Source organism: Pseudorca crassidens, chromosome 10 (assembly GCF_039906515.1).
Source record: "Pseudorca crassidens isolate mPseCra1 chromosome 10, mPseCra1.hap1, whole genome shotgun sequence".
NCBI lineage: Eukaryota > Metazoa > Chordata > Mammalia > Artiodactyla > Delphinidae > Pseudorca > Pseudorca crassidens.
In genome coordinates this window covers 1,943,768-2,224,003 of record NC_090305.1, presented here as the reverse complement: position 1 = coordinate 2,224,003, position 280,236 = coordinate 1,943,768, and the positions used below count along the sequence as shown (strand labels likewise).

Genomic DNA, 280,236 nt, shown 5'->3' with positions numbered 1-280,236 from the left:
GGTGGGTGAAGCTGGGCCAGGTGATACCGGTTCAGATTTACGTCCATGTCCAGAGAGAGACAGTTCTGTGTCGTGGCGAGAACTTGGATTCTGAAGCCAGAGGACGTGTTGCCAGTGACCAGTGTGTGACCCAGGGCGGCTCTCAGCATTTTTGTGGTCCGCTTCCTCACTGTGAAGATGGAGATAATAAAGGCGCCTCCCCCTGGGGTTGCTGAGGATGGACTGAGTTAACATGGGAAGTAGTCATGGCAGGTCCCAGTAAGTGCAACCTCTTGTCACCTCTGTCATCACCGTCACCGTCGCCATCTCCTACCCGAAGGACAGAAATCACGAGGTCACCTCTCCCAGAGAAGCGTGCAAGGGGTGCTTGGTCAATGGAGCAGAACACAGATACTCTGTACCTGGCTTCTCACGACCTTTGCTTCAGGGCCGGCACAGGCAGCGGCGTCCGTCCAGCACCTGGTACGGCGCTCTTCCAGAAGGATGGTGTTTTGAAATGAATCAGCTGCGGGTGGCTGTGCCGGAACCCCCAGCCCACCCCCGGGACTGAGGATTTACAGAACTCAGCATCTCAGCTTCTAGTTTGGCTGTGATTTACTGCAGGGAAGGATACAGAGCAAATTCAGCACGGGGCAAAGTCCAGAAGAGGCCAGGCCCGAGCTCCAGCATCCGCTTCCAGTGGAGTCAACACAGTCGCTACTTCACTCCCCAGCTATGGGCTGTGACGACACGTGCGAGATGATGTCACCAGGAGCTCATCAGAGACCCAGCACCCAGGGATTTGATTGGAGCTGCTCACACGGCCTCCTCTGCCTGGCACGGACCAGCCTCAAGGCTCTTGGAAGGAAGCAGGTGCTCAGTGTGAACCACCCTGAATGCACAGTGTAGGTCCCAAGGGCCATGCTTGTCGGTCAGGAAACCAAGGGACGGTCCTGCAGTCCCAGGTCCTGGACATTATGTCACATCCTCTTAGCCTTGCGCCCACCCTCCCCTGAACGGGGCAGGATTCCCAGTGCAGCCGTCAGGGTGAAATCAAACTGTGATGACCCTTCAGTGGAAAACCCGGGTCAAACAGCAGAGGGCAGCCAGTGAGAGTTGGTAAGAGTTATCTGGGGGCAGAGGGTCCTGCAGCCGAGATGCTGGTGTCCCTTGCCATTTCCATTCTACATCTGAGGCTCCCGTTTCCTGTTACTTCCTGCTGCAGTCACGCATTGAAGCACCAGAGGGACACCAGTGGCTGGCCCGTGTGTCCTCTCTGACCGAGGACAAGGTTCGTCTGTGCCCGACTCCTGGACCTTGCCGTTTCCTACTCAAAGTTCCAGCTGTTTCAGCTTCTGCTGGGCATTCGTGCCCAAGAGGCAGAGCTCAGACTCTGGACTGGGCTGCCCGTGTTCAGTCGCAGCTGTTTGAGCACAGGCTAGGACCTCTCCTCAGTTTCCTCTCCTGTAAAACGGGGATAGGAGTACCTGCCTGCGAGGATGGCTGTGGGCTTAAAGGAGATACCACATTTCATTGGTTCTAAAATGCAGTCGTCCCCCGCAACACCACCACTACACACACATTTTAGCATTTGTGAAATCAAGATGCATCTTACAGTCGATGCTGCGTCAGAGGTTAACTGGCAGCTTTTTCTGTCTCGGTGGTCCATTCAGTAATGGTGCGTCTTAAAATCGATGGCCTCGTAGATTAGATAAAATACTATAAAAAGCACACAGCACTTAACACCGTGCTGGCAGGAAGCTTAACCGTTATTGCTGTGATCAACAAGGCTACCTCTCCAGGAAGGAGATCACCTGGCATTCGTCTAGTGCTTTCTACGTTTAGGTATCTTAATTGTTAGAACCCACGAGGCAAGGCTCGCGACATCCAGGCAACTCACCTTCCCTTACAGAGCAAGGCAGGGGCAGAGCCAGGAGTCTGCAAGCCACGGCCACTGGCCACGCTCGGCAAGCTGTCCATTGTATATGGTTGGTGAGCTGTGAGTGGTTTTTCTATTTTTTAGAAGTCGCAAAACATCAGAAGAAGATGCATGTTGGGGGGGCGTGTGAAAACTGTAAGAAATCGAAGTTCCTGTGTCCATCAGAAGAGTTCTGTTGGACCCGGCCCTGCCCACACGGTTCTGTGCAGGCTGGTGGCTTTTGCACCGTGGTACCAGCATTGGGTGGTCCTGACAGATACCCTGCGGCCCGCGGCACCTACAGCGCTCGCCGTCTGGCTGTTGGCGGGGCATGCTGCCGACGCCTGCTCTGGTTCTCGGCCCGCCCACCTGGGTCTGTTGGAGGAGAATCTCGTTCATCTTTGTCTTCCACGCTGGGCAGCCCCTCAGCCGGCAGCGGCTAAGTCGAATTCCTGTAATCGCTCGTGAGTCTGGAGCGTAGCTCTTCAGTCGCGCTGGTAACCAAGGCACCAGATAAACCTCAGAATAAAATGCTCATCGGCTCAAGGAGAGAAAACCAGTTATGGAAACTCTCCAAGACACTTTTCCAAATAAGTTCATTTTTGTGTTGCAGCATCTCTTAGAGGGTAAATGAAATAAAGCGATTTCCCTTCTAACAAGGCCACGTTCCTGGGAGCCGCGGAATGGGTAAAAAAGCCCCAGGGAGGAGCTCTTTTCAGGAAATCGAACACTTGGTTCCGTGCTGTCAGCCCTTGAAAGGCCTGCCATGTGGCTGTAGGACTGAGTGCAGGTGGTGGGGCGTCAGTGGTCAGGAGACCCTTCGGCAGGTGGGCGGAGAAGTGAGTCCACGATGTCCTGCTTTGAAGGCCCTGCTGGTTTCAAGAGGTCAATGGAGTTACTGACACTCAGGCAGGATCGATGTTGCCTCCCCATTAGATGTGTACGAGGCCGGCAAGAGGAGACGCCGTCAAGGTCATTGGGGAACTTGCTCAACCTGGAGTTTGAGCCCGAGGTCGGGCAGGTGGGCCCACGGCCCAATGAGCGAGGAGCTCCACGGCCTTGACCCCAGGAAGGAGCCTCCTGTGGCTTCAGGGGCCGCAGGTCTGGACCGGCACGGCTGGCCGACTCCCTGGGCAGCGTGCCCACCCCGATGTGGCTTTCTCTCGAGTCAGGGTTCCGTGGAGAGAGCCCACTCTTCATGCCGTGCAGAGCAGGCTTCATGGAATCAGAACTAAGAGCGGGGCCCCCTGCCCTCGGGCGTCCGCACCCACCCCCCTCTGCCCCTTGTAAGACTCGGGGTTCCTCAGGGACCAACTCGGGATTCTTCAAAATGTGTTTAAGCATTTAAATTGTCTTACTAACTGATGCCCATTCAAGTCCCTTCCCAGAAGAGCTTAATTTTAAAAAGACTTGTTGCATTCCTAGATGTGGTTATAACACCCTTTAGTTTCGTAAAGAAAGTCAGTGGAGAAGTTTAGGGGAAATCATTCCCAGCCAAGGCATCCTTAAAAATGGAAGCATAGATCCCGTAAAATGAAGTTCAGAGGCGTACAGTCCATTGCCCTGATAATCACCCTAATCAAATTGGAGCTGTTTTCTTATAATTTGCCTCTTCCTCCCGAAACAAAAGTGTGGTGTTAACAAATATTAATTGTTAATATGATTTGTATTAATATTAATACAAATATTAATTGTGTACCATAGACTGAATTTTGCTTTTTTTCTCTTGAATTTGGAGGTGTACCTGTATGTGATGGAAATTTTCACGAGAAAAAATGTTGTGTTTAAAATATAATATCTTAAAAACCATTTCTAATATCGAAGCAATAGTGTTTCAACACACAGATATTTTAAGTATGAAGCATTTCAGCAGTCTTTGGGTTAAAATGCTTGTGTAGACTGGTCCAAGGCCCCTAAAAAATGTGGCTTCAAATTGAGGACCTAAACATATGTTTACACCATTATTTCTTTAAAAAAAAAATTTTTTTTAATTGGGGTATAGTTGTTTTACAATGTTGTGTTAGTTTCTACTGTACAGCAAAGTGGAGTTCCCTGTGCTATACAGCAGGTTCTTATTATGTTATCTATTTTATACATATTAGTGTATATATGTCAATCATTATTTCTTTTTTTAACTGAAGTACAGTTGATTTACAATGTTGCGTTAATTTCTGCTATACAGCAAAGTGATTCAGTTATACACACATATATATTCTTTTTTATATTTTTTTCCATTACGGTTTATCACAGGGTATTGAATATAGTTCCCTGTGCTATACAGTAGGACCTTATTGTTTATCCATTCTATATGTAATAGTTTGCATCTGCTAATCCCAAACTCCCCCTCCACCCCTCTCCCACCCTCCTCCCCCCTGGGCAGCCACAAGTCTGTTCTCCATGTCTGGGAGTCTGTTTCTGTTTTATAGATAGGTTCGTTTGTTTACACCATTATTCCCAATAAGCAAGTTACACATAGAACTTTTGGGAAACATTCATGAGGTGGACCTATCACTTTGAAGACAGAGTTGCAAGAAGATTACAGGGAGATGATAGTGATTTTCAAAGTGCTCGGGCTACAGTCCTTTTCATCTTTTTGTTATTGTGGTTCTTTTATTTTTAATTAGGGTCCCTGCAGGGTGCGAAGCAGGGATTCACATGTTTTTTCAGTTCTCTTCTGCCTGGAATGTCCCCATCTGTCTTCAGGAGAAATGCTTGAAGGAGACTGGAGGAATTATCAGCTAGGCTAAATTATTCATGGGAATATTAAGAAGGAAAAGGTATTTTCCTACCAAAAAAAAAAATGTAAACCTCCCACTCTAAGTGACAGTCAGAATTAGGTTAAAAATAGAGCATCTCTGGGAAAGACCACAGAATTTTAATTAGCTCATCTCTCTGAGCAGTTCTGACGTGTCAGCAGGTTGGTCCCAGGGGGAGGCCAGGACTTCTGTGCTGCACACGTGGTTTTCCAGTAGGTTTAAGTAAAAATAGGAACCGGTGTGCAGGCTAATAAGCCAACTGGCTGCGGAGCCCACCTCGGGAGCAGCGCACGGGGGGATGGAAGGGCCCTCGTCCACTCCGCGTTTCCGACAGCTCTTGTTCTCCCTCCCGACTCACCCCTTCCACGACCAGTAACCCGCCATTCTATTGCAGTCCTTTCGCATAAGGTATTCCGTTGGAGGATGTTTTAATTTCCCTGAAATCTTACAGATGAAATTGCCCATCCTTGCCTTTTTTCCACTTCTAATCGCTCTGACCCACTTTACGTTGAAATGTGGCCAATTTGACAGAAATGAAAGCTCCTTTTAAAGCGGTGCTTCTGAGTCATCCGAATCTTTTTTGGGTCAGAGACCCCTTCGAGAATCTGATGAAAACTGTGGGTTCTTCCCCTGGAAAAATGCATATTTTACACCCACATGCCCATACAGTCTTACAAAACTACAGAACGTTCACAGCTACCCCCAGACACATCTGTGCCTCCCGGGCCGAAGATGACACAGCTCTGGTTGGGCGTGAGGGGCAGGGTCCCTGGGGGGAGCCTGACTTGCGTCGCCAGCGCTGGGATTGTATGGCAGATGCATCACAGGAAGGGCCAGGGCAGAAAGCATGTTCCCACGGTGTGGGTCTAGCAAGCACTTTGTCATAGAGAACCAAGGATTCAATTTTTGGTCAAAACCGCCTGTTTCCAGAAAATACCTTGTGTCCAAACGGGAGGGGCGTTAAGTAGTTGCGACTTTCAACCCCAGGAGGCCTCGCGCCTCTGCCCTTCACCCTCGGTCACCTTGACCTTGCTGGAACCCCGGGAGGGCCGTCCGCCTGTTCTGAGTGATGGGCCTCTCGGGGTGTCCGTGACAACGCAGAGAGCTAGAAGCATCTGGATGAGGCCAAGACAGCATCATAGGACTTGGCGTCGGAACAAACGTGAACAGCCCAGGGAGAGAGGTGCAGGGGGCTGCCCCGTCCTCAGCAGGAGGAAAGGGGGTCTCTTGTTGGAGCCCCACTCGAGGTCACTGGGACACGGGGCGGGCGAGGGTTTCTGATCTCCTTCACATCACATGACTAATCTTTCACAGTTAACGAACAGTCAGGAGTCGCCCAACGCTAGCAGACGTCCGCCTGGGCTCACTCTCGGCCCATCTGCCCCCGCAGCCTGTGACTTTGGGTGACCTGGTTCGCCTCCTGGGCCCCGGCCTCCTCTCCTGGGAGGTGCTGACGCGCAGGTTTCCTCTCGGAGCTGCTGTGAGCCAGGTGGTAAAGCCGTGCGGTGCGCGCCGGGCCCCTCTCTCCGCTCTCACGGAGCCATCGGCAGGCGCTGCAGAGACCTGCCCCCCCGCCCCGCCAGCCCCGACGACAGCCCCGCAGGTGCCGTTGGGCCTGGCTCACTGATGCCAGAGATGATGGTGGGCGGAGACAGCCGCTTTCAGAGACGACCCGCGAACCACCTGCCCGACCCTCGCCTCTCATCTCAGGACGGTTTAGGGCATTTCCTCTGAGCGCGGCGTGCGCTTTCTCTGAAGCTGTGCTCTCATCAGGAGTTCACGGGGTGGGTGAACGGCGGCCGCGCTCGCCTGTGCGTGGGGTCCACACGCCTCTCCTGCCTGAGACTCGGGAGCAGCCCCTGCCCCTTCCTTGTAGGACGACGGCTGCATCGTTGGAAAGTCTCGGCCAAGTTTTATTTTTGCACAGAGGATGGGGTGGGAGACAGAGGCCACTGGACTCTCCTAGATTTCCCCTCCCATCGCTAGGACCCCTCAGCCGGAGGTCCACGGTGGCTTCTGCTGGGAGGAGCCCTGTAACTTAGTGATAAAACTGATAGTCGGGCCGGCTGTTTCGCTTGTGAAAGGTTGGAGTGAGTTCTGTGGACTTCAGCAGTTGTATAGAGCCTGTGGAAGGCTTCTTCCACGTGAGATATCCTGAGAACCAAACGACTCAGGAAAAGTTACTCTTTATGTGTTACTGGTGGTAGTAATAACAAAATAATAAGTTATTTGCTGAGGCAGGAACTACACTAGACAGTTAACACACATCAACCCTTCCCCCCATGATACTGTGAGTTAAACATTTACAACCATTTAGCAGAAGTTCCCAGAACAACTGGGATGGAAGACCCAAACACCAGAGTTTTGGAAATGGAACCAGTGACAGGCAGGGTCACCACCCCCTCTCGGGACCTTGGCCTGTGTGACCTCTCAACCGCTGACCTTGAGACACCTGCATCACTGTGATGTGCGGGTCCTCACCTGGCCATTAGGATGCTGGTTGGGGTGACCCAAGGGGTGTGAGCTTAGGAGAGAGGACAGGATTCGGGATGAAGTAGCCGTTGGCACAGACTTGACTCATCCAGCCTTTTTTTTTTTTTTTTTTTTTTTTTTTGCGTTACACGGGGCCTCTCACTGCTGTGGCCTCTCCCATTGCGGAGCACAGCCTCCGGACGCGCAGGCTCAGCGGCCATGGCTCACAGGCCCAGACGCTCCGCGGCATGTGGGATCTTCCCGGACCGGGCCACGAACCTGTGTCCCCTGCATCGGCAGGCGGACTCTCAACCACTGCGCCACCAGGGAAGCCCCCATCCAGCCTTTTAAAAAGATAAAAGATGACATAGGAACCTTCAAGCTCTCTACAAAGGGAGAGCTTGGGGGACCCCACACCCCTCCCTCAGAGCACCAGCTGGCACCTTGCTTTGGTAGAAGATGTGTTTGGTCAGGGGGGGTGTTTTCCGAGATGTAGTCACCAGGCTTCTTCGGGAGGAAGCCCTGATCTAGATCACAGCTGGTTCAGCCTGAAGTCGCTTGAGCAGTTTAACTTGGGGTAAGTATGAGATGCATAGAAGTAGGAAGTCCACGAACTACGGAAGTGTGGGACGTGGGATGCCGTCCGTGGCCTGGAGGGAGGGCCCAGCCTCGTGCTCCTCTGCTGCCCACCTGCACTCACTCTTACTGACCCGCTGCTTCTGCCCACACCCGGCTCGCGACGCCCCCTCCCTCCATCCCAGGGAAGCCTGTGGTCTCCGCTAGAGGATGCACTCGTAGGGGTCCCTGCTCCTCTGTCCTGTGTCGTCATGGAGGGCTCAGCTCATTTCCTTAGGAACTGAGGTAGTGTCTGGGCTTAGGTGGCAGTGGACACAGGGCTAAGTGGAGACGTGGAGGTGGGTGTGCGGAATGAGGTGGTCAGGGTTGACCTCGGGTGGTGAAAAGGCCCTGAGGTGACCTCTGTCTGCTGCTGAGCAGGTGCCTGACACCTGACCATCAGGGTGCAGTTCTCTATTTTAAGCCACACAGGATCCTTGCCCTGAGGATGGTCATGCAACAAGCTCCCAGAGTCACTTCCACCTCGTGGTGACGGACTTCATGTGATCCCCCTGAAGGGAAAGGGGACGGTGGGGACCCTGGTGGGTGGGGCAGCTGGGCACAGACTGGGCACAGAGCTCCAAAGGCAAATATGCCTACTTTCCTTTTTTTTTGTTTGTTTGGAAGGGGATTTTTTATTGTGGTAAAAGACAGTAATGTAAAATTTACCATTTTAACTGCTTTTAAGTGTACAATTCATTAGCAGTAAGTTCGTTCATGTTGTTGTACTACTGTCCACCTCCAGAAGCTTTTCATCTTGCAGAACTGAAACTCTGTCCCATTAAATACCAAATCCCCCATCCCCTTCCTCCCAGCCCCTGGCAGCTGCCCCTCTGCTTTCTGTCTCTGTGGATTTGATGGCTCCAGGGACCTCGTTTGAGTGGAATCAGACAGGATTTGTCCTTCTGTGACTCTGGCATAATGTCCTCAGGGCTCCTCCACGTGGGAACATGTGTCAGAATCTCCTCTCCTGACGATGGAGTAATATCCCGTTGCATGTGTAGACCGCATTTTGTTTACCCATCCACCCGTCCGTGGGAACTTGGATCGCCTCCGCCTTCTGGCTGTGTGGATAACGCGGCCGTGAGCATGAGGACACAGGTAGCTTTCTGAGTCTCAGCTTTCGGTTATTTTGGGTCTATGTCCAGAAGTGGAGCTTCTGGGCCATATGGTAATTCTATGTTTAACTTTCTGAGGAACCTCCCTGCTGTTTTCCACACGGCTGCACCGTTTTACGTCCCCACACGCAGTGCACAGGGTTCCTGTTTCTCCACATTCTTGCCATCCTGGTGAGTGTGATGTGGTATCTCACGGTCGTTTGTATCAACGTTTCCCTAACGGTTGGTGCCGTTACACATCTTCAACCTGCCTATTGGCTACCTGTACGTCGTCTTTGGTTTTCATTTTGTTTTAAACTTGCACTCAGGATCCTTATTCAGACGGACGTTATGTGTGTGGCCTGAGAAGAACCGTTTGGTGATGAGGGATGAATGTGTCTGCCTGGTGGTGGCGGGTCCTCCGCAGGTGTGCCTTCCGGCTTGTCCCCAGGTCAGGTGGGTCTCAGTTGGCGCGTTCCTCACCTCCCGTTCTCGGCGCCCAGCCTTTTCTCAGTTGAGACAGTCAGTGATTCTGGAGGCAGCCTGTCCAGTCTCTGCCCCGTCTCTGCGGCACTGAATGAGTAGAGTTTCCCCCTTGGCAGCCGTGTGATCTGCACTCCCTGCCCTCCCGCGGGCGCACGAGGGGGGGCGTGGGGAGGAGGGGCAGCAAACCCACTGTGGAGACGGGACAGGGGGTAGAGACCTGGCCAGGGGGACAGAGAGCAGAGGCCGTCTGGCACGCGTGGCCGAAGGGCAGCCAGGGCCTCCGGTGACACGGCGCCGTCCCCCAGACAGACGCCTGCCTGTCTCCCGGGGCTCCTCCCTGCAGCAGCTTCCGCGCAGAGCTGTGGCTCCTTCCGGTGGTGGTGCAACAGACCCTCCTGGGGACTTTGGATCCTGATGTCCAAGCTGGCCCTCGGCCTCTCCTGCGCACGCCCTGTTTCCGGGGGGAGCTGCCTCCGCTGGACCCTCAGCCCCTCCTCCCTGTCACCCACAAGGCGGGACACTCCTCCTTACTCTCTGCTTTGTACTAGGTTCTCCCCAGGGCTCCCACCCCCCCCCCCACCCCGCGTACACCCAGTTGCCTGATCTCATAGTCCCGTGCCTCCTTCGTCAGTCAGCCTGTCGGCCCCCTAAGGCCGGCTTACCCATCCCGCATCTCCCCTGGCAGAGCGCTTCTGCGTGGTCTCTACTGAACAAGCAGACGGGGTGCGTTTATTGTGCACTGCCAGCCTTCTGTGTTCCGTGATCCACCGTTATTCAGGGTTTTCTCCAGGTCAGAAGCCGGACATGGGACTTTGAATAAGAACACAGTCCCTGATCTCAAGGAGCTTTTAATGTGGTAACCGGAAAAGTTGATTCTGAATTTTTATTTATGATTCACGTTGGGGTTTTTTTTGCGGTACGCGGACCTCTCACTGTTGTGGCCTCTCCCGTTGCGGAGCACAGGCTCCGGACGTGCAGGCTCAGCGGCCATGGCTCACGGGCCCAGCTGCTCCGCGGCATGTGGGATCTTCCCGGACCGGGGCACGAACCCGCATCCCCTGCATCGGCAGGCGAACTCTCAACCACTGCGCCACCAGGGAAGCCCCTGATTCACGTGTTTTGATATCTAGAAAGAGGTAAACAGCACAGCATATGGAGTTCAGTTTTTGAAGTGGTGAAGGTCCGTGACTGATGCCGAGAATAGGGGGCTAGGAACACACACCCACTCTGGGGGGGTCACCTCCTCACGCTGCTCGACCAGGGGCGTGGTCCCCGTGCTGTCACTGGGCCGCCTGCCTGCTTGACCTAAGAAAGCCGTCTGGATAATCATTAGCCCAGACTTTCTGAGGAGGCCGAGGAGAGCCCTCCAGCTGTTGTTTGCACTGGGGGTTTTGCCGTGCTTTTGACCTTTGCTTAAGGTAAGGAAGGGTTTGTTTGGCAAAAGCAATGATAAATATTCCCCTGGACTTTTGCCACATAAATGCCACTGGACTTTTGAGACTCAGGGAATGTGGTGTGGGCTCTGCACGAGGTGTGGGCGTTCCGTGCAGTGCCTGCCTCGCTTCTTGGTTTTTGTCCCGTTTTGGTTGTCTCCTCCAGGCTGTGTTGCTGGGCCGTCTGCTTGCAGACTGTGTGTGGTCCAGGCTGCGGTAGTCTCTGGGCTGGCCACGGTGGTGGGAATCTAGAAGCCTGTACTTCTGGTCCATCCCTCTGTCGATGAACCCACCTTTGAAGATGCCATTTCCCGTCTCAGAAATGGGTGGAATACCCAACATCCTTATTTATAGGATTTACTGAGGGCTTATGAGGTCGCTCCTCTAAAAATGCTCTGAAGGGCCCAGGGGTAACCGTGCACCTTACTGCGGGTGGCTGTTGATATCACGAGCCCAGTTTCAACACCCAGCGGACCAAGCCACCTGGTCCTCCCTGCTGAGCAGAGGAGGACAGAGATAACACGGTTACAGCGCAGCTCCAGACCAGGGGAGAAATGTCCTACGCGGATGGGGTCCCTGCCAGCGGGTTTGGTTCTCAAATAAACACTCTGCCTCTTGCGCTAAAGTGTGCCCAGTGGAATGGAGACGCTGACGGAGGGCAGAGCGTGGTGGCTGTATTTAGGGTAGGCTGTATTTTCAGCAGCAGGTGAGGGAGTGAGAGGCTGCCAGGATCCCTCTTCCAAGGTTTCCCTTTCTGGGAAGCTGCTGGTGTCTCCAAGACAGGGCCATGACCCTTGACCTTCCTGCGGGTCGGCGAAAGCTGTGCTTTAGGACCCAGCTCCATCAGCCGCTGCGTTGCTCACCATTTCCCTCCGAACGTTCGAGGAGCCCGAGGGCCAGCTCCCCAGGGCTGGCACGCGTGGGAGAGGCACTCAGAGGAGGGTGTGTGCTTCAGTTTCTTTTATCCATGGTCACTGGGAAATATTCCTGACGTCACACAGGTACGCACCCCCTTCCCAGACTCAGCAACAAAGCGTCGTCGTGCAAACTAGTACGTGTAGGATGGGTGAGCAGCGGGGTCCTGCTGTCGCGCACAGGGCGCTCTACGCAATGTCCTGGGATAAACCCTAGTGGAAAAGAATGTGAGAAAGAATGTACGTGTGTAACTGAGTCACTTTGCTCCACGGCAGAGATTAACACAACACTGTGAATCAACTACACTTCAACTTTTTAAAAATAAGTAAATAAATTTTAAATATAGATGACCAGCAAGGCCCTACTGTCGAGCACAGGGCACTCTATGCAATGTCCTGGGATAAGCCATAATGGAAACGCCAAAAAAAAAAAAAACCAACACTTTAAATAAGTGGAATCCTATGTATTTGTTCTTCTGAACTTCCTTTTTTCCTCTTTTACAACTCAGCGCTGTGTCTGGGAGGCCCCCCCGCATTGACTGACATCGCTGTGTCTGGGAGGCCCCCCCGCATTGACAGCGCTGTGTCTGGGAGGCCCCCCCGCACTGACAGCGCTGTGTCTGGGAGGCCCCCCCGCATTGACTGACAGCGCTGTGTCTGGGAGGCCCCCCCGCATTGACAGCGCTGTGTCTGGGAGGCCCCCCCGCATTGACAGCGCTGTGTTTGGGAGGCCCCCCCGCATTGACGGGGCTGTGTCTGGGAGGCCCCCCCGCACTGACAGCGCTGTGTCTGGGAGGCCCCCCCGCACTGACAGGTGGAGGGAACGAGCGGAGCCGTGTCGCCTTGGTGGCCGGGCCGCTGAGGACTGAACTTGGGCCTTGACTTAAGACATAGCAGCTGGCTGCAGTGGGGGAGCCACAAGATCCCGTGCTTCTGTTTCTTACGCGTTGAAACGAAATTCGGGAAGGCACGGGAGGGCTGGACGGGGCAGCTAGCGACCGCGCCTGCAGCCTGGGAGCAGGGCTGATGGCGGGAGTGGGGTGCGAGGGCCCAGATCAGACCCCATGCGTAATGTCACCGACGTGACCTCGCTCGGGCCTCTGCCTTCCCTCGGCCTGCGGCCCCTGCCCCCTTTCTTTCTGTTGTACAAATGGTGAGAAGGAAAGATGGCCGTGTTGCCAAGAATAAGTCATGAAGAATCTGTGAACAGGAAACTTGGCTTCCCCTTATTTTTAAGTTCAAAGGCATCTTACCAGGCACAGGAAGTTCATCTCTTTCCTCTGAAACTCTTATTTCTGATTTTCAGTTTGAAGGTGAGGACATTGATGGTATTAGGGCCTCTATTCATCTTGTTTTATTTCCACAACGTAAAGGTGAAGAGATGCGAGTCAGGATTTGCGGGGGAGAGCCCTTTTTTTTTTTTTTTTGTGGTTTTTTTTTTTTGCTGTACACGGGCCTCTCACTGTTTTGGCCTCTCCCGTTGCGGAGCACAGGCTCCGGATGCGCAGGCTCAGCGGCCATGGCTCACGGGCCCAGCCGCTCCGTGGCATGTGGGATCTTCCCAGACCGGGTCACGAACCCGCGTCCCCTGCATCGGCAGGTGGATTCTCAACCACTGCACCCCCAGGGAAGCCCAGAGATCCCTTTTCTGATGGGTGAGGGCAGTAACGACGCAGAGGGGGTGGAGGACGGGCACCACAGACAAGGATGTGGACACTCCCATGTCCTGCAGGCGGAGGCGTTATTTTTTTTCTTGTTTTAAACTCAATAATAGAAGAAGCCTCAGTATTTTTCCTGTTTCCTATTTAAAGGAAAGGGTGCAGCACAAAGGCATCCGAATGCATCATGCTTTTAGGGACAGCATCAGTGCTGTGACCTGTGACCCTCAGCTCATTGCTCTTCTATGATACCATCTTACCTGTGGAGGCCATGACATTGAATTATGAGATTCCGACCACGGTGACTTGGCCCAGGGTGGCTCCTTCCCACTATAGATGTGGACTAGTGACTCGAGTGCTTGGTGGCACGTGCGACAGAAAGCTGGGCAACCCCTCCGACTCCTTCTTTCCCCCCAACACTCATAATGGGGCATCTACTGAAAAACACAGCCCGAGTTTCCGTTCCTCCACCAACGAACGGTCCATCCATCACTTACTGAGTGCTTGCGGGATGCGGGGCTCTAAAGATGAGGGGACGGTGTATGGCCATCGAGGCTCGGGGTCTCGGAACGACCGTGGCGTCTGGCCACACGCGGGACTCGCATGATGGAGACACAGAGCAAATACACTGGGGGTGCAGGACAGGCAAGCTCCCAGCCTCTCCGGAATTTTATTCCCTCCCCCGACCCGCCCTCCTGTGAAGGCAGGAGGAGAAGGGGGTCTCTGAGGGCCTCACTTGCCAGCTTCCAGGCAGATGTGCGTCTCTCATTGCATTGACCAGGCAGGGTCTTGGGGGCAGCATCTTTGCCATCTGGTGCCGTGACTGCCGCCCGGGGAGGGTCCGGTCCATCGGCAGGCTGAGTGGTCTGTATGTCTCTGGCCTGGAATTCTCCCTGAGCCTTTCACGCAGCTCTTCTGGGCCGCGCCAACTCTAAGGGAAAACTACCTGTGATCGTCATTGAAATCCCCACGAGCCAACCAAGGGTGCCAGGGAGGTTTACCTTGGCATTGGAAGGTGGCTTTGCTCCCTGTCACCCCAGACAACAGAGCAGTGCCTCCAGTGAGCCTGCCGCAGGAATGGTGTGTTCCCCAGCGTCGCCCTCGAAAAAGCAAAGCAGCCAACCCGCAGGAGGTCGGGAAAAATCCATGGCTGGGCTCTGCGTGTGTCACGTTCAGGGCTGAGCTGGGGTCCCAGGGAACGTCCGCCAGTGGAGGAGAGCGTCTGCTCTGCTGAGCAGGGCCTGGGGCTCCCTGAGCCAGGGCCCTTGGGAACCTTCACATTTGGGTGGCTGCAGGAGGGACAGAGAACCGTGTCAGAGCTTCAGTAAAGGGTAAAGAGGCACAGCCTTTCCCCCTGAATCCCGGGAAAGCAGCGCTTGACCAATTTGGTGATGTAGCGACAAAAATCCCAGTCGCTCTAGTCTTGTGTTTCCAGTTGAACCTCTTTCCTGTTGTTTAACTCCACGTGACCTTACAGAGGGTGTAAACCCCTAGGCAGAGCGGCCTGGTGTTTTCAAGCCCAGCACAGAGGGTCTCTTTCGGGTGTGATCCAGGCCCTGAGGCCGGACGACGAGAGATCTCAGGAGACGCCGGAGGTGGTTTAAACTGGTCCGCTACGGGGGAGGGTGGAATTGGGAACTGGGAGAAGTGGAGGCAGAGGCACCTGCTAATCGGGGTTCTGGGTGCGCTGGCAGCCGGCGCCTCTCTTGCGCGTTCAGGCGCTGGAGGCCGGGTGAGGACCCCAGTTCTGTGCCTTGTGTAGCCTCTGTCGTCGAGTCTCCAGGAAGATGAAAGCGTGTTCTTTTCAACAGTAGCAGTTTCTCTGTGTAGATTAAGCAGAGCGGTGGCGAGACCTCACGTCACCTGACGTCTTCTGGGACCAGTCAGTATTTGTACAGTGAGGATATTTACTTTCCGCCTTCATTTTTAAGTAAAACGTTCCTCCCTGCCCCTCGGCCGCTGAGTTCCGTTGGAACAAAGCTAATCACCACCGCTGGCTCTGTTGGCAGGAAGGTGGGGCGTCTCCCCGACGTCTGCCGCCCTCAGCCTGTCACGGGCCAGGCCCGAGTGCCCCCAGTGCTGGTCAAGCTCAGGCTCAGCAGGCCACCCCCTCAGAGTCTAGTTTCTGTAAGTACTCGTTAGCAACACTAATCGTTCTCAGAGCGTAAACTTGCTGCGTAGACCTCTGCGGTTCACGCGATGTGAGAATATGATGGAAGCACCCAGGGGATTCCCTTTTCCATGATTCAGGGGGGTCCCCGTAGCGGTTTCTTATGTAAAGGTGGAGAAATGAGAATGAGATGGAGGCAAAGATCAGAGCCTCTGGGAGTTAACCCCTCAGAGCAGCTTTTCTTTCCCTTTTGTTGTCAACCATCGTTACAGCTGAAGCATGGCGCGCTCTCACGCTGTGTGAGTGTGTGGTGTGAGTGGTGTGTGTGGGGTATGTGTATGGTGTGTGTATATGTACATGCGTGTGGTCTGTGACTGTGGTGTGTGTTTGTATTTTTGTGTGTGGTGTGCTGTGTGTATGTGTGTGTGTGTAGTATGCCAGTGCGTGTAGTGTGTGTGAGCGTGGGCTGTGCGTGGTGTGTGTGGCGTGTCGCGTGTGTGAGTGTGGGCTGTGTGTGTGGTGTGTCGTGTGTGTGAGTGTGGGCTGTGTGTGGTGTGTGTGGTGAGTCGTGTGTGCGAGCGTGGGCTGTGTGTGGTGTGTGTGTGGTGTGTCGTGTGTGTGAGCGTGGGCTGTGTGTGCTGTGTGTGTGGTGAGTCGCGTGTGTGAGTGTGGGCTGTGTGTGCTGTGCGCAAGTGAGGCTCCCACCTTCCCGTCCCCACCTGCCCTCTCCGTGGTCCCCCAGGACCGGCCGTGCCCTCTGCTCGGTCGCCCACCTGCCAGCAGCCCTGCCCGGCGCGGGGGAGGCCTGGGATGCCTTTGTTGTGGCTCAGTTTCAGAGCTGGGTGCTGCCAGCCCGGCCTGGGGCGCCACAGTCCTGAGCGCCCCTCCCTGCGCTCTCGCGGGCCACGGCCACAGGGAGCCCCCACCGTGCTCAGGTGCCCTCCGGCCTCGGCACCTTGGACCCGCCCGGCGGCACGCGTGGCTGAGGAGCAGCCCTTCGAGCCTGGGCCTCCGGCTCACTTTGCGCGGAAGCACCGAGTCCCCTTGGCCACCGGTTTGGTTCCAAATGGCAGCAGCGTGGCCTCCCCAAGGCCAGCTGCTGTGGGCGGCGGCAGGGGGACGAGAGGGGCTGCCGAGCCTTCAGAGTGGCCAATGGCACGTTCCTAGGCCAAGGCCAGGAGGGCACAGGGGAGAGGCTTCTGGGGCTTCTGGGGTGCGGGGATGGGGGCAGGAGTGGGAGCCACAAAGGGACCCTTTGTTCGGCTGAAGTGACTCCCCGCCGCCTCTGACTGTGCAGACGTGGCCGAGTGCCCCTCACGGCCACATCCTCAGACAAAGCCCAGGGTCGTAGCTCAGCAGCCCCCCAAGCCCTCCCCGCCCCACGCCGTCAGCCAGGATCAGTCCCCTCTTCCTCTTACTTTTCCTTTTCCCTCCTTTGTGCACCCCGAGCGGCTAAATCCCCAGGCGTGTCCACGTCCTCGGACGATGCTGGACAAAGGCCTGCAGGCTGCAGGGCTGGCGGGAGCTTTCTTCCCTCTCCAGTGTGGGCCTCGCAGAAGCTGGGCGCCCCCCCCCCGCACTCACTCTTTCCTGCGATTCTATGCACGTGGTGTCAGCCTTGGCCACGTCTTTGTTGGCTGCCATTCCAAGGGAACTTTCTATCCACAGTGGGTTCTTGAATGTTAAGAGAAATTTGTTCTCATCAGCCTGGTGTTTCCTCTTGTGGAGGAAATGCAGGCTCGTGATTGAAGTTCCAAAAGGGATGGTTTTTAAAACCATCCTTCTCTCCCACCACACATTAAACACGTCAGTAAGAGAAGAGCATTAAAAATTAAAATGCGCCTGGACGACTAGCTCAGTGCCTTCGGAGTACGTGGTGAAGGGCCCTCCTCCGACACCCAGAGAAACTCCACTGCTGCCTCTCCGAGGTGACGGCAGCTCAGCCTTCTTAAGGACTCTGTTCTCGTAGTAAAAATCGCTGCGCTCTTCAAGCGCTGTTACTGGCCATTCTGCTACAAACGGAAGTAAAGGCAAACTGTCCTGCGACCCTGGCAACACACTTGGCACCTCGATCTCATGGCCCGGTCTGCACCTATCAGAGCTTCAGAGCACGAGCCAGCAGACTTCTTCTGTAGAGGGTCAGAAACCCAGTCCTCGGGGTCCTGCGGGCCATCAGTCTGTGCGCTAGTGTGAGAGCAGCCGGGCAGGCTGGGAGTGAGCAAACGTGGCTGTGTTCCAGCCCAGCGTCGTTGGCAGACTCTCAGATTCAGTTCACATACATTCCACGCGAGACATATCCTTCTTCCTTTGGTTGTTTTGAACCCTTTGAAAATGTAAAAACCGTTTGTAGTTCACAGGCTAAATGCAAACAGGTGGCAGGTTGTACAAAACCAGGCAGCGGGCAGGATGCGGCCCGGGGTCACAGTTCTCGGAGGCCCTTGTGCACTTGTTTGTAAAGCGATCTGAACCCTACCCTAAAGCAGCGTTTGGAAGACTGCGGTTCATGAGGCGTTAGGGGGGTCACCAAGTCCATTGGGCGGATCCTTCCCAGCATTTTAAAAGGAAAAGAGTAGGATTTAGTGCAACAGACATAATAAGGCTTAAGTACTGTGTCGTAAACCTTCTGGGGTGTGTGTGTGTGTGTACGTGTACACGGGGTCACGATGCTGCCGAGTACTTGGACAGAATTTTATATCAACCGTGGCCCTCCCCATTCCCCGGACCTTTGCGTACCCCAAGGGACACAAAACCTTGGAACCAGTGGAGTGCTGATGTCGGGGGACGGAGGGGAGTGTGGTCCCCCTCCTTCCTGTACCCCAGGAATCAGGATGCTCAGCGTACGTCTCTCTCCTAGGTCTGTAGCCTAAGAGACAGAAGCAACAAGCGATATCCATCCTTAAGGTAATGGGTTGTTGGGGCGCCGACCGCTGAACGTGAACTTCCTGCTTTCGTGTTCTGCGTATTTCAGTAATCCGGCTTCACCTCTCCGCTCTTCGACCTCCCCAGACTGAGTGGTATTGAAAGCATGGGTCGGGTATTCAGTATCCTTCGCCAAACAGAAACACGATCCTGCGTGGGAAGAGGGGTGATACATCTTAATCTGATAAAAACAAGTCACGCCAACCATGGCTGTTTGCCAGGCCGTGAGGCGGCGGAGGTGGAGAAAGGAGGGAATACTGGGTGCTCTAATAATTCGGGGCCCACAGGGGATGCCCTGTGGGTGATCAACAGCCTGGAGAAGGTTCTAGAAACTCCAGGGCCGCGGGGCTGCCCTGGGCCCTTGGCTTTGCCTGTTGGTGGTCAGTTGGGCTGAAAAGTCTTCGGGAGGTGTTGATAGTGATGGGGCGGGGGGAGAGACAGACCCTTAGGTTCCTGCCCTGGACCAGTTCTAGAAACTGGGGTGGGGAGGGGAAGGTGGGGATGGAAAGACGCTGGGGTTCCCATGGAACAGCCCCGTGCTTCCTTGTGGTTGAAGGCCGGCTCCCTGGAGGGCCGGGGATCTCCCAGCTCTGCGGCCGTAGGGTGCCCCTGGCCCCGTGAGTGGGCTGCTCCCACGCTGAGCTGTCAGAGGAAAGGCTCACCGTCACGTTCCCTTGTTCTCCTGCTCAGATGGTGCTTTGTGGCTTCCTTGTTTACCCAGAGGGAGAAACGTTTACTCTTCTGAAGAGATAACGAAAGATTAGCTTCTCTTTCCAGGGTGGTGATGAGGGCTGAGGTGACGAGGCGATGAGGGCTGAGGGCACTCGGTCCCTTCCTGCCTGGAACAGAGGGTCTGAATTTCGCAAGCACCCTCTGTCTGGCCTCAAGGGGCAGCTCCAGGAGGTCGGCCAGGGGTTGTTCCCTCACGGCTGTGATGTCCAGTGAGTCTGTGCAGGCGGAAGGTCTGAACCGTTTTCTCCCTGGATAGTCTCCCAGTGGGTCTGAGGGGGTGACCATGGCCGTGCTGAGGGGATGACCTCAGGTGTGGGGAGCAGGACAGGGCACCACACCCAGCTCGGTGTCCAGAAAGGGTGGACGCCCAGTGGCGATGGCTGAGTTGCTCTGGGCAGGACGGCAGGACGCGTCATGCCGTCACCAGGGCCTGCGTCCCACGTGCACACGCGGAGACGCACAGGCAGGGCCAAGAACCAGGCAGTGGCCTCGCTGGATCAAGAACCCAGAGAGAGGAAGGTGTGAACGTGCCGGCTGCAGCGGTCACTTCAGGCAGGGGCCGCAGGCCAGCCGAAGCGCGTCCCCGCCTGTGGGAGAAGATGGGGAATGAACCTCTGCCCCGGGGAGGGTGGCAGGTGGGCTTTGGTTCGGGGCCAGGGCCCTGCAAGCTGGGGAGGTTGTACTAGGCAGTGGTCAGAAGCCAGCTCATGCCCTGCCCTGCCCACTTCCCTGCTCCCATGGCACAGAGAACCTGTCACGTGCAGGCCCTGAGGAGGGGACACGGTATTAAAGACGACAGAGGCATGGGCTCCTTCCCCCTGGAGCCTCAGGTCCAGGCGCATATCGTACAGACGATCAGATCTGTGTGTCCCCACTTGAGACAGTGCTGTGAAGGGGGCATCAGGTGACATGAGAGAGCCGGGAGCCTTGACGTACACGGGGGAGCAGAGAGAGCGTGGCCTGAGGACACGTCACGCATGCGGGACCGGGAGGCTTAGCCAGGGAAGGACAGGAGAGCGGCCAGGCAGAGGCACCGGGCTGGGGAGGGCTGGCCTGTCGGGCGGACAGAAGGGCTGGTGGCCGCGGCCTGAGCGGGGCAGGACAGGCCCCGCAGGCCCTCCTGGGCCATCTCCTGGGTAAAGCAGGAGCCCCAGGTGGAGATGAGAAGAAGAATGAGATCATCCCAGACTTGGTCCTAAAGAGGCGACTTTGGCTGAAGTGCAGCTGGGAAACTGGGAGGTGGGGAGGTCCCGAGGAGGCCCCTGTGGCTGCCCAGGCGGAGAGGGGGAAGGGACAGACTGGGGGTAGGGAGCGGTGGAGAGACAGTGGCCAGGCTGGGAGAGTGAGGATGGTGTCGAGAAGAATCACCAGGTTCCCATCCTGAGCCTGAGTGAGAGCAGATTCCGCTGGTGAGAGGAGATGCTGGGAGAGACGCAGCTTAGGAGATGCAGAGGCCGGAGACCCGAGGCGCGTAGGGGTTCCTGCAGGGCTGGGCCCTGCCTCTATGGGAGGGGAGCCCGGGGCAGCTCAGCCCTTAGGGGGACAGCACCCAGATCCGTCAGTCCACCGGGGTCATCCGGGGCTGCTCTGGGTCAGGGACACGAGGAGTGTGAGAAGGGACCGGGCCCTCGAGACCATTCATGTCCCTTTGGGGGGGCAGTGTAACTGCACAAAGTGGGGAAGCGACTAGAGAGTGGACAGGTACGTGAATTAATAGGGTCAGACCTCATGCAGCCTCAAAACCTCTCGTTTGGGGGACTATCTAACGACTTGAGGTAATGTTTACAGTGTCCTACAAAATAAGGAAAGCAAGCAGATAGCCAATTCTGTTGTTTAAATTAATTCTTTAGAAGATTGGGAGGAAATACATGGGAATCTGAACGCCGGCCATTTGGGTTATCAGTGATTCACTTAATGTACACTTTCCTGTGTCTTCAGAATTTCCCCCAGTGTCTGTGTCTTTAAGGTTGAAGGTTAAGATGTGCTAGTTGCCCCCCAGGTCCCGGGACTCCAGGCTGGATTGCGGAAGCTGGGCTACGTTCGTCCTGGGCGTCAGCAAGGGCAGAATATTTCCAGAGGGAGGGTTGGGGGAAGCGGGGGATGCTCTTGTGAGCCGTGTGGTGGGAGATTTGGAGAGCGTGATGGAGGGGGCCCTGCCTGAGCCTGAGCAGGAGGGATGGAAGAGGGTAGGACAGGACAGTCGGATCTCAGAGGGTCTGCAGGAAGGAAGCTTCCCGGACCCACAGACTGAGTCCAGGTAGGGGGACCCGCAGCCGGGGGCTGGGTCGAGGGATGCGTAATTAACAGATGTAAGAAGTCAGGGGCACAGCTGACTCTGGGGTGGGGAGGCCCGTGATGAGTTTAGCCCCAGATGAACCGTAGTGGGTTTTAGATGTGGCAGAAACTGGCCGGCAGGGAAGCAGAGGTGGGACTTAGCTCGGAGGGCAGTGCTGGCGGGTCAGGTGGCATCCTTCACGCACAGGAGGGGAGCTGTGTCCTGTGACGCAGGGGAGCCCGTCTCTGGCTCTGAGCAGCTAGAGCAGGAGAAAGTTTCAGTGGTTCCAGGCTGAACAGCCTGTGAATTGTAAGTGGAACATTTTCAATGCTGAAGGAGAAGCCAGCTTCATTACCCAACTCCTGGGGGCAGAACGGTTTGTACACAACTGTAGAAACGTACTCTGCGTTCAGCTGCTCTGACCTGGGAGCTCGCACCTCACCCCGGGATACTCACAAGTCCCCGTCTTGTCCTGCAAAAGGCACCGTGTTTGTAGGACGGTAGGCTACGTGTACTTCCCTTATAACTTAAAAGTGGGTCCTTCCCCTCTGAGAACTCTTTTCTTTGGCTGAATGAAGGTGGGCTGTACGAAGAAACACACGTCTTGGCATTCGAAACTCCCTAGCCACTGAACACCTCTGTGTGTTAATTCCCCCAGTGTCGGAGCCCGGAGTCCACTGGACTCGAGGATATAACCGAAGTGATGCTAAGTGAAAGTGTGTACGGCATCCTGGTGCAGCCAGATGTCCTTCGCGTTGGGACACGTGCACATGTATTTATTACAGGCTGAGCAGTGGACCTTTTGTCAAACACTGGATGATAAACAGCTGTTTTCTTGCTCGCTGTGGGGTTTGCTCATTTCCTAATATTAAGGTTTATCGAATGACTCACCCAGGGCGGTGGCTGCTTCTTTCTGCCTAGCTCCCGAACTGCCAAGAGCACAGCGTTTCTGTGCGTTTACGTCTCGGTTTCAAGGTGTCAGCAGGGGAGAGCTGTAAGAAGCTTGTCTCTGCAGTTACAGGGGCAGAAAGGGTTGCGTTGGAGGCATTTGTGCTTAAGGATCACGAATTTTAACATGCTTGAAGTTTGAAATTGGTTCTTTCAAGACATGCTCTCCACTTCTGCCTCCAGGAAAAGGATCTTTATGCATCTGTCTGTACATTCAAATCAGTTCCCTTTAGCCTTCAGCAGATCTCCAGACATCCTGGAGTTGCTCTCAGCTGTCCCGGAAGCTTAGAACCCGTGCTGCCTGGTCCAGAGCGTAGGGTCCTCACCGCGTGGTTGCCGGACACCGACGTGGGGCTCCTTTGTAACTTTCAGTAGAGGATTCACTGGGCTCGTTGAAGGGGCCCGCCGGGGCTTCCACTGTGTCTGTTGTGTTTTCTTATCTTCACTCAAAAAGAAGTGGGGAAGTACGGTAAAGTAAAGATTTGACCAGGCCAGGTGTTTGGGCACACAAGTGTTTTCTAGTATTTCTTATACTTTTCCAATATACTTGAAATATTTCACAATTTAAAAATGATCTTTGAAGTTCAGTTGCCCCCTCCTTCCTCCTTACATATTCTTGAGAAAGTTGGCAAAGTGTCTTTATTTCGACACTTTGACATCAGATTCTAGATCTGTGCTGTCCAGTAGAACACGTGAAATGTGGCTAGCCTAACTCAACAACCGAATTTTTTATTTTATTTAACTTTAATTAAGTTTAAATTTAAGAAGCCTTAGGTGGTTACCGCTTTGGTCAGGTACAATTCTGGAAGAAAAAGCTGTAGAAACCAGAATATTCCTCGAATGCTGTCAGAGACTGGGCTGAACACGCCACTTTGTGTTCCCATTCCTTAGCAGAAATCTTCTTTAAAGTTAACGAATCCAGCATTAAATTTAGTGAAGGAAATAATACCCTGAATATTTACAGAATGTAGTTTTCTTCTTCTGCCATCTCGTCCCCTCCACCTGTCCTTTTCCAAATAAGATGTTTTTCTTCCTTCTTGCGTGGGAGAGCTGCCCCCTGGTCGGCACGAGTGTTTGACGATGATGAGCTCTTTGCTGGGCCTGACTCCACGCGGGTCCCCGGGTCATCCATCAGTGTCGTGATGTTTGGAAGCAGATGGACGATTCAGGAGCAAGCTATGGGCCCTTAGACGTTTGGCTGGTTGCTGAGTGTTTCATTATGTCTCAGCAGACACGGGAGTGGGCCCTCGTCGATAAGCTTAGCCGGTCTGGTTAGCAGTCGTGGTGATAAATTGAGCAAGTCTTACTGAAAAGAGGTGAACAATAGGAAGACAGCGTCTCAGTGTGTGCGTGTGTGGAGGGCAGGGCTGTCTGCTTTGTTCTTAAAGGACACACCTGATGTTTAGAACCCAGAAAGTCTGGATTCAAGGTCCAGGTACTGTAAACCACGTGACCCGAGACCTGTTTGGTCACCAGCCTCTTGGGGCCACCCTGTAAAATGGGAACAGGGCAAGAATGTGGTGAGGAATAAAGGCCATGACGCAGGTGACTGTTTCCTAGGGAAAGGGTCCAGAACGTGCCACGTGGCATAAGGAGCCCTTTGGGCTGAAGACGTTTGAGAGTTGACAGAAGCAGGAAGAGGCTTTCTCTGCACTCCTCTTACTGCCTAAAAGCAGATCTTCTGAAAGAATTCATCTCCCATGCATCCCCTTTTATGGAAAGCTTCCTATCCGGGGGCGGGGGCGGGGTGCGGGTAGTGACTCCTGTCACCAGAGATGAGAAATTGCATAAACAGACTTTCTTAAACCTTACTTTCCAATAGTTTCTTTCATCTACGTTGGCATTCATTTCTCACTATTTATTGCCCCTTGAAGTCCTAACTCCTTCCTCATGCTGAGGTGGTGTATAAGCCCCAAATTCTAACTGCTTCTCTTCTCTGAGCCGCTTTCTTTGTGAGCCCCCCGCGTCCATACTTCCACAGTCAGCAGTGAACTTTGTCTTTTCTCTTGCCAATCTGCCTGTTGTCAGTTTAATTCACGGGCCCCCAGGAAGCGCACCCAAAAGGGTAGGGAAAGGTCTCCCCACCCTTGCAGCACTAACAGGTGCAGGTGTTATGTGTCTGATGGTGGTTTGAGGCGATGAAGAACCGCATCAGTTCTGCTGGAGCTTGATGACAGGTGCAGCAGCATCTCCTGGACGCCCTGCTAAACTCTGGCTCCTACCAAGGAAGCGTCTGGTTCTGTAGGTTTGGACAGGGGATCCCAGGGGAGGGTGAGGCAGAGGGTTAAGGGAACCGCACTCTGCGGAGCACTGCTTTTGGGGACCTCCGCGTTTAGAAGGACCACAGGCGTGGGGATGACCCAGCATGCCTCGTTCATAGTTTCTGGGGCTCTGCTTCATTCTGCATTTCAGTTTTAGTCGTTGGTTGCCTAAATGAATTGAGACGCTCTTTTCAGTTTTGCTTTATCTCGATGCGTGAGCTATACAGCGACTTTCTGGAGGAGTTGAGCTATGTTAAGGAGATTCATATCCTTAAAACATCACGCTGTGATGGGTTTAATTTGAAATTCAGGGCCCATCTTAAAATGCTGATTGAACGTAAGTTTTCACACAGACATACCCGACATTTAAGCCCATATTATTTACCTGGAGGAGTAAACTGCTCGGTCAGCTGTTAAAAAACTTGGGTTTTACCTTCTTAACTCTCTTGGGCAGGTTGCTTCCTCTGTCCATGAATCAAAATACATTTAATCACTTGGACCCTAGAATTTGTTCAGGAAATGAGAGAAGTACGTGGAGATTTAAGTTATGTAATTTTTTTAATCTATTAACTTTTCTTTGAAGGAACTTACATTATTTATTCTGTGTAAAGCCCGTCACTCGAATTTTGGGTTTTCCCAAACCAGGAGTGGAGTCAGTCCTCACTAGTAATTAATTCCAAGCACAGCCCCACCCTGGCAGGAAAGCTTTGGTCGTGATAGATGATAAGTGAATAGTTCATTTGTTTTCTGCCCCTTTGCCTCTGTATCTTCTGTCAGCTTTGTCAAAGGTGGTGGCCCAGCGTGACTCAGAGGTGCTGGCTAAACATGTACCCCGGACTCTGGGGTTGTTTTGTGTGACAGCATTTACATTTGATTGTCACCTGATACCACAGCAGTGACTGCCAGTGACTGCGGCTTCACATCCAAAGTGGGGTGACTTCTGTGCTTTTATGTTCTGGACCAAAGAAAGGGGGAGAGGGAGAGAGCAAACAAAACAAACCCCCCTTGGAAGTTTCCTGGAGGTCTGACAGTCATTATACTAACAGTGAGCTAGCTTCAGGTGTGTTCTCAAAGCTTGGCCTTGAAACAGACTCTTACACCACATAAAAAGCAGGCTTTTGGAATCAAACCTTTTAAACAAACAAAAATTATAATTCAGTGGCAGAACTTTTGCAGACTTTAAATCCCTTGCAGCTGACAAGCCCCCTCTCAGCTTGAGAGGAGGGATGCTTTCTGGGAAACTCTTCCCACTGCAGCTCACAAGGGCCCCCGGGACAGGTCGGGCTCCAGAGAGCCTCAGCCTGAGGGTCCTGCTCGTTATAAAGCGCTGTCTGTCCTGAACTCGCCTCCTTCAGAACCAAGAACTAGAGGGAGCTGTACAGTCCCTGACTTCACAGCAGGCCGTTTTGAACGGTATGAAACGGTTGGAGGTGTGGGTGTGATGCAAACATCTGCGTTCACGGGGGGCATGAAAGGTGGGGCTCCCGGCCGTTCACCATTACCCTTAAAGAAGGAACGTAGTGTGAAGACACTGCTCTTTTTTTTTTTTTTTTTTTGTGGACTTTCAACCACTGCGCCACCAGGGAAGCCCAACACTGCTCTTTTAAATAGAATTACTTAGAAACTATGGTGCCTCCAGGGCCGCTTTTCCAAATGCTAAGTGTGTCCCTTCCAAATGGAGCCCATCAAAACCCACAGACAAATCTCTTAGGACCTCTCCCATCCTTGCATTCCAGGGCTGTCCTTTCCCCGTGGACCATCCATTTCCACGAGGCCTGTGCTCTGTTGCTTGCACATTTGCTGTGACAATTGTCTTCTCCCTTTTCACGTGGGGCCTGGAAAATCCTTGCTCGCCTTTACACAACGGATCATGTAGAAAGGCCCTTCCTCTGTTTACTGTGGTTAGCGTTCCCGGCACTTTGGAGGTTGCCATTCTCATGCAAAAAGTCCCCAGCTTTCACAAGAGTTATAAACTTCTACAAAAGTTCATTTGTTTCGTGGTTACCTGGAACTCAAGGGGCGTTTTGCGAGAGCCTCTGCTGTGGCCATGAGAGTCTCCCGCAGCCCCGGGGCCGTTGGACCGAGTCCCTGAGCTGTTACTCGGATGTGCTGTGTCAGGCGCTGGGGCAAACGAGCCCGGCAGCTCACCTCCTGTCACCCGTCCTTCCGGCGGGGACCTGTCACCCTCTTCCGTGACAGCATGAGTGTGTTAAGTACTCAGCTCAAGACCATGAGGCAGGTACTTGGAAAATGGAAAAGTCCAGCCCATTTCAGCGCTTCTGCTCTTCCCGTTGCCGCCTCTGGGCTACCTATCTTGAATGATGCTGTTTCCGTGGGAAAGGAGCGGCCGGCAGGTGGATTCTTGCGGATACAGTCCTTTTTAATTTCGTACAACTGCAGAGGGAGGCTGGCCTCGGGGTAGATATTCCTCAAGGTCATGAGCTGGAAAGCCGAGACTTCGCCCCAGGAGGGACGGGGCCAGGGCTTGGGAACCCGGTTGCACCTGGCGAGTGATGGTCAGTGTCTGTCCCTACCAAAGCCTGTGAGCATGGTGCCAGGTTATCACATTGAGGGGGAGGCAGGGGGAGGGGAGGGCTGGGGAAGGAATGCCGGTTTCATTTTTATCAAAATTGGGGCAATTTTTTTTTTTTTTTTTTTTTTTTTTGCGGTATGCGGGCCTCTCACTGTTGTGGCCTCTCCCATTGCGGAGCACAGGCTCCGGATGCGCAGACTCAGCGGCCATGGCTCACGGGCCCAGCCGCTCCGCGGCATGTGGGATCCTCCCGGACCGGGACACGAACCTGTGTCCCCTGCATTGGCAGGCAGACTCTCAACCACTACGCCACCAGGGAAGCCCCTTAGTGCAGCAAATTTTGAGCATCTGCTGGGTGCTGGACGCAGTGCTGGACGTCGAAGAGATGGGTAGGAGCAGGCTTGGTCGCTGCCAGTGGCCTCTGTGACCTTACTCTCCCCGTGAACGAAGCCAGCAGGCCGGCAGCGCGTGGCGGACCCTGGCCCCCGCCGGGTTCCGTGCGACCCAGACTGAGGTTTTCTTCTAATTGAATTTGAAGGGCTTTAAACAGAGCCAGCAAGCCGTGATTCGCTGCAGGTCCACCCCTCATCCCAGGCCGGTTTGGCACGTTTCTTACCTGCCTGGCATTGGACTCTGCCAGCCCCGGTGGGTGTTCTCTGAGTTTCCTCTTATCTGAATTAGGCTGAGAGTCGAACTTCTTTGCAACTCCAGGTCTTTTAAGCCTCTGCCTGCCTTGCCCTGGGGGCACTGGAAGAGCTGTTTTCCTCAGTGGGAAAGAAAGTCACACATGGTGATGGGGAAAAAAGCAAGCACGTAGTCTCCCCAAGGCCTGCAGGCCAACAGGTGTTCTAAGCTGCAGTGTAGCCTTGAGCTGTGTTAGTTTTAATATGCTAATGCTGCAAAGGGGACCTTAATATGGGATCTCAGGGCTAAGACGTGTAGAACTCTCCCCGTGGTGTTCCCAGCGCTGGGCTTCGGAGCGTGGGCCCTGAACAAGCAGCACCTGCGTCACCTGGGAACTCGTTAGCAGCACAGATTCTGGAACACTGACCCAGACCCCCCGAATCAGCATTGAGGCCGGGGCCCAGGAATCTGTGTTCTGTTATCTTTAAAATTTAATGATGAAATAGTGCTACCTCCTAGGGTTATTAGAAGGATTGAATGACGTGATATTTGTCAGGTCCTCCGTAGGGCTTGTTAACACGGGGTGCTGGATGCAGCCCCAGGTACGGATTCAGCAGGTCTGGAGCAGGGCCCTAGAATTTGTGTTTCCAGCACGGTCCCAGGTGCCACTGCTGCTGGTTTGGGACCACACTTGAGAAACTTGAGAACCACAGTCCAGAGACCCTGTCCGCTGTGTGGTGAGTCATCGGGAAGAACCTGGGGAGATGAGACAGGGTAGGGATGGCTGTTACGTGTGGCGTGGTCGGACAGAGCTTCCCTGATCCGGTGACACGCGGGCGGAGGGAGCGTGGGACACTCTGGGGAGGGTGTTCCAGGCACAGGGACAGACAGCAGGTGCAGCAAGGAGGCCGGTGGGTGACGGGCAGGGGAAGTGGCAGATGAGGTCCGAGGGGGAGGGGGCTGGAGAACACGTCAGGCCTCAAGTCACTGTGAAGGCCTGCGTTTGCTCTGAGCACAGTGGGAGCTCTCAGAGGTGACGTGACCTGTGAAATTACCCATTGCCTGGTGTGACTGTGGTTCCGTAGTGCTGCCTCTTCTGAATGGCCCTCCCTGGTGAATAAGAGTTCTTCTGTACAAGTATAACTCAAGGCGAAAAACAACGCGCAATGAACGACGGAATTAGAAAATCTTGCACCCCTGATGAAATCACTGATGTGGGCCTTGCCCGTCGGGGGATGTTGAAGCCAGGAGGAAGGTGTTGGTGAGCGGTCCGGATGGGAGGCTGAGACGCCACCACGTGAGTCTGTTGGTCAAGCTCAGCATCTTCCAAAGTAGGTGCCCCTCCTGGGGGGCTGCAGCAGGAAGCACGGGCCCACCGCGAGCCATTCTTACGGAAAATGTTGCACCTGAGTCCAGCTGGACCTTCAGGTCTAACTTACTGTTCAGAGATTAAAAAAGCGAATGAAGGAACAAGTCAGCACCCCCCGGGAAGTAGGTGTCCAGACAAAACCAGAGCCCTCTGGCCTCTTCAGCAAGACGGCGCCCTGGGAAAGGGGATGGGGGGTGCTTTTCTACATTGAAGGAGACTTAGAGCCGAGCGTATGAATTTCGTTTGGACCTGGTGTTTTAAACATACACCCATAAAGAGATTTGGGGGGTAATTGAATAATCAGAGCATAGACTGGAGAATAAATAACATTTAAGAATTATCATAGATTTTGTCAGATGTGATGATGGTATTGGTCTTTACGTAAGAAAATATCCTTTTTATAGAGAGACGTCTGTGGGCTTAGAAGTGAAATGACATGATTTCAAGAATTTGATTTAGGGCTTCCCTGGTGGCGCAGTGGTTGAGAGTCCGCCTGCCGATGCAGGGGACATGGGTTCGTGCCCTGGTCCTGGAGGATCCCACAGGCCGCGGAGCAGCTGGGCCCGTGAGCCATGGCCGCTGAGCCTGTGCGTCCGGAGCCTGTGCTCCGCAACGGGAGAGGCCACGACAGTGAGAGGCCCGCGTACCGCAAAAAAAAAAAAGAGAATTTGATTTTAAATATTACAGGAAACAGTGAAAGAAAAGTGGCAGAAGAACCAAGAGAAGCAAAATATTGATCATCGCTGACCCCACACGTGGTCTCTGGGGATTCATTACACGATTCTGTCTTCTTGGTGAATGTATGAACTTTCAAAAGCTTTTAGAAATGCAGACATAAGAGAGACAGGAAGGTACGCAGAAGAAGCAAATGAGAAAAAAGGAAGACCTTGTTTAGAAAGACTAATTTCCAAGAATTCCTGCCTGTTTAGGACGAGTATGCTAAAGAGTGAAGTGCATTTACCATTACCAGGTATTATACAGTAAGGATACTGTGACCTCATGTTGAGATATATTCTATTTACCATAAACCCAACCCCTGCTTTCCTGACTGCTCGTCAAGCTCATAAAACAACAACAACGTCGACAGTTGAAGACAAATAGAAGTTGGGTGGTCCTCCCTGCCCGCCGACACCTGGGGAGCGTGTGCTGCTAACGTGAGGCAGAGTTGGCAGTAGCTTAGGACTGTGCTCCTGGGCCACCTTCCTCTGAGGGTTCAGATCTGCCGTCTCCGAGGACTCTGTTGGGTGCATCATCTAACGATGCAGACATGATGGGTCAGTAAGTGCAATTTTGACCCACAGGATGGCTGGTACCAAAGAAAGTGAGGATTGAGGAGTGTCACTTGGAACTGACGGCTGGAAACCTGTGTTCTGGACCCGAAAATCCCCCTCTCTCTGTACCTGCTCCTTCGCTCAGCCTGAATGAAGGTGCCCAGCAGATGCAGAATGCAGGGATTTCAGCGGGCTTGAGGCTGTTCTGATGCTTCAGGTCCCTTCTCTCGCTGGATTTTTCCTCTCTCGCTAAATGCTGGGAGACTGAAAGTGGAATTAATGTAAATTCTTAAGTGTGTACTGCTGAACGTTAGTCACTGTTCTTAAACAGAAGCGCTTGCTAAGCGGAAACATCAGTGAGCGTTTAAATCCTTTTTCCTCATTTTGAGTAATTATAATACTCGTTTAAAAGAAACATGAGGTGATAGAAAGAATTCGTTATCTGGAGAGGACACCGGGCTCAGGGGCTCCTTCTGCGGAGCTGGGCTTTGTGGGCAGTGGTCTCCCCAATAGCGCTCAGCGTGTGAATCTGTGAACCACAGTGGGCTCCCGTGTCAGACCAGCTTCTGCAGATTTACTCACCAGTCTCAGCTACCGTGACGCTCATTGATTCCATCGTAGACATCTAAGGAAAGAGGAGCATAGGTAAAGCCACTGAACCAGACGGGAAGAGTCCATCACGAGCTTCTTCAGGTGACAGATACCTGAGTCCCCGCTGTGTGCCAGGCACCATCCCAGACTCTGAGGAAGGGCAGTGAGCAAAGCCGAGGAGGCCTGACCTCCAGGACCTTAGATTCCAGTGGGTGCAGCCGAGAGGCCAGACCCACCAGGGACTCCCGTTGGAGACCTGCCTGCAGCCAGGCGGGTGGAGGCACCGGGGGACGGGGGCCCTAGCTTCAGTTCCTGCTCGGTTCCCTCCTTAGCTGTGTGACCTTGGACAAGTCACGTAATCACTCCGAGCTTTGGGGTCCTCTTGTGTGAAACGAGCATTAAAAACAGTACCTCCGGGCTTCCCTGGTGGCGCAGTGGTTGAGAGTCCGCCTGCCGATGCAGGGGACGCGGGTTCGTGCCCCAGTCTGGGAAGATCCCACGTGCCGCGGGGCGGCTGGGCCCGTGAGCCATGGCCGCTGAGCCTGCGCGTCCGGAGCCTGTGCTCTGCAATGGGCGAGGCCACAGCAGTGAGAGGCATGTGTACCGCAAATTAAAAAAAAAAAACAAAACAGTACCTCCATCGGAGAGTTGTGCAGATTGAGTGAGTTTAATGGATGAAAAATGCCCACCGGCGCGTTTAGCCACAGTGAGGGGGGCCGTGCCTTAGCCCAGCGCTGCAGACCTGATGGGCAACCCGGCAGGCAGGTGATGTGGTTCTTCTGCGTTTGAGCATTAGATGTTTGAGTCTGTATGTCTGGCAGGCACTGGAATGTGAATTGTAGGAGATCTTTACGTTTCCATATTTTTTTATCTTCTTTTCTCTAAATGGAGGTGGTTTTAACCGTTCCGCTGGGTTGGCAGGTCCTAAATTGAGAGGAAAAGGAAGTTTTCCACAGGGAAGGTAAGACATGGAAGCTGTTGTGATAACAGCAGCCTTTTACAGTCACGCCCTCAGATGCTATTTGAGTCTCCATGACTGGCGATTTCAGGCCACTTTTTGCTATAATAAGGAATTGCAGAATCACATGTCACAGGTCTATTTTCTGGGGTTCTGGGGGCCCCGTGTCCTCAGCCGTAATTAGAGGGTGGTGTGTCCCCTTCCGGGCCAGCTCGGTGAGGGCAGGGAGCAGGGAAGAGGAGAGAGGCCGGCGGGTGTCGGGGCAGCGGCCAGTGAGCGCACCCCCCTTGCTGGGGAGGAGCCCGGGCCCGGGGGGGCGTCAGCAGCCCGGAGGCTGGGCCGGGCCAGGCTGGAGGGAGCCGGTGCCCGAGGTGGGGGGCTGCGATGCCCCCCCCTTCCATTGGGCGGGGCCCCTTCCTCCTGCTTCGGGCAGTTTCTCCCCAGCGGCCCCTCAGCTCCTCGGCTGATGACAGAGGTTCTCGGGCGGATAGGGAGGGGCTCCGCGTGGAAGGATGTGAGCCTGGTCCAGTGGCCCCTGAGTGGCCTGTGCTGCGGCCGCGGGGCTGCGAGGGGCCCGGCGGCCCGTGGTGGGCTTACCCCTTCGTGGGGTGGCCGAGCCGCTCGGCGGAGCCCCGGGCTTTGATGGATTTCTCACTCCCCGGCGGATCCAGAAGCATGTTTCGTTCTGGTGCTTGAACACAGTTTGGGGGAGACTGTCCTTTCCTGAGCCCGTCTCCCTCCTCCAGCGAGTTGAGTCCCGCCAGCCCCTGTCCCAGGTGGGGTGACGTCTGGGTCCAGCCACAGTGAGCCGGGCGGCGCCCCAGGGAAACCGCAGGGGCCGGTGCTTCTCGAGAAGCCGTGGGGGCAGGAGCGGGGCTTGACATCCTGCTGGGCTCGCTGGGAGCGCGTGCTGACGCCTGCGTGCAGGCTGGTTTCTTGCCAGTCCAGACTCCCTGTTTCTTTCCTGGGGACCTGGTGCAGGAGTTCGTGAGGGTGGGGGGAGGTGGGTGTGGGCCTCACAGCCCAAAGGGGAGGCGGAGGCAGCGAGAGAGGGACCGTCACCCAGAGGAGACTGTTCTTTCCACGCAGCCTCGTCAGCCTCCCCTGGAGAGCAGAGGCTACTGACGTCCAAGAATCCTGTCACAGGGGCTTGTACGCATATCGTTTTGTCGGTTCCGACCGAGTTTTGCCTAAAACCCAGGATCGTTCAGGTCCCGCATGGGAGCACTTACTTTAGTGGCGTTAGTCTCTGGGGGATGTGAGCCCACCCGGAGCCGGACCCAGACGGCCTGAGCCTGAGGTCTGTAGGGACGACAGCCTTGAACGGCGGTTGGATGTGTGTCACCTCGTGGCCGAGGAATGTTATCTGCTTTGTAGGCCAGGAAGGAGCAGCACAGAGAGGCTGAGCGACTTCACCCGACGGGAAGGGGCGGGGAAGGGGTCCCACGCCTGCCGTGCACCCACACTGGCGCCCCAGCCTCTCCCCTGCAGGGCCCACTTCCTCCTCGTTCTATGCGGATGCTGTCAGCCAGCTGCATGTGTTCCCTCCTTACGGCCGACTGCCATCCAGAAAAACCCTGGAGACTCATTTCAGAGCAGCTGGGAGCACTTCGAGATCCCAAGAAAACGTAGGCTCCCGGAGCCGCGGCAAGCACGCACAGCTTTTTAGAAATGCATTTAAGAAAGGATAAGGGTTGAGCGCTCCTGTGCGCAGAGCTGGGATCAGACCTTCCTCGGGTAGAACCATCTACCTGCAGTCCCCACCCCCTCCCAGATGCGGGGACTTAGGACGTTCACCCTCTGATGTATTCCTTCCTCTCCTCACTTCAGAAAAGCTGACTTCTCATCATCCAAAAGGAGCATGTGATTAAAGGCAAACCCAAAGTGCCTGAGGTTCTTTGATAATTGCTTTTTCTTTTTGAAACATCTTTACAGCCACCTTCAGAACGTAGTTGATTTCAGGCAGTTGGGAACGGATTCCTGGTGAGTCAAGGCAGAAGGGTCATTGTAAGTGTCATACCCGTGTCCTTACATCGAATGGCTGTGTTTTTCCATTGCCTCAGCAGGAATACTGAAATGCTGTAGATCTGCTGGAATGCTCTGCGTTCTTCTGCCCGATGAGATAAAGCAAGATCTCTGCTAGGATTCCTAGCAGAGCAGAAGCCCTGGAGAGGTCGGGAAACGATTTTACTTATTCCGCTCTCACAGACGTGTGCCTGGGAGACAAAAGCATTTCTCCTGCTGTGGGTGATGCCCACGGTTTGGGAGAAGCACGGTGAGCCAGTGCTTGTCAGGGGGGCTTCTGGGGCTCTTGTTAAAACGCAGGTGTGATCCTGGGGGCCTAGGCGGGGCCTGAGGCTCTGTGTGCCTAACAAGCTCCCAGGTGACGCTGATGCTTCCCGTCCAGGTAGCTGGGAGTGAGAGGATCGCTCGGGCCACTTACGGGCGAGCAAGGAGAGACCCTGTGGAAGGAGAACCACGACAAGGTCATCGTCGTCTGAGCAGTGGTCACGGGGAGGGTCGAGGGAGGAGGAGCCAGACTGTGGAACCCTCTGCCTGTCGAGGGGCGATGCTGCTTTGTCGCCCACAAACCTCGCCCCGGGTTTGGGAAGTGGCCTGTGATCCTCGGTGCGACAGCACGTGGTGTAGACTGACGTGTGGGATTAGACGTCCCGAAGGGGGCCTGGGGGAGCAGAACAATAGCTGCAGATATTTTCATACTTAAGAGCCAGGCGGAGAAGAGGAGAACCGCCAGCCCCGCGCAGGGCCTGTCCAAACAGCGAACCCGAGGACGTGAAGCCGTTATGCTGCCTTGACGCTCCCTCTCTGAGGGGCCAAGCGCTGAATTTTCTCATCTGATCTTAACCTGTGCCGACCCTCAGAGCGTCACACTCGCCCTGGCGGATGCCGAGTTCTGGTTTCCATGGCAGCGCATCCACTGCTTGTGCTTATTTAATACGTGAAAACTAGAGCCTGCAACTGTTAGTCTTTTCTAAAAGACCCTGATCTCTTTATTATTTTTAAGAGGGGAAATGCCAGGTGGGCGGGGGGAAGGGATAGTTAGGGAGTTTGGGATCGACTATATATATTTTTTATTTTATTTTATTTTTTTTTTTTTTTGCGGTACGCGGGCCTCTCACTGTTGTGGCCTCTCCCCTTGCGGAGCGCAGGCTCCGGACGCGCAGGCTCAGCGGCCATGGCTCACAGGCCCAGCCGCTCCGCAGCACGTGGGATCTTCCCGGACCGGGGCACGAACCCGTGTCCCCTGCATCGGCAGGCGGACTCTCAACCGCTGCGCCACCAGGGAAGCCCGGGATCGACTATATTTAAAACGGATAACCAACAGGGGCCTACTGCATAGCACAGGGAGCTCTGCTCAGTGTTATGTGGCAGCCTGGATGGGAGAGGAGTTTGGGGGAGAATGGATACACGTATATGTATGGCTGAGTCCCTTTGCTGTCCACCTGAAACTATCACAACATTGTTAATCGGCTATACTCCAATATAAATTAAAAGTTAAAAAAAAAAAGAAAGGAACGCCAGATGTGGGGTAAATACCTGAGCCCCGCTAGGAAGTGATCCTTTACGTGAACCTGGCCTGGGCGCTGAAAGGAACAGCAGCACAGTAAATGGCCGGGAGAGAACTGTTTGATCCTGTTTTCTTAATTAAATAGCAGAAGTTCTTTATGAGCGAGGCCAGGCTTCTCTGTCGCGCACGGGTAGCTGGTAGCAAGGCCAGGCTTCTCTGTCGCGCACGGGTAGCTGGGACGCTGACCTGCTTGTCTGCGGCAGGGCAGGGGTGGAGACGCGGGCGGCTGTTATTTCTTCCTTACAGATGAGCTGGTGTAGCTATTAGCTGGCGTAGTGCATGGTCCTTGTTAATGCCGACTCCCTCCTGTGACCAGATGTAATCTGCCTGTTCCGCCCCCTCTCATCTGCTTCCCTTCTTACTGCCTTTTGACCTCTGACCTCTGCTCTGGCCTCTGGACAACCAGCAGATGGGCTGTAGCCACTGATCTACGAACAGTCTCTGGATACAGAGACGTGAGAAGTATTCTCTCCTGAGGGTCTCATTCTTTTTTAAAAAATCATTTTAACTACGCTTTTTTTTTAAAAAAAATGAAAAAAAAAGCAAGCTTTAGGGAATCCTGCAAATTGTTGAGGAAGAATAGCAGACAAATTACAGGCTCTATAGGGGGAAAATATATAAAACCCAGATGCACTTTCTAGCATTGGGGACTCTTATTACAGGAACTCATGTAGTGGGTGTGCACTGGTTGTCACTTGGGTGCTACAAGTTAAGGTTTTGTGACCATCTTTTTTTGCGCAAGGTCAAATTAAGAGCATAGATTCTTGCAAACAGGAGGGACTGTGTCCTTGACATTTATTGAAGGCAGACACCGGTGTTTTTGCAGCTATGAAGGTGAATCAGACCTGCCCCTACTGGCAGAGCCGTCATCTGACGGGGGTGCGTGGGATGCCCAGGTCACGGGGGCAGCAGAATTCTGAGAGGGGGGGGGGGCTTGGGTGAGATCCGCCCTACGTGATCCAGTCTGCTTCATGGTTTGGCTTCTGTCTTGTTCAGAAGATGGATTGGGTGCGACTGACCTGTCTTGGTCTCACGTGTGAGTGGGTTGCCTGGAACTCAGAGCTCGGGGAGCAGTGGGACGGAAGGAGGGGTGGTGAGGCGGGGGGAGCTGGGCTGGGCTTCCTGTGCCCTGTGCAGAGGTTGGGAGGGCCGCGTGGTCCAGCAGCAGAGACGGAAGGAAGGGCGGCAGAGGGAGCTCAGAGGCGCCGAGAGAGCAGAAGGTATGGGGGCCGCGTGTGACGCACGCGCTCTGTCTCCCCGCGAGGCAGCGTCTCCTAGTTCCTGAGCCGGCCGCTCTCCATCACAGCGTTCTTCGGCCGCGACTTGCTCTGTGACCCTGAGCAACGATCTCGCTCCCTTTGCAGGGGGAGCCTCAGCTCGTCCAGCTGCACAAACGAGCATCTCAGCCTTGACGCACCACCTTGCAGCCCTTGGCCAGATGGGAAGCGTGCTGGCCCGGCGCTCACGGCTCTCTTGTCCCTTCTGTGTTCCAGGCATAGAGCTCTGCCCCCCGGGAAAGCGGTTCCTGATCACAATGGTGGCGAGCTTCGTGGCCACGGCGGGGCAGCTCCTCATGCCCGGGCTGGCCGCCCTGTGCCGGGACTGGCAGGTGCTGCAGGCCCTCATCATCTGCCCCTTCCTGCCCATGCTGCTCTACTGGTCGTGAGTATCCTCCGTGCCACCCCCCGGGCCACCTGCGTTGCGTCCCAGGGCCGCGCCCGGGCTTGGGCCCCGCGGTCCCCAGACATCCCGCCAGTTTCAGCTTGTGGCATTTTTAATGAGGGAATTTTCCTCTCTTTTTAAAAAAATTTCCTCTTCTAAATGTTTCATCTTGGCAAACGTTCTGACATACACAGAAGTAGACGGAGGAGTGGGGCGAAGCCTAGGCGCCCCTGCCCGGCTCCAGCCACCTACCCTCCAGGGTCTGGCTGAACACACGCTTGCTGGGTGTTCGACGTGACTTTTCATGACTGGGTTTGCAAAGGGCGGGGTCTCGTGTTGGGAGGGGAAATGTGTTTGGAGGTGTTCAGGAGAGATTTAGCCGAGCCACTGTCCCCTGTCTCCTCTGGGCTAGGGATGGGCAAACGCCGGCCCGCAGGCCAACTCTGGTCCGCTGTCTGTTGCTGTAAATAAAGTTTTGTTGGAACACAGCTGTGCTCACGTGTTTCCACGTGTATCATCCGTGAGCACTCTCATGCCACGATGGCAGAGCTGAGCAGATACTACCAAGACGCTGTGGCCCTACAAAGCCGAGAACGTTTAGTCTCTGGTCCTTTGCAGAAGTTTGTCCACCCCTGCTCTGGACGAGCCCACTAGGCCTTTTAGAACCGTGTGTAACTTTTAGTGTTTGGCTTGCTGACTTTAGAGAAAAAACAACTGAACACACTGGCCTGGCCTGGGGCTGTGACCTGGGCAACCAGATGCTTTTAGACTCCTCAGGGGATTAATGTTTAGCCAAGGTTGAAAAACACCGCTCTCGGATAGAGAGATGTTTACCCGAAAAATGAGCACTGTACCCTTTCTGTGAAAACCTCTTTTCTTTCTTTCCTTCCCTCCCGTCCCCTTTCTGTGCCAGACTCCCCGCCGGCCCGCACTGGGTACAAGGTGCTGGAGAGGAGGTTTTACCCGCTGCACTGTGTTTCTGTTATTTAGTCACTAATGAAAAGCCGATTTGGGGCCAGAAGTCAGTTGTGTCTTAGCTTTAAGTGCTCGCCCTAGCGGACACGGCTGTTAACGGGGCTTCCTTTCCTAAGGTGCGGGGGAGGGGAAGAAAGCGAGACCTTGCAGCTTAACAGGCTGGCCCCGCCCTCACCCTGGCAGCAGACCCTCCAGCAGAGAAATCACATGAGCCAGACTCACGTGTCTTTTCCTCAAGAGCCGGGTTCTCGCTCACAGTGTCCTCAGAGCCTCGGCAGTGGTGGGGAGGCTACAAGGACAGATGAGAAAAAGGCCACCTGCCAGGAAAAGCGTCCCCCACCCGAGGCTGGACGGCACCCATTCCGCAGGAGCCCACGTGTTTGGGGACATCCTGTTCTTTCCTGCAGGGTCTTAAGAGGCAAAGAACGAAGTCGTTCCCCAAAGCAGGATGGAGTGGGCAGCCTGTCCTCATATCCCTAAGGATATGCTGCATCCAGAGCTGGGCTTTGCTTGGTTTGGAATTTCAGGACATTTCCTTATTTAACACTTGTTTGTATCGTGTTTGTGTCAGAGGCATATGGCAAGCACTGTATTAATAGTGGATCATTCGGTCTGGGCATTTCATGGCCCCATTGTACAGATGGCAAAGCTGAGGACACCCAGCTGACCCTTGAGCCCGGAGTTGTGCTGTCTCTAGCTCTGCAGTCAGGAATCCCCCGACCCCACTCCTCTGGCTTCCTGGGCTCCACTGCGCCCAAGGGCAGTGGTGCTGTCTGCTGGCCCCTGGAGACACAGCCTCTTGGAGACTCACACACCTGTAAGGATAGGCAGCGTTGTCTCCATCACCTCCAGGCTTTGAGGCTCAGCCCAGGCTCTGCTCCCACCTGTCCCAGGTAGGAGGAAACCTGTCCGAGAGAAAAGGCAGAGGATGGTTTCCTGGAGCAGGTCTGGGGGCCTGGCCCCTGTGGGAAAGCTTTAGGGGTTTTGTTTATCTTATTTTTTTATTTTAAATTTTAAAAATATATCAAGGTTTAGTGTTAGGCAAGGTAAAAATGTTCATTTATTTAAATCCATTGTAAAGCATAAAAAATAATTCTTTGAAACACACAAATGTAAAAATATGACTCTATGGTGAAAAGGGCACCCAGGGTACTCTGATAAGTGAGAAGTGTGTGTGGACAGACAGATGGATAGCGTCTGCAGGCACCAGGCACCCCAGTATGGGGTAGACCCACTCCACCCACCCGTGTACTTGTCCCTTGTGTTATTACGTAAGGCCCCTGACGTACGTCCGGCCTGCAGTAGCGCTTGCAGAGATCAGCTACTGCTCTTACTGTTACTATATCCCCGCCTTCCCAGTGTGGAAGCCTGGGTGTATCTGGGGCCGGTCGAGGGAATCGCGGTAAGAGGTGTGTCCCACTTCTGCCTGTAGTCGTGAGTGGCTCCAGGGGCGTCACTGGCTTTTAAAGGCCATTGAGGTGCCCCTTCTTTCGCGCCCCCTAATGGCCACCTTCCTCCCCTCTGCTACGGTAGAAGATTTCTTGCAGAAGGCTCTGTGGTTTGACAGGATGAACTGGCCTCTGGGGAGGGCAGTGAGCTGCAGTGGCCAGCACGACCGGCTGTTGGTGACAAAATGTTGAAAGTCACTCTTTCCTTTAAGAGCAAGTATTTATCGCATGTGCCCTGGGTGCCCGGCAGCCTGCTCGGTGCTTTGGAGCAGGCCTGAGGAACAGGTGTGTTAACAGGGCCATAAAGCAGAGCACACGACATGAAGTCCCCGGGACACAGGGTCAGGTCAGGAGCACAAAGGAGAGGGTGCAGGTGAAGGATCTTCTGGTCCACACGGAAGCTGGGAGCATCCAGACACACCAGGTAAGAGGTGACATTATCCAAATACGGACACAGCGCTGACCTCCAGCACAGGAAAGGGGGTGCTGGGCAGAGACCCAGGACAGATTCACGCTGGAGTGACACAGGGCACCACAGGGCAGCTGAACCAGAAAGGGGCCCAGGGGCCTGGGTTCCCTACACGGGGCCCGGGGCTGAGATCTCAGGCCTCTTCTGCACTTAGAACTGAGCCCCCGGGACGAAGCCGGGCCTCAGAGCATCAGTGATAACAGATCTCTGCGCAGCACAGGGCCTCAGCTCCAAAGCTGGACAACTGCCCTGGGCCGTGGGCGGGAAGGACATCAGCGCCTTGGAGTCTGCACCACACGTGGCTACATGTTCCTTTCCAAATGCCAGCTGCTCTCCAGGGCTGACAGAAGAACCAGGGGAGCTCGCTGGAACCTCAGGGTCAGAAATGAAACCTCCGTGGGGCATCACCGGAGCCGAGACTCACGTGGAAGAGAATTCTCACCAAGGATGAGCTCACCGAGCCCAGGGGACCCATTACCACGGGCAAAAACTATACTTCAGGGAGTTTGCATCTCAGGAATTCTGCAAAACAGACCAGTCTGAAAGAGAAGTGAATTCACCTCATTTATTATGCATAGTTACCACTTAGGCACACCGCGTGCCGTTCTAGACACGACGGATTCTGGATACTGCCGTGCACGTCACCAAACCTCTGCCCGCTGAGACGTACTTGATGGGCTGATGGGGGGCCCACAGCCCATAAATCATAAGTCAGCCAATAACATGCTTTCAGATAACCGGCACTAGGAAGAAATGGAATAAAGCAGCGGGATGCAGAGGGACAAGTGCAGTCGGCGTCTCTGAGGAAGTGACTTCTGGGCTGAGACTACGTGCCCGGCGCACGGCGGCAGCCAGGGTAAAGGCTGGCTCCGCTTGGCTTTTTGTGGAAGAGGAAGGCGGTGGCCAGTGTGGCCAGAGCCCGAGTGGCCAGTTGGGGCGGAAGATGATCTTGGACACAGAGGTGGGTCAGACGTGGGGGGCCTTGGGCACCGAGCTTCCTCTGCCACCTGAAAACACGCCAGCGGCCGAAGCGGGGCAGGGCTGTGCCCTGGGAGCCTCGCTCTGTCTGCTGTGGGAGTGGCCGCAGGGCAGGGCGGGTGCTGATGCAGCGCTGGCTGCGGGTCACCTGACGGGGTCTGGTTCCAGGTCTGTTCTGCAGGTAGCCCTGGGAGGTCTCGTTTGTGGATCTGCTGGGGCACAGGTGGGTAAGAGGGCGAACGGCCCGGGCTTGGGAGGCATTTCCGGGACGTGATGGAGATGTTCCGGCCACCCTCCCGAAACGCCGGTGCGTGCCGTCACCTGCCTTAGAGCATCACTGTTGGTGCCGAGTACCTGTGATAGTTTGTGAGGACGAGCACGTGCACGTCTGCTTTGGGCCTGGCATGTGCTGGGCATGGTCGCGACACCAAGGCCTCTCCCCAGGCAGCGTCTGCCAGGTGTCGGGTGCCATGTGCCCACGCCCCTGCCTGGTGGAGCAGCTCACCAAGGAGGGCGACCTCACGTGCCTCCTTCGAGGCAGGTGCACCGTCAGGTGTGGCGGTTTGAACACGTCTTGAAGTTTTCAGGACACGCTTTTCCCGAGATCAGTTGCAGGTTTCTATGTGCGAGGCTGTATCAACCTGATATTTTCGGATTAGGTACAAGCTGGTGGTTGGTGGGATTATTCCTGTTTTTAGCTGGGGGAACCAGGCCATCAAAAGGCTGCACCAGAGACACAGGTGTGGCAAGTCATTAAAAACTGGTTTCTGAATGTCAGTGGTTCTCAGAGTGTGGCCACCGGGCCAGCGTCACCACCACCACCACCTGGGAACCTGTTAGCAACGCCCGGGCTCAGACCCCACCCCAGGCTGACTGAGTCACAGTGTCTGCGGGTAGTTTAAGAAGCCTTCCAGGGGTGCTGGTGGTGGCTCAGGTCCCAGAGGGCTGCTGTGCACCAGGCTGCCCAGTGAGAAGGAAAAGCCAGATATCTGCTTATGGGATACGGGACCTGGTCCACTTCCAAAAAAGTGAAAGATGCTGTCAAGAGTGAAAGGAGATGTGGGTTGGCTGGGGTAACACACCCTTCTTAAAAGAAGCGGTTCTTGGTTCTGCAAGGACGTGACACGGTTGCCGTCCTTGAGGGTCTGTGAGGTGCCACACGGGACATAGCTGCCCAGTCCAGCCCCACCGTGAGTCATCTCAGACGGCAGACGGCAGAAGTCATAGGCATTCCTGGAACTGACAGACGAAGACAAAAAACCCTCAGTACTGAGTCCAGTGATTTTTATCTGCACTGTGAGAACATAAACCCACATGCATGTATGTCTGGGAGTCTTCAGCTGTGGCCCGTGATGGAAGTTGCTGGGAGGGAAAGGTCCCACCTTGCTTACCTGTGAGTCCCTCACCCCTGCAGGGAGCCTGGGTGCGGTTTTCCTTCACATTCCCCAGACTCCCAGCCAGGTCCCTGGGTAGGACAGGGTCTCACCTGAGACTTACCTGATGTGTGTGTTGCGTGAACTGCCTCGAAGTTTCAAAACGTGTGAAGATGCTGAATTATTAACCGAGTGCTGTTGGCAGTCAGCGTGATCATGGGAAACGTTTAGGAGAACGAGAAGAAGAAAATGAACGTGGGAATAATAAGGAAGTTAGAGAAAGATCAAGTTGCGCTGGTAACATTGGAGAATAAGCAACGGTATCCATTCCTCAAATGGGAGATAAACCTTGAAACCCAGGACGTTCGACTGGGCTGACCTCGGGACTCACCGGTAGAGGAGAGACAATTAAAACCCTCGGGAAAATGCTATGTGCTAAAAGCGATCTTAATTTTAAAAATTTCGAGAAACAAGCCATTGTATTGGGTTGGCCAGAAAGTTCGTTCGGTTTTTTTTCTGTTACGATGTTATGGAAAAACCCACACGAACTTTTTGGCCAAGCCAATAAAACATTGAAGGGGCCTCATGTTAGATAAATATCCAGAAAAAAAAAATTACTAACAATTCCAATAGATAAGCGCTCCCATATGTTACTTGGCTCTTTTAAATAGCATCGGAAATATTCTGGCCAAAATAAGACTAATTTTTAACGTTTCTTGAGGGTTTCCTCTGAGTCAGACCCTCTGAAGGAGGTTCCACGGCGCATGGAGAAATCGAGGCACAGAGATTGGTACCAGCACTGGTCCGAGGTCAAAGCCGGTAGAGGCCACTCCAGAGCCAGCGTGAGGACGAGTATATACGTGCATCCCCGCGGCCGCCCCAGAGCCAGCGTGAGGACGAGTATATACGTGCATCCCCGCGGCTGCCGGCCTTTGTCTCTCGCCTATACACTTGAGGGACAAAACACCTTCCTCCATCAAAAAGTTTTATTTCAGTACGGGGTCAAAATAACACTATGCAAACAGGCAAAACAAGGGCCGCAGGGCGCCCCGCACACCAGGAGGGAGACTGGAATCAGTTACACCATCACCAAAGGTTAAGCCTCACAGGACGATGTTTTCCTTCCAGGAAGCGGAAGAAGTGAGAAGTGAGTCATAAAAGGCATGTAGCCTCTGGGAGCTTGAATGAATCTGCAGTAATTATTTGTACAGGTTATCAGATAGTTCATTTGGGGAGAGTTTCGGGAAACTTAGAGCAAAAAAAATTTTTTTAGCCAAATCCTGTTTGTCTACAAATTATCTAGATGGGGGAAGACTAGGTAGTACTGACGAAGGCAAACATAGACATAAAAATGATAGCCCGTATGTCAGTCATAAGCATAGGATATGAGCAATTAAAAGTGAGATCAAAATATTCTCTAAATGGGTGGCCAGAGGCAACCCCATTTTTGCCTTCTGAGTGGGCAGAGATTATGTAAAGTACTAGGAACCCCTGCAGTCAACTGAAATGTTTCCAAGTAGATGTGGAGAGAGGCGCTCCCACAGGGTCTGGCCTCCGCTCTGAAGGCCAGCGTCACTGACCCCAGAGCCACACCGTGGTCCACGCGGACCCCGTGCCTGACACGTGCTCCAATGTTCCACCCCACTCCCCTGCCCACCCCTGGGAGGCTGGGGGTCGCTTAGGCCAGCTGGAGGAGCTCTCAGCCTCGAGACCAGGCAGGGTTCAGGCAGCGTGCGTGGCGAGCCTGTGTGTTCAAGTGTGCACACGCGTGTGCGTGTGGTGGGAGCAGTGAGGTCGAGCTGTTGGCCGCTGGCAGAAATTGGGGAAATGCCCGTCTGGTGACAGGTGTCTAGTGAGAGCTGCCAAGTGTTTGCCCGGCTGGCAGCTGGCAGAAGTCCATGTGGATGGACAGAGAGAGAGGGGCCAGGTTCCGGAGCCGGGTGTGAGGTCAGGGCAGGACCAGCAGGGGCCCCCCGATGGTGAGTGGCGTCTGTGGCCTCAGTTATCATCCTGTCGGGGCGAGACTGCAGCCGCAGGTAGGGGGAGGCTGGGCCCCTGGGGAGGGTCTGTGGAGCCCCCTGTAACCAGTTGCTGATTCAGAGGTGCCGACAAAATTCCAGTTAGAAGCAGGACCACACAAAGCCTTCTGCCCACTTATCTCCTCGAATTGCTTTTCAGCATCTCATTTTATTTTTATCATTTGCAAAAATGCCAAGTTAATTCCCCTACTGTGTCACCTTTTAAATGCCCTGTGTGCCCTACGCTGTCTTCAGCCTGATCATTGTGCACGTGGATAAGTTAGTAAAAGAAGCAGAAGGAAGAGAGTCGAAGGAGAGAGAAAGTGGAAAAAACCAACCCAGATGAATTCCAAATGTTCCCGTTTCTAGTGGGAACTGAGGAACATTTTAAATTGATCGCAGCCATTATACACTGTTGTCCATTCCGAGTTGCTTAGCCTTTAAAAGGCCAGCTCCGAAGGCATTTTAGGAGCCAGCTCCGTTCGTCCTGGCAACACCGAGAGCAGCAGTAGGATATTGGTTCAAGTGCACTGCGTGAGCAGCATGTTTTTTAACTTTCAGAAGGGGCCACGGTTACCATCAGCCCCTTGAAATAAACTAGGGGGAGAATGTTGGAGCTGGGGGGAGCCCTTGGTGTGACTCCACACACCCCACGCCCACCCCATTCTACAGATGGGGAAACAGAGGCCCGGAGGTTTAGGTGACTTGCCCAAGGTCACAAAACTGGTCTATAAACCGGCCTCCTGATATAGTCCCTCCACAGTTTTCCTGTAGTGGAAGAACTCTAGAGCTCAGGCGTGTATATCATTTTGAAAAACGAGAGATGCAGTGTTCCGAATTTATGTGACAGATAAGCTAGTGTGGTGGCCATCTAATTACAAAAGAATTCCTTGGGCTTCCCTGGTGGCGCAGTAGTTGAGAATCTGCCTGCCAATGCAGGGGACACGGGTTCGAGCCCTGGTCTGGGAAGATCCCACATGCCGTGGAGCAACTGGGCCCTTGAGCCACAATACTGAGCCTGCGCGTCTGGAGCCTGTGCTCCGCAACAAGAGAGGCCGCGATAGTGAGAAGCCCGCGCACTGCGATGAAGAGTGGCCCCCGCTTGCCACAACTAGAGAAAAGCCCTCGCACAGAAACAAAGACCCAACACAGCCAAAATAAATAAATAAATTTAAAAATTAAAAAAAAAAAAGAATTCCTTGTTCTACAAAGATTTACAAGAAGAGTTGATTTGCCTTAGGAAGACTTTATGGTTTAACCATCCTAAGAGCCAAATTTTCTTTAATTTCATACTTGTCCCTTCTCCCTAATTTACTAAGTCTAACTCAAGTCATGAACTTGACTTTTTTTAAAGAGCTAATTCATATCCATTTGCTCTGCCCTGAACTGAAACTACTTACCTTTTTTTTTTTTTAACACCAAACAGAACTAAAGTTAAAAAAAAAATGCAACTGAAAGCTTATCTACTGGAACCAAGTATGTATTTTTGTAAGAGCTTTGAATCAGAAACTTAGGATATTCCCCCAACTGGTGTTTAATTCAATTCTAGTCTCTGAATTTTTTCATTTTGAAAATCTTTACAGAATGTCGTAAGTTTGATACTTGGTAATACCCCAAAGCATTAACAGCTAGAATCACCTCTTTAAATCAAAGCACCCTTAGAACAACTGTCTAAGACTCTTTTCACACACAAGTTCAGGGAAACTTCATCTCTGCAAAGCCCTTCATGGCTGTGCTCCTCCAACTTCACTTATGTCCTTCCCTCTCTGTTTTCTAACCTGTTTGTTGGAAGACGCTCCCTGTAAGGCATTTATTAATTTACATGTTTTTCCCCCCTGCAGGCTGGTCATGTTCAGTACACGTTTATCCCATGAGTGCAGTGATGTCACATCACTAGTACGAGAGCATACCTGTCGACAGGTGTGTCACCCAAAACTAACTACATCAGAAACACAGACAAAACAACTTGAGGGTAAAATTAATTTCAAAGAGCGTTAGCAGTTAGCCTTATTTCCTGTCCGTATTTACTTTGTGAGTAAATGTTCCAGTTCGGTGATTTGAAGAGAGAGACATACTTTGACTGTAGAGCACTGCCAAGCGCAGGTGTTACATGGGTTTGCTGGAAGGCAGCCTGCGTGGAATCGTCGTCTGTGTCAGGTCCTCCAGTGGGGTAGAAGGAATACTTGCTTTTATTGTTAAATGTTAAGGAAAAAATATCAACTTCACAGTATTGTGAAAGGATCGCAGTGTCGCATTTTAATTTCTGATTCTTCTGAGAGACCATACAACGCGAGTAGAACAGATCCAGGAATGCAGGTCAGACGCACTTGAGACGGAGCCAGATAACAGAAAGGCAGGAAGTAAGACAAAGCTGGGAAAGCAGACCAGAAGCAACACGTTACTATTAAATCATAAAGCGTCGAGGTCTGAAACGCACGTGGTGAGTCAGAGGCCTAAAGAGGGGAAGCGGGCAGGGTCCTCCTGCTGGAATGGCTTCTGATGCTCAGCTTGGAGGAGCAACCCAAGGGCATCGATCGGAAAACAGGGAAAGGACTTCCCTGGTGGCACAGTGGTTAGGAATCCGCCTGCCAATGCAGGGGACACGAGTTCGAGCCCTGGTCCGGGAAGATCCCACATGCCGCGGAGCAACTGAGCCCGTGCGCCACAACTACTGAGCCTGTGCTCTAGAGCCCACGAGCCACAACTACTGAGCCCGTGCGCCTAGAGTCCATGCTCCGCAAGAAGAGGAGCCACCACAATGAGAAGCCCGTGCACTGCAACAAAGAATAGCCCCCGCTCGCTGCAACTAGAGAAAGCCTGCGCACAGCCAAGACCCAACGCAGCCAAAAATAAATTATTTTAAAGAAAGGTTCTTCCTTTAAAGAAAAAGAGAGAAAGGAAGTGGAAAGCTTTCTCTCTTGATACAGTAACATCATTTACATTGGTACCATTGAAAAAGTAGTTCCACATAAATAAACTTCCCATGTAATTCTTTAAGAATTGATACTTCATTGTAGCTATTTAGGGTGGGCATCTTTCTTTCTTTCTTTTTTTTTTTTTTTGCGGTACGTGGGCCTCTCACTGTTGTGGCCTCTCCTGTTGCTGAGCACAGGCTCCAGATGCGCAGGCTCAGCGGCCATGGCTCACGGGCCCAGCCGCTCCGCGGCACGTGGGATCTTCCCAGACCGGGGCACGAACCCGCGTCCCCTGCATCGGCAGGCGGACTCCCAACCACTACGCCACCAGGGAAGCCCCCTTTCTTTTTTTTTTTTTTTTTTTTTTTGCTGTACGCGGGCCTCTCACTGCTGTGGCCTCTCCCGTTGCGGAGCACAGGCTCCAGACGCACAGGCTCAGCGGCCATGGCTCACGGGCCCAGCCGCTCCGCGGCACGTGGGATCTTCCCAGACCGGGGCACGAACCCGCGTCCCCTGCATCGGCAGGCAGACTCTCAACCACTGCGCCACCAGAGAAGCCCCCAGGGTGGGCATCTTTCTAAAATATATTTTCCTGCTTTTTAAGTAGTACTGTAAGCCTGAAGTGGGAAAAGTGATGCTGCCCTAGGGATTCAAAGACCACAGGTCCCAGACCTTTGAATCAGTGCCGCCGGGGAAAGGCTAAGTGCAAATCAGAGACCCCCGCGGGCTTCAAGTTCAGATGTGTGACTCTGCCTTCTTCTGTGAGTGATTCAAGGGTTTTCATCATGTCAACAGACACGCGTGTGCTGCAGAAGTGTGATCCTGCAGCAGGGTCTGTGGTGTGGGGTGCAGTCTGGTGCCCCCGGGCAAGGTCGGGAAGCCCGTGCCTTCCCAGTTGGGCGTTTCCTGCTGCCCCTGCCCAGCCTCTCTGCCCCTCACTGCCTCCCCGACCCCCATCGCCGCCTGGGACTTCCTGACCCAGGACTCGGTTGTCTGACTGAGGCCTGGGGGTTCTCCTCTGAAGAAAGCCTGGGTTTGCAGTGCGTCCTCTGTAACCTCCCTGGCGTTCAGTCAAAGCCTCTTCCTTAAATTTCTGGTTCTTGGCTTTCGTGGAATAACTGAGGCCACGGGGTTCATGGCCTGTAGATCCAGGCGGAGTTTGGATGTTCTCGGGACGCACTGGGAAACGAGGTGGCCCGGGTAGGACTGACCTGCCTTGGTGCCCCCAGTGCACAGGTAGGATGTGAGCGTGGCTTCCTCCCAGGATCTCGGGGTGGACACCGCCGTGCACACCCCCGGGGTGACGGTCTCCGGACCACCACGGGGGCAGTCGTGTGCCCATCTGGGAGGAAGGGGATTTCGGAGAGCGCAACAGGCATTTTCCACTGAAGGTAGGGGCAGTGTGACAGCAGAGGGAGCACCTTGAGATAAACGGGGCTCCAGTGGTTGGAAGGATGCGCACCCACAGGGCAGGGGTCAGCTCGGGGCGGGGAGGGCAGTGCAGGGGCGCCAGGACTGGGGCAGGAGGTCGGCGGAGTTCTCTGGAATCTTTCAGTTTTTAAGTAGAGAATGGGTTTATCTGTGATTTGCTTATAACTTCGTGGCTGAAGTCTTTAAGCACAGCTTCCTCACCTGTGACTCGTGCCTGCTGCCGGGAAGGGGTGGCGCCGTCCACCTGCAGCCCCGCCACCGCCCGTGGGGATGCTGACGTGTCCACCGGACGCTCACACTTCTGCAGGGAAGTGTCTGCATCTCAGGAGAGCGATGCCCGAGGCTGACGCTTGTACCCAGTAGGTCCCGTTCTGCCTCAGGGAGTTCAGGTCTTTTCCCAAGTGAGTTAAATGAAGAGGTTTTAGGTTTCAGAATCTTCTGGATTCTGGAATTGTGAATGAGGGATCCTGGACCTTCTGACCATCCTGAATGTATTTCGGAGGCCTCGGGACCATGTGCCTTGGGGCGAGAGGTCCATCAACCTGTGACCATCCTCAGGGAGGGGGTGGGACTTCTGCCCAGGGCTCTGCGTTTGCCCTTCCTGTGCCCCTCGCTTCCCGCCAGGGGCTCAGGACTTGAACTGGACGAGAGGAGACTTTTAGTTTTGCCCACACCCTCCCGCAGAAGCCCTGGAGCCATTGAACCCCTGGCTTGGAGGGATCACAGCCTGAAAGTCTCCCGAGTTCAAATCCAGCTCTGCCCCTTTAATAGCTACATAATCCGGGCAACGTCATTGAACCTGCTCTGCCTCAGTTTTCCCGTCTGTGGAAGAGGGGTGATAATAGTTCTGCCCCACAGTGCGCTTGAGAGGACCAGATACTTCCAGCTTTCAAACACTCGTGTCTCTCCACCCACTCTGGGGACCACTGCCTGTCCCCGTAGCCATCGCCCCTTCTGGCAGCAATGGCAAAGCTCCCTCCTGGAGGTGCCGCTGTGGCCTTTATGCACATTACTGTGTTCGCAGAGGTCATCCTCGAGGTCGCTCTTTCTTAGTATCCACGTGAGGGTCCGCCAGCAGACGTGGGCTCCAGCTGCCTGCTGTGCTCTTTCATTTTCGTTGAAAATGTTGGGCGTTTCTGAGGCTCAGCTACACTCCTGCCAGATCTGGGCCACTGGCCAGTTTTTTCATTTTCATGGTGTTACTACATTATGTGCCTGTCAGCAGACATTTCGTTAAATTCCCATAATGTGGCCACGCTGCACAGTATCCAAGCTAGAACCGCCATCTCTGGGCTTTCTCATAGGCTGACAATTCAGCGAGTTCTTTATGAATTTGCAGCAGGTTTAAATACCCAGAGGGCACCGTGGCATCTGGAAGGGCTGAGGAGGTGGCGCTGGAACAGTATCTCCCACACCCCAGTCATGGGAGCGCCGTCTCCGCACGCGGGGTTGGTTTCTTTGCTGCATCCCCCGGGGTTAAGGATGTGGGGTCCTGAGTCAGACTGCCTGGGGTCAAATCCCGCTCTGCATTCCACTGCCCAGGAACCTGGAACACATCCTTGAGTGCCTTGCTTGAGTTTCCCCATCTGTGAAGTGGGGATAATGTTACTACAGCATAATGAGCTGGAAAGACGTAAATTCATGGGAAACGTGCAGAAGGGTGAGTGTAGGCCAGGCAGGCGTGGAGGAAGCGGCCTGCAGTGCTGGCCACCAGCAGAGACGGGACGTGTGGCTAACAGAGCCCTGGTCGCTGTGCCCAGGTCTCCTGGGAGAGCCCTGTTTCTTTACTTGGGTTCATTCCGGTCCGAGGGCTGCTGCCCCTGATAACCTCAGGCCCTCCCCTCCCTGGGCCCTGCCTCTCTCCTCTCCTCCTCTTTCCTCCTCTTGGATCCAGGATTCTGGTTGTACCAGTTTGCAGTAACACAGGCTGTGTTTTCTCAAAATGACTAAATAAAATTAAAAGTCAATGAAACAAGATTGCAACCCCGCCACTGCCCCCCTCTCGAAACTGGTATGTTTGGAAATGTTATGTATATATATGAGATATGTCTGTCTGTCTGTCTGTCTAACTGGCTATATCATAGGTAAGGAAAAATCCTGATAGAAATCACAAAATATTTATAATCAAATCACAGCAAGAACTACTTATCAGAACTTGTGAAGTGTTGCTAAAGTGATACTGAGGTGAAATTTTGAAGTCTGAGATGCACATGTTAGGAAAGAAGAATTAATGGCCTATGTGTCTATCTTAAGAAATGAGCAAGTGACACTAAACCCAAATAAATCAGAAAGATGGGTGGAGACAACGCAGGTGAGAGCTATAGGGGTGGGCATTTGTGTTAGGTTATTTCATTATAAAGAAAAGATCTGATAAAGCATGGTGAGATGTTAATATCTATATAATATTGATGTCTGTTATGTTATATTGTGAGTGTTTCTGTTTGCTTGAATTATGTTCAAAATTATAAACACTAGAGGCTAGTAAAGCAAACATTAACTTTTATTATTTAAAAAAAAAAACAGTGCTTACAGTTTGAAACCTGTGTTTTATCAGCTTTCCAATATGGGCTCCTGGGCGAAAAGACATGAGACTTTCTGAGCCCGTCTTAATGCTCCGGCCGTACCTCACCAGGGTGGGCCCCCAGCTCGCCTGCACCTTTGTGCAGCCACGTGGGACGGTGGCTTTTTGACTCTTGGTGACAACCCAGGTCTCCCAGCGTAGATTGACACTCTGATCAGACCATCCCAGTGTACCACTGAAGTCAGCTGTTTCTGCAGAATACATCACGAACATTTAGAAACTTGATTTTTGTTCAGACAGGTGAGGGAGTGACAGCTGTGACATCATTAGATGTGACTCTGAAATAAAAGCTTAGCACTGAGAGCTTTTGCAGCTTCTGCTTTACTTTGATTAGAGGCTCCCCAGAGCTGGTGGGGCAGGTGTTGGGTGGTAGCAAAGATAACTTCTTATCATCATCAGTCATGATTCCCTGACACTCTGTAACTGACATGAAACACAGGGACGCCTGGAGCGCTGCGCCCGCAGAGGCTGTGCTGTCATCCCCAACCTTGACTTCCAGCTTTTGCTTCTCCCACACAGGGGTGCCACCTGCTTCAAAATCAGGTCCCAAGGGAACACAGCCTCCATCCCTGGGCACGTGGCAGTGGCTGGTTTCTCAAGAGACCTTGTGACCTGCAAAGTCTAAAATATTCGCTGTTTGGACTTTTACAGAAAAAGCAAGCTGACGCACTGCTCCAGACAGGCACATGGTTCTCCTTGACGGACTTGCAAATCTCGTTATAAATGTAAAATTACAAAACGCATTGATAAGACACTAGTTTGGTTTGGGGTTTTTTCCCGATGGGACTCCTCACCGTATTTCATCCTAAACACGAACAAACCAGCAAGGAGTCTGTCGCTCATTACACTTGAAAACCATCACCCGCCTCCGGGAGGCGCTCTGGGCAGTTAGCAGCAAGATGAAACTAATTCTACAGTTGAGCCCTGGGCAGGTCAGGCTCCAGATGCTCAGAACGGAAGGTGCCCGTCAGGTCGCTAGGATGGGGGCGTTGTTTTTAAACTTAAAGTCATTCTATGAACATTTGTTTTTTGAGACAGAATATCACAAAAGCAGCCCTTCCATGAATTGCTGGAACGTGTTTTAGCAATCCAGCGTCTGGTGAAAAGTATACACAGATTTCTTGACACAGCTGGGAGGATACTGCTCCTTTCTGCCTCATTTTAAACATTGCAACTTCCACACTTTCTAAGAGAAAGCCAGAAACACCCAGGGCCACGGTCTTCTCTCGTCCGCTTGGGCCAAGAGAGAGTCCTGAGTACCCGCCAGCCTCCGCCGCTCGCAGATGGGTACCCAGTCCGACCCGGCTGGACGCTCCCAGCCCCCGACAGCTGTGTCTTGACGCCTCACCCGATGGGAAGAGCCTCACCCGCTCCCTGTCTCTTTGCAGGATCTTCCCAGAGTCCCTGCGGTGGCTCATGGCCACCCACCAGTTTGCGTCGGCAAAGAAGCTAATCCTGCGCTTCACACAGAAGAACCGCATGAACCCCGAGAGTGACATCAAAGGCGTGATGCCTGGTGAGCACGCGTCCCCTTCAAACCCTCAGCCCCGCCAGACTCGGGGGCCCGCCACCCGTCCCGCCGGGACCGGGAGTCACGCCACATCACCCCTGGTGCCTTCGTTGCCCAGCCAGCTGTCCAGCTTCCTGGGGCAGTCGGTCCTCAGCTAGACCAGGAACATGGCCAAGGCCAAACCCAGAGGACGGCGTGACCTTGCGTGCCCCTGCCCCTCGGGGGAACCTTGAGGGCTGAACCGCATGGGGCACACAGCCTTGCCTGCCTGCGGTTTGGTGCCGGCGGTCCTGGCCAGGGGGCGCTGGCCTTCGCTCCCTGTCTCGCCCGAACAGGACCTGCAGAGAGCTGCTGTGTTGTCTGTGTCTGTCAGGACCTGTTGGTTGGGCCTCTGAGGACGCGGAACACTTCAGGTCCATAGAATCTGTTTGTCAGGAACGTCAGCACGAAAGCTAGATCAGATCCATGAGGCACCTGGAGGGCGTTAAAATCCAGACTCCTGGGCCCCTCCCGGCACCCAGAGATTCTCATCCAGTAGATCTTGGAAGGAACCCTGAACATTGTCTGTTTAATAAGCACTAGAAGTGATTTATTGTGACCTGCAAAGTCTAAAATATTGACTATTTGGACTTTTACAGGAAAAGCAAGCACCTGATATCAATATTAGAGGTGTGTTGATATTACCTTAAATCTTTCCACAGCAGTTCTGTGCAAGGTACTGTAATTATCCCCATTTGCAGACGAGGAAACTGAGGCACAGAGAGGTTGAGTATCTTGCCAGAGGTCACACAGCTAGTGAGTAGTAGTGCTGGGACTTGAGCCCAGGAAGCCCAGCAGAAGCAGCTTCCCTGTGCTGCTTCCGAGAGGGAGATGGACGTGCTGGCGTGGCGGGCGGGGGGGTGAGGGGTGCGTGGACCTCGCTCCTTTCAGGCCACGTTTGCCCCTTTTGGACTGTCTGGCTCTTGTCCCCAAACTTGTCCCGGCCCATCCATTAGCAGGTCAGTGCTCTTAAGTCAAAGTGCCTTGTTTCTGGCATTTCCCTAATTAAATCACCACACTCCACTTCTTTCAGGTTAAAATAGTGTCTGGGAGAAGCTTGTTTTCTCCATCCTAATTATGCTGATTCGTTCCCTCCTGTTTTTAGAAAGTGGTATCCTCGCTCAGGAGCTGGGCTGGTGCTGGTGTCTGTGCTGGGGGGCAGGCAGCAGCACGCATGACCCCCCCGACTGGGGGCTGGGGTGGCATGCGCTCACGCCCCGGGGCACGCGGCTCTCGCCCGCCTCTGGGTCTCTGCTCCCTCCCAGCTGTCAGGCGCAGGGTGACGGTGACGGTGACGTCATGGCACCAGGGCAAAGCTGGAGGCAGGCGGGTATCCGTTTCCTCGCAGGTGGCCCCTTGCACCTCCCTAGGCTGGACTGGTTTGCCTGCTTGAATGCTGTGTCCCAGCATCTTATCTAGGCCACTGGACCAGCATCCCGTCCCCAACCCAGGCTCTCACCCGCCCTGACTCTATCCTCCCTGCTGCCCTGCCCTCAGCCCTGCCTTGGGGGCTGAGACGCCATACAGGCGTTTGACCCTCATCAGAGCCTTTCCGATGGATCAGATCGCCCGCCCCTGCTGCATGTACGGGAAAGGGGCCCAGGAGGCTGAGAGCTGGAGGCACGGCTTCCCTGCTCCCGGCATTCCCTCCGCATGGAAGGAGCCCCCGAGGAAGAGTGAACCGGCTTCCCTTTTCCTCCTTGGACGTGAGCCAGGTGCGGAGAGGGGGTCCCCGGCATTAGGCCCTCTCCGGGCAGCCTGACCGCAGGGAAGCAGCCAAGTCCGGCGTCACCAGGTCAGGCAGCGAGTCTGGGGGCTACGAGGCCCCCATCAGGCCCACAGGGGCTTTACCCGAGCCCTTCTCGGTAACCGAGCGGGGATCCCACCCCACGTGCCTCACTCTGTCTTGTCCGTCTGTCCTGAACCCAAGGTGAGAAGCGGGTCCCTGTATCGGGCCACCTCACGGTCCCCAGCGTCAGGTGACTTGCACCAGTCACACCCAAGCCAAGGCGGCCCCAGGCAGCCGAGCCCGGCGCCCTGCCTCTGACCCTCCGCACCTACTTCTGCTCCTGCAAGAGGCCTCGGGCCGGCTGGAGCCTCGCGCGTTGAGAGGGAATTTCTGGGGTCAGCAGGTGTCCCCGCAGGCCCAGGAAGGAGTCTCTGCAGTGGGTGGGGAGAGGCCAGGACGGTCTGGGTCGGCCGGAGCGCGGGGCCAGGAAGGCCTCATGGCTTCTTGCGTGTCTGTGGTGGTGTCGAGAGGCTGGGGATGCAGGTAACAGAGAGAACATACCAAGAGCCCCGGAGAGGTTAGTGTAATTCCACTTAGAATAATGCAGTTACCTCTGTAGACTACAGTCAGCTTGGGCTCCAGAGTTTAAAGCTTTAAAAAAAGAAAGAAAAAAGGTCATAATTACAGTTACTACAGCTTCTTAACACCTATTTCATACACTAGAAAGTATCAGGAATTAAGTTTTAGCTGCATTACAAAAGAAAAAAAAATTTAAACCTATACAGCCATGCGAATGGGCATTTAGTTTTTCTTCCTGGAAGACTTCCATGGTGGGCAAGCGTGGCTGTGATAAATAGGTTCCTGACCAGTTTCACAACAGTGAAGATACTCAGATCGTTGGATCAACGCTATGTGTTTGTTAACCATGTTTCCGTGCTCTTTAAAAGTTTTCTAGCGTTCTGACCATGGCGAAAGTATGTCTGTAAATCAAATGAGCCTGTTTTCGCAGAGGGGATGATAAAGGCCAGGAGGATGTCAGGAGCTGAGCGTCCGTGGAGGGACGTTCTGGCTGGTGCACAGGCCTGCAGCTCTGTGCCTGAAGATTGACACGGAAGAAAGTTCTGGAAACTGAGGGAGCATGGTATCCCTCGGACGTAGGACAGGTGTCGCCTTCTCCCTTGTGTGCCCCAGCTGGTGACACTGATCCAGACATTTTTTTTTTAAATAAAAAACTCCTAAACCGTTATGGTTAAGCAACCCGTTGCTCCTTCCAGCTGTAACTAGTGAGGTTGGTGACCCTCTCGCCATTGGATGGCAGGAAAGAGGTAGGACGTCCAGGGGTGAGAGTACCCCTAAGCAGTACAGGCAGGGGGACACACCTCGGAGCCCCCCCCAGGGGGCTGCAGCTCCTGGGCCCCTCTTGAGGCAACCCCACTCCCTCCGGGCCTTCCCACCCCACTGCGTGCTTTATTTTTAGTCAACTTGTTTTGAATTCCTCTTAGGTTTATAGTAAAGTTACAAAGAGGGCACAGAATTTTGAAAAAGCCCCAGTCAGTCTCCCTGTTGTAACATCGCACATCCCCTGCACCTGTTACGACTGGGAAACTGCCGTCGCTGCACTGCAGTCAGCCCAGCTGCAGCCTGGACCGGACGTCACCCCCAGTGACCCTGCTGTAGGATCCCACCCAGGGCTGCCTGCTCTCACCTCCCGGCCGCCTGTGGTCGGTGCGCTGTCAGTCTTTCCCTGCATCCCCTGACCTCGGCAGTCTTGATTGGTTAAGTCTCCTTTTTCTTCTCTGGCCCCTGAGAAGGGGTCCCCTCCCCCGAGGGCACGGCCGGCCAGGGGAGCAGGGACAGACCCGGAGGCAGAATGTGCGGCATTTCTGCTCACAGATGCCGGGAGACGGGGAGGCTGGGGCGTCTCCTCGTTGGATCTTCCCTGTTGAACCGGCAGCCCCGGACGGCGGCAAACGCCTCGACCTCGTTGACGTGGGCCTGGCGTCTGCTCAGAGCTGGTCTGGGCCCCCCGAGAAGCTGGGTCTCGCTACCAAGCTGTAGTTGGTCACGTCACCTGAGCCGAGACGCCGTCTGTCTGGCTCAGCGCACGTATGTGCACGGGCCACACCTCTGTGCACGCGTTTGCACACATGTTCATTCAGTCACTCATTTCTCCTCCTAATATGTGGACCGTGCAGGGGCAGGTGCAGAGGAAGCAGCCTCAGCCTGTTTGGCCCGCAGGGTTGGTTTGGGGACCAGAGCAGTGCGTGCATCTCCTGGTTCCTGAGCAGAGGGTTCAGAGTCTGTAAGGAAGAGGACCCCTGCCCAAGCCCGACCAGGGCCTCCGTGCCCGCCAGTGGGCTCTGCAGCCCTTCCAAGTGGACGGAGCCCACGCAGGTGGCTGCTGTGTGTGTCCTGCCGCCTCCCTGCGGGCCCCGTGGGCAGCTGTACCTGCCAAGTCGGTGTCTCTGTGGCGTGTTTTCTCCCGAGAGCCAGGCCCTGCCCCTGCCTTAAAGAGAAACACTCTCCTTCTCTGACCCCCGAATCCGCGCATCGGGCCGTCGGGGGGGCTGCCTGGCCGAGCGTGGCTCACGGGTCCCCCCTCCCTGCAGAGCTGGAGAAGGAGCTTTCCCGGAGGCCCAAGAAGGTCTGCATCGTGAAGGTGGTGGGAACCCGGAACCTGTGGAAGAACATCGTGGTGCTGTGCGTGAACTCGTGAGTCACGGGCGCAGGCGGGCTCAGGCCTGGGGCGGGGGAGAGGCGGCAGGGCCGGGGTGAGCCTGAGCAACCCCGTCAGAGCTTCTGAACAGCTGTCTGACGGGCTACGGGTGCCTGCAGACGCGGACCCCCAGCCTCAGGGCAGCCCGGCATCTCCCCCTGCTTGCCACTCGGGCCACACAGACGTGTCCCGGGGGACGGGGCTGCCGGAGAGCAGGCTCACGTCCAGGGCCGTCCTGGGAGCGGGGCTCTCTGGCCACGCACCTCCCGGGAGGCACCTCCCCCCGAGGCACAGTGGCGGGGGGCTCGGGGGCGACGGGACCCCCACGTGCGGGCCTCCGGGCACCATCACGGGCGAGGGGACCAGGCTGCCGAGTGTCCTAGCTCCGTGCGTGGAGCCAGCGCCTGCGGAGGCCCGACCCCAGGGTCACGGCGGGTGGAGATGGGCCGGCCCGGCCCTGGGTATGACCTCCACACGTGGCCAGAGGCCCTCCCGTCCAGCCGACCACATCCAGCCCGGCGCCCCAGGTTTGCACCCCCACCCCCGTGGCTCACGCCGTTTCCTGCCAGCACTGTCCCCGGTTCGGTGTGCACTGGCAAGCCTGTGCTGCTGACTCGCAGCTCAGTAACCCTGCCCTTCCCTGCTCGCCCAGGTGGGCCTCGTTCAGGGTCACAGGTCGTCTGGGCAGTCGGGGGTTAGAGGTCACTGGGGGAGGGGAGCTCGCACCCTTCGGTGCGCAGTCTCAGGACGGCAGTCGTCGGTAGAGAGCAAGGCCCGGGGGCGGGCCTCTGGCCCTACGTCCCACAGCTGCTCCTGTCAAAGCCGCTCCTTTAATCAGCTGTCGGGACTGGGGTTCCAGGTTAAATAATTTGGGGGAGGATACAAAACAGCCCAGCGCCAAAGCAGTGGAAGAGCCCAGATCTAACGGACACCTCGTCCTGCAGCCGAGGCCCAGGCAGGGGAAGGGGCAGCCGCGCCGCACGCCTGGTCGGGGCCGAGCCCTCAGGCCCGTCTCTGCACAGAGTCAGCTCCAGCCTGGCCACCCGCTGCCCAGTCGCAGGCAGACGCCGGCTGGGCCAGTGGGACCGTTTACAGTGGGGTCACTTCTCCAACTTTTATTTTGGAAAAAACACAAATGGTGACATAGACAAGATGGGGAGTTTCCACCTTAATGATTCTTGTTTCGGGGGAGGGCGAGCCAGTCTCTCTGGCTTTGCTGTGGTCGGAGGACGTCCTTCCACCAGAACAACAAGGTGGGAGACCCGCCCTGAGACCAGGAGCCCCGCCGAACTCACACCTGTTAGGCCGTCCAACGCGGCCCAGGGGAGCGGGGTTTGGAGGAGGGCGGCTCCCTCCTGCAGGACTGGGTCTGTAGTTGACCTTGATGCGTCCTCAAGGTCTGCTGAAAGCACGGAGGAGGGAGGCTGGGAGAGAAGGGCGTTTCAGCTCAGGGACAGATGCAGGTGCTCGCAGCCCTGCTCCCACTGGGCACGTCCACCGGGGCCTCAGAGCCCTGCTGCCCTGTGCTCCCAGGGAACACGACACATCTTTATTCCTGTTCCCAGAATGGACATCCGCCTGAGCGGCTGGGACACACGTTTCCCTGCGGGTTTTTGTGACCCTGTGGGGCAGGAGGGGGCTGAACCCAGGGCAGGGGGGGCGGGGGACAGTAAATTAAGCGTTGAACGGTCTCCAAGACCAGATGTCCTCACCGGCCTGACCCTTCCTGTCCCTCCAGGCCCCATGAGCCGTGAGTAGCAGCGAGGGGTGGGGGGGGAGCCAGTTCTCGGGGCGGGTCCCCGAGTTTCCAGAACCCCGGGAGAGGCAGAGGTGTAGACGGGCAGTGCATCCTAGAGGCCGTGCTCACCCGCTGTGCTGCCTGCCTGTCGGCCTGCCTGGAAAGTGGCTCTGATGGGCCCCCTCGGTGCCCACGGTGCGGACTCAAACGCAGGGACCCTGGGGGCGCCTGCCTCACGCCTGGATTTCATGAGAGACAGCGTCTGAGCCGAGGGTCTCCCTGCTTTTATGCCTGCACCCTCCATAAGGCCACGGCAGGGCAGTGACCGCGCACATCACCCCCCCCCCACCCGACGTCCTCTCTGACGTGCGTTCCCCGCCACCTTCCGAGGGGCTGCTCTGCCCCTGGACGCGATGCAGGGTGCCCCGCGCCCGCCGGGAGGTGGTGGCCTCAGGCACTGTGTCCCCGCAGGCTGACCGGCTTCGGGATCCACCACTGCTTTGCGCGCAGCATGGTGGGCCACGAGGTGAAGGCGCCACTGCTCGAGAACTTCTACGCCGACTACTACACGGCGGCCGGCATCGCCCTGGCGTCCTGCCTGGCCGTGTGCCCGGCGGTGCGGCTCCTGGGGCGCCGGGGAGGCCTGCTGCTCTTCGTCATCCTCACGGCCCTGGCCTCGCTCCTGCAGCTCGGGCTGCTCAACCGTGAGTGGGCCCAGGCCCCGGGCGGGCGGTGGGCAGGGCCTGGCGTGCGCTCCAGAGCCCTGGGTGGGTGGGCAGCCCGAGGCGTCCTCCAGAATCCACGGCTGCAGGGGGCTGCTTTGGGAAGGACGAGCTCGCACTGGAACACGTGCGTGGGGTGCCCCCTCCTCCCACGCGACCCCAAGGCTTCCTGCTGCCCCGGGGCTCCCTGGTAGCCGGGCCCTCACAGTGCTGGTGGGCGTGGTGACCCCACTGGGGGCCACGCTCTCCCGCTGTGATCCATCGCGTGAGAAGGAATGAAGGACTTTTTCCTCATGTGAGATCAAGGGCGAGATAGATACATTCTGACACCCTTGCACTGGGACCCTGCTTTTCAGCACTGCTTCCAAGCTCATCAGCTGCTCTTGGGGCCAGAGAGCTTCTCAGTAAACGTTACAAGTAATGTAAAGAAAAGCTAGCCAGTCCGTGTCGCCCACCCAACTCTACGAGGCACGCTCAGTGCAGCTTCTGGGGAACAAAAGCCCTCGCCCACCACGGGGACGAGCCGCAGCGTATCTGACCGCCCGGGCGAGGCGGGAGTGAGCCGGGCAGCCGAGCCTTCTCGCCCAGCACCATCCCCCCCAGTGGACTCAGGCGCCGCGGGGACCCCGTGGCTCTGATGGCTGCCCTCGCCCCTGAGCTGTCAGAGCTCGGTCAGCGCCGCTGGGCAAGTCAGACGCCTGCAGTAGTGTTTCAGGTCTGCGTGGTGTCCAGGTGGGGAGGGAGGATCCAGAACAGGAGGAGGAGAAAGAAAACCGAGGGCTTTCTCAGCCTTGTGCAAAGTGGGTTCTAGAAGAGCCAGCGTCAGACTCAGGAGCCGCTTTCTGACCTGGGCAAGTTCACGTGCAGTCCGCATCTTGCCAGGAGACTGGTCTCATTTTCAGCTGTGACGACATGGGGTCTGTCCCCCGGTGGGGCCGCCCAAGCTGCCCTTTGGGGAGTCTTCTGCAGCTCCCGCCGGTTGGGCGGACATGCAGGGGCACGGCAGCCCCGGGGCTTCCAGCCGCCCTTCTTAGTCCCTGAGCAGGGATGCCCAGGAGACCAGGCACCGTGGGGACCAGGCTGGGAGGGCACAGCGATGCTGTCTGCCGGGTCTGCCCAGAGCACTTGGTGCCCCGAGCACAGACCAGCAGTGACTTGAGTAACTTCGGACATTAAGTCCAAAGTTAAGTCCGAGATTCCCCCTTTGGCTTGAGGGCGGGCGCTGCGCGCGGGCCCCTGCTCTCAGGAGCTGGCGTCCTCCCCAGGTCACGAGGCCAGAGGGGCCCAGCCCTCCCTTCCGAACAGAAGGAGCTCCATTTGGTCAAATGCCAGCCCTGATGCCCTGGACCCTCCCCCACGTCTGTGCCACGTCCCTCCTGCTCTCTGGCCCCTGGCGGCGTCAGCTGGGCTCCCCGAGTGGGCCTGGCGGGCTGGCTGCAAGGCCACCCCTGCTGGTCCCGGAGTGGGTGTGCTTAGAAACCAGTCGCATGGAAGCATGCGGTGGTAACTTCCGTCCGACCTGCTCTCTTTCTCCCCTCCCTGCCCGCCTTCCTCCTCGTGTGCCGCCGTTCCTGTGGTCCAGTGATCGGGAAATACAGCCAGCATCCGGACTCAGGTGAGCCGAACGCACGTGCGGCCCCGTGTTGTCTTTTTTATTGCACCTGCAGGGCATTTTCACAAAGACTCACAGACCTGTGGTTTCCCTTTCCTCTCTCTCCCCTCCCCCTTTCACCCCAAGAGTTGCAGCTGAAGTTGGCCGTAGGTTGGACACTACACTCATCCACTTGTCCTTTCTGCCCCTCGCGCCTCTAGAAAGTCGGGCCGCCCGCCCCCCGCCCGCTTTGTGCCCGGCTTGCACGCTGCCCTCGCTCCTGCCCCTGGCACCAGTGGCCAGCACAGCCCAGCAGCCTCCACTGTGACGCAGGGCCTTGGGGACAGGCCTGGGCTGGGCCACACGGCCCTGGGGGCCCGGCTGACCACGCTGCCAGGGGAAGCAGCTGTCCCCGCCTGTGAGCGACGCAAGCCTGCCACTCTCGGCCTCTGGGACGGCATAGCCTCTGCCCCGCACGCGACACTGCTGCGCACACGTGCCTGGCCTGACCGAGCCTATGCCGCCAGGGCTCCCAGTGCAGCCTTGTGGGGAACTGGGTTGCGCCCCAAATGTGGGACCCCAGCATCTTGCTGTGCCCGCCTAGCACCGCCTGGGTGTGAGGTCAGACCCGGTGCCACTGGCAAGATGCTCCAGTTGGTCCAGCTCGCTCCCTCCAGGCCCATAAGTTCTCCTCTTGGGGTTGAGTTCTCGTTCCCCTCAGTCAAGCCTGGGCTGCCCTGTCCCTTGTATTGGACTGGTCAAGCCTGAGGCCAGAATGGCCAGGCTCTCTGGAACCAGAGACCTTTCTCTGGAGCTGAGCCGGAAGGCTGGACGGGAGGGCGGCGTCATAGCGTCCGCCGCTCTAGGCTACGGCGTCCGGCAGAGTCTGCCTGAGCCCCACATTTTAGACCCGCAGGGACTCCCGGGGGACCCGACAGAGGCTCCTGCCAGAAGGGCTCTGACCTCCCACCCCGGGACACGCTGCTGCATCTCCCGGGTCTGCATCTCACACCGGGCAGAGGGGAGGAGGGAAGACCCTTCTTCGGCCCCAGGCCTCCCTCCGCCCCCCTCACCACCCCCCTGGTTCTCCCCCAGGAATGAGCGACAGCGTCAAAGACAAGTTCTCCATCACCTTCTCCATCGTGGGCATGTTCGCCTCCCATGCAGTGGGGAGCCTCAGCGTGTTCTTCTGTGCCGAGATCACTCCCACAGTAATAAGGTGCGTGGCGGGCCGCCCGTGCAGGGGCGCGTTTCTTCTGAGGACACGGGGGGCGGGGCTCCGCGTCTGGCAGGGCTCCCGGTGAACGAGCCACCCGCTCTGCTCCGGCCTCCGGACGAGCTGCGGCCCGTGCTGGGCGTCAGCTCCCAGACCGCTGTTCCGCCCTGACCCCCAGGGAACCCAGAGTGAGGTAAGGGCTGGACCCTGGGTCCCGTCCAGGCAGCTGGAGGGACGGGGAGCGTCGGGGAGCGTTGGGGGCGCAAGCAGCGCGGCAGGGCCTGGAAAAGGAGTGGAGTGGGGAGGCCACTGAATTCATGCCTGTGCTCTGCTCCAGCCCAAACGCTGTCCACTCTCCTAGGAGGATTCTGGAAACAGTCTGTTTCACATACAAAGCACTCTCCTAGGAGGACTCTGGAAACAGTCTGTTTCACATACAAAGCAGATAGAAAGGGCCTTGGTTTTCTACTGGCCTGAGAAACCAGTGTCTCCAGCCCAAAGAAGGGCCTCGGAGAGAAAGCCCAAGAAGTTACATCACTGATTTGTTGGACAGATATTTGTTACGAAGCTGCCGTGTGTCCGGCAGAGGCCGAGTGTGCAGCCCGGCCCCCAGGAGTCCGTGACGGGTCTGTTTTCTGAAAGGCGGGGTGGCGGGCACTAAGCTGCCTTTGCTTTCCTGGTGAGGGGAGGGGGGGACTGCTCCGTCCGGCACCGTCCCGGGCAGCGGTACGCGGGCGGGCACACCCTCTGGTGCTGTCGAGGTTACAGCGACATGGAAGGGTTTCCTTTCGTGAAGGGCATCACCTCCCTGCCGTCACGCTGTCTTCCCGGTAGCGACTGTTGTGACTTCCGGTCAAGCTCCCGAACTCGGTGTGGGAACGACTCAGCTTGCCCAGCGCACACGCTCTGCTTGTTAAAGTGTAACTGGGAGTGTGGCAGTTAATCGGCTGTGGGATACCGCCCAGAAGCCAGCATGATCGCACCCTTCCATCCTCCCTTTCCCACGTGGGCGACAGGCAGGGGCCAGTCCCACTCAGGCAGGACGCCCGGGACTGACCATCTGGTCCCTGGTGCCGGGCTCTGGGAGGAGGCCCGCGTCTGCAGGCGTCATGCTGACACAGCATTTTCACTGGCCTCGCTCTGGTTCATCCTCCTGGATTCTTACATACACATGCCAAGCCTGAAGGCTGTCCCGTACCCAGGGAATAAAATGGCAGGGAATTGTGCGTTTAAGAAAAAGCAAGCAAATGCAAGTAACTCACCCTGGTCCAACCCTCTGCTTAACCTGACACGGGAAGTGAGCCTGGGGCTTATTTCATGCGGGACATTGCAAAGCGCCCCAGGCGGAGAACAGCAGCCCCCTGGTATCTTTCTTTACCCGGTTAATGTCCTGCCTTTACCAAAGAGCCCAGCAAGGAGGACTCTTTCAGGAGACCGGAAGTCGAGGTCAGACTTGTATCTTTCTCTGGGGGTGGCCAGCCTCCCCTTCAGCAGTCGGCAGACCTCCTTAATCATCATTAGATTTTGCTGAAAAGAGCTAAACAAGCTAAACTGAAGGAAATGCAGTATCCTTTTCCTCTCTGAGGCAAACCTGCAAAGATTATTTTGGGGATAGAAAATGTTCTCGGGGTCAGCTTGCCAGGATGACAAACTAGAAAACATGTTCACTTGACCCTAGGTGATGCGTTTATAGTTGCAGAGGAAGGAGATGAGGTCCGGGGGGGGGTCTCCTGGTGGGGACAGAAGGCTCTCTGGTGTTGCCGGTGAGTCACTCTCCCTGCTGGACACCCCTCGTCCCGGCCCTTCCTTGCGTGCCCACCCAGGGACAGTCCCACGGAGTCGCTGGGAGGAAATGGACTTCCTGCCTCCCCCGACTTCTCACGGGTGAGCCAGGAGGAGCTGGGAGGGCCACTCAGGTCTGCGAGCTTCACGTTGCCTAGTGCAAAACTAGCCTTTTCTACAACACGGTGTTAAAAACACACCCTCTGAACGAGAACAGTAGCGAAGGTTAGGGTTGGCTAACGAGGAGCGAAGAGCAGGGTAAGAACTCCTTTGCACAGAGCCTGGGGGACGTTGGCTGTCCACGCATGACAGCTGTCCGGCGCGCCCACCCAGACGCTGACGGTGCCCTCCCCGTGGCCGGCAGCTACAGAGGTGCTTCTCAGCATCCTCCCCTTGGGCCTCGGCGGTGTAGGGGCAGCTGGTGGCTTTGGTGTGGCGGGCCCAGTGTCACCTGGAAGCTGCAGGAGGGTCCCTGAGGCCTCGCTGTCTCCGTGTGCCCTCACAAAGCAGGGCGGGGGGTGGGGCAGGCGCTGGTGGCAGGGGCGTGTCCCTCCCCTCCCGACACCTCGTCAGGCTCCCAGAGCACCGGGCCCCGGCTGCGGGGTGTTTCTTCCTTTTTTATTGAGATATAGTTGATATACAGTATCATGCTTCAGGTGTACAACACAGTGACTCACAATTTTTGAAGGTTAATATATAGCAATTTAAAGGTAAATGATAAAATACTGGCTGTAGTCCCCGTGTTGTACAGTTCATCCTTGTAGCTTGTTTCATACCTAATAGTTCGTACCTCTCACTCCCTACCCCCATGTCGCCCCTCCCTGCTTCCCGCTCCCCACTGGTAACCAGAGTCTGTTTCGTTTTTGTTATCTTCCCTAGTTTGTTGTATTTTTTAGATTCCAAACGTAAGTGATATCACACAGTATTTGTCTTCCCCTGACTGGTTTCACTTAGCATAATGCCCTCCAAGCCCATCCATGTTGCAAATGGCAAAATTCCGTTCTTTTTGACGGCTGAGTAATATTCCACTGCATACGTATACTGCGTCTTCTTTGTCAGTAGACCTTTAGGTTGCTTCCATGTCTTGGCTATTGTAATACTGCTACGAACACAGAGGTGCATGTATCTTTTTGAATTAGTATTTTCAGTTTTTTTTGATATATACCCAAAAGTGGAATTACTGGATCATATGGTAGTTCTATTTTTAGTTTTTTAGTTTTTTTAGAATTTTGAGAAACCTCCAGACTGGTCTCCATAGCGGCTGCACCATTTCACACTCCCACCAGCAGTGCGCGAGGGTTCTCTTTTCTCCATATCCTTGTCAGCGTGTTACCTGTGTTCTTTTTGATGGTGGCCGTTCTGACCGGTGTGAGGCGATGCCTCATTGTGGTTTTGATTTGCATTTCCTGATGACTAGCGATGTTGAACATCTTTTCATGTGCCTGTTGCCCACCTGCATTTCTTCTTTGGAAAAATGCCTATTCAATTCTTGTGCCATTGTTTCAATCGGGGTTTTGTTTGTTTTTGATGTTGAGTTGTATGAGCTGTTACATATTTTGGATGTCAACCCTTTATCGGTCGTATCATTTGCAAACAGGGTCTGCCATGCAGTAGGTTGTCTTTTCATTTTGTCCATGGTTTCCTTTACTGTGCAAAATCTTTAAAAAGTTAAATTAGGTCCCATTTGTTTCTTTTTGCTTTTGTTTCCTTTGCCTGAGCAGAGGGGCCACTTCACCGTCTGACACCTCCTCACCTGCTCCCTGGCTGCCCACCACCTTCTCCGGCTGAGCTCTTCCCTCCCCATTTGCATCATATATATATAAATGTTTATAACACACGCTCAGTGAGTGACTGCAGGCCAAGGGGGTGATGGGTAATCCTCACCGTTAAACATCAGGAGGGGGACAGACAGGATGGGACAGCCAAAGCACACAGGTCGCATCCCCCCCGAGCCCCCGACTCGGGCCTTTAGCAGGCAGGGAACCTGTGTTCCTCCGTGGCCTTGGGCACGTCCTTCAGCTGGGCTCATCTCTGCCCCAAAACAAGACTAGTCATGACGGCCTTCTCGTGGGGGGACTGGTGGGGGACAGACTGTACACAGAGGGTCTGGCCGCAGTAAGTGACAACCGGTGGTGTTCATTATTCCTACCTGAATATTTTTGGCAGTGATATTTCTGTAAAGATGGGCAGAAATGTCTCTTCGTCCTTGACTTCACAGGATGGTAGTCAAGACAAGTAATACAGAGAAGGAAGTGGAAAACAGGTTTGTTTTCTGTGTTCAAGACGCTGGTATTAACATGGTTAAAAGAATGATTTGAAGATTCTTTTTTGTTGTTTTTGGTTTTTTGTTTATTTTTCTTTTTTTCCTTTATTTTTATTTTTTTCTGAAGTTTCCAGAAGTTTTGTCAAGTTTGCTACTTCTAAGAAGTCTGCCTGTGTACCTATCTTTCTATTATTACTAGTAAAATAAAGACAGCCAGTAAAAGCCTTCGAGCTCCGAAAGCACTAGAAGGCAACCTTGCTCCAGGTTCTCCTTTATCTGTAAATCGAGGCGGCTGCCACTCTCCTGTTTAAACATGAGCGTGTGCTGCCCTCTCGTGACAACCTGGAGAAAAGCAGAAAATGTACAGAGTCAGCATTTGCGGGGAGAAAGATGAAGTTACACCTTAGAACCAAGCACGTAATGATCCCATTCTCTAAACTGAGATTTCTAAAAGGAACACAGATCCAAAAATGGAATACCAGATTCTGCCAGTTGTTCCTAACCTAATTTCAAGGTCTCCTTGATAGAAAACCAACAGAAAATTGCTTTTGTGGAAGAAAATACTTAAGGCTATATTGCATATTACATATGCACGTGTACATGGATTGCATTTTATATATATGCATCTGTAGAGATGTCGGCACTTTTTAAAAACAAGTCATCGCACCCTACCGTAAATCAAATACGTTCCATCTCATTTGATGTGACTTGCTACCATGACATAGTTCACCTAGACTCTGAGGGGAAGCCAGCTCCTTGCTCAGGAATTCCTCGTGGGCTGTGCACTCACGTCCCTGTGCACTAACCATGTGAGCACTTCACTGCACTGAGCAGGGAAGCCTCTCATGCTCATCAGCACCACCCCCACTCAACTTATGGGAAGGTCAGGCAGACGTGGGCAGTTTTCTTTTAATAAGTTTACTTACTTATTTTTGGCTGCGTTGGGTCTTCGTTGCTGCAAGCGGGCTTTCTCTAGTTGTGGCGAGCGGGGGCTGCTCTTCATTGCAGTGAGCGGGCTTCTCATCGCGGTGGCTTCTCTTGTTGCTGAGCTCGGGCTCTAGGCACGCGGGCTTCAGTAGCTGTGGCACGAGGGCTCAGTAGTTGTGGTGCACGGGCTTAATCCATGGCATGTGGGATCTTCCTGGACAGGGCTCGAACCTGTGTCCCCTGCACTGGCAGGCGGATTCTTACCCACTGCACTACCAGGGAAGTCCCACATGGGCAGTTTTAGAGAAAATGGTCTCTCACTGGTATCAAAGGCCCGTGAAACACGTCCTTTATTTCCGGTGCCCCATATAATCCTTTGCAGCCTCCCGTGGCTTCCTGGAGTGGCCAGACTCACAAGGACTGAAGAGCTATTTCAGGTGCTCGTTTATTCACCTTCCAGTGGAGTCAGTCGCACCGCTCTTTGTAAGGTCTTCATATTCTCTCTGCCCCATTCACTGGGACAGTGGCCCTCTTGCCAAGGAACCAGGGTGATCTGATCTGCAGCATCCCCACATTTATGAAACACAGTGTGTGCCATGGGTGTTCCAGAAAAGAATCCTTGACCCTCCTTTCTCCACTGTACATTCTTGGCTCCTTTGTCATAGATTAATTGACCATAAGAGCATGGGTTTATTTCTGAGCTCTCTGTTTCACTGATCTATGTGTCTGTTTTTGTGCCAGTACCATACTGTTTTGACTACTGTAACCTTGTAGTATAGTCTGAAGTCAGGGAGTGTGGTCCTTCCAGCTCTGTTCTTCTTTCTCAAGAGTGTTTTGGCTATTTAGGGTCTTCTGCATTTCCATTAAAATTTTTAAATTATTCTAGTTCTGTGAAAAATGTCATGGGTATTTTGATAGGCATTGCATTGAATCTGTAGATTGTCTTGGGTAGTATGGTCATTTTGACAATATTAATTCTCCCAATCCAAGAACACGATATATCTTTACATCTCTTTTTGTCGTTTTCAATTTCTTTCATCAGTGACTTATAGTTTTCTGAGTAGGTTTATTCCTAGGTATTTTATTCTCTTTGTTGCAATGGTATATGAGATTGTTTCCTTAATTTCTCTGATAGTTCATTGTTAGTGTATAAATTCTATATCTTGCAACTTTACCAAATTCATTGATGAGCTCCATAGTTTTCTGGTGACATCTTTAGGATTTTCTGTATATATTTATAGTATCATGTCATCCACAGTGACAGTTTTACTTCTTCCTTTCCTTTTACTTCTTCCTTTCCAATTTGGATTCTTTTTATTTCTTTTTCTTCTCTGAGTGCTGTGGCTAGGATTTCCAAAACTATATTGAATAAAAGTTGCAAGATTGGGTATCTTTGTCTCGTTCCTGATCTTACAGGAAATGTTTTCAGCTTTCCATTGTTGAGTATGATGCTAGCTGTGGGTTTGTCATATGGCCTTTACTATGTTGAGGTATGTTCCCTCTATGCCCACTTTCCTGGAGAGTTCTTATCATAAATCGGTGTTGAGTTTTGTCAAAAGCTTTTTCTGCATCTATGGAGATAATATGGTTTTTATTCTTCAGTGTGTCAATGTGGTGTATCACACTGACTTGCAGATATTGAAAAACCCTTGCATCCCTGGGATAAGTCCCACTTGATTGTGGTGTATGATCCTTTTAATATATTGTTGGATTTGGTTTGCTAATGTTTTGTTGAGGATTTTTGCATCTATGTTATTAATCAGCAGCCTATAACTTTGTGATATTTTTGTCTGGTTTTGGTATCAGGGTGATGGTGGCCTCACAGAATGAATTCAGAAGTGTTCCTTCCTCTGCAGTTTTTTTGGAATAGTTTGAGGAGGATAGGGGTTAGCTCTTCTCTAAATGTTTGGTAGAATTCACCTGTGAAGCCATCTAGTCCTGCACTTTTTTGTGTTTTGGGAGTTTTTAAATTACTGATTCAGTTTCATTACTGGTAATTGATCTGTTCATATTTTCTATTTCTTCCTGGTTCAGTCCTGGGAGATTGTACCTAAGAATTTGCCCATTTCTTCTAGGTTGACTATTGTTATTGGCATATAGTTGTTCACAGCAGTCTCTTATGGTCCTTTGTATGTCTGTGGTGTCAGTTGAAACTTCTTTTATCATTTATGATTTTATTGATTTGGGCCCTCTCCCTTTTTTTCTTGATGAGTCTGGCTAAAGGTTTATCAATTTTGTTTAGCCTTTCAAAGAACCAGCTTTTAGTTTCGTTGATCTTTTCTATTGTTTTTTTAGTCTCTATTTCATTTATTTCTGCTCTGATGTTTATGATTTCATTCCTTCTACTAACTCTGGGTTTTGTTTGTTCTTTCTCTAGTTCCTTTAGGAGTATGGTTAGGTTGTTCATTTGAAATTTTTCTTATTTCCTGAGGTAAGCTTGTATCACTGTAAACTTACCTCTTAGAACTGCTTTTGCTGTGTCCCATAGGTTTTGAATTGTTCTGTTTTCTTTTTCATTTGTGTCTAGGTATTTTTCTGTTTCCTCTTTAATTTCTTCAGTGATCCACTGGTTGTTTAGTTGCATATTGTTTAGCCTCCCTGTGCTTGTGTTTTCTGCAGTTCTGTTCTTGTAGTTGACTTCTGGTATCATAGTTTTGTGGTCAGAAAAGCTGCCGGATATGATTTCAGTTTTATTAATGTCCTGAGGCTTGTTTTATGGCCTAGCGTGTGATCTGTCCTGGACAATGTTCCATGTGCACTTGGAAAGGATGTGTATTCTGCTGCTTTCAAATGGAATGCTCTCTTTATATATATATATCAATTAAGTGCATCTGGTCTCGTGTGTCATTTAGGGTCAGTGTTTTCTTACTGGATGATCTGTCCATCGATGTGAGTGGGCTGTTAAAGTCCCCTATTATTGTGTTACTGTCAATTTCTCCCTGTGTCTGTTAACATTTGCCTTATATATTGAGGTGCTCCTGTGTTGGGTGCATATATATTTACAATGGTTATATCTTTTTTGGATTGATCATTTTATCCATAATGTGGTGTTCTTCTTTGTCTCTTGTAACCATCTTTATTTTAAAGTCTATTTTGTCTGATATGAGTATTGCTACTCCAGCTTCTTTTGATTTCCATTTGCATGGAATATCTTTTTCCATCCCCTCACTTTCAGTCTGTGTCTGTCCCTAGGTCTCTTGTAGACAGTATATATACGGGTCTTGTTTTTGTATTCATGTAGTGAGCCTGTGTCTTTTGGTTGGAGCACTTAGTCCATTTACACTCAAGGTAATTATCGATATGTATGTTCCGACTGCCATTTTGTTCATCGTTTTGAATTTGATTTTGGAGGTCTTTATCCCCCTTTCTTCTTTTGCTTTCTTCTCTTGTGATTTGATGACTATCTTTAGTTTTACGTTTGGATTCCTTTTTCTTTTTTATGGGTGTATCTACTACAGATTTTTGACTCGTGGTTGCCATGAGGTTTCCATATAGCAGTCTATGTATATATACATGTGACTGTTTCAAGGTGCTGATCTCTTAATTTTAAAACTCTGCATTTGGGACTTCCCTGGTGGCGCAGTGGTTGGGAATCCGTCTGCCAATGCAGGGGACACGGGTTTGAGCCCTGGTCCGGGAAGATCCCACATGCCGCGGAGCAGGTAAGCCCATGCGCCGCAACTACTGAGCCTGTGGTCTAGAACCCACGAGCCACAACTACTGAGCCTGCACGCCCTAGAGCCCATGCGCTGCAACAAGAGAAGACACTGCAATGAGAAGCCCGCGCACCACAACTGCTGAGCCCGCAAGCCTAGAGCCCGCGCTCCGCAACAAGAGAAGCCACCACAATGAGCCTGTGCACTGCAACGAAGAATAGCCCCCACTCACTGCAACTAGAGAAAGCCCTGCAGCAACGAAGACCCAATGTGGCCAAAAGTAAATTTTTAAGAAACAAACAAAACAAAGGAAACCCTGCCTTTGTCCTCTTCTCCCCTCACATCCTATTTTCCATCTAACTGTTCTGTCCATCCCTTAACTGCCTATTGTGGATATACATGATTTTACCATTTCTGTCTTTTAACCCCCCCACTAGCTTTGTTTGTGGATGACTTCCTACCTTTACTATATGTTTGCCCTTACCACTTAGTTCTTTCATTTCATAGTTTTCTTGTTTCTAGTCATAGCTATTTATTTTTCTTTTAGAGAAGTCCCTTTAACATTTGCTGTAAAGCTGGTTTGGTGGTGAACTCTTAGTTTTTGCTTGTCTGTAAAGCTTTGATCTCTCCATCAAATCTGAACGAGAGCCTTGCTGAGCAGAGTATTCTTGGTTGTAGGTTTTGTCCCTTCATCATTTAAAATAGATCATGCCATTCCCTTCTGGCCTGCAGTTTCCACTAAAAAACAGCTGATAGCCTTACGGGAGCTCCCTTGTATGTTGTTTGTTGCTTTTCTCTTGCTGCTTTTAATATTCTGTTTTTATTTTTTGGTACTTCAGTTGCAGTGAGTCTTGGAGTGGTCCTCTTTGGGTTGATCCTGTTTGGGACTCTCTCTGCTTCCTGGACCTTGATGTCTGTTTCCTTTCCCAGGTTAAATAAGTCTTCAGTGGTTATGTCTTCAAATGTGTCCTGTGCCCCTTGCTCTCTCTCCTCCTCTGGGACCCCTGTAATGCAAGCATTACGTGTGCCTGGTGTTGTCCCAGAGTCTCTCGCTCTGGCCTCACTTCTTTTCATTCTTCCTTCTGTTCAGCAGCAGCAGTGGCTCCCACTGCTCTGTCTTCCCGCTCACTGATCCGTTCCTCTGTGTCACTCAGTCTGCTGCTGACGCCTTCATTTCAATTACTATAGTCTTCACCTCTGTAGGGTTGTTCTTTATATTTTCCGACTCTTTGTTAAAAGCTTTTAACTCCTTGCTCTGTGCATCCATTCTTCTCCCGAGTTCTTTGATCATCTTTACTGTCATTATTCTGGACTCTTTCTTGGGTAGATTGCCTGTCTCCACTTCGCTTAGTTGTTCTCCTGGGGGTTTATTTTGTTCCTCCGTCTGCAGCAGGTTTCTGTGCCACCTCGTCTTGTCTGAGTTGCTGTTTGTATATTACGTATGTGGTAGGTTGTTTCTCGACCTCAGCAGTGGCCCCCTCTGTAGGAGACATTACGCATCCCAGCAGCACACTCGTCACCAGAGCTGTATGTAGGGGCGCCCCCTGTGAGGGCTGTGTGGTTCCTTCTGTTTGGAGGGCTGGCTACGTGGGTGGTCTGGTGGGCTTAGTTGGCACCCGGTCTGGTTGACTGCCAAGCTCTGCCTTGTGTGGAGGCCACTGGTTGGTGGGGCCTGGTCAGGAGGCAGCTGACTGCAGAATCCCCAGGGACCCTGGGGCTAGCGCCAGGTCACTGATGGGTGACGTCAGGGTCCAGGCGACTCTGGAGCTGTTGACCCCCTACTGCTGGGTGAAGCCAGGTCCTGGGGTGAGTGCCAGAGAGCTGGTGTAAGATTGCTGGTGGCTGGGGCCAGTTCCTAGCACAGTTGGGTATGGGGTGTCCAGAAGCTTGCACTGGCCAGCTGGGAGCGCCGAGGTCTGCAAGCTGCAGGATCGTGGTTTTCCTGCTTCTGGTTTCTGCCCCGTGGTGGGCGGGACTGGTCTAGAGGCTGTGCAGGCTTCCTAGCAGCAGAGGCCAGCACCTGTCAGCTGGTGGGTGGAGCAGAATCTTGGCCCTCTGGTGGGCAGGGCCATGTCCAGAGGTGGCCAGCTGCGTGCTCAGGAAGTCTCTAAGCAGCCTGTCCGCTGAGGGGTGGGGCTGTGTTCCCACCCGGCTGGTGGTCCCAGCACTGGCACCTACAGGCGGTTGGGTGGGACCGGGTCTCAGAGCTCATGAGCCAGGACGGTGGTCGCCGGCACCAGCGTCCCCATGGTAGAAAGCTCCCAAATATGTCTGCCACCAGCATCTGTGTCCCCAGGGTGAGCTGCGGTTGCCCCCTTGCCTGTCTGAGAGACTCCCCAAGTCCAGCAGGTACGTCTGGCCCAGGCTCCTATCAAGTTACTGCTCTGCCCCTGGTCCCAGTGCACGTGGGATTTTGTGTACTCCCTGTAACAGTGGAGTCTCTGTTTCCCCCAGTCCTCTGGGACCCCTGAAAGCTCCCCAGCCCCGGGGGCCCGTTTTCCTGGTATAGGACCCGCGGGCTACGGAGCCCGACGTGCGGCTCAGAACCGTCTCCTGTGGGAGAACCTCCGCGATGTGCTTGCTCTCCGGTGTGTGGGTCGCCCCCCCAGTGGGGGTCACGAGCCTCGATCATCTCGCACGTCTGCTCCCCCTACCTGGCTCATTGTGGCTCCTCCCGTGTCTTCAGCTGTGGATCTTTCTGGCAGGCTCTGGTCCTTTGTGTCCAGCTGTAGATCTTTCTGGCTCTGGTCCTTTTCGTCGATGGCTGCTCTGCGCAGCTGTGCGTCCGGCGTGCCCACGGGAAGAGGCGAGCTGGGGGGGTCTTTCCGCTCCACCACCTCGGCAGCTCTCCTGTCGACGTGTCCTTGATGCCTTCTTTAACCCCCAGCCACCCTCCCTGCTTCTAAATGAAGAGCGAGCCTCGGAAAAACAGCGTAAATGGATACAGCCTCGAGAAACAAATTGTTAACGTCATTCACGGCAAGCGAGGCCGCTTGTCCCCCACAGTGGTATTTATCACAGTCACCTAGTAAGAAGTTTTGGGCTGGCGAGGAAAATGTTCACTGAATAGCGGGGGCAGCAGATGCAGGAGGTGAAGGGGGTTGGGGGAGCTGGCCGTGCGCCGGTGCTGGGGCCCCGTGCCTGTGGGCCCGACCCGCCGCCTACCTGCGCGTTCCCCGCAGGTGCGGCGGCCTGGGGCTGGTGCTGGCCAGCGCGGGCTTCGGCATGCTGACGGCGCCCATCATCGAGCTGCACAACCAGAAGGGCTACTTCCTGCACCACATCATCTTCGCCTGCTGCACGCTCATCTGCATCATCTGCCTCTTGCTGCTGCCTGAGAGCCGGGACCAGAACCTGCCCGAGAGCATCCCCGACGGCGAGCACTACACGCGGCAGCCCCTGCTGCCGCCCAGGCGCGGGGAGCAGCCCCTGCTGCTGACCAACGCCGAGCTCAAGGACTACTCGGGGCTGCACGACGTGGCCGCCGCGGGCGACGGGCTGCCGGACCGTGCCACGGCCAACGGCGGGCGGCCCATGTAGCAGGGCTGGGGGTGGACCGGGCTGACCGTGGCCATGGGTGGGCCCACTCTGCTGAGGCCGGCGTGGGGACCCCCGAGGAGCCCACGTGTGAGGAAGAGGACTTTGCAAACGACCCTTCAAAGACTTTCCTTTCTGCCATGAAACGTTTGTATTTATTTTGGTCATTTTTAAAGAGCACTTTACTCCCTTCCCTTCACGGGTCCCACCTCCTCAGGAAGAGGGACGCGGTGGCCGAGGACACACCGTGAGGACCGCGCAGCCCAGGCTCCCCGGGAGGTCCGCTGCGCCCTCAGAGCCAGCTGTCCCCAAGGCCGTGCACAGAGACCAACCAGCCACCGTCTGGAGCACTCCCACAGCTGTGCTTTATTCAGACTGAAATGTAAATGGTTAGGGTTTTGCTAGAGTCTGTGTATGGTTTTTAAAGGTTTTCTCTGTAAGGTAAGAGCTTCTGCTCCATGTGCTGGGGGAAAGCAGCTCACGGTATCATTAAAACCAGCTTAGTCTTTCCCGCGAGATCATCCTTTTTATACTTGATGCTGGAAGCTCTTTGGGGGAAGAGCCTGATTAGTGGCGGTATCGCCACGGTCTCCAAGGCAGGTCTGCCCAGCTCAGCTCCCGAGCAGCGACGCATCGATCAGAGACAAGTTACTGTTATCACCCCTCCTCCCGGTTCAGCTCCAGCAGGAAAGTCCCCTCTTGCAGTCAGTCTTTCTGCCAGCACATGAACACACAGCTACTTCCTGAACTAACACCAATAGGAAAATAACTCAATAGGCTAGGCAGCCCCCAGGAGGGAGCGGTGCTCTTGCAAACAAACACGGCCCGCCAGCCACATCCCGAGCACACACGGCGCAGAAATCACCAGCCTGGAGGCCTCGGCTCTGCTAGCCGCCAGCGGAGACCCCAGAGCCCTCTGCTTCCGTCAGCATGGAGCTGGGCCTGGAGCAGGCCCTCACTGGGGAGCTCCGCTGACGGCAGCCTCCAAGAACATCAAGACCAACTGAGAGAAGCAATAACTCACCAAAGCTCGAGCCCCACCCGACTCCAAGGGTTTTCGTTGTGTTCCTCACTTCGTCCCCCTGCCTTTCCAGGTCAGGCTCTCTGCACCTGTCTGGAGCCGTTTCAGAGGAAACACAGGAGATGCTGAGAAACACCCCTCGCTGGCCAGGCAGGCACCGCCTTGTGGCAGTCCCGGGACAGCCTAGGCTCTTCCTGGAAGGGTCCACCTCCCCACGGTGCCTCTGCCGTGGGCTCTTCTTCCAGGGAAGGCATGGCCCTGGGTCCGTGGGAAGCAGCGAGGGGACTCCCAGCCCACGGCTGCCCAGACTCCGATGCCCAGGAGAGAGGTGGAGCGCGTCCCCGCTCGCCTCCTGTCCCCTCCAGTCTGTCTTGCCATCCCCCCACGGTGCCCCTACAAGCTGGCGGCCACGGGGAGGAGCCGCTGGCGCGGTGAGAACGCCGTGAGGTGAGCAGACGCGCAGGCCTGTGTGGTGGCGGCAGCTACACCGCCTGCTCCCAGGGCCACCAGCCCAGCCCCTCATGGCCCGGCCTTGTGTCTTGAGTCACATCTGTTCTGTGTTTCAGCGTCCGTCCGCATTCACCTTAATCTACAAGGCCTTCCTTCACACCTGTGCAGCTCGAGTGCCAAACCTGGGAAGCGCCTTAGCCTCTCTCAGCATGCCGGCCGCAGGGTCCCTGGTCTAGGGCAGGACGTGCAGCGCAGGGCTGGCGGGGTCCCTGGGCCACACCTGCCAGGTGTGTCTGCACCCATCACCCCAGCTCCAGGACACCTTGCAGCCAGGCCGCTCGCCAGACCCCAGGCCGTGCGTGCCCTCCCGCTGGCCATGTAGACCTTTAGGGATCATGCTCAAGCCACAGGGGGCAGTCGGCACCTCCAGGAAGGCGGGCACAGCACTCCCAGACCCCTGTTCCAAAGTCTGAGGTCCGTCTTAAGTGACAACAGTAGACGCTGGTCCTACAGAGCCCAGCACTGTGACCGCAGCGGTCAGGACCAGCTCATAGACTAGAAGAGAAGCTGGCTGCGAGGGCGGGGCTCCCGGGACCAAAGCCCAGCAGGTGTGAGGGAGGGGATGGCGCAGCAGGTGTGAGGGAGGGGAGGTTCCTGGCTCCTCCATGCCCCCTCCTGCGGCCCTGGGTCAGGCTGGTCCCGAGGGACAGCTGTGAGCGTGGCCAAAGCAGAAAAGCTTCCTGTGGGCCGAGCCCCGTGAGACCCCACACCACGCGGGCGAGGCAGCCCCAAGCCCAGCCGGGGCCGGTCCTGCCTGCTCCGCGAGACCCCCGTGCTCACGCGTGGACCCCTCGGCCCAGGCCCCTCCGTGCTTAGGGGAGAGACACTTCTCAGGCGCCTGCCGCTGCACGTCCGCCACCCGGCTCACCCAGCCCGCTGCCCGGGAAGGTCCAGCTCCTCCTCTGGCATCACGCCGCGCCCTCAGTCCCAGCCCCCCAGGAGCCGGGACCCCCTTCCAACGAGTCAGGCACAAACGTGATCCTCCTGCCTTCTCTTCCTGTCTGGAAACCAGTAACAACTCACCCGATACTCACCCAATACCCTGCCTGTTAGCACCCAAAACACACAGTAAAAGTTTTAAATGTTATCTGAAAGACTACAATACCACTTGCGACTAGGGGCAGGGGGCGGGCAAGCTGGTCCGGCCACAGAACAGCAGGAGAAAGAAACGGCCCAGAGGAAGTACTGCCCGCAATACCACTTCCTGGTGCCACACGAGGGCGGCTGAGGCGCCGCGAAAGGACGAGCCCCTGGGCCACAGGGTGGTGGCGACATGGTGCGGCCTGCGTGCCGCTGGGGGTGCCCCGGTGGCCCAGCAGCCCCGGGCCGGAGGTTTCTGTGTGAGAACCGCGTGGCCTGCGTACGGACGGGACGCCTGGAGGTGCCTGCTCCCAGCACAAACCTGCACCCGGTCCTGGCCTGTCCTTACGTTCCTGTCTGCATGACGCCACAGCTGTCGTACCCTGGGGGGAGATTTGTATGTAAACGTACAGAAATAAAAATGTTGCCCCGTTAACAAACTTCCTCTGGAATGTCTTCCCTACCTCATCTGATGGTGTCCAGTGAAGGGCATTTCGTGACCACTGGCTACGAGTAATAAACTGTTGATTCAGGTCTCGCTGTGTCCCTACTTTAGCGCCTGTGTAAGCCCAGCCTCGCTCTGCCCCCGGGGGACCGCGGGGGGGCTTCTCTGCCTGCAGATTCCCCATCGTAAAGGCGGGCAGAGGAAACATCAAACTGCCGTTCGCAGGCCCCGAGAAACGGGGGGCGACAGCAGGTTTCAGAGTTCTTTTCTCCTGTGTGTGGATGTCCTGCTAATCTAATCCGTGGCCTGAAGGTTCCTAGAGAGGAAACGATTCTCACACTGTGATTCGGCCAGGAGAGACTGAGAACCCAGAGCTCTCTTTAATGTAGTATTTTTTAACAAGAAAGCAGTATTTCTTTAATAAAGTATTTATACCAAACTCTCCTCTCCATAGCCCTGATTTGCATTACCTGCTCTTCCTAGAAAGGTACCCGCTGTGCTTCCAAACCACAACCGGCCGGGGCCTTGCAGGTTAGCGTCCTGAGCCCCAGACCTGGTCCCCGGAAGGTCCTTTCCGTCCCGGCCAAAGTGTCACCACTCTGGCTGCCCGCACTGGCTCGACACAGGGCTTGCCACCCATCGCGTGAACCGTGTCACAGGGCCCGAAACCATCCGCCTCTCCTGACAAAAGGGGTCCACGTGGACCCCAAAGATCAGAGAGTCCTTTGCCTGTAGTTCTCGGCTTGGCTGTGCTGAGAAGCACGTGGGGGGCCTTCCAACCCCACAAAACCTGGGCCTCCGGCCGCCTGAGTCTGGGGAAGGGAACTTGTAAGAGCTCTGCCAGCAATTCGACTGGAAGACAAGTTGAGAGCCACTGACCTGAGCACCACCGGCTTCTGGAAAGGAGTGCACGTACCAGAAAGGCTGGACTCCACCTGAAGCAGCAGAAAAGGCCAAGGATTAAGACGACGCAGCAGGGGCCTGCGACTTGGAGGAAAGAGGGGACGGAAGGACAGGCAGGGCAGCAGGAAGCCCAGGGAGGGGCTGACACACTCGGATGCATTCAACTAAAAGGGTAAAACCGTGACCCAGGTCCTAGGGGCCACGGCACCGGGGTTTGCGAAGCATTTCCAGCAATAACCCAGCCAGGTGAGACCGTCCCACTTCACAGGTGAGGAAACGGCGCCCAGAGAAGTGAGACTCAGTAGTGGCGGGACGTGGGGACACACGACAGAAGGACCTCACAGGCCTCGGGCCTCAGGCCCCGGTCGTGACAAGATGGGCCTGACGGAGTCGTGACTGATTTCCCCTCCGTCCCACAACGGCCCCGAACCCCTCCCCCCAGGACCGCGAGGAACCTTCCCTGCCCTTCTCCTGCCTCCTCCTGCAGGTGCAGCCCTGGGGCCCAACTCCAGTGACGGCGGGAAGACCGACCCTTTAAAAACAAACGTCACGCGTGACCCTGCTGACAGCTGGCGACACCCCACGCGTTTATTCAGACATCCGTCAGGGCGCGCGCATCTGCGTCCTTGCTGCCGCCTGGGCTAGAACTTCTCGGGAAAGGCCTCCATTTCCTCCTTGATCCTGTTTTCTACCAGCAATGTGAAGCTGCTGTCGGTGTTTGGAAGGTTATAGCTGACAAACACCTGTTTGCTGGTCTTCCTGGCTGAAACGAGAGAAAGCACACAGACGTGTGCAACCCACTGCGGGGAAAGGCCTGGAAGGGGAAGGTGGGCTTCCAGGGAGAGAAGCGAGCTCTGACACCTGTGGTGTCACGGGCAGTTGCTGCAGACCAGACTACAGGCAAGGAACAGCGGTTCTGAAAGGCCGGTCCCCATGGCCACAGTGCCGGGACCTCGTGGGAGATGCAGACCCTCGGCCCACCCAGACCCATCGAGTCTGCTCTCAGACTCTACCGTCTGAGTCCCACCGCTCTGCACACGGGGCTGGCTGGTCGTGCTGCTTTTTAAAAAGCACAGATAATGTGCAAGTATTTAAAACGCTAAGGTCCTGGGACTTCCCTGGCGGTCCAGTGGTTAGGACTCCACGCCTCCACCGCCGAGGGCCTGGGTTCAATCCCCAGTCGGGGAACTAAGATCCCGCGAGCAGCGGGGCACGGCCCAAAAAATCTATCTATACTTCAGAACCGCCCCCTCCAGCAACTCCCCCTGCCCACAGACGGGAGCCGACGTTCCTACACATACACACGTGCAGGCGCACGCGCACACGTACGATTTCTCAACGCGATGCGAGAGACGTGTTTTAGCTCCTTTCTGCGGCACCGTTCATGGCTGACGTGAGCTGCTCCAACCGCCAAAAGCACGCGCGGTTGCACACCCATAACCTAAAGGCAGGACAGGTCCCGAGGACAAGCCAGGCGGTACCGGTCCCCTCTTCCCCTTCCGGTGAAATAGCTCCTCCCTGGGCCCCACCCCACAGGGGGCGGGTGCAAGCCCCTCCTCCCCCCACCGCAGTCAGGGGCTACGTCAGTCCCGTCGGCAAAGGCAGAGAGATGGGGACGGGGAGAAACGGGGCAGTCGAGCCACAGCCGCTCAGCCTGCCTGCATTCGGCGGCAGGAAAGTCCCCGGCCCCGGGGGCCACTGATTCCAGTCCCTCCGCGAGCCAAGAACCATCCCGCCTGCACGGTCCACCCGGCAGCCCCACCCTGCGCCCCAGAGCCACACAGGGCAGGGGGTCCCCATCCACACCGAAGCCCCCAGTGCCCCCAGGCCGTTCACCTCTTCCACCCAAGACACTGTCTCGGGGCACCTGTCTCTTCTCGGCTCCCTCCAGACAACTAACGACGGTTAATAACGCATTTTCAACTGCAGGTGACCTCCCTGCGGAACGGGCCTCTGTGGCCTCAGCACACGCGTCGCCTGTCCCCCTGGGGTGCTGGCATCTCACCACGTGTGCCCGTCCCTGCTGGGCGGTGGCCGAGGGCTGCCAGGTCTGCGGATACGGGAGGGTGGGAGCCTCCACTAGCGTCTGGCTTTGGTTAAGTGAGAGTGTATGTTTTGGTCTGTATTTTTTGGTCTGTGTTGTTTCAAATTATGCAGATTATAAATCGACGTAAGCCACGTGAGAGAATGTTAAAAAGAGCGCCAACGTTTGCATAAAATGCCCCAAAAAAGAAAAAGAACCCTAGTTTTCGCACACAAACTGCTTCCAGATCTCATCTCAAGGACACCGGGAGCCCATCTCCCTTCACTGGAATAACCAGGTGGTTCGTGTCTCATCAAACGAGCTCCCGCCGCCCTCCTCTCCTGGACTCGGTCCACACTGGGGGGACCCACCAGTCCCAGCTCCACAAACCAGCAGCCTCCCTCCCTCCTCCACCAGGCCCGGCACACGGGGCCTGCCTGCTGGGGGTGCGTCACCCCGAAACGCTGGCAAATACGCAGTGAAGCAAAGGGGCATCAGGTCTTCCACCTGCTCTCCGTGGGTCACAAAAAACCAGCAGCTCAAACGCAGAGCAGCAATGATAGCACCTGGGAGTCTGGGCAAAGGCTAGGCAGGAATCCTTTACATCTCTCCTGTGGCTTTTCTGTAAATTTTAAATTGCTTCCTCATAAAAAGTTACCAAAATAACTTACTAGCCAGGCTGCTCTAGCTTCAGGCTAAAGGACAAGTGTGGTGGACGTCCCCGAGACGCAGCCGCCAGGTCTCTGCCCCGTCTCGTGCAACCTGTGGGCCACCTGTGCAAGCCCTGGCCCTCGACGCACTGGCAGTGCCTCCACCAGTGCGTGGCTGCGCTGTCCGCATGCGTGCGTCCCGGAGCGACTGACACTCACGTCCCCACTCCCCGGAGATGAGGCTGACAGGACCATCGACACAACTGCAAAAGAAGCTCCTCAAATCAGGGCCCGGCCTCATCGCCACCCCCCAGCCGGGACCCAGGGCTCCGCACGTGGCCAGGACACTGTGAACACGAAGGCCAGACGGGAGGCAAGGCTGCCCTGCTGGTCGAGGTCCCCGGCGCCTGGGACCACCCGGCGGTCATGCGTACCAGCTGGGGGCACCTTTACCTGAACCACCTGGGCATCTTGCAGGACACGTTTTGGGTGCAGGGGGTCTGGAGCCCTCAACCTCGGGGCCCTGCCTGACGCCCTTTCAGGCCACCCTAGGCCAGGCCGTCACCCTTCCGAGCTCTGAGCGACATCACCTGCGGCGAAGGGCGGTCCCTCCTGCTCCGCGGGGCCCCACCGAACCCCTGGAGGCTACCTGGAGCCGCCACCCACTAGGCACCGTGGGCATCACTCGCCCGCTCCTCCCACGAGGAGGAGGAGATCACCTGTCACTGGTCGGCCTGGACGGCAGCCAGGGCGACACGGGAGCCCGTGGGCAGCACAAGCCCCGAGCGGTGCTGGTACCGGCTCAGCTCCTGAGAAGCCCGGTGTACAAGGCCTTCCTTCCCGCAGAGACCGGGGGTCCGCCTCCCAGACAGAGTCTTCCTCCTCCAGCGACTCGCCTCCCGGCTCCGCTGAACAACAAGGTCCCCACCCGGGCACTCGGGCAGCTAAGCTGCAGGACCTACCTAAGCGCTGGGCAAGGCCGGTGGACGTCGTGTCGGACATGTCCCCAAGGAGGGCAGTGGACACAGGGATGGGGTCCTGCAAGGAAAACAAAGAGCAGTGCTGCCCCACCTGCAAGGCCCAACGCTCCTGGATCACCTGAGCACCCAGGGTCCCATGGCCCCCCTTCCTGTCCCAGGCCGGCCTCCCCCTGCAGTGGGCCTGTGTCACCCTAGCTGTGCAGCCTCTCCTGGCAGCAGGCAGGCCTGCCCGGTGAAAGGCTGGAGCAGCCCAGAGGGGTGAGTGGGGCACAGACAGGGGGGCAGGGGCACCCCAGCAGCTGACGGGGCCTGCAGGTCAGTGCGGGCTCTGGACTCTCGGAAGGTCTGAGCAGAGGGATGACGATACTGACTGCAGCCCAGGGGGGACTGGCCGTAAGGCAGCGCCGAGGGCTAAGCCACGACCTCCAAAAGGTACGTCCAGGTCCTAACCCCTGGCACCTGTGCAGGTGACTTTATTTGGAAATAGGGCCTTTGCAGATGTAATTGAGATGTAAGTTAAGGTGAGAAGAACCCTTCATCTAGTAGGACTGGTGTCTTCAGAAGAATGGAAGAGACAGAGGCACACAAAGGAGAAGGCCTGTGCACTGGCAGCAGGACTGGGGGTGACGAGGCTGCCAGCAGCACCGGAAGCCCAGAGACGGGACGACTTCTCCCCCGGAGCCTCCAGGAGGAACCAGCCCTGCTGACACCTTGATTCAGACTCTGGCCTCCAGATCTGGGAGGGAATCAGCCTGTTGTTTTCAGCCACCCAGCCTGTGGCACTTTGCAACAGCAGCTCTGAGAAACCTATAACGTGGCAAAGGGGGCCTCAGCCGCCACGAGAGATGCAGCTTGGCCCAGGCAGCAGGTGAGAAGAGGCTGGATTCTGCAGGTTCTGCTGACAGCAGTGCCTGCTGCTTCACTGACACTGGGCGCGTGGAGCGTGGGAGAGGGGATCCAAAGATGACCCCAAGGTTGGGCGGAGCTGCTACAGAAAGGGGCAGGCTGCTGGAGGAGCGGGGCGGAGCCTGGAATGCCGAGGGACAGCTGCCTATCACACCCGCCAGCGAGACGCGGGAGGGGAAGGGGAAGGGCGGGAAAGAGGTCTGGGCCGGAAATGTAAATAAGTGTGGTCAACAGGGAGCGGGCAAGAAAAACAAGGACAGATGCCACCCCCCAGGGCGAGTGTGAGCCGACAGCAGAGGTCCCACGAGGGAGCCCTGACACTCCAACCAGAAATGGAGGACGACCAGCCGAGCGGCGGGACGCAGCTCTCCCCGGGTGGCCAGCGCAACCCTCTTCGACCCCGGTCCCGGGGAGCCCCAAGCGCCCCTCCCCGACCCGGGACAGCCCTGGGGGGCCGCCGAATCCGCGGTCTCCCCGGCGGGCACCCGGTGGGCACGGGGCGCGCGCCTGAGGCCCTCGGTCACCGTTCGGCCCCCACCGGCCCGGCCTCCGAGACTCCATCCGTCCCCCGCATGCCTAGCCCCCTCCGCCCCGTCCCGGACCCCGCGCCGCTGCCCCCACCCCCGGCCCCTCTACCCACGCACGGCCCTCCGGCCGCACTCACGTAGCGGGTGCACATGGCCACGGAGAGGTTGCGCAGGTGCGGCGTGGCCCCCACCCACAGGAAAAGCGAGTCCGTCAGCCGCATGACGTGGAAGTGGACGAGCTGCTCCCACAGCCTCGCGCTGAAGTTGTGCAGGGAGACGTTCCCCCGCGCAGCAGCCCCCGGCCCCTCCATGCCGCCCGGAGGCCCCGCCGCACGCGCCCCACCCGCTCCAGCCGCGCCGCCGCCGCCAGACCCGAGCAGGCGAGCGCCGAGAGGTCGAGCGCGCCTTCGTTTTCTATCCCGAGGTGGGGCGGGGCCTGGGGCGGGGGCTCGAGAGTGGGCGGGGGACGGATCCCGGTGTGGGCGGGGCTTTCCGGGGAAGGGCGAGGCCCAGGTGGGACGCCGGAGGGGCGGGTCCCGAGAGTGGGCGGGGCGGGGGCGGGGCGGGGGCGGGCCGGCGTCCTTGCGGACAGCAGTGTAGACTTGTGGGAGCGTCTTACCTGGTGGAGACGCGCCGCCCAGCAGAGGGCAGCGCTGTTCAGTCGGTGCCGCAAGCACTCAAAGCAGCCTCCTCCGCGTGCTCGAGATAGCCGTGAGGATGGCAGCGATACTGGGGAAAGCCCTAGAAAGGAAAATCGCATGGACTGAGTTAGGGGGGTGGGTTGGCACGCCTTTGGACCCAGACCCCTGAGCTGATGCCCTGTACAAGTGTGGGCCTTGGCTAAACCGTGCAACCCGAGCCTCAGTCTCCCCATCTGCAAAGTGGAAGTAAGAACGGGCGCCTCTCAGAGGCGTGGGAAGCAGATGAAAGGGGGCCACTGTCATCCCTGCTGGGGACCTTGACTTGTAGTCACTCTGGGACACTCGGAGTTGACATAGGAAGGCTTCAGTGTGTTGAGAGGCAGTGTTTGTGGTACACGCACACAGCGCCCATTTTTGTCAGATTCTGTTACAACTGACTGTTGGGTTTTATGTCAGAACTATCAGAGTTGTGCTTTTTAAATCTCTAATAGATCTAAGTTGACTAAATTGACATTTAAGAGAGTAAGTATTGTTAAAAGTTTGTTCCCTTCGCTAATTATCAATGATTCAATTATGTACTTAATTTTCAGGTCAATAGTTTCTAACAGCTTTATTAAGGTATAATTAACCTACAATAACTGCACTATTTAAAGTATACGAATTGAAGTTGTGACACGTGTGTAACTCATGAAACCATCCCCACAACGAAGAGAATGTACATGTCCATCACCCCCAGAGGCTTCCTCAAGCCCCTTGTAACCCCTCCTGCCTGCCCCAAACACTGTGCTGTACTTGGTCACTAGTTTGCATTTTCTAGAGCTTTATGTAAATAGACTGTACAGTAGGTATAATTTTTGCTCTGCCTTTTCACTCATCACAATTATTTTGAGATTCATCCAGGTTGGTGCATGTGTCATTTGTTCCTTTGCATTGATGACCAGCGTTCTGCTGGGTGGATGCACCACTGCTTGTTTATCCCTCACGTGCTGATGCCCATTTGGGCTGTTTTCAGTTTGGGGATATTGCAGTCAAGCTGCTATGAACATGTCTGTACAAGTCTCTATGAACATATGCTTTCATTTCTTGTAGTTAAAGACCTAGGAGTAGAATGGTTGTACCATGTGTAACTTTTTAAGAACCTGACAAGCTGTTTCCACAGTGACTGTGCCCTTGTATGTTCCCATCAGCAGAGTATGAGTTCATTTTAGCCATTCTAAGGACTATTTCAACATGATTTTAATTTGCATTTCCTTAATTATTAATGAACCTCAGTTTACACTTCACACCATATGCAAGAGTGAACTCAAAATGGTTCAGAGACCTAAACATGAAACCTAAAACTGTAAAACTTCCAGAAGAAAATGTAGAAAACCTTTGTGACCTTTAAACAGACAAAGATTTCACAATAAAACACCAAAAGCACGATCCATAAAAGAATAACTCGATGAACTGGACTGACGGAGCAGGTGATGTCACCCACACATCAACTCTAATACCCTCTAATGCTTTGTCCCCTTAGAAGACAAACACCATTTTTAAAACAGAGAGTTTCTCTCTAAAGAGCCTTGAAGAGCTGTCTGGGGAAACTAAGGCAAGAAGCTAACACCCTGTTGCCCCCTGTTCTCCCCGACACCTGCCCAGCACAAGTGGGAGCACGCTCCTCTCTGCTCCTCCGGCGGGCTCAGATGACCGCTGCGGAAGCCACGTGACCCAGCAGGCAGGGCTTACAACCTCCAGGCCCCCCATCACCAGCTGCCCCTCAACACACTGTCCTGTGGTCCCCAGACTGCATCCTCTCATTTACCTTGAGGACTTTTCTCCTCAAGTCCTAACCCTACCCAAGCCCACATTCAGCCGATGCCCCAGCTCCTGAGTTTACAAAGAAAACAGAGGTCATCGGGCTCGATTTCCCCCAATCCCTGTCCCTCCTCTCAAACCCTTACCTCCATGTGACCCCACTCGTACCTCCTTCTCCCCCTCATTACACAGGAGATGCCCCTCCCCTTGTCGCAGGCTGATCTCTTCCCCTGGGCTCTGAGCCTCTCCTCCTTCACGTCCTCAGGAACCCACTCCATCAACCACGCTGGCTTCTCCAAAGACTCTGGGATGTGCCTCCCAGACCCCTTCAGGAAAGGACTAGTTGTCCCAGCTGCTGGCCGTTAGTGGAGAGCCTTCCACTGGGGCCTCCTGCCGCGTCTGCACGCCCTCCCCAGGGCGGCCCACCCCCAGTGACTGGCAGAGGCAGCTGTGTAAAGGCCAGGCCTTTGCAGCCCAACACAGGACAGCCGTGATGGGCCCTTTTCGCTCCACAGTGCCCACGGAGTCAGCTCAGGGTGTAAGGTGGGGGTGATACAAGGCTAGTAGTCACCCTACACCGTCACAAGACATGGGGCATGGACGATCCTCAGTCACCCTGATCTCAGGTGGTCCCTTTGCTCAGTCTCCGGGAACCAGATAACTGAAGACGTGACCAGGTCCCCGGCAACACACTGTGAGCCCCAGCCCTCCCCCAAAGGGACCAGTGCCCATTTACTCAGGTAACGGTACACTCGGGAAAGAGGAAGACCCAGGCATTTCAGGGGTCAGAGCCGGCACTGAGATATGGGGACCAGGAGTGTCATCACTGCCCTCCTGCGTGTGCGGGGCCTACAGGGACCAGACAATAAACAGAGTGCTGGCCTAGGGTCCACATTCGCCTGGTCCCTGAACATGCAATTGGGGTGGACGCGCTCAGAAGTTGGCACACCCCCGTACTGGGTCCTTGGCCTGGGGTAGGAGCTACCGTAGTGGAGGATGCCGGGGGGAGCCTGGGATACTGCCCCACCTCAGCCAGGCAGTACTGCATCCAGAGGAGGGTGGAGCATCGTGGATGCAAAGGGTGCAGTGGCGGTGGTCCTCATCCCTCTCTATTCACCAGCTGAGGCTGGGAGACGGCGATAGACCACCATGAACTCAACCAGGAAGCAGTCCCAACTGCAGCTGCCTCAGCAGCTGTGGTATCTTTCCCAGAGCAGAACAACACGTCTTCAGGTACGTGGAAGGTGGACCAGGACTGGGGAAACGCGTTCTTTTCTCTTCTGATCAGAAAAGAGGAGCAGAAGCAGTTTGCATTGACGTGGATGGATGACAATATTCGTTTATATGAATGGTACTCGTAGCCCAAGGCTGTGTTAGCTCTCCACCCGCTGACAAAATGTAGTGTGAAGAGCTCTACACCGTCTATAGACGTTCCACGTAATATCACACTGATGCATTACATCATGTCGTCCTCAGCTCACGCTTATGGCTGTAGGCAGGATCCCACACAAATAGCTGAAGACGGGGGTGAAAGCCTGAGCTGGGCCGTTGGGTGGGTCAGTGCAAGCCACTAATGGATGCAGTTGCATTACAGATTCACTCCGGCAGTGCACCTGGTCATCTGTGTGTCCACAGAGCAGTAGCCCAGGGTTAGAGTATATACAGACTCATGGGCGATGGCCAGGGGCCTGGCTGGGCTGGTCAAGGACCTGTAGGAAGAAAGACTGGAAGATGGAGGGCGAGGAAGTCTGGGGAGGAGGCATGTAGGCGGACTGTCCACTAAGTGTGGAGATCACCATAGCACGTGCTGTCACCTGGCAGACAACGTCCACCACAGTCAACAAATTTGTCAACTAAGTGACAAAAGGACTCCATCACTTGATGTTGGTTGGCCCCGTCTGCCACCACCCAGGGCTGGCACAAAGGGCCAAGAACAAAATAGCCATGGTAGCAGGGATGGAGGTTCTGCAAGAGCCAGCAGCACGGACTCCCACCTCCCAAGGTCGATCCTGCAGCTGTTGCCACCACGTGTCCTACTGGCCAGGAGGCCCAGGCCCCAGCTCCTCTCTGGCGCGGCTCCCAGGGGTGGGAGCAGGGTGGCGGTGACGGGCTCCTTCCACCCAGAGGTGCCAGTAATTTGTTCTCATGGGGGCCACATTCCAGGTGCACGTTTGCCCTCCTGCCCGCAGGGCCTCAGAAACTGCCACCATCCAAGTGCTTACAGAGCGTGTCCTCTGCGTGGCATTCCACGTAACCTCACTGAGACAGTGGAAGAGGTGGGAGGGTGGGCCCAGACCCACGGGAGCCGCTGGTCACATCACCCACAAGCTGCCGCCCACCGAAGAAAGAGACGCTCAGAGACGGTGTGGATGGGGAGTCATCCCCCAGGCCCCCCACACACAACGGAACCGAAGTGCTTCCCATAGTGCCATGTCCCCAAGAGGAAGACCTCATGGGCCAAGGACGCCAAAAATCCATCTAGGGGCCGGTGCTCCCCAAACCTTCACTCACCACGGGATCAGAAGCCCCAGGGGACATGGCCGAAGTCCGCTAAGCCATTGCTACGTGTGGCTAGCACTAGCACTTTGGGCTCCTTGTGTCCAGAGCCCCGCAAGTCTCGAAGCGGAGGCAGCATCCCAGCAGGGAGGTGCACCCTGAGGTCAGGGGGAGGTTAGGGCTACTGTCACCCCTGGGGGAGGGAGGAAAGTGTCCTGCTCCTGGGTGACCAACTTGCAAGTCATTTGGTATCCCCTGCCCAGCTGTGACAGTAAGTGGACCAGAAAGCACCGCTGGCCTAAGGGCAGATCCCCCTTCCAGGAAAGAACTGTCACTGGGCCCTGGGGTCTGGGCCCTTCAAGTGTCACCCCCCTCTTGATTACCTCAGCTGCTGAGAGCCTCCTTACCCAAAGGTCTTTCCCGGGGGCTCTGCAGCCATTTTAGCTCCGGAGCCCCCCATGGAGCTGTTGCCAAGCTGGGTCCTTGGACCCTTTAATCGCTTAATCAATAGAAACTGATAAGAGGCCAGACGGGAAATTCAGGCAAGGCTTTATTGGACTCTTGCTACGGCGCAAGTTAACGAAAACAAGAAACAGGTGCCCTTGCTCGCCCCCTAAGTGGGCGAGGATACGAGCTGTCCCTTAAACGGGCTAAAGGGTGGAGCTGGATCAGCGGGTCTGGCTGGAGGCGTGTCTTAGCGGCACCCCCTTGCTGATGCCGTGTGCAGGGGGCACGCGCAGGACCCTGCCCTTGCTCCCGGCGCCTCAGAAGTGGCGGCCAGTTTGTGGTCTCTTTGTAGCTTGTTGTCCATAATTTGCCCCAGCTGCGTATGCGTACCTTGAGTCCCTTATACTTTCTATTCTGTTGCTCAAGGAGACGTTTGTCCAGGTGCCACCTCTGCAGCAAAGGGTCCCAGTTCCCAGGGCCAGCTGAGCCTTTGGGGTCTGCACCTTCCTGCTCCCTTTGCCAGTCCCATCCTCTCCCTCCTTCCACGGGTGTGGATTCCCAGCGTCCTCTCTCACCCACATTCAGACTAAGCTCTCTGAATTTGCTCTCTGCAGAACCCAGCCCGGGACAGCTCCTTCCGGGGCTGCTCTCATCTCACTCGGCACTCTCCCTGGGCAGTCACATCCATGGACCTAGTCTAGCTCATCACCCACTCTCCAACGTGCTCACAGCCTCGCGCTTCTTCGAGCCGCACACATGCCTCCCGGCCAGCACCTCCTAACTGTACCCAAGCACCTGGACCCATCATCTCCGCCATCCGCTGCCCCCGCCCCCAGCCCTCTCCCTCCTGTCATCCCGACATTGGTGAATGCACACCTGTCCCTCCCTTTCCCCACGCAAACTCAGGAATCCTATTTCTGCAAACTGTGCAGACGTCACCCACGCCCCCTCCGGCCCTCACCCTGCACGCCCTGCCCTCCGTCCTGGCACAGACCCTCCCCGTCTGTCGCCTGGGCTGCTGCTGTAGCATTCCGACTGGCTTCCCTGCCGCCTGCTTCGCCGGCTCCCAATTTGCCTTTCTCACCGAACGAACGAGTGAATGAATGGAGAGATGGACTGAGTGAATAAACCTGCCCACGTTACTGCCCCTAATTGTTCTTCAACGGTGTTCAGCCCTAACACCTTTGCAGATATCAAGGCCCCTCACCTCCTGACTTGACGCCCCGCTGACACCAAGCTCCACGAGGCGGCCAGAACCCACCACCTCCGTTTGCCCTGTGCCCCACTGCACGCCGTACCCCTGCCCACCCCAGCTTTCCTGCAGGGGTAACCCCGGAGGTTTGCCCCGACGCCCCTTAAGGAAGCCTTCCCCGCCTCGGGCAGACGGACTGCAGCTTCTCCTGGCCTGCCTTTTTACCACCCACAGAGCAATCGTTTCATGCAGTGGCCTTGTTCATGCCCATCTTCCTTCTCAGGAAGCTCCTTAAGGGCAGCTACGCGGTCTCTCATCTTCCGAGCGGTAGCCAGCAGGGGCCCTGCGTGTCATAGGCAAAGCAAATATTGATTCAGTGGTTGACTGAGTGAGGAAATGCTGGAAGAATAAACAGAGAACTTCTCAAGGCCGCAGGCCCCAGGCCTGGCCCGCCGCTCATTAGCCCTGGGCCCCTCTGCTAGGTCTGTTACCTGAGCTGTAAATGGAGAAGACTGGCTTGGATTATCTCTAGGGCGCCTTCTAGGGCTAATACCCTGTGAAGATCAGATAAGAATGCAGAACGGTAACCAGATCCTTCCATTCCAACGCCAGCAGGAGGGTGTAATTCCACAGGGGACCACAGGGTGGCAGGTGGGAAGGAGGCGGGCTCCCTGCAGGGTGGCCTTGGCTTTGCAAAGCGATGGGGAGGGCCTGAGTTCCTACCCTCAACTCGGGGAACTCTGTCAGGGCCAGGCTTTTCTCTAAACTGTGCAATTTTAGAACACTCATGAAACAGCAGGTCCTGTTTCCCAGGTAGCCACCGCCCACAGATGAAAGGCCCAGCAGGAGGCTGTGAAGAAGGCCAGCCTACCAGCTGTCTGCTTGAAGAGCGGAGGGGGCCCGGTGTCGCGACTCGTTCCTCTCTTCTTTCTGCCACCGTTTGGGTTGTGAGCTTTGGTGTGAATTTCATTCACCAAGAACCAAGAACTACAGGCTTTAGATGAGGGATAAGAGAGCTGCCCACGGGGAGGACACCTGTCGGCTCCCTACCAAGGGAGGAAAGGTGAGTCCTGGGTTCGTGGTGTGCCCACCTGGAGATGCAGCTGCCCCCGGGCACGTGCCCAGTGAGTCACAAGAGCATCGAGGATGTTTACAGCATCACAGGATTCTCTCACGAGATCCTTGGGCCTTGAATCCAAAATCAATCCCAAACTCTGTTATATGCCATGGTTGGTAACGTGGTATTTGGGTTAGTAATAGACCAGGTTATGCTGTGGTAACATTTTAGCCCTGAAATGGCGGTGCCGTGATGTAACAAACTCTATCCTCAGCTCATCATGTATTTCTAGCTTGGGATGCAGGCAAGGGGGTAAGAGGTAGGGTGGGGTCTCTGCTGCATGTGGTCCTTCAAGGACCCGGACTGCTCCTTGGGTCACAGCTGCAGGGGTGGGCCCAACCTTTCGACGCTCCAACTTAGAAGTGACACATCACACCCTCTCGTAGCCCATTAGCCAGAAATAGTCGCCCGTCACTGCCTACCTGCCGGGGGTAGAGGGGGTACAAGCTGTGGGGGGCAGATGGACTGTTTGATGAGCACCACTGTCCCTGCCACAGTGACAAAACAGATCACGACTTACTGAGAGCCTCTGCGTCTGCCAACCAGCATTGTCCAGATTTTCCAGAGGCCTGAGGTCAGGGGGCGAGGCCCAGAGCTGTGTCTACCACCCCAAGTGCTTGAACTGAGTCACTGTCCGCCCCGAAGAGTACATGATACCCGCATCCTGCTTCAGATCTGTTCCCCCACCAAGGCCACGAACCTCCTCCAAGTCCTCCGTCCTGTGCCTGTGGATAAAGATTAGCCCTCCTCGCACACTGGCCCTGCCTAACCTCCAGGGCGCCACCCAGAGGTTTGTATCTCTCTCCTGCATCCCCGATTCCACCCCCACTTCCAGACTACTCCGGTCAGGGTGTAGACACGTCCTTCAAACCTATTTTTGCCTCCCCATTGACTCTGATCACCCCCACCCCTGCAATTCCTCACCCTTTCTTTCCTGAACTCACTCCACTGGGCTGCCCTTCCCGTCACTGAGCTGCTCCCACTGAGGCCACCAAGAGCCCGCTGTGTCGGAGCCGTAGCCTGACACCGTCTCTTCCCAGCCTGGGCTGCCGTGGCTTCCAGGCTGTCTCCCCCTAGTTCTGGGTCACAGTCCCAGCCTCCTCTGTTCTGGGGTCCACCCTCTCCCCTAGCTGCTCTCCCTCTCGCCCCCCAGCCCATAGCTTATGAACCTCCTACACACTGACTTCTCCCAAATTTGTGTCTCTGGAGCCAGCCTCCTTCCTGAGCTCCAACCCTATAAGGTCGGCTGCCCACGCAGCATCTCCCCCGAATGTGCCTAGAGACCTCTAACTTTGCAAGTTAGAGGAAGCTGCCCGCCCCTCCCCCACTGTCTCCCTGCTCCGAACACGGCCCGATGCGTACGTGTTCAGGCATCTTCCTCTCACACCTGCATCTCCCTCATCAGCAAATCCTACTAGCTCTGTGCATCACCTCCGCCGCCGCCTGCCGTCTGGACTCAGGCGCTAACCTTCTAAATGGTCCCCCTGCCCCACCCTCATCCCCTTACCATCTATTCTAACGTAACAGAGTGAGTCCTTTAGAGTGGCTTTCCTCTTACCTCATTTTCGAAATAGGAGGGCTAGATTCTCCAACCAAAATGGCCTACTATGAACAGTCTGCTTCCAGGGAAGTCTTCCAGAATGCTCACCTTCCTGGGGGTATCAGAACCGCTCCTATTTCTTTTTTAATTTCCCGTCAGTCCTCGAATCCCCCAAAAGCTATATTCCCAATGCATCCACCTCCTCCCTGGCCTCCCCCCGCGCAGTCTCCACGAGTGCAGACAAAATATTTGTGCTGGCAGCCGCCGTCCCAGAGCTTTCCGTAGCTCACGAAAGAAACCCTGCCCAAGTTCTGATGTCACCAGCCTCTGGCCCCAAAGGAAAATTAGATAATCCTATCACTTTGCTCCAGAGGGAAACGAACCTTAAAGTGGACAGAAACAAGTTGAGCTGGCAGTGTGACCACAGACAGAATCATCCGCCCTGAGACTTCTCTGTAACTCCTTGAAAGATGTCAATACAGTTTCTTTATCAGCTATGCTTCAGTACAGCCCTGCCTGCCCCGCCCCTGAGGTTAACCTGCTCAGCCCCTGCCGCAGACCGGCCTCCCACGCCCTCACTCCACGCCGGACTCGGCAGGAGCCCCAATTCCACCCTAGGATGGAGGTCTGGTCCCTGCCTCTGGCTGACCCATGAGTGATGAATAAAAAGGTTCCCCCCAGTCCGGCTGGCCAGGGGAGCAGCCGCCTGGGTGCCCACAGTCCCCGGGAAGGACGACACGAGCCTAGGATTTAGGGGAGCAAAGCAGGAAAGGGGGTTCCAACAAGGACAACACTCGAGTTTTCAAACAAGGAAGTGAACCCCAGGATAGACAGGGGACCCAGAAGGCACTTGGTCACTGCGGGCGGAGCATGGCCTCTATGGGCACCACCGGGGCCCCCGCCCCCCTCAGGGGGCGGGGCTGAATGCCGCCGGGAGCCAGGGTGGAGGGGATGCACAGTCTGCGGGGTGTCGGGGGGAGCCTGCCCCACGCGGCCCTCCCACGGCAGCTCCCACGGCTGGACATCTGCTGTGGCCCTGAAGGTGTACAGTGGGACTGCTGCCTCTCACCCCGGACCTCAGAATTCCCCACAATCCCAGTGTTTAATATTTCAGTGAAGTAAGCGTTGGTCTCCATGTGATTTGATTTTGTGACTCAGCACTTTTCCGATGAGCAAGCTCACACACCTGGAGCGGGCCCTTTTCACGGAGGGCGTGGACTCCCCGGGGCGGGGAAAGGCGGTCGCCATGCGTGTGACTGTGTTGGGGGGTGACTCGAAGGCTCCGGGGCGCAGGTGGGGTCGGTGGCACTATGAGACTCACAAGGAAGCAGAGACACAGCTGCCAGCGGAAGATGGCGCTTACACCCCTGTGTCCAGCGCCGGACCCGCCTCTGGGCGCAGCCCCTGAGGCTTTCGCAGAATCCTCGGCCACACTTCAGAGCTGAGCCCGCGATCAGCAGACACGGAGGACAGGGAACAAAGGCCTGCATGCGCGCGCGCGTGCGTGTGTGTGCATGTGCGTGCGTGCGTGTGTGTGCGTGTGTGTCTCCGGCTGAAAGGATCATGTGATTCAGAAATCCATCCACAGAGGCCCTGCCGTGGGAGGGGCAGGTGGGGCTGGCTGCTCAGCACGTTGGGGGGTGTCTCAAGAATGTCAAAGCCCCTTCCCCGCCTTGGTGCCAGGGCGCTGCGTGAGACACGGCCCGTGGGCCAGCCCCTCGGCCCCGAGCCCCCTCATAGCGTGTAGACGGGTCTGTTCTTGGCACAAAGGAGACCTCTTTCGCCCAGAACATGGCTGCTGGGCGGGTCCGTTTCTGGTGTTTTCTTCCTGGCCCTGAAGACGAGCCCAGCGACCCAATAAAGAAAGACGCGGCCCATGAAAGCAGCTGTATTTCAAGGAGAGCGGGGAGCAAAGCCAAGGGAAAAAATGAAAAGCTCCAGTGACAAAACGCCCATTCATGGGTTCACTCGGCAAACATTTACTGAGGCCATCTGTGCTCCAGGCCCCGCGCTGAGTGCCGGGGGCACAAAGATGCCCTTGAGCGCGCGCCCCGCCCCCGGCTGCCCACTCCGCTCCCCGGGCCGAGATAGAGGGAGGGCGGCACCCCTCCATCCACGCACCGGGTCCCAGGACCGGGAACACGGGTGTGTGAACGCGCATCGCACCGGGATGAATGGACCTCACAGTGAGGGGCGCAGACGCATCCAAAGCTGATGGATTCCTGGTGCCACGGGTCAGGACCGCGGTTACTCTCTGTGGCGAGGGACGGGGACCACCAAGGGGCTCTGGAAGGTGTGCAGTGTCCACTAGGACAGTCGTGGAGCCGTGCACTGTGCTCTGAGCACTTTCTGAGTCGATCCTTGAATAGCTTAAGAATCTGTGTGTCTCTACAGATGTTTGTATCCTGACTCAGAGAGCAGGGCGCCTTTAAAGGCAGCTATGCTACATACTACCTCTGCACAGAGCCAATCTAAACGGTACTGGTCCCTTCCGTATTCACCCCAAACTTTACATCTCCACCAAAAAGGTCTTTATCTCAGTCCATAAAAGGCAGCAATTAAGCCCACCGATGCTAATGATGGCCCCTGGCTTGCACAGAGGGGAGTTCCCAAGCAGTTTTTCACTTATTCATGCCTATGTTTATCCTACAAACAATTATTGAGCGACTACTGTGTGCCAGGCACCAGGGGAACAAAAAAAAAAAAAAAATGAGGAAGACAAAGCTCTTTCTAGTGAAAGAAATGGAAAAGCCAAATAGCTACAGTGCAGCTCAGTACGGGCTGGGCTAAAGGCAAACAGAGTGACCAGGGCGGTTCACCCAGCACAGACTGAGCCCTCAGGAGGGCTTCCTGGAAGAGGTCGAGTGGAGTGGGAGGGTGCAGAGGAGTCAGATGGACCAGGTGGGCGGCCTGGGCTGGGCACAGGCGCCAAGTGGGGGGAAGTGCAGGGCGCTCAGGAGGTGGGGTCAGCACTGAGGACACAGCTGGGGGCACAGGACAGAGCGGGCTCAGAGCCTGTTAAATGAAGAGGGAGAAGGATGAGCTGAGAAAGGGCAGCGAGACAGAGGAAAAGGGGGTTAAATTCAGCAAGATCCCCCCAGTGAAAAGCCTCATCTGAGCATCCGGACACCCACTCAGAGGGGTGACCTTGCCTTGAAAAGGGAGGACGTTCCGACACAGCCTACTACACGGAGGAACCTTGAGGACATTGTGCTCCAGTGAATAAGCCAGACACAAAAGGACAAACACTTGATGGTTCCGCTGCTATGAGGTCCCTAGAGGGGTCAGACTCAGCGAGACAGCAAGTAGATGGCGGGGCAGGGACTGAGCAGGAGGAGTGGGGAGTTAGGGTTTAACGGGGAGAGAGTTTCCGTTTTGCAAGATGAAAAGAGTTCTGTGGCTGGACAGTGGTGATGTTTGCACAACAGTGTGACTGTACTTGATACCACAGACCTGTGTGCTTCAAAACGGTTACGACGGTAAATTTTATGATATGTGTTTTACCAATATTAAAATTTCTTTTAAAAAAAGAAGGGTGGGGCTTCCCTGGTGGCGCAGTGGTTGAGAGTCCGCCTGCCGATGCAGGGGACGCCGGTTCGTGCCCCGGTGCGGGAAGATCCCACGTGCCGCGGAGCGGCTGGGCCCGTGAGCCATGGCCGCTGAGCCTGTGCGTCTGGAGCCTGTGCTCCGCAACGGGAGAGGCCACAGCAGTGAGAGGCCCGCGTACTGCAAAAAAAAAAAAAAAAAAAGGGGGCTTCCCTGGTGGCGTAGTGGTTGGGAGTCCGCCTGCCGATGCAGGGGACACGGGTTCGTGCCCCGGTCCGGGAACATCCCACATGCCGCGGAGCGGCTGGGCCCGTGAGCCGTGGTCGCTGGGCCTGCGCGTCCGGAGCCTGTGCTCCACAATGGGAGAGGCCACAACAGTGAGAGGCCCGCGTACCGCAAAAAAAAAAAAAAAAAGAAGGGTGACCCTAGCTCAGAAGGTCAAATACATTCACACGATGTATTTAACCAAGTCTCGTCACCCTAAGAAGCCGCCACGCACTCTGCTGCCCAAACTATACCAGGTCCTCTTGAGGCAGCCTGGGACCTGGGACCCTTTGCGGCAGTGCTTGCACCTGAACGACCATCTCCTAGAGCACCAAGATACCAAGACACAATAAGGGATGAAAAATAACGCACGCATGCCCAGCTGGGGCCAATTATGAACAACAAGGCCAAAACCCAGCTGCCACTTCTGAGATGCCGGGAGCAAAAGCAGGGTCCTGCGCATGCGCCACGAGGGGCGTGGGCAGCCCACCTAAGCCACACCTCTGATCCGCCCCACCTGCAGCCCGTTTAAGGGAGCAGCCTGCCGTCCTCAGGGGGCAAAGCAAGGGCACCTGCGACTTGTTTTCGCTCTCTCGCGCTGCAGAGCCCTAGTAAAGCCTTGCCTCTGGCCTCTCGCCAATTTCTATTGATTCAAGAGTCCAAGGACCCAGGTTGGTAACTCCGAGAATCCAGAGCAAATCACAAATTGTTACTAACGTTGCATCTCCCGGAAACTTCACTTGCAAGAGCCCCACCGGGCCAGTCGCCCCCTTTCTGGGCACTGCTCTCTGGAAGCTGCCTCTAAGAGCCCCCCGCTCCCCAGCAAGGCTTCCCAGCCCGGAAGTACCGCTGTCCAGCCACTGCCCACCCCTCGCGCCATTACCAGCCCTACAGCGAGCCCACCTGGAGCCTCGCCACCAGGCTGCAGAGGCCAAGGCGGAACTCACCTCCTTGCCCACAGGATTCCAGGCATAATGTCTGCGCTTTGCCCACTTACACCTCACAACTCCTTGTACTTTCCTTCCAGTTGCAGCACGGCGGTGCGATTCCGGGTCCCAGTTCTGACACTGGGTTTTTCCCAACCATTTTGGCACAAGACCCTATGCCCTCCCATCCCCTCATCTAACGGTGACAGTCGTTCCCAGGCGGGCACCTACCTACTTGGCGTTGGGAGCCGCGGCCTGAGCTTCCCGTCCACACGTCAGCGACCCGGGGAAGCGTCCATAGTCCCTAGTTTCTCCGTTTAGGTCGCGGTTTGAGCCCAAACTGGATGTTCTTCCCACTCTGCTGTCCCGCTTCGTCTGTGCGACCTGGGCTCCCCTTGGTAGCGTCTTGAAGGCTTCGCTCCAGGTTCAAGAGGACGTCACCACACGTCTAACTGCGTCCCAGGCTCCGTGACCTGCGCTTCTCCTGTATCCCGGCCTTTGCCTCCGTGTCCCTGCACGGCCCGGTTTCCAGTCCAGCAACAAGAGCGACAGCAACGCAGCCCCTCTGCTCGACGGGCCCTCCAGGGACCTGCACGATGGCCGCTGAGGCTTCGGGGCGAGCGCCCCGCCCGCCGAGCCCATCCCTCCGGCGCAGACGCCGCGGAAACCCTACAGCCGGTGGAGGAGCCCGGAGGAGCCGCAGGCCTGCGGCTGCCCCTCGCACCGCTCATATCTGAGTGGGGCTCGAGGCGAGGAGAACAAGGCTCACCTGCTGGCTTCACGGGGCCCCGTGGGGTCTGGAAACTCTCCCAGCTGCTGCAGGCCTCAGCTAAGGGGCCGCGGTCAGCTGGTGCGCTTCAGTGAATCTCCGTCTCACGGCTAAAATGAAAACCCTCCACGGGGTCACGGAGCTCCCCACGCCCAGCGTCCCACCCCCGTGCACCCCGCCCCGTCTGCCCCTCACGCACACTTTCCCAGACAAGGCCCCTCCCCGGCACCGCGGCGGGTTCCTCGCAGTGTTCACCCAGCAGCCGCGGACACTCTCTCTCTGTCTCTCTGTCTCTGTCTCTGTCTCTGTCTCTGTCTCTCCTTCTCCCCCCCCATCTCTCTCTCCCTCTCTCTCCCTCTCTCCCTCTCTCTCTCTCTCTCCCCCTCTCTCTCTCCTTCTCCCCCCCCGTCTCTGTCTCTCTCTCTCTCTCTGTCTCTCTCTCCCTCTCTCCCTCTCTCTCTGTCTCTCTCTCCCTCTCTCCCTGTCTCTCTCTCTCTGTCCCTCTCTCTCTGTCTCTCTGTCTTTCTCTCTGTCTCTCCCTCTCTCCCTCTCTCTCTGTCCTTCTCCCCCCGTCTCTCTGTCTCCCTCTCTCCCTCTCTCTGTCTCTCTGTCTCTGTCTCTCCCTCTCTCTCTGCCTCTCTCTCCCTCTCTCTCTCTCTCTGTCTCTCTCTCTCCCTCTCTCCCTGTCTCTCTCTCTCTCTGTCTCTCTCTGTCTCTCTCTCTCTCTCTCTGTCTCTCCCTCTGTCTCTCTCTCCCTCTCTCCCTGTCTCTCTCTCTCTCCCTCTCTCTCTCTCTCCTTCTCCCCCCCTCCTTCTCCCCTCCCTCTCTGTCTCTCTCTGTCTCTCTCTCCCTCTCTCTCTCCTTCTCCCTGTCTCTCTCTCTCTCTCTCTCTCTCTGTCTCTGTCTCTGTCTCTCTCTCTCTCGGTGGCTGGTCTGTAGGAAAGAGGGCTTCAAGGTGACAATGGAAAATAGGTTCACCTTTGCCTTCGGCCTAGCGGTCACCTTCGTGATGATCCTGTAATGACTAAAGATGCCCATTTTTAGGCGGAGAGTTTGCTTCCTTGTTTTTTATTTTTTTTTCAACAAAGTCCCAGAATCACTTGCTTGTTTTCTCACACCAGGATCTATAATCCCTCAGAGAGCAACAGACAGGGGTGGGGGTGGGAGGAGATTGGAGGATGGGTTAATGTCATCACCGCGAGTGTCAGCGTAACGCACCTGACTGCACCTCGTCTGACAAGCCGTCCCAGACTCACTGTCACCAGGTCTCTGCAACCTTTAATTACCCGTCTGACCACACACTTGATTTAGCAGAGAAAAGAAAGGCTTGGAGAAGCACATAAACGGGATGAACAGAACCAATGAGGGCAAGGAAATAAACAGGAAAAACCATCAAAAACCAGGAACCAGACGCTTCTAACTTGACAACCTCGGCTGCAGCTCAGCTCCAGGAGGGCAGGGGTTTCTGCCCGACTCCTTCACTGCTGTCTTTCTGGGCCTAGAGCAGAGCCTGACCCCCGCAGGTATGTGTTGGATGAATTGGGTGGCCGCTAAGTCCACTTTAAAGGATCAAGCCGGGTGCGCCAGCTGCAAGTCAGCACCTCCAGAGGCCGAGACCCTGGCCCTGACCCCACCACGGGGGTCCCAGCTCACCCTCGGGAGGAGGCCAGAGCCGTCCCGCTCTCCGCTCCCGGGAAAGGCCCACCTGGGGAAGGCGCCAGGACCGGAGTGGCTCAGGGAAGCGGGCTGTTTCCTCACCCTCACCCTCCACTGGGACATAACCCACTCTCCTGGGTCCTTCTGGTCATGAAGAAAGCTGGGCACCTTTCAGGTGGCAGCGTGCTAGCCCGCTTGGGAACACACCTAATTTCAGTCGGTTTCCAGAATGAAGGCAGCGACTAGGACAAAGGAACAGGCCCCTGCGGTCGTTCCAGGTCATCTGATTCCCGAGCGAGGAAATTGTTAGGATGCAAAGGTGGGCACCTCGCTACACTTCAAATTACAATAAGGTTTTTTCTTTCTCCATCTTAAGGTACCTTGACAACATTTTTGAACTTTAAAAATATTTGTTAAAATGGGCTTCCCTGGTGGCGCAGTGGTTGAGAGTCCGCCTGCCGATGCAGGGGACGCCGGTTCGTGCCCCGGTCTGGGAAGATCCCACATTCCACGGAGCGGCTGGGCCCGTGAGCCATGGCCGCTGAGCCTGCGCGTCCGGAGCCTGTGCTCCGCAACGGGAGAGGCCACAGCAGTGAGAGGCCCGCGTACCGCAAAAAAAAAAAAAAAAAAAAAAAAAAATTGTTAAAGGTATTTCATTTTCATCATATTTTCATAATGTTTAAAGTAATTTGCCAACTACTCGAATTATGGAAACCAAAATAAAACAGGTACTACTGCAGGTGGCTGCATCTGCAGAGCCTTCATTTGTGGCTCAGAGGACACAACTTCAGGTCAGCCTGGGAAAATAAAAAATTCAATACAAAAGAGAACAATAGAAATGGATTTGAAGCACAGGGATGTTTCCAGCAGCCCGTTCATCGTCACGACGAAGGTCTGGGAGAGGCCTGAGAGTCGTCCTGTGAGCAGCCAGGAGACAAGGGTCACCTCTGAGCCTGAAGACATTCCTGCATCTTGCAAAAGGTGGAGGCAGACAGCGCACGGCTCTGGGACGGGAGGAGAGCAGGGGAGGCTGCCTGAGGTCAGAGCAGAGCACTGAGGGCCTGGGATTCTAGAGCGGGGCTCTGCAGGGCCTCCCCCCACGTGAGAGCCTGCTCTGAGTGGGCAGTGTTCCCTAGGCCTGGCGGGGGAGCCCGGCGGGAGCAAGGGGTGGGAGACGGCGCAGAGGCCGGAAGCCACCCCCGGCGAGGAGGTGTCCAAGCGGACCCCGTGGGCATCCTCCGTCCTCCAGTTGAAAGCCGGGCTTCTCTGAGGCCAGCCTCACCTGTGACATCATCCCTGTCAAAGGGAAGCGGTTTCTGGGTTTACTGATGATGGCCCCCGGAGCCCGTGGCAGAGGCAAATCTGTTCCAGAAACTGCATATGATCCCCTCGGCCCATCCGCAGATCATTTGGGGTGTATCTCTTCCCTAAGAGAAGAGAAATGCAGAGCTGTGGGTACTGTGTCCTCGTGGGTTTGAGCAGAGGAGCGGGGAGCAGAGGATTTCTCTCCGGAAGTCACAGGTTTGACTGCCTCCATTTCTGTCCCGGGTTGGCATATTTCCCCTCCACTCCAGCGAGAACAGCGGGCCGGCTGTCACGCGCTTCCCCCTCGAGCATCAGCCTGGGGTTCTGTGAGATCTCTCTGCTGCCATCCTGCATTCAGTGTGTCGTCTTCCTCTGCTCGTAAGGTTTCACTTCCTCTGCAGCTGGCGGCTTCTGCGTTTCTTTTCCCATTTATCCCAGTCATGAATCAGCTGCGTTTTCAGAACCCTGTATGGTATTTCTTTTGAGAGAGGTCATTACAGATCTCTGCTTTGTGCTGCATGGTTTTTTCTTTCATTTTCCAGCAGAATTTCGGCCAAATGTCAGTCCAGCTGACCTCTCAGCAGTCAGCTTATGTTGGGAACAAAGGATTTAGGAAAAATTTGTCTGTGAGCTCTTCATCTTCCTCCTTCTCTGGTTTCTTTAAAAATAATGTCACTCCAGTGATTGGCCTGTGCTTCCACTGCAAAATGCAATGGTTTAAAACTTCAATTTCCTTTTCTCTGCAAGCGAGAGTCCTCACACATCTTTCTAAGAGTTTCCACGTCATTTTATTAGTTCACCGAGCTCAGAGCATTTCTCATTCCTCCATCGCTGCTCCATGCCGCTCTTAAATTTAGTCATTTTCTTTGTAAGCCTGGTGGACCGTAGACTTCACCTTTACTGATTTAGCTTCATCACAGCATTGGCGGGGGGGCCTCTGTGAGTTTTACAGAATTCCTTATAAAAACTGTGTTATTTCCATAGAATTTTGACTTCCCAATAGCTTGTCCTGTTTCTTTCCATGGCATTTATCCTTAGTCATCAAAATAAGAAGGGGATTCTCTACTGCAATCCGGTTCCTTTCTTCAAGGCCCTGGCGTGTCTCTAAGCCCCACTCACCTCCTCAGACACACTCTTATTTTGCATCCTGAGTTCTTCAAGAGATACCTTTGTTGCTTTGACCTTCTCTCTAAAATCTTACAATTTGTTGAGAATTTTATATTTTCATGGGACATTTTTAAATGTCTGTGCACCTGTTGTTGCATCGCTTGAAATCTTCTACTCTTTGTAGCAGAGAAGCTTCCAGAATAAACTGGCAAACAACCAATTCCCCATAAGGAGGTAATAATTCCAATTTACAGGGAACTTGATGATGATCCGGCAGCCTCAGGTCCTTGACCAGGGTCACTACCAGCAGCTTGGAAAAGCATTTCCACAGAACTCCTCAACTGAAGGGCTTCTGTGTCTGTTTCTGGACTATATTCAGAGATACCATTACCTCTTAGGTCACGTGCTTTCAAACAGCCAACCTTTCTAAGATTTATTTCTATTTCTACATTCTCTGGATCCCTTTTTTTTTCTTTCCAAAATGGCTCACAGAAACTACATTTCCTCAGTTCTTCTATGTTCAAAAATATTTGTTACCTTTAAAATTAAAAGGCAGGGATTTCCCTGGTGGCACAGTGGTTAAGAGTCCTCCTGCCAATGCAGGGGACACGAGTTCGAGCCCTGGTCCGGGAAGATCCCACATGCTGCGGAGCGGCTGGGCCCGTGCGCCACAGCTATTGAGCCTGCGCTCTAGAGCCCGCGAGGCACAACTACTGAAGCCCGCGCACCTAGAGCCCATGCTCCACAACAGGTGAAGCCACCGCAGTGAGAGGCCTGCACACTGCAGCAAAGAGTAGCCCCCACTTGTCACAACTAGAGAAAGCCTGCGCGCAGCAACAAAGACCCAACACAGCCAAAAATAAATTAATTAATTAAAAAAATTAAAAGGCAATGTAACTGGATATACAAATATTTGGGCACACTTTCCTTGAAAATTTTATAGGAATTGTTCTATTATCTTCTAGTATTGAATATTGTTTTAAAAAGTCTGGATAACTGTGATTTTTTTTTCCACCTTTATAAATGACTTGGTCTTTTTTCTGTCTCCAACCTGCTTCTGTGTGGGTTGGAAATAGCTGGGTTCCCTGGTTGCCTTATATTCGGGGTATTTCATTTATTGGAGGAATATTTACTGTTTGCCTGCACTTAGTTTCAGACAATGGGGGAGATATAAAGGCTAATAAGATGTGGTTCCTGCCATCAAGAGGTCAAAAACCAGCAGGAAACAGAGGCCTCGATGGAGCGAACTCTAATCTCACGCAGAGAACTTGAGGTGGGAGAGGCGGGAGCAGATTTGCAGCGTGGGGAGAAACTGTGAGAACTCCTATGTATACTTATGTCCCATAAATTTGTTCCCCTGACCCTCACAACTGGGCAAGGGAGGGGCTTAAAACACTGCAACAAAGAAATTGCAAAATGAAGATGATATTAGTGATGCAAACATATAAAAAAATAAGACGGCAGAGCTGACACTCTGCTCCTTCCACGGGCTCTTAGTCAAGCCCACTGTCAGGTAAGAAAACCATGAGGAGCTCAAGTCTGGCAAGATGTTCGCCAAAATAAAATGAAAAGTTATACAAAAGTGTATTTGAAATATTGATTAACTTCTGATATCATTCGCGATACAACTCATACTAAGTATATGGTACCTTGAGATACTGCCTTATAAAAATAAGTATAGGGGACTTCCCTGGTGGCGCAGTGGTTAAGAATCCGCCTGCCAATGCAGGGGACACGGGTCTGAGCCCTAGTCCGGGAAGATGCCACATGCTGCGGAGCAACTAAGCCCGTGCACCACAACTACTGAGCCAGAGCTCTAGAGCCCGTGTGCCACAAGTACTGAGCCTGCGTACCACAACTACTGAGCCTGCACTCTAGTGCCTGCGTGCCACAAGTACTGAGCCCGTGTGCCACAAGTACTGAGCCCACGTGCCACAACTACTGAGCCCACACCCTAGAGCCCACATGCCGCAAGTACTGAGCCCACGTGCCACAACTACTGAGCCCGCACCCTAGAGCCCACGTGCCACAAGTACTGAGCCCGCATGCCACAAGTACTGAGCCCACACGCCTACAGCCCATGCTCTGCAACAAGAGAAGCCAAGGCAATCACCGCAATGAAGAGTAGCCCCTGGTGGCTGCAACTAGAGAAGAGCCCGCATGCAGCAACAAAGACCCAATGCAGCCAAAAATAAATAAAATAAATGTTTACAATAAATAAATATATACAATTTATGGATAAATACATATACAGTACTGGGCAATATGCATTCTCAACTCTTTTTTTTAACGGGTGGAGGTGTGCAATGAAAAAGCCCAGTGATCACTGCTTTAATGTAACAAATGCAAAACTGGCATTAACCACGTGAAGAAGCCTCTGGTGGAGCAGAGCATCATCAGTTCGTTGTTCCTGGCAACAGGGGGACGAATCACAGATAGTTGAGCTGCAGCATGAAGAACAATTGAAATGTCACCGGATGAAGAGAGGAGAGGGTTACTCCAGGTCGATGGCACAGCATGAGCAGAGACTCAGAGGCGGGGAGAACACATCCTGAAAGGAGATGGGCGGGCAGGTCCAAGTCTCCTGGGATGTACTGTAGAGGCAGAGGGTGCAGGTGACCCTGGGATGGAAGATCACCCGGGCTGGAGCAGCCTGAACTCTGCGCTAAGACTGTGGACCACGGGGAGTCCATGGAGACGAATGAACAAGGAGAGCCCGGAGTCAACAGTACTGAGATGCCTCTGACACCACTTTTGGGGCAAAAGGAGGAGGAATGAATGATGAAATTGATCCTGGTTTTTAAAATATCTACCTAGTGTCTATGTATCTATCATCTATGTATCTATCTATGTATCTGTCTATCAATCACTGAGAAACTTGGGGCACCATATTAGCATCAAGACAAAAAAGGTGCCACTAGGTATTTCACAGTTAGTGAGGAACTAATTCTTTATTTTTAATTGTGGTAAAACGCACATAAACGTAAAATTTGCCATCTCGACCATTTTTACACACACACAGTTTAGTGGCATTAAGTCCATTCGCATTGTCGTGCAATCATCCCCACCATCCTCTCCGGAACACTTTTCGTCTTGCAAAACTGAAACTCTGTCCCCATTAAACACTTACTCCCCATTCGCCTCCCCACTGGCACCCACCCTCCTACTCTCTGTCTCTATGAATCTGACTACTCTAGGTACCTTGTATACATGAAATTATACAGTATTTGTCTTTTCATAACTAGCTTATTTCACTGAGCATAATATCTTCAGGGTTCATCCATGTCGTACCAGGTGTCAGAATTTCCTTCCTTTTTAAGGCTGAAGAGTATTCCATGTGTGTGTAGACCACATTTGGTTTTTTTGTACATTCATCTATTGCTGACACTTAGGGTTACTTCCACCGTGGGCTATTGTGAATAACGCTGCTGTGGACAGGGGTGTACAAATATCTCTTCGAAATTCTGCTTTCAGTTCTTCCGGAGATATGTGAGAAACCAAATCTTTTGATACGTTTCCTCTCTAGTGGTTATTTTGAAAGAGGTAGAGAGTCCTCCCAGAGGTACTCCTAATGCATTATTTTCTTGAAAATGTACCATGAATATGTGGTGGCCACTAAAAAGGAGGCTGAACACGTCAAGCCAAGAGTTCCTGCTCAGAAGGTGACCTGTTTCTGCAGTGAAGACATCGTTAATGGTGGCCAGACGTCTAAATCCAAGAGGCCAAGGGTGTTACTCTATGTATTTGTGTGCATCTATCTATCTGAATACACGTTTTAATTCCATTTAAGTGGCAAGCAAAGGTCTGGGGCAGATGGTGAGCTGCCTGGATCTCCATGAGCACCAGTGGCTGGGGGACTGGTTTCTACTGGGGGGTCGGGGGGTGGCAGTCCCGCAGTCACATCACTACTACAGCGATCTGTGCTGAAACTTAAAATGGCTCCCCTCCTACCTTCTGTGTGTAGCGTTCATTTCATAAGGACTTTATTTCTACGTTTGTTGATGTCACGGGCTGCACGTGTCAATCTCAGTACGCTATAACGGTCCCATTCAAGGGTGGTTTCTACTCTGCTTCTATTTTCCGCCCAGTCTGACTCTGTGTCACGAGATGCCCGTCCACCCAGGATTCACAGAGCCCGCATCCTCTGGCCTGCCCTCCCCCAGCCCAAGAACCTTACAAACCCCTGACGGCGTAGGGGACGGGGGGGGGCCGCTTTTAAAAGGGAAGCTGTGCCCGGGAAAGCCGGGTCCGGCTCCCTCCGCCGATCTGCAGGACAAAGACGGTAAAGCTCTTCGGTGAAAGCTCAGCGCTCTCAGTCTGGACTGAGGCCATTTTAACCCAGATTCCGTCACCGGCCGTGGGAAAACGGCCAGCCTCGCGGCGGAACAAAAGTGAACGTCGCCGCACACCCTGCATTCACGGCCTCGGAATTTTCTCTGCTCATCTTCGTCTTTTGTTACCTGGGTCCCCACAGAGCCCCACGACTGCGGAAGGACGAGGGCTTGAGGCTCCCACCCAGGCAGCCCTTTGATTAAAGAGCCCCCGGGGCAGCTCTGCCGGGAGCTGCTGGCTTCTCACGGGGGGAGGGAAGGCCTGGGAGGAAACGGGGACAGTGGGACATCAACAGGGGGAGTGACAAAGCTGAGAAAGCACACGTCTCGGCGAGTCCCGTGAACCCTTTCCACTACCCCCTCCCCGCAGTCACAAGACAGGGCTGGACCCCTTCCTAGGCCCAGTTCTCCGGGCATTGGACTCCTTTGCATAAATATTAGGGTTGGTAGCTTTCCAATATTTCTAGCTGGAGAGCACTGGGACGGGTAAAAAAGGAAATAATGATGGATTTGCAGTCTCTTTCTTTCGATTCCTCTTCATTCATTGGCTAAGTGTCGGTTGCCTAGGAAACCGCGTGCATCTCGGCGGCAGGGTCGGCTGGCAGGCTACCGGGCCTGTGAGCTGTGTATTAAGTGGTGAATGCAAGCAGGCAGTGGGAAAATCCGAAGGCTACGAGTCTTGCAATCTCAGTGTGTGTAAAAACATGTATCTTGCTTTAAGAAAACGACGCTTTAAAACTTTACTACCAAATCAGCTATGTAATGTCCCCTTTCTATCAGACTTCAATTAATTAACACAGCTCTGTGGCCACGTAAGAGATAAATGCAAAATCACTTGAGAATGTGCCCCTGAAAATACTCTGAAAAGTGTGAGAGCAAAGAGGGTTTTAATAGCTTAGCGGGTATCTTACTCACCTCAGCCACACGATGCTATTCATAAAATAAAGGTCGAATTTTATTTTACATGTGTAATTTCTACAATGGTCTCAGGAAGGGAAAATTTAGAAATGTTAGTGCGTCATTAAAGTTAATAGCATGTAAGTGATGATGAAATATACTGTTCTGACGCCTTCATGTCTGATGTACAACGACCGAGATGGAGAGGAATTGAGTGTAATACACAGACAAAAAGAAACGCTTGGATGCTGGAGGACCCAACTGAGAGCGATTTGTCTTTCTCTTTGAAAGCCCTTCTTCACCAGCCTCTTCTCTGAGAGCTAAGCAGAATAAGGGTGATATGGGTTGGCAGATAAACTGAAAACTTCAGGGAAAGACTTGGCTGTCATCAACACATCCTTCCGACACAAAACCAGCTCCTTGTGAAAATTAAAATGCACAGTATCATACTTCCAAGTTGGGGAGGGGCCGTGGAACAGTTAACGAGAATGCCCGCTCCGTAGAGGCGGCGGGGATGCGGGACAGTACCGGCAAATGGTATGAAATGAAGGCAGGCCTTGAGCCCAAAGTGCTGAGTCCTCAAGGGCATCCAGGCTTTCAGAAGGATGAGTTCCACCCTCGCCTTATCCGAAGCCCCTTCCCAAAAAAGAAACCCTGGAGGAAAGGGTCCTTTTATCCACGTAATCTTGAACACGCGTTTCCACGCCGGGCCCTCCGCGGAAATCTGGCGGTGAAACGGGAGCTGAGAAATAAACCGTTAGGTGCGGGAGCTGGTGGGGCTCAAGGTGTCGGGCGAGGAGTTCATCCCCGGGAGCGCTGCGCTCGGCGCCCGGGCGGGGCTCTAGCCGCTCGGCGCGCGTCCACACCAGCAGCGTGTGTGCGGCCGTCGCTTGGGTCCTTCCCGCGCGGCTCGGTCCCACCCGAGCCGCCACCCCCAGGTCCGGGTGCTGACACCAGGCACAGCCCTTTCTGCCTGGACGCGGTCCCCTTGCCCAGGGCTGGGAGCCGGGAAGCGGGATTCCGGCCTGAGTCCTGTCTTTAACTTGCTGTGTGACCCCGGGCATCACTCGCCCTGGACGCTTCTGCATCTGTGGGAGCTGGGTTAGTAACTCGGGGTCAGGCGCTGGAGCCCCGCAAGCGGGCATGTGGGCCGACCTTCCGCCCCTCTGCCCCCCGCCCGACCCCTCCCAACCCTGGTTCCGGCCGCCGCATCTGGGGACCTCTGCCCCGAGCTGCAGTCGGGCACAAGGGGTGTTTGGGGGCGGCTGGGCTTTTGTTCTCTCTGTCTCTCTTTGTGCGCAGGAATTGGGCTGAAAGCCCCCCTTCCATCCCCAGCGGGAAGGGAGGCGATGACAGCTTGCTGACACTTCTGGGAGGGTCTCACTCAACAGCTGCGGGCTGCGCTCCGCCGCGGGAACCCGGCTCATTCGGGCCCTCTCGCCTGAGGATGAGAAGGGGTCACGTCACCTCGCAGAAGACCCGTCAAGGGTCAGGGTGGAAGAGGGGAAGCTTCACCCACAGAATTGCGGGAGCCAGGTTCCAGCGCGCGCTCTCCTCCCTCTCTCCCTCTCTCCCTCTCTCTCTCTCTCTCTCACACACACACACACACACACACACGAAAACTAACAATCTCTCTCTCTCTCTCTCACACACACACACACACACACACACACACACACACACACGAAAACTAACAAAGAGATCAGCTCCTTCTTGGACTCTAGAAATTGTGGGTTTGAAGGAGTGTCTGGGCTGAGCCTCTGCGCACGCGCGCGGGAAGCGCTTCGGGGTCTTGGGTGACCTCTACCTCGCGGTGCTGCAGTTTTCAGGCGTGTCCCTCACCCGCGGCAGCGGCAAGAAGGTTGGGGACCACGGGGCCGCCTCGGGGTCCGGCGCCTGATGGATGACGAGAATGTTGGCGGTGGGGCGGGCGATGACCTCCCTTGGAACCCAACCCCTTTCTGGACAATAGATGGACTGAACCCAGTGCTTTTTAAATGCTCAGCTCTGGGAGGGTAGCCCACGCATTTTCCAGCTCTTTGTTCTGCCGCAGCCCCGCCCCCGAACCCCACCCTCTTCCGACCGCTGGACAGTCCACCCCGCGCGGCCGGCCACACCCACCCCATCCACTCCCAGGGAACAAAAGCCGACCCGCGGGGTGGAGGGGTCCTGGGTACCAGCCGGGGAGCTGTGGACTCTTGGAGAGGGTCGCGCAGGGCGGAGGAGGCGCGGAGGTCGCCCCAGCCATGGATGCTGCCGCCACAGAGAAGGGGCCCTTGGCAGGAGACAAAAGAGAGGACGCGCGGATGCTGGGGGGGGGGGGGGGGCGGGGCGGAGGGCACCCTGGGGCTCTTGGGCCTTAGGTGTCCAAGGTCACCGCCTTCAGACCCCAACAAACTGATCACACAGGACTTTCTCCTGGGGCAGCCTGTCCTCTCCCAAGACTCTGTGCGACCGAGGTTCGGCCGCAGGACAGCCGTTGGCCTCTAAGGGCTGGGGAAAGGGGCGGTGGTCTCACCAGGGAGGGTGGCTTAGGGGTCTCCGGCCCTGGGCGGAGGAGGGCCGCAATCCTCGCTGGTAGCGAAACCTGCGCCACCCCGCCACCCCTGACACCTGCCAGCACCCGGAGCACAGCGCTCTCCTTTCCGGCGCACCTGACACCCTCTCCACGGGCTCCAGTCCCCTGGCTCCCACCCGTTCAGTGCCAGCTCTCCCCCCAGACACCCGGCCTGCCACCCTGGTCACCCTCGCGTCGCCGCCCTCCGCCCTCGGTTCCGCCACCCACCCCGCAGTCGCAGGGCCCAGCTTTTCCACATCCTCCCCCCATCCTAGACAATGCGCACGCCCCCATCCTACCCCCGCAGCCCCCATGCCTCGCCCGTTCCGCAAGCCTGTGCTGATTGGCCGCGGGCCCGTGGTCCAGCCCCTTGGACGGTCCCTGGGGCCCGGAGCATTACGTCAGCGGGGCCTGGAGAGCGCTAGCCCGAAGGGGACTGGGGAGCTCGGGCTGGGGGCGCGGCCTGCGCGGGCGGCCCCACCCTCCTCGCATAAAAGGCCGAGCCCGCTGGGCGGACGCTCTCAGCCGGCTGGTTCCCGAGCGCGTTGCCGGTGACCCCGCAGTGGGTGTGTAGGCGGACGGACAGACTGACCAGACGCCGACCGGGGCCAGAAGCAGCGAGCCGGCACCATGCGTGAGATTGTGCACATCCAGGCGGGCCAGTGCGGCAACCAGATCGGCGCCAAGGTGGGCGCGGCGCCCGGGAGGGGCGGGGGTGGGGCCGGGGACGCCGGCCTAGCGCCCTTCGGGGTTGCGGGCGCTAGCGTGGTCCTGAGCAGGCCCGCGGCTCGCCAAGCGCAGACCTTCCCGGCTGCTTTGGGCCGCAGAGCGGGACGTGGGCCCGAGGCGACTTTCGGGGGGCATGGGGAGGAACCTCTCAACTTTCTGCTGCAACTCGTTTGGAATCCCGGTCCCACGGCCTCCCTTTCCTCCCGGCTCTTCTCCTAGCCCGGCACGCGGGCCTGGAGAGCGCGGGGGTGTGTCCGCCGGGCTGTGTGCGCGGCTTTGCGGGCGGGGCCCCGACGCCAGGAGAATCGATTTGACGCGCTCGAACCCGAGTCGAGCTGCGGGGGGAGGGGCGGAGAGCGATCTTCCTGAGGTCTCTGGATGTGCTTTGAACCTAAAACCCCCCTCCTTCAGCCCCCTCCGGTCCCTGTTCCCCTGCCCGCCCCCTAGGCGCCGCTGGGGTCCCTGCGCGTCCGCCCCTCCCCGCCAGACCCCCGCCTCCTGCCGCGAGCAGCTGTTCGCCCGGGAAACGCCCAGTTTCAGTTCCGTGGCCTTGCAAAATGCAAGCCCTGCGCCTGGGCAGGTCCCGCTGCCTTAAAGCTCCTAGCGGTTGGGCTATCGGAACTGAGATGGGGATTTTCACTGTGAGCCGCCGCCTCTCTGAGGGGTGGGGCGTGGCTAAATGCAAGCTTTGTCCCAGTTTTGGGAGGTCATCAGCGATGAGCATGGGATCGACCCCACCGGCAGTTACCATGGAGACAGTGACCTGCAGCTGGAGAGAATCAACGTGTACTACAATGAAGCCACTGGTGACGGCCTTTACCCCTTCCCCTCTCCCCCGGGGACTGACCCCAGGGGTGTGGCCCCAGGGGAGGGTGGACTGGCGGATTTAGGATTCCCATCTTTCCCTGAGGTTTTCCAGCGGGCGCCCCTTTGAGAATCCTGTCGTCCTATGTCCTTTGTTTGGGGGAGACAATCAGCGCCTGCAAAAAGGAAGCTGGTTCCAGGCCCTCCTCTCCCGAGCTCTCTGCCTGCAGCTCTGAGTCCTGCTCTGTCCCCGCAGGTAACAAATACGTGCCTCGGGCCATCCTGGTGGATCTGGAGCCGGGCACCATGGACTCGGTCAGGTCTGGACCCTTCGGCCAGATCTTCAGGCCCGACAACTTCGTGTTTGGTGAGTGACTGCCATGGCTGACGGCCTGGGAGGCGCATTTTACGCTGGACAGCTCAGGGTGGAGCGGTGTGGCCGCCTTAGAGTTGTATAGAGTATAGAGTTGTGTGTTGATTTTGTCTCAGTATACCCTAAAACAAAATGCCGTCCAACCTCTAATAGCCAGGTCCCTAACCCTCCTTATTTATAATCATGTCCACGACCAAATATTTTAATGTCTGGCCATTTTAACGACAACCTGAAATAATCTGCTCGGAGCACTGACTCCCTGAGCTCTATTAAAGGGTTTAGGGAGAAAGGAATCGAAGGCAGTCGTCAGGGACTTACGAAGACTCTTTCCCTCCGGCAGGCCAGAGCGGTGCCGGCAACAACTGGGCCAAGGGCCACTACACGGAGGGCGCGGAGCTGGTGGACTCGGTCCTGGACGTGGTCCGGAAGGAGTCAGAAAGCTGTGACTGTCTGCAGGGCTTCCAGCTGACCCACTCGCTGGGGGGCGGCACCGGGTCCGGGATGGGCACCCTCCTCATCAGCAAGATCCGCGAGGAGTACCCCGACCGCATCATGAACACCTTCAGCGTGATGCCCTCGCCCAAGGTGTCGGACACGGTGGTGGAGCCCTACAACGCCACGCTGTCCGTGCACCAGCTGGTGGAGAACACGGACGAGACCTACTGCATCGACAACGAGGCGCTGTACGACATCTGCTTCCGCACCCTGAAGCTGACCACGCCCACCTACGGGGACCTCAACCACCTGGTGTCGGCCACCATGAGCGGGGTCACCACGTGCCTGCGCTTCCCGGGCCAGCTCAACGCCGACCTGCGCAAGCTGGCCGTGAACATGGTGCCCTTCCCGCGCCTGCACTTCTTCATGCCCGGCTTCGCGCCGCTGACCAGCCGGGGCAGCCAGCAGTACCGCGCGCTGACGGTGCCCGAGCTCACGCAGCAGATGTTCGACTCCAAGAACATGATGGCCGCCTGCGACCCGCGCCACGGCCGCTACCTGACCGTGGCCGCCATCTTCCGGGGCCGCATGTCCATGAAGGAGGTGGACGAGCAGATGCTCAACGTGCAGAACAAGAACAGCAGCTACTTCGTCGAGTGGATCCCCAACAACGTGAAGACGGCCGTGTGCGACATCCCGCCCCGCGGGCTCAAGATGTCGGCCACCTTCATCGGCAACAGCACGGCCATCCAGGAGCTGTTCAAGCGCATCTCGGAGCAGTTCACGGCCATGTTCCGCCGCAAGGCCTTCCTGCACTGGTACACGGGCGAGGGCATGGACGAGATGGAGTTCACCGAGGCCGAGAGCAACATGAACGACCTGGTGTCCGAGTACCAGCAGTACCAGGACGCCACGGCCGACGAGCAGGGGGAGTTTGAGGAGGAGGAGGGCGAGGACGAGGCCTGAGCCCCGCGTGCGGCTGGACGTGGCCGGAGGCCCCGTGGCTGGAGGCCGGGAGGAGAGCGAGGGGGAGGGGGGCCTGCGGAAGGAGAGAAACATGGGCTGGGGTCACCGCGGCCGGGCGCTGGTTCACAGGTGCTCTTCACTGTTGCCCGTCCCTTTTTTTTTTTCCTTTTTGTAATATTGATGACATCCATGTAACAGCTGAGATCTTTCTGAACTACTGTTGTAATGGCTAAAATCACATAAACGTTTGTGTCCTAATGGTGTCCTCTTTTCTGTCTCTTTATTATCAATTTAAATGTCACTTTCAGAACACATTATATTGAATCCTTCTTTCAGAAAAGCGAAGGGATGGGGAAAATCTCACATGAATTTACTGTTCAATGTGGTAAAACTGAACCAACCACAGTCACAGCCAATTTAGGAGGGGAGAGCAATCCGAATTTTAAGATGCCTTCAAGTAAATATGTTAGAGAGATGCCTGCTTGAGAGCACACTGACTATTCTCATGGAGAAACGCTACTATACCTTTATTTCCTCTACAAATAGTTACTACATGCGCACAGCACAGAGAGTGGAAAGAAAGCCGCTCTTCCTCCTGTGTCTCGACGCATTTTCTTTCCCGGAGGGCAAGCATTCTTATATTGTTATCTTTCTTGCGTCCTTGCAGAAATTTTCCATGAGTCTTGAAACCTACTTAGATTATTCCCTTTTTCTTTCTTCACAGGTTATGATACCAATACTGTTCTGCTGCCTTTTTTCACTAAACAGTGTATCTTTAAAATACAGAGCAGCCGCCTCCTTTCAATGGATAAATAGTTCCCATTATGTCGCTGCGCCATTTTATTTAACCAGTTCCCGACCACTGGACATGTAGGTTGCTTATGCTTTTATCTTATAGCGCCACAGTGAATAAGTCTGTGCATATATCATTGTGTGAAGTTCTCTAAGTGGAATATTCTGTCAAAGGGTATATGATACTGTGACATTTTAAGTTAATGAAATCCCCTGTACTTAGAAATCCCAACAGATTTATAAATTGTTAATAGACTAAAATTCTCAAGCAAGCTTTCTCCCAGCAATTATGTTTTTACTACATTACAAACTATTTGCACATTAACTACCTTTGGATTTATATGAAATTATAAATTCTGGATTACTGGAGAGTTTTACTTTTAATACGTAAGCCACTATAATTTTCAGTTCCTACCATGCAGCTTTGAAATTTGGGATTTGAACCCAAGCCTGCCTCTAGACTTCAACTCAATCACCAAAGAAGCTGTGGGATTTTAACAAGTGACTTTTAGTAAAGATTATATGCTTCTGTGGGATCAGTTATACTTTGTCAAAATGTGCCAATGTTCTGCCTTAATCCGGGCCAGTCAGTTTCTCAGTTTGGGAAGAGCAGTGAAGTGTAAGTAATAAGCAAATGTGCAAAACATATTTACGTTCCCCTCTAGGAAGAAAAAAACACCAAGGAAACTGTAGGTTTATGATTTTTCTCTAATTTTTAGACAAATTCAAAATCAGAGAAAATATTCCTTTAAATCTGATCCTGTGTTCATTTCATTCTACTTGGTTCTATTCCCACTTAAGTGTGTGTTTTTTTTAAAGAAGAAAAACAAGGAGGAAGAGGAGGGGTGAAGAGGCTGAAGTATGAAAGCAGTTTCAAAGAAGAAGTGTGAGCAGCGCCGTTCTAAATAGTGTGAAAATAAGCTCATTCTACCAAATGCCCCCCAAGTGGGAATGAGGAGCGCTGCGCCTTCTGAATATTATACATCATAAAACTAGAGCCAGTGATGCGGAGGGTCAAACGGGTCAGGAGCAGGGGATTCTGCTTTAATTTTCTACACTTAACAATGAACAGGCAGGTGCATTTCCTGCTGAGCTAGTGTAAAGCTTCCAACAACCTCGCTGAAGCGGAACATTGGTTTGAAGAGCTCTGATCACTCGGGGCAGCTGCCAGCGCCCCCTGGATCCCCCTTGGCCATGCCTTCCCACAACCTGTCAGACACATGATGGGTAACTTTGGAGATGAGAGGGAATCCTGCCAGGTGCCTCTTGGCATCCTGTAAGTGTCCTGCTTCTCTTTCCACCTTGTGAGAAAAGAGCTGACAGGAGGCACCCAGCAGGCCAGCCTGCCAGCCCGTCGGCACACCCACACACGCACACTGCCAGGGCTCGCTTCTGCATGAGCGGAACAGGGGTGCCAGACCGACCCGCCAAGCAGACGCTACAGGGCGAAGCTCTAGAAGCCCATTTGTATAAAGGGACTTGAAATGCACACATAGGAAAACACTGCAAAAGTAGGAAAATGCACAGAATAGCAGCTGAATTACGAGATACTTTTTGAAACTGTTCCTTTCGTTTGTCACGTTAGCATTGTGTGATGGGATTTGGTAGTGGGGGTGATGGTGACGGTGTGTTTTCGACACCATTTCTACAAAGTGATTCTTCCAGCCCTCCCTGAGGTGCACCAGGAGGACATTCACTTCCGGTCAGGCATGGTACCCGAATTACGAGACCCACTGGGATGCGATGCAGGATTCTGAGGCTGGGGTTAGGGAGGGTGAGCTGGAGTCCCCCCAAGCGTCTGAGAAGGAACGGGAACCCCAACGTGCTCCAGCTTTGCCTGCACCTCTGCCTCAGCCCTGAGCTGAGCTCCCATTTCATCACTAACTGTGCTAGATTAATAGAAATTTGAGCTAAAAGTAACCTGAAGAGGTCATCTAGTTGGACTTCCTTATCTTGTAAGTAAGGAGACGGAGGCTCAGAGAACTTTGTCTCATTTCACAGAACTTTCTGTACAAATCAGATCTTGGACTCTGTTCTCTTCTCTAGAGCCGCACCTCCCAGGTCCTGCTGTTGACAAGGCCACACGAGGATCATGAAGGAGGGAAAGAGGAGTGTCCTGGCTTCAAGGAAAAACCCAGAGGTGTCCCTGGGTCCACACTCAACCTTCCCACGTGGGCTGGGCACAGGGTCGAGTGTTTTGTCTCTGACGGGGTCAGTGTCAGGCAACGCTGCATCTCCTGATTCTAAAACACCACACGTATGTCCTACTGCAATTACGGTGGCAAGAAGAATACTCCATCGGGGGGTACTTAGGGTGAAAATGAGTGGGAAGTTCATGAATATTCCTTGGAGTACCGCCTTTTACACCATTTACACCGCCTTTTACCCCATTTTAGTTGTAACTTGCGTACTACACAACACTAGTTGACAACTGTAATGATGCTGATTTATTTCCAGTGTGTAAGAGAAATTCTCTTGCAAGGTCATGCTTTTCTAAACGGCTCCAAGTTGAGCCCTTTACTTGAAAACAGACTCATTCCTACCTGTGCTTCTCAGAGGCGTTTTCTCCTACCTCCCTGACCCTTCGTGCTTTTCTTAAGGCGTGCGCGCCGACACGCATGCAGAGAAGCTTAGCTTGGTGCCGTCTATTTCACTCAAGATGCTGCACAGTCATGACACAAAGTTCACCATTTAAAAGAGTACAAGTCAGTGGGTTTTAGCATATCCACAGAGCTGTGCAAGTATCACCACTGTGTGATTCCAGAACGTTTTCATCACCCACACCCACGTGCCGCCCCTCCGTTCCCCTCTCCCTCCAGCCCCTGGCAGCCACGAATCTGTCCCTACAAACTTGTCTTTTCTGGACATTTCATATACACGGAATCACACAACATGTGGTCTTTTGTGTCTGGCTTTTTAAATTCAGCATGTTTTCAAGGGTCATCCCTGTTGTAGCAGGTGTCAGTACTTCATGGCATTGTACGGATGAATAATATTCCACTGTGTGCATATGCCATCTTCTGTGTATCCATCCATCAACGGATGGACATTTAGGTTGCTTCCACTTTTTAGCCAGTAAGAATAATACTGCTATGAGCATTCATGCACACTTTTTTTGTGTGTGTGTGTTTTCATTTCTCCTGGGTCTATAACCAGGAGTGGAACTGCTGGGTCACGTGGTATAAAGTTATAGTCCTCGTGACTCCACCTAGGGATGTAGATGCCTTCAAGTTTGCCCAGGAGGCCAAGGTGGAATAGAGATCCGGTGAGCCTTAGGGTTTTCGTACTTGTGCATCTGTAGAGAGTCTTAGAAACAGAGGGAACTGTAGAGGTGGCACATGACTCCATCAGCTCATAAATTAGGAAACTAAGACTCCAAGTAAGCCATGTCCTCAGGTCACTCTGTCCAGTTGAGGCTGACGTTCAGCTCCTAGCAACAGTGGCTTAGAGTTATTTTTTTCCTCTAACTTAAAACAGTCTAGAGACACCCAGTCCAGGCCCTTAGCTCCACAATATCTTCTCTGTGCTCCACCCATTGCTGCCATCGGCTTTCAACCTCGAGGTCTCCTTGGGCTGCAGGATGACTGCCGCAGCTCTGGTCATGGTGTCTGGGTTCTTGGCAAGAAGGGGGAAGGCGGGGGTAGAGAGGCACCTTCCGGCTGAGTAAGCCACTTTAAAGACTTGTGCCAGGAGCCCCTCCATGGCCTCTGCCTGCACTTCACTGGCCACGTTTTTTTGCCGTGGGTGCACAGAGAAGTAGGCTTGTAGACGCGCACACATTATCCCCCTGCCCCCGCCACCAACTCAGAGGTCCTTTTAGGAAGGAAGAAGCGGAGAATGGACACTGGATGGGTAACCAGAAGTTTCTCCCATAATCAGAGGGGGGGCTAAGGAGTGACATTAACCCCGATCTCTTAGCTCCTGCTGCAGGGCTCTCTGCAGACATGAGTTTGCAAAGTGTTTCATGCCAGGAGTTCCCATTTTCTAAAACAGGGAGCTGAAGACTGAAGCGAAGAAGGTTCTTGATTCAAATTCCTGGATCGAAATGTTTACTCCTCTCACGTCAGGACCTTCCTAACCTTTAGTCAGCTGATGCCAGCACATGCCCATGGCTTCCAGGGAAATTCCTTTCAATGATCTGTAGTGCAGTGGCCGCGTCAGCTTGCACCCATGGGGAACGTTTGTTTGGCCAAAGCAGTGGGATTTTTCTTCATGAACGTGTTCAGTGTGACCTGCACACCTGGCCACTGAGGAGAATGAACCAAGGCGACTTGGGTGAATTGGGTGGGAGGAGAGGGTACAGGTCATACACGGGGCGTGAGCGGCTGGGGGGCACCTGGGTCACGGGGACAGCCTGCCCAGGAGGACGCTGGTACATGCCAGGGAACAATGCAAGTCAGTGTGCTGGAGGGCCAGCCGGGGCGGGGAATCTGTGGGACAGCCACTTCCAGACGCAGCGGAGACCCCGGGGGGACAGCTGAGAGGGACGCGCCTTTGGAGGCTAAGACGGGAAGATTCAAGCCTTGAGAAGGTCAGATCCTTCCAAGATAGTGCTCTGAAGAGCAAACTATACTGCAACGAGCCCGAATCAGGACAGCAACTCTTCAGCTTCTCCTTTCTTTTAGATCTCTGGGCGGACAGGCACGATTTAGGGTCTCGTTTACAGGAAACGGGCAGGGAGTCAACATTTACCAAGTGCCGACTGCGTGCCAGGAATGTTACTGTGGAGACCACAGTGTAGAGGGGACACAGCTCTCAGTCACGTCATTTACTAACTCCGGGATCTTAATGAGTCACTTCACCTCTGTAAATTCCTTTATAAAACAGAGTCCTTACCCTACTTGTACAGAGGGTTAAAGGGCATTAGCTACGTGTAGTGATAAGAAAGTGGTGACATATGCAGGATTTATTGAACATGTAGGTTACGTATTTGTCTCATTTCATCCTCTCAGAGATGCTGTACAGTTCAGGTGCTTTTCACTGTGTCCAAAATCAATTCAAAATTTACTTACAAAAGGGGTAAGGCTGGGAGACTGTTGGCTCACATAATTAGAAGCCCAGCGCAGACCTTTCTGGCTGTCTCGTGGCTGCATCTGGAGCCTCTAAATAAGTTCGCAGAGCGTTGTCCTTCTCTGCTGCTCTCCTGGCGCCGCAGTTTTCCGTTGGGTTTCACGCTGAGGCAGGGTCTCCCCACCGAGTGGCTACTTTAGGTTCATTCCACCCTATTCCTAGAGACTCAGAGAAAAGAAGAACCCAGACTGGCCAGACAGATGTTGTGTGCCCATCCCTGGGTCGGTCATGTGGTCAGAGAAAAGCAATGCTGGTTGACTAGCCTGGACTACCTGTCGTCCTGTGAGGTGGGCGAGTATGGGCCACGTGCCTGGCAGTCTCATCCTTCCTTAGGGAACTGACCATTCCTGACAGAACTCGGGTTAAATGACTTGCCCCCAAACCATTCAGCTCTAAGTGGAGGACCTGTGTATAAATCCCAGGGTTTTTCTGACTCCAAAGTGCGTGATGTTGTATATAGTTTTAAGAGATTAAAAACTAAGAAAAACAGATTTATCCACAATATTTACCAATTCAGGTCACTTCATCTTTGTGGGTGGATCACATCTCCTTCTGCCTGAAAAACTTCCTTTATGTTTCTTGTAGTGCAGACCTGCTGGCCATGAATCTCTCGGCTTTTGTTTCGCTCAAAAAGGTATTTTGCCTCACTTTTCAAAGATATTTTCACTGGATATAGAATTCTAGGTGGACAACTTGTTTTCTATCAGCACTTTAAAGACATAATTCTATGGTCTCCTAACTTGTGCTGTATGAGACATCACCAATAATTATCAACCTTGTTTCCCTGTATGTAATGTTTTATTTTTCTGTCTAGCTGCTTTTAAGATGATTTCAAGATAATCACTATTTTCCAGCAGTTTTAAGGTGATGTGCCTTGGGGTGCTCTCCTCTTTTTTATTCTACTTGGGGTTTCTTGAGCTTCCTGAATCTGTGAGCTTATAGTTTCATTGAATTCATAAAATTTTCGACCATAATTTCTTCAAATATTTTTCCAACCCCCTACTTTATTCTGAGATTCCAACTGCATGCATTTTAGACTTCTCTTTAAAATAAATTTATTTATTTTATTTTTGGCTGTGTTGGGTCTTCATTGCTGCACGCGGGCTTTCTCTAATTGCGGCAAGTGGGGGCTACTCTTTGTTGCATTGTGTGGGCTTCTCATTGCGGTGGCTTCTCTTGTTGTGGAGCACAGGCTCTAGGCACGCGGGCTCCAGTAGTTGTGGTGTGTGGGCTCAGTAGTTGTGGCTCGTGGGCTCTAGAGCGCGCGCTCAGTAGTTGTGGCGCACGGGCTTAGTTGCTCCGCGGCATCTTCCCGGACCAGAGCTCAAACCCATGTCCCCTGCATTGGCAGGTGGATTCTTAACCACTGTGCCACCAGGGAAGCCCCATTTTAGACTTCTTGACAGTTTCACACTTTACTGATAATCTGCTCATTTTTTGTTCAGTCTTTTCTCTGTGCTTCAAGTTTTGACTGCTGTACCTTCGATTCACTGTTCTCTGCTGTTGATCTCATACAAGTATTTTTCATCTCATACGTATATTTAATTTCTACGAGTTCTATTGGTGTCTTCTAAAAATTTTCCATTTCTCTCCTCTTCGTGTTCATGTTTTCCTCTACTTTCTTGAGTGTATGGAGCATATGACACACTAACTGCTTTATGGTCCTTGTCTGTCACTTCATTATCTTTGTCATTTCCAGATGTATTGCTATAATTGTTCCTTCTCGGGGTTACGGGCCATATCTTCCCACTTCTTTGTATCTTTTGATTGGATGCCAGACATTGTGACTTTCACGGTGTTACTGCTGGATTCTGTTCTGGTCCTTTAAATGTTCTGGCACACAGTTACGTTACTTGGAATCAAATGGGTCCTTTGGAAACATGCTTCTAAGCTTTACGAGGGTAAATCCAAAGTAGTCTTTGATCCAGGGATAACTTAACCCCACTATTACAGCAATGCCCACGCGTGACGAGGTGTTTCCAGTCTAGCTAACAGGAACACAAATCACTCCCAGCCCCGCATGAGCTCTAGGAACTGTTTTGTCTACTGCTTTCCGGCAGTTTCTCCCCCGTTCTTGAGCAGTAGTTTCCGACCTTACACGGGCACGTTTGTTCTCAGCCAGAGACACGAGAGGTCCTCTCTGCAGAGCCTCAGAGCTCTCTCTGTGACGCTCCTTCCTCTTCTGTTTTCTGCCTTGTGCCCCTGCCTGACTTGGGCCCTCTGAATTCTGATGTCTCGGTCCTCAGCTCACGGAGACCACCGAACCCTGTTGGCTTCCACTTCCCCCCGTCCCCACTGCAGCCTGGAAGCGGCGTCCAAACCGCCAGCTGGGGCAATCCCATGCTAACTTCATCTCCCTTTCCTCAGTGGCCATTGACTGCCTGGTGTCCAACATCTTGAGAACCATTGTTTCATATATTTTGCCCAGGTTTTTAGTTGCTTCCGTCAGGAGGGTAATCCAGTTCCTGTTGCCCCATCTTGGCTGAAAGTAGGATTCCTCTGTCCATTTCCTTTTGATTAAATGGGGGGTTATTTTCCCCTTCCAACTACTAATTCTCTTACGGCAGTACCTGTCCTGTGTGTTTGCTCTTGTATTCCTTTGAGTTTGGACTTCATTTATGATTTTTCTTTCGTTTTACTTTTTTTCTCACTTCTTTCACCTATTTAGAAATTTTTTCCCCAAGAATCTCATTTCAGAGTTTTTGTAACTTTAATGCATTTTTCTTTCATGTCTGTTATCCTTTGCTTGATTTTTTTCTTTTTTAGATAATTTGAAATTTTAGGTTATAGTTTTCATCCATTTGAATCTGTTGTGGTTTTGGCATACTTATCTGTAGAGACATTATTCTGCTTATAATTCTCCTTGCTTTTATTAATAATTTTGTATGAGATTTGAGCACGATTTTTTTCTGTTGCCTATTTTAAAGCGAAATGGGTTTTCCTGTAGTTTTAGGCGTAAAAGAAAGGCCAGGATAGTTTTAAGAGCTGCATGGCTCTATTCCTCCCCCTTGTGTTGTTTTCAGAAAGTGATTTTTTTTTTTAACCAGCTTACTTTCTGAGATCTGCTCCAATCAGTCTCCCTCCCTCATTTTTACCAGGACCTTTTCTTTCCTTTGATGCTGTTAATCCCATCTTCCATATTATGGACTCTGCGTCCAGCAGCTTTTCTTACTATAAGGCTAGTTCTGAAAGGGAAATTTGATTTTTTAGTTTGATTAGGGTCAGTTTCTTGGCCTGTTTTTGATGGGGGCGGTGATAGAAGATGGTTGAGGGAGACTCAAAGCTGTGACCCCGCCACCGTCTTCCAAGGACCCTGGGATCCAGTCATTTCTGAAGTCTCGCTTCTATTTCATCATCCATTTACTTTGACAAATAATCTTTGGGCACCTGCCCCGAGCGTGACACTGTGCTAAGGATACAGATAGGAATAAACACACTCCAGCCTTCAAGGAGTTTCCAAGCCGCTGGGGAGACAAATAGAAGCACAATTAAGTGCAACCAGGGGTAGCTGCTGTAAAGATGCCATGGAAACACGGAGAAGGCGTCAACGCACCCTCATTGATTTGAAATCAGGCCAATTTCCATAGAAAAGCAACATTTACATCCCCCCAAACTGGAAGGTCTAATGTGACTCACATATTAATGAGAATCAGGGCTCTTGTAGGAGACAACGGGCTGGTTTAAACGATAGCTCTTGAAACAGCCAAGCTGTTATTATAGAAAACGTGCCTGTATAATTAGTGCCGTTTCCTGCACAGAGCTGCGTGCTTCTCACCATCACCATGAGCCTGGCCTCCCTGGCTTTGTTCTCCTCTTCCCCCAGCAATCCTGACAGGTGTCTGGGAAGGAGCAGGGTGGCTGTGCTTGCTGTAGATGCTATCTCCTGCTCTTGGTGGCAGACACCCCAGACTGTAGCTTTCTGTCCTTCGGCGGAAAGGAGTCCTGCACTGAGTCCACCTGCATTCCTGACCCGTGCCGAGCCTCCCCGGCCCAGCCCCTCCCATCACCCCCGGAGGCCCACAGGCTGGCTCCCTGGCTGGCATTTCACACAATCGTGCCCCTTTGTTTGGATATTTCTCAGAAAAAGCCAGCGGGTGGATGTGAGTGCTGGCACAGGAGAGGGCAGGCTGCCATGCGCCCAGCTTCCGCCCACAGCAGTCTTTGTGGGCAGATCTTCATTACACGGCACCGATGTGCGCGTCTTGCGAATGAAATTTTTTGGTTGTTTTTGGGTTTTTCAGTGTTGAATCTGGTATTCAGTTGTGCAAAGGTTAAGTGAGAGATTTTGAGGAGACGTAGATGTGGTTATGCTTGGAAGCCAGCAGCATCTCCACGTGCGATGTCTTCCTAGAGGTCCAGGAGCTCAGAAGCAACCCGAGGCCAGGAGGCGGGAGAGGGATGGTGTAAGCAAGGCCTTCCCCGTGTCAGCCTCAGCGACAGCATCCAGGAGGGGAGCCCGCTGAGGGCAAGCACCGCCCAAAGCTTTCGACCCAAAGTGGGGGCAGGGAGCGGACAGGAGTGTGGGAGAGACGGGGTCGGCGGCCCCACCCCCCCGGCCGCCCCTCCACCAGCTGCCTTGGCTCACGGCCAGGCCTTGAGGAGGTCACTGCAGGGCCAGCGCTGCTCCTGGCTTCTAGGGGTTCAGCGACACCCCGACTCGTCATACAGGGGAGGAGTTCCCTTTGCCAGATAAAGTCTGTAAGATGAGGTTAGAAAGTTCCTGGAGGAAATGAGAAATTCTAGGGGTTGGAAGCAGAGGACTTCCAACCTCCGAGAGGCTCGTCCTAACTCGACCGTCTCCCACGTGGGCTCCCTCCCACCTCCCCTTCCTGGCTTTGACGCTGCCTGAGATGGTCGCCAACCAGACACGCGTGGTCATCCGGGCCGCCGTGGACCAGGGACGGGTCTCCTCTCTCTCTCACCCCCGCCCCGGCGGTTCTGTTCTGTCCCCTCAGTTACCCCCAGACCACTGAGGTGAAGGCACCTCCCCGTGGGGGCTTCTTGGACAAAGCCTTCAGGGGCGTCTCTCCTGCAGGTCTCAGGCCCTGGCCTGGCACCCCTCCCCCACCCCTGCCCACATCTCCTGTCCTGTCCAGCCGTCCTCGCTCACAGCTCATTGTCTGTGATAGCTGTGTCCTTCAGTGAGGTCCATGTGTCCCAGGGACACGGGCCAGACTGATCACACTGCAGACTGTGGGACTCAGAGGGGCCCCTCGGTTCCTGGGAACATGTCTGCCCACAGTGGCATGGATGACCAGCTTCTTTTCATGTCCTCGCTTTCTTCACCCACTTTTAGACCGTTCACTGTGTCTCTGGCTCCTCTGAGCCTTTAGCGTGTACGCCCAGCAGGAAGTGACCAGAAATCTTGTGCTGTCGGAGCGCCAGGCAGCTCTGCCACCAGGGCCCGGGTGCAAGCACGTGTCATTCCGCTTACAAGCTGCGGGAACTGGGCAGGTACTTAATGCCTCCGGGCTTTCGTTTCTGCGCCTACGAAACAGGAACGGTTGTTATGCCTGCCCCGGGGGTCACATACAGACGCGGGCCCTAGAACAGCACCGGGTACGCGGCAGCACCTGATATTACCATCCGTGGTCATTGCTGTTGTTGGTAACATTCGAGGTGGTGGTGAGAACTGTCACCTCCTGAACATGGCGCCCTTCTGGAAGCCCTGGCCTTCTCTCAGGAGGCACGGCTGGTACCCAGGTCAGCGAGCAGGAGGTGGTGACACCGCGCACTGGGCGAGGAGGGGAGTGTGGAAACACTCTGGACGCTCCCCAGGTGTGACGCTGAACCATACGAAATCGCTGGGGCCCGGGGAGAAAACCCCAGATTTCTGTTAATGTGACCCCACGTGTGTCCTGAGCAGTGGGGTCTCCCAGGCTCATCACAGGGGCAAGAGTGTCTGCGTCCCCAGGGGCTCCTCCAACTTTACCTGCCGGCTCTTCCCCGGGGAGCTCGTTAAAATGCAGATTCTGACTCAGTCCGTCTGGGGTGGGGCCCGAAATCCTACACTTCTAACCTGCGCCCAGGGACGCACTGCTGCCCCACCGGCCAGGGAGGGGCAGGGCCCCTGGATGATGTCGGTGGGTGTTGAGTTCTAGCTGCAGAGATCCCAGAATAAATGTTTTCCTTGCAGCATTAGCATATTAAAAACACGATAAGACAAGGGGGTAGCAGAGTCTCTAGCAGCGTGTCACACTTCCACACCACCTGCTTGAAGGGGTCACAGTCTACCCATTTTGCTGCCAGCCCACGAAGCCTATGCAAAAGGACGCTTTTCTTCCCTTTCCTCACTGACCACTCACTGCAGACATTTACTGAGCGCCTCCACGTGAGACAGGCTGGGCTACCGAGCGTGGGAAAATGTCTCAGTCATTCGGCATCCACACCTTTTTGCTGAACTGCATTTTGGTGTAAGCGCTCTGCCACCTGGCAGGGACTCCCGCCTGTGGAGATGCCTGTGGATGTGACCTGCTTCCAGGCCCTTCGCCCTGGTTGCCCTGCCCAGGCTAGAGACTGCTGAGGACTGGAAATGCTCCAGGGGCCTGTGCGTCATCCAGGTAGGTGACCTTTCACAGCCCAGCTGTTGGGACAGCATCCATAAACCTGTCCTGACCGACACCAAGCAGGCAGAGGTGGGGACAGGACCGACAGCCCGTCACATGTACAGAAAGAGAGCTGGCCAGGGCCTTAGCTCTGCTTCCCCCTGGAAACCCCTCAGATTTGGATATAATGAGAGGAAAAGGGAATTCAGATGCTCCGCAGCTTCTAAAACTAGTTCTGTCTTGCTTAACCGAATGTTTGGAGCAGCTAATCTTCACTGATTTTGGCAGCTTTGTAGCCATTTCACTTTTATGCCCCTGAATTGCTAAAAATCACTTCTTTCTTTTTATGAGAAAAGGGTTTTGGAAAATATCTTATTTGCTTGCTCTTCTCTTGAAACCCTCCGTTCACAACCTCCACACCCATTCAAAAACCACACACATGGAAACACAAAAGACCCCAAAGAGCCAAAACAATCTTGAGAAAGAATGAAGCTGGAAGAATCATGCTCCCTGACTTCAGACTATACTACAAAGCTACAGTAATCAAAACAGTATGGCACTGGCACAAAAACAGACACATAGATCAATGGAACAGGATAGGGAGTCCAGAAGTAAACCCACACACTTATGGTCAAGTAATCTACAAAAAAGGAGGCAAGCATATATAATGGAGAAAAGACGGCCTCTTCCATAAGTGGTGCTGGGAAAACTGGACAGCTATATGTAAAAGAATGAAATTAGAACACTCTCTAACACCACAGACAAAAATAAACTCAAGATGGATTAAAGACCTAAATATAAGATCAGAAATCATAAAACTCCTAGTAGAAAACATAGGCAGAACACTCTGATATAAATAACAGCAATATTTTTTTGGATCTGTCTTCGAAAGGGAAGAAAATAAATGCAAAAATAAACAAATGGGACCTAATTAAACTTAAAAGCTTGTGCACATGAAAGGAAACCACAGACAAAATGAAAAGCCAACCTACTGAATGGGAGAAAACATTTGCAAACGATATGACTAATAAAGGGTTAATATCCAACATATATAAACAGCTCATACAACTTAACATGAAAAAAATCAAACAACTCGATTAAAAAATGGGCAGAAGACTTGAACAGACATTTTTCCAAAAAGGATATTCAGATGGCCAACAGACCATGAAAAGATGCTCAATATCATTAATCATCAGGGAAATGCAAATTAAAACCACAATGAGATATCACCTCCCACTGATGATGTCTCATGATGCCAAAATGGCTATCATCAAAAAGAACACAAATAACAAATGTTGGCAAGGATGTGGGGAAAAGGGAACGCTTGTACGTCGGTGGTGGGAATGTAAATTGGTGCAGTCACTGTAGAAACAGTATGAGGTTTCACAAAAAACTAAAAATAGAACAACCATTGGACTGAGCAATTCCACTCCTGGGTATAGATCTGAAAAACAAAAACTCTAATTTGAAAAGATACATGCACCCCAATGTTCACCGCAGCATTATCTACAATTGCCAAGAAATGGAAGCAACCTAAGTATCCATCAACAGATGAATGGATAAGGAAGATGTGGGGTGTGTGCACACACGTGTGCACATGTGCACACACGCGCGCACACACACACACACACACACACGGAATACTACTCAGCCATGAAAAAGAATGAAACTTGGCCATTTGCATTACCCTCTGCCTAAACCATCAAGAAACATAAACAAATAAGTGTGGCTGTGGCCAGTAAAACTTAACTTATAGCACCTTTTTTGTAATAAACTTTTTGTAAATGACTGCTGACTTCTGCTCTATTACATTAAAATCTATTGGTCTATCTTGCACTTGGAATGGATGATTTTGACCATGCAGATGCCCTGAAAGGGTTTTAGGGACCCCCAGGGGGTCACTAGATCACACTTTGAGAACTATTGCTCTAATATTCTTGTTACACAAGGTAATAAGTTTCTTAAGATGAAAGCTACCTTCAGTTGGACCTTCTGTTTCTTGCAGCCAAAAGCAACTTTGCTGATAAACTACTAGGTAGTTTCTCAAGCCAGAAATCAGAAAACCAGCTTCTATCTTGGATCCTGGGAAATGGCAAAGCCCACCACATTTCCTCCTACCAGTTTGCTGTGCCGGCAGGAGAGGAGAAATTGCAGATGCATGTCCAGACTTGGGAGGTCCCAAGAGCCCCCAGGAGCCTTGCTGGGCCCCGGAACATTGCAAGAGAGCTTCAGAAAGCTTCCGTGTTTTAACTGGGAGGAGCATATGTAGCTGGGAGAGAGCCAGGAGAACCAAAGAGACATTGTTTAGACAACAGGTGTATTAGTCAGGGTTCTTCAGAGAAGAACCAACAGAATAAGGAATTGCGGGCCAGGGAAGTCCCACCACCCGCCATCTGCAAGCTGGAGGTGCAGGAGAGCTGGTGGTGTGGATCCAGTCTGAGTCCAAAGGCCTGAGAATCCCGAGAGTCGATGGTATAGGCCCCAGGCTGAGGGCAGAAGAAGACTGATGTCCCAGCTCAACAGTCGGGCAGAGAGAGCAAATTCTCCTTCCTCCATCTTTTTGTTCTATTCAGACCTCCGAAGGATTGGGTGACACCCATCACATTGGGAAAAGCAGTTTGCTTCACTCACTTTGCTGATTAAAATGCTGATCTCGTCCAGAATCACCATCCCAGACACACCCAGAATCACATGTAACCAACTACCTGGGCACCCCATGGTCCAGTCACGTTGACACATACAATTAACTGTCACAACGGGACCAGGAGGGTAAGTCAGCACGAACTCTCTCCTGGGGGACGACGGGATGTGGGTACGCGAAAGGTGTGAGCGTGGGTAGATGACAGTGAAGGGGGAGAGCAAGACCCCCTCTCTGGGATGCTCTAGCATCACATATTCCGGCCCTAACGTGGAACCAGCCTCAGGGAGGAGAGGGGAGGATGAAACCCCCAGTTGACAGAGTCAATCTGAATTGACAAAGATTAACCTACGTCGACTAAGTTGAGGTTGTCTTTTCCGCCAAACAGAGTCGGGGCCTCTTGAGATAGAAACTAAGGTTGATTTTAGAAAATTTAGGAAACTTTAAAACATTTTAATAAACATACATTTTTAGTTTATGTGCTAAAAATTCATCTTCTCTAACAATGGACATCATCAAATTCAAAAATTTTGCCAACCTGAAGAAAAATGATCTCACTCTCATTTTATTTATATTTCCTAATTATCAGCGAGGATAAGTACCGTTCGTATGTCACTGGAGGCATTATTTTTGAATCCACTACGGTGCTTTTGAACCCTGTGCAATTAATGCTCACGAAATAGGACACTCTAGGATCTGAAGAGAACCCACGGGCACAGAAACGGGCGCTGCTACTTCTACCTTTAAACTGAGTAGATTTACAGTTTGTCCGACATTAAGTAGACTGCTTACGGGACGAACTCTTCTAGTTCAAGCTGACCTCTGTCTTTGTGTGCCCTGCTCACCATGGATACTGAACTTTGTTCCAACACGCACCCCTCCTTGCCCACCTTCCTGCTCCCTCCGTCAGCGCCTGCTGGGGCCAAGGCCACGGCCCCAGGCTGTGTTCAGGATCCTGCTACTTCCAAAGCCTGCCTTCTCTTTCCCAACATTCTAATGAGAGCAACACGCACTTCTCTGAATCTAGATTCCACATGCTGAGGCAAGTCATTCTCCATGCTGTGCTATTTCTTCTCTATTAAACAGCCTCCATCTGCTTGCCTGCGGGGGTCATACTCATTTATAAGTTACTTTTATTAAAAACAAGATGCTACACGGGATAAAGAAGGCTGCCTCAAGTCTCACCACTGTAACACAAGAGTTTCTTTCTTTTTTTTAAATTTTAGTGTCTAATCCTTCCTCAGCAACAGACTTTTACATGTTGATAATGCTGTATCGTTACCTAAGTATTTCCCTTGTAAGCACTGGACATCCATCTGCTATGTTTAGTCTACAAACATGATAAATCATAAAAACAATGGTATTACAAATTTGCATAATCCTTGGTTGTTTGTAAAATTCAAATATCATCACATCTCTTTAATTTCCTTTTTTCATTTATTTATTTTTCATTTACTTATTTATTCATGTGTTTATTCAACAAATTATTTATGGTGCTGGGCAATGGGGGTTCACCTATAAATAAGACAGACACTGTCCCTGCCCTTAGGAACCCCACAGTCTGGGAGGGGAGACACTGTCCCTGCCCTTAGGAACCCCACAGTCTGGGAGGGGAGACACTGTCCCTGCCCTTAGGAACCCCGCAGTCTGGGAGGGGAGACACTGTCCCTGCCCTTAGGAACCCCGCAGTCTGGGAGGGGAGACACTGTCCCTGCCCTTAGGAACCCCGCAGTCTGGGAGGGGAGACACTGTCCCTGCCCTTAGGAACCCCGCAGTCTGGGAGGGGAGACACTGTCCCTGCCCTTAGGAACCCCGCAGTCTGGGAGGGGAGACACTGTCCCTGCCCTTAGGAACCCCGCAGTCTGGGAGGGGAGACACTGTCCCTGCCCTTAGGAACCCCGCAGTCTGGGAGGGGAGACACTGTCCCTGCCCTTAGGAACCCCGCAGTCTGGGAGGGGAGACACTGTCCCTGCCCTTAGGAACCCCACAGTCTGGGAGGGGAGACACTGTCCCTGCCCTTAGGAACCCCACAGTCTGGGAGGGGAGACACTGTCCCTGCCCTTAGGAACCCCGCAGTCTGGGAGGGGAGACACTGTCCCTGCCCTTAGGAACCCCGCAGTCTGGGAGGGGAGACACTGTCCCTGCCCTTAGGAACCCCACAGTCTGGGAGGGGAGACACTGTCCCTGCCCTTAGGAACCCCACAGTCTGGGAGGGGAGACACTGTCCCTGCCCTTAGGAACCCCACAGTCTGGGAGGGGAGACACTGTCCCTGCCCTTAGGAACCCCACAGTCTGGGAGGGGAGACACTGTCCCTGCCCTTAGGAACCCCACAGTCTGGGAGGGGAGACACTGTCCCTGCCCTTAGGAACCCCACAGTCTGGGAGGGGAGACACTGTCCCTGCCCTTAGGAACCCCACAGTCTGGGAGGGGAGACACTGTCCCTGCCCTTAGGAACCCCACAGTCTGGGAGGGGAGACACTGTCCCTGCCCTTAGGAACCCCACAGTCTGGGAGGGGAGACACTGTCCCTGCCCTTAGGAACCCCACAGTCTGGGAGGGGAGACGCTGTCCCTGCCCTTAGGAACCCCACAGTCTGGGAGGGGAGACGCTGTCCCTGCCCTTAGGAACCCCGCAGTCTGGGAGGGGAGACACTGTCCCTGCCCTTAGGAACCCCGCAGTCTGGGAGGGGAGACACTGTCCCTGCCCTTAGGAACCCCGCAGTCTGGGAGGGGAGACACTGTCCCTGCCCTTAGGAACCCCACAGTCTGGGAGGGGAGACACTGTCCCTGCCCTTAGGAACCCCACAGTCTGGGAGGGGAGACACTGTCCCTGCCCTTAGGAACCCCACAGTCTGGGAGGGGAGACACTGTCCCTGCCCTTAGGAACCCCACAGTCTGGGAGGGGAGACACTGTCCCTGCCCTTAGGAACCCCACAGTCTGGGAGGGGAGACACTGTCCCTGCCCTTAGGAACCCCACAGTCTGGGAGGGGAGACACTGTCCCTGCCCTTAGGAACCCCACAGTCTGGGAGGGGAGACACTGTCCCTGCCCTTAGGAACCCCACAGTCTGGGAGGGGAGACAGACCCCATCGTGTGATTTCCATGCATTTACCCACTTGAGCCAGGCGTTCATGTTGTATCTGCACGAGCATCAAAACAGAGAATACCTGTTTTTGAAATGATTTGCTGTTCACATACAAGTGGCCAGAAGAGTGGCTGTCCTGTGTGTGTTTTAGCTGATGGAGTCATTTCCTCAAGGCTGTAATAAAAGCAGAACCGTGAAAGGTACCTGAAGACTCGCCATCCACTCCTGGGGTTTAATCTCCAGATACCACTCCCGCCCTCCTACTGCGGCAGGACGGCCAGTCAGATAAAAACGCTCTTTTCAATGAGAAAAACAATTAAGCACTGAATATGTGAGAACAAGAAAAAGCAAGATAAGAATAGGACACGCCAGCCGGCTTTGCGAGACGTATTTCTAACGGGTGGATGCAGCTTTCTCACCAGAGTCCATCCTTTCTGGACTCTTCCACGTTAATAAGGAGGAAGTCGGCGAGACAGTTAAGAAACTAGCACTTATTCTAGTTTAACTCTAGGCCCGTTATGAGGAAAACTGTTTCACGTCTCAGGCCTAGAACTAATCATTAACCCTTGAAAAAACTTATTTAAAAAATAAAACTTAAAGCCTACAAGCTGAAAGGAGGGCAGCCAGCCCTAACCCTAGGATGCCTTTCGCTAATTTCAACCGTTATTAATGTTCCGCCCACTTTGTGACACTGGCTTGTGCGTATATTTTTTGCTGAATTATTTGAACACAGATTACAGGCATCACAACACTCCCCCTAAAGTGTCAGAGCACACCTCCTGAGGACAAAGACACCCTCTCCCACGACCGCCGTGCTGCTACCACACCCGGGAAGCGTGTCACCAGCTCCCAGGCTCACCTAACATGCAGCTGCGCTGCCCAGGCGTCGTGTGCCGGCTGGAACAGGCTGCCGGCCCTGCCGCCTGGGCACTGAGCCCTGCCTCCACCCTGTCCACTGCCTTCCAGAACCAAAAGCCCGACGTGGGGATGAGGCTGTCCGGAGACGTGCCAGGCACCTTCGCCCAGCAGCTCAGACCCCTGATGCGGACGCCTCCCCACGCCCGCGTCACCGAGGCCACGTCCCGACCCCGTTGGCTGAGCTGATGGGCCACCCTGACCCGGCCCGCGCTGCAGCTGTGCAGGCGTATTTCAAATGGCAAGTGAAGATGTTAATCTTGCATCACAGGACTGGACACAGACATTCCGACCGCCGCCTGCACAGAACGCTGCCGAGAAAAACGGCTCTCAGCAGCAACGCCCGGGAGCTCCCATTTCACTAACATTTACGTCAGCAGAGAGGTGCTCGGAACAGCAAAGGCGCTTCAGCTTCGTAGAAAAGGGTAAGGAAATGCTCTGTATGGAGGAAGATCAAACCGTTGAAGGCGGAGGGAGACGCTGCCCCGTTCTCCTGTCCCTCGCCTATCTCCCCCCTCCCCGAGCCTGTCCCAGTATCAGCGCAGGGGTTCAAATTCCTGAGGTCCCAGCGGCCACCTGCAGGGACCATCACAGGGCAAGCACGATGACAAAGACTCAGGGCCAGGACGACGGCCCCGTGGCACAGACACTTGCTGGCCCTGGTCACCTGCAGGTCAGGGCAGGATGAGGGCCCTGCAGGGCCGCTGCCCGCTGCCCGAGGGGAAGAGGTCCTGGGGTCAAGGGCACAGGCTCTTTGCGGCGCCGGCAGAGGGAGCCTGCTGTGAAGACAGAAAGCCTGAGGGAAAGGAAAGGCAGGGAGTGAATGAAAATAGGAACAGGCTCACTGTTCTGACAGGCCAGACGCTCAATGAACGTGGTCCTTCAGTGAGAAGGAGTATCTTGTTGGACATTTAATCCCACCGGCAAGCTTTGGGCTTTCTGTTTTTGCCCACGGTAACGCCCCAACAAAGGGCTGCAGCCTTGCTGGTGCAGGAAAAGAGGGGAAGAGTGGACACTGGATGGACCACCCCCCTTCCTTTCACGCAGACGGTCCTGCGGGCTGTGTGGTGGTTACCTAGGAAACAGCGTGGATGTGAAACTCCAGGAAATGCGTGGTCAGGCGGCAGGAGATGCAACTGATTTTTTTCTTTTTTTTGCGGGCATTGCGTGATGCCAGGCCATTTTCTTAACCCCTCTGCACCAGTTTCCTCATGTCCGAGGAGGAGATCAGATCTACCTTGTGTGTGTGCGAGTGTGCACGAGCACGTGTGTGTGTGTAAGGCGCCTCGGCCGGCTGGTGGACACAGGGGGAGCTCAGTGTGGATGCTTTCCTTTCTATGCCCACTCACCAGGCACCACTGAATAACTGGGACGCAGATCTGGTAGAGAAACAGCTGAGGTGATACACGCGAAGAGCAGGCACTGTGAACTGGGCCTTGCCCTCTCCACCGCTGGGGACCTTCCGCCACCATACGAAGGAGCATCACTAACCTGATGGGTGACAGACTGCTGGCCCAGCTGACGTCACGCTGACAGCCAGACAAGACAGCGAGTCACTGGACCAGCGAGCCGCCGACCGCCAGCCCTAGTGAAGTTGTCCAGGACACGGGGCCCCAGAGGGACTGGCCCTGGACAAATCGCACTCAGCCACCCCTCAAACCTGGCTTAATAATAAGTGCTTTGTCTTAATCCATCAAACCCGAGGGCGGTTAGTTACAGAGCAAAAGATAGCAGAGGGGCTTCCCTGGTGGCGCAGTGGTTGAGAGGCCGCCTGCCGATGCAGGGGACGCGGGTTCGTGCCCCGGTCCGGGAAGATCCCACATGCCATGGAGCGGCTGGGCCCGTGAGCCATGGCCGCTGAGCCTGCGTGTCCGGAGCCTGTGCTCCACGGCGGGAGAGGCCACAACAGTGAGAGGCCCGCGTACCGCAAAAAAAAAAAAAAAAAAAAAAAAAAAAGATAGCAGAGATAATCACTATTACTAGGGCTTTCTTCCCGAGATGGCCATATTCCCCAGAATCCCCTCACCAACATCCTGTTCCCTACACCTGGCTGCCAGCATGCTGAGAGCCAAGGAGAAGCCTGGGGGTTCAGAATTCAGTAGTAATACTCACCACGTCCCCTGAATAAATGAGGGCCAACTACAAAGTCTGGGCGGGGGGCACAGTGTCCACACAGAAGACTGCCCTCACTTCTGACAGGTACAAGTTTGAGGGGTTCCCCAAACCACCCTCCGTTTCAATAATCTGCCAGAAGGACTCATAGAACTCACTGAAAGCTGTTCTGCTCCTGCTTATGGTTTATCACAGGGAAAGCACGTGGGTTAAAATCAGCTGAGGGGGGAGAAACATGGGAGGTGTCCCGGGGTGTCCGACAGAGGGCCAGGGGCCCAGTGGTCCTCTCCCCGTGGGGACGTGGACACATTAAGCCCCTGCCGTCGATGTGAGACCACACACATGGAGCATCACCCACGAGGTCGATGACCTGAACCTGTGAGCCCAGAGTTCCTACTGGGGCTTGACCACCTCCCGGCCTACCCAGCAGCCTCTTGCCCCAGCTCCTCCTGGACGCTGAGGCCTTTGGTCTCTAGTTCCTGGGAGGTCTCACCTGGTACCGTGTGGCCCAGAACCCCAACTGCAAGTCATTCCTTAGACAGTCAGTGGCCAAAGCCCCCCAAGCGAACAGCGCACTCGTATCAGGCAGGACATTCCAGGGGCCTGGAAGTCACCTCCCGGCAGCCGAGGGGAGAGACCAGACCTCTCCTGGGTGAGATTAGTTCTCCACCACACAGGCCACCCCTGGCTTCTGGCCAAGGCTCTCTTACAGCAAAGCAGTCATCTTTGAGAATCTATACTTGATATAGTATTTATCAGACTGAGCAATAGGAAACAACCCATCGATTTACCCTACAAGGCCAGTACATGTATTTCCATCTTTTGGTACTAAGTTGATTACTTTTCCCCTCGTGATAAACTTGTACAGAACTATGCAGCATAAAAATGAGCTGACAGTTGGGTCAACCCAGTTCTTCCCCAAGCTAGTCATTTTATTACGTCCTGAATAGGCTCTAACTCCATTTCTCACTATATTTGATCATCAACATCAGTATTATTGTCAGACGTGTTTACATAGGGTGGTTGAGTCCCACCAACAAGGCCAGCGTCGCCCCCGTATCACAGTGTGGCAGCCTGACAAACGAAAGTCAAAAGGTTACACTTCATCAGAGTCCCACTGAGTCATCGACAATGGGACCAGGGCATCATCACAACCTACGACGCTCCGTGAGTGATGCCACCCAGTTCTGTAGGCTTCCACTCGACCATTCCGGTTCCAAAAGCAAGCGTGGTGTCGGCAACAGACAGCCCCACCCTCTCAGGCAGCCGGTGTACCCGGGCTAAGCGCCCCCACCATCTCGTGTTCCGAGTCTCTCTCAAGGCACCAACATAACGTTGGATTTCCTTCACTGCACAAACCATCTACTTACTCACTCCTTTATCCTCAGCTCCCGTTCCACATTTATCATCTGATTTTTAACAGACTTGTCCACCTCTGTTCGAAAGGATGCTAGGCTCAGCCTCCGTGCTGGGTTGGCAGCAGCAATGGTAGTCTGGCAAGCCCCCCCTTCAGTGCCCCCGTCCTTTCTGTAGGGGAGGGTTTTTGCCAGATAAGATCAAGGCACAACCCACTCCCTCTGGCCCTTAGGGATTCTGACATAAAGATGGGAGGGCACAGTGAGAGTCTCGTGCTTAGGCATCAACCCTACTACTGGCCAGTGGTTGCTGCCCTGGTCCCAGGACCACTGCATCCAGAAAACGGAAGTTGAGGTGATGTGGGAAACGGCTGTACAGTCCTATCAGCATCCCTCCCACTTGTACCCCAGATACCACAGAAAAGTGGAGGAACCTCCCCGGTGGACCATCCACGGCCCCCTTCCTGTTGAGTGTGAGCACACATTCACAGAGGTGTGTAAGCCGGCCCTCCTTGCAGGAATCATTGCCCGTTCCAGTGATCCACCCGACTATTTCTCAGGATGAGAGTGGGGTCCTCGATGGGAAGAAATGCGACTCCGTGGTCCAAATTGGTACAATACCTTCTGTTCCAGTCCTTTTACAGTATTTCGTACAACTGCCTCTTCCACCAGGCACGCAAAACCTAACTCAGAGTGTCTACTGCCACGGCGGCGGGGCCGGGGGAAGCAGCACAGCGCCACCTGCCGGCGTGGGCATCACCCTCCCCCGGAGCAGCCTCCGTCCTTCCTGCACAGACTGTACGGCTGCCATTTTGTGCCTCACGAGGAGTATATCTAGATTCAGCCCATCTCTGCATTGCTGTGGTACCCACACGTCCACCGAGTTCGTGGACCCACGAGGCCACCTCAAGGATGGCCACCTGCCCGTCCCAACCTCTCCCGATCCCCGAAGGGGGAGCTTCTCGTGGGCAGCGAGCACGCCCTACACTGATGCACCCCTCAAACTCCCAGAGTGACTCCTACAGGGCTGTGCCCCACGCGGGCGGCCCTTTGACAGGCCAGGCTCCGCTGCCCGTCTGCCTGACCCTAGGGCCAGGCCACTGGCCACAACCCCTGAGTCATTAAAAGCCCAAACATAGAGACAAGTAGCTCGCCTTCCAGGCCACCGAGCTGACGGCTTCCTTCCTCCTTCAGCTACAGCGGCAGCTCTCCGGACGGGATGCTGTGCGCTCGCTTCAGAACTGCCAGCCACAAGCCAAGCAGCCCTTTGCTGGTCAGGAGAGTTGTTGACAGGGCGAACCAGGCGGCTCCAGAGTTAGTCCTGGGGGAGGTGCCCTCTCCTCCTCGTGTTCCGTCAGCGCCCTTTCCTGTGCGAACCATCTCCATCCACTACGGGACGCCCTTCGCACGCCCCTCTCTAGAGAGCATTTCTCTGACGTCACCCAAGACCCTACGGGTCTTTCAGGTTCGAGGTTATCTTAGGTCCTTCAGCCATCGGGGCGGTTTCAAATAATGTTCAAAGCAGGCTAGGAATGATCTTTGCAATGGAAATTTTCCGGAATTCTCCAGCGGGAATCCCAGCGGTCACTGCCAGGCGGGATCCACAGGCTTCTGCCGTAAGCCCCGGTCTGCACCCGACGCGGTTCACCGTACAGATAATCTCTCCGTACTTCGCCCGGTCGCGTGAGCAAGCTGGGGGCTCAGGCCATCTCGGTGACGACCCCTCGGCTGTCGAATCAACAGTAATAAAGCCGGGGGTGGCTTCACCTGCCTCCTGGTTTATAATACTAGAAGGGGAGGCATTCTCCAGTCAGACACAACATCCGTCCCCATGAAGCATTCAGGTAAAGGACACACAACCACTTCACAGAGTCTGCCGGAACATTTCAGTTTTCATCCAAACTTTCACCTCAGTCCCACCGACTCTTTCCTCCCCGTATCCTCCGAATCTAACTGTAGCTCTGGTAGCAGAGTGCACGGCCCCCGTGTCAAGGATCTCCCAAAGCACCTCGTCCCCCCGCCCCCCCCCCCAAGCCTTCTGCCCCCTCACGGGCACACATCCTGGGCTCCCAGCTCGGGGCAGGGGAGGGGGATTGCCCAAGAGACCTGGGCTCTTAGCCAGTCTGTGCCCTGATTAGACTATGGGGCCGTCACCTCATGAAATTCTTGGTCAGCTGTCTCATTGTCATCTGTGCCTTCCAGCTTTTAAAATTCCTCCAAACCAAGGCGAACGAAGCAGATTTAGGGCCCTTCAATGTGGAGGAACCAGCAGAGGCTCCCATGGGTCCATCTGACTTCGGAGAGTGCTGCAGCAAGACCTTTATTCTGATCCCATCAATGTCTGCTTAACTTCTCCAATAGGAACCGCTCACAGATTTGAACCCCACTGGGACCGGCTCCGACTTTCCCCTTTGTCTCTTCCCCATTATCTCGCAGATCTCAGCCATCTGTGTCTTTGGCTTAACTATCCCGTTTGGTGGCAGCCCTGAGTTAGCTCGGAGCAGCCCGAATCCAAGCGTGGCGCAGCCTCAAGATGCATCCTGACACCCCACTTTCACTTGGCTTATTGCAGAGAACAACACGCAGGACGGACACTCATTCGCTTGTCCTTTGTTACTCCACATTTTCTCACGCGTCCAGTGAGCTAACTACTCAGGGGCTGGAGCCATGGTGAGACTTTTACCTCTGATAACTAAGTGCGGCACAGCTCCAGTTCTACACCTTGGCTGACCTGGGGTCCCCTAGGAACCACAGGTTCATCACCCCCCACCCCATCATCCCCCCCTCTTCTTGAACCATATGTTTCCGTGAGTCAGGGTCACACGAGCAAATGTCACTTCTGACACCAACTGTGAAGCATCTGGGCCAACTGTGAGGTTGGAGGGAACGGTCTCCAAGACTATTCTTGCTTCAGATACCAACTGCAAGGTCAAAGGTCCCCAAGAGCACCCTCAGGTTTGGTAATTCACTAGGAGGACTCAGAACTTTACCGAAAGCTGTTACCCTCGCAGTGACAGTTCTGTTTTGTTTTCACAGGGAAAGGATACAGGCTAAGATCAGCCAAGGGAAGAACGCAAAGGGCTGAGTCCAGAGATGAACCAGACACAGGGCTTCTGTTGTCCTTCCATGGAGTCAGGACACGTCACTGCCCTGCATCCACGTGTGACACTGTGCACGGAGTATTGCCAGCCTGGGGCGCTCGCCTGGAGCTCCGTGTTCAGAGTTTCTCTTGGGCTTCAGGGGCGTGTTCGTGGACATCCCAGCCCACACGCCAAACCCCACCACTCCCTCTCCCCACACGGCCTCCCCTTGGTCCTAGGGGTGCACACGGCAGGCACCTTTTCTGTACTAAGTTTCAATAACCTGCCCTCAGGAAGACCCTGGGCTGGGAGAGAGGCTCATCTCTGCGCTAGAAGTGGGCTTGGAGCAGACTAGGCAGGAAGTTCAGACATCCTAGGATGTGGCACATGGTGCAGGGTCTGGTGGATATGACCTCTTGGCTCTATAAATGTCTCCCATGGGGCAGGGCAGGGCCCAAACTGGGAAGATCATGCCTGCGGTTGGATCAGATCCTGTTACTAGCGAATCTTACTGGCCCTTATCAAATTTTTAACCAGACTGCTTTCTTCCATCACCATAACTGCACTATTACCTCTGATTTCAGCTTTCAGGCACTAGATGATCCAAAAGCTACCTGTGGCTATCTTCATGGGACAGAAGCGTGCTACAGCCACAAGTCCACCTGCAGAATCCTGGCTGCAGAAAGAGGCTCTGACCCTCCTTCCTTGCCAGGTTTTCAAGAAGCCTTAGAACAAGAGGCTAAGGGACTGGGAGGGCTCTCAAAAGGCTTGAACGTGCAGATCACGTGCGGACATGTGTGTCTGGAGCTGCGGCCGGTGGGCCACACAGCCAGTTTGCCAGAACCTCTACGCTTTCCTCCTCTGCTTCAGGAAGTGACCAGCACCGTGCACAGTCTTACCGAGGACACACAGCAACACGAGAGAACTCCAGGAACTCAGTGAACGGTCCTCAACAGTCGTCTGCCATTGGGCATGCTCTGGGCTGCCCAAAGGGGCCCTGGGGCAGAGGTCAGGAGTAACGGCTGTGCAGGCTATCCCATAAATGTCTATGCCGCCGCCCGAAATATTTACCGCAAACGGAGAAATCCATCAGATTGCCACTGTCGCTCTCACGCTGCCATTTAAATACACTCCAGGCCCAACGTCTCACAGCCTTCTCAACCAACTGCCTTCCAACTTCAGATTGTGTTTTTACTCCCTCATTTAACCTGTAGTATTTTTTAAAAATAATATTCCTAAGCATACCTCTCGTGAAACCCCTGGTCTCTAAGAGCCTCTAACACCTGCCAGGCCAGGAACGTGCTCAGCAGATGGTAACAGCTGGTCCTCCAGGGCCACCAGGAACCTGGAAGCTCACCCAGCCCTGACAGCTAACCGAACTCACGTCAACCTCACACTTATTCATCCCTAGTAGCGTTTAACCACAGATTTTGTCTGTATAAAACAACGGGGCAACGACCAGGTGTTAACAATTGCCCACCTCTTACCAAACTGCAGTCCGTCCCGCCTCCACGGCCCCCAGGCTGAAGCAAGCACACAGGTGAACGCTGCACCTGTAACAGGCTGAGGGTCTGCTGACGACAGAACCCTCTTCCGGCTGCAGCGAGCTGATTTCACATCTGCTTGTCCCACCCTCTCTTCCTCCCCGCCCACAAAGTTCACGCTAGCCCTGTTCACCCCTCCCTGCAGAGAAAAGCCTGTCCTCTTCCATCCTGCATGCTTGTTGCACGCTTCTGAGATCGGAGCACTCTCCCTACGGTAACACTCTTTTCCATTAAAGTCGCTCCATCTCTAAGTCTGAATGTGTCTTACTCGACAGTAGGGTCCCAGCTCTGGCCACTGCCCCCACGGGTGACCCGTCCATCAGCTGGGGTGCTGACCCTCAGCCCTGCCGGGGGTGACAGCCCCCGCGGCTGTGGCCACTCTCCTCCTTCAGGACTCCTCCCAGCTTTTCAGCCTGTCGCCATCATATGGCTGATGCGCGGCGGATTCCTGAGCCCCTCAGCAGCAGCTGCTGGAGGATCAGGGCAGGCAGCTATTGGTCTGTCTGGGTCTCCTCGACTGTCTGACCACAACGCCGCCGTTCCAAGGACAGGAGAGGGAGAAGGGAGCCATTTTTACTGATACTTCGGATGCCAGGCCGTCAAGCGGTTTTCTTTATTTCCAGTTTTGGGAGGTCATCAGCGATGAGCATGGGATCGACCCCACGGGCAGTTACCATGGAGACAGTGACCTGCAGCTGGAGAGAATCAACGTGTACTACAATGAAGCTGCCGGTGATTATTGGAAGCTTTCCTGCCCCCTCACCTTGCTTTCTGTTCTGCGGCAGACGCAATGTATTAGGAACATGCAAATGACAAAGAAAGGCTTCCTGCATGCATTTTTAACTGCTCAAAAACACACTTCAGAGCTCCTGAAGTCTCCTGCATGTTTGTCATGACGAGGCAGGCCATTATCTCCCTTTGTAGAGCAGAAGCCGCCTCTAATCTCCTACTTTTGTCTCATCTGGAATTTTCCCTGCTGAATTCTGCCGTAAGAGGCCCAGAGAGCAGGGCGCTGTCTGTGATTCCTTTGCCTACCGCAGCTCTGAGTCCTGCTCTGTCCCCGCAGGTAACAAATACGTGCCTCGGGCCATCCTGGTGGATCTGGAGCCGGGCACCATGGACTCGGTCAGGTCTGGACCCTTCGGCCAGATCTTCAGGCCCGACAACTTCGGTATGTAGCGTGGTCCCCGAGCACCGGCTCGGGAGGCCCACTTCCTTCTAAATCCCGTGGAGGTCACAGCTCACTGCTGAGTGCCCCGCTGGAGGCTGCGTGTCCACAGAGGCCCTGAGTCCTGGCCTAACTGCCCCCGGTCCACGGGCTGTCGCTCCTCTGGTCCCTCTCCGCACAGCTCAAAGGACGGGGTCCGCCTGCAGAGGGTCCGTCCCACGGCAGAGCAGCCTGGGGAGGGCAGAGAATAAAGAGCGAAGGGAAGCTTCCAACAGCAGCTCCCAGGTGACTGGTCATCTCAGAGGGCCAGTGACAACAGGCAAGCATTTCCTGGAGCGAAGGCCAAAGGCACAGGTTAGGAGCGGCTGAGACAGCTGCTTGGAGTGGCCTCTTCTGATCACGTGTGCCTCCACCCTGCCTGCTCCTAGTAGCTGATTTAAGTATTTTAAATACTGAACGCAGGCCTGAGCAAACCGGCTGTGAACACGAGGCCCTTCCCCCAGACGCAGGCCCAGGTCCACCCAGTAATGAAACGTCCTTCCCCTACGATCCCAGCACTACTGGCAGAGTGGCAGGAAGCGCGACGTGCTCTTTGCAGCCCCACAAAGAAGCAGGACAGCTTCACCTGAGTTGCCAGAATGAGGCGGCTGCCTGGAAGCTGACGCGGTCAGAGCAGCGCTGGTGACAGCTCTCAGCTGGGAGCCACCCAGCCAGTTCTGGGTGCAAAGTCCCCCCACCCGACCCCAGATTGTAAAGGACTCGGATTCCTGTTTCATGGGGGTCCAGGAAGAGACTGGAGATGCTTAGCTAGTGAAGAGAGCACCTGGGGAGCATGAAAACTGCAGGAACTGAAAAGCACGGAGAAGACAGCGTCACCAGCTAAGGGCCCCGACCAGGACCCCGGGCTACGTGGCCTGTGTCGCTAGACGGGGAGGTACCTCCGAATGAGCACCTCCATAGCTGACTGTCCTTCCCAGGCCCCCTTCTGCGTGTCTTGCCTGTAACACCCCTCTGGAAGGAGACCAGTCAAGGACAGGCTGGAGGCTAAATAGCCCAGCTTCCCTGACTCAGGGGGGCAACTCAGTGATGGGGTCTCTTACGGACCCCAGTGCAGAATGCCGCTTCCTTCCTTCCTTTCCCCGCTCCGTCCCCATTGCCCTCCCAGGCTTCCTGGGATCAGCCCCCTAACAAACTTCCACTCAAATCCTTGTCTCAGGCCCAGAAATAAATCCAACCACCTACAGTCAATCTTCGACAAAGGAGGCAAGAACATACAATGGAGAAAAGCATCTCTTCAGCAAGTGGTGATGGGAAAACTGGACAGCCGTGTGTAAATCAATGAAGTTAGAACACACCCGCTCAACACACGGAACAATAAACTTGAAATGGCTTAAAGACTTAAACACAGACATGATACCATAAAACTCCTAGAAGAGACCATAGGCAAAACATTCTCTGACATAAATCGTAGCAATATTTTCTTAGGTCAGTCTCCCAAGGCAATAGAAATAAAAGCAAAAATAAACAAATAGGACCTAATCAAACTTAAAAGCAAAGGAAACCATAAACAAAACGAAAAGACAACCTATAGACTGGGAAAAAATACATGCAAATAATGCAACCGACGAGGGGTTAATTCCAAAATACGTAAACAGCTCATACAGCTCAATATCAAAAAAAGAACAAACAATCAAAAAATGAGAAGACCTAAACAGACATTTCTCCAAAGATATACAGGTGGCCAACAAACACATGAGGATATGCTCAACATCGCCAATTATCAGAGAAATGCAAATCAAAACTACAATGAGGTATCACCTCCCACCAGTCAGAACGGCCATCATCAAAACGTCTGCAAATAATAAATGCTGGAGACGGTGTGGAGAAAAGGGAGCCCTCTTGCACTGTTAGTGGGGCTGTGAATCGGTACAGCCACCACAGAGAACAGTATGGAGGTTCCTCAAAAAGCTAAAAATAGAGTCACCATATGGTCCCAGCAATTCAACTCCTGGGTGTATATCCGGAAAAGACAAAAACTCTAATCTGAAAAGATACATGTACCCTAATGTTCATAGCAGCACTATTTACAATAGCCAAGATATAAAAGCAACCTAAATGTCCACCGATAGATGAACGGATAAAGAAGATGTGGTCTCTGTATACAATGGAATATTACTCAGCCATAACAAAGAATGAAATTCTGCCATTTGCAGCAACATGGATGGACCTAGAGGATATTATACTAAGTGAAGTAAGTCAGACAGAGAAAGACAAATACTGTATATCACTTATATGTGGAATCTAAAAAAATAATACAAATGAATTTATTTACAAAACAGAAACAGACTCACAGACATAGAAAACAAACTTACGGTTTCCAAAAGGGAAAGGGGGAGGGGGAGGGATAAATTAGGAGCTTGGGATTAACATATACACACTACTATATATAAAATAGATAAGCAACGAGGATTTCCTGTATAGCACAGGGAACTATATTCAACAGCTTGTAATAACCTATAACGGAAAAGAATCTGAAAAAGAAATATATATAAAACTGAATCACTTTGCTGTTCACCTGAAACGCAATACTGTAAATCAACTATACTTCAATAAAGTAATAAAATATTTAAAAAGAGCATTTTATAATTAAAACGAATAGAGTAAAATCCTTGTTTCAGGGCAGGGGCACTGACCTCAGACCAAAGGGGAGGCCGTGGTGCACTTTTCTCGTGCACTGTGTGCAACACGCTGCCGCAGCCCGATGGCGGGACCCTCATAACAAACTTACGGTGTCTGGCGGGGTGCAGCAGGTTCTCTGCTGGGGGCCATGCACAGCCGACCGTCCAGGCTGCTCCATCTGCAGCTCGGGTCCCCCAGCACCCCTCAGGTGGTTAGCAGAATCCAGTTGCCCGCAGTCTGGGGTCTGAGGCCCCTGCTGGCTTCCTGGCGGTCGGCCAGAGGCCGTGCTCAGCTCCTGGAGGTGCCCGCCGACACCAGTACGTGGCCCGCAACCCGGCAGCCTCACCTTCAAGGCCACCAGGAGAGGACCTCCACTGCACTGAAACTCTGAAGGCTTCTGCCACCAGCTGGAGCAAATTCTCCCTTAAAGGGCTCACGTGATTAGTGAAGGCGCGGCCAGGTAATCTCCCTATTTTAAGGTCAACTGATTTGGGGCCTGAATTACACCTGCAGAATCCCTTCCCACAGCACTGAGATTAGCGTTCGATTGAATAACTGGGAAAAGGTGTGTGCACCCGGGGCTGGTGAACTTTGGGGCTTCGAGTTCTGCCTACCAGGAACGGACAGCTTGGGGACCGAAACAAACATGGTTCCTGGAACCTCGGTTCCGACGATCTGGATCTGCGTTCATAAAGGACGTGAGTTTTCTACTTAGTAGCTGTAGGGCTTTAGGCAAGTATTTTAATCTCTCTGAGCCTTAGTCCTGTCCAGGAAGCTGCTTCAGAACAGGCTTTGTGGCTTCTTGTCAGGAATTCTGCGCGGGGGACCGAGACAGGCTAGTTCTGGAATATCTTTCACTGTTTGAATATTTGATTTTCAGGTCCCTTTGACCACAGAAGTCTATGCCTCTACGTGATCATTCTTGGAAGAGTTAATATACTTGCTCATCAGAATAAGGCCTTAATGGATTGGTATTAAATTATCTTCTTGGTAAGGATTTTCATGAGGGGGTGGAGCCTGTGTGCTCAAGGTGGGGGAAGGGCAGCAAGAGGTGGGCAAAAATGAAAAAGGCAGCTGAGCCAGCCTTGCAACCTCCCTGAGGACTGGCTCCAGTTCAGTGGTTCAAATTTGCCAGTGCAGGAAGTTAGGACGGAAACTTCTGTCTTAGGCTCTGGACTCGCGGCAGCAGCCCCGCAGGGACAGGCCCCACTCGGACGTACGCCTGCGCTTCCTGGTTCCCTTGTCTTGCTTTCTCATCACCTCCTTCCAGCCCAGCAGTAAGGCCGGAGAGCAGGTCTGGGCCTGGGTTAACACTGGTCAGCCTCGACAGCTCACCTGTGCCCCATCCTCGGCTTCATTCCTCCGACCTCAGTCCTGGGATCTCAGAGGGACCCAAGCTCGCATGAATTACAAAACTATGCAACCAATGAAATGAGAACACTTCCTAATATCATACACAAAAATAAACTCAAAATGGATTAAAGACCTAAATGTAAGACCAGACACTGCACAACTCTCAGAGGAAAACACAGGCAGAACACTCTATGACGTAAATCACCGCAAGATTCTTTTTGACCCACCTCCTAGAGAAATGGAAATAAAAACAAATGCGACCCAATGGAACTTAAAAGCTTTTGCACAGCAAAGGAAACCATAAACAAAATGAAAAGACAACCCTCAGAATGGGAGAAAATATTTGCAAATGAAGGAACTGACAAAGGATTAACCTCCAAAATATACAAGCAGCTCATGCAGCTCAATAATAAACAAACAAACAACCCAATCCAAACATGGGCAGAAGACCTAAACAGACATTTCTCCAAAGAAGACATACAGACTGCCAACAAACACATGAAAGGATGCTCGACATCACTGATCATTAGAGAAATGCAAATCAAAACTACAATGAGATATCATCTCACACCAGTCAGAACGGCCATCATCAAGAAATCTACAAACAATAAATGCTGGAGAGGGTGTGGAGAAAAGGGAACGCTCTTGCACTATTGGTGGGAATGTAAATTGATACAGCCACTATGGAGAACAGTATGGAGGTTCCTTAAAAAACTAAAAATGGAACTACCATACGACCCAGCAATCCCACTACTGGGCATAGACCCTGAGAAAACCATAATTCAAAAAGGGTCATGTACCACAATGTTCATTGCAGCTCTATTTACAATAGCCAGGACATGGAAGCAACCTAAGTGTCCATCGACAGATGAATGGATAAAGAAGCTGTGGCACATATATACAGTGGAATATTACTCAGCCATAAAAAGGAACGAAATTGAGTTATTTGTAGTGAGGTGGATGGACCTAGAGTCTGTCATACAGAGTGAAGTAAGTCAGAAAGAGAAAAACAAATACCATATGCTAACACATATATATGGAATTTAAAAAAAAAAAAAAAGGTTCTGAAGAACCTAGGGTCAGGACAGGAACAAAGACACAGATGTAGAGAATGGACTTGAGGACATGGGGAGGGGGAAGGGTAAGCTGGGACGAAGTGAGAGAGTGGCATGGACATATATACACTACCAAATGTAAAACAGATAGCTAGTGGGAAGCGGCCGCATAGCACAGGGAGATCAGCTCGGTGCTCTGTGACCACCTAGAGGGGTGGGACAGGGAGGATGGGAGGGAGACACAAGAGGGAGGGGATATGGGGATATACGTATATGTATAGCTGATTCACTTTGTTATAAAGCAGAAACTAACACGCCACTGTAAAGCAATTATACTCCAATAAAGATGTTAAAAAAAACCCACAAAACTATGCAACTGTAAAAGTCACCTGCGAATCTGCACGGCACACACGAACCCCACGAGCTAACTAAAATTTGACTGTGCAGCGCCCAGTACACATAGGTGTCTGGCTGCACATTGCTTCTCTATCCTGTAATTCACCAAATCTCTCCCCGCTTCACCCAAAGCAAGCAAGTGGTCCGCGGCCATGCGCCCCCTGCCGGCCAGTGCGGGGAAATGACTGGTCCAAGACGTCTGGTTTCCTCCCAGGCAAAGCGCACGCACGTGCCTCTCACCCTCCCTCTTCACAGCTCTGTTCGAGCTCTCTCAGGGCATCCCTTTCCTATATAATGCGTCTCTATCTTCTTTAATCTCCATCTTTCTTCTAGTTATCAAAAAAATTTAAAGTATTCCTTTATATCCAGACAATGATACTAATTGTGAAGGATGGATGATCCAGTTGTTTAAGGGCTGTGTGCATCTAAGATACTCCTGCTCCTGGAGGCGCCACCCATACCATATCAAAAGTATTTAAATTTCCGTTTTGTAAAGTTTTTACTTTATTATAACTTATATGTTATCATATAAAAGTTAAGTTGCATTTGACTAATTGATGTGCTATGTTTCATTTAATTAAACATTAATTTAACTATTGCAGGTTTTTCTTTTCATATTTTGGAGTTGTCACCTCCACACCCCATCTTCTCAGGTCCTGAAAACTAGCACGGGCTATGCTTACAGGTACCCAGTGGAAAATTGGCTTTGCTGATAAGATTAAAAGAGTAGACCTAACAAATACTTCTTCTAATTAAGAAAAATAAGAAAATATTGACAGCAAGTTACAAAAGCATCAGACTACGAGTGTTCAACAAAATTTGGTATAATCAGTAATAAATGTAACAAAATTAATCCGCCCCGTAGTTGAAATGATGCTTGTTACTGGTTTTGTACCACATGACAACTAGGCATAGATAATAACTGATGATAAACAAGTAGCATTTCTTCACAGTCAAATAAAGCATGTCTGGGACTTAGCTGGCAAACAAAGGAGGGAACTGTGAACAGGAAAACAATTTGGGGGTTTCTCTGAAGACTCCTGGCCGCACAAGTGAGGAGGTCCTGGAGACTGTATTTTTCCAGAACTTCAGTGCTCGAAGGTCCGATAAACACTCTTAGGATGTACCTCAATATGATTTTATAGTTAAAAAAGGCACTGCATATTTCAAGTGCATCTTCCCTGGCGGATTTTACAAGTTTGGTGGTAGGTGGCTGCTCGCCCCTCTGCAAAGACTATTCTAGAGAAAGCTGTGCAGACCACGTGGTGGGGGGCACAGTGTGGGCCTGGAGTCTTGTGTTACAGGTGAAAAGCCTGGCAGTTGGGATGGGGCATGGGTGAGCCAGGGAGCCCCCGGAGAGCAGAGGGCGGTGACGGAGGGAACAGGACCGCAGCAGCCTGGCTGGATACCCAATGCCTACTTGCTGTTCACCTCTGCCCTGCACACTTTCAGCAGAAGACAGAATGATTAGGCTCTGCAGAGCTTACTGGCTTTCTCACCTCGGAGAGGGGAATACCGACGTCAGTCTTTTCCATAATCTGTTTGCCTTGAAACAGAGCAAACCCTGGGCTCTGGAGCTTCCGAGAAAATGACCAGCACCCCGTCTGTGCCCAGCTTGGCCCCGTGGCCATCAGCACGGCTGGCCTCACCAAAAGTCTCTGGCAACTCAGATTTTGGTGTGAAGAAAGCCTGCATTCAGAAGACAGGTGGCGAGGGAGCCAGAAAGTTGGAAAGTGGGGGGAAAAGGCTCTCTCAGGTTTCATGCCTCCTGCAGGGGATGGTCCAGTCCGTGCCCTGCCCTCGGGGTGCCTGTGCTCAGAACTGCCCTGCACAGCTCGGGGACGCCCATCGACCTGCAGACCCTCAGGGTTTGGGGGTGGGGAGGAACATCCTCAGCTCCCCGCTTAGGAGCTCTGCAGCTCGTCGTTCCCACAACACCTTTCCTTGCTGTGCACAGCCTCGTGGACTAGAGGCCAGGATTGTAACATGGAAGTGTGTGCACTGTATTACGAGGCACAGAGGAGGGCACATCGTGGAGAGACTGACATTGGCACTGAGCCCTGATTTATGGAGAAGAGCTCCCTGGAAGGAGGGAAGGAAACAGTGATGCCAACTGCAATAGCTAAGATTGCTATAACACTATACAGTCTCTGGGACCCCCTCACTTGTGCGGTCGGGGGGTCTTCTAGGTGCTTTCCCATATTAATTCACTCAGTCCTCGAAACAACCCCAGGAAGCAGGTACTGTTATTATTCCGCTTTACAGATGAGGCAATAGAGGCACAGAGAGGTCAAGTAACTTGCCCTAGATCACACAGCTAATAAGTGGCAGAGTCAGGATTTGCACCCACTCCATCCATCCAGGGCCTGTGCTCTTAACCACTCAGGGAATGTGGGGTGGGCTGAATAGGGGAAATTCACTCCAGTCCTGTGAACAGCCTTGGCCATGGGAAGCAGAGTTTGCTCAGAGAATTTGGTACGGTCCAGGTTCTCTAGGTTATGGGGAAAATGGTAGCGGTTGGGAAAAGGTTACACATATTTGAGAATTTGTGAGATTATGTCTCATTTAAGTCATAGCGTAAGAATAACAGTATCTTTCATTCTTAATGTCCAAGGCAAAAATGACTGAAACCATGTTTTAAAGGAACAAACAAAAATATCTAAATAACCCACGAAAGGGAAAAAAAGGAAAATATCAAACGTGAACAGTGAAAAAAATACATCTAGAGGAGTGTGGAAAGACATACTTGTGTTCTTTAGTATTTTATAAATTTTCTAATTTTGTATTCAGAAAATATGTATACATGAAATGCGTTCTTACCACAATAAAAATATATACGTATATACAATGTATGTGTATATTACACACACGGTGTACTATACATTGTTTTCAATTATGAAAGGTCCCGATTGACAAATCTAGTAAAAATAATTCGTACTGGGACATGAAACATTCCAGAAGATAGCTGAGAAACATTACATATATTTACTCTAAATTATTACTGTCTGGGGCAAAAATGTATAAACTGGTGGAGCTGACATCTTTAAAGTAAATTAAACTGGAGTTCAGACTGTTTCTGCTTTAGACAGTCTTTTTAAAAAGGAAGCACCTCAAATGCTTCCAGCAAAATTCCTCCATCTTCATCAAGAGATGCTTTTACTAAAAGCCTGGAAATTTCAGATGTTTCAGGGGAAAGAGATCGAGGTGCCTCATCCCTTGGGCCTTCTCCGAGGGCACAAACAAATAGGATGTGACTGTTCCAGGATACTGGATACAATGTTATTGCTAAGATGGTTCTTGGGTTTTCATTATTCTGCAGAGGAAGCTGGTGTTCTCAAAATTTCAGGACCCCAGCTAACATATTTCAACTAGAGCCCATCAGCACTTAGCAACGCATCACGCAACGGTAATTACCACCATCACGGTGCCAGGCGTTCAGAGGGTACTTTCACTAAGAGGCTCTCAGCGGAGGCAGGAGAGGGGGAAGGGCAGGCAGAGCCCTTTAGTAAGACACAGGCCTAGCCTTCCACAGGGAACTCACACCTTCCCCCACCAGTCTGAATTTTGTCATCGTCACCCCAAAGTCCCTTAGGGGTGGGAGTGGCCCAGACGCAGTCGATGACATCAGGCCCAAAGCAGGAAATGGCCCACGGTAGGCAGACACTGACTCACCTCCCCCATCACCCTGCCCGACAGCCAGAAGAACTGTTCCTTTTAGACACACAGAGAAGCCAGCAACAACCCCCTTCGCCCCAGACCTCGTCAAAGCCTAAGCCAGGGAACAGAGGTTCCGTGGGCCCCATTTCCTGCTGTTGTCTGCACAGGTGCCGTGTGCCCATGTGGTGGCGTTTGGGTCACGCATATGGCAGAGGAGGGCAGCTCAGAGTCCTCGGGTGTGTCACCTTAGGTCGGGCAAGCGCTATTTCCAACTCTGCCCGCGTGCTTCTCTGATTATACAGGAACAGACATGGGGCGGGTGCCGGGGAGGAAGCAGGCCGGGTGCACACTGGGTGGCAGTGAGGCAGCCTTTGCTGCCAGGGATCCCCAGGGGCCCCGGCCTGCTGGAATCAATGCTGTCACTTAATATTTGTGAACTGAGCATTCAGCGAATAAGCATCTCTCATCTTCACAACGTAACAAAACGACCCGACCAGGACACAGAGAAGTGGACACCCTCCACGCGTAGAGAGATGCCCACCTGTTAAGGTCCCCTTGTCCCCAGTACCATCCCTTCCAGGTCTCATCTTCTGCTTCTACTCGGCCCCAAATCCCCACCTTGAATGAAACAATGAAGGCCAAGACACAGTCATCTCTAGAAAATCTTCGTGGAACTGTGTAATCACAGAAGTTACCTGGAGCAGAGCTGTTCTCTGGAGAGGTTCTGGAAGGCTCCAGCTGGTCGTGAAGAGCCCAGGGAGCGGAAGCTGGGGGTAGCGGTGGTGAGAAGGTCGAGCCAAGCCCTAGGCATGGGGGTACAGCATCAGTGGGATGGGCTGAGCGAGGGGAGCCCAGCAGCACCGGGAGGGAGAGAGGAGGAGGGAGCCTAAGAGATACACCCCCATCCCAGGAGGGGGAACCAGGCACCTGCCTGCCCGCAGAGGGACTCCGAGGACTGGCTTCCCGAAGCAGGGGTGATGAAGCTGTGACTTTGCCCACCAGTAACATGACAAATGGGCTTAATATGTATAAGGACAGGATCACCTTGGGTTTTATGCGGGCATTTTTGCTCCATAAACTTGACCCGCTTTCATATAGAGCTTCTCGTTTCCCACTCACAAAGCTGGCTGCAGGGCACCTATAATTATCATTTTATAGCTGGAGAAACTGGTCTCAGAGAGAAAGAGAAGGAAGCAGTCCCTGGTCTCCACTCCCTGGCCACCCGTTCAGGATGGTTCGTAGGGATAATTACGGTTGGATCTTACCTCACCCTGACTAAGCCTTTGAAACTCACCTGGGCTTTCTCTTCGTAGAAGGAAGCTAGACGCCTTCACTTACAGGCTTTGTGGCTGGTGGCTGGTCAACTCTTTGAGCCTCCTTTTCCAAGCCGTGAACTTGGGATGGTAATAATGTTTACTCTAGAACAGCAGAAATAGAATGTGAGCCACGAAGGTAATTTAAAATTTTCTAGTCGTCACTGTGCGTCTGGCAGTCATTTAAAAAATTTAACAGAAGCAAGTGAAATTAATTTCAAAAATATATCCAAGATATTCTTTTGATAAGTAATCAATAAGTAATGGAATATTTTACATTCTTTAAACTTCGTGAGTCCATGAAACCGCATGAGTATTTTACACGAAAGCACACCCCAGTTCAGACTCCCAGGGTTCAGGTGTTGAGTGGCCACACGCGGCTGGTGGCCTGGAGCTGGAGGTCGAGCCCCATACGGTGGCTGTGGGCACGAGGGGACATAACGCGTGGAAGGCACGTGCTCGGGCTGACGCCGGGATGCCGTGCTCGCTGGGACACCCAGGCGCGCACGCGATATTCTGCACATGCAAGCGGCCTGTGCGAGGACCCAGGACCCAAAGCACACGCGAGACAGGCCCAGGCGCCCAGGCACTTCTCCAGGCCCCTCCCCCACCGACCGCCTTCCACACGTGGGCGGAGGCGGAGGGCGCCCACCCCGCCATCCCCGGCCCCCCGAAGACAGCCATTCTCGGCCCGCACCGGGACCCCCATCCTCCCCGCCCCGCACCCCCTCCCCGCGGTTGCACCCGCCGCCATTCCCACCCCGAAAAGGAGGAGATCGAGGCCGCGGGCCCGGGACCCTGCCCGGGAGGCAGGGAGCCTAGGGACGCCGCAAACCCTACGGGAAAGGCTGGGCTGCCCACCACGGGCACCCCGCGCAGCCCACCCCGGCCGGAACCTCGCGCCGCGCCCCGGCTCCCCCTCGCGGTGCCGCAGTCCCCTCGCCCCTCCGCGCCGCCCCCGCGCCCCGCCCGCTGACGTCACCGAGCGGGGGCGGGGCATCCGCTATAAAAGGCGCGGCCGGAGGGGCGGCGGCAGGTTTCTGCGCCCGTGTCCGCCGCCTTGCGCTGCGCACAGCCTAGCCTAGGGCCCGCGCCTCCACCCGCTCCGCAGCCGGCACCATGCGCGAGATCGTGCACATCCAGGCGGGCCAGTGCGGCAACCAGATCGGCGCCAAGGTGCGCGCCGGGGCGGGCCGGGCAGGGGGCGTTGGGTCCCCAGGGTGAAGACCTAGGAGGGGTCGGGAAGGGGTGGCGGGTCCCCAGGGTGCGCGTGAGGGGCCGGGAAGGGGTGGCGGGTCCCCAGGGTGAAAACCGAGGAGGGGCCGGGGAGGGGTGGCGGGTCCCCAGGGTGAAGACCGAGGAGGGGTCGGGGAGGGGTGGCGGGTCCCCAGGGTGAAGACCGAGGAGGGGTCGGGGAGGGGTGGTGGATCCCCAGGGTGAAGACCGAAGAGGGGTCAGGGAGGGATGGCGGGTCCCCAGGGTGCGCTCCAGGGCCGGGGAGGGGGCGGCGGGTCCGCAGGGTGCGCGCCATGGCCCGGGAGGGGCCCGGGAGGGGGCGGCGGGTACCCAGGGTGAAGACCGAGGAGGGGGTCGGGGAGGGGTGGCGGGTCCCCAGGGTGTGCGCCAGGGCCCGGGAGGGGCCGGGGAAGGGGCGGCGGATCCGCAGGGTGCGCGCCAGGGCCCGGGAGGGGGCGACGGGTCCCCAGGGTGAAGACCGAGGAGGGGTCGGGGAAGGGTGGCGGGGCCCCGGGTGCGCGCGAGGGGCGGGAGGGGGGTGGCAGGTCCCCAGGGTGCGCGCCAGGGCCCGGGAGGGGGCCGCCGCCCCGGGTGGCGCGTTCTCGGCGCGGGCTCGGGGCGGGGCCCAGGAACCACAGAACCTGCCGCGGTGCGCGCGGCGACGCAGCTGTGTGTGATTAATCAAGGCCCCTTTGAAATTTCCTCGGACCCGGCCCTTCTGAGGGACGCGGTTGGTATTTCCCTGGTTGACTAGCCTCTGAGATTTGGATAGGGCCTTTGGTCGTGATAATCCAGTGGCCTCATATGGAATTTAATTTGTATATTTTGTCTGTAGTTTGAATGAAAAAATGCAGTGTCATTGGGTGACAGATGTTATGGAGACTTCTCGTGGGTCCGAAAGACAGGGATGTTAGATCCCTTAATGCGAGCACCAGCTAGACAGAATGACGTATAACGTCGGAGTCTGATTCCCGCCTGCGCGGCGGCAGGTGGCCGTCCAGGGCTGTGACTGTCGCCCGCAGTGGGCGAGGCGCCACGGGCATGGTGCATGGGTGTGGGCGGGCGCCTGCACGAGGACGTGGTCTCTTTCAGAACCGCCATATTGCCCCCCAGCCCCCCCACCCCCTTTCCTGCTGCAAATTCACAATGCAGCCTGCAGCCTGCGCCCGCACCGTGGCCAGCTCCAGCCACTGCCCCCCGCGTGCTCCTGGGCTCCTGCCCGCGCTACCCCACCATTCCGCTGCTGCAGTCAGTGGCCAGAGGGCAGTAAGATGTCAGCGCCTAACACTAAGCCGCTTGGAGAGCTGGATCGGGTTTGTGCCAGGAAACACGGATCCCTGCCGGCAGCCGCAGGGCGGGGTCCACCTGTGTGGGTCCTGCCAGGACCCGTCCATCAGCTGGGGTGCTGACACTCAGCCCTGCCGGGGGTGACAGCCCCCGCGGCTGTGGCCACTCTCCTCCTTCAGGGCTCCTCCCAGCTTTTCAGCCTGTCGCCATCATATGGCTGATGCGCGGCGGATTCCTGAGCCCCTCAGCAGCAGCTGCTGGAGGATCAGGGCAGGCAGCTATTGGTCTGTCTGGGTCTCCTCGACTGTCTGACCACAACGCCGCCGTTCCAAGGACAGGAGAGGGAGAAGGGAGCCATTTTTACTGATACTTCGGATGCCAGGCCGTCAAGCGGTTTTCTTTATTTCCAGTTTTGGGAGGTCATCAGCGATGAGCATGGGATCGACCCCACGGGCAGTTACCATGGAGACAGTGACCTGCAGCTGGAGAGAATCAACGTGTACTACAATGAAGCTGCCGGTGATTATTGGAAGCTTTCCTGCCCCCTCACCTTGCTTTCTGTTCTGCGGCAGACGCAATGTATTAGGAACATGCAAATGACAAAGAAAGGCTTCCTGCATGCATTTTTAACTGCTCAAAAACACACTTCAGAGCTCCTGAAGTCTCCTGCATGTTTGTCATGACGAGGCAGGCCATTATCTCCCTTTGTAGAGCAGAAGCCGCCTCTAATCTCCTACTTTTGTCTCATCTGGAATTTTCCCTGCTGAATTCTGCCGTAAGAGGCCCAGAGAGCAGGGCGCTGTCTGTGATTCCTTTGCCTACCGCAGCTCTGAGTCCTGCTCTGTCCCCGCAGGTAACAAATATGTGCCTCGGGCCATCCTGGTGGATCTGGAGCCGGGCACCATGGACTCGGTCAGGTCTGGACCCTTCGGCCAGATCTTCAGGCCCGACAACTTCGTGTTCGGTATGTAGCGTGGTCCCCGAGCACCGGCTCGGGAGGCCCACTTCCTTCTGAATCCCGTGGAGGTCACAGCTCACTGCTGAGTGCCCCGCTGGAGGCTGCGTGTCCACAGAGGCCCTGAGTCCTGGCCTAACTGCCCCCGGTCCACGGGCTGTCGCTCCTCTGGTCCCTCTCCGCACAGTTCAAAGGACGGGGTCCGCCTGCAGAGGGTCCGTCCCACGGCAGAGCAGCCTGGGGAGGGCAGAGAATAAAGAGCGAAGGGAAGCTTCCAACAGCAGCTCCCAGGTGACTGGTCATCTCAGAGGACCAGTGACAACAGGCAAGCATTTCCTGGAGCGAAGGCCAAAGGCACAGGTTAGGAGCGGCTGAGACAGCTGCTTGGAGTGGCCTCTTCTGATCACGTGTGCCTCCACCCTGCCTGTTCCTTGTAGCTGATTTAAGTATTTACATAAGGTTCTTTGTTCTTAATTTTAAACCAATTGGGTTTTGTTAAACCATCTTCTTAATTAACTGCCTCATATGAACTAACCTTTTTGCTTTATTAGATCTCCAGTGTTTTTGAGGGTCACTGGTATAGAAAAATTGTTTGTAGGTAGGAAGGGTTTCTAAAAGAGAAGAATCTGTCATCTCTAAATCTAGTGCAGAGTCAAAATGACAGAATCTGGAATATTCCTTTGCTAGTTTTCGTGTCTGATATCCTCCTTTCCCTCCGGCAGGCCAGAGCGGTGCCGGCAACAACTGGGCCAAGGGCCACTACACGGAGGGCGCGGAGCTGGTGGACTCGGTCCTGGACGTGGTCCGGAAGGAGTCAGAAAGCTGTGACTGTCTGCAGGGCTTCCAGCTGACCCACTCGCTGGGGGGCGGCACCGGGTCCGGGATGGGCACCCTCCTCATCAGCAAGATCCGCGAGGAGTACCCCGACCGCATCATGAACACCTTCAGCGTGATGCCCTCGCCCAAGGTGTCGGACACGGTGGTGGAGCCCTACAACGCCACGCTGTCCGTGCACCAGCTGGTGGAGAACACGGACGAGACCTACTCCATTGACAACGAGGCGCTGTACGACATCTGCTTCCGCACCCTGAAGCTGACCACGCCCACCTACGGGGACCTCAACCACCTGGTGTCGGCCACCATGAGCGGGGTCACCACGTGCCTGCGCTTCCCGGGCCAGCTCAACGCCGACCTGCGCAAGCTGGCCGTGAACATGGTGCCCTTCCCGCGCCTGCACTTCTTCATGCCCGGCTTCGCGCCGCTGACCAGCCGGGGCAGCCAGCAGTACCGCGCGCTGACGGTGCCCGAGCTCACGCAGCAGATGTTCGACTCCAAGAACATGATGGCCGCCTGCGACCCGCGCCACGGCCGCTACCTGACCGTGGCCGCCATCTTCCGGGGCCGCATGTCCATGAAGGAGGTGGACGAGCAGATGCTCAACGTGCAGAACAAGAACAGCAGCTACTTCGTCGAGTGGATCCCCAACAACGTGAAGACGGCCGTGTGCGACATCCCGCCCCGCGGGCTCAAGATGTCGGCCACCTTCATCGGCAACAGCACGGCCATCCAGGAGCTGTTCAAGCGCATCTCGGAGCAGTTCACGGCCATGTTCCGCCGCAAGGCCTTCCTGCACTGGTACACGGGCGAGGGCATGGACGAGATGGAGTTCACCGAGGCCGAGAGCAACATGAACGACCTGGTGTCCGAGTACCAGCAGTACCAGGACGCCACGGCCGACGAGCAGGGGGAGTTTGAGGAGGAGGAGGGCGAGGACGAGGCCTGAGCCCCGTGTGCGGCTGGACGTGGCCGGAGGCCAGGAGGAGAGCGAGGGGGAGGCCTGAGAACTTCTGAAATAGGTCGTGCATCCTTAGTGAACTTCTGTTGTCCTCAATCAAGCATGGTCCTTCTATTTGTATACTATGGTGCTCAGTCTTGCCTCTGTCAGAAATTCACACTGTTGGTGTAATAACGTGGGACTCCTCTGGAAACTGCAGTGTTGTCTAAGATATCTATACTAATAAAAAAGCATGTGTCCAAATCCCGTGGTCTCTTAATTTTTATTGCAAACAATTTTTATTCTTTCACTAAATGTTTCCTAAGTGTTTCCAGGTTTAGTAATTTTAAGAAAACAGGATTTCTACTTTCATGTTTTTAATTAATAGCCTTTCCTCTCTTTTAATAGAGAGAGACCAGAAGGCATATTTTTAGCTTCACTGACCCAAAGTATTCAAGGAAAGGAGCCCAGGTGTGTGGAGGTGGATAGAGATCTGGGGACAAAGCCGACCTTCCTCCTCGGCTTGCTGTGGTTGCACCAACCCCGAGAACATGTGGAATCCAGGGCCCCGGGCGAGGGCTGTCTTCAGCTTAGCCACTTCTCTGTGAACAATGTGATGAATACAAAGACCAGTGCACGCTTGCACCTCTCAGATAAAAGGCACCGCATAAATTCAACTCATCTTAGAGGAGCGGTCGTGAACACTACAAATGCTTCACTGAACGTTAACCTGAAAGTAAAGTAAATCATGATAGCAATTTATTTTTTAAGACAATGGTAGAAATTAACAACACTGAAAAATCAGGTTTAATTTTTGTAGCTATGAAAGCTAGAGGATGCTTATCATTGCTGTTGGATTAGGAGCCGTTTGTGGGGAGGTGCGGGGAGCCTGGAAAGGCAGGTGAACTGGGGGGTGACCCGCAGGTGGGTTTCCAAGGCAGCACCAGGCTCAAGCCCCAGGCTCGGGATTCACAGGTCACATGTCCTCGGGGACACTGTCACTGCAGGAAGTCTTCCGCTAACTTGTTGAATTCACCTGCAAAACGTAAATGCAGGTTGTGCTTGCCCTCTGGCATCAGATGCAACCTAAAAAAAAAGATTATGGTTAGCGGCACATCACCTAAAAACCTGTTACCCTCCCTATTGTTTCCTGAAAACCTCAAGTGAGAAACTGCCCTGGTTTTTTTTCCATCACCTCTATTAGGAAGAAAGTGTAAGGTACATCTTATGAATGGTCCCAGAAGAGAGACATAACAGTGACAGAGCACACACACTGTGCTTGGAATTGAATCAGGTAAGAAATAGTTTGACTGCAAACCTGACAGAGTGGGAGATGTAATTGGTGGTTACCTAAGAAAAAAAATCTTTTTAATAACATTGGTTTTGAGAGAGAGGGTTGGAAAGATGATAAAAAGAGGAAGTGTGCAGAATCCACTGGATTGGAACCTCTTGGAATATCTATGTAGTGGGAAAACCCAAACCAGAATTCACAGCCCCCGTAGGCCTGTTGTTCAAGGTTCCAAATCACCCCGTCATTTTGGAGGATTGAGCAGGTCTGCACACAAGCCACCAGACGAAGGGTAAGTAAATGTTCCTGAAGCTTGTGAGGGTAGCAGGAACCTGCATTAGCCACCCGCCCTTGGTTGTGCAGCTGTCAAGACACCTCACCATCCTCGGGAGGCTTCTTCCTTTCAACAGGGCTTTGGTCAAATGTGGCTGGTCTGCAGTTTCTTTAATAAAGGCAGACTTCTGAGTTACACATTCTATTTATTGGCTATAAAAGTGCAGACAATAAGTTTTAAACAAATTAAAGGTTCTAGGATATAAGCACAAGTCTGACTTGTTCTGTCCACAATAGTTAGACGTTAAAAGGACTACACTGGGGCAAACTGCCCGTTACTGCATTTCCTGCTTCTCTGTGCTTTCCACGGGGTGGGGAGCTGAGAGCTCTAGGGACCTCAGTGAACATGAGGGAGGACGCATGGCAAGAGGGAGCTTGGAACAGAGCTGTCCCTGTGCGATGCTGGGCCTCCTGCAAACAACCACACGGGGACTGCGGGGGTGTGAGGGAACCCAGACTATCAAGATCACTGGCTTGAAAGAAGGATCTGTTGCTGGCATCTTTCTGAGGCCCTGGAGAAGGTTAATAACGCCATTAACAATAACCAGGGCATTTCCAAGTCAACGTTAATGCTATTCAGAAAAGAAGTATGAGCTGCACCACCCCAGAGAAGGGACCAGCTGCCCTCCAGAGGGACGGGGCTCACAGGGACAGTCACGGCCTCTGTTCTCAGGAGACAGAAAAGAACCAACTGCCGAGGATGCTGGCAGTCACAGAAGGGCATGTCTGGGATACCCTGCACCTTCCAACGTGGACCAAGCTGGACTCTGAAACAGAGACCCACCCTGCCAAACCTGCAAGTCCTCCTGTGTGGGGAGCCAACCCACTCCCATTATTTGTTCAGACGCCCAAGAAGGAAGGAGAGACAGCAGCTGCGATCCCGTCTTTTAGCCTCAGTGCTGTCTGTGTTCTCCCAGCAGTAATCTCAGTCTCGGGAAATAACAACTGGGCCCCTCGTTAAAAATAGGGGAGCCCTGCTCCGAGGCATCTACATTCAGAACTGCACTGGACTGAGGATGGGCAGACAGAGGGACGGACAGACAGATGGATAAATGAGGGTATGAATAAGACAGCTCTGCTCCTTGATAGCTGTTGGGGTCATTTCGGGGTCCTCAACACAGCCTTCCCTGAGGTCTGATACAGAGGTCACTATCCCTGACATGTGCTCCTCTTGGGGCAGCACTGCCCCGGACAGGTGTATATACGGGGCTGCCAAGGCAGCGTGGCCACTGCTGCTGACCCAGACTCTCACCCACTTAACAAAGGATCAAATCACGCGCTCCTGGAGAGTGGTGTTCAAACAATCACACTTTCCAGGAAAACGAGTAGGAAATTCCCCACTGCCAGACACACGGCTCAGCTGGAGAGGATGGGCCCCTCGGGGGTAGATGCTAGATCCTATTTGCTGGGGCAGGTTCCTCACTGCATTTAGCACCTTGAGAAAAAGAACTGTGACTCTAGACCTTCTGAGGAATTCAAGTCCCTCTAGTCTCCCTCCACCTCTCCTGGACAGTCCTTGGACGATGCTCCCTACATGCGAGTGGGCGAAGGAGAAACAGGCTGAAGGCGCTGGCTATTATGGGGGCAAGACAACCCAGTCTGACCAACGTAGGCTCTTTACCAGCAAGCGACAGCATCTCCCTGAACCGCAGCTGCTCACCTGGAAAGTGGGGACAGTAACAGTGTCCACCCCAGAGGGTTATTCTGAAGATGAAATTATCTCTGGGCGCACAGTAGACACTTAATACACGTTTGCTATTCGTCCATTATTCTATCTGTATTGTGCTTCACAATGTAAGAAAGTCGTTATGAAGGTTCCAGTTATGTACAGCGTATCAACAAAATGTTCCAACTTGGAGACAATTTATTTACGTTTGCTGGCGACCACAATCGACCGCAATTGGAAAATTCTTACCTTAAAGAGATTTTAGACCTAAATGTAAGGCCAGACACTATCAAACTCTTAGAGGAAAACGTAGGTAGGACACTCTATGGCATAAATCACAGCAAGATCCTTTCTGAACCACCTCCTAGAGAAATGGAAATAAATGGGACCTAATGAAACTTAAAAGCTTTTGCAGAGCAAAGGAAACCATAAACAAGACGAAAAGACAACTCTCAGAATGGGAGAAAATATTTGCAAACGAAGCAACTGACAAAGGATTAATCTCCAAAATATACAAGCAGCTCATACAGCTCAATATCAAAAAAACAAACCATCCAATCCAAAAATGGGCAGAAGACCTAAACAGACATTTCTCCAAAGAAGATATACAGATGGCCAACAAACACATGAAAGGATGCTCAACATCACTGATCATTAGAGAAATGCAAATCAAACTACAATGAGGTATCACCTCACACCAGTCAGAATGGCTATCATCAAAAAATCTACAAACAATAAACGCTGGAGAGGGTGTGGAGAAAAGGGAGCCCTCTTGCACTGTTGGTGGGAATGTAAATTGATACAGCCACTATGGAGAACAGTATGGAGGTTCCTTAAAAAGCTAAAAATAGAACTACCATAGACCCAGCAATCCCACTACTGGGCATAGACCCTGAGAAAACCGTAATTCAAAAAGAGTCATGTACCACAATGTTCATTGCAGCTCTATTTACAATAGCCAGGACATGGAAGCAACCGAAGTGTCCATCGACAGATGAGTGGATAAAGAAGATGTGGCACATATACACAATGGAATATTACTCAGCCATAAAGAGAAACAAAATTGAGTTATTTGTAGTGAGGTGGATGGACCTAGAGTCTGTCATACAGAGTGAAGTCAGTCAGAAAGAGAAAAACAAATACCGTATGCTAACGCATATATATGGAATCTAAAATAAAAATGGTTCTCATGAACCTAGGGGCAGGACAGGAATAAAGATGCAAACGTAGAGAACGAACTTGAGGACACAGCAGGGGGAAAGGAAAGCTGGGACGAAGTGAGAGAGTGGCATGGACATATTTACACTATCAAATGTAAAACAGATAGCTAGTGGGAAGCAGCCGCATAGCACAGGGAGATCAGCTTGGTGCTCTGTGACCACCTAGAGGGGTGGAATAGGGAGGGTGAGAGGGAGACGCAAGAGGGAGGGGATATGGGGATATACGTGTATGTATAGCTGATTCACTTTGTTATACAGCAGAAACTAACACACCATTGTAAAGCAATTATACTCCAATAAAGGTGTTAAAAAAACGATTTTAGAAAATGTCATGGGTGAGATTTGTCTAGAAAGGATGAGCCCCTCCCTTCCCCCCACTGTGAGACACCAGGACCCGGCTTTGTAAGGATGAGGCTGGTCCTGTTTGGAGTTAATCCTGGAACCTGGCCCTAAAGCGGTTCTTGAGCTGCCTGCAGTCAGAGAGGAGGAACTAGAAACAGCAGCTGAGGAGGGGGTGGGAAGGGTCATCCGGGCAGCTGAGGGGGGTGCGTCCCCCTTCCTTCGGTGTCTGCCGGACCCCCTCTCCACGGAACCGGAACGAACCTGCTGCCAGCACAAGACCGTTTTACTTCGCGCCCGCAGGGGCACGCCACCCCCCTGCTCACCTTGGAGGTCTGGGGCCATCTTCCCACCGCTGGGCAGACTGGACAAGGCCAGGAAGCTGCAGAGCGAGGCCCCTCCTCCCTCCTGTGATCAGACAGAGGCCAGCACCTGACCCACGACCTGGGGAACCCAGGCACCCTTAGCGCTCCCACCGCCAGGCCAAGACCTCTGAGGACAGCTCCTGCCAGCTGCCCTCCGCCAGGGCTGGGTTTACGTGTCAACTTGGCTGAGCCACAGGTGCCTTTGGTCAGACATGATTCTGGGTGTGTGTGTGAGGGTGTTTCAGGATGAGAGTCACATCTGAATCAGCAGACTGAGCACAGCAGACTGCCCTCCCCACGTGGGTGGGCCTCATCCAATCAGTTGACGGCCCGAATAGCACAAACGGCTGGCCCTCTCCTGAGCAAGAGGAACTCCTCCTGCCTGTCTTCAAACTGGGGCACTGGCTTTTTCCTGCCTTCAGACTCGCACTGCAACATCAGCTCTTTCTGGTTCTTTGGTCTTCAGAGTCAGGCTGAACCACAGCATGAGCTCTCCTGGGCCTCCAGCTGCTGACTGCGGATCCTGGACTTCTCAGCCTCTGTAGCTGCAGAAGCCAATGCCTTACTCCCATAGTAAATCAATCCTCTCTCACTATAGATATATTACATGTCCACACATGTACACGATATATAAATACGTGTGTGTGCACAGGCACAGCTGACCGAGGGCAATGTGCCTGACTGCCCATCGAGCTCTACCCTGCTGTCTCCTGGGCCCCAGACCACCTACACCCACACCAGCATTCCATCCATGAAGGCAGCTACCGTGTGCCGAATTCTTATTCGTCTGAACGTGCACATACATCCCCATTCATTCCTCAGAAAGTTATCTGAGATGACAGGCATCACCATCCCCATGTGACACACAGGAAAGAGGTACAGAAACACGTCCACCTGCTTACGGGCACGATTCATCACCAGCACCGCCCCCCCCGCCCCACGGTCCATCTGAGCCCCTGCTGTGCTGTAGCCACCGCGGCTGCGAATGCTGCTCAGGGCCCCCAAACCCTGACTCTGGTCTCCAGGCGCGACTCCGTTTCCCACCCCTCCCCTCTGGCCCACACAGAGCCCAAGGCCCCACCTCTCTGCACACGCGGACTCCGGCCCTCGTCCTTCCTTCCGGGTCTGTTCTCTGGCCCCAGAACCTGCAGGTGGACTCCACAACACACTTTCCGGGCCTGAGTCACCACTCAGGGACCCCTGCCACCCACAGATGTGGCCCTGCAATGCTCGCATTCTTCCTTTCACCGTGTACCAAGTGCTTTGAGGCCGAACTAGACCGCGTCCGGGACAGAGGATGGCCTGCTCGCTGCTGCTAGTAAGGTGCCAGTAAGGGGCCGCGTGGCCTCAGAACGGTGAGTAAGTGGAGGAGCAGAAAGAGACAGCCAAGCTGTGCCCGGAGGCTGGGTGGCCCTGGCCAGGCAGGGAAGGGGCAAGGGGCTGGTCACGCGTAGCCGGGTCTGAACCCAGATCCTGATCTCTGCTGGGCCCCCAATTTCCGAGATCTGAGAACCTCCTCAGAAACGTACTGTTGTGGGCTGAGCCGCGCCTCCCAATTCGCATGTTGAAGTCCTAACCCCAGTACCTCAGTGTGACCGTGCTTGGATATCAGGTCTTTAAAGAGGTATTATGTTAAAGTGAGGTCACACAGGTGGGCCCTAATCTAATCTGATGGGTGTCCTTATGAGAAGAGATCAGGACACAGATGCCCACACAGAGCGACGACCGTGTGAGGACACAGGGAGAACGTGGCACCTGCACACCAAGGAGAAAGGCCTCAGGACAGACCAACCCCTTGCCACCCTGATCTTGGACGTCCAGCCTCTAGACTGTGAGGGCCTCAATGTCCGTAGTTTCAGCCACCCAGTGTGCGGTCTTTGTCACAGCAGCCGGAGCTGACGACCACGCACGGCGAGCACCCCGTGTCTCCACTGCAGCGCGGTGGTCACACCCTCCGTGAAGCCCCACCCTCTCCTGAGCCAGATCAGCCCTTCTGCTTCCAGGGGCCCGTCCACGCCAGCCCCGAAGGGTCCGAAGGGCGCAGGCTCTGCTCGGCGCCAACTGTGACAGCAAGCTGGGTGGCCCCGAGGACCAGGCGTGCTCGGCAACTGGAGGCGCTCAAGCAGAGGCTGGCTAGACAGGCAGGCGGCGGTGTCAGTGCTGTGCGATCTAGGAGGGAGGGCTGGCCGAGCGGGGGAAAATCACAGCGACCACTATCTTATGCTTTGTATCTGGGACTTCTGCAGAAGAGTTTGTTAGGAGGAAGGGCTCAACTGCCTAAAAACAAAATCTAAGATCACTGAACTTGAGTGATCTCTGAGGTCTCTGTCTCCAGGAGATGCTGTGGTTCTTCTCCAGCAAAAAGAACAGAGAGAGACAATTGTCACAGGCAGGAAGTGGGCCTGCTGAGCACCCACCCTGCGCTCGGCCCCCTTCCAGGAGAGAAAGGCATTCGTTTCACACCTGATTATCTATTTGTAGTACAATCTTTGAGCGACACACTTGTGCCTTTAATTCTTTAATCATAAATGTACCTGGCAGGGAAATGAAACCCCAAGTTCGTCGGAAGCACCTGCACTCGGAGTTGCCCCCCTGGGGTGAGAAGCCTGTGCACAGTCGGAGGGCGACCTTGGTGCTCAAGGAATCGACCCTCTTTTTGTGGGTCCAGAATTAACCATCGTGTTTTAGGTTCACGCCCAACATAAAGGGCTCTTCTGGCAGAGGAAGGGAGCAAGTGTAACACTTTACTCTCAACTCATTTTTTCCAAAGAATCCTGCTCTAAGAAAATGACCTTCCATAAGAGAGTGTACTAAAACCATTAACATCTGAATGGCAAGGGAATATTCTTCTCCCATATTGATGTATCCTGTTGCTAGGAGATGGGTCTGGAGCAGAATTCCTAAATTAAACTTTCCTGCAGACTTTTACTGAATCTGGCTCTCTAAGGGACACACTGCATTTATCATGAGACTCACTGTGCAAAAACCTGTCATTTCTGAAGTTAGAAGACAATTAACCAGGTCAGCAAGCATATAACACAGGCATCTTACCATCATATTAAAATAAGAGTATGTTTATGAGAGGCAGCTGTGCTGTGGGGGAACGCACTGTATTAGGAGGAAAAAACCCCAGGATTTGTCGTTTACTAGCCATGCAACCTTGGAAGATTACTTAACACGTCTCAGCCTTGATTTTCTCATCTGTAAATTGGGACAAAATCTTTTCCCATAAGGTTGTTGTGAAGTATGTAATCATATGTGAAATGCCTTTTAAATATAAAATGCTCTTTGGACACAGGAATTAGACAGGAATTGTAGGAATGCTGTTTTACTGCAGAATAAGAAGCGTGTCTCCCACATTTAAAAATTCTCTGAGACATTTGTTAAAATCGATCACGGAATAACTAGTATGATTAGGAGGTAGAGGAGCTGTTTCTACTCTCCCTGCTGGACCGTGGGGACTCTCAGCTCAGGGACCACTGCTGACCTACCAGGCAGGGCTGGCCTGCAGGGCATTGGAATCGGCTCATGGAGGGTCAGGGCGGGGGCGGGGGGGTGGGAGGGTGTTCTTAGGTCACTAACAACGCCAATTTCCAAAGAATTCTGTACAATTCCAAAGACGTCCTGACTAATGACAGCAGCTCTGGAATTCATATACAGTCTCTGAAGGGATCAAGGCTCACTTGGGTGTTTATTTTCCAGTAGGTTTGCTTAAAAAAAACAAAGCCAGGCCACCAGCTCCTGGTCACATCCCATTTTCTCCTTCAGGATGTGCATCACTGCATATCAAGGAAATTCTGAGCTTGCTCAACGTGGAATTTTCATCTTGATATAAGCACCAGCAGAAGCTGGCTCCCGTGTCAGCCAAAGTATTTAAATTATAAATTTCTGTTCCATATAAAAACAAATGGGATTGAAGAACAGAATTTCTGCTGACATGTCTTATTAGGTTCTCTGGCGTCCCCAGGCTGGCTGGCAGAAACGGGGCTACACAGACAAGGAATGTGTCTCTGCCATTTAATCGAATGGGCCACCAACACAGCTGGCTTGGCAGACGCTGCTGTTTTGTGATTCTGAATAACAGGTTCTCCTCTGATGTGTACATATTTAAGGCTGAAATAACACGAAAAGTTTACAACATAATTTTAAGTGGGGAAAAAAGCAGGAATCAGAGTTGAATATGACTGTATCTATGTTAAAAGAACTAGAAAGGAGTAGTGCACAAAACTGCTATTAATGGAGGTATTTAAATGGATGGTAAGCAACGGCGATTGCTTTCTTCTTTTGATTTTACAAACCTTCTTTACTGGGTGAGTAGTGCTTTTATAACGAAAGTTCCCAAATGATAGGTGACTGTTTAGGCTGATGTGCTGCAGCCCTCAGAGCTCCTGCCCTCGGATGCCAGGGCTCCTTGGCCCCCTGTTCCCTAAATACAGCAGGACTGTTGGTTCACACGGGACAAAAATCCCTCCTCTCGGGCGGGATGCACCTGAAAAACCCAACCCTCATGCTTCTTCTCTTCCTAGAGCTCCCGGTTACCTCCCAAGCCCCCAGGGCAGAGTGCTGGCTCACGCTGGACTCACCGTGACCCCTTCACGTGTTTGTGTATGAAGTCGGCATGGAAGCTCGGGACCAGAGGGTCCTTCTCACCGTGCACGATTAGGGTGGGGCACTGAACCAGGGGCAGCAGGTGCCGACAGATGTTACCTGAAAGACACGGAGACTCTGTTTTCCCGTGACCCTCCTAGGGGTGGGGAGGCGCAGAGCGCGGACAAACCTCCCCCACCCCCACCCCCCGCCCTTAGCATCTGTCTCTACGAGACTGGCCTGGATCAGTCGGGGTCTGAGTGCCTTCCAGCTCTGACATTCTTTGGGTTTCCTTTTCTGTTTCTCTCCTGGCTTTTTTCTTTTAAGCTCTACCAGTGAACAAGCACTCTTGCCTGATTTAAATTCATAATTCATGAAAACAGTAGTTAAAACAAACAAAAACCCTACAAGTCTCTATATTACGTGGGGCCGTTCGCTGTCTGCCAAACGATGGTAGGCGCTTGCTACCTGAAAAGCTCCTCCCGTGAAATAGTGTCTTCAGTGGGGCCCTCTGGCCCTCAAGCCTGTGTCCCTCACGGTGAAGATACAACTGCAGCTGTGCAGAAGCTGCTGTCCATCCGTCCCGCCCCAACACCCCTGACAGAGGCTCTCACCCTGATGTGTGGCAGCATTTCTAAGGCTCACATGGCACAAGTCAGGTTCCACTTCCTGTCCTGCCATTTCCTGCTGGGGAAATCTTGGGGGTGCCCTAACTCCATGAGTTTTTTGGCCTCTCTCGGTTGGTCAGGGACAATCATACATCCCCGGGGTGGCTGTACCGCTAAGAGGCGGTGCCCTGCTCCCAGCAGGCACCCCAGAGCTAGCCCTGTCCTCCCCAGCTGCCCTGAGAAAGCCGGGGTCCCTGGGTGCTGTCCAGGCAGTGGCTCCTCCCTCCTCTTGGGTGGGGGTCACTGCCTGCTGGCCCTGGGGGGGCCGCACCCGCCACTGAGCAGCCCCGTGGCGATTAACGCCAGTGTTCCCGAGCCCACCCCGCGTGTCAGGAGCCGTCCCAGTGACTCGGCACCCGTGAGCCACAGGAGGTCCAGGCTTTAACTCGTACAGTAGCACAACTGCTCGTAACTCAAGTACTTTTACAGTAGTAGCGGTTAACCTTTTCCTGAGCACTCACCCTGGAGCTGGTACTGTACCAAAGCCGCGCGTACGGAACCTCACGTGTGAGTATACACGTGAAGCCTCACATGTACAACCTCACGTGGAATATATATATAAAACCTCACGTATGTAACCTCACATAGTATACAAAACCTCACCTACCTTATATACACGTGTGTATGTATAAAAACACCTCACCTCACGTATATCATCCTCCCAGCAGCTTCCTGGGGTAGTTCCCAGTATCTCCAGTTCACAGACCCGGAACTACTGCTCAGAGAGGCTAAGCGACCTGCCTGAACCCACTCAAACGGCAGCCACGTGGCAAAGCCAGACTCCACCCCCGGGCCTGACTCCAGATCTGGCGCTCAATCCCGAAACTGAACTGAGCAGCCATAGCCTCGCGTACAAGACAAGGGCTCCTGTCAGAGGAATCAGTACTGAGGGGAGATAAGTTTGTTAACAGCCTTGCCGTAGACGATTCATACATTTCCAGATTCTCTGTGTCATGACACTTTCTCCCTCACTTTCCCTCTTTAATACACTGCATTTTTTAGAGTTTCAGGGTTACAGCAGGACTGAGTGGGAGGCAGAGAGCTCCCACGTACCCCTAACCCCACACACGCACAACCTCCTCCATCGTCGATACCCCGTCAGACACTTCTTACAACAGATGAACCTGCACGGACGCCCCACCACCTCCCTGAGTCTGGGGTATTCCCCGGGCACACAGTCTTGGTGGACACATTTGGTGGGTCTGAACAAATGCATAATGACGTGGATGCAATGATGATATTATACAGAGCATTTTCACTGTCCTAAAATTCCTCCGTGTGGCTACTCTAAGAGGTGTACAGTGGGATCTCGTTGCTGTCTGGCCCGTCTTTTACTCGGGTTGTTTTCTTATTGTTCAGTTTTAGGAGTTTTTTGTACATTTGGATACAAGTCCTTTAGCAAATATTTTCTCCCAGTCTGTAGTTGTCTTTTCATTCTCCTGAAATACATTTCAAGGACCTGTTTCTATGGGTGGATACTGCATTTGAACGGGATATACTTGCTATTTTGAACTTAAACCAAAAAAGTAACATTTCCAAATGTCCTTCTCATTATGAAAGTTTTGACAGATGACTCATTCTGGAAATGATTACTGAATAGACCAAACTGGTACCTGAATCACAACAATTTTGTAACTGAATGTGCTTCAAGATTAGATCTTACCTAGTCTCGATTCTTTTAGCAATTAGAAAAGTGAGAGACTACAAATGTAAATAGCTATAAAAAATAGACTTTAATTCAGAATTTCTCTTCAGGATGTCAATTCTTCCTGTTATTGGAAACCATGTTAATTTTTCAGATAAAGACAGGAAGACATCTGTCACAGCTAAAGTGACACAACTTAGCTCGGAACTTGGGAAAGGACTGAATACTTTCTTCCTCATACTAATTCTTCTGGGGCTGAAGGTCATGACAGAGAATCCCTCCTTTTCTGTCCTAGTAACAGAAGATGTAGTGGGGTGCACCTCTAAATGTGAAAGAGAAAATCTGGTGTCTGTTTTCTAATTACCCATCCTGGAATTAGAAAGTGAAGAGTATCTGAGGCTTCTGGAGAATGATTTTGCCATCATACACACAAAGGATTCGGAGGAAAAAGAACAGTCTGCTACGAGAGACTCAACAATGTGACCCTTTGTGCGCATGGTCTGTCTCTGGTGCAAGGCGGGTCTATCACACAAGAACTCGCATTGTACACGATCACCAGCACCCTCTGTTCACACATCACTGTGGAAGGACAGTGGGCGAGCGCGTTAATCCCCGAGGAATCCTCGAGCATCTGGGGGACTCAAGCAGCCTCTCTAATGAGCAAAGGGACCGTTGAATAGCTCACGTAACCTACCATCTGGAAGATGCTTAAACTGCTTTATGCCATCCACCCACTTTTCACAGGTTCTGGCCAAGTAGTCGAACCCATAGAGGGCTTCCAGAGGCTTTCTTGTTCTCTCACTCCATTTAGACACGTCTCGGATACCTGAAAGACAGATGTGTGGGCAAGAATGGGTTTAGTCTCAGACTAGAGTTCATCTGTAAATACTCCAAGCGCAGTGCACTCAGAGCTGTGGCACTGGCTGTCCTGCCAGCTGGCAGTGTTCCCCCAGTCTCCACGTGGCTCACGCTGGCTTCACCCAGGTCGGCCAGGCCTTCCCCGACCCTGCCCTCCATCACTCTGCTCAGGGCTGGTCACTTTCAGTGGCTTCTGTGTCCGTGGTGAGGGCCAAGTGCTGGGTCCCCACCAAGATGTGAGCTCTGTGTGTGGGGTTTTGCTTTGTTTTGTCCCCCACTGTGGCCCTCAGGCACAAAAGAGGGACCAGTAGATTCTTACCAAGTGAATGAAATTGATCTAAAATTAATGCTTTCTGTTAAAGGTATAAGATAAAAGCAGACGTTCCCCTAATTAGGGTCATCTAAGTGAAAATGACATCATTTATAACAGGAGTTTTTTCTGAACTGCATTTATGTACGTTGAGAAATGCACACACATCATTCATTCTAATTTCTGCCACTGAAGGCACATGGGTGTCACTACTAACTACAAACTATATTGCAGATGACTCTCTGTTAAGAAAGGAAATAACGGCTAAAAGCCACCTTTAAAGTGAACTGCCGTCTGAGGCAGGCTGACCCTGATAGAGACAGTGCCTGCCTTTCACTTGCTCACTCTTCTGAACCCGCAGACGGACGCCCAGGGTTGAGTCCAGAGGCTGAGGACGCTGAACTGCTCTGCACAAAACTGAGAAGACTCCAGATGGGGTCAAGGGCGGGGTTGGTGGGGAGATGCAGAGAAGAAGCCAGAAAATGAAGAGGTGGCAGGAGACCTGGGAAGAAGGAAGAGGAGAGAGGGGCTGGCACGACGGCATGAAGACGGCCCGTGAGAAATGCCCCAGAGATGGCTCTGCCCTTGGCTGTGTAGCAGACCACATCCTCGGGAAGGCCCTCTTGCAGTGGAACAACTAGCTCTTTCATAATATATAATTTTTGTTGCACTGCTGGAGTTTGCAGTAATTGATGGAAACTAGAGTGTGTATGTGTGTGTGTGTGTATGCGTGTGTGTGTGTGTGTATGTCTGTGTGTAAGAGAACCCTGAAAACAGAGCAAAGAGTGGTAAGACCACTCAAAGGCAGGGTTGCTTCAGGGGAAGGTGACTGTTGGCTGGCGAAGGGAGGACACAGCTGAACCTGAGATGGAAATGGTCCCAACCTGGTACCATCCATAGTTCCCAAGAGGAGCAAATGGACATCCTCTCTGAAGGAAAGTGTTCTCAACTTATGCTCACTGTCTTTTTTGTTTGTTTTCAGATTAAGAGTAAGCAAATATCCACTCCTCATCAAAGATCACAAGGCGGGCTTCCCTGGTGGCGCAGTGGTTGAGAGTCCGCCTGCCGATGCAGGGGACGCGGGTTCGTGACCCGGTCCGGGAAGATTCCACATGCCGCGGAGCGGTTGGGCCCGTGAGCCATGGCCGCTGAGCCTGCGCGTCCGGAGCCTGTGCTCCGCAACAGGAGAGGCCACAGCAGTGAGAGGCCCGTGTACCGCAAAAAAAAAAAAAAAAAAAAGACCACAAGGCAATCAGAATCTTTGTAAAGATAACGAAACAACTAGAAAATTGGAAGAGAAAGCTTAAGAAATTATGCAGAGCCCTACACACAGAGACACAGAGATGAATAGAAACGGGGAGATGGAAATGCTCGGTCTACAAAGTTCAATCAGTCCCCAAAGGAGGAGAGGGAGGAGGGACAAGAGGGGGAAGGTGGGGGGGGGGAAGGGGACTTACTGTCAGAGGGAATCAGCAGGTGACAGTGTGTCTCAGAACTGATAAAAGAATCCAGACAAAAGTTAAATGTAGCCCAAATAGGATAAACAAAAAGAAATCCAACACGGGGTAGTAAAACAGAAGTGTACCAAAGAAAAAGAGAAAATCTGAAAAAGGGCCAGAGATCAGACATATCACTCCAAAGGAAGGACAGTCAGACCCACACAGCAGGTACGGAAGGCAGAAGACGCCAGAACAGCAGAGAAGATGCGCTTCCACTTCTATTTCTGTACTTATAGCCAAACCGTGTTTCAAGAGTGCACGTGAAATAAACATTTTTAAGTAAGAGCTGAGTTGACTATTACCGGACCTGCCCTTAAAGAACTTCTGAAGAACAATTTCAGGGAGAAGAGAGAGGGCCTTAGAAGGGACATGTGAGGGGGAAGGAAGAAAGGTGAGCAAAGAGCTGACAGACGCGTCGGCAAACGTAAGAGCAGCTCAACGTTACAGGTCATTTATGCCTCAACTAAAAACTCACCAAGGCAATGAGAAAATAAAACATTGTACCATTTCCTCACACGAAAATTAAATAGTTCTGTCCAGAAAGAAAGCAAAAAGACAAGTCACACACTGGTAGCACAACTACTAACACAATGACTAACCAGCAAGGAGTTAGTAATCAGGTTACTAAAAACCAAAAAACAAAGTAACACTGCACATCAATAACATTGTGCTCATATCAGAAGTGCTCTATGCTTGAGTTGGGTGGGGTCTCCTGGGTGCTGGTTCTGTTGTTACACTTCCTAACATACACCTATGAAACATACTGTGTTATTTACATGTATCATATATTACACAATAAAAATTTAAAAACCAGTAAAAAGACACAAATAGGTAAAATGCAAAAGAAGAAACCCCAGTGGTGCATAAACACATGAAAAGATTCTCAATTTCATTAGTAACAGGAAAATGCAAATTAAGACCTCCGATAAAATACCATCTTACACCCATTTGGCCAGAATTAAGAGCTCTGATAGTTCCAAGTTCCTGTTGAGGATCTAAGCTAAGGTGGTGGAAGTGTAAGCTTCTTTTGCTGGAAAATGATCTGCCACCTGAAAGGGCACATCTGCAAGCACGGCGCAGCCGCCCCAGCACGGGCATCCTCCCCAGGGAGGTCTGCTCACACGCCGAGCACGCACACAAGGATGCTCACAGCAACACTAGGAGGAAAGAGAGGGAGGATAAAGTGCAACAGGTGTGCCCAACAGAACGCCACACAGCAACGTCACGAACGAACCTCAGAAACGGCGTTCTAAGAAAACTATGTGTAAAAAGTGAGTCACAGAAAATGCCATATAGTATGAAGGCACCCTGTTTAGCTCAAAAACAAATAAAACTAAATTATGTGTCGTTTAGGGATATGAATGTATGTGACGATAGTGTCTTCAAGACGGCACATGGATGGACAACTCAGGCTGGAAGCAGCGCGCGGGCCAGCAGTGACTGACCTTGTGCTCCTTGGTGGGTCCATTCACGTCGCAGGTGTTGCCTTATATGGGTCAAATATTATACAGTTAAACTAAAACTTCAGCTATGAAATAATCAAAATAAAAATATTATCTATTATATGTTCGACATTTAATTTATAGAGATGTTATACATGTATGCGTTATTTATATAAAATTAAGTATATAAAATATTTGTTTTATAAATACACATTGTTTTATAGTATATATCCTATTATATAAGATATATGCTAAAATACATATTTTAAAGTGTATTACCTTATAACACATTTAAGAAGGAGCGGAAGTAAACGACGGGATGTCCGCCTCGGTGAGGAGGCCTTCCCGAGGAGGGTTTTGTTTCTTAGTTCTGTTAAGAAAACACGCTGACAAATTGGGGCAATGGAGCCTCAGGAGCAGTGGCGACGCAGGAGGAAAGCCACGGCGGGGCCGGGCGTCATCACCCACACACCTGCTGTCGCCTCCTGAAGAGAAACAGAGGGGCCGAAGGCTGGAGCCAGGAAAGTGGGGGAAGCCTCAGTCAGTTGCACTTTCGCCCCAGGGGCCCCCAGACCTCAGTGCGCCCTCCTCTCGTCCCGCGAGCCCAGTGCTCTCAATCTGGGCAGCTTGCTGGGGGCGCCACGACTCCTGAGTTGCCACAGCTGGAACGCCTGGTGGGCGAGGAGGCCCCCAGTACAGGCCTGGGTAGCAAGCCCAGGCTGGAGGCAAGCACCCCTCTGGGTCCCCAGCAGTGACAGCGCTGGTCCCCTCTACCAGAGCCTCAGCTTGACACCAGCAGGCAGTGGGCCAGGTCTGCCCACGGGCTGCACTCTGCCAGCCCCTGTTCCCCGTCTCTAAAAATCCTCAGAGATAAGCTTGAAGGACAACCTTAAAAAGTGTGACTAGCACAACGATTCTTTATCAAAGTATGCGGGTTCACGTTTGAATACAATGTTCCCTTCCACACTCACTACTTGAAATGAGCCTGTAAATAACACTTCATGTCAACCCCCTCCTTCCTTGAGGGTCACTATCACAGCAGGAAATGTAAATACGAACTTTACTTATTAGCCTTTTCCTGACTCATATAAAGTGTCGCTTCTGGAAATAGGAAACTTGAAAATACAGACTAGTTAAATTGCATTACTCTCCTGAGAACTCACCACCTTCCCACATTACGGCCGAGGAAACGGATGAGACATGATTTGTCAACTCACATCAAAACAAGGCCTGAGAAAGGTCGGGGGAGGGGAGGCTGCTCTCCAGGTGGAGGGACTTACCCCGATAAATCTCCTCGTCCTGGTCGGTCACGTAGGCGTTGGCCCCCCAGATCACCATCTTGTTGATGTAGGACGGGTATCTTGCAGCTGCAATGAGGGCTGTTATCCCACCATCACTCCACCCCAGCAAAGAGACCTTCTTAAACTTCAGCATCTGTGACAAATACCACGAAATGCACAGGTCATGGCTCCTGGCCGCGGAGAGAGCTTGATCATCCTCAAGTATCAGAATCGACACAGCTGTGGTGTGTGGAGTGTCAACTGGCCATTAAAGAAAAATCCTAGAGTCCACCATTTGACGACATAAATGCTTCTCTCAATTAGTTGTGGTGCAAATATGATGGTCATAAAAACTAAGTACATAGTACTGTTTTGAATGATGAGGGGACTACATCTTCTGGTTGGATAAAGTCTCAAGGAACCAGAAACAGTGGAGATCAGCTGTACTTGGACGTGACAACGTGTGTGCGTCCGTGCAGGTCTGAGCGAAGACTTTGAGGACAGGTATGCAGATCAGAGAGGGAAACAGGACAGTCGCTGCATCTGGTAAAGCCACTGACTGCAACTATGGGAAGAACTGGCTACAGGAAGGCCGGGAAAGAATGATGGTGGTTACACTGATCTTCGGGTGATCAGCCAGGCTCCAAGAATGTGTTTGACAGGGAAGATGAGCATCTCAGAGATGCTGGCGAGAAGTAAACACCGAATGACTGGGGAAATTTAAAGAAGTAACGAGTATCAGTCCAAGACACCTGCTGATGGGACTCTAAATTGGTGTGACTACTGTGGATAATACTTTGGCACTATCTTGTAGAATGAATATCTGCATCTCCCGCCACTCAGCAAGTCATCTCCTAAATGTGCACGGAGCTCTCACACACATGTACCAGGACAGGTCCAGGAAGTCCACACCAGCACTGTCTGCAATAGCAAAACATGAGCGCCACAACTTCCATGCACAACACAATGTTCACCGCACTTCCGTGTATAATTGCATGCACGCACACACGCACACGCACACGCACACACACACACACACAAGGCAACTTAGAGATGATTTAGCCACCATCAGGAGAGGGGGGTTAAGACACAGTGTATCCATACAACAGAATACTAAGTGCCTATTATAAAACTGAAGTAAATTTGTATTTATTGGCATGGAAGTAACTCCTTGATCAACTGTTCAATGAACAGTAAGCTGGAAAATCATTAGGTATAGTAGGATGCCATCCATACAGAACTGTGTGCTTATACATGTAATAAGATTGCCCAGAAAGGTAGAGCCTCAAAGTCTTGGTAGCAGTACCTCTAAATAGTTAGATTGTTTGATATATCTGTTTTCCTCTTTATACCCATTTGAACCCTGAATTCTCTATAGGAGTAACGTGGTATTACCCTTGAAGAAACAACAAACAAAAACAAAATAAATGAAGACAGGCCCAGCCACCCTCCTCCTCTGGGCTCTTGCCTAAGAGACCCACCTTCATCAAATCAACAGCATCTTTTGCATCCCTTTCAAAAAATTCTACTGGGAAATCTCGATCTGGGGGTCTGGAATGTCCGTACCCTCGGGGATCCCAGGCAACCACCGTGAAGAGCTTCTTATTCAGGTTCTCAATCTGAGGTCCAAAATCAGTCTCTCCACTTCCTAAAAGCAGTCACTTGGTTACACTCCAGTAAATGCTTTCATTGTCTCAAGCACACTACATCAGAAGCAGAAACAACTACAAACTTAAAGTAACTATAGTTTCTACTCAAAGTTAGACCTCAGCTGTAACCAGCAAAGCAGCTTCCTTTCCTGCTGGAGTTCAGACCTACCCCCCACCTCCCCCTAGTGGCTACTATGAGAAGGACAGAGGCCCTGATTTTTCATTTGGTCCTGTCTCATTTCAGCACGTTTGATCTGTCTTCAGCTTATTCGTGCTTTTTATTAAAAAAAAAAAAAATCATGAAACTGCATAGAAATAAACTTACTGATACAACATGCTTCTGGGTTATTTTTTCTTTCTTTTTTTAAAAAATGACTGTTACAAATGAGAGAGCTCTTAATAATATGTGTAGACACATTAATGAGATTTGATCCTAGTCATTCAAAGCAGAATTCTAAAATCCCAGATGTCTTTTACTAAGCTAATGTGAATAGCCCTGAAGGTTTTATTTTATGGTTATAACTAGAAACCAGAAAATTAAACTAAAACACTGAAATGAGGGGGGAGGGAAGGGTGTGGAGGGAAGAAATCAAGTTAGTTTGTTTCATGACAACTGTATGAACCAGCGTGTTAGCAAGTAGAGCCACGTTCTCAGGCCGGCGGCGCCTGACCGGCAGCCCCCAGCCTGCCCACACGGTCACGGCCACCGTGTGCACAGGCAGGCGTGTCTTGTGTGGTCCACACAGTGTGGAAGGCCAGACTCCCAAGGAGCCCAGTCCAAGGGCAAGTCAGCATCTCATTTCTAAGCTCTGCTTGATTTCTGGGGACTCACAGCTCAGGTCACAAATGGATACTAAACATCTCGCTTAATAAACGGGCAATTATTAGAAAATGTCTTTCAATGCTGCAGGATCATTTAATGTCATCAAGGATGATGATGTCACTCTTCCTGACAAGATATACCTTCCTCAGCATCAGGTAAATCACCCAGAAAACCCAAGCTGAAAACGTAACTGGATTTCCAGCACACGTCTACTGCTCTGACATCTCAAGCTTCTCTCATGATCACTGAACTGGAGGGTCTTCCAGGGAACTGTGCTGAAAGAGGGGCAGGAGGTGAGAAGGTGGGAAAAGGCAACAGTGTAACTAAAGACCAATTGCAGAAACAATAATACCTGGCACACAGGTATACATTTGAAGACCAGTGCAAAGACCATTTGAATACTAAAACCTTAATGAAATGACTTTAAGGAATAGTTACCGATATATGATACCTGAGACAGAAACACATCAACACTGGTTGCCCGTGGGTAGGGGAACTGCGTGCTGGGGGACAGTAGTTTAGGGGAGAAACTTGCTGTTCGATTTTTGAATCAGGTTAATGTTTTACACAAGCAAAAACTAAATTGCCAAAAGCTTTTTATACCTGGATAATGACAGCAATACTGAAACAATGGCAAACTGTTCATTGCTTTAGCTCTACGTCAGCCATTGGAGTAAATATGGTCCTCCATTACAACAGCTCAAGGGAAAAAGATACTAAATACTATCTGGACAGAGACGCCTCAATAGCTACAACAGTGCCACTATCAGCTGAGGCTACATCGAGCTGAACCATCATGTGACTGAAAAATTTTAGCATTTTACTTTTAAGAGAAGGAAGCAAATCATAAGGAAATAAGTATATACTGGGATTACTTAACTAAATTAAAAATAAAACAATACTAAAACCCTTAAAACCAAATTTGAGATGCCCTGGGATCACTGGAAATTCTCCCCCACCCCGAACTTTCTACATCTAAACTACTCATCTATAAGAGGAGATCGCAACCCACCTGGCTTTACCACGCTCCGTTCACGCCAAACTAATTCCGACCTTCAAAAAGTCTTTAAGCCCAGTTTTGTTCTTAGCTCTGATCTTAGCTGAACATATAGTCAAGTACAACAGGGCAATCAGTCCAACTTTGAGCAGCAGAACTCTCACATCCTGGAACCCCTCAATTCCAGGCAAACTGGGCTGCTGGTCACCCACTCATCTCCTTCCTTCACCCATCCCTTCTTCCCACAATGCTTTCCTTGACCCGTCATCCCCCTAAGTTGTAAGCAACTACACAGTGTTGGACTTGCACGGGAGAAAACTGGGTATTTAAAGGAATAAAAACTGCATAAAGTAGAAAGGTATCTTTCTACATCACCTAAAACTGACTGTAGCAAGTATTACTTAAAGCATCTCAGCAAAGCACTAAAGTTAATCATCAAGCCTGGGCATCTGGGATTGTGAACGCAGCACAGATGACACAGCATGCAGAGCATTCGGTAAAAACCTCCAGACCCAACATTCCTGGGAGCAGCAGGACCGCGTGCTCTCCACCTCCAGTCCGCAGGTAGTGCAGGTGGACGCCGTTCACAGCCACTTTGGCGGAGGTCACAGAGGAGCTGGAAGAGAAAAGCCCCATCCCCAGAGGAAAACTACTGAGCAGCACAAATGTGAGGACAGAGCCAGGCTTTTATACGCGAATCGCCTGCAGCGCCCTCCCCAGGTCCCTCGGATTATCCTGATACATGCTTCAGTCTTCCAGACCTAAAAAGGGACCCGTGTGTCTCCTCCCCACCACACTGCAGATCTGGGCTGCGTCTCCATGTTTGAACATCCTACAGCACCAGCTCAGGGCTTATCCCACAGAGGCACCGAGAGGCCTGCTGAAGTCAATGGCCACACAGGCCACCCTACAGGCCCACGCTGGGGTGCCAAGGTGCAGGCTGATGTGGGAGCCCCCGCCGTGGAATGCCAGGTGGGCACCAGCACAGACCCTGGAGCCACTCGTCTAGGCCTCAGCAGGTCCAGAGGAGGCAGCCGGACCTTAAGCTGCATTGGTGGCGTTCCCAAGGATGAGGCTGGTCTCAGGGTCCAGGGGGAAGGCCCTGATCCCGAGGCTGTCCTGTAGGCATCTGGCCTCTCCATTCTCCAGCCAGCCACATGAGGGCCCCCTGGTCAGGAATGCCCATCTGCACCAATGTGGCCAGACTGGTTTTAAGATGTTGAAATGTTTCTGCGTTGACTGTTAGATAGGCAGGTCCGTATCAAAGCCCTCCCCACGCCAGCCCTCCCTGGCCCAAGACCTCCCACGCTGCAGCATCTAACCGTGTGCCACCCCAGGGGCTCTGCCCTGGGCAGCGTCCTCAACTGCTCTCGCGGAAGCTCCAGGATGGCAACGTGAGGGTGCACACCAACACGGCACATACAGGGCCCTGCATCAGGCCCTAGGAGCCTCCCATCAACTCCCCAGATGGCTGCGGGACACGCGGAAGGGACGGAAAGGCGTGCCAGGACAGATGCTGGGACAAATGTGCCAGATACAGGCACATCGAGTCTCAACACACAACTTCTGGAAAAATGTGACAGACCTGAGTGGTAGTAAGGCCTGACATAACTACTGATACGAGCTCGTCATCCTCAGAAATATTACGGGAGGAGCAATAATAGCAGCACTGAGCCATGGTCGTGTCGCACAGACCCTGCTGTTACTTGTGAGTAACATCCTGCTCCTCGCACAGCTCCAGAATCAAGATAAAGGCGAATAAGGCTCCACTGACAGAGTCATTTCAGGAAACATGGTTTACATCCATTCATCGGCAAGAGGAAGCATCGTCTGCACACCCTCAGGGAGGGAAGAAGCTGTCAGACGCCTGCGTTCAGCACAGGAAACGAGGCAGCTCCCCAGACAGACACAGGTGCCCAGCGCTCGCTCGGCTCAGCTAAGGGAGACTGTGCACCTCTCTCACCCCTCGTGCCCCCCAGGCTCTCGAGAGGCCCCTCCCGGCAGTGTGAGGGCTTGCTTGAAGAGGCATTTTGCACCGTGAAGGCGTCATGTATAATGGGGCCCCCCATCTCTCCCGAGGTCTGAGCCACTGGGTTTCACACCCAGGGGCTGCTGGCTCTCAGGCCTGTACCCCTCCAGGGCCGGGCTCACACGGGCTTCCCTTTCGTGGCCAGTCCGAAGTCTCTCCAGCCAAAGGCCTTGGACTTCCCTCTGTGCTCTGCCATATTGGCGTTTTGATTCCCCATTCCAAATTTCTTTTCTTCTAATTATCCCCATCCCACATTCTTCTGGCTGCCTAAGAAGATAGAGATAAAACCTGGCAGTCTAGAATTGGGCGTGATGGGAGCTCAATGGCAGGGAAGGGTTACTAGGGCGGAGGACTTTGAAGGTGGCTTCAGAGAGATGGAGAGATTCTATCAGGCTTGGGTGGAGGTACCTGGAACAGACTGAAAAAGCAGCATCTGAGATGAACTTCCAAGATGGGTACAACTCTGAAGAAAGAATGTGATGGGGAGGGTGCTTGTACAAGAAGAAATGGCATGACCAAAGGCCCAGGGGTTGGGGACACACGTGGGGACCGGGCAAGCTCAGCCTGGCAAGAGCACGGGGGCGGAGAGGGAGCAAAGGTTGGGGCCAAGTGGGGAAGGGGTTTGCAGCCAGGCTATCGGGCAGGAAATGTGCCTGGCGTTCTGTCACCAACACCTTGTCTGTCGTCACACCTGAGGGAACTGCCATTATCCACCAGTCTACCCCTGGGGTTACTGGAGGCTCCCCAAACCTTGCATCCATCCCCAGGTTGGGGAAACAGGACAGAAAACTGTTCGTGTACAAAAGCAAATCAATTTCAAACATAAGAAAAAAGTTTTATTTGAAAAAATAATAGCTATTGAACGATCTTCCACATAAATATACTTGAAAGGAGTGTTGCATTTTCCCTCCAGCTTATCAAAGGCTCTCAGATGAGTCAGGCCTCCGATAACATTGTTAAAAGAGCGCTGAGACAAAAGCAGGCTGCAGAGCCCAGGCCTTGGAATGGCCCTGACATGGGCTCATCACTTTGAACCCCATTCAAGACACCAAATTTTCCAAACTCTCAGGTAGGAAAAAGGATAGATAGAAAACTTAAAGAAAAATGAACCCCTTTCTCTTGGGCTATCAATTTCTCCCTCCCATTAATCACTTCTCTAACCCAGGTGTTCTTAAGCAGATGTGTTCATTACAATCACCTGTGGAGTTAAAAATACACCTGCCTGGGGCTTCCCTGGTGGTGCAGTGGTTGAGAGTACGCCTGCCGATGCAGGGGACACGGGTTCGTGCCCCGGTCCGGGAAGATCCCACATGCCGCGGAGAGGCTGGGCCCGTGGGCCATGGCTGCTGAGCCTACGCGTCCAGAGCCTGTGCTCCGCGACAGGAGAGGCCACAACAGTGAGAGGCCTGTGTACCGCAAAAAAAAAAAAAACAAAACACCTGCCTGGGACAATCCTGGGAGACCCACTCAGTAATTCTGGGGTAGAGCCGTGGCATGTGCTTTCTAAAACACCGAAACTCTGAAATATTATTCACTCGTTCACGTATATCCTGAACCCCTACTTTGGGCTGGGTGCTCCATGTTGCCTGGGAGGCGGCAGGGAAGACAGTTCAATCTGCAACCAGCAGTACTACACACTTTGCCAAGTATGAGGAGACAGTGGGGTGCGCGCAGCAGACAACACGTTCACCACACCCGCAGCAACACCTACACAGCTACACGCTCGGCCCCTTTTATGAGAGCATTTCCTGCCCCCACTATACCAGTGGGACTCAAACTTAGATTTGAATCATCTGGCAAACCTTCAAATCTCCAGATGCCCAAGCTGCGTTAAATCAAAACCTCTGGGCTGGTACCCAGGCATCTGTAGTTTTTAAGTTCTCCAAGAGACTCCAATAGACAACCGAGGTTGAGAAAGTTTGTATTGAGTTAATTTCTTACAGGAGAGAAAAATCCTGTCTCCTTTTTTAAAAACAGCCTGCAGGAAGGCATGCTCAGCCAGAAGAGCCCAGATCCTGCCTCACTTTTGTCCTGGAATCCCTCCTTTTGGGAGGCCGGACAAGCAAGTTTGTGGAAGGGAAGGGGGTCAGGAGCAATACAACAGCAAGTACTTCCTGATGAGGGGGCTGAGCTGCCCCCTCCCGTCAGGAGGGAGAGATCCCTGTGGGAGCAGGCAAGAATGTAACCATCTGGGGCAAAGAATTAAACTAGAACTAACATACAGTTTAACTGTTAAACTAGATAATGTCCTCTGATAAGAGCTTACTTATCTCATTCATTTTGCTGTGTGATGCACATTGGACTCAACCTAATTTTACCGATGAGGAATAGAGCTTAGGTAACTGGCCCCAGTCACTGCTGGTAACTTGCAAAGCCAAAATGAGCGCCTGAATGTCGACACCTGGAATGTCACACTTTGCTTAGGAATTAAAATGGGGGCCACCTAATAAGTCCTCCATATTCTCTGTACCTTGTATGTTCAGCTATTTCTTTTGTACATTTTTTCCAAAGTAACCATTAGCTACAATAAAGCATTAGCGATGCCCAGGGCTTGGATTAACATGAATTTGGAGGACTTATTTTTACATCTTCTATACACTGTATTATTATTTAGATATTCATATTTGTATCATTATTAATTGTAACTACTAATTACTTAACTCCTATTATGTCCCAGGCCTTTTACGCTCATTGTCTCAAACCCTCAGAACAATTCTGCAGGGCACGAGGCTTAGAGAGGGTAAGTAACTTGCTCCTGTTGGTGCTTCTTCTGTAACCTCCCGGCTGAACAGAGTCCCCAGCGGGGCTAGGCACCGGGGCCACATTCACCCTGACTGCTGGACAGAAGGTGAGGGCAGGCGCCAGGGGAAGGCGGGTCTCTGATGCTCAGACAGAGCATCCCCAGGTTGGACTGGAAAACATCTCTCTCCAGGCAGGCTGTTAGGTTCTGTAAAGTTATTAATATTGTAAATGCACGTAACACACAATTTCAGGTGGAAAAGGCTTTCCTGCCCAGGCCCTGGGATAAACCACTTTGCAGATTATGAAATACAAAGAGTCAGAGTTCCAAACAGCAGACTTACAGGGAAGGTTTTGGAATGCAACTCAATTGTAGGTTAGGCACCTGCTGTTCTGAAGCAAAGGTCTTACAGGAGTGCTTTTGCCTACTTAACACTGGACTGCCTTCTTGTTTCCGGATTAACCAACACCACTGCTTGTTTTCCCCATCACAGATCATATCAATTTGCAACTGCATTTATAAAACGGCAGTTGAAAATCCAGAGAAACCTGTTTTTCAGAGATATTTTAGGAGGAACGATTTGCACTGCTAAGTGGACGGGGCCTTCTTGCAATCATTTAATAACTTATCGTAACCGATACTGGCGCCATCACAGGAACCCCATTTCAATCGCTTTCTGCAAATGGGACACTGGATAAATAGGCATTTTTCAACGTTGACTTACAGAGCTGCATGGTCAGATCTCTCCTTTCTCCTTCCAAATGAGAAGCTTCCCAACAGGTGAGGTTCTGAAGGCCAGGTACCTTCCTAGTCATGAGTGGAACTGACCCAGCACCAGGGGTGTGTGTGTGGGGGGGTGTGTGGGGTGTGTGTGTGTGTGTGTGTGTGTGCGCGCGCGCGCGCAGGTACGCAGGAAATAAAGTAAATCAAGCTTCACGCTGCTCCAACCGCATATCCTGCGCACTCTCCCTTGAGACCGACAGCACCCACTTTTAAGACTGTGGGTCAGAGACAAAGCCTGTGCGGGAGGGCATGTCACAAGACAGAAAGGCAGATTCCTGGGCGTCTCCACAACCTGTGCCCTCAGCACCTCGGGGAGCCATCTCCCCGCTTCCCGAGGTGATTCTTCTGAACATTAAAGCTCGAGGCGGGCAAGCGGGGCGAAGGAGACCCAGGGCCTTGGGGCCCGCGACTCCGAGAGCTGATGGGGCGCAGGCACTGCCAGGCTGGCCTGACAGGAGCGCGCGCGAGCACTGCCCGCAGGCGTGAAGGGCTGCGCGGAATGCGGGCCGGGAGCGAGGGTCTCCCACCGCCGGACCCTCGCCGCTCCCGGCGCCGCACCTCGGCCCGGCGCCGCACTTCGGCCCAGCGCACCGCCCCGCCGCCCGCGCTCGGGTCACGGGTTAAAGGGCAAGGGGCCGGGGAGGCCATGACCATGCGTGTCCTCAGCCCGGCCCCTGGCCAGCGGCTCCCCTCACGCCGCCCCGAGCGCGCGGACAACGACGCGGGGGCTCCCGAAGGGGAGCGACGCCATTACCTGAACGCAGCCACGGGCTCAGCCTGGGGAACGTGGACCCCGGGCTTCAGCGTGGAGAGGAAGAGCCGCAGCCGCCGCGCGCCCGAGAGGGCCTGCGCCGCCGCCGCCGCCACCGCCACCATGGTCACTGGTCGCGCTCGCGCCGGAAGCGCGCATGCGTCGGGTCTCCCGGCCACCCTGAGCCCGCCCCACCGCGCCGCCCCGAGCACGCATGCGCCGGGCCCCTGGCATCCCTGAGCGCCCCCCCCGCCGCGCCGGAGGTGCGCGTGCGCCGGGTCTCCTGGCAGCACTAAGCCCGCACCTGCCCAACCGCCCCGATCACGCATGCGCCGGGCCCACAGGCAGCCGTCGCCGCTCGGCGACCGGTCTAGGCTCATGGCCGGAACCCCTTGGCTTCTCGCTGGTCCCTGACAGGAACTGGGCTCGCGATCCCCGGAGGCACCGGCACAGAGCGTCTTCCCTGGGTGCCAGCTCTGGCTCAGCGGTGACCGGCGTCTCGCCCTCACGGAGGAGTGGGCCCGGGGCCCCCGGCCTGGCTGCTGACTGGGATGATGGGGTTGGTTTATTTTCTTCCCACCGCCTCACACCCACTAGGATTCGCGTCCTCAGAAATCCCAGAAATTAATGAGTGTCGACGAGGGCGTGGAGAGTGGTGCGGGGGGGGGGCCGCGAAAATTAAATTAGAGCTTCCGTTCTATCCTGCAGACAAGCAAGGCCTCGGGTACCTGCGCTCCGCTTCCCAGCGTTACTCACGGGAGGTTCAGAGACGGAAAGTAGGACTGTGGGTATCAGGGGCTGGGGGAGGGGGAATTAGTGTCTAATGGGTCAGAGACTCAGTTTTGCAAGAAGAAAGGAGCTCTGGAGAGGATGGTGCTGATGACAGCACAACGATGTGAATGTCCTTAACGCCACAGGCTGTACCTTTTTTTTTTTTTTAACATCTTTATTGGAGTATAATTGCTTTACAATGGTGTGTTAGTTTCTGCTTTATCACAAGGTGAATCTGTTATACATATACATATGTTCCCATATCTCTTCCCTATTGCGTCTCCCTCCCTCCCCCCCTCTCTATCCCACCCCTCTAGGTAGACACAAATCACTAAGCTGATCTCCCTGTGCTATGCGGCTGCTTCCCACTAGCTATCTGTTTTACATTTGGTAGTGTACATATGTCCATGCCAGTCTCTCACTTCATCTCAGCGTATCCTTCCCCCTGCTCGTATCCTCAAGTCCGCTCTCTAGTAGGTCTGCGTCTTTATTCCTGTCCTGCCCCTAGGTTCATCAGAACCATTTTTTTTTTTAGATTCCATGTATATGCGTTAGCATACAGCATTTGTTTTTCTGACTTACTTCACTCTGTATGACAGACTCTAGGTCCATCCACCTCACTACAAATAACTCAATTTCGTTTCTTTTTATGGCTGAGTAATATTCCACGGTATGTATGTGCCACATCTTCTTTATCCTCTGTCCTTTATCCTCTATCCTTTATCTTATCCTCTTTATCCTTTATCCACTCATCTGTCGATGGACACTTAGGTTGCTTCCACGTCCTGGCTATTGTAAATAGAGCTGCAATGAACATTGTGGTACATGACTCTTTTTGAATTATGGTTTTCTCAGGGTATATGCCCAGTAGTGGGATTGCTGGGTCATATGGTAGTTCTATTTTTAGTTTTTTAAGGAACATCCATACTGTTCTCCATAGTGGCTGTATCAATTTACATTCCCACCAACAATTTCCCCTTTTATGGCTGTTAGCATTTGCCTTATGTATTGAGGTGCTCCTATGTTGAGTGCATAAATATTTACAATTGTTACATCTTCTTCTTGGATTGATCCCTTGATCATTATGTAGTGTCCTTCTTTGTCTCTTGTAATAGCCTTTTTTTTAAAGTCTACTTTGTCTGATATAAGAATTGCTACTCCAGCTTTCTTTTGATTTTCATTTTTGCATGGAATATCTTTTTCCATCCCCTCACTTTCAGTCTGTATGTGTCCCTAGGTCTGAAGTGGGTCTCTTGTAGACAGCATATGTACAGTTCTTGTTTTTGTATCCATTCAGCCAGTCTACGTCTTTTGGTTGGAGCATTTAATCCATTTACATTTAAGGTAATTAATGATAGGTATGTTCCTATTACCATTTTCTTAATTGTTTTGGGTTTGTTATTGTAGGTCTTTTCTTCTCTTGTGTTTCCTGCCTAGAGAAGTTCCTTTAGCATTTGTTGTAAAGCTGGTTTGGTGGTGCTGAATTCTCTTAACTTTTGCTTACCTGTATAAAGGTTTTAATTTCTCTATCAAATCTGAACTAGATCCTTGCTGGGTAGAGTAATCTTGGTTGTAGGTTTTTCCCTTTCATCACTTTAAATATGTCCTGCCACTCCCTTCTGGCTTGCAGAGTTTCTGCTGAAAGATCAGCTGTTAACCTTATGGGGATTCCCTTGTATGTTATTTGTTACTTTTCCTTTGCTGCTTTTAATATTTTTTTCTTTGTAGTTAATTTTTGTTTGTTTGTTTGTTTTGTTTTGTTTTGTTTTGCGGTACGCGGGCCTCTCACTGCTGTGGCCTCTCCCGTTGCGGAGCACAGGCTCCGGACGCGCAGGCTCAGCGGCCATGGCTCACGGGCCCGGCCGCTCCGCGGCATGTGGGATCCTCCCGGACCGGGGCACGAACCCGTGTCCCCTGCATCGGCAGGCGGACTCCCAACCACTGCGCCACCAGGGAAGCCCTGTTTGCTCTTTAGTTCCTCTAGATCCTTGTTGAATGTTTCTTGTGTTTTCTCCATTCTGTTTCTGAGATTTTGGATCATCTTTACTATCATTACTCTGAATTCTTTTTCAGGTAGGTTGCCTATTTCATCTTCATTTATTTGGTCTTGTAAGTTTTTACCTTGCTCCTTTGTGACATATTTTTTTGTCGTTTCATTTTTGTTTTTTTTGATGGGTGGTGCTGTATTCCAGTCTTACTGGTTGTTTGGCCTGAGAGGTCCAGCACTGGAGTTTGCAGGCAGTTGGATAGAGCCGGGTCTTGGTGCTGAGATGAGGACCTCCGGCAGGTCTCACTCTGATTAATATTCCCTGAGGTTCTCTGTTAGTCCAGCAGTTTGGACTTGGAGCTCCCACCACAGGAGGTTGGGCCCAACCTCCAGCCTGGGAATCAAGATCCTGCAAGTTTCATGGTGCGGTTAAAAAAAAAAAAAAAGAAAAGAAAGAAAAAAGGAGCAGTACAATGTCAAAGAATAAAAAACAAAATAGAATTAGAAAGATAAAAAAATATATTAGGGGGGCTTCCCTGGTGGCGCAGTGGTTAAGAATCCACCTGCCAATGCAGGGGACGTGGGTTCGAGCCCTGGTCTGGGACGATCCCACATGCTGTGGAGCAACTAAGCCCGTAAGACACAACTACTGAGCCTGTGCTCTAGAGCCTGTGAGCCACAACTACTGAGACCATGTGCCACAACTACTGAGCCTGTTTTCTAGAGCCCGCAAGGCACAACTACTGAAGCCCACGTGCCTAGAGCCCATGCTCTGCAACAAGAGAACCACCGCAATGAGAGGCCCGCACAGCACAATGAAGAGTAGCCCCTGCTTGCCACAACTAGAGAAAGCCCATGTGCAGCAACAAAGACCCAATGCAGCCAAAAATAAAAATAAATAAAATTTAAAAATATATATATTAGGAAAAATAAAGCTATAATTGAAGCTACCACAACAAGGTAAAATGAAGCCACAACAGAAAAAAGAAAGAAAATGGGGGGTGGGGAACAAGCCAAAAGGAGAGAACAATAATGAAGTATAAAGAATAAAATAAAATTAGAAAAATAAAAGTATTAGGAAAAATATAAAAGAATTAACAACAATGAATCAACACGGTAAAACCGAACTCCAATCGAAAAGAGGAAAAATGAAAAAGAAAACAAAGCCTTGGCTATGGGGGTGGAGTTTAGGTGGTGGGGTGGAACTTAGGCAGGGGCGGGGTTTAAGGTGGGGCGGGACCTAGGCGGCTGTGGGGGCGGTGCCGTTTGAGCGTGGGGTGGGGCCTAGGCGGGGCGATGTTCAAGCGTGGGGCAGGGCTTCTGCTTAGGACCTGCGCAGAAGGGGAGAGGCAGCTTGTGGAAGGGAGGGCCTCTGGAGGGCGGAGTTCCGGGGTTTGGAGGTAAGGCCCTGGGTGAGGGTGTGTGGGTGGGGTTTAGGCACAGCACTTTGGATGGGGTTTCGAAGTGTAGAGGTTGGGGGGGGCCCTTGGCTCTGCGGGGCAGGAGGGAGGCTCCGAAGGCAGAGGATTAGGCCCGGGAGCCCAACAGGCTCCCTGGGGCCTAAGTGAACAGGGAAAGCGCTGGCCGCGTTCCCTCCCGTTCCTTCGTGTCCCCCCATCATCTCCCCATGTCTCCCCCGTCTTCGCTGTCTTCGCTGCTGGACCCCTAACCGTGGGTGGGTCCCGCTGGGTGTAGGAACTCCTCCCCTCCCCCAGCCGCCCCCAGGGGTGCCGGGTCGGAGGTCAGGCCTTTACTTGTGCTCCCCCTTCCCTCCCTCCCACTCCCTCAGGACCCGCGCGGCTGGAGGGGGCCTCGGTGGGCAGAGCACCAGGCCCGGGATCTCAGCAGGTTACAGGCTGTGCACATAAAGATGGTTAAGATGGCAAATTTTATGTGTATTTCACCACTATTGAATTTTTTTTCCTCTTCAGACCAATTCAAGCTTTAAAGGTTATAAACATTATCTGCAATCGAAGATTCAGTAGGGAAAGAAACAACTACCCTTTAATTCTGGCTACTCTCCTGCCCTACCTGAACTGAAAATACCTGGCACATTCGTGGCTGCTGCTTAGCCTTGGCTGGGATTGGAGATTCCAACCGCTTCCTTGCACGTTACGTTATTTCTCCTCCCAGACACCCTTCCACTGTGATAGTCCTGTAGGCACAGTGCTTCTACGTGTTACAGCCATGCAAAGTTCTGTTACCTGCAGTGTCCTCACTGGCCCATTGGAGTTTCTTGAGCAGTAAAGGCAGGTTTGGCTTAAATATGGGTTATGCTAAAATATTTATGTTCTTTCAACATAAAGCTATCACATCAATTTCCTGCATAGAAAGAAAGAGAAATATGTAATATTCCAGCTACTATTGTTTGACGTTCAGAATCTTGGGTGGGGTCGACATTTTCTTATGTTTTCCTGAAATGTTGATTGGGATCTCGTCAGAAATATCAGGGTTAAAAATAATTGTACAATTTTAACACTAGTTATCCTACTGGTCAGCAAAAATGGTAGTGCTGAGGTTTAGCCTATTGGTGTCACGATTTTTAAGTACACACTTGGGAAGTAGCTCTGTGTACGTAACACTACTGTGCAGTTTAAAAAATAACTCTTCGTTAGAGTCACAGATGTAGAAAACAATCTTATGGTTACTGGGGGGAAATGGCGGGGAGGATAAATCGGGAGATTGGGATTGACATATATACACTACTATATGTAAAACAGATAACTAATAAGGACCTGCTGTATAGCACAGGGAACTCTACTCAATACTCTATAATGGCCTATATGGGAAAAGAATCTTAAAAAGAGTGGATGTATGTATATGTATAACTGATTCACTTTGCTGCACACCTGAAACTAACACAACATTGTAAATCAACTATACTCCAATAAAAATTAATTTAAAAAATAACTACTATTTTTGTGCCAGGCACCTTGTGATGCATTCTTTTAATCCTCACATCAACCTTATGTACTATTGCCCTATTTATAGATGAGGAAACTGAGGCTAAGAGAAGTTAGGAAGCAGGCCCCAGGTACACAGCCAGAGCGGCAGAGGGGAATTTAAGCCTGCTTGATTTCAGAACCCTGTACCTGGATTATACCACAGAACTAATCCTTCAGTGATTTCCTTGTAATCAGATGCTTCTAAAACCTTGACCATATAAATACCTATTTTTATTTACATGACTACTGTAATCAGAAAAACTTAAAAAAATAAACACCACACATTAAAATGTACATCAAAATACTATTTAAAATGTTTTGTGAGAAATAACTCCTTGTTGCTGAAGATCTAACTTCATATTATGGACCCAAAGCAAAGGTCATGACCACAGCATCAAGTGGAGACTCTCCTTAGCACGATGCGTGACCTGGAAGCGGGTCTTATTTAGCAGTGTCAACCTTAGGGTCTGAATACCTTTTTCGGAGCCAAGATGGATAGTCTTATTTCTCAAGTTGTAGTCTATGTCGTCTCATTTAATTGGTTTCTGCCCAAGACTAGTGTTTTTGTGGTGCTTGGGCCTTGTATTGAAACTCCTCAGGTATAAATTTGGCCCTTTTCAGCCCAGTTTTTAGAGCGTGGAGGCTGAAGGAAGGGCCTCTGAGCCAGGTGTGAAGGACGGCAGTGCCGCAGGCTCTCGGATCAGTGCGTTTTTCATCTTGAAAGTCAAAATGCAACGTCAAGAAGCTCCTCTTCTATCAGCAGCTTCCTCTCTCCTGCCAATAGCAGGGGTGAAAAGGAAATGCCAACCCATGTGGTAAAGTCACAGTGGAGAATCTCAAACTGTTTCACTTATACAAACACATGGCTTACATTTGAGGTACAAAATTTTATTTTAAAAAGTCCACTAAAGATATCTTACGCTTTTTGCCTCTGAACATTGATCATGCAACCTCTTTGGAATTTAGAAGAGAGGCACAAGGGATGCATTTAGAAAAGAAATCATCCAGCCCCCTCTAGCAAGCCTGGGACTGTCTGCCCCTCCAGTTTTCCTTTTGGGCCATGTGATCCAATGCTGCGTGGCAACCAAGTAGTGAGCCTGGATATGTGTGGATAGGAAAACAGGTTCACTACTTTATAGCAGTGCTGTCTTCAACTAGGGCAGTTTTGCCCCTCCAGGGAACATCTGGAAATGTCCAGAGACGTTGCTGTTTGTCACAACTAGAGATGGGAGGAGGGGGAGAAAAGCACTACTGGCATCTCACAGGGAGAGGCCAGGGTTGCCTCCAAAAGCCCTGCGATGCACGGGCAGCCCTCCACAACGAAGAGCTACGTGGCCCAAGATGCCAATAGTGCCAAGGTGAAGAAATTCTGCTTTACAGCACCACTGACTGGAGGAGATTTAGAATCAGAACCAACGGCACTGTTATGAACCCACCAAACACCAGGACCTGTTCTGGCAGCCAGATGGCCTTACCGCACCCTGTGCGCCTCCCTCCCGGGAGGGCTGAGCACAGTGGCACACCTGCTCTGCCGAGCAAAGGGCGGGCGGTGACGCTGGGTGGCCTGGTCACGTCAGTCTCCTAGCCCTCGAGTGCCTTCACTCCTTCTTGGTTTCAGGCGGGCTTTGAAAGGTTGAGTGCTACAGGCACAGCTAGCAGACTCGGAACCTGTCCTTTTACAGCCTAGCTCACAGAAAGAAATGAAATTATTTCTACAGTACCCTGGGATAAACTGAGGAAGCTGCTCAACACTGATCTGCCCTGAGGCTCCAGTCGTAGCCAGGGGTGAAGCGATCAATACTCCCAGCACACCTGCTCCCTCTTCAGGGCACGCAGGTTGGAAAAGTACCTGAAGTGTCAGAATGCTAGGAAAGAACCTTTGTACTCGTCAGAATTAGTAGCAATTCCGTGCAATGACAGCCTGGGAAAGTCTCCTATTTTTGTTCTCTATTTTTCCCCCCTTGTCTGTACTCCTTAAAATCGCTTCCGTGAATTTACAGAGTGAAGATAGCATATAACTCCTGAAGCCTGTAGTGACTGACACAGAATTTGATCCTGAAGTTAAGAGACCCTATAATTTTGGAATGAACTGTGGTTGTGATAGAAAAAAATCCCATTTGACGAGAATGCAGCATTTTACGGTGCTTCGGTTACAACGGGAGCCTATGTAGAGAAGACAGTGCAGAATTAGAAAGCTGATTTAGTTTATATTCTAAAATATTGATTTTTTTTTCCTTGCTCAAGCAAAACGTCAAGAAACTGAATGAACAGCATCACTGAAGGTTATGGAATAATCTGAAAGAAAATGATCTCCCTTGAATCTCTCTCCCTTTCAAAACGCTATTAGGCTTCTGTTTTGATTGGACCTTGGCCATGAATAGGTCTTCCTGTGTAGTGGGTTGTTTGCTGTAGATTTCTTTTCCCATCCTCCAGCTATGAAAGGCAGGAAATGATTTTTACGCACAGAACCCGTATCAGTGAGGAAAGAATTCTGAACCTTCTGAGGCAGCAGGCTTTCGGTGCGCTCACCGAGTGAGGAGAGGGCCTCCTGCTGCAGGAGCCCCTGTGGGCTTAGTTCTGGCTGCTGTGTGTCAGGTGGTTCAGCAGGTCTAGCCTGGAACACTGGTAGAGCGCAAAGGCCAGCTTTCCCACGGTGGCCCCCTTGCTGCCTTCCCTCATCAGCCACTTTTGGAGCATCTGGTAAACCTTTTCTTTGAGTCCATCTCGCTCATAGTCGTGGTCAATTTCATCAATCTGAGATTGGGAGAAGCCCAGCTTACGGGCACAGTCTTTCCACTGCCTGCCCAGATTTTCTCTGACTGGGTCCAGGTGTTTATCAGTCAGACTAGTGGTATTATCTGCCAAATAGAAAAGAGAAGAAGGCATCAAGCTATGGCCATTTGAACGTCTAGCTTCAAAGACCTGTATAAAGTGAAGAGTCCGAGGAGACGGTGAAAAAGATAACTTCTTCATGCTATGGTTGTGGGCTCATCGGTTGATACTTTACCTGTCTGCCAGCCCATGTGGAGGAACCTCTCCCCCCGCCCCGGGAGGCGCAGGTCTGAGGCACAGCCCGAGGCTTAGAGAGCGAAACCCCCCTGCTTACTAGGCTGTTGTGTACAACCTGAGCCACAGCCCTTGTTTATATCACACGTTCCTGATGTAAAGGGGGAAGACACCATTTTTGTTCCTTTTGGGCATTTTCCACTTACATCTGGCCAGAGTTAAGGTCATTCAACTCAGGATACCCTTAACCCAAGTTTGCTTTCCTCTTACTTAATCAAGGAAACTGAGACCACCGGCTGCGAACTGGTTTCATTACACTGCCTTCCCTTGTCTTTTAATGGATGAGGTGTTTTTGGACTTATCCCTCCCCTACCCCAAGTGCTGTCCTCTTTCCTCCTACAGCCATAACCTCTCTCTTTCTACTTGTTCCTTCCTCTCAGGCCTTCGTAAAAATAATAAAATGAAGCAAAATAAAAGTATAAAACCACCAAAACACCACAAACAAACCCAATTTCTTGATCCTCGTCCGACCTCAGTAAGCTGAATATGAGAAAAAAGATACCTCATTTTCCCCAACTCCCCACAGTGCAGCTTCTGCCATCACCACTGGACGTCGGGCGTCCAAAATTCTGTCAACGCTTCGCCAGGAGAGGGACGCTGGGTTTCATCAGATTCTCAAAGGTACCCCTGGCACCCCCAAAATTAGGAACTTCGGCTCTAGATTTTAAAGACTAGCCTTCAAATGGGTTAGACCGGGGATTGTCAAACTATGGCCCATGGGCCAAATCCAGCCCGCTGCTTGTTTTTGTAAACCGTTTTATTAGAACACAGCAACGCCCATTCGTGTACATACTGTCTGTGGCTGCTACTGTACTACAGTGTTAGCTGAGTAGCTGCAACAGAGACCTCAGGACCAGTGAAGCCTAGAACATTTACTACCTGGCCCTTGATTTAAAAAAACTGCCCATCCTAGGGTTAATTAGAAAGCTGGGTTCTTAAATCACATTGCTTTGGCCTCGTGACTGCTTTTCCCAGGTTGCGTTTTGGGATTAATGTTATGAGGCTGCATGGTGGAACGCCACAAGAGAAAGCCCTCTTATTTTATTATGCATGTGCAGCTGAGGGCATAGTCTTCTACCTTTTACAGAATCCCTTTGGACGAGGACCTGAGGGAGCTACTGCTGCTAGGTCTAGGTACTAATACTGATGCGATGATGATGATGGTGTGTTTAACACTTGTATATCTTATAATGTGCCAGGCAGTGTACTAAGCTCTTTATTCATATTGACTCGTTTAACTTTCACAGCAAATCCATGAATTAGATATTCTAATTATCTCCAGAGTAAACATAAATAAGTTACAAAGCAATTACATGGAAATTACAGAGCTATTTTAGAGAGGAAAGATAGGGCACTTTCACAGAGAATAATTAGTGAAATATTAGATAAGACAGTTCAAGGTTACTATAGATGGGTCCTTCAAGGGCATCTTACCAAAGATATCTCGGTACTTAGAAGCTGGGTCTTCTTTCAAGTTCATGTACGTGCTGTCCAGTACCAATGGACTCATTCCGCCAATCTCCATAAAATTATTGTTTCCAATCTGAACGCCAGAACAGTTGTATATGCCATATTTTAAAGACTCATCTGATTAGAGAGAAACACACAGGTAAGTACATCTAGACTGAAAGCAAGAGAAAAAAGTACTATGTGGTAAAGGGGCAGGGTTTTACTCCAAATGCTTAAGTTAAATTATTTATCCTATGCCACCCTTTGAAATTTTCTTCTTTAAAAGGTGGCTGAATCATCTCACATCCATTAGGATGGCAACTATCAAAAGTATAGAAAATAATAAGTGTTGGCAAAGTTGTGGAGCAATTGGAACCCGTATGCACTGCTGGTGGAAATATAAAATGGTACAGCCACTGTGGTAACCAGTATGGTGGTTCCTCAAAAAATTAAAAATAGAATTACCATACAATCCAGCAATTCTACCGGGTATATACCCCAAAGAACTGAAAGCAGGGTCTCAATCAGATATTTATACACCCATGTTCATAGCATTATTCATAACTGCCAAAAAGTGGAAGGCACCCAAGTGTCCAACAGCGGATGAATGGATAAACAAAATGTGGTCCATCCATACAATGGAATACTATTCAGTCTTAGAAAAGAAGGAAATTCTGACACAGGCTGTAACATGGGTGGACCTTGACGACATTGTGCTCAGTGAATAACCCAGTCACAGAAGGACAAACACCATATGATTCCACTTATATGAGGTCCCTAGAGCCATCAAATTCATAGAGACAGAAAGTAGAAGGGTGGTTGCCAGGGGCTGGGAGGAAGGAGAATGGGGAGTTATTGTCTGATGGGTACAGTTTCAGTTTGGGAAGAAGAAAGAGTTCTGGAGGTGGATGGTGGTGATGGTTGCCCAACAACGTGGTTTTCATCACCAGTGGTAGTCTTTGGCCTATATGAGATAAAAAATGAAAATATCCAAGATTTATTTCTTACCTTCAGAAAACAGCAAGCAAGCGGAAGAATACAAGCAGATACCTTCACTTACATCAGAGATCAGACATAGAGGAGCTACTGAGATTCGGGTTAGAGTGGAAGATGCCTACTAGATGCAAAGACCTGTGGCCTGACACTTGTGGGCAGCTGCACTGACTTCTACCCAAACCAAGAGCCTAGGCCAGGTGGTCTGATGGAGACTTATTCCGAGAAGGCAAGGTGTGTCTGGTGGCTGAAGACCCCAAACAGCTTGTCCTTTGTTCACTTATAGTCTACAACAGAGCTAATGGCTGCTTTACTTTCAGGAAAGGTTACAAAATAGAACAGTGTGACTGAAAGGCCTGTTTACCTCTTGATGGGAAGGAGCTGAATGGAATGGTGGGTGTGTTTCCCAGTAGGTTGGTCTCAGGCACTGGAGTTTTATACAGGCTTGGCATGTGGCCTGGATTTGGCCCATCCCAAACTCCTGGACCTGCGGTTCTCAGATCCACTGGTCTTGCTCCAAAACCGAGTGATGTACACAATCCATTTCTCCAGTGTGGTAACTGGGGCTGGCTGGTTAGCCCTGCTGGTTGCTGTACCGCACTACCATGATTGGTTGCACCGGAATAAGCAAGGCCTTTCAGCCCTGGGTTCTGAGCATTCTCATAAGGTCTCTGCTGTGCAAAAGGGTCATGGGAGACCCGCCGTCTCCTCTCTTCCTGTCTCCTGTCAGCCACATTCTGTCTGGGCTGCTCTTCCGTATGCCTGTCCATGCGGCTGCCATAAAGATGGTAGTTGGCCTCCTCCTGGAGTTTACTGTGCAGCAGGAGGTCCTCCTCCTCCTGCTGCTGCTGCTCTGGGGAGGGAGCGAACCAGGAGTCCTCCACAGGACCCAGCCCAAATCCCCGTGAACTGTGCAGCGAACTGGGCTGTTCTGTGGCTGAAAACAAATGAATCAGCATCAGAAAGAGTTTCATGAAACGTTAAGAGTAAAAACCTGAGCACAGTCATGAATCTGTACCTTGGAGTAACACACTGAAAACTCTGAGAACAAAGAAAAAGCGTTTACCAGGTGCTTTTCCTCCTGTGAGTTACACAGGTAATAAGCAGCCGTCCCTGCCTGGCAGTGTGAGAGCACGAGAGAAGTTATAACCAAGCAGCAGAAAAGTGGGTGTTGTAGGAATGACCAAGGAAGAAAAGGACTTGTGTTGGAGCAGAGAAGGTGTCCCCTTGTTGTGACGCAGGGCTGGAAAATAAGAATGGCAGCAGTTCTGAGCTAAGCACTTCCGTGGATTCTTTTGTTCTTTAAAGGTCCTATAAAGAGTAGGAACACTTATTACTACAATGATGGACGGGGCTTACAAGAAGTCAGGTGATGTGCCTCAGAACAGACAGCTGATAAGTGGCTTCAATATCCTATACTCTGCTTTCCCTTCTATTAAATGAAAAAAGTATCCCTGCTTGAATCTGAGGCCAACCTCTCTGCATGTACTCTGGACCCAGTCATCCCTGACCTTCTCAAGGACTTTGCTCCCACATAGGTTCCCGTCTTTTTCCTGAGCTGTCACTTCCTCCCTATCAGATATATTAGGCCTCTTGTGTTCAGGATACTTTATGATTTTGGTGAACATGTTGTTACCTAATATTTCAAATATATGTACCTTAACTCTGAATATATTAGAAAGTCCTTTAAGCCAGCTGTTATATTTTATAGCTTCTTCTGTTTCTCATATAGTTGTAAATAGCCTTTTAGACAGTACAGTGAGTGAATGAACAAACAAATAAGTGAATAGATTTTCAATCACAGTATAAGTTACCTGAATTTGACCTGCTTGGAGACACTGCTACGCAACCAATTTGGAGAGACTTCATTCTCTTTACAATTTCATTTTGGCCCAGATACTCTTTCTAGAATTAAGAACATAAAGACATACTTTAGTAAGCAGCAGAAAATACTGGGTTGGCCAAAAAATTCCAGAAAATTGTTGTAAGGAAGAACGAATTTTTCAGAAGGTAGAAATTTCACATAGCTCTTACAAGCAGTAAATACTTCTTTAAGAAAATAAACTTTTTTCCCTAAATAGCCAAAACAATCTTAAAAAAGAACAAAGTTGGAGAGCTCACACTTCCTGATTTCAAAACTCACTACATAGCTACAGTAATCAAAACAGTGTGGTATTGGCCTAAGGAAAGACATACAGACCAATGGAATATAATGAACCCAGAAATAAACCCTTGCATATATGGCCAATTGATTTTTTATTTTTATTTTTTATTATTTATTTATTTACTTTTGCCGTACAGCATGCGGGATCCCCAACCAGAGATGGAACCCTTGCCCCCTGCAGTGGAAACACCAAGTCTTAACCACTGGACCGCCAGGGAAGTCCCTGGCCAATTGATTTTTGACAAGAGGGCCACGACCATTCAGTGGGGGAACACTGGTATCTACATGTGAAAGAATGAAGTTAGATCCTTACCTTTCAACATACACAAACATATATAAAAATTACCTCAAATGGATCAAAGACCTAAGCTTAAGAGCTAAAATTATATAAGAAGAAAACATAGGAGAAAAGCTTCATGACATTGATTTGACAATGATTTCTTGGATATAACACCAAAAGCACAGGCAACAAAATAGGTAACTGGACTACATCAAAATTAAAACCTTCTGTACATCAAAGGACACTATCAAGAGAGAGAACAGACAACCCACAGAGTAGGGAAAAATTTTTATAAATTACATAAATATAAGGGATGAATATCCAGATTATATAAAGAATTCCTATAATTCAACAACAAAAAAGAAGCAACCCAGTTCAAAAACAGGCAAAGGACTTGAATAGATATTTCTCCAAAGAAGACATACAGATGGCCAAGAAGCACATGAAAAGATGCTCAACATCATTACTCAAAGAGAAATGCAAATCAAAACTGCCATTCATTACAATGGCTATTATCAAAACAAAACAAAACCCAGAAAATGAAAAGTGTTAGTGAGAAGGTAGAGAAATTGGAACCCTTGTAAGTTGATGGTGGGAATATAAAATGGTGTAGATATTATGGAAAACAGTTTGATGGTTCCTCAAATGTTTAATGTATAATTATCATACAATCCAGCAATTCCACACGTAGGTATATACCCCAAATAATTAAAAGCGAAGACTCAAAAAGACACTTGTATACCAATGTTCATAGCAGCATTATTCATTATAGACAAAAGGTGGAAACAACTCAAGTATCCATCAAAGATGAATGAATAATCAAAATGTGACGTATACGTACAATGGAATATTATTCAGCCTTAAAAAGGAATGAAGTTCTGATACATGCTACAAAATGGATGAACCTTGAAAACATTATGCTAGGTGAAATATGCTAGACACAAAAAGACAAATTGTATGATCCCATGTCTATGAGGCACCTAGAATAGTCACATTCATAGAGACAGAAATTAGAATAGAGGTTACCAGGGGCTGGGGAGAGGAAGGAATGGGGAGCTGTTGCTTGGGATACAGAGCTTCTGTTTGGGATAATACAAATGGAAATGGATACTGGTCGTGGTGGTACAACATTGTGAGTATACGTAATGCCACTGAATTGTATACTTAAAAACTGGTTAAGATGGTAAATTTTATGTTATGTATATTTTACTACAATTAAAAAAAAACTTCTTCCCTTATAAAAATAATAATACTCATTATAAAAGATATAGAAAATGTATAGGATTATCTTTAAATAGAAACCTACTCAAGTGAAAAAATTAACGTTTTGTATTTCCTACAAGTTTTTTCCCCTGGTCATATTTGCACTATGGTCTTAACAGAGTGCCTGCTGCATAGGTAGATGATCAAAAATATACAGAATCAACATATGAATGATTTAGGGGAGAATGACACAGGATATTAACTATGTGTACAGTTTGTAGCATTTTGTATGTTGCTTTTTACTTAACACATAGGCATTTTTATGTTATTTTAATTTTGTTTTTTTCTTTAATTGGAGTATAACTGCTTTACAATGTTGTGTTAGTTTCTGCTGTACAACGAAGTGAATCAGCTATATGTACACCTATATCCCCTCCCTCTTGGACCTCCCTCCCACCCCCCATCCCAACCATCGAGGTCGTCGCAGAGCACCAAGCTGAGCTTCCTGTGCTATACAGCAGGTTCCTACTAGCTATCTATTTTACACATGGTAGTGTATATATGTCAATCCAGATCTCCCAATTCATCCCACCCTCCCCTTCCCACCCTGTGTCCACGTCTGTTCTCTACGTCTACGTCTCTATTCCTATCCTGGAACTAGGTTCATCTGTACCATTTTTCTAGATTCCACATATAAGCGATATTATACAGTATTTGTTTTTCTCTTTCTGACTTACTTCACTCTGTCCCTAGGTCTATCCACATCTCTACAAAAGGCACTATTTCATTCCTTTTTTATGGCTGAGTGATATTCCATTGTATATATGCGCCACATCATCTTTATCCATTCATCTGTTGATGGACACTTAGGTTGCTTCCATGTCCTGGCTATTGTAAATAGAGCTGCAATGAACATTTTGGTACATGACTCTTTTTGAATTATGGTTTTCTCAGGGTCTATGCCCAGGAGTGGGATTGCTGGGTTGTATGGTAGTTCTGTTTTCAGTTTTTTAAGGAACCTCCGTACTGTTCTCCACAGTGGCTGTATCAATTTACATTCCCACCAGCAGTGCAAGAGGGTTCTTCCCTTTTCTCCACACCCTCTCCAGCATTCATTGTTTGTAGATTTTTTGATGATGGCCAGCCTGGCAATTCTTGACTATCTGACTGTGTGTGTGTGTGTGTATATCTTAAAATCTCTGTCTGCCTGCCTGTTTTATTTACTGCAGTCTCCCTTTCACGATTATAGCAGCACGTTGCTGTAAGACTTAAGATAACAGCTTGTTTCCTGAGTGTGTGAGGAGGGGAGGTCTCTGTTCCTCTTGGTTGGTTAGTTGGCAACAGTCTCTGACATACCTCTCTGATCTCAGGCACCAAACTCACTGCTTCAGCCCTGGGCACATGCTGCTTCCATCTGCTGCTTTGGCACAAGACGTGAGGAGGGAGGAGCCAACTTTTAAAACTGACACAACCATGGCTCCCAAATGACGACGCCTACCAACGTCCCGTGTGACCACTCACTTCTTCTACACGCTGACCCGAGACGTCTTCCTCTGTGACTTCTTGATTATCATGTTTGGGGCAGCCTTTTAAAACATTTTTCCTGTTTTATGTCTCAACAGATATAAATAATTCTGTTGGCTTTTTATCTTTCAAGCATTCCTCAAAATGACTGACCCACCTATGGTACTTTCCATCCTGTTCCAGTAATGTTGTGCTTTTGTTTTCATATTGGTAGATATATTTTTCTCTCATTTCATTAGTTTTGACAGAGGAACGGGTCCGGTATGCTAACTTGATGATATCTGCATAAAACTGCCTATTTTGTTTTTTGTGGTTACCAAGCTAGCTTACCTCAAATCTCAGTAATAAAGTATAATGCTTTGGTTTTCATGACTGACAATATATATGCTTCAATATGTTAGCATTTTGAGCAGCTGCTATGTTACCTACCTTTAAACTCTTCACATCCTCTTCTACATGTTCTTCTAATTGATTTAAATAAAAAGGCCTAAATTTCTCTTCAATGCCTATATATAAAAAAAATAGTACTTTAAATTTCTTAAGTATTTTCTAGAATAAAATTAAAATATTACCAATCTATTATCTTTGAATTACTTACCGTAATCTGTGGGCAAAGCAGGGAAATAAAAACTTAAATGCCAAATCACTGACTTTCATAAAGAGACTAACAAGACTATTACACAGACAGAACGAAGGATAGGATATCACTGGAAACCCAGGACTCCTGCCTAATAATAGACAGTTTCTCTGGCTGCAGCACAAAGCCCTACCTAATACGAGTTAATTTCCAAATGAAAAAAGATGGGTGGACTCCTTATTTCTGTCCCTTTGGCATCTGAGTTACTATAGGGTGGAACACTCAGAATAAGGATCTGGTATAAAGTTAGAGCTGTTGGCCTTAAAAGAAAAATGTAATTTCCATTTTTGGGAAGATGGAATAGACATACTTTTCCTTATTTCTCCCACTAAGTATGACAAGAACCCCTATATGTTATATTATATATAAAACAAACATAAGGAGACTGAAAGGAGGAGAGACAAAGTCAGACTAGCTAGGGACTTTGGGATCTGAGGAAAGATATGGCAGTGAGCTTACTGGATTTTTTTTTTTTTTTTTTCTTTTGCTGCACAGATCTCAGACTTGGACCTGAAGAAGCTAGCAACCCAACAAAAAAGCCCAACAAAAGCCTGTTCTTAAAAAAAAAAAAAAAAAAAAAAAACCTGTTCTTTCTGGCCAGAGGGCTAAGCAAGGGGCAGCCTAGCAAGACAGAGTGCTTAGTCCATAACCACTCTCCAGCCAAATGCCATAGAAAAATCATGACTCCATCCCCCACCCCCACCAGCAAAGACTGAGTGGGGAGTTGAGACTCCCGACCCCAGAAGACACTGACAGGGTGCTCCAACACCCTACCAGGGTGATGTCAGAGAAGGCCAAACAGGAGGCCAGAACTTTCCTTCCAGTCAGGTGGTAACAGCCCCTCTACTCCTGTGGTGTCAGTGGACAACAAGGGTAGACTGAACTTGCATCCTCACCTTGCAGTAATAAGATGCTCCTTCCCTATCCTGATGGGGAACTATCAGAAGAGGTCTTGGGTGAGTCGGGACTTTACTTCCATTGCAGTGTCCATGGAGACCATGTGGACTCCACTGAAACCCTCACCCCTGACCAGTAGTAACGAAAAGCCTCCCACTTCAGGTGTCAACAGGGCCAAGTGGGGAAACTGACTTCCTTTCACCTGGTGCTAACAAGGTGGCAGTCACCCTTTCTTTATCAAAGCCATGTCAGAAGAGGCCAGTTAAAAACAGAAGGCTTCATAGTAAGAGAGTGTACAAGTTTCAATAGAAAAATCATTCATCATGCTAAGACCCAGTAAGGTCACAAACTGAATGACAGAAGACAACTAACAGATGCCAACATCAAGATGACAGAGACATTAGGATTACACATCGAAGATTTTTAAACAGCCATGATAAAAATGCTTCGAGAAGCAATTATGAACATGCTTGAAACAAATGAAAAAATAGAAAACATCAACAAAGAAACAGAAGATATGAAAGAAATTTCAGTGAAATTTTAGAACTGAAAAATAAAATAAGGCAAATAAAAAGCTCAGTGGATGAACTCTACAGCAAAATGGAGGAGAAAGAGGAAAGTCAGTGAAATGGAAGACAGAACAATAAAAATGAATGGAAATTCTAGCCAGTGCAATAAAGCGAGAAAAGGAAATAAAAACTAAACAGATCAGAAAGAAAGAAATGAAAATGTCCCTGTTTGGAAATGACATGATAATCTAAAAAAATCTCCAAAAAAACTCCTAGAACCAGTTAGTGAGTTCAACAAGGTCACAGGATATAAGATTAACATATAAAAAATCAACTCTACTTCTATATTCTAGCAATGAACAAATGGACACCTAAGTTAAAAATACAACCTACTTATAATTGCTAAAAAAAAAAGGAAATAGATATATAGGACTTGTATGTTGAAAACTGTACAACACTGATAAAGAAATCAAAGACAATCTAAATAAATGGAGAGACATATTGTGTTCATGGATTAGAAGACTCAATATAGTAAAGATGTCAATTCTCCCCAAATGGATACACAGGTTTAATACAATTCCTATCAAAATCCCAGTAAGATTCTTTTTTTTAGACATAGACAAGATTTTTCTAAATTTTATATGGAAAGACAGGAACTAAAGTTAAAATAACTTTTTAAATGAAGAAAAAAGTGGGAGAAATCAGTCCATCCAATTTCAAGAACTTATGTCACTAGAGTAATTAAGACCATAGGTACTGGAGTAGGGATAGATGCATAGATTAATGGACCAGAACAGAGAACCCAGAAATAGACCCACACAAATATCCCAACTGATTTCTGACAAAGGACAAAAAACAATGCAAGGGAAGAAGGGCAGCCTTTCAACAAATGGCGTTGGAATGAGGCAAAAAGAAAAAAAAAAAGCAAACTTCAACCTAAGTCTCACACCTTATACAAAAATTAACTCAAAATGGATCATGGTATTTTCCCAGTAAGACATAAATTAAATAACTGGCAAGAAAAACCACCAATATTTAGTTCTGTGTTACCATTCTTATGTTAGCAATAATAAATTTTCCTTGACAACAAAAAAAAACAAACAAAAAAAACTTAACAGAGACTTAAATGTAAAACCGTAAGAATTTTAGAACAAAACAGAAAAAAAAATTTGGGCTCTAACCCTGACAGTGTCCTTAGACTTGACACCAAAAGTATAATACATAAAAGGAAAAATTAATGAATGAGTCTTCATCAAAATAAAAAACTTTTGCTCTGTGAAAGACCCTACTAAAAGGATGAAAAAAACCAAGCTACGGACTGGGAGAAAATATTTGAAAACCACATGTCCAAGAAAGGAATACTATATATAGAATATATAAAGAACACTCTAAATTCAACAGTGAAAAAACAAAATCCAATTAGAAAATGGGCAAAAGACATAGAGCAACATTTTTCACCAAGGAAGATACACAGATGGCAAATAAGAACATGGAAAGACATTCACCAACATTAGCCATTACAGAAATCCAAATTAAAACCACAATGAGCTATCACTACATACCTATCAGAGTGGCTAAAATTAAAAAACAGCAACACCACCGAATGCTGGTAAGGATGCAGAGAAGCTGGTGAGAATATAAAATGGTACAGCCACTCTGGAAAACAGTTGGGCAGTTTTGTTTTGCTTTGTTTTGTTGTTGTTGTTGTTGGCATGTGTGATCTTGTTTTTGGGGGTTCTTTTGGCCGTGCCACGCGGCTTGTGGGATCATAGTCCCCCGACCAGGGACTGAACCTGGGCCTTTGGCAGTGAGAGCACGGAGTCCTAACCACTGGACCGCCAGGGAATTCCCAGTTTGGCAGTTTGTTTAAAAAAAAACCCTAAACATGAACCTACCATATGACCTAGTTCTTTCACTCCGGGGTATTTTTATTCCAGAGAAACAAAGACTTATATTCACACAAAAACCTGCAACATGAATATTTACAGCAGCTTTACTCCTATGAAAGAGCAACAGGAGGGACCCTTGTGGTGATGGAAAGGTTCTGTATCCGACTGTGTCAGTGTCAGTATCCCAGTGGTAATGCAGTCCTGTAGTCCGGCCAGATGTTATCGGGGGGGAAACGAGGCAAAGGGCGCCTGGGATATCTGTGTCATTTCTTACAACTGCATGTAAATCTACAATTACCTCAAAATAAGAATTTTAGTTTAAAAAAGTGAAAAAGGCATGAGAGAAGAAAGCAAGCCAGGATAAGATTCAGCAAATAAGAAAACAGGCAACCAAATCAATCACCCCTCTAACCCTTTGGTGGGAGTGGTAGGTAGGGCTTCAATTCTGTTTTCTCATAGCAGAAATATGAGAGCAAAATCCTTTGTAGGCTCCTACGTTCCTTCCTGCTATTTATTTTTTCCTCACCTGATTTTCTTATTTCCTCTGCCCCTTTCCTCTGACTTTCTTCTTTCCTCTGCCTCTAGGACTTTAGCAAGATCCTGGGCAACACAAGGGAATGAGAAGAGGTACACAGATGTGGGATGTCCATGTCCCTTTCCTTCTCCTTCTATTATTGGCCCAATCCAAATGACAAAATCACATTTCCAGAGATGCCAGCTTCACAAGGGAAGGGAAATGAAATAAAAGCTAAGAAATAAGAAGGCCTGTGGAAGCAACCCATTCAGCAGATGAATGGTTAGACAAAATGTGGTCTACATACCACAGAGTACCACTCGGCAGTGAAAAGGGAGGAGATTCTGACACAGGCTACAACGTGGATGAACCCTGAAGATACTGTGCACAGTGAAATAAGCCAGTCACAAAAGGACAAATACTGTGTGATTCCACTTATATGAGGTCCCGGAGTAGCCAAATTCAGAGAGACAGAAAGTAGAACGATGGGTGCCAGGGGCTGGGGGAGAGGAGGCGGGGGGGGTTATTGTTTAATAGATACAGTTTCAGCTGGGGAAGATGAAAAAGTTTTGGAGACGGATCGTGGTGATGGGTGCAAACATTGTGAATGTACTTAATGTCGCTCAACTGTACACCTGAAAATGGTTAAAATGGTAAATTATGTGTCACGTATATTCTAACACAATTTTTAAAAAGTTAATTATGGGGAAAAAAACCCCACAAAGAAACAAGAGGACCTTCATGCCTTCATGCTCTGGGGAGGGATGACAACTTTTCATTGAACAAAGTGGTTGGAATCTAGAAAGTCAGTTGAAATCACAAGTGGAACTCAGTTTTCTAAAAACTCAAAGCAACTTCCTGTCAGCATCTCACTAGGAAGGTCACCACGCGGAGACCGTGCAGCCATGGAAGATGCTCACCAGCAAACGTCGGCCGATCTTCTGGATTCACCGCCCAGCACTGCTCCATGATGCTGACGGCCTCCCGCGGGCAGTGCCCAGTGATGTCCTCCACGTCCGGCCTGCTCCCAGATTTAATGCGCATTATCAGCTGCTGCTCACAGACAGCATCTATAAAACAAAGAGGAGCTTAAGCTGAGCTCTCAGGTCCGGCTCCTCTCAGGCAGGGAGGTGACAGAACTTGGACGAAGCCTCTCTGCCTAGGGGACGCTCCCAGTACAGCCGCCGCGTCCAGCAGGGGCAGAACGGCCCTGTGACAACGAGCTGATGAATTCCACTGAAGAGATGATCAAACAGCATTTTAGTTTCTGCAGATGAAAGAGAGAATTCACAGCAAAGCTGACTCCTCGTAGAGCAAATGGAATATGTGAATAAAGCCAATGCCACACTCCAGATTTTCATAGAAAGACAAATACGGGACAGCGCTTGCCTTGGAGGAGCTCAGTTTAATAAGAGTGACTTAAAATGTAGAGTGATAATGGCTACTCGAGAAGTAAGTACAAAGGGTTCTGGTAACAGGACCACCACTAGAAGGTCAGAGAAGGCTTTGTTGAGTGCAGAACAATAGGCAGGAATTATCCAGGTAAAGAAGTGGGAAGGAGGATTCAGAGAGGAGGATCCAGGCTAAGAAAGCAGGATATGAATAGACTGGAAGTTGCAGAAATCATGATGCATCCCAGAAATTATGAATAGTTCAGTGTAACTGGGCATATTGACCAAAGGAAGTGAGGAAGGAATAAGGTTAGAGAGAGAAACAAAAGCCAAATCAGAAAGGACCCTGTACTCCACACTGAGGAATCTGAACTTTACCCTGAATGTCAAGGGTGCCTTGGCAGGATTTTAAACAGATGGGTGAGACGGTCTCATTTGCTTTTTAGGTCGAGCAGTTTGGCTGCAGTGTGAATGGCGGGCGGTGCGAGGAGACTGCCATAGAAACACAGAGGGTCTGACCTAGTGAGGGCCCTGTGGGGGATGGGGAGAAGCGGATGTACCTTGAATCAGATACACCTTGAGTTCACAGTTGTTGTTTTTTTGTTTTTTGTTTTTTTTCCCGGCCACGCCACATGGCTTACGGGATCTTAGTTACCCGACCAGGGATTAAACCTGGGCCTTCAGCAGTGAAAGTGAGGAGTTCTAACCACTGGACCGCCAGGGAAGTCCCGAATTCATAGGTTTTGGTGTCTGATTGGAGGTGGGAGATGAGGGGCAAGGCTGAGTATGGGATGACTAAAATTTCTGGTTGGGCAGCTCGGTTGGTGGTTGGTGATTCCATTTTCTGAACACAAGAGCAAAGCTGAATGAGCTACTAGGACAGCACGGAGGAGATGGCTTTGTTTTGGGGGGACGCTGCTTTGGGGTTCCCCTGGTATGTGGACTGGGTCTGACTAATAGACAAGTGGATATCCAGGCCAGGGCTGGAGATTTGGGAGGCGTCAGCAAAGAGGTGATCATTAAACCATGGGAGCTGATAATCACCCAGGAAGAATGGGCAGGAGAACGTCCATTAGTTTAGATACTTAACAGACTGAAGAACGGCTAATCTGTTCACCTGCACAAACCACGACTTTCTCATCTTTATATTCTCAATTCTGAGTAAAGTCCCACAGTAAGTACTGAAAAGAAACAATTTCTGAATGAATGAAGGATTAGGGGATGAATGAAAGTATGGAGTGTATGCCCTGAAAGGGTTAACCCCTCATAAGCAGAAGCCGGCAAGCCTTCCTGTCCGGCAGGAATTATGGAATGTTACAGTACCTCCCAAGCTTAGACGCGTTACCAAGGCTCCTACCTGTCCTACGATCCCTGACTCCTAAACTGAGATGACTCATTCTTTCAACAAACACTTCCTGAGCACCTACTACGTTCCAGGTACTGTATGTGTAGATACTGGGGAAACAGCAGTGAATGGAACAGATGTGGTCCTGGCCCTTGTGGAGCTTATAGTCCAGTCGGTAAGACAGACATTAAATGAACAAACAATGATACATCTTAACTGACTTCACTGAAGGCTCATATTCTGTTGAACAACTTTGATTAGTACCCAAATCCCACTCCTCTGTAACTGCCTTACTTTCATACGGCTCCTTGTTGGCAAAGACGGCCCAGAGCACTATGGCGAAGCTGAACACGTCCGACTTCTCGGAGGGCCTCGAGCTGACGTCGTTCAGGTGCTCGGGGGCCATGTAGTGGAGGGTGCCGCCGTTCTTCGTGGTGCTGTTTCCTCTCCTCTGCGCAGTAAGCTCCTCTTTCATCAGCTCACTCCACGTCTTAAGGGAGGCAAGGCCAAGGTCAGCTATCTGCAAGGGAGCAAACCCACGGGATTGTTCTGTGAAGGCTACAAGCAAATCAGATTTGCCTTCAAATCTGGAGCTTCTTCAGTAGATGTGAGGTACAGTAACATTTCCAAATGGTTGCACTAGATAAGTTTAAAACAGCTAATGCTCAGAAGTAGCAACTGTATGTCCTCAGCCATCTAGAAAATCTCCCTTACGAAATGTCTATGCGCCAGGTTCAAGCCCTGGTCCGGGAAGATCCCACATGCCGTGGAGCAACCAAGCCCGTGCACCACAACTACTGAGCCCACGTGCCTAGAGCCTGTGCTCCACAACAAGAGAAGCCACCGCAATGAGAAGCCCACACACCGCAAAGAAGAGTAGCCGCCGCTCGCCACAACTAGAGAAAGCCCGCACGCAGCAACAAAAATCAAACACAGCCAAAAAAAGAAACAAATTTATAAAAAAGGAAACAAAACAGAAATGTCTGTGTGAAATTCTGGTATCTCAATTCTTATGCAATAAAACCTGGGGGTGGGGTGAGAAAAGCAGAAGATGTTTCTGAGATGAACACAACAAAACATGTTCATTCTAATTCCTCATTTATTCTGCATATATTTTTCAACTATTTCTGAGGTTAGGAAAAAACAGGTACTTTCTTCCCAGCAGATTTGTATAGCAGATGGTACTGCATCGTCTCTTCTCCCAAATGGTGTCCAGAAGCCCAAGGATGCGAATTTCCGAGGATCCCAACACTGAGGATAAGGACTGCAGTGCTACCTGTTCTGAACCTAAGAGAAGGTGGGATGAGAAGGAGGGAAAAACAGATGAAAAAGCAAAGAAAAACTACCAGGAACAAAGAGGGAGGCGGCAGGGCAGAATGACAGAACACTACAGTTAAGACATCAGAGGTGACAGTTTCACTTTTGCCTCAAGGAATCCAAGCATTTGGGGATGATTTCTGGCACGTGATTATCTAAAATCCTCAAATTCTAACCCAGAACATAACAGATAAGTTATTAATGTAAAGAAGAACCTTCTTTTAAAGACACAGGAATAAAAACCCCCGTCCAGGACTAGAACAGAGTGTGAGAAGCAGAATCGTCTGGTGAAGGGATGCCTGTGTAAGCAGTTCCCGAGTCCTCCGCCAGACGCCACTTCCCCTTTCAGATGCTTGCGCTTGGATTCCTGCTGCCAGAGCCAACTAGATGTGATGCTCCGCCTAGTGAGTGCTTGCTCCTGAGTGAGCAAAAGAAAAACCCTTTGCCTTCTTCCTTTTACTACAGTGGAAAGAGAGTTTTCAACAGGAAACTGAGTTTGAAAAAGGAGATGACGGGACTTCCCTGGTGGTCCAGCGGGTAAGACTCCACACTCTCAATGCAGGGGGCCCAGGTTCTATCCCTCGTCGGGGAACTAAGAGCTCAAATACCTCAACTAAAGATCCCGCTCATGGCAACGAAGATCCCGCATGCCACGGGTACAGCCAAATAAGTAAATAAATAAATACTAAAAATAAAAAAGGAGATGAAAGTAAATGAATAAATAAAAAATATCAACTCCATCAAATCTGCATCTTGCTTTTCCTTCCTTGGTAGCGCTTTCCGGCACCACCATCACCAGTTACGAGCTGCGCTAGCTCTTCTTTTAGCATGTATCACGTCTGAAAATGGATTTACAGCGGACAATTACAAACTAAAATTACCCCAATCCTCCAGAAGCCTTGACTATGGTTTACCTTAATGTGAAAGTCACCATCGACGAGGATATTTTCAGGCTTGAGGTCCTTGTGTATCACACCTTCTCCGTGTAAGTAGCGCATTCCTTCAATGGTCTCCATAATTATCCTTCCTTTCACAGAGAGAGGGATACTGATCTAAAACGAGTGATAGTAAGTCCGTGAATGGAAAGGTAATCAAAGAGGCCAAAGCAACCGTTTCCTTCAAGAGTAGTGGGGTCTGAACCTTAGGACAGAGAGACCAGGTTTCCTCCTATCAGGCCCTGCAACATGGCTGTCATTGCAAAACAAGCCCCCCTTTAAGAGAGATTTCATCCCAACTGCTGAGGGTGTTCGTGCTGTGCTTTGTCAGTGTACAAATAAAACTTCCACGCCAATATGGTAATATGCAAAAATGCTACAAAATTAAGCTCCTTGAGAACGAAACTATATTATTATTATTTACTTAAGATGTGTCCTGACTACCTTGCATGGTGCCTGTAATATTTGTTGAATGAATGCATATATATACAAAAAACACAAATATTCTCAATGGCGTACTAATATGATGTGCTACTATATATTAAATATGTAAACAGTGTCATAAAAATGTATGTATGAAATAAGGTTAAGAGAAAAAAGAATACAAGGGAATGTGCTCACATTGATCAAAAACATGTAAAGATTAGGGCTTCCCTGGTGGCGCAGTGGTTGAGAGTCCGCCTGCCGATGCAGGAGACACGGGTTCGTGCCCCGGTCCAAGAAGATCCCACATGCCGCGGAGCGGCTGGGCCCGTGAGCCATGGCCGCTGAGCCTGCGCGTCCGGAGCCTGTGCTCCGCAACGGGAGAGGCCACAACAGAGAGAGGCCCGTGTACCGCAAAAAAAAAAAAAAAAAAAAACATGTAAAGATTAATCTATGAGATGACACGATGTGGTTAAAACAATGCTAAAGTGAATTTAACATCTGTTTGGTGATTTGGTATCAGATACGTCAAGCCTTTGTAGATTCTCCGGTCACTCTCACTTAAAGTTGTATTCTAGTTATATGAATATCAATGTTAATACAGACAATTTCAGTTTCTATTAAACAGTTTTGCTTAACATTGAAAAATACAAACTCTCACTCTGTGTGTGTGTGTGTGTCTGTGTCTGTGTGCAGTCCCTAGTTTACAAATAGGCTGTTTCCTAAAAATTTATGTGTATGTTAGTTGCTGATAAACAGGAAAAAAATTTAAATGATGGAAGTTAGCTTCCCAAGTCAATCCCCCAAACATCTGAAGTCACAATGTGGCTGCACTACAGCATCAGTAGCCTGATCACCACATACAGAAAAAACAAAGGCCAGAGATTCTGCCTTTTTCCTTGGTATACCTCTGGACTTGGGAAAAAATTCTGAGCATGCCAAGTAGATCCCCCCTTTTCCCTCTTTTTGTTTGTCTCCCTCATATCCTCCTGAATTTCTTCTTGAGCCCCAACGGATGCACCTTATCTTAGCCTGATCCATCCCACAGAAGGTCTCTTGTCCCAAACGATTTATCTCCCAATCAAAATGCCTACTTGTTTCACAGATCATATCTTGATGGGGAAGAAGAGAAGTCTGATCAAATTACAATACAACCAGTAAGTGACTATCGTTTACCTTTGCCCGCAACTATCTGTGAGATTTGTCCGACTGAAAAAGAACTGAAGAACTGACATAGCTTCAGGCAGCTGGGGGGTGGGGAGGGGAGAAGACGGGAAGAGGGGGGAATATCTGCATAAGGACAGTGGTAGCTCCCCCGCGGGCACTCTCTACTATGCCCTCCCCAGTTCTTTGCGTTCCCCACACCAGCCAGGCTCTAGTTCCTTCACTCATGCCCTTCCCTCTGCCTGGAACGGTGACTTACTCCCCAGTTCTCTGCTTCAAACCCTCTGCTTGTCCGTCACACTCCCGCTCCAGCCTCCTTCTTCTGGAATCCCTTCCCATCCATCCCACGCTGGGGAGAGAGCCCCTCTTCTGTGTTCCCAGAGCTCGCTATGAGCGTGTCTATCAAAACAACACCACACCAGATGTTCATTTCCTGTCCCGTTACTTGTCTGTGTCGCATTTGCTATTGCTTCCTGGGCAAAGAGCACAAGGCCTTGCTCTTAACAGGTATGTACACTTTTAAAACTGCTTTAAAGTTATCTGTCTTTGGTAAAAGCAATATTAACCTTCCTGTTCTAAGCCTTCCTTACCCAGTATTGTTATTCTAATGTTCTATATTTAACCTATAAGCTTCTTCAATGGCATCAAAATGCAATCACTAATATTCCATCTTCTCATACAGTCAATTATAGTGTACATCTTTTTTTTTTTTTTTTTTTTTTTTTTTGGTGGTACGCGGGGCTCTCACTGCTGTGGCCTCTCCCGTTGCGGAGCACAGGCTCTGAACGCGCAGGCTCAGCGGCCATGGCTCACGGGCCCAGCCGCTCCGCGGCATGTGGGATCCTCCCGGGCCGGGGCACGAACCCGTGTCCCCTGCATCGGCAGGCAGACTCCCAACCACTGCGCCACCAGGGAAGCCCTATAGTGTACATCTTTTAATCAATCAATATTTAATTGTAATCCATTATGCACGCACCCATCAGACCACGTGCTTCGTAAAGACAGTGCCTGCCTCTGAACTGTGGATCTGAGAGTGGCTGACAAAAGCCTCCTACCACACTGAGACCTAGAGATGACCCTCCGAGAGAGGGATGGACACCTGTCTGTAGGCACTGAGAGGAGGGCGAGCCCACCTTCTGGGCATGGAAAGTCAAGGAAGATTTAATGAGGGGCTGACTTTAGAAAATCCCGAATATCCAGCCATTCACAAAGGATTCTTGTGCACCAAGGGGCTGGCAGGGCGCGCGCTCGGGCCTGGGTACCTGGGCCTTGAGCGCGCGCATGAGGTCGCCCTTCTCCACGTACTCCATCACCAGCGAGTAGTTCCCGTCCTCCATGATGACGCCCAGCAGCTTCACCACGCGGCTGTGCCGCAGCCTGTGCCTCATCCTGCCCTCCTCCAGGAGGGCCTCGTCGTACCTGGGGGAGGAAAGGGGTTCAGGCAGACAGAGGCAGCCCCGCTCCCTTCCTGCCCCCAGAAACGCCACGGCTTGGGACTCCTTGGGGCATCCCCGCACACGCTCTGTCACCCCTTGTGCACGTGCTGGTCTCTACCAGACACAGACCACAAGCTCCGGAAGGCGAAGCGGTTGCTCGTTCACTCTACATTCCTCTCTCCCAGTGACCAGCAGCGAGTGCTCAAGAAATGTTACACGGATGAACGAATCAACGCAAAGTATCAATACATGAACAGCAGCAGCGAAATGCGGCCGGAAAAAAGGACTGTGCTGGACAGTGTAATAAAAAACGCGGTCTCTCTCATAACCACTCTGGCGAGAACAGAGGGAAGTAAAACAATGCCACCAACTGCCTTAAAGAGAAGGTTCCTGGAACCTCTAATTCATGAACCAGCTTTTTGTTCCTGTACTTAGGGCTGGTTCTCACCAACAAGGTGAAGCAAGGGCTTCCATCCGCCTTCCCTGCTCCCTCCCATTCCCTTTCCCTCAGCCCCTGCGGCCCCTGCGTTGCCCTGCGTCTTCTTCCCTTTCTCTTTGCCTCCTCTTCAGCTTTCTTCCGTTATTTACCAGCCCTGAGCTCTTCCCTAGCCGGCCTCCGAACCCTCATCAGCGATTCAAGGATGTTAATATCCACCCTTCAGGTTATCTGACATAAAGCCCAGGTGCTGACCCTTGCACCCCATCTGTCTCATTCTAAAGCCTGTGCTGCCCGTATCCACCGCCCTGACCAGTCACGTGGCCCATCTGCCTCTGCCCCCAACTCACTCGGTGCGCTTGGGGCCCGTGTACACCTTCTTCAGGACCACGAGTTCATGGGAGCTGTGTAAACACAGAGACACCTTCCCGAAGCCCCCGCTGTCCAGGTCCTCCTGCTTCAGGAATTCGGTAGAGCTCACCCTAATGTCATCCAAGGACATGTCTGCTTTCCTTCTGAAGGCTCAGAATGCCCCCAAAATACACAACTGTTTTTTTCCCCTCAGAGCTGTGCCCTGTGAAGAAAATAAGAGGACACATCAGTGCAAAAAAATCATTATTCAAAAAATGTATGTAACGTTCCACCACGCGCTTGGTGTGCCTTTATTTTTTGAAGATAGATTTATAGTCTCTAAGATGAAAGTTTTCATATTTCCAGGAATCACAGACAACCACAAATCTTTCTTCCTTAGACTTTCATTTCTAGCAACATGAAAGACTAAAAACTCTCCTGCTACAAAGGACCCGTATACATTGGATAACATAATACAAACATCCATTCAAGTGCATAGCTAGGCTCAGCAGAAAGGAAAAGAACTCCAGGGACGGAAAACAAACAGCATGTGGGGCAAGGGCCACGCGATGGCTGCCGTGGGCTGAACGTCCGTGTGCCCCCCAGATTCGTATGTTGAAGCCCGAGCTCTGACAGTATTAGGAGGTGGGGCCTTTGGGAGGCGATTAGGCCACGAAGGAGGCCTCAGGAACGACGTTAGTCATCCACGAGGCCTTATAAAAGGACAGGAGAGAGCTTGCTTCCTCTCCTCTCTCTGCACCCATCCCCCTTTCTCTCCACCATGTGAGAGTGGAAGGAGAGGATGGCCGGCCATCTGCACACCAGGAAGCAGGCCCTCACTAGACACTGGATCTGCTGGTGCTTTGACCTTGGACTTCCAGCCTCCAGAACTGCGAGAAATAAATGTCTGTTGTTTAAGCCGCCCAGTCTATGGTAACGTGTTACAGCAGCCGAGCTAAGAAGTGGCCCTGTGGGGCACCACCAACCTCAACATCCAAAGGTCAGGGTTTAAAACCCAGCCACAGACAGGAGCTGAGGTCAGGACATGCAAGAAAAGAGGGTTGGAACAAAGACTCTGCCCTTAACGTGGCCCTTCTCAATGTGCTACCCTACCCCACAATGAAAGGATGGACTACAAAAAAAGCAGTCCACTAGCAAAGGGACTTGTTTGTCTTAGACTGAGCTTGGGGTATAAAAAAAAGTCTCCGTGTAAATTCATAACCTTGGGTTTGTCTTCAAATAGATTTGGGCTTTAAATTTACACTCCTCCTACCTCTTATGGCCAGGATCCCCCAAATTAAGAACTTTTATACAGAAAATGGTCACAGGCTGATGACATCCCTGGGTTATAAGGTTAAAGCAAACTAAACACCCCCAAGGCAGACCAGACAGGATTCCAACAAATAAAGCCTAACTTAACATGTGCTCCCTTTCCAAAACTATAAAACACCGGAAAAGAAAAGTCCACCAGGAGCCAAACCCAGCATATACAACAAACAGCAGTATTAGGCCCCAATTGTTCAGGTAATTAAACTACTGAATATCCTTAGAAATAAACAGGTTTAAAGTAATTATGAACAAAAGAAAAGGAGTTTGAAGAATACAAAGAGAACAATGCACTATCTAAAAAGAGTAGGAAGATATGGAAAGGACGAGGATTGGAGACTTTGAACACAGGGCCGGAAAGTATGCAGTATGTGTAATCTCAAAACACACCTATTTGCTTCATCCTTCTTTCTTTCTTCCTTCATTCATTTATCTTTCCCAAACTGAAATGAAAAATAAAAATCCTTGGGGCCCAACATGTGACACCAGTACACACCCACCGGAGTATCCAGAATTAAAACGGCCACCACCGCATGCCAGTGAGCCGGAATCCTCACACGCTGCTGGTGGGAACACAAAATGGTACAATCACCTGAGAAAATCCCAAGGGAAATGTAAGCATATGTCCCCAAAGACCTGTACAATGCTCAGAGCAGCTTTAGTCATGACCATCCAAAACTGGAAACAGTTGTCCATCAGTAGGAGAATGGGCCAAAAAACCACCCTGTGGTGTGTTCACAGATGGACTCTACTACTCAGCAATAAAAAGCAATGACCTAATACACACAACAATGTGGAAGAGTAACAAGAACATTATGCTAAGGTAGAGAAGATATCAAAGGATCCATAGTATATAACTTCATTTACATGAAGTTTTAGAACAGTCAGACTCATCTGTGGTGGAAACCGGTTGCCCAGGGACGGGGCGAGGGACCATTCTGGGGGTGAAGGTAATGTTCTACCATCTCAGTGGGGGTTTGGGTTACACAAGCAAAACCATCTGTCAACACCCAACAAATGTACACTGCAGAACCGCAGGCAAATTTTACATCTAGAAAAATCTGTAAACATGCTGAACTTGTTAGTGGTATGCATGCTGAAATATTTATGGACAATTTACCTTGCAGACCGATAGCCTGGTGGACAGAGAGAGGGATAAGTATATGGATAATTATATGATAGAGCAAGCAGAGTAAAATGATATAAATACTGCATATATGAGAGTTCACTGTAAAATCTTCAATTTTACTTTTTTGTTTCTACATATTTAATTTTCTTTTCCCATACACCCCTCACCCATTTGTCCTAATAGTACATTTGTCAAAACTAAGAAACTAACATTGGTATGTCACCATTAACTAAACACTCTACTTTTTTCTGATTTCACCAGTTTTTCTACTAATTTCCTTTTTTGCTCCAGGATCCAATCCAGGATACCACACTGCACTTTGTAGCTCTTGATTTTTTATTGTTTTGTTTTGTTTTTTTTTTACCTTGTGACCCCTTCACCCATTTCTCCCACCCACACCAACTCCCTTCCTCTGGTAACCACCAATCTGTTGTCTGTGTCAATGAGCTTGTTTCTTTAAATTTAAGATACCACATATACATGAGATCATGCAATATTTGTTTCTCTGTCTGACTTATCTCACTCAGCATAATGCCCTTGAGGTCCTTCCATATTGCTGCAAATGGCAAGATTTCATTCTTTTTATGGCTGAGTAATATTCCATTGTATGTAGACCACATCTTCTTTATCCATTCATCCATCGATGGACACTTAGGTTGTTTCCATATCTTGGCTGTTATAAATAGTGCTGCAATGAACATAGGGATGCGTATCTTTTTAAGTGAGTGTTTTCATGTTCTTCAGGTAAATACCCAAGAGTGGAATTGCTGGATCATATGGTAGTTCTATGCTTAATTTTTTGAGGACCTTCTGTACTGTTTTCCATAGTGGCTGCACCAATTTATACTCCCAACAACAATGCACAAGAGTTCCCTTTTCTCCATATCCTCGCCAAAAGTTATTTTTCTTTTTGATAATAGCCATTCTAAAGGTGTGAGGTGGTATCTCATTGTGATTTTGATTTGCACTTCCCTGATGATAATATTGTTGAGCATCTTTTCACCTGCCTCTTTACCACCTGGATGTCTTCTTAAGAAAAATGTCTATTCAGGGACCTCCCTGGTGGGGCAGTGGTTAAGACGCCAAGCTCCCAATGCAGGGGGCCTGGGTTCGATCACTGGTCAGGGAACTAGATCCCACATGCATGCCGCAACTGAGTTTGCATGCCACAACTAAGGAGCCTGAGTGCCACAACTAAGAAGCCAGTGAGCCACAACTGAGGTGCCAGCCTGCCACAACTAAGACCCAGTGCAACCAAGTAAATAAATAAATAAATAAATAAATAAATATCTTCTTAAAAAGTCTATTCAGATATTCTGCCCATTTTTTAAACATATTTTTTTGTTGTTATTGAGTTGTGTGAGTTCTTTATATATTTTTTAATAACCCCTTATCAGATACATGATTTGCAAATATTTTTTTCCATTCAGTAGGCTCCCTTTTTATCTTGTTGATGGTTTCCTTTGATGTCCAGAAGCTTTTTAGTTTGATAGTCCCACTTGCTTATTTTTGCTTTCGTTGCTTTTACTTTTGATGTCATATTTGAAAAATCGTCACCAAGACCAATGTCAAGGAGCTTACTGTCTATGTTTTCCTCGAGGAGATTTATGGTTTCAGGTTTTGCATTCAAATCTTTAATCCATCTTGAGTTAGTTATCGTGTATGGTGTAAAACAGTGACCCAGTTTAATTCTTTAGCATGTGGCTGTCCAATTTTCTCAACACCATTTATTGAAGACACAGTCCTTTCCCCATTTTCAGCCTAGCCTACCTTAAATATGCTCAAAACACTTACACTAGCCTACAGTTGGGCAAACTCATCTAACAAAAAGTCTGTTGTATGAAAAAGTGTTGAATATCTCTTATAATTTGATGAATACTGAAACAGAATAGCTGTATGGGTACAGAATGGTTGTAAGTGTATTGGCTATTTATCCTCGTGACTGCATGGCTGACCAGGAGCTGCAGCTCCCTGCTGCTGCCCAGCATCATAAGAGAATTTCATATCACATACCACTAGCCTGGGAAAAGATAAAAATTCAAAGTATGATTTCTACTTAATGCCTATTGCTTTGCACCATCATAAAGTTAAAAAATTATAAGTCAAACCATCATAAGTTGTGGACCATCTGTATTCTTGGCTCTTTTGTAAGTTAACTGATCATTTATGTGTGGGCTTATTTCTGGGCTGTCTATTCTGTTCCATATGTTCCATATGTTGATGTATCTGTGTGTTTATGCTGGTGCTATACTGTTTTGATTACTATAACTTTGTAATACAGTTTGGGAAGTGTGTTATCTCCAGCTTTGTTCTTTCTCAAGATTGTTTTGATGACTTGGGGTCTTTTGTGTTTCTATAGAAATTTTAGGATTATCTGTTCAATTTCTATGAAAAATGTCATTGGAATTTTTATGGGAACTGCACTGAATCTGTGGTATGGACATTTTAACAATATTAATTCTCCCCATTCACGAGCATGGACTATTTCCATTTATTTGTGTCTTCTTCAATTTCTTTCCTCAATATCTTGAAGTTTTCAGTATATAAGTCTTTCATCTCCCTGGTTAAATTTATTCCTAGATATTTTACTCTTTTTGATGCAATTATAAATGGGACTGTTTTCTTAATTTCTCTTTCTAATAGCTCATTATTAGTATATAAAAATGCAAAATATTTTTGTATACTGATTTTGTATCCTACAACATTGCTGAAATTGTTCATTAGTTCTAACAGTTTTTTGATGGGGTCTTTAGTTTTCTATGCAAAATATCACGCCACCTGCAAACAGTGACAGCTTTATTGCTTTCTTTCCAATTGGTATGTCTTTTCTTTTTCTTGCCTAATAGTTCTGGCTAGGACTTCCAATACTATGTTAAATAAAAGTGGCAAGAGTGGACATCCTTGTCTTGTAACTGATTCTGTTTTTTTTGGTTTTGCCGCAACTTGCATGCATGCAGCTTGTGGGATCTTAGTTCCCAGACCAGGGATTGTACCCTGGCCCTCAGCAGTGAGAGTGCAGAGTCCTAACCACTGGACCGCCAGGGAATTCCTGTCTTGTTTCTGATCTTAGAGGAAAAGCTTTCAGTTTTTCACTGTTGAGTATGATGTTAGCTGCAGGTGTAAAATCTTTTTAACTTTGCACTTTGAAATTTTTCTTAATGAAATGTTGGGGGCAGGAAGTTGTTTGTTTGTTTGAAAGTACCTGAAGGGATTTCTGAAAATGCCTAGGCTGACAGCAATCCTGTGCAATGGGCTGCTGCAGTCTGGCTCAGGCAACCAACCGTCTACATCCTGTACAAAGGTTTCGGTGGGCCCTGCCACCCCAACAAAGCTCACATATCAGCACGGAAGATGATGCTATGAACCATTTTCCTGTAACAGGAGACTTTCCAAGCAAGAGGAAGTACCCTCTGGAAAGAAGCACATCTGCGGGGCAGAGACAGGGGTTGAGGGAGGCTGCCCAGATAAAGGGCATAAAGATGGAGGGGACAGGGGTGAGTCACGGACTGAAGGTGAAGTACCAGAAGCCATTATGATGGTGCAAAGAGCACAGGCTTTTCTCTCATATGAACTCTAGCTCTCATTTATCAGCCCTGTGTCTTGGGTAACTTACATAAGCCTCAATTTCCTCATTGGCAAAAGGAATAATAATGACTGCCTCACAAGACTGCTAAGGATTATGTGAAAAAAAATATGTGAAAACACATGTGTTGCCTGCTTTACAGTTCTGGCTACGATCGGCCCACCGAGCCATGCGCTTCCACGTTCATCCTGTTTCCCAGGCTTTCAGAATACGAGTGTGCATCTGGGATCACTCTTCTCAGCAGCTCTCTACTGACCAGTCCTTGTGAGCGTGGGGTGGGGTGGGGGGAGATTGAGTTATCTGTCCCACTCTCCCCTACAAGCCCTCTGAGGGCACATTCTTCTCCTGGCTAGAAGCTGTTCCTCCTTCAGGTCTCAGAAACGTCATTTCCTCAGGAAAGCCATCCTACATCTTCCCATTAGACATTTTCACAGCACCCAGTACTTCCCCTTTGAAACAGGACAGCTGTAATTTGGGAGTTATTTCAATTAAGCTCACAGAAGGCAGGAAACTGTCTGTCTTATGCACTGTCTACAGTGCCCAGCACAGAACCTGACATATGGCAGTTGGTCATTAAATACATAATTTTTTAAATACAAGAATTATTTAATCATCCAAAAATAAAGAATATAGTTAAACGAATTATAGAACATTCATAAGATGTAATATTATACAACCAATATATTAACAGGTAGATGGCTAGCTATACATATAGACATATGTACAGGAAAAAAGACACAGTGTAAGACACGAAAATGTTAGCAAGGATATCTGGATGGTTGGGTGATTTTTACTTCTTTACATTTCTACTACATTTTCCAAATTTTCTACAATAAACATGAATTACCTTTATAATAACATTTATTTTTTAAAAGGGAATAATTCCTTCACTCAGTAGTTCTTTATTCTAAGGAATGAAATCAGAGATGCTGATACAGAGTATGTACAAGGATGTTCCCAGTAACATTAGGTAAAACAGCAAAAGCACATAAAACAACTGACAGATACAGGATAAGGGAGAATAAGTTATGACCCATTCACACTATGAAATACATCTAGCAGTTTTCAAAAATGACGTTATGTATCAATGTTTAGTAACATTAAAAAAGGCTCACAGAGCTTCCCTGGTGGCACAGTGGTTGAGAGTCCGCCTGCCGATGCAGGGGACACGGGTTCGTGCCCCGGTCCGGGAAGATTCCACATGCCGCGGAGCGGCTGGGCCCGTGAGCCATGGCCGCTGAGCCTGCACGTCCGGAGCCTGTGCTCCGCAACGGGAGAGGCCACAACAGTGAGAAGCCTGTGTACCACAAAAAAAAAAAAAAAAAAAAAAAAGGCTCACAGACAGAGTAAAGAAACAGGAAGGAATTATAACCATGCCCTGAAATATGCCCATGGGGTATTAAGATTCAGCTCTCTGCTTCAGCCCAGGTCTTGTCTCCTCAGAGCTGCCAAGACCAACTAGGACCTGCAGTGCCTCCTACAAGTGCGACAGAGCTCAGGGGAGGGGAGCTTCCTCACGGGTGGGCTGCACTTTGTGAGGCTGGCTCCTGACCCCAGCTGGTTCTCCTCAGTCTGCGGTTTGCTGGTTTAGTCTGGTCTTACTTAACCTTATGCACCTTTTGACTGGTTTCCAATGATTTCTTTTGTTTTTACTGTTTCCCCCACTATTTCTCCATGAATGATTCAACTTTATAAGCACTGAATATCTTAGGAAGGACTTGTGAGTAACTTAGATACCCAAGAGTCACAAAAACACTGAATGTAGGCAGGTAGAAAACTACATTACAAAGCCATGTTACAGGGTGCTTAATGAAGGCACGTTAGCCTGTCATGTCGTCTTATGATTAATTTCAACAAAGAATGTATCTATTTTAATGGAATTTATTTTTTTCTGTATATTTAATTCAGGGACCTAGGGAAGCAAATCTTTTCCATTGAAATTAACTGAAAATCCCAAGAAACTTCACAAATTATCTTCTGAGGCAGGGTAAGTCTATATATCAAAATATTCATATCTATATTCAATTTTGTCAATTATACCTCAGTAAAAATGGGGGAAAATACAAATTATTAACAATATATAATACCAAAAAAACAGGCAAAACTCATCTACAATATACACAGTCAAGAAAGTAGTTCCTATTAGGTGGAAGCAGGAGGCTATGAATCACAGAAAGCGCAGGGGTTCCAGGAGTGATGGCAAATGTCTCATTTCTTCTTAATGTTTACTTTGTGATACTTAATACAGCTGAACAGTTATGACTTGTGTACTTTTCTGTGTATGTTATACCTCAAAAAAAATTTTTTTAAACTTTAAAAAATATTCATATTTACCTTTAAGTGGTAGAGGACTGTTTTTTCAATTTTTCAGTGATGACCATACATAATGAGTCTGACAGAAAATGCTGGCTGCCTATCTGTCACGCCCCCCTTTTTCCTGCTAACAGAACTCTGTTTTTACTCAGGTATCCAATGGGGATCTCTCAAGGTTCTTTGATTATAACTGCTTGATACTTTGCCCCAGATAAACAAGAGCTCTGCGCAAGGAAGATCTAAATGCTGAGCAAGAGAGAAGAGACTGGAAGAGTTCAACCCAGCGTTATCATGTACGTTACCACATTATGACCCTCTGACGTACCAATTTACACCGTTCCGATTTACAAATAAAGAAACTAAAATCTGGAGTTTAATGATTCACCTAAAGTAGCAGATCCTGGAACTCAGCCTTTATCTCTTCACGCAAACTTCTGCTATCAGCTCACTAACACATGCTACTTCTCTAGAGAGCAACCAATAATGTCTTTGTTAAAATCAGATGCAAAGACTTAATCTTACAACTGCTCACCTATACTAAATAAGTATGCGACAGTCAGAAACATAGGGAACGTACAGACTAAATTTAAAAAACATATGAAACTAAGTGGTTCGAAATCAATATTCTACAGGTTAACTAACATGATCATTTTTGCCAGAGTATGATATCCAACCAAAGCATGGGAAGCTCTGTATTTTTCAAATTCCCAGATCATACTGGTGGTATTAACATGTTGTGGATTAATAAGCACCCAATAGTAATGTGCGATTTTGGAAATTGCTATTTAGGGATTTTTTTCTTAATTCTCATTAATAGTCACAAACCTGAAAGTACAATATAGCTCTGGTGTGCAATATAGCTCAGACAGAGGAAAATGAAAGTTAACTGTTATTGCTGTTTTATCAGTAATAATAGTGATGAGGATGATATACCCCCAAATATTTTAAGCAAGCTCAGTCTTCACCTTTTGTGTTTAGAAGGGCTGCAGTTTTCCAAATTTATAATAGACTATAATTTCCTCTCTACTCTTGCACCTACCTGATGGTTACAAAATGCAGATGAGGTAAGAAGTCACTCTACGCTCCAAAGCTCACTCCTGCCTTGATTTCTTCATGTGTAAATCGGGGGAGAAGTAATAGTGGTCTAAAGACCAAAGGACTTCTGGAAAGTTGGTTGAATATAACAGTCTCAGGCTTTGTCCAAGATACACGAGCAAGGAAGAGCCAGACGATCAGCAGGAGACAAAGAAATGAACAACCAACACCCCCTTTGTGGGGTTTTGTCCGATGCTTAGGAAAAAAGGATGTAATTTATCCTCTACAAAACTCTCAAGAAACCAAGAACAAGCCTAACGAAGAATAGAAATGTATGTGTGTAGTCAGGACATGGAAGCAGCCTAAGTGTCCCTCGACAGAGGAATGGATAAAGAAGATGTGGCACATATATACAATGGAATATTACTCAGCCATAAAAAGGAACAAAATTGTTATTTGTAGTGAGGTGGATGGACCTAGAGTCTGTCATACTGAGAGAAGTCAGAAAGAGAAAAACAAACACCGTATGCTAACACATATATATGGAATCTAAAAAAAAAAAAAAGGTTCTGAAGAACCTAGGGGCAGGGCAGGGCAGGAATAAAGACGCAGACTAGAGAATGGACTTCAGGACACAGGGAGGGAGAAGGGTAAGCTGGGACGAAGTGAGAGAGTGGCATGGACATATATACACACTACCAAACGTAAAATAGATTAGCTAGTGGGAAGCAGCCGAATAGCACAGGGAGATCAGCTCGGTGCTTTGTGACCACCTAGAGGGGTGGGATAGGGAGGGTGGGAGGGAGGGAGACGCAAGAGGGAGTAAACATGGGGATATACGTATATGTATAGCTGATTCACTTTGTTATACAGCAGAAACTAACACACCACTGTAAAGCAATTATACTCCAATAAAGATGTTAAAACAGAAACAAAAACAAAAACTCTCAAGAGATTATGAACATTTCGTAAAAGCACACGCCACTGACCACCGAACAGAAGACGCCTTCTAGGGTGACAGCAACCTCCCCTTCGTCGCCGTTAACCCTCCTTTCCCACTTGCCAGCACACGTCTAAGACAACGCGGAAACACTTCTGACTGCTTCGCAGTTCGCGGCGACCCCAGCGCCCCAGTCAAAGGTCCTTCCGAAGGGCGGGGGAGGAGGCCCGGCCTGGGACGCCTGCGTAACCCTGTTGCGGCGAGAGCAGGCACCGCTGAGGCTTAAGGGCACAGCAAGGAAAACTCACCATCCCCCAAAACAACGGTGGCCACCCGACAGTCTGTTCCTACTTCACGCCGTTATCGCGCCCAAGGCAGGTGTCCGCCCTGTCCGGACAGACCGAAACCCCCAGCCAGAAATGAGCCCGTCTCTTCTGCGCCCGACTTCCCGGAACGCCACGGATCACGCCCACCGCCTGACCTCCGGGAGCGTCGTCGCCCGCCCACCGCCCGTGCGCCGGAGCGGAAGCCCCGACCATGGTCGGAGGCCGACCCGCGAGACTATCTGCGCCACCGCTTCGCTTTCGCTTTCGCGAAAGGATTCGCTTTCGCTTCCGCGGGAAGCTTCCCCAGGCCCGAGACCGGGTGAGGGAAGAGGCGGCGGGGGCAGCCCGGAGTTGCTCCGACGCCCGGCAGCCTCGCCGGCGCGGGGCTGGGGTGCGAGCCGAGCCTGACCCGGGGGCGGGGGGGGGGGGGGTCGCCGGGGCGGAGCAGTCAGCTCACCTCGCCCGGCTCCGCGAGCCTGCTGTCCGCCGCGTGCAGCCCAGCGCGTCAGCGCGCTCCGGCTCCCCTCCGGGTGGGTCGCCGGGCCCCGCGCTCCGGGAGGCCGGTCCGGTGTCCACGTCGCCTGCGGGCCGACTGAAGCAGCTTGGCTGGCGGAAGGCGTGGACTGCTCGCTCCGCCTCCGCGCCCGCTCCTGCCCCGGAGGAGGACGACGAGAGTGCCCGCCCCGCGCCCGGCGGGGCCTCCTGGCCGCTTTTTAAAACCCAGAGGATCGCGGCTTTGCTGTGTTTCAGAGCGGGATTGGGAGGCCAAGAGAAGAGTTAGTGCGCCGAGCCATAGAAACCACTCACGGAAACCTCCTAGGCGGGACAGGCAGCTCGGGAGGCACTGGGTTGCTTACCCAGGGGATTGTGAGCTCTGCGGGTCAGCAGCGCTGAAACCTTAGGCAGGTAGCTACCAGTCTCTCATCTCCTTCACCTGTAAAGTGGGGATAATCTGCTCTGTCGGGCTGTGGAGGAAGAAACTGGGTACTTATTTTGCAGCCCTATACAAAGGTGACTGGGAAGTCTCAAGCCAAATGGGAAATGTTTGCTATAGTGTTACGTTAAAAAGCTAATTATATTCACAGCGTGATTATATACTGTAAAAAGATACATACATCAAGAGAATGAGATGCCACAAGATAAAAATATTTGCAAAAGGCATATCTGATAAAAGTTACCCAAAATATACTAAAAGTGCAAGAAAAGGAAAAACGCAGTTGAAAATGGGCAAAAGATCTCAACAGACACCTCACCATACAGACTGCAAATAAGTATATGAAAAGATGCTCAGTATTATAGGGTATTAGGAAATTGTAAATTTGAAAAACCAGTGAGATACCACTACCTACTGTTGATCTAAAATAAATTGCCAACTATTTCTCCAGCAAAAACAGGTTTATTATAAAAAGAACTGCAATTTGGGGGCTACCACGATGGGAACCTGCATGCAAGTCCCCAGCAAAAATGGAAAGGAGGACACTTTTATGTGGGGAAAGGAAGTTGGGAGGGATGTAGTAAAAAAAAAAAAAAAACACCAACAGTCCATTGCTTTTCATTGGCTGAGTTGTTGCCAGGAAAGAAAAGGTCCCTGCTATTTTTGCAGGGTGTGAGACTTCCCCCTCCCCCTTTATGACCTCCTGACTCTCTTTCATTGAGGTTTCTGTTCTTTTTTGTTTGTGTTTTTTACATTTCCCCCTTTTGATCAAAATCTTTCTCTGAAAGCATCTGATCAAGCATGAGGGTTTTTTTGGTGTCAGTGGCTTTTTGTACCTCAGTGCCAGGGAGGACCTTTCCTGTGTACAGTCTCACATCAGAGGGAAAATGCAGATTTCAAACCTACTGAGATTACATTTGAGTATTGAAGAGGAGCAGAGAGAACTGTGAGGCACTTTTCATCTAAAGTTCATATGTTACCAAGATCATAGACACTGGAGATCATCTGAGCATGTCATCATCAAAGGTTTGGTGACAAACTCCAACAGGCCTGGAATGGATATTTTGGGAAAGATGTCTCATCGGATGTCATCTGCTTCAATTCTGGGAAATCTTGACTTTCAGGTCACCAGGTGATGTGCAGATCTAGTCAGGGCTTGGCACTTTCTTTAAGTGTCTCATGTGAATCCAAGAGTCAATTCCTTGTAGTTTGGTGGCACAAGGGTTGGTTTAGCAGTACTTGATAGGGGCCTTATCAGCAAGGTTGAAGAGAGTTTTTCTGGAGGTAATTACTCCAGTAGATGAAATCTCTAGGTTGCAAGGTGTGATTCTTAAGGTCTTCATTTTCTGAGAGACGCTAAAAAGATTGCTCTACCAAAATACAGTTATTCTTAATTGAAATAATTAGGCCTTTACAATATTGTAATATCTCTTATCAAGTCTCAGTCAGAAGAGACAGGAGTGAAGTGCATTGGGTGTCCTGTGACCATCTCAAAGGGTGAGAGTTTATGCATTTAAAAAGGAATAGGGGGCTTCCCTGGTGGCACAGTGGTTGAGAGTCCGCCTGCCTATGCAGGGGACATGGGTTCGTGCCCTGGTCCAGGAGAATCCCACATGCCGCAGAGCGGCTGGGCCCGTGAGCCATGGCCGCTGAGCCTGCGCCTCCAGAGCCTGTGCTCCGCAACGGGAGAGGCCACGGCAGTGAGAGGCCCGCGTACCACAAAAAAAAAAAAAAAATTCTGCTGTGGAAAGAAACTATTAAGGGAATGAAGAGAGACAACATACTGGGAGAAAATATTTGCAAAGCACGTATCTGATAGAGGATTTGTATTCAAATATTCTTTAAAAACTCTTAAAACTCAACAATACAAAAATAAACAACTCTATTAAAAATGGGCAAAATATCTGGACAGCTCACCGAAAACAATATACAGATGGCAAAAAACATGAAAAGGCGCTTAACGTCATTTGTCATCAGGGAATTACAAATTAAAGCAACAATGAGTTGTTTACTTATTTTCATCACTACACACCTTTTAGAATGGCTAAAATCAGAAACAAAACACAAAAATACCAATTGCTGGAGAGGATATGGAAAATAAGTAGCTTTTTCACTGCTGTTAGGAATGTAAAATGGTGCAGCCACTGTGCAAGAAAGTTGGGCACTTTCTTAAAAAGCGAAACACAGTCTTACCTGTGATCCATCAATTATACTCCTACTTATTTACCCAAATGAACTGAAAACTCATGTCCACACAAAAACCTGAACATGGATGTTTATAGAAGCTTTGTCCATAACTGCCCAAAGCTGAAAGCAACCAAGATGTCCTTTAATAGATGAAGGATAAACTATGGTACATACATGCAATATTATTCAGCAATAAGAAGAAATGAGCTATCAAGCCACAGAAACACATGGAGGAAACTTAAATGCATATTTCTCCGTAAAAGAAGCCAGTCTGAAAAGGCTACATGTTGTTTGATTCCAATTCTATGACATTTTGGAAAAGGCAAACTATACATACAAAAAAAGATCAGTGGTTAAAAAAAAAAATCAGTGGTGGTCAGAGGTGTGTGTATGGAGGGCAGGGATGAATAGTTGAAGCACAGGGAATTTTATTACAGTGAAACTGTTCTATGATCCTGTAATAGATACATAATACCAGACATTTGTCAAAACCCATAAAACTTTACTACACGAAGAGTGAACTTTAATGTATGTGATTTAGAAAAATAATAATTTAGGAGGTCTGGAGATTCCAGGAAAAAATGTAGACTGTGACAAGGGAGTCTAATTGTATTACAAAAGTATGAAACAACCACCCCAAGGAGGGTGGGGGCAGGGGGAAGGGACTTCAGTCACTTTGGAGTCCATAGGCTAAAGGCAAAAGGAACTGCACACGGGACGATGCTCTAATGGATAAAGTTGATTCCCACGGTACACATGTTAACAATTCTGACACTGCCATACGTGTTTGCTGGACCTGAACAATTGAGTAGTGGATGGTGAAAGCCAGGGTTCTTGTCATTAGAATGGGAATTTACAGATTAGAAAGGGGAGGAGGCTAGAATAATCCACATGTAAGGGACAGAGTTGATGATGGTAAAACAATGTAGATACAGATGGCTACATATAAAAATATTTACACACATATATGTATATACATGAGTTGGTGGCACACATACATTTCTTTGCTCTACCAGCTAAGGGAGCCTGAAAGAAATCACACTGTACCATAGCAACCAGCACACCTAGTGACCAGATCTTGTTTCTAAAAGGGTTCCCAATGGCCAAAGTTGGAAGACAATGAGCAAGATAACTTAAAACGTAGCACTGGATTATAACCTAAGGTAGAAAATCATATCCATGAGTGCATATTGATACAGATAAGTGACTGAATAAATAAATGGAGGGGAAACAGATCTCCTACGCAGAATTCCAAATAAATTATGTATGTATTCCAGTCTAAGCGAGTTGGAGTATAACTCCCACTCTTTAAGTGTGGGCTCCACAAAGTGACTTCTTTCCAAATCACACAGCATGGAAAGGGGGAAACAATACAACTGCTTCAGCCAGCTGATCAGATCAAGTTCAACATCAACCATCATAAACCGTATTGATAGTATGTGTCCTTGATATGATGTGATGAAAATAGCACTTTCCCTCTGTGAGCTTTCTCCCCAAAACCATAACTCCAGGCGAATCATGAGGAAAAAAGGCACATTCCAGTAGAGGGACAACCGGTATACCTGACCAGTATTCTTCAAAACCCTCAAGGTCATCAAAGCCAAGAATCTCTGAGAAATCTCACAGGTGAGAGAAGCCTAAGAAGACATGACAAATAAATGTAACACGGTGTCATGGATGGGAGGCTGGAGCAGAAGAAAAGACATCAGGTAAAAACCAAGGTCATCTGAACTACGGACTTTCGTTAATAATAATGTGTCAGTGTTGGTTCATTAATTGTAACAAATGTGTCATGCTAAGATAATAAAGGGGAAACTATCCATACGGTATATGGAAACTAATTTCTTTCAATTTTTCTATAAATCTAAACTGTTCTTTAAAATGGTCTATTAATTTTTAAAATGCTAAAAAAAATCAGTTAGCTGTACTTGTGTGGGTCTATTCCTCTCTCTCTCCCCTCTTCAGCTGACCTTGTATCTATCCCTTTGCTACACCACATTGTGTTCATTACTGTAGCTTTAGGGTAGGTCTTCATGTTGCGCACTGTGGAGCCAAATGTGTGCTTTCTCAAAATTGTTTTAACTATTCTAGCTTCTCTGCCTTTCTCTGTACATTTTAGAATCAACTTGTCTATATTTACCAGAAATTCTCTAGGATTTTGACTGGAACTGTATTAAACTGATGTATAAGGGAATGTATAAGGGGATGTACAATGGATGAGTGGGGAGAATTGACATCTTAACACTACTGATTCTTCCAATCCACGAATATGATGGGTTTCTCTATTTAAAGAGCTATTCTAATTTTTTATCAGCTGTTTGCAGTTTTCAGTACAGAGACGGTGTACATGTTTTGTGAGATTATTTCATTTTTCTATCATAAATGTTGTTTTACTTTTGGTTTCCAACTGTACCTTGCTAGTATATAGAAATACAGTTTGCCTTTGCTGGTTGACCTTGTATCTTGTGACCTTGCTAAACTCTCTTATTAGTTCTAGACCATCTTTTCTGTAGATCTTTGAAATTTTCTATGTAGACAATCATATAATCTGCAAACAGTGGCAGTTTTAGTTTTTCCTTTCCAGTACATGCACTGACTAGTTCTTCCTGTGTGATGTGGGACAGGGGTGGTGGAAGTGGACATCCTTGCTCTAGTCCTTATTTTATCAGAAAAGTTTAACATTAGCTGTAGGTTTTTAGATGCTCTCTATCAGGTTGGGGACATTTCTTCCAACCCAAGTTTGCTGAGAAGGTATTGTTTTTGCTTTTCAAGAATGGCTTTGGAGGTGACCCTGAGAAGGAATCTGAGGAGGACAGCCCCAAAAAGGGTCTGAGGAGGATGGAAGAAAGAGAATCTGAGGACTGTTCTGAAAAAGTCTGAAGAAAGTGGCGTCAAAAAGGAGTCAGAGGGCTTCCCCGGTGGCACAGTGGTTGAGAGTCTGCCTGCCGATGCAGGGGACGCGGGTTCGTGCCCTGGTCCGGGAGGATCCCACATGCCGCGGAGCGGCTGAGCCTGCGCGTCCGGAGCCTGTGCTCTGTAACGGGAGAGGCCACAACAGTGAGAGGCCCGCGTACAGCAAAAAAAAAAAAAAAAAAAGAGTCAGAAAGAAATGACCCTGAGAGATCAGATGCTGATTTGAGGATAACAGCTCTGAGTGAGGGAAGGTTCAGATGAAAGGAAGAGGAGGCACACGAAATGCTATCTGGTGGCGACTTCCCTGGTGGCACAGTGGACACGACTCCGTGCTCCCAAAGCAGGGAGCCCAGGTTCAATCCCTGGTCAGGGAACTAGATCCCACACGCCGCAACTAAGAGTTCGCAGGTCACAACTAAGGAGCCTGCAAGCCGCAACTAAGACCTGGTGCAACCAAAGATAAATAAGTAAATATTAAAAACAAAACAAAAAGAAATACTATCAGGTGATGCATTAGGTGAAAAAGAGAAGAAAGAAAATGAGGATGGAAAAGGGTCTGAAGATGGTGGGGGGTGGAGGGGCGGGGGAGGGGGAGAGGAAGGTGAAAGGTGTGTGACGAGGGGGATCCAGCGGGAAGCTGGGACAGTCTGATGGGGGCGGGGCTGGGATACTAAGCAGAAGGGCCCTGACCCCAGGCAGCTGCTCTGTCCTGGGCAGTGACGATGACCGTGACGATGGGGGGAGGGGGTGGGGGGAAGGGATCTAATTCCTCAAACCTGCTTTGGGGGAGACACTCCACCTACACGTGCCCACACCTTGAGGTTACTGTCAGTCGTGTTCCCCGAGCTCGCACACACTGACAGGATGCCTTCTCACTACTGTTTGGAAACCTCGTTGTCACGGGCACGCAGGGATTGTAAAACTATGTTAAGTGGCTGATCAATTAAAACTTCACAGTCATGATGCAAGTAAAAAAAAAAAAAAAAAAAAAAAAAAGATGGAAGAAGTAAGTCCAAACAGAGCACTCAAACACGAGCTGTGAACAGACTTCACTTTTCTATGCAAAGAGAAATTCAAGTTGAGTTATGGAATTAAACAAAACAAAACCTAACAAATTCAGTTCCAAGCCAGAACTACAGAAAAACACCACTACCCGTGAAGGCTGAAGACAGGGAGATGGAAAAATATTAGAAATGAAAAGAAAGCCTGGGAGAATACAGACATCTGTCAGGAGAGAATCCGGGACAACCAGCGGGTGACGGGAGCCGCGAGTCGGCCTACAGGACCCTGGAGACGCAGTCACATCACCCCACACACCTGCTGCTCTGTTGTGCCGTCGTTTATTACACACACCAGCACCTCCCAGCGTGGCCCCGAGGTCACTGCCCGAAGTACCAGGGGGGTGAGCAGGGGATGGGCTCCTCGTTCCAGATGGTCTTCAGCCTCTGCGCCCAGGAGGCCACCATCCCCTTTCTTTCTTCTTCTGATGCATATTCAGGAGCAAAACTGATATGAGGGGCAAGGACTTTAAATCCACAGAAGTGCAGCGTGCCGTGCTATAGCCGCAAAGAAAGGAGAGCGATGAGAAGCCGCCCTGCACACGCCATCCGTTCAGTCACCAAAGGGGACAGAACACCTTTCATGCTACCAGTTAATCGAAAACAACGGAACTGCCCCAGAACCTCAGGACACGGCCGCTACCAGGAAGGTGAAGAGTGCTGGGCAGCGGCAAGTTCCAAATTCTACTCTGATAACTGACATTAATCTTTAATCTCTGCTGTTGAGTCAGACACTGAAGTTTAGGTTTTGACTGGTTAGGCAAGTTATGGCAAGTCATGTGATGGAATATTCTAGAATGAGGTTATTTTAGCTACAATGTGCCACCATGGAAGGCTGTTCAAGATATGCATTAAATGTAAACAGCAAGAAGAAACGTGAAGCAGTATTTGTGGCACATGGTTTATGTAAAAAGATAAACATGATAAGCCTAATCATTAAAAGTATATATTTAAAAATATATATGGGCTGTAAAGAAATACATCAAATCATTCAAAGTGATTATGTTTACGGGAGAAATTAAGGGGACTATTTTTGTATTTTCTAATCTCACTTTTTTCTATGATATGTACTTCTGCAAACTGAAATAAAGGTGAAGATTTTTTAAAAGCAAGAATTTAGGCCTGGCTAATGGCACCTAAGAGGCCCCTCGGCCTCTGCAGAGGAAGCTCGGGCTTCTGCAGCTGAGCATCACTACATGGAACGACTATCCCGTCTCCTTTCAGAGATCGTTTTTCTAGAAATATCACTGTCTTCCGTCTGCACTCCTTCCCTAAACCCACACCCTGTCCAGGCCTGCCCCATCAGGTGGGTGGGAGGCCGGGACCCACGCCACCGCCTGCATTTCTAAAGCGCACGAACCCTTAGCTACGTGATCCCTTCCGAGCTCAACACACACCCCTAACGACCTAGATGGGCAGCTTCCATGCAGGTCTCTGGGTCTCCCAGGAGTTCCCTACAGCACAGGGGGGCTGGGACAGGGCCCCCAGCTCCCTTCCTCGGCTCTGCCCCTCACCGGGGCACTTCCGCTGACCGCCGTCCTCGCCGACCCCGGGCCCAGGGCGCAGAGGCAGCCCGGCGTCCACCTGGGAGCGCGGCCCGGAGCTGAGTCCCAGGCTCCTGGAGGCAGGGTGGGCTCTGGGGAGGCGCCCAGCCGCTGGCTCCATGGAAACATGCCCACTCACAAGGCTGCCGGTTGCGGGCCGGGGAGCCTTTTGCCAGGGTTCCAGGCGATGCTGCCTCGGGAAGCAGAGCCGGAGTGTGGATGGCTCTGCCCTCCCGAATCGTGACACACACGGGCCACCGTGGGGCTCCTGTGTGCCCCAGAGCACACCAGCCAACTAGGTTTGGCCTGGCCTCTAACCAAACGATGGCAGAAGCTATCCTGATAACACGTGTTTTCCTCATTGGCCAGCCTTTCCAGTGCTGCCAAGTAAATCATGAAAGAGGGCAGAGGCTGTCACTTCCTGAACCCAGGGAAGTCAGAACGGTCTGGCCTTCAGGCCTATGTCACACCTCATTTGTGCCAGGGGAGGTGCGGCTCAGCGAAGGGTGTGGCGTACCTGGAGGGGCCACAGGAAGTATCGGAAGTCTCCGCTGGCTCCAGTTTTCCAGTACATGTCGGCCGTGCCGCCCGTGGTTATGGACAGGATGGCCAGTTTACCCTGCGGAGGACACAGCACACGCTCTGGTGGGACCCCAGAGGACAGGGTAGTAAAGGCCACTGTGACTCCAGCCCAGAGGTTTCTAACGACCGGGAGGGAAAACCCGAGGCCAGCTCCCCTGCACCCTTCCCTGATGGAAAGACACACATTCCCATCTCCGTCCAGCCCAACTGCAGGTGACAGCTACATCAAATGGAGAGAGCAGGGGACAACCAGAGGAACGGATGGGGTGCACACAGAGCTGACAGGCCCCGGGGGTGGTGGAGAGCAGGCTTCAGGGACGCAGGGGAGGAGTGGATGAGGCGGAGGCCAGACCCTGGAGCGGCTGGGAGGGCAAATGGTACCGCCCGCAGTGCCCGGCTCCTGGGGCCACTCAGCAAAGGGTGGCATCTTTTCACGGTCCGAGACGGATCTCATGACTCAGTGTTTTCTTTATATGCACTTATTTTCTGAGGATCTCAGAATTAAAAATGTCATTTGTTTTAGTGGGAAATCCATAGCTACCACGTCCTATGCACCTGCCAGGTTCCCCGCAACCTCTTCCCTGGGGGCAAGGCATTATCCTGTTTTCAAGGTGGTTACATGACGCTCAGAGGTGAACCGGTGCGTGGCCAGTGATGAGCCCGCATCGTGGAGCAGGTGCCCCTCAGCAGCCGTCCCCAGGCCAGCCCAGGCCTCCCTGGCTGAGCACACAGACAGACGTGGACGCTCTGTGTCCCTTACTGGAAGAAAAGCCCATGACCTCGGGAGCGACGCTTTCTCGCCCATGTAACCACACGGGGCCTTACACACGGTTGGCGCTCAGTGTTTGGTTAAAAAATGCAAACTAGGAGTGACTTGCTGAGACGCCCCCTCCATCCCCGATGGACGCCGCCCCTCATCCGGCCGTACCTTGAGGAGGCCGTCGTCGTAGAATCCCGGGATGTCGAAGGCAAAGCCCTGGCACAGCACCCTGTCCATCCAGCCCTTCAGGACAGCCGGCACGCTGAACCAGTACAGCGGGAACTGCAAGTGGAACAGGCAGGGAGCGCTGGGGTCACTTCCGCATTCCTCTGCCTGGGGGTTCGGGGGAGCCTCCTCCCCGGCCCGGGCAGGCAGATGTCACCAACACGATGGGGAGGCTTCTCCCCCTTCTCTTAGGCGCGCGGTGTGGCGGTGACGGCTGGCGGGGCGGGCAGAGCCGACAGCGTCCTGGTCCCTGTCACAGGTGGCTCTGCGTCCCCCGTGACGGCCTCCAACTGCTTGCCCCTGACTGAGTGGGCCGGGAGGTGCTGACCCCCAGCCACGGGGCCAGAGGGAGGGTGTGGGAAAGAGTTTGCCCGTTTCCCCACCTGGGGATGAGACACGGCATCTGGGAGTCGGGCTGGGGTAGGTTATGAGAAGTCTGATCCTCAGATTCCACACACCAGCAGCACGGTCTTCCTGCAGTCCACTCCCGTTAGGGTTAGAAGCCCTAACACCATATCCAACAATATCAATGAAAAGAGATGAACACGTGCAATAACCTGTTACCAAAGCTAGAAGGAAGCCCGTGTTTCACGTGCTTTCACTATGAATCTAACTCAGGACTTGGCACTGAAATCCCAGCTCCACAACCTACTGCTGTGTGACGTTGGCAAGTTACTTAACCTCTCTGGGCCTCCTTAGCCTGATTTGCAAATCATTCACAGCACTGTGGTGAGGGTTCAATGACACATCACAGTGCTCAGAACAGGGTAAATGCTCAGTGAGTGGTGAGCTATGGTCATAGTAGCAGTGATCGTGGTGAATGACATTTTTATCAGTGTTGAGCAAAAAAAAAATAAACATATATGCAGAGGCTCTGGGCAGAGTACGGGAAAAGGGGTGGGGTGGGGAAAAAACAAGTGAAAAGAGGCAGAGTAAAGAAAGACTCTCACAGAAGGAACAGGCCTCGGCAGGTGTTCACCTTCCAGTTACAGGAGAGGGGGAGGGGGGAAGCCTCGGGCTCCGTGTGCTCAGCCGGGAGCCGCAGCGAAGGGGAGACAGAGCTGCGTGGGGTTCTGCTCGGACCAGGGGCCGGACTGCTGGGCATCGTCACACGGCTGCACGGTCCTGCGTGACTACCAGCGTGCCGGTGGGGAGCCGCGGGCACTCGGGTGTGAGGAGGATGGAAGCACGGCCGCACTTGGTCCACACCCGGAGTCAAGGTCGCGGGGAGGCAGACGCGGGGCGGGGCGACGCGGGGCGGGCGGGGCAGACGCGGGGCGGGCGGGCGCGGGGCGGGCGGGCGCGGGGCTGCCGCCTCCGCGTGCACGGGTGTAGTCTACGGGGTGTTTCTGCGCTGTGTCTGGAAGCTGGCTCTGCGCCCACCGCAAGGGTGGTCCTGTTCTCCCGCCCACGTCCCGCCCCTCAGCAGGTTGGAAAACAGAGACGATGTGGACCCAGGAGATCCCTTCCTGGGAGGCTGGATCTAGTGACGTGGGGCAGAGGCAGAGCGGCCAGATCGGAGAGAAGCAGCTGCCATGGGGAAGGGAACAGACACCCCACACCCCGTGCCACTGCCCTGAGGCCCGCCACGGCCTGTCCTCGGGTTTCTGGGACCCAAGCGATCAGGACCCTTTCGATAAATCCCCTTCTCTCCTGGCCTGACTTGGATTTCTATCCACCCAACGACTCCCCAAAAGCACATTTACTCTGCTGCCATGATGCCCGCCTGGCTGGCCGTGGACGTAGCGTCCTGGGCAGCTCTCGTGCAGTGAAGCCTGCCTGGGACAAAGGTGAGTGCGCACCAGGTGAGGGTGGGGGGTGAGGCCACCCACGGGGCTTGACGACCAGGATACTTAAGGCAGCAGTTGCATCTGGCCTAAATTACTCTGACAAACACCCACGCAGACAAACTGGTTTCCATGCAGCCCAGCACCTCCCGGGCTGGGGATCAGAGAACGAAGGCAGCACCGTCTGCAGGGTCAGACGTTTCGGGACCCACAGGCTAAAGAGAAATCCCTGCTGTTTACTTGGGGGCCAGGATCTGAACGGGTGGTATGGGCTCCCTGGGTCTTCGGACCCAACGAGACAGTAGTAAGCGTGCAGATCGTAGCACCACCGCCAGGAGCGTGAACTCAGTACCGGGAAAGACCCTGCACACAGGACAAACCAAATTCGTTACCATAATCTGAGGGGAACCAAACCTGAAACATCACTAGGTCGGCCTCCTGGACCTTCTTCTGCTCCGCGATTATGTCGCTGGTCAGAGACCTCTTCTTGCAGGCCTCGTACGCTTCCACACCGTAGCTGAAGAACTCGGGGCGGGAGAGGGCGCCTGGAAGAACAGGACAGGGGTTCTCACGCAGGGGCAGCCGCGGCCCATCCCGCCAATCCCACCAGCGCCACTGCTGCCTGGACGTCACTCCCCACCCCCGGCAGGTCACCGGGCAGTCACGGAGACCTGAGCACGCGTCAGGCCCTGGGGTCAGACTGTGGACGCAAAGAGAGCAAGCTATGTCCTGACCTTCTCCTAAGGGACTCACAGTCCGGTAGGAGATGTGGATGAGCAACCACACGGTAACACACAGAACACGACCACGCAGCTTGCTAGGTGTAATGTTACGGCAGACGGGCCTCACACCCCACGGCCCAGAAGCAGCGGGCCTCACTCTGCGCATGTAACAAGCGCTGCAGCTCTGCGGGGGCGGGTCAGGAGCGCACCCTGGGGATGAGTCAGGGTTCTGACGATGGAGTAGGAGTTTCGGGCAGCCAGGAGAAGCAGGGGACCTTCTGGGCAGAAGACGCAGACGGGACAACTTGGCCAGCCCAGGAGTGGGCCACTGGGAGCACAGCCGAGGACCTGCGGTGAGAGGCCGGGAGGCCCGCAGGTGATGTGACTGCAGGAATGGACCAGGGCTTGTGAGCCCGGCCAAGGGGCTTAAGCTTCTCCTGCACACAGGGGTCTGCTCCCCATGTATATAGTGAACGCTCCAATTCAGCTCTGGAAAAGCTCACTGTGGCCTCAGCGATTCAGGAGAAGGCCTGGTAGGGGAGGGGCTCAGGCAGCAGCAGCAGGGGTGGGGAGGGGTTGGGCTGGAACCTGCAGCACCTAACCCTAACCCCTGACCCTAACTCCTGACCCTAACCCCAAAGCCCTAACCCCTAACCCCTGACCCCGGCCCAACCCTAACCCCTAACCCTAAACCCTGACCCTGACCCCTAACCCCTGACCCCAACCCTAACCCCTAACGCCCAACCCTAACCCTCTAACCCTAATCCTCTAACCCTAACCCGACCCCAACCATAACCCTAACCCTCTAACCCTAACTCTCGACAACTAGGCTGAGAGCCAAGTTAACACTTTGATCTAGGCCTTCAGTGGGTTCTCTTCAAGCATCATGACTCACCCAACCGCACTGATCAGTGTTAACAACAGTCACCAGTGGCTGAGGATCCCCACGTACCACTGCTCTGCAGCATCACCTTTCTATGTTCGTAACAACCCGACAGGCTGGGTAATTCCCAACCGACCAGAGAGGAGATGAAGGCTGAGGGCCGAGCTCAAGGCCACGGGTCCCACACGGCAGCAGAGGGGACGACGGGAGGCCCAGGTGCGGCCCCTGCAGCACGCGGCCTGCAGAGGAGCCCAAGGAGAGGCCAGCCCTTCAGCAGCCACAGCTGAGAACATGCCAGGGCTCTGCTTCCTCCCTCAGCCTCCCGGGGTTCATTTTCATTCAAAGCACCTGTTGGGACCCTTCTGTGCATGAGGTTCTGTACCGACCAGAGACCCTGAGCAGGAGAGCCTGTGTCTCAGGCAGGCTGCCGCCCACCGGGTGTGGAGCCCACAGAGGACACGGGGTGCTTCTGATAATGGTAAACGGACAATAAAATGTGCATGGGCCACGTGTACTCTAGATAAAAGTAAATATCAAAGCAAAGGCATCCAAATGTCATGGGAAAATGAGAATATTTTATAAGTGAGGATATGGAGAGGACTTTCTTAGTAAGACAGGAAGTCCAGAGCCATGGAAACATACTGGCTCAGCTTGAAACGAAAGCTGGAGACAAAGTAAGCCTAAGTCAACAGGGGAACTGGTAAGTTACAGCAGGTGCCGCGAAGTGCCCTGCAGTCATAGAGAGGCTCCCGGAAGCTCTAGTGAATCAAGCAAATCCCCACTTCCGCCTGTACTGGAGAGTCTAAGCTCCACACAGACACACATTTTGTCGATATTTGTAAGACCTACAACGATCCACACCACAAAGCTCCGCCTGCTCGTCCCCGGGGCCATGCGGGACCAGGAGGGCATGAGAAGGGCTTGTTGTTTCCACCCTCTGCCCACCTGTTCACCACATTTAAGATACTTTATACAAAGAGCCTGTGTCACCCGATTCACTGAAAACCAGTGGCTCCCCCACATAATCCTCTATCTCCCCAGTCCCTGCTTTGCTGTTCGCTCAGTGAAAAGAATGTTTGGTTTATTGAAAGGGAATAGACAGGGACCTCTCCGGTGGTCCAGTGGGTAAGACTCCATGCTCCCAATGCAGGGGGCTCGGGTTCAATCCCTGGTCAGGGAATTAGATCCGACACGCCACAACTAAGACCCCGCGCAGCCAAAATAAATAAATATTGTTTTTTTTTAAAAAAGGGAAGGGCTCCCCTGGTGGCGCAGTGGTTGAGAATCCGCCTGCCAATGCAGGGGACACAGGTTCGAGCCCCGGTCCGGGAAGATCCCACATGCCGCGAAGCAACTGAGCCCGTGCTCCACAACTACTGATCCTGCGCTCTAGAGCCCGCGAGCCACAACTACTGAGCCTGCGCACTGCAACTACAGAAGCCTGCATGCCTAGAGCCTGTACTCTGCAACAAGAGAAGCCACCGCAATGAGAAGCCCACGCACCGCAACGAAGAGTAGCCCCTGCTCGCCGCAACTAGAGAAAGCCTGCGCGCAGCGGCAAAGACCCAACGCGGCCAAAAATAAATCAATAAAAAAAATTTAAAAAAAAGGGAAGACAAGAAAAGACAAGGATGTCAGCTATCACCATCAGCACTAAATACTAAACCTGGGGATCTTGTTAACCCAACTGCAAACAAAAGGAAATTAAAGGTAATTAATTTAAAATTAAAATTCCTGGAAAACCACAGGTGAAATTATCATTATTTGCAGATGATCTGACTGTGTATCAGGAAAGCCCCAGAGAATCAGCTGAAAACTACAAACAGTAAGAAAATTAGTAGCAGCCACATACACGCACACACAGATGAGTCCTCTTCACGTGGAGCAGGGGTCCCCAACCCCCTGGCCGCAGACTGGTACCGGTCCTCGGCCTGTTAGTAACCGGGCTGCACAGCAGGAGGTGAGCGGCGGGCGAGGGAGAGAAGCTTCATCTGCATTTACAGTCGTTCCCCATGGCCCGCATCACCGCCTGAACCATCCCTCGCCCCAGTCCATGGAAACACTGTCTTCCACGAGACCCAGCCCTGGTGTCATAAGGCCGGGGACCTGCTGACACAGAGGAGCAAAACCCAGTTAGTAAGAATTACGTGAGATCTGCATGAAGAAAACCCATAAACAGACCTGGAAGGCTGTAAGAGCACACGAGCAAATGAGGAGCCACGCCTGTCACTGGGACAGAAAGAACTTCACGAGGCTGAGTCGTCTGTAAACTTAATGGGACCTCAATGAAGAGATCTGTTAGTGTCCTTCATCAGATGAATGGATAAAGATGTGGCACATATGTACAATGGAATATTACTCAGCCATAAAAAGAAACGAAATTGAGTTATTTGTAGTGAGGTGGATGGACCCAGAGTCTGTCATACAGAGTGAAGTAAGTCAGAAAGAGAAAAACAAATACCTTATGCTAACACATATATATATGGAATCTAAGGAAAAAAAAGAAAAAAAAGGTCATGAAGAACCTAGGGGTAAGATGGGAATAAAGACACAGACCTACAAGAGAATGGACTTGAGGACACGGGGAGGGGAAGGGTAAGCTGTGACAAAGTGAGAGAGTGGCATGGACATATGTACACTACCAAACATAAAATAGCTAGCTAGTGGGAAGCAGCCGCATAGCACAGGGAGATCAGCTCGGTGCTCTGTGACCACCTAGAGGGGTGGGATAGGGAGGGTGGGAGGGAGATGCAAGAGGGAGGGGATATGGGGACATATGTATATGTATAACTGATTCACTTCGTTATAAAGCAGAAACTAACACACCATTGTAAAGCAATTATACTCCAATCAAGATGTTAAAAAAAAGATCATCTGTTACCTTTTGAATCTTGCCAGCCAAAGGTTAGCACTTGCCATCTGCCTCTACAAGGATTAAGTCACAAACTGCTGTGACCACTGACCTTCAACACGCCCTGAAAGGGGTTCAGGGTGGAGATCAGGAATGAGGCGCCCTGTGCTCCCGGAAAACCTGGCAGAACAGGTCTTCAGAGAGTTAGATCTTTCCCGGAGAAGAGTTTATGAGCCCAATTCTTGCATCTCTTCATATCTAGAAAAGCACTAACGTCACTAACGGAGACGTGTGCTCCTCGTGACCAGCAGCAACCTTCTGCCGAACTGTGTGCTCAACTGCACGCACCCCCTTCACTAAAATCACACATATCCTGACTTCCCCACTACCTCTTCAGAGCAGTTCCTCAGAGCTCTCGGAGAGGCTGCCTCCTGGGCTATAGTCCTCATTTTGCCCCAAAAGAAACTTAACTCACAACTCTCATGTTGTGCATTTTTTTTTCAGTTGACAATCTGGAAAGCTAATTCAAAAGATTTTATGGAAAAGTAAAACTAGTCAGAAAAAAATAGAAAATAAGACAAGTGAGGGTGACGTAACTCTATCAGATATTAAACAAATTATTTGCCAAAATAATTAAAGCCATGTGGTACTGAGTCATGGATAGGAAAACAAAAGCAGAATACAAAGTTTAGAAGAGAATAAAATGTGTGGGAATTCAGATCACAATGAAGGTGGCCTTTTAAATTGGGGCAAATAGCTGGATCATGTAATAAATGGTGATGAGAGAGCTGGGTAAGTACTTGGGAAAAACGACCCACACCTCACATCATACACCAAAGTAAATTCTGAATAGAGAACATACTTAAATTTAAAAAGTGGAGGGCTTCCCTGGTGGCGCAGTGGTTGAGAGTCCGCCTGCCGATGCAGGGGACACGGGTTCGTGCCCCGGTCTGGGAAGATCCCACATGCCGCGGAGCGGCTGGGCCCGTGAGCCATGGCCGCTGAGCTTGCGCGTCCGGAGCCTGTGCTCCGCAACGGGAGAGGCCACAACAGTGAGAGGCCCGCATACCGCAAAAAAAAAAAAATTATTTGGGCTTCCCTGGTGGCGCAGTGGTTGAGAGTCTGCCTGCCAATGCAGGGGACACGGGTTCATGCCCCGGTCCGGGAAGATCCCACATGCCGCGGAGCGGCTGGGCCCGTGAGCCATGGCCACTGAGGCTGCGCATCCGGAGCCTGTGCTCCGCAATGGGAGAGGCCACAACAGTGAGAGACCCGCGTACCGCAAAAAAAAAAAAAAACAGTGGAACCTGTCAAATACCAGAAACTATAACACCTTTAAAAAATAAGCTTAGAGTTTACATGACACAAAATACACAGGTCAAAAGCCAACTAAACAAAAGTAAATGAAATTCTTCATGAAAAAAGCCACCATAGTAAAGTCAAAACTAAAAAAAAAAAATAGGTAAAAATATATTTACAATTCATATACAAAACTGTGTATGTACTCAGGGACCATTTTTCCACCTGTCAGACTGGCAATTATCAAAAAATTGGTTAAATGAGGAAACGAGCACTTGCAAACACTGCTGGGGGTAAACTGGTACAGCACCTACAGAAGGCAATTTGATATTATCTACGAAAATTCAAAACGCACATTCCCTCTGACCAGCAACTCCATTCTAGATATACCAGCACAGATAGGAAAACACGTATGGCCGTGACCGAGTGCTGCAGCTCTGTTACCACAGCAAAAGTGAGAAACAACCAAAAATGCCCATTAGTGGCAGCTACTCAAACCATGGCTCCTCCATACAATGGGGGACTCCGCAGCAGAAAGAAAGAAAACAACATATGTAACATGTTCCCATTTTTTAAAAAGCGGAGGGAAAATGGAGACTATGCCCTTAATTGTTTTAGGTACATCCAGAGATAGCGCAGACTCACTCCAGAAAGATGCACAGGTAATGGGTGACACTGGTTTCCTTGGGGGCAGAGGAACCGGGTGGCTGGGGACGGGGGAAAGGACTTGCCCTGAGGCCTTTTTGACTTGAGAACTCTCCATCATGTGCAATGATAAGCTTTGTTTTCAAACTTGTTTTAATTAAAAAAATTATAAAGAAGGCAAAATCCCCCAAACAATCTGATTTAAAAATGGGCAGAGAATCTGAACAGACATCTTTCTGAAGAAAACACACAGATGGCCAACAGGCACGTGAAAAGATGCTCGACATCATAATCATCAGGGACGCAAATCAAAACCACAGTGAGATGTCACTTCACACCGGTCAGAATGGCCATCGTCAACAAGACAAGAGACAACAAGCGCGGGTGAGGACGTAGAAAAAAGGGGACCCTCGTGCACCGTTGGTGGGAATGCAAAGTGCAAGCCACTGTGGAGGACAGTGCGGAGGTTTCCTCCCCAAGATTAAAAATAGAGCCACTATCCAGCAATCCCACTTCTGGGTATCTACCCAAAGAAAAGAAACACAGTAACTCACAAAGATATCTGCACCCCTGTTCACTGAAGCGTTATTCACAACAGCCAAGATACGAAAACAACCTAAATGCCCATCAATGGATGAAGAAAAGGTGATATATAAACACAATGGAATATCATTCAGCCACAAAGAAAGAAACCTTGCCGTTTGCAGCAACATGGATGGACTTGGAGGGTATGATGCTAAGTGAAATAAGTCAGGAAGAAAAAGACAAATACTGTATGATCTCACTTATATGCGGAATCTTAAAAAACAAAACAAAAAAATAACTGAGCTCGTGAATACAGAAAACAGATTGGTGGCTGCCTGGGCCGGGGCTGGAGGGTGTGCATAATACAGGTAGAGAGAGCTGAAAGAGCAAACTTTCAGTTATAAATGACTGAGTCACGGGGATGTCACGCACAGCACGGCGACTACAGTTAGGACGCTGCATATATGAAGGAGCGGATCTTGAAAGCTCTCATCAAGAGGGGAGAAAAGTGAAATTGTGTGGTGACGAATGTTAACTGGACTTGTCATCATTTTGCAACATATACCAACATCGCATCCTTATGTTACACACCTGAAACGAATACAACGTTATGTCAATTATACCTCAGTAAGAAGACACACACAGAGCAGAAAGTTTAAAAAACCAGAGCATTTATTCCATGACTCACCAGTGATATCTTTCCTCGTGGCCCTAGGCTCAAAGTCCATGGCATAGAGATCAGAAACGGTGACGGTGCAGCCCTGCCGGCTCAGTTCCGCAACCGCCACATCCTTCAGGGACCAGTTGAAAGACCTGGGCTCTTGGTGCGCGTAGACGATGAGCACTTTCTTACCTAAATCCGGACAAGAAACCATTTCTCTTGAAGAATAATTCCTCTTTGTCAAAATGCAACAAGGACTAAGACGACAATGAAACATGTAGGTGCACCACCATGGCTGAAGCTAAGCGAGAAAGACCAACGCTTTTTATGGGTGACACGTTTAAAACAATGAGCATTTAAGAAAAATCTAACTATGTCATAGTTCATCATTACTTGAGTTTACTAACACACAAATATACGACGAGTCAAGTTACGATTCCTCAAGAGTAACACAACTGAGTTCCTTAAAAGCCCAATCTGTTTTGGTTATCCTCCGTAAGCTTTAGCTGTGTTGCCTAATATCATAAGAAACTACCGTGACTAATCTTTTGTGCTAACCCTTTGTTGGAAGGCATCAGCCACTGACACACAGCTCTGCTTCCTTCCCCTCCATCAAAAACTGACACTTAAGACATCAAAAATCAGATCCCTAGTCCCATGGGAGAGGCAGAGCCTGCATCAAGCCCCGCTTTTGCGGGGAGGCTGAGGGCAAGGGGCTCTAAGAAGACCAGTGTTACAGGGCCTGGCCGTGTCGTTAACACCAACAGCCTCTGGAGCAGTCCTTTCTTCGTTCGGAAGGTTCTGTGAGCTTAGGTACCGAAGGCAGCTGTGGGGATTTGTTTAAGTCTTCCCTGGGAACGTCTGAGACCAAAATGTTTAACTCTTGTTTTATATTATTCTCTTTAGGCCCTTAAGGAGAAAATATAAGCGTCAGTTGGAAGCAAACAGCTCTGGGGCATTCAGCTGAGTGTAAAGGTTGAATCCCACAAGTCAAATTAATGATTAACAGTTCTATTTTAACCTCTCAGACTCATCTGTCATAAAGGAGCTCTACTTGGTGACTTAAAAGGAAAAGGGATACACACGATCTGGGGAGAGTGTTGCCTCCCAGGGGCTATTTCACGAGGTCTGGAGACGTTTCTGGCTGTCACTTCTAGAGGGAGGCAAGGCTGGCATACGGGAGACAGAGCCCAAGGCTGCTGCTAAACATCCCAGAAGTACAGACAGGTCCCACAACACAGGGCGATCTAGCCCCAAAGGTCAGCAGTGCCGAGGCTGACAAACGCTAACGGACAACGCGACGTGTGAAATAACGCGAACGTGTATGTTCTGAAATGAAAGGATTTTCATCTTTTGTTGAAATAAAGAGATGTCACAGAATGGGATGGGTGTGAGTCGTGCTGAATCTTTAACCATTGTAACTCTTGGGGCTCATTCACTCAATATCTATTTATTGAGCACCTACTATGTCCTGGTGGTCATCCCAGAGGCTGGAGGCAAAGCAAAGACAGGATAAGCATTAGATTTTGATGGGGCTGAAATGGACAGTAAGAAAACACAAAACGAGAGAATTCCAGATAGCAGTGCACATTATAAACAAGTTTTATACACTTCAGCGCTGTCTGGAGTTTTTATAACAAGGTATTCCATTTCTAACTAAAATTTTAATTTAAAAAAGCTTAACTCCCCCATGGCTAATAGTCACCTGCCATATTCTAGAAGATGAGTATTTTTCTCTCCGGATGCTGCCAAGAGGAGGGTCTGCAGTGAACTCTGGGCACAGAAGGACTGCGTGTGGTGGGGCCTGGGCTCTCAGGCACAATCACTCTCCTCAGTGACCCCAACAATCTAGAAGAGAAAACAAACACTGAGGGGCAGGGGGAGAGGTCGAGGCACAGCCACAGCCAGGTTCAGGCAGAGGGAAGAGCGAGGGTAAGGCGGGCGGCGGGAGTGGAAGCCAGGTGTTCAAGGAAGCCTGCATGAGGCAGCTGGGGTTAAAACAGAGCGCTGGGTGGTGGGAGATTCGGTCCAAGAGATGGGTGGGTCTGCAGGACAGGGGCAAAGACTTTACCCTGAGCCTAAAAGAAAGCCATTGGAGCATGTTATGCAGGAGAGTGATGGGACCTGATCACCTCGGACAGGTCAGCAGTGCACTCCAGACTCGGGGAACACCTCATCCTGAGATCCCTAGGGCCAGGGCCCAAAGACATTTTGGTTTGGTTAAAAAACATTTAATTTTAATGCCTACAGCAGGGCATGCATTCCCCTCTTGCTTTGCTGGGCCCAGTTTACCTATTTACATCACCCGCCAGGCCCCTGGAGGCCACTGAGTTTCTGACTCCCGCTCTGGTCAATTCTCCTAGTTGTACAGAATAAGAAACTGAGGCCCCAGAAGTCGGCTACTAGCCCAACACTTCCCCCACTGACCTTCCCTACCTACTGCCCCTGCACAGCAGGGGTACTTTCCCCTTCCTTGGAAATTAATACACTTACCAGGTCAACAGGAAAAAAGAGCCACGTGGTTGTTAAACTCTGTATATCACATCAAATGGGCTGATAATTTGATGTACATTACTTCGTCCTAATCTCCGCGACCGTTTCTCTCTTCCTACACTTGTGTTCTTTCCATCCCCCCTAGAACTAGAAATAGCCGTGCAGGCAGCATACACTGAGTACACGTTTCTCTTCTCGAATTTCTCTGGCTGAGAATCTCAGGGACTAAAGTTAAAGAAGCTGAGTTCCAGGGCCTGGTACAGACTGGACGGTACGCGGGGCAGAGGCCGAGCCGGAACCAGGCCGGGTCACCGCGACGCCCACTCGCTGACCCCAGGCTGCCCACTTCCCGTCTGCAACTGGGGTCGGCGCAGCCCGAGTCCAGGGCGGAGGGCAGCGGCTGATGGCAGCGAAGGGCCTGCTCACCCTGTGCCCCAGCCTCGTACCTGTAGAAGAGGAGCCTCGGGCACGCGGGGAGTGGGAACCCGCAGAGACCCTCGCCCTGGGTAGGGTCCCCAAGCCCGCTCCCCGGTGGGCGCAGACGCTCACCGCAGCCAGCGCCCGCGCCCAGGACAAGGGCAGGACTCGGACTTCCTCCGGAAGAACGTCCGACGTCCACGACACGTTCTGGCCGCGCGGGCCACGCACTCGCAGACGTCGGCGGGCGGACGCGCTTTGCGAAGCGGACGCTGGGAGTCTGCCAGCGGGGCCCCGCCCCGAGCGCAGCCCTGGCCACGCCCACGAACACCGCCCCACCTCGCCCTAGACTACGCCCCGCCCCCGAGCGCAGCCCGGCCCCTATCCCCGCCCCGCCCCGCCCCCAAGCCCGACCAGTCAGGATCTCTCCCCGCACTCGGCGCCCCGCCCCTGCCCTGTCCCCGCCCCCGGGCTCTGCCCAGCGCCAGCCCGGGCCCTCGTATTCGAGCGGGACCCGGTGGCTCCGCGCGGTGGTGGCTGGAGGGATTGTAGTGCTGGGAAGATGGGGGCGCCCCTGCCCGCGCCTCACGTCTCCTCCACCCCCAGGCGGGTGTCCAGGGTAACGTCTGAAGGTCGCGGCATAACAACGATAAAAATGATGAACTATTGATGCACCCAGCAGCCTGTGCGAGTCTGCAGAGAATTATGAACGAAAAATGCCAATCCCCAAATGGTCCGTCCTGTACGATTCCATTTATGTAACATTTTCGAGATGAGAAATTCTAGAAACGGAGAACAGATAAGTGATTGCCAGGGTTTGGGGGGCGGGTGTGATTATAAGAGGGACCTTGTGGTGATGGGAATGTTCGGTGTGTGACCGCATCCTAGTGGTGACGTTGTACTGTGGTTTGGCCAGATGTTTCTATTGGGGAGGCTGGGTAAAGAGCACGTAGGATGAAGGTTCAAGGCCAAGGAGAGCCCCTAGAAGGCAGAGAGGTACTGAACCGTAGCCTGTGGATGTGTGGGCGAGGGGTGCTGGTGAGCAGTTTGGGCTAATTTTCTCCTTTTCCCCTTTTCCAGCACTTTCTGGCTTGTAACACCTCATTTGGTAGCCCACCTACCATTGCGACCCACCCAAGGACCCTCCCCAAATGCTCTGCCTTGATTTCCGGTGTCCTGGGATGGCCCTATAGAGCAGAAGGCATATTTTCCCCGCTTGTGTAATGTTCCTAATGAAAATAACTGCAGCTGCTGTTTGCACACCAGCGTCAGGGGGTGGTCTGTCTGCGGCTGATGTTTTCCTTGGGTTCAGAAGTGAGGACATGGCCTCGCTGTGACATGCTCTCATGCCAGCAGGAGACAGGCCACCTTGTCTTGTGAGCCCAGGAGGTCCTGGGGGACGTTTTCATTTTAGAATGACCTTTATCCGAATGAAAAGTTGTAGAGGCATTTCCGAATGTATTAGAACGTCCTCAAAGATGAAATTTGGTTGTTCTCCCCCCTTTCTTGTAAGACTCACTGAGATGATGTCCTCATACCATCTTTGTGTCTCAGAAAGTAAATGAGTGCAACTAAGAAAGGTAGGTGTAGGCGCTCTGAAATAACTGAAGGTAGGCTTCCTTACAAGGAGGGCGAGTGACGCTGTTGTCCCGTGGGAGGGGTGTGTTCACGTCTTTTGTGCTACGAGGACCTATAAGGAAAACAGCCAGACCTCCGGGTGGTGTGGATCCCGTGGGAGGACCCGGTAACTGTGGAGCAGCAGGTGCTGGAACCAGCCCGGGAGCCGTCCAGTCCTTGGTGTGGGAATGAAAGCGCTGAGCTCTAAGAGAGACTAAGATGCGACATCACCTCTGAAAACCAGCAGGTGCAGGGAGCACCTGGGGCCGCGCTTTGGTTCAAGGCCGCCACGCGACAGCACCATCTTGTGGCCGCTCGGGGAATCACAGGTGTGGATGGAGCGTTGCCGGTGGGGAAGGGCAGCTGGCCGGCCCTCCTTCCCTTGGCCTTCAGGATGGTGGAAGAGCCAGTGATTGGTTCAGTAGGAGCCCGTCCGGCAAAGGGAAATAACAGAACTCCGTGCTAATCTGGCATTTACTGCAAACAAATAAGATTGAACCGCATTTGTATCCTGAGTCCAAGGAGGAGGTGGTGCTCTTAAAACGAGATAAATAGGTTTAGCATCAGCAATAAGCATCGCCTCTAGGGGCTCCCCTTGCTGTGAAGAAAGGCAGGCACAGGCTTAGGCATCCCAGGCAAGGGGGCAGTTAAGCCAGCTGTATACTACCTCTTCTCCCCAACTCCCCCTGTTTGTGTTTCAGATGAAAGTTAACATCGAGGGCTACCTTAAGACTAATCGAAGTAGCCTGAACTTTCTCCTAGAGAAGTAGTTACTTTTGGTTTTATTTAATGACTTTTCTTTCCCTCTGCTAACAGCATCCCCATTCTTTTTGGAAACAAACTCTTCCCAATAACATAGTTATTTTTTTTATTGTAGTAAAATCTGTATAAGATTTGCCATTTCAACCATTTTAAGTACACAATTCTGTGGCATTAATTACATTCACAATGTTATGCAACATCACTAGTTGTATTTCCAAAAATTCTTCATCACCCCAAACAGAAACTCAGTAATCATTAAGCAGTAACTCCCCCCTCCACCCAGGTCCTGGTAACATATAATCTTCTTTCTGTCTCCATGAATTCGCCTGTTCTAGATATTTCATACAAATGGAAACATACAATAGGTGGCCTTTTGTGTCTGGCTTACTTCACTTAGCAAAATGTTTTCAAGGTTGGCCTTCCCTGGCGGCGCAGTGGTTGAGAGTCCGCCTGCCGATGCAGGGGACATGGGTTCGTGCCCCGGTCTGGGAAGATCCCACATGCCGCGGAGCGGCTGGGCCCGTGAGCCATGGCCGCTGAGCCTGCGTGTCTGGAGCCTGTGCTCCGCAGCGGGAGAGGCCACAACAGTGAGAGGCCCGCGTACCGCAAAAAAAAAAAAAAAAAAAAAAAATGTTTTCAAGGTTCATCCGTATCGTAACATGTATCAGAGCTGCATTCCTGTCTATGGCTGAGTACACTTCCAGTTTATGAATAGACCACATTTTGTTTATCCTTTCATATGTTGATGGACACTTGGGTCATTTGGCTATTGCGAATAATCCTGCAATAAATATTGGTGCACAAGTATCTGAGTCCCTTTAAAAAAATCCTTTGGGTGTATACCTAGGAGTGAAATTGCTGGGTCATCTGGTAACTGTTTAACTTTTTAAGGAACTGCCTAACTGGTTTTCACAGTGGCTCCACCGCTTTACATTCTCACTGATTCCTCCACGTTTCTCACCAACATTTGTTATGTTGCTTTTTTGGTTATCATTATACCGGTCCTAACATCTGAAGGGGTGTCTCACTGTGGTTTTGTTTTGCATTTCCCTGATGACTAATGATGTTGAGCATCTTTTCTTGGGCTCATTGGCCATTTGTACACCTTCTTTGGTGAAATGTCTATGCAAGTCCTTTGCCCATTGTTTAATTGGGTTGTTTGTTGTTGAATGATAAGAGTTCTTTATACATTCTGGATAGTATCAGATATGTAATTTGCAAATATTTTCTCCCATTCTGTAGGTTGCCTTTCACTATTTTTTGGCCCTATTCCTCTAAAAACAATTGACCAGAGTTTTTTCTTAGTTCCTTTCTATTGTTACTTCTACCTTGCTGCTGAGTTCCCAAGGAAAAGAACTTGGAGGCGGTTTGGAGGCACAGGCAGGGAACGTGTGCAGGGAACATGTTGGGTGTCTGAATATTTTCAGGTTTCTTTGGACATTTCGGGGTGAGTAGATGTTTTGTGTTTTCAAGGTGTCTTTTGTCTCCAACTGAAGATCGTCCAAACTCTGAAATCTCATGAGGCAATTTTATGGTTTTTCTCAAACATAACTAAAAGACACTGACCCCTGCTAGCTTCATTAGGAAATGAGCTATTGTGTTGATTTCCTAACAAAACCCCTGCTTTCTGAGAACTTTCACTTCCTGCGGTGCTTTGGGATAGTCTGCTGCTTGTCGAGAGTGATCAATCTTGATTCCTCAAAAGCTGTGGCTGGAATTCTAATGACGATATATTATAAACTGGCTTTTTGCATTAATAAGTCTTAAGTGGATATTGTCCCAACAAAATGGTAATCTAGAGATTAGATTCAAATAAAAAGCTCTTTGTGATTAAATAGGTTTTTGATGTTAAATGGCCAGTCATGCCATGAATAACTGACTCATCAAAAATGAGAACAGGGCTTCCCCGGTGGCGCAGTGGTTAAGAATCCGCCTGCCACTGCAGGGGACACGGGTTCGAGCCCTGGTCCGAGAAGATCCCACATGCCGCAGAGCAATGAAGCCCGTGCACCACAACTACCGAGCCTGCGCTCTAGAAGCAGTGTGCAGCAACTACTGAGCCCGTGCGCCACAACTACTGAAGCCCGCGTGCCTAGAGCCCGTGCTCCGCAACAAGAGAAGCCACCGCAATGAGACGCCCGCACACCGCAACGAAGAGTAGCCCCCGCTCACCGCAACTAGAGAAAGCCCACGCGCAGCAACGAAGACCCAACACAGCCAGAAATAAATAAATAAATTTTTAAAAAATGAGAACAAAAGCTTCTCACATTTTAACTAAGATTTAGTTGACAACCAAATACTGGCAACTTTAACATGCTTTTCAAAATTACTTTTGCATGTAATACTTGGACCCAAGCAAAGCTTGAACTCCCTCTCTCCACCCCAAACCAGTCCGAGCATTTTGGCAACCGTATGATTAGAGGTATTAGGCTCTCATGGTACACAGTGATGTATGATGGGTGAAAGTTTGCTTAAAAATTAGAAGGAAAGGGTACTTTCAAGATTGTACCACTGGAATTGCAAATATAATGAAGCCAAAATTCTGTTCTATGACTTTTCTTCCTACTTTATCTATGACTCAGTAATGAACCTTGGGTGAGGGAATGTGAACTGACTGCTCCCTGCTACTCGAGGACAAGCTAAAAGGGCACTTAATATTTCTGGGTAATTATTAGAAATAAGAATAGTATGGGGTAATGCCCATTAGCACTTACACAGCACTTACTGTGTTCTATCAGTGTGGAAGGTTCTTTACATGGATTAACTGACTTAATCCCAACAGCACCATAATGCAGTTCCTACTGTTATTTCCATTTTACAGATGAGAAAACTGAGGTCCAAAGAGTCTAGTTAAGATGCAAAGCAGTCTGGCTCCAGAGCCCACCTTTAACTATGATAATGAGTTAAAGAGAAGTATCCCCAATGATAGGGCTAAAAGCGGGTGTAGGGAAGTAGGAGGTTATTCATTTTTCATAAGATTAAAAAAAACCCTGTAAATCAAAACCACAAACTGTATAAAAATGGAGTCTATTTCGCAAGGAGCTGAGAATTGAAGGCGTGCTGACATGAGCACCTCTTTGTATCCTCTGTTCAGCTTTGCAGGCAGCAGCAAACAACAGCAACGACCATAGAACGAACTCTGCCCCCCGTAAGGGTGCGGGAGTAGCCTTCGAAGCACATTAACGCGATTCAAAGTACGTATACAGCACACCTGTGTCTGCATGCATCTTGGTTGGCCCTTAATTCAAGCCTGCTTTCCAATGTCTTTTACTTTCTTGCTAATGTCCTTTGACACGTAAAAATGTTTAATTTTGATGAAATCCAATTTATTTATTTTATTTATTTTTGTTGTTTTTGCTTTGAGCTTTTGGTGTCATATCTAAGAGCCCATTGCCAAACCCAAGGTCATGAACATTTAGTCCTATGTTTTCTTCTAACAATTGTAGAGTTCTAGCCTTGTATTTAGGTTGTTGATCAATTCTGAGTTATTTTTGTATGTGGTGTGAAGTAAGGGTAGAACTTCATCCTTGTGAGTGGGAATCCAGTTGTCCCAGCATCTTCCATGGAAGAGAATATTCTTTACCGCCTTGAATGGACTTGGCACCCTTATCAAAATCAACTGACTATAAACGTTTTAAATGAGGTTTCTTTTTTTCATTTTCACAAGATGATCATGTGTTTTTTTTCTCTTTATACTATTCATGTGATGTATGACAGTGATAGATTTTCTTACGTTGAACCACCCTTGCATTCTTGGACTAAATCCCACTTGGTCATGATGTATAATCCTGTTAATATCTTGTTGGATGCAATTTGCTAGTATTTTGTTGAGGATTTTTGCATCAATATTCATAAGGAATATTATCCTGCAGTTTTATTTTCTTGTGGTGTCTTTGTCTTGCTTTGATATCAGGGTATGAGTTCAGAAGTCCTCCCTCCTCTTTAATTTTTTAGAAGAATTTGAGAAGCCTCAGTGTTAGAATTCACCAGTGGGCTACCTGGTCCTGGCCTTTTCTTTGTTGAGAGGTTTTCTTTTTTCTTTTTTTTTGAAAAGTTAACATTAAACTGAGGTACTTGGTTTGTGGGGTCATCGAGGGGAATCTGGGGAATTAAGGATTATGTATAATTTAATTCAGGCCCACACCACCTCGTAATGATATGTTGTAACAGTTTCTTAATTTATTTCCCTGCAATAGACTTTTCCATATTCTGGCCATTCCAAATGTCACGGGTAATTATGTTTTCTAAATCATTTCTTTTCTCTGTCACACAATACTCAGAAAGCTTGACTGTCTTCCTATTGCTTGTAGAATTAATTTAAAAAATTTTAGCCTTGCACTCAGTCTTCCCTTTGACTGTTTCTCACCTAAGCTCTAAAGGAACTGCTTCTCCTGCCCTCGTGGGAACTATGTTCCAGGGAAACTGGTTTATTCATTCTCACGTCCGTACCTACTTCCTTCTGGTTAAACCTGAAGTAGGGAAGTGTTCAGAGCAAAGTCCTACCAATTATAAGCTGTGATATTGAGCAATCATCCCAAAGGCACCTGTGTGCATTTTTAATTCATGTTAGGCTTTTTAAATAAAGAGGCTTTAAGTGGAGACGATTCTGCTGATGTTACGTGCTCTACCTCAGTGCAAATGTATATTGCCTGTGTTTTTCCCAGACCTTAGGGACAGTAGATTATAGTCACGCTCTGCTAACGTCATTTGTTCCAGGAAAAAGTAGAACAATTTCAGAGCAATATCATGGCCAACCATCTGCTGGTCCAAGTGAGCAATCTGGAAATCATGCTAGGTCCCCCTCCCCCCTCCCCAACAACCCCCAGGACCTGCCTGAGTTCTTCTTAACCAGCTCTCCCTTCCATGCCCTCCACCCCGGGCCACAGCCCTGCTCACCACCTGCCACCTTTCACCCGAAGCATGGCGGCCCAGATACTCCTGACCTCTGCATCCCATCTGTCTGCGTTGCTGCAGAGCCGTTTTCCCGATGCATAACTCTGCTTCCGTGACCCCGCAGCTCGGAATTCTTCAGGGACTCTCCGCAGCCTGTAAGATAAAACACGAATTTATTGGCCTGACAGATGAGGCCCTTCATAGGTGTCCAGCCTGAACTGCCTCATGTTTAGGGGTCCAGCAATAGTAGGTTATCTGTCTCCTCAACCATGAGCCCTTTGGTGAGTTTCCCCATCCCTAGTTTGGAATTCTCTCCTCCTGGGTGTCACCTGGGCTCATCCTCATTCTTCAGATCTCAGCTGAGTGTCATGGATTCTGGGACCCCTTCTTAACGCCCCAGCCAGACTTCTAGCTGCTTCTCCTTTTCCTGCCCCTCAGGCTTAGCGTCATTACAGCACATACCACATCAACTGTCATTTATTTGCATATCCGTATAAGGAAAAACCTCAGTTCAGTCTTTTCCCGAATAGGGAATAACCCGGTTCTTCCCTCCCATGTTTCTCTTCTTTATTCCTCGTACAAAGCACCTTACTTCTGACGCTTCTGGTCACCAAATGTGTGGGAGGTTTTCCCACACCACACCAAGCAATTCCCATGACATCAGCTGGGTGTCCTGCAATTTAAGTCAATTCTAACACTGTGTACCTGGAGACAGCGTCAGATCCCACAGGTTAAGGGCTCAGCCCCCCAAGGCTGCTCCCTGTCCCACAGATGACGGTCACAAGTCCCCAAGTTACCCACACCTTCTGTAGGATTTGGCTACGAATCAGAGGTTCCCACGACCCCCTCCTCAGGGTGGGTTAATTTGTTGCAGTGCCTCAAAGAATTCAGGGAAACACGAACGTTTACCAGTTTATTAAAGGATATAGTAAAGGACAGATGAAGAGATGCACAGGGCGAGGTCTGGGAGGGTCCTGACTGCAGGAGCCTCTGTCCCCCTGGAGTTGGGGTGCGTCACCCCCCTCCGTGTGGCTGTGCTCACCCACCTGGAAGCTCTCTGAACCCCACACTAGTGGGATTTTACGTACGGAGGCTTCCTCACGTGGGCATGACCCATTATTAATTCCATTTTTCGGATCTTCTCCCTTCTCAAGAGAATGTGGGGTGGTGGGGCTGAAGATTCCAAGCTTCTGATCACGGGTGGGTCTTTCCAGTGAGCAGCCCTCAACCAGGAGCCCGCCCAGAGTCACCTCATTAGAACAAAAGACACCCCTATCACCCAGGATATTACCAGGGTTTCAGGAGCTCAGTGTCAGGAACGGGGGTCAAAGACCAAATATTAGAACAAGAGATGCTCCTCGTGTTCTCATCACCTAGGAAATTACAAGGGCTCCGGAGCCCTGTGCCAGGAACCGGTGGCAGACTCCAGTGCACATTTTTTCTATTATCTCACAATATCTATCTGGTATCCTGAGGCCAGGGACCGTGTCCCCTACCACGACGTCACCAGACCCTAGTGTAACTCCTGGTCTATACAGTAGGTGCTCAATAAAAGTTTGTGGAATGAATAAACAGTCACAGCACCAGCTAGTGTGTCACGGTTGCCATTTCATGCATGCTGGGTGGTTCAGGTAATAAAGTTATTAAAGGTGATGCGCAAACATCAAGTTCGCCAGGAATAACGCCGTAGATGACCCCAGGACCTGGCCGTGGTGTTGCTCAGACAGCCCACAGGAGGAGAGCGCCCCAGGGTCCTCGTGCAGGTCTCACGTTGCCTTGGAGGTGGGATGGCCCTGGGAAGAGAGAGGAAGCATGTGTGCTGGTGGCAGTTGGGGTCGGGGAGGGGAAGGCGGCAGAATGACAGAGGGGCGGATGATGGAGCCCCTCCCTCGACCCTTGCCCTTCTTCCTGATGAGGGGCTGAGGTTCTCTACCTCAGGCTGGATGGGAGTCTAGAATATGCTGGAACCACTTGCTTTGTTTAAAAAGGACAATGTTCTGACCACCCTCCCCACGCAGGAATAATGAAAATGCATATCTCAGGTCCCTTTTGGCTTTTGTCCTGTGACTGCTGTAAAACATTAATGAACGGAAACCTGTTAAACAGAGTCGGGAGACCAGCAGGGGGCGCTCTCACCCCTGCACTGACAGCCCAGCTCAACAGAAGACAGACTCCCATTCTTTCCCGCCAGGACTCAGCCAATGAAAGGCTGCGGCTCTGTTTACTAAGCCCGCCTCCTCCCTTGTCCCGCCTATAAGTGTCTCCTTCCTCTGCCGCGTGGGCACTTGCACGTGGCTGCCGTGGTTGAGCCCCCGAATTGCAATTCTCTGCTGATCCTGAATAAACTCATCTTTGCTGGAGAAAACCTGGCCATCTATTTGCTTCAGGTCAACGTACCCAAGCCTGCATTTTGCAATCAACACCCCTGCCCTTTGTGGGAAACCCAGTGAGCCTTCAAGGGCATCCCACTCCCCGAGCACTAAGCCTGGCCGAGAAGGCACCCTCCTGGATCTCCAAGGCCACTACTCTGTAAAGCAGGTCCCATTCCAGCCCCCGTGCCATGGGGGCAGCAGCTGGGGGGTCTTGGTGCTCCCCAGGCAGCACAGACTGGCTGAAAGTGGCCTCGTGACAGCTGAGCCCTGCTCGCCAGTTTTTTTTTTTGTTTGCTTGTTTAGTTTGAGCAGCTTCGTCGCCCCAGGGCCCCATCAGGACTGCTCCGGTCAAGCCACTAGGTCTGCTAATTTGGCATCTGAGGAGGCAGTTCTTGAGTTCCTCATGCAGATTCATCCAGCTCCCTTCAGCAGTGACCTGGGGCCTCAGGGCAAGGCTGCCAGAGTCAGCTGCACCCTCGCAGACCCTATCCCAGACAGCAGGTTCTGGTTCATCTCGCTCTGCGTTGCATTGTGAAATGGATCCCCAGGTGATTCCCGACCAGATGAGAAAGTCAGCTTCTCTAGATGAGAAAAAAGAGAGAGAGAAAAAGTGAGAGAGCGAGCGAGAGAAACCTCTATTCAGTTACTTAACTATATCTTAAAAATTTATGATCAGGAATATTAAAAAAACTCAAGTAACAAGATTCTCTTAATTTAACTCAGATTTTAAGTGACAGTATAGTTGCAAAATAATTGAATGAAGTAAAATGACTGAAACCCAGATTCTGAAGAACACCTTCCAGGTTTCAGGTCATTCACAGCATAGATGAGCCCCCTCTAAGCCTTGCAGAGCCTCACCCCTGGGCACCTGTCCTTCAGGTGCTGGGTTAACGTGTCAGGCTGGGAAGTGCAACTTTCATCGGAGCCATTAGATGAAAGACCTAAATAACACAAATACTCATCAAGCTCGAAATAAGCAGCGTTGCTTTGCTTCACTATTGTCCTCTTGACAGAACAATCATTTTTCAGTTTAGAGTTTCCTTTAAATCAATTTCCTAAGTTCCTAGTACTTTATGGTTGTTTCTGATTGTCGCTCTTTGGAAAGCAAATGACGTGCTCAGCTCTGTTCCGTCCTTAAAACACACACCTTCCTTCCAGCTTACCTGCAGCTCTGGCCAGCACTCTCTCCCTCTCCCAAAGAGCTACCTCCACACCTCTCCGTGCCCGGATCCCACGCACCCTGGTGTTTGTCCCACTGTCACTGAGGGGACTGTTGACCTGCAGCGAGAAGCGGCCTCTTCCCGTCCTCACTCTCTGCTTCCTCCAGGACCAGCAGCTGATGCTATACCTACTGGCCCTGCTTCCCACAGCCCAGCGTCTTCCTGTCCCCCCCTCCATCTTCCTGGCTGTGGGCCAGCACAACCCGCGCACGGCTTCCAGCACCTCCATCCCGTACCTGAGTCTGTTCCTACCGTCTCCTGGACACTTTCACCATGAGCCCCTTCTGACTCAAACCAATTCTTCATCTGACCTTCCCCTCTCCTCCCCTCGTGTTCTCTCAGGTAATTACATCACCTTGAATCCAATTATCCGAGTTGGGTAATTGGAACTCCACTCTTTCCCTGGTCCCTCCCCGCAGGCCACCTGGTCATCAGATCCTGCGATTTCTGCCCCCTCATCAGCCCCGGCCTCACCAGCATTACCGCCGGTGGGTTGAGGCCTACCTGCCTGCGCTCATGTCCCTGAGGGCCACTCCTAAGTGGCCCTGCTACTCCTTGCTCTGCGTCCAACCCATCCCAAGGGCAGTGCTAGAGTCAGGTGAAAAGGGAGGGAGGGAAGGAAACGAATGAGTGAATCAAAGAATGAGTCATGTTACTCCTTCAGTTAGAATCCTACAATGGTTCCTCATTGCTTGACAGATAAGACCCCAGTTCCTCAGGACGGCCTCGGGGCTTTTTCCAGTCCAGCCCAGCCCAGCCTGACCCTTTCAACCCTACTTGGCCTCACCTTGGCCACTCCCCGGCCCACATCCTGTACCCCACCCTGAAAGCACCTCCCGGGAGCCCTTTCACACACTCCTGGGAGTGACCTTGCCTGGGCGGCTCCTCTTCCTCTCTCCATCTGGACAGTCACCCCTCCCCCAAGACCCAGCTCCCCTGACACCCCCGTGAATCTGTCCCAAGCCCCACGGCATCATCGCTGGCTCCGTCCTTCTGTTCCCATCACGCTGTGTGCGTGCCCATCAGAGCCGCCGCCCACTACACTGAGACACAATGTCTTTTTCCCATCCATCTGAACGGCGAGAAGGGAAAGGACCGTGTTTTACTCCTCAACTCCATTATGACCTGATACAGTACTCAGTACAATAAATGTCTAACACATGGAGTTTGGGGTTTTCCAGCTCTGCTACCTAGTGGGGCTTCAAGGGTACGAAGGTGCTATGAGTCCAAGCATCTGAATGTGAAAGGTGGTTTCCGGTTTGAAAAAAAAAGGAAGTCACTGGGGACTTCCCTGGTGGCACAGTGGTTAAGAATCCGCCTGCCAATGCAGGGGACACGGGTTCGAGACCTGGTCCAGGAAGATCCCACATGCTGCGGAGCAACTAAGCCCACATGCCACAACTACTGAGCCCATATGCCACAACTACTGAAGCCCACGCGCCTAGAGCCTGCGCTCTGCAACGAGAAGCCACTGCAGTGAGAAGCCCGCGCACCTCAACAAAGAGTAGCCCCCGCTTGCTGCAACTAGAGAAAGCCAGCACGCAGCAACGAAGACCCAACGCAGCCAAAAAAAAAAGATATGAAGAGCCAAGTCTCATAGGTTGCTGACAGAACATGCTCTATGTCATTTGGAGGACTTCTGTTGTTTGTAGGAAACACTGCAGTGTTCACTGTCTCTACGGAAACCGGATAGATGTAGATAGTTGCCTGGAACTTATTTTATGCCCCCGTTTGGAGAGCAGAGGTTCTAGCTAGCCCTGGACCAGCCTCAGAGTTTTGCATTATAGATGTGTGGTAAATATCCATGCAATTAGCTTGGGTTAGTAAGCAACTGACCTAATCGTGGATGGTTTAACCCATTAGGGTAAGTTTTTGTTGCTTACCTAAGGCCCCAGTTGCCTATTTAGAGACGACCTTTCTTGGCTCATTCACTGTGGTCTGATTTCTAAAAGACGTGGCTAAGTCAATCCAAGTCCATCCCTACCACGCACGTGAAGCAGAAACGCTCTTTACGTTTTGCAAGTCAGTCAATCCACGCAATACTGAAAAATGCACGTGGAACGCATTAATGACACAAGAGTCACAGTGAGAGGCCCAGAGTTAGGAGAGGACCACCCTCTCCTGCTTTTGTGTTGGAGCTGAAATGTCAGCAGGACAAATGCACTGGCTCAGGGAGACGTTTACTGGCTGCTCTGTGGTCGGGTCGCGCGTGAGTTGCTGCGTGTGCTCTAATGTCAAAACTGACCTGTGTTACATGACCTGGATACGGGTCACAACATGCTTTTTGAGTGTTTTGTCCAACAAATTATTTCCAACATTTGAAAGAAGGATTATTTTCAAAAATAAAACACAATGAAAGAAAACATTGACCTGTAACAATCCCAAATTCATAAATAAAATGAGCTGTGTTTAGAAACCATGATCAAGATTTTGTTCATCTGTTTCCACATGACTGACTGTAAATGCAGACTGCTTGATCCACACCTGAAAGGCTCTGCTTACTTTTATCTTACAGGGAGTACTGAAGTCCTTTGAAATGGACTTCAAACCAGTTCCCCATCCAGGGACATTTGGGGAAAGAAAATGCCATTTTATTGCTGAGTGAAGGCCAGATGTTCTGTCAGCGTTGGCAGCAGGGACCAATTAGCTGGGAACAGAAAGAAAACGGCATTCTCTGGAGTCATTTTTGTTGACATCATTGTTATATCTGAGGTGAATTCTGTAAACATTAGACACCAGTGAATCACCAAGTCCTACTGAGCAATAACTGTGTGCGTCCTTCTGCAAACAAGCTGGGGTGCTCTTTCCTCACCATTGACCCCCCCAAACTCAGCTTCCAAGACAATTACCATGGCTCATTCTGTGAGTGAAGGTCCAAACACAGAAAAGCCTTGAGGGAAACGAAGATGCGGGTGAGACGTAGGAGTTCCTTGCCTTTCCATCCTCCTCGTGGCCTGTGGTCCAGAGAGAGTGTGACACTCTCCATCGGCGAGTTAATGACTGAACAACAGGAATCAGGAAGAGCGGAGAAAAAGCACGGAAGAGCTCTGAGGAACGGTGGAGTGATGACCTTTAGATCTCAGCCGTGAGGCTCTGGAGACTGTTTGCCAGGGGTCTTGTTTAAAGAATGCCAGCAACCTCTTCCCTCTGTAAATCAGTGGCTAATGGCGGGGGGGGGAGTGGAAATCCCGTAAGCATTTCCAGTGAAACCACATCAAGCTGGTGTTTCATACTTGGTTAGAGACAATTGAGACCCAGGCCTTTGTCACACACGACCTGTGATCGGAGTAGTTCTTCAATTGTGTACTCATATCATCTACTTTTAAATATCTGATTACTTTTGGGTTTGATTCTGTTTTTCATTAAAAGCCTGTTAAGATATTAAGTTATGAAAATGTGATAAATATGCATTCGACAACTTTATGCTAAGAGAAATCTTTCTAGAAGGATACTGAGCCTAGAATTATTAGCCTACATAATTTGGAAACAGTTCTCCAACCTAATTTGAAGCCAGACAGGGTGGTAGAGAATACTGGTCTACAGAACCCCTGCCTAGGTCTCCCTGCCAAGTAAACCTATTTTTATTTTTTTTTTATTTTTTTTATTTTTTATCTTTTTGCGGTATGCGGGCCTCTCACCGCTGCGGTCTCTCCCACTGCGGAACACAGACTCCGGACGCGCAGGCTCAGCGGCCATGGCTCACGGGCCCAGCCGTTCCGCAGCACGTGGGATCCTCCCGGAGCGGGGCACGAACCCGCGTCCCCTGCATCGGCAGGCAGACTCTCAACCACTGCTCCACCAGGGAAGCCCAAACCTATTTTTAGAAAAAGCAAATGAGGTTAGGAATGGCTTGTTCTTTTGTGGAGTCATGCTGGCTTCCTGTGCTTATTTTTTTATTTTCTAGGTATTAACATACTAAAATGTAGATAGGTTAAGTAATTTACTCTATCAGAGGTATTAGCCACTGCAATCAAACAGGAGAAAACAGTCAGAGACATGAAAATCAGAGGAAGAAATACAACTATCTCTATTTGCAGGTGATATAATATAGCTGTAGGACTCAAGGACTCAAAAGAATCAATTAAAAAAAAAACTCATCCAAATAGTAAGAAAATTCAGTAAGGCAGCAAGTTATAAAGTTAACACATAAAAACAATGTTCTCCTATTCAAACAGAAGCCAGCTGTAAAACATAATGGAAGAAACGTGCTTACTTATAATATCACCGGAAAGATAAAATAACTAGGAATAAACTAAATAATAAATGTGCCAATCTTCTATGAAGAAACCTTCAACAGTCCTGAAAAACAAAAAAATATATTTGAGCAAACAGACAGAGCCTGTTCTCGGCTGTGCAGGGGACCGTCAGAGTTTCCCTTCTACTTGTCTGGGTCCTTTGGCTGGTCTAATAGTTGAATTGACATAAGATAGATTAACAGAAGAAAGACAAATTTAGTTTCATATATGGGAGTCCCATGAAAATATAAGACCCAAAGACAGGCAGGCAGTTGAGGCTTATATGCCATCCTGAGCTAAGGAATGGGGTGGGGCGGGGCTTCACGGGGCGGGGCGTGGGGGCATTCACTGGACCGTAAGGAGAGCAGATGTCTGCCCCGCTGTGCAGGTAAGTCTTTCAGGTGAAAAGTTATCTCTGGTCACAGCTCTCTTTCTGGGCTAGGCCCCCTATCTACATTCTTTTAGGCAGTTAAGGGAGAGGTAAAGGTTTTCCTGAGTCTGCTGGGTCTTGGTCGCCTTCTGCTCAAAATAATCCACATGCCAGGGGGGCACATTTTGGGGTGGCATGTTCTGCTCCCCTTCAGAGAGGATAGCTAAATCAGGAAGCAATGTTAATTCACCACAGGTAAATTCAGTATGATTCTAACAAATATACCAACACTTTTTTTTTTTTTTAGAGTTAGACAAGTTGACTCTCAAGTTCATATGGGAAAATAAAGAAGCAGAGAAAGCCAGGAAAACCCTGAAGGAGAGGAGCGATGAGGAGACTGCCCCGCACCAGGTAGCGACTCGCATCAGGAAAGCTCTGTAGTTGAAAGAGTGACAGATGTGGCTGGATATAACGTTCAGAGCCAGGCATATACAGAAACAGGATATGGGTCCAGAAACGTGCAGACAGCTATTTGGTGTGTAATAAAGGTGGCCTGTCAAATCATCAGTGAAAATACAGCCTTTGTAACAAATGGAGTTGGAACAACCGGAAAGCCATTTGAAAGAGTAAAAGTTGGATCTACATTTCCCAAACACCAGGATCAACTCTAAATGGATCAGCAGTCTAAATGTAAAAAACAAAACAAAACAGAAAAACAGGGGCTTCCCTGGTGGCGCTGTGGTTGAGAATCTGCCTGCTAAAGCAGGGGACACGGGTTCGTGCCCTGGTCTGGGAAGATCCCACATGCCGCGGAGCAACTAGGCCCGTGAGCCACAACTACTGAGCCCGCGTGTCTGGAGCCTGTGCTCCACAACAAGAGAGGCCGCGACAGTGAGAAGCCCGCGCACTGCGATGAAGAGTGGCCCCCGCTCGCCGCAACTAGAGAGAGCCCTCGCACAGAAACGAAGACCCAACACAGCAAAAATAAATAAATTAATTAATAAACTCCTACCCGCAACATCCAAAAAAAAAAAAAAAAAGCCTTAAAAAAAACCCAGAAAAACAAAAAAAAAAACCCATACAAATACTGCAAGAAAACACTGGTGAACTCTATAATCTGGAGAAAGACTTTTAATTATGATGCAAAAATCTATAGGCCATAAAGGAAAAATCATTAAATTTGACTACATAAAAAAGATATATGCTAAAATCACCAGAAGCAATGTCAGAAGACAGATGAGAAGCTGGGAGAAAATATGTGTGACATATCACAAAGACTAATTATGCTAATATATAAAGAACACTTAAGAACCAAGAAGAAGAAGACCAAACAATGTTTAAAAACGAACAGAAGTCATGAGCAGGTCACAGGGTAAAAAATAAATTAGAAAGAGGCAATGGCTTTTAAACATATGAAAAGCATATGATGTTCAACCTCACTCACAGTAAGGGAAATGCTAATTAAACTACCTGAGACAATATTTTTCTGACCTATCAGATTGGTAAAAATCCGAAGATATCCAGGCATCACTGTTAGTAAGTCTGTGAAGAAGCACTCGGATATAGCTGGTGAGAGGAAACAATTCCTAACAATTCCAATTTGACAATAACTAATAAAAATATATCTGTATTTAACTTCTGATCTAGCAATCCCATTCCTAAGAATCTAGGAATCATACAAAACAATATTCACACCAAGTTCTTGCTACTGAACGTGTGGTCTGTGACCCAGCAGCATCAGCTACCACAGAGCGTGTTAGAAATGCAGCACCTCAGGATCTAGTGAACTGGAAGCTGCATTTTCTTTTAACATCTTTACTGGAGTATAATTGCTTTACACTGTTGTGTTAGTTGCTGCTGTATAACAAAGTGAATCAGTTATACATATACATATGTCCCCATATCTCCTCCCTCTTGCATCTCCCTCCCACCCTCCCCATCCCACCCCTCTAGGTGGTCACAAAGCACCGAGCTGATCTCCCTGTGCTATGCGGCTGCTTCCCACTAGCTATCTATTTTAGGTTTGGTAGCGTATATATGTCCATGCCACTCTCTCGCTTTGTCACAGCTTACCCTTCCCCCTCCCCGTGTCCTCAAGTCCATTCTCTAGTAGGTCTGCGTCTTTGTTCCCGTCCTGCCCCTAGGTTCTTCAGAACCATTTGTTTTTTAGATTCCATATATAGGTGTTAGCATACGGTATTTGTTTTCTCTTTCTGACACACTTCGCTTTGTATGACAGTCTCTTACAATCATTATCTACAAATAACTCAATTTTGTTTCTTTTTATGGCTAATATTCCATTGTATAAATGTGCCACATCTTCTTTATCCATTCATCTGCCGATGGACACTTAGGTTGCTTCCATGTCCTGGCTATTGTAAATAGTGGAAGCTGCATTTCAACAACACCCTCAGACCGTTTGCACGTGCATTACAGTTTGAGAAGCCCCGCACTAGGTTTTATATGGCAGCGTTATTTGCAATGACGTAAGACTGGAAACAACCCAAATGGCCATCAGTGGCACACAATGAAATACAGTGCAGCCTTGAAAAAGAATAAGGATGATCTCTATGTGCCAAATTAAAAAGAGCTCCAAAATTGAGTGTTAAGTGAAAAAAGCAAGTTGCAGAACTATCGACAGATAACGGATGGACAGATGGAGAGACAGAATGCTACCCTTTTGATAAGAAAGGAGTGGAATATATATACATATACTTTTTTTTTTTTTAACCTGAAGAAACCTTGGAGGAAAGAACCAAACCAAAAGTGATAATCTGAGATCACAGTATTGCAATTTGGGGCACACAGATTCGGGTAGGAACCCAAACCGAGTCACACTGGGAGTAGTAAAAGGAGTCAGGGGCTTTTAAAGGCACGGAAGGCAGGTTGCCGTACTAAGAATTTCAGCTGCCGATGGTGGCAGTAGCTAGTCTTGGCTGACCCTGATTGATCGCTAAGGCCATCACTAGAGGGAGGGGAAGGTCTTACTGTGACAAGTTGCAGGTTGTTCTTGCAGACTCCTTGGAGCTTTTGTGGTTCCGCCCAGTTCAAAGGTTTGTCATTCTACCTGGTGAGGCCGTGCATAAGTCCACCTCCGTGATGGCCTTCCAGCTCCATTTAAAACCCGGTGACATAGTGACTCAATTTTATTTCTCATGTCACAATATATTTATGTTGCTTATTTCTGCAAGAAGATAAGCTGGAAGGATAAAGCTCAGCTAATAAACTTGGGGTGAAAAGGACTGGAGAAGATAAGGGTAGAAGTGAGATATCTCGAACCTTCGTCAATGTTTACTACTCCAAAAATAAAATTAAAACAGTCACTCTGGGGGAGGGATGGCAGGGTTTGCTGCCGGCATCTAGTGGGTAGAGGGGCCAGGACAGCCCTCCTGCAACAAAGACTTATCCGGCTCAGAGGTAAATATAGTGTCGATATTGAGAGCCCCTGGCTTAGGCTAAGGGCAGAAGAGGCACTAAACTACCTGAGGTTTACAAAATTGAACTTATCATTTTGAAGACGAGGATAGCATTTTCCCCACTGCAGTCACCCGAGCCCTTTCCGTTCTCCAAGACTGCTCCGAGGTGGCAGACCAGGATTCCACAGCATTTGTGTAATCTGTCGGTTCCCTGGAGTCCGATTCACACGGGTCGGATAACTGGGCCCTCTGCACACCCAGGAAGAGCGTGCTCTGCTCTGCGCTGTGCGACTCAAGCCCATGTGCCAGGGGGGGGCACCTTTCTGGACTAAGACACAGCGACACCCTGGTCGCCCCACTGAAAGCCTCCGGAGAGCCGGGCCTTCGTTCCATCCACGCCCCAGGCGGCCCCGGGTACGCAGTCACCACCCTGGGAGCGGAAAGGACTCGGCGGCGCACCTGACGCACCTGGCACCCCTGGCGCCCCGCGCGGCCCCGCCCCGCCCCTCCCGCGCGGCTCCGCCCCGCCCCTCCCGCGCGGCCCCACCTCCTGGCCGCGGTATTTGGGGACCCCGGGGCCGTTGTCACCTCCGCTGCCGCCCCGCCCGCTCCGGCCGCGCGCCCGGTGAGTGTCCGAGGCGCTCGGGCCCTGGCGTTGGGCCTGCGCGCGAGGCGGGGAGGCGGGCGGGCGGCCGGGTCGTGACCGCTGAGGACCGGAGGGGTGGACGGGGGCGCGGGTCCAGCTGGGGTTCCCTTTCGGATCCGGCGGAAGTGACGGCGTGGTGAGTGTGGCGGCCGCCGCCGCCCGGGACGCAGAGGACCCTCGGTCTCGCGCACGCTCGCATGGGGGCGGCGCCGAGCCTCCCCGGGGGCCACTCCTGGCCCCGCGCGCACAGGTGACCCCCCGCGGGCTGGCGCCGCAGGGCGCCGGGCGTTGGGAGCCCGGGCGTGGGTGGGGCTGGGGCCCGAGAGAAGCCCGGGTGGCTGCCCAGGCGGCCCGGCTGCCCAGCGGTCTCCCGCCCACCGGGTGGCCGGCGCTCAGGCGCTTTCGGGGGCCTCAGTGAGGACCATTCCGGATCCTGGCACGTGTGTTGTTTGTTAAACTCGCTGCAGGTACGGTGTTGTAAGGTTCGGCATCTTCAGGGCTAAGAGGACCACCGGGGAGAGGTTTTAGTCATACCTGGGGTTGCGCGTGCTGGGTGAGGTCGGCTCTTCAGTTGCTTTCTTCCCCTTCCCCCCCCCCCATAAAGCTCAGTTTTGAGGGAGAGAGTATGGAAAATTAGTCCTCACATGCCGCCAGGAATACGCGGGTGCTGGGGGAAGCTGGGTCAGTGTTGGCACGGCCCCTCCCGGCCCAGCTGGTGTACCTTACGGCCGAGTGGGGAGGGGGAGTGTGAAAAGTAGCCTCTGGACTGAGGTCCTGTGGCTGCGTGGCCGAGGCTCAGAGATGTGCCCCGGCATCAGCAGGAAGGGCTGTGGTTCTCAGGGTTCTCGGTGTGTCCGGCTCTTCCCCACCGCTCGTGAGTGCCTGCATCCCCGGCTTTAGGCCACCCCAGAGAAGGACCACAGTTTTAGTCATACTTGCTCATGTAAGCTGAGTATTTAAAAGCAATATATGAGGCCAGTTCCAATCCACGGCATTTTGTTACAGTTGAGCTTATTGTGGGTAGCTCCAGCCAGCAACCATAGAGTGAAATTAGAGTGAATGGAATCACCATTCTTTTCTGTTTATACAAAGAGTGGCCTCCATCGCACCCAGTGTTTGTCGTTAGACCCCAGGGAAGGCCACACACCTTACACTAACAAGCTTGCTGGACCTGAGATCAGGCCTGGACATCAGCAGAAAGAAAGGAACGTGTAGTTCTACCACCGTTTATTGAATATACCCGCTTGTGCCTCACAGTAAACCTGTAAAGTGGAAGGAATCATCCCGTTTATGTATTAGGCAACACACACACACACGCACACACACACACACACACACTGCCCCAGAGACCAGGTGGGGACCAAGCAGGAGCCCAGGTCTCCATTATCTTTAATAGTAAATCCTCTAGGAAATTAAGGCATCCTAAGACAAGAAGCACAATTAAATAGTGACACCTTAAAAAATTATTAAGACTTGATCAGTTGAATTAAACCAATTATGTACATTAACTGCCGAAGGTTACTGATGGTGCCACAGGGAAAAAATGGTGCCAAAGGTAGATTGGTTAGACTTGTTTTACACACACACACACACACACACACACACACACGGCATAGTTCATTAATGAAACCTTAATGCTGGTTTTTATGTTCATGATTAAATATATTTTAAAAGGTATATTGTTATTGAAGCTGTAAATAATTTTGAAATAGATGATGAATTTAGCAAGTGTGTGTGTGCATGTGTGTATATGAAGGACACTCTTGGCTGTCTTATCTACGGAAGCGAAAATGTAGGAGCTTGGAAAGCTGTTGATAGGTGTTGTGTTTGCTGTGTGATCCTGTGGAATGTGTATCGTTGTTACTGGTATGTGCATTGAATGGAGAAGAGCTATCCCTCCATATAAAAACCCCACTAGATTGTCTATAATTTTCTTTGATATCTGGAGTGTCTTTGTGGTAAACTGTTTGAATTTGGTCCTATTTTTCTTTCTTTTTTAGGATTAAGACCTCTTTAATCTTTTTATGATTAATTGTTAAGGATTTATATATTATCGCAAAGTGATAATGAGAATCAGGTTATGATTATGTGGCAGGTTATTATCAAACAGACAAGAAGGATCTTGATAAATGGGACTCGGAGTTTGGACATTTATTTCACAATTAACAGAGGAACCGGGTAGTGGGCGAAGAAATGGCTTTTCATGTTTTTCTCTTGCTCACAAAAATAGTTTGTGGGTTTGTGACCATGTGGTTAGCATCTTCCTTTCATAAAACCGTGCTAAAACGACAATGAAGGGGCCTTGTGAAGCATGAAAAACACAAGGACAGAGAAGGGAGAGAGGAGACAAAGAGTGGACAAGAGAGGTCAGAGGTTTTGGAGGAGGAGAGTGACCAGGGGAGGGGCTGAGTGCCGAGGAGGGGAAACAGACCAGAAGGGGCGGACAGGCTCAACGTTGGGGCCCGAGCGCCAGCAAAGGCAGGGGTGGAGTGCAGGGCTGCAAATGGGGCCTGGGTAGAAAGCGTGTCCACAGACTGATGTGACCCCCACAGGCCATCTACTCTGCAGCGGACAGCCACCCTCCCTGCCTTACCCAGAGCCCAGTAGGAGATCAGGTCTCACCCCTGCAGGATCTGATGCGCAAACTCAGGGACCCCCAGGCATTGGACTGAGAGGAGGGGATTATGGGTCCCGTAGAAACCCCCCAGCCCCTACCCTGCCTGCAGCCAGACCAGGGGGCTCCTCCATTTGCTGGTTGCTCAGTAAAAAAAAAGCTACTGACCCCTTTATCGCACACATCCTGCCATGTGAGCAGTTTCCAACCTCGTTTTGTGTTTCCCTCTTAAATATGACTGACATCCCAGGATTGTCAAGCATTTGTGGAAAGCCTGTATATGAAAGAGACCCAAATAATATAAACACCAGCACAATAGCAGAAGACCCCAGGAGAAGAGAGACGATACAGGGAGCAGAAGACAACACCACAGACTGTGATTGACGTTCTCCAGGGAACTGGCGGGGGTGGGGGGGAGGCAGTAAAGAAGGAACAGCAGAGAACAAGGAGTGTTTAGGAATTAAAGATGCGATGGCTGAGACTGGAAAAAATCAGTAGAAAGATTGCAAGAGAAAATCATGAGTATCTTCCAGAAAATGCAACAAAATGTCATTGTGATGGAAAATGCAAGAGGGGGTAGATGAGAGCAGAGCTCTCTACTGCCGCCGAGAGCAGAGAGCAGCCGTGCGATCCCAAGTGCCCGACAGATATCACCTGCGCCTGCCACTCGCGCAGGTATGAGGCCCAGAAAAAGAGAACAGTCGGTCTGCAAGGGAACTGACAAGTGCCTTAAAAGTTCCCAGAGAGGGACTTCCCTGGCAGTCCAGCGGTTAAGACTCTGCGCTTCCAATGCAGGGGGCCCAGGTTCGATCCCTGGTTGGGGAGCTAAGATCCCACATACCTCACGGTGTGGCCAAAAAGTGGGGGAAAAAAAAGTTCAGTTCCCAGAGAGGAAGGGAAATTTTCTTGATTTGCTAGATTGAAAGGGCCCACCAAGTGCACGGCAAAATGAGTGAACGGGGCCCATCGATGTTGGCTGCCAAGCCGTCAATCATATGGGGTGGGAGGATAAAGACATTTTCAGACATGCGAGAAGTCAAAGTGTCTGTATTCTGTCTTAGAAAGCTATTGGACGATTCGCTTCATCAAAGAAGGGAGTAAACCGTGAAGCAGGAAGACATGGGGCCCAAAGGAGTGTCTGGGGCTCAGCAGTGCTCAGGCTGAAGAGCAGTGAGTCCACAGTGGAACCGTGGGGACGGCGTGGCTGGCAGACGGTGGGATCCACACGTCGGTACAACCGAATAGGAGGCTGGGACCACTGCAGCCCGGGTGGGCGTCTCTGAGCTCAGCTGTGTTTGAGGAAAGTCGGGGGCGGGGTGGTGGAGGAAAAGTTGACGTGCTGTCTCCCCTTCACAGCGCGGTGCGTGAGGGGCTTGGGAGGAAGCATCTGCCCAGCTTCGCCGCAGCAGCACCAAGACTCACGCGCTCCTTGAGGAGTCAAGGGTTCGGTTTTGTGCTTTACAACTTTTCCATGAAGCCAAGAGAGGGCCTGACACTTGGTGTCTTTGGACTGGGAAAAAAATTCAAAATGGATGTAAGACCTTGTTGTTGCTGTAAAGGGAGGGTGTTGGAGATCAACATCTCAAAATAAAGTAGATGAAAGAGAAGCCCACTAGCCCCCACTTGTGACGATTTGAGCACCAAGAAGAAAACAGACATCGACTCATTGAAATACCTTGTTTGTAAAAGATCATGAGTCTGTTAATAAGCTCAGGTGAGGCAAACAAGGTGAGCTTAAAAAGGCACAAGAGAGCTTCAGTCCTGTTTCAGTATTTTGGGGTGGCCAGCCCCAACCCCATCAGAACACAGATTATCTGGTATATCCCCTTCCTCATGGAGGGAGCAGAAATCAGGTAACTGACCCAGGGCACCAGAGCTGGGACTGTGAGCCTGGTCTCCGTGCCTTTTCCTCTGAGTCTCCTGCTTTGTTTCTCCCAGTTCAGTGTTTAAGACCAAAGCTGCTTTCTGTGGAAGAACTATTGATCTTTCACCTCCAGTTCCCTTCACACAATACACAGAAGTACACTGATTTCTCCGCGGCCCCAGTAGATGCCGTGGGCTGGCCAGGACAGTGCTTTCCTGGGGGGGGGGGGGGTGGCGGCGATGAGGGCAGGTGTGCTTTTCGAGATCAGTGACAGAAAAGTCAGAGCCTGAAACAGGTTTGCTGGACGTCACCAGAGACAGGGTGCTGTATTAATGGCGTCTCTCAGGTTGGCATTTCCGTTTGAATCAACACTCCTTCGACATCTGAGGGAGGAATGCGTGCAGATGGCGAAATAGAGTCCTGGATGGGTGGGGAGGGGGCTCGTGGGACATCTCCTTGGCCAGGTGACCTTGCAGCAGACCTAACACACACAGGGCCCTACAACCCTGTCCTTCCTCAGTTCATGGAGGGCCCTGGGGCTGCAGCGTCTCCTGGTAGACTGGCCGTCTTGGTGGCCCTGTCCCCAGGCCAGAGGATGACCTGTGCGGTGTGTGTGTGTTGGGGGGGGGGGCTGAGTCGTGACGTCTGACTGCATCAGGGATGCTGGAGGCTGTGCTTCTTGCGTGAGTCCCCAAGTGCCCTCGTCCAGAGCCGGGCAAGGAGGGCCTGGGCCTGGGGGGCAGCAAGGGCCTGGGGACAGGGCCTTTGATTTGGGCCTTGGCACAAGCTGAGGCCGCATAGAAGGAGAACTGGACGTCAGAGGTGTTTGTTTTTAAGGCTTTCGTGCCTCTTTGTATGTGATGTGATCTGTCTTTTACCTTAAGGCTTCAGGTTACCCTAAATGGGGGCCTTGCTCCCGCATTACAGAAACGTTCAACCATCTTTTCTTGTGTAACTGTGTCGTTGGATTATCATTTTGAATGACTTCTAAATTATGAAATGATACATATAGGCCCTTAAACACACCAGACAATACAGAAATGAAAGCAAAGGCGAATAGCTCCTTCCCCGATCCCGCCCCCAGCAGGTACCCAGGATGGGGGCCCTCCCGCTCCCTCGCTGTGCTATCAGCGTCACTGTGCACTAAGTGTTAGAAACCCACAAAATAATGCTGAGGGCCCCCGCAAGAGACATCCAGTTTTGTGCCTGTACCTATTTGCTCGCTGAACCAGTGTCAGTGGTAACTTTTAACAGCAGAGTGAGACACGGCCGACGCGTAGCCTAGATTTACGCGACGCTGATTTTAAATCCATCGTTTCAGACTCGCCGCCATGGATGCTCTGTTGGAAGCGAACGGCACGTTTGCCTTGACCCTTCTGAAACATCTGGGTGAAGACAGCTCGCAAAATGTGTTTATCTCACCCATCAGCATCTCCTCTGCCCTGGCCATGGTCCTCATGGGGGCACAGGGAGACACCGCGGCCCAGATGTCCCAGGTACGTACCTGAAACCAGTTCTGGGCGATGGCAAATGCTGTTACTTTCTCAGTTGAGTTGGTCCTCCGTGTTTCAAATCCCAAAGGTCTTGCTCTTGACACATAACCCCCTCTGTGCTGCCCCGTCCCCTGGGCCTCCCACACCATGTCTCTTTGGCAGGTGGCCGGGCCTTCCTGACAGCTCAGTACCTGACTTCCAGGAGGACACGCTTGAATGAGCAAGTGCTCATCCAGCCTCTGCTCTGATGCGCTGGCCAAGGCCCGGCTGGCGAGGCCAGTCCTGCAGTGAAGCCCAGACCAGCCCGAGGCAGGCTGCGCGGGGCATGAAGGTCCAGCTCCTGCGGCCACCGATGGCAGCCATAGTGTGTCCTCTGGCCCCGCCCAGCATTCACAGCCCGCCCAAGGCCCAGGGTCTCATCCCTTCTTGGGGCCGGGCTTGGGCTCCAAGTCCAGGAGGAACAGGGCTGTTGAGGCTCCTGGGTGCAGAGCTCTGTGAACTAAAGGCCGCCCCACTCCTGGCACACCCTGGAGAGACAGGGAGGGATCACCCTGCGCCGTGGGGAGGTGCCAGCGTGCTCAGGCTGACGAGGCCCACACTGAGTGGCCTAAGCAGGAGCCGTTTCCTTCCTCACAGCTCTGGAGGCTGGGTGTCTGGGATCCAGGCTGCTTCTGAACCGTGTGGGTCTCTAACAGCAGCTTAAATTCTGCTTCCCTGAGCAGGGGCACGGGCACAAGCTCGTGAGGCAGGGCTCCGTTGGGCTGGGGGACGATGTCCTGAAGCCCGTTGTCTGGCTGAGAGGCTCTCGGGGCCCTGCCTCAATCTCCAAGGTTTAACCAAGTGTCCTGATCCTGCCCGAGGCCTGTGCTTTGCGTTTGACCTTTGCCCTGAGGCCGTCACTTACTTTCAGAATCATTTGCTGGCTGGAGAGGCTGGGAGGGAGAAGCATTCTCTCTTTCCACCCAGCAAGTCCTGGGTTGCAAATATTTCCTTCAATTCTGCTTGACAAAGAAATAGCTCCCTCTTCAGCTCGTCTTTCTCTTCCCTCACGCTTTCCCAGGCGGCTACCGACGCCGCATTCTTCCCGGGCATCTCCTTACGATTCCCCGGGGAGAGGGCCAGCCTTCCCGCGGCTGCAGGTGGCAGTGGTGTCCGCACTGTCCTCCCAGCCTCGGCCAGCTGCTGGGTCCAAAGCCAGCGCCCACGTTCTAGCTTTGTGTTACAGGAGAACCATGCCTGGACGGCTGCCTGGACCTTCTATGGCTGCAAAAGAAACAGCCCCGCAGCTGAGTGGCTGCGAATGACGACGGTAGCTTTTCAGCCTCTGGCCTGGCCCTATGGTGCCCGCTGGGCTCACTCGTGATCTAGGAAGGGCCCTGGTGCTGGCTGTTGGCTGGGGCCTCCGTCCTCCCACAAGGAGCTCTCCCCGAGCAGTGTCAGCTCCCCAGGGCTGTCCGCGACGCCCCCAACGGGTAGCGGGGACTTTCCTAGACCGTGAGGGCTGGGGGACGAGACAGCGAACGTGGAGCTGCCGGGCCGTTTTCGGCCCAGGCCTGGAAGAGTCACCTCTGCTGTGTTCTGCTGGTCAGAGCACGTCCCAGGGCCAGCCCAGACCCGAGGACGCGGCGTGTGTGTGCGGAGACGGGAGGCCTGGCGGGCAGCCTTGTCTGCAGACAGACCACAGGAGTGGGCGCACGGAACTGAGCTTGCAAAGGGGCATTTCTGCTCCTGCCGTCACTGCTCGGACTCCCTGCGGGAGGGAGGCCGGGTGGCTTCCAGGAAGCATTGTGTCTTTAACTGGGTGAATCTCGTTTTAAGCTGCAGTGAGGATCAGTGTGGCCCTTAGGCTGACTTTAGTGTTGTATCCATTTCCTGTAGTCAGGGCACATGGAAGTTGTGTATTTTTATCTGTTTTTGATTTCAGGCACTTTCTCTAAGCAGAAGCAGCGGCGGAGGTGGAGACGTCCACCAGGATTTCCAGAACCTCCTCACCGAAGTTAACAGGACCGGCACACAGTACTTGCTCAGAACCGCCAACAGGCTCTTTGGAGAGAAGACTTATGATTTCCTCCCAGTAAGTCATACTCGCTGCTTTTACTAAGAAGGTAGAGACCAAGGCGGCGGGGAGGTGGCTGGGGGGACCTTGTGGTGCAGCAGAGGGCCTGTGGGCTGAGACGCACACGGGTGGGGTGACGCAGGACCCCGCGCACTGCCGTCCGCGATGGCAGCCACTGGACACGCAGCTACTTATGTCCCAGTGTCGTTAATTCAATGCAGGTGAGGTGAAGTATTCAGTCCCCCAGTGGCACCGGCTGCAGTTCAGGTGCCCGTAGCCGCAGGTGGCGCCCTTCTGAACGGTGTGGATTTAACACCTCACCACGAGCGCTGAGGAAGTGGTGGCGTGGGCTGCAGGTTTCCCATGTTACTGTGGGACAACGGGCCCTGGTTCACGGCCGGCGGTTCCGAAACACCGAGGGAGCAGTGGCCCTCACCACGGTAGGAGCCCACTGGGCACGGCCGTGGCCCTGCAGTTGCTGCGTCTCAGTGCCAGCGTCCTGACCTCGCTGGTGCGGCGTCCATGGCATTTATTTGGCATCCAGACCATGACTTTTCTTAGTTTGTATTTATTATTAAATGGAGCTGAAGACTGAGAAAGGATTTGAGGTTAATTCCTCGCGTTCATTTGTACATTCCTATGCAAACCATAAAATTATCAACGTTCTGATTTGGGGTGGTGAGGAAGTAGGCTCTTGGCGTTGATTGTTTTTGTAGCCACGCGACTATGTTGCTCTGTGTCTCCTAGTCTTTCAAAGATGCCTGCCGCAAGTTCTACCAAGCGGAGATGGAAGAGCTGGACTTTATCAGCGCTGCGGAGGAGTCCAGGAAACACATAAACACCTGGGTGGCCCAAAGGACAGAAGGTGAAGATACGTTGTTATTTCTGCTTTCCTGCTATTTTCTAATTAATTTTATTGGAGTAGAGTTGATTTACAGCGTGGTGGTAGTTTCAGGTGTACAGCAAAGCGAATCAGTTATACCTATACATAGATCCACTCTCTTTTAGATTCTTTTCCCATATAGGCCATTACAGAGTATTCAGTCGAGTTCCCTGTGCTGTACAGGAGATGTTTTCATAGTATTTTAATTAATCTTATTATCAGTTCCTTCACAAGAGCATCAAATGTAAACAGGAATGATTTTTTTTCTCTGAATAACTGTAAACTTTAAAAATCTACTTTTGAAATACAATCAGTGTATAATTATTTTCTCTAGCTTTTTCCCTCTCCTCATCAATGTTTGGTGCACCTCTTCCAGAACAATCTTTTTTTTTTTTTTTTTTTTTTTGCGGTACGCGGGCCTCTCACTGTTGTGGCCCCTCCCGCCGCGGAGCACAGGCTCCGGATGCACAGGCTCAGCGGCCATGGCTCACGGGCCCAGCCGCTCCGCGGCATGTGGGATCTTCCCAGACCGAGGCACGAACCCGTGTCCCCTGCGTGGCAGGCGGACTCTCAACCACTGTGCCACCAGGGAAGCCCCATAACAGTCTTCACTTTAATTTTGTTGTTGTCGTTGTTAATGTTAATATAATCTTTATCTTCACAAATAGTGTAAAGAAAAATTTGGTTGCGGGTCTCAAGCTGCCTGCCTGTCCATCACCGCTTATGCTCTGCGGGTGACTAAGTGTCATTGCAGGACACTTGGTTAAGTCCTCAGCCACCTGCGACTCTTAATTTAAATGTTCTCCACACAAGCTACAGCCTCTCACCTTCAGGACAATCCCTGAAGCGCAGGCATCCAACATTCCTTTCTCTCCCACTGGGAATTATCCTGCACATATTACTTGGTTCATTTTTATGTTTTATTCAACCGGTGGTGTTTTTCTGACCAGAGCTTTAAAAGCTTTTGTCGCTGCCTTTGTTTTAGGGGCCAGTCTCCCTGTACATGGTTGTTTAGAGGACGGCGAGCCCCTTGGTCTGTGCACTTGACCCCTCAAGAAGACGACCCAGTGAATGTCGTCCCGATGCCTCCGTCAGGAAGCCCTTTAGCTAACTGGTTCTTTAATTCTGCTTTTCAGGAAACATTATAGACCTGCTGTCTCCAGGTTCAGTGGACTCCATGACTTCTCTGGTTCTCGTGAACGCCATCTACTTCAAAGGAAACTGGGAGAATCAGTTTAACAAACAGCACACCAAGGAAAGGCCGTTCAAAGTCAGCAAGGTGAATATGGGTATTTCGCAATAACAGAGGAGGTTCTTGGAAACAGTCCCTGTGTTCACATTGGTTTATAGAACGTGCGAGAAGGCTGACCTCAAGTAACTGGTGCTTCGTGTGGCCTTAGGCAGCCCAGCATCCGGTCTCCCAGCAAACCTGGGGCCTTCTTCTCGCCCTGCCCGCCCCCCGCACTGTGTCATCGAACGTGGTCCATGCTGCCGCTGGGCATTCTGTCTGTATCGCACATCCCACGGTGTAGCTCTCAGGCTGAGGGGCCTTCCTGGCTTCCCAGAACTTTTGAGATCAAGTTCAAACTCCAGACTATGGCATGTGAAGCTCTTTGTGGCCCTGGATCCTACCCATGTCTCTGTCTTCATTCTGTCAGTACCTGTATATCCCCCTTTCCTCTCCAGCGGCGTCTGGAAGCCCCCCTAGCAGTGCCCCCAGCCCGGTTTCTGTACCCCTCCTCTGAGCTCTCACAGAGAGCTGTGGCACCGATCTCCCGGGACCCCTCTAGCCCCTGTGCAAATGCAGGACCAGAGAGGTCACTTGGGAGTTGTCACGATGACCAGGGCTGGGCTGACAGCAGCGGGGGTGGGAAGCACAAGCTTTGTGTCTTAAAGGTGGAGCCAGGGCTTCCCTGGTGGCGCAGTGGTTGAGAGTCCGCCTGCCGATGCAGGGGACATGGGTTCGTGCCCCGGTCCGGGAGGATCCCACATGCCGCAGAGCGGCTGGGCCCGTGAGCCATGGCCGCTGAGCCTGCGCATCCGGAGCCTGTGCTCCGCGGCGGGAGGGGCCGCAGCGGTGAGAGGCCCGCATACCGCAAAAAAAAAAAAAAAAAAAAAGTGGAGCCAGCGCGGTTTGTAATGAGTCAGATGTGAGTGTGAAGGACGGGGGCCAAGGACACTCCAGGGTTTTTGACCCCGGGATGAATGGTGTTGCCATCAGCCGAGATGGGGAAAATTATAGATGGAGCAGCCGTGGAGGGGAACACGAGGAGCCAGCGTGAGAGGTGACACTGAAGGTTTCTGTTATGTCCAGATGCACGTGTTGAGTAGGCAGTAAAATTTATGCCTCTGGAGTATCGGGGGGAGGTCCCGGCCAGGAATATAAATGTGGGAATTCTGTTTAAAGTCACGGGACTGAGATCACCGGCAGAAAAGCAGCACGAGGCCTGAGCCCTGGGTGCCCCAGGGTTTGGAGGCGGAAGCAGTGAAGGTGAGCTGGCAAGAGGGAGGGGACTGGTGTGGTGTCTGGAAGCCACCAAAGTGTTCCTGGGGCCCAGAGGGGCCGGCTCTGCTGACTCGTCCAGTGTCTTGTTTCAACTTCTTGTTTATCCATTCCTTTACAGAATGTGGAGAAGCCTGTGCAAATGATGTTTAAGAAATCCACCTTTAAGATGACCTACATCGAAGAGATATCCACGAAGATTCTCGTGCTTCCCTACGTCGGCAGCGAGCTCAGTATGATCATCATGCTTCCCGATGAAAGCACCGATTTGAAAACGGTAACTAAGCGGTAACCGCGCCGTGGGGGAAGGGGGTCCCGTCTGAATCCCCGCCCGGCAGGCTCCCCACCTCCCAGCAGGAACCCTTTCTGCAGCCAGCACAGCTCCCCTGGCCGCCCCCTCGAACCCACGGTGCGGTGCGTGTGGGCCACGGCAGACGGTCCCACTGAGCGTTGCTCTGGACCCGAAGCCCTTCTACTCACCTCTTCTAGGTGGAAAAGGAACTCACTTATGAGAAATTCGTCGAGTGGACGAGGCCGGACCTGCTGGATGAGGAGGAGGTGGAGGTATCCCTGCCCAGGTTTAAGCTGCGGGAGAGCTACGACCTGGAGGGCGTGCTCCGCGCCCTGGGCGTCACCGACGCCTTCGAGGGCGCCAGGGCCGACTTCTCCGCGATGTCGGCCCAGAGCAACCTGTGCCTGTCCCGGGTCGTGCACAAGGCCTTTGTGGAGGTCGACGAGCAGGGCACGGAGGCGGCCGCCGCCACCGCCGCAGTCCTGATGCTGCGCTGCGCCAGGATCACCCCCAGGTTCTGTGCCGACCACCCTTTCCTCTTCTTTATCCAGCACAGCAAGACCCGCGGGCTTCTGTTCTGCGGCCGGCTCAGCTGCCCGTGAGGAGGCGGCGGCCGCGGGCAGCCCCGCTGGGCCCTGCCGGCCCGCTTTCCCGGGTGCTCCGTGACGCGGCTGCGACCCAAAGTGGCCTTGGCGACAGTCCAGAAATAAAGGGGCTGATCGAGAAGGCCTGTGTCTGTGTGTTCGCATGTCCCGTGCCCCCTAGGACCTGCATTGCCATTCGGGGGAGGGCGGTCACGCCCGGCAAGTGCCCCTGCTCTGAGGGGCGCCCCTCGCCCTCCACGTCCAGGCCCTCAGGGAGCGCAGGTGCTTCCTCCCTCCTCTGCTCAGGGGCCCCTGTTTGCGAGAGAACAGAGGGAAGCAGAGGCTGCGGCAGCCACGGGGAGCAGGCTGCAGAGACCCTCAGCGGGGTTCTGTTCCAAGAACCCCGCTGTTGTGAGCCCTCCAGAAACCAGCATAGAGGTGGGGAGAGCCAGTGACCCAGACCCGTGAGAAGTCAGTCCCATTTCCCGCTGTGTCTGCACTTCGAGGGGTCTGCGGTCACAGACCTCTTCAGATGCACAGCCACCCACTTTCCCTGAAAATGCTTAATTGCCACCAGGGGCCAGAGACGAGCAGACAAGTCCTGTTCACAGTAGCGGAAGAGTTTAAGACCGCTTTACGGATAGACGC

At 51.3% G+C, this 280,236-nt stretch overlaps 8 protein-coding genes and 7 long non-coding RNA genes across 52 annotated transcripts in view; 7 read left to right on the top strand and 8 right to left on the bottom strand.

The window, feature by feature from the left end:
* The window catches only part of SLC22A23 (solute carrier family 22 member 23), a 144,203-nt gene extending 68,910 nt beyond the window's left edge, over positions 1-75,293 (top strand). The window contains exons 4-11 of one of the 13 annotated variants that reach the window (XM_067751858.1): positions 37,002-37,170; positions 52,747-52,874; positions 57,246-57,348; positions 59,562-59,794; positions 61,395-61,427; positions 61,551-61,574; positions 62,499-62,622; positions 74,430-75,293. In XM_067751858.1, the coding sequence (XP_067607959.1) occupies positions 37,002-37,170; positions 52,747-52,874; positions 57,246-57,348; positions 59,562-59,794; positions 61,395-61,427; positions 61,551-61,574; positions 62,499-62,622; positions 74,430-74,787 (1,172 nt within the window). In that variant the 3' untranslated portion in view covers positions 74,788-75,293. Of the gene's footprint in view, positions 1-37,001; positions 37,171-51,030; positions 51,089-52,746; positions 52,875-55,039; positions 55,214-55,583; positions 56,412-57,245; positions 57,349-59,561; positions 59,795-61,394; positions 61,428-61,550; positions 61,575-62,498; positions 62,623-74,429 lie in introns of those variants that run through there. The other 12 variants (XM_067751859.1, XR_010946587.1, XR_010946586.1 and 9 more) reach the window with 12 other exon arrangements.
* LOC137231502 (uncharacterized) lies at positions 40,614-47,695 on the bottom strand. Its single transcript, XR_010946600.1, has 2 exons — positions 42,538-47,695; positions 40,614-42,279 (listed from the first exon to the last, which is right to left on the bottom strand). It is a non-coding gene; the product is annotated as an uncharacterized lncRNA (long non-coding RNA).
* PSMG4 (proteasome assembly chaperone 4) lies at positions 64,814-84,231 on the bottom strand. 6 transcript variants are annotated; one of them, XM_067751877.1, is made up of 5 exons: positions 83,967-84,224; positions 82,379-82,454; positions 78,720-78,775; positions 77,718-77,778; positions 64,814-67,006 (listed from the first exon to the last, which is right to left on the bottom strand). In XM_067751877.1, exons 1-5 carry the CDS (start codon positions 84,138-84,140, stop codon positions 66,972-66,974), a joined length of 402 nt encoding a protein of 133 aa, XP_067607978.1. In that variant the 5' UTR covers positions 84,141-84,224; the 3' UTR covers positions 64,814-66,971. The 6 variants fall into 6 exon arrangements, with proteins under 6 accessions (XP_067607978.1, XP_067607977.1, XP_067607974.1 ...); XM_067751876.1 differs by lacking the exon at positions 77,718-77,778 and having other exon boundaries at positions 64,816-67,006; positions 83,967-84,225; XM_067751873.1 differs by lacking the exon at positions 64,814-67,006 and having other exon boundaries at positions 75,128-77,778; positions 83,967-84,231.
* Positions 84,232-107,422: 23,191 nt separating this feature from the next.
* On the bottom strand, positions 107,423-110,570 carry LOC137232949 (uncharacterized). Its single transcript, XR_010947243.1, has 3 exons — positions 110,012-110,570; positions 109,668-109,756; positions 107,423-109,301 (listed from the first exon to the last, which is right to left on the bottom strand). It is a non-coding gene; the product is annotated as an uncharacterized lncRNA (long non-coding RNA).
* Positions 110,571-110,920: 350 nt separating this feature from the next.
* Positions 110,921-113,982, top strand: TUBB2B (tubulin beta 2B class IIb). Its single transcript, XM_067751857.1, has 4 exons — positions 110,921-111,104; positions 111,844-111,952; positions 112,207-112,317; positions 112,664-113,982. The coding sequence occupies exons 1-4, from the start codon at positions 111,048-111,050 to the stop codon at positions 113,722-113,724; spliced, it is 1,338 nt and encodes a 445-aa protein (XP_067607958.1). The 5' UTR covers positions 110,921-111,047; the 3' UTR covers positions 113,725-113,982.
* A 7,439-nt stretch (positions 113,983-121,421) lies between these two features.
* LOC137231498 (uncharacterized) lies at positions 121,422-153,413 on the bottom strand. Of its 3 annotated transcripts, none has more exons than XR_010946596.1 (4): positions 153,241-153,413; positions 152,462-152,585; positions 151,863-151,970; positions 121,422-125,073 (listed from the first exon to the last, which is right to left on the bottom strand). It is a non-coding gene; the product is annotated as an uncharacterized lncRNA (long non-coding RNA). The 3 variants fall into 3 exon arrangements; XR_010946595.1 differs by lacking the exon at positions 121,422-125,073 and adding an exon at positions 136,882-142,258; XR_010946594.1 differs by lacking the exon at positions 121,422-125,073 and having other exon boundaries at positions 136,882-151,970.
* On the top strand, positions 132,669-134,466 carry LOC137231500 (uncharacterized). The gene is made up of 2 exons (XR_010946598.1): positions 132,669-133,193; positions 134,121-134,466. It is a non-coding gene; the product is annotated as an uncharacterized lncRNA (long non-coding RNA).
* Positions 153,414-153,503: 90 nt separating the features above from the next.
* On the top strand, positions 153,504-157,996 carry TUBB2A (tubulin beta 2A class IIa). The gene is made up of 4 exons (XM_067751870.1): positions 153,504-153,656; positions 155,414-155,522; positions 155,857-155,967; positions 156,681-157,996. Exons 1-4 carry the CDS (start codon positions 153,600-153,602, stop codon positions 157,739-157,741), a joined length of 1,338 nt encoding a protein of 445 aa, XP_067607971.1. The 5' UTR covers positions 153,504-153,599; the 3' UTR covers positions 157,742-157,996.
* Positions 157,997-158,469: 473 nt separating this feature from the next.
* On the bottom strand, positions 158,470-185,399 carry BPHL (biphenyl hydrolase like). Of its 2 annotated transcripts, XM_067751871.1 has the most exons (7): positions 185,008-185,399; positions 179,214-179,317; positions 176,714-176,880; positions 175,233-175,386; positions 170,538-170,669; positions 167,527-167,650; positions 158,470-158,818 (listed from the first exon to the last, which is right to left on the bottom strand). In XM_067751871.1, the coding sequence occupies exons 1-7, from the start codon at positions 185,382-185,384 to the stop codon at positions 158,731-158,733; spliced, it is 1,146 nt and encodes a 381-aa protein (XP_067607972.1). In that variant the 5' UTR covers positions 185,385-185,399; the 3' UTR covers positions 158,470-158,730. The 2 variants fall into 2 exon arrangements, with proteins under 2 accessions (XP_067607972.1, XP_067607973.1); XM_067751872.1 differs by lacking the exon at positions 167,527-167,650.
* A 3,607-nt stretch (positions 185,400-189,006) lies between these two features.
* On the top strand, positions 189,007-190,656 carry LOC137231499 (uncharacterized). Its single transcript, XR_010946597.1, has 2 exons — positions 189,007-189,162; positions 189,552-190,656. It is a non-coding gene; the product is annotated as an uncharacterized lncRNA (long non-coding RNA).
* A 918-nt stretch (positions 190,657-191,574) lies between these two features.
* RIPK1 (receptor interacting serine/threonine kinase 1) lies at positions 191,575-232,764 on the bottom strand. Of its 5 annotated transcripts, XM_067751867.1 has the most exons (12): positions 225,740-225,888; positions 225,006-225,207; positions 214,630-214,853; positions 213,670-213,826; positions 210,800-210,937; positions 208,863-209,088; positions 206,753-206,902; positions 201,816-201,892; positions 198,030-198,120; positions 196,580-197,152; positions 195,208-195,360; positions 191,575-193,565 (listed from the first exon to the last, which is right to left on the bottom strand). In XM_067751867.1, exons 3-12 carry the CDS (start codon positions 214,779-214,781, stop codon positions 193,279-193,281), a joined length of 2,004 nt encoding a protein of 667 aa, XP_067607968.1. In that variant the 5' UTR covers positions 214,782-214,853; positions 225,006-225,207; positions 225,740-225,888; the 3' UTR covers positions 191,575-193,278. The 5 variants fall into 5 exon arrangements, with proteins under 5 accessions (XP_067607968.1, XP_067607969.1, XP_067607966.1 ...); XM_067751868.1 differs by lacking the exons at positions 225,006-225,207; positions 225,740-225,888 and adding an exon at positions 232,634-232,764; XM_067751865.1 differs by lacking the exon at positions 225,006-225,207 and having other exon boundaries at positions 225,740-225,894.
* NQO2 (N-ribosyldihydronicotinamide:quinone dehydrogenase 2) lies at positions 232,641-248,054 on the bottom strand. 4 transcript variants are annotated; one of them, XM_067751883.1, is made up of 8 exons: positions 247,798-247,996; positions 246,564-246,706; positions 246,324-246,348; positions 244,886-245,050; positions 237,687-237,817; positions 235,429-235,542; positions 234,436-234,537; positions 232,641-232,872 (listed from the first exon to the last, which is right to left on the bottom strand). In XM_067751883.1, exons 4-8 carry the CDS (start codon positions 244,923-244,925, stop codon positions 232,696-232,698), a joined length of 564 nt encoding a protein of 187 aa, XP_067607984.1. In that variant the 5' UTR covers positions 244,926-245,050; positions 246,324-246,348; positions 246,564-246,706; positions 247,798-247,996; the 3' UTR covers positions 232,641-232,695. The 4 variants fall into 4 exon arrangements, with proteins under 4 accessions (XP_067607984.1, XP_067607983.1, XP_067607981.1 ...); XM_067751882.1 differs by lacking the exon at positions 246,324-246,348 and having other exon boundaries at positions 247,901-248,054; XM_067751880.1 differs by lacking the exon at positions 246,324-246,348 and having other exon boundaries at positions 247,798-247,995.
* Positions 236,772-240,109, top strand: LOC137231501 (uncharacterized). The gene is made up of 2 exons (XR_010946599.1): positions 236,772-237,275; positions 238,854-240,109. It is a non-coding gene; the product is annotated as an uncharacterized lncRNA (long non-coding RNA).
* A 447-nt stretch (positions 248,055-248,501) lies between the features above and the next one.
* On the bottom strand, positions 248,502-267,144 carry LOC137231488 (uncharacterized). Of its 7 annotated transcripts, none has more exons than XR_010946580.1 (6): positions 266,226-267,144; positions 262,846-262,931; positions 261,482-262,446; positions 258,271-258,353; positions 255,044-257,993; positions 248,502-249,862 (listed from the first exon to the last, which is right to left on the bottom strand). It is a non-coding gene; the product is annotated as an uncharacterized lncRNA (long non-coding RNA). The 7 variants fall into 7 exon arrangements; XR_010946585.1 differs by lacking the exon at positions 258,271-258,353 and having other exon boundaries at positions 255,044-255,193; positions 256,087-257,993; XR_010946583.1 differs by lacking the exon at positions 258,271-258,353 and having other exon boundaries at positions 261,482-261,793; positions 262,271-262,446.
* Positions 267,145-267,167: 23 nt separating this feature from the next.
* LOC137231487 (serpin B6-like) lies at positions 267,168-279,730 on the top strand. Of its 5 annotated transcripts, none has more exons than XM_067751853.1 (7): positions 267,168-267,278; positions 273,099-273,273; positions 275,195-275,344; positions 276,074-276,191; positions 277,346-277,488; positions 278,834-278,989; positions 279,202-279,730. In XM_067751853.1, the coding sequence occupies exons 2-7, from the start codon at positions 273,109-273,111 to the stop codon at positions 279,604-279,606; spliced, it is 1,137 nt and encodes a 378-aa protein (XP_067607954.1). In that variant the 5' UTR covers positions 267,168-267,278; positions 273,099-273,108; the 3' UTR covers positions 279,607-279,730. The 5 variants fall into 5 exon arrangements, with proteins under 5 accessions (XP_067607954.1, XP_067607956.1, XP_067607953.1 ...); XM_067751855.1 differs by lacking the exon at positions 267,168-267,278 and adding an exon at positions 267,341-267,435; XM_067751852.1 differs by lacking the exon at positions 267,168-267,278 and adding an exon at positions 267,391-267,549.
* The last annotated feature ends 506 nt before the right edge of the window (positions 279,731-280,236 follow it).

Excerpts from the sequence above, each read along its gene's own strand:
- NQO2 (XM_067751882.1), bottom strand. Across the intron at positions 234,538-235,428 it reads ACGACGACGGCCTCCTCAAG|GGTAAACTGGCCATCCTGTC; the intron begins GTACGGCCGGAT and ends TGTCCTCCGCAG. Across the intron at positions 232,873-234,435 it reads ACTTCCTGTGGCCCCTCCAG|CACGGCACGCTGCACTTCTG; the intron begins GTACGCCACACC and ends TTGCGGCTATAG.
- RIPK1 (XM_067751868.1), bottom strand. The coding sequence starts at position 214,781 with ATGTCCTTGGATGACATTAGGGTGAGCTCTACCGAATTCCTGAAGCAG. Across the intron at positions 213,827-214,629 it reads ACGGGCCCCAAGCGCACCGA|GTACGACGAGGCCCTCCTGG; the intron begins GTGAGTTGGGGG and ends TTCCTCCCCCAG. Across the intron at positions 198,121-201,815 it reads AGGATGTGAAGAGTTTAAAG|AAAGAGTATCTGGGCCAAAA; the intron begins GTAGGTAACATA and ends TCTTAATTCTAG.
- PSMG4 (XM_067751873.1), bottom strand. The coding sequence starts at position 84,140 with ATGGAGGGGCCGGGGGCTGCTGCGCGGGGGAACGTCTCCCTGCACAAC. Across the intron at positions 82,455-83,966 it reads TGGCCATGTGCACCCGCTAC|GACCCCATCCCTGTGTCCAC; the intron begins GTGAGTGCGGCC and ends TTTTCCTTGCAG. Across the intron at positions 78,776-82,378 it reads CGGCCTTGCCCAGCGCTTAG|GTGGAGTCCAGCCTTTCTGG; the intron begins GTAGGTCCTGCA and ends CTGCTGCTTCAG.
- BPHL (XM_067751871.1), bottom strand. The coding sequence starts at position 185,384 with ATGAGCCTAGACCGGTCGCCGAGCGGCGACGGCTGCCTGTGGGCCCGG. Across the intron at positions 179,318-185,007 it reads GAGCCCGTGGCTGCGTTCAG|CTCCTCTGTGACCTCCGCCA; the intron begins GTAATGGCGTCG and ends TTTCTCTTCCAG. Across the intron at positions 176,881-179,213 it reads GCTGCTCCCAGGAATGTTGG|GAAGTGGAGAGACTGATTTT; the intron begins GTCTGGAGGTTT and ends GACTGCTTTTAG.
- TUBB2A (XM_067751870.1), top strand. The coding sequence starts at position 153,600 with ATGCGCGAGATCGTGCACATCCAGGCGGGCCAGTGCGGCAACCAGATC. Across the intron at positions 153,657-155,413 it reads GCAACCAGATCGGCGCCAAG|TTTTGGGAGGTCATCAGCGA; the intron begins GTGCGCGCCGGG and ends CTTTATTTCCAG. Across the intron at positions 155,523-155,856 it reads GTACTACAATGAAGCTGCCG|GTAACAAATATGTGCCTCGG; the intron begins GTGATTATTGGA and ends CTGTCCCCGCAG.
- TUBB2B (XM_067751857.1), top strand. The coding sequence starts at position 111,048 with ATGCGTGAGATTGTGCACATCCAGGCGGGCCAGTGCGGCAACCAGATC. Across the intron at positions 111,105-111,843 it reads GCAACCAGATCGGCGCCAAG|TTTTGGGAGGTCATCAGCGA; the intron begins GTGGGCGCGGCG and ends GCTTTGTCCCAG. Across the intron at positions 112,318-112,663 it reads GCCCGACAACTTCGTGTTTG|GCCAGAGCGGTGCCGGCAAC; the intron begins GTGAGTGACTGC and ends TCCCTCCGGCAG.
- LOC137231487 (XM_067751852.1), top strand. The coding sequence starts at position 267,497 with ATGGGGGCGGCGCCGAGCCTCCCCGGGGGCCACTCCTGGCCCCGCGCG. Across the intron at positions 267,550-273,098 it reads TCCTGGCCCCGCGCGCACAG|ACTCGCCGCCATGGATGCTC; the intron begins GTGACCCCCCGC and ends CCATCGTTTCAG. Across the intron at positions 275,345-276,073 it reads AGACTTATGATTTCCTCCCA|TCTTTCAAAGATGCCTGCCG; the intron begins GTAAGTCATACT and ends TGTGTCTCCTAG.